The following is a 288358-nucleotide window of genomic DNA, read 5'->3' as shown; positions in this document are numbered from 1 at the left end:
TTCAGTGAATGGGCCCTAGAAAAGTTGGCAGAAAATCCGCTTTTTTATCGACAAATTTTGTTCAGCGATGAGGCTCATTTCTGGTTGAATGGCTACGTAAATAAGCAAAATTGCCGCATTTGGAGTGAAGAGCAACCAGAAGCCGTTCAAGAACTGCCCATGCATCCCGAAAAATGCACTGTTTGGTGTGGTTTGTACGCTGGTGGAATCATTGGACCGTATTTTTTCAAAGATGCTGTTGGACGCAACGTTACGGTGAATGGCGATCGCTATCGTTCGATGCTAACAAACTTTTTGTTGCCAAAAATGGAAGAACTGAACTTGGTTGACATGTGGTTTCAACAAGATGGCGCTACATGCCACACAGCTCGTGATTCTATGGCCATTTTGAGGGAAAACTTCGGAGAACAATTCATCTCAAGAAATGGACCGGTAAGTTGGCCACCAAGATCATGCGATTTGACGCCTTTAGACTATTTTTTGTGGGGCTACGTCAAGTCTAAAGTCTACAGAAATAAGCCAGCAACTATTCCAGCTTTGGAAGACAACATTTCCGAAGAAATTCGGGCTATTCCGGCCGAAATGCTCGAAAAAGTTGCCCAAAATTGGACTTTCCGAATGGACCACCTAAGACGCAGCCGCGGTCAACATTTAAATGAAATTATCTTCAAAAAGTAAATGTCATGGACCAATCTAACGTTTCAAATAAAGAACCGATGAGATTTTTCAAATTTTATGCGTTTTTTTTTAAAAAAAAGTTATCAAGCTCTTAACAAATCACCCTTTACTGTTAAAACATCTTAAAATATTTTTTTTTTAATAATACGCATTTTTTTATTTAACTTATTTTTTGTTTATTTTATTTTATTGTTTTTTTTTTTGCAATATTTTGAAAATAGTAGACGATGAAACCAATTAACAATCTTGATAACATACTAAAATTGTATCATCTGCTTTAAATAAATAATATACGTTAGTATCAAAAACTTATAAAAAATCATGTAATAACTAAAACTAAATACGTATCTATGAGAATTATAATACTAACACAAATTAATAATAAAAATTAACACAAAAACAAAAAACAACTTCTACATAGAAAACTGAAAAATTGCACACATTCGATACAAAAATAATAATGTTTATTTTAGGATAACTTAAACTGAAACATAAAACTATATTTAAATATAACATTCGATGTTAATTATGCATTTCGGTGGTTTCATTATGGACCGTTTGGACTTGAAGATAATACATGAAATAGTTTGTGACATCACCCAGTTCAGACATCTTTTGAAATTTTAAATAAAAGCCCAGTATTCTATTCACCTTCAGGGAAATTTTGTTATTTCTAAGAAATTTTCTCTCATAAGAAACCCACGAGAGATTGAATTTACCAGCACTCAAAAAAAAAAAATGTTCCCTATGGGCGCATGTATTTTTATGGGAGAAAAATGTAAACAATCGCCTCCCAGAATTTTTGTTAGCAATAATGGGTGTAGATACAGAGCTATCGACCGCAATAAAAGTTTTCCGAACCAATATTGGTATTTTATATGGGAACCGATTCATTCTGTCCAATTGCATCCCGAAATAGTAGCAAACTTTAGAAATCTATTAATTCAGTACTGGATGACCAAGTTGTAAAGTCCGGTATGCACCTACAGCGGATATTTGCGTGCCAATAACACAGTTCTACAATGTCTTTCTTATGGGAGCAAAATGTAAACAATCGATAAAAACATGTTGTGGACTTTTCGTTGGAGACATAGAGCAATGCATTTCTTATGGGTAGCGGACATTTCGGCTGGAGTTGCATACCGGCCTTAATGGAAGTATCAAGTAATCGATAATAATGTTAACAAGGTTTTTATCGGTATAAAAAAATAATGCGTTCCTTTGTTGCACTTAAAGAATTTTCGTTGGCAAATATAGAGCAATGCATTTCTTATGGGTAGCGGAAATTTCCTCTAGAAAATTTTATTTTCTATAGAAAAATTTTTATAATTTTTTTCTATAGAAATTATTTTAAAATTTTATTTCTTTTATTTTGTTAAAATTTTATTTTTATAGAAAATTTTATACATTTTTTCTATAGAAAATTTTGTCAAAATTTTATTCTCTATAGAAATTTATATAATTTATTTATTTATAAGAAACTATCATAAACATTTTTTCGGAAGGTTCAAGTTTGGTTCACTTTGGGTTTAGTGAACTACCCGAATTTATTCTGATAATTGGTTGATAGTTTTGCTGCAAGTAGAGGATGCTGATGAGGAATGTGGTAATTCCGAAACGTGCGTCCATCCAACCATCTTGCAGTCTATAGGGCTTTGCCCAAATAAATTTCATAAACATTCTTTTCCTCTATTGGTTAAGCTACTCTTGTAGTTTAGTCAACGCAATGGTTTTAAAGCCGAGATCAAAACAACAAATATGATTGAAATACAAACCAACAATAAAAAAATTTACAATTTTAATTTTATAGAAACTTTTTTGAAAATTGTATTTCTATAGAACATTTCCTCAACATTTTATTTTAATAGAAAATTTTGTAAACATTTTATTTTTATAGGAAATTTTGTTAAAATTTTATTTCCATAGAAAATTTTGTTAACATTTTATTTCTATAGAAAATTTTTTATAATTTTATTTCTATAGAAATTTTTTTATAATTTTATTTCTATAGAAAATTTTGTCAAAGTTTTATTTTCTATAGAAAATTTTTTTAAATTTTATTTTCTATAAAAAATTTTGTCAAAATTTTATTTTTATAGAAAATTTTGTCGAAATTTAATTTTTATAGAAAATTTTGTCAAAATTTTATTTTCTATAAAAAATATTTTAAAATTTTTATAGAAAATAAAATATTTCTATAGAAAATTTTATTTTTATAGAAAATTTTGTCAAAATTTTATTTGAAATTTTATTTTATTTTATTGAAAATTTTGTCAAAATTTTATTTTTATAGAAAATTTTGTAAATGTTTTTTCTGTAGAAAATTTCGTCAGAATTTTATTTTCTATAGAAAATTTCGTCAAAATTGTATTTTCTATAGAATATTTTTTCTGTAGAAAATTTCATCAAAACTTTATTTTTATAGAAAATTTCTCTTGAAAGTTTTGTTAAAATTTTATTTTTATAGGAAATTTTGTTAAAATTTTATTTTTATAGGAAATTTTGTTAAAATTTTATTTTTATAGGAAATTTCATTTTTATAGAAAAAATTGTTAAAATTTTATTTCTATAGAAAATTTTTTATAATTTTATTTCTATGGAAAATTTTGTCAAAGTTTTATTTTCTATAGAAAATATTTTAAAATTTTATTTTCTATAAATAATTTTGTCAAAATATTATTTTTATAAAAAATTTTGACGAAATCAAATTTTTATAGAACATTTTGTCAAAATTTTATTTTCTATAAAAATATTTTAAAATTTCTATAGTAAATAAAATATTTCTATAGAAAATTTTATTTTTATAGAAAATTTTGTCAAAATTTTATTTTTATTGAAAATTTCGTCAAAATTTTATTTTTATTGAAAATTTCGTCAACATTTTATTGTTATAGAAATTTTTGTAAATGTTTTTTCTGTAGAAAATTTCGTCAGAATTTTATTTTCTATAGAAAATTTCATCAAAATTTTATTTTCTATAGAATATTTTTTCTGTAGAAAATTTCATCAAAATTTTATTTTTATAGAAAATTTTTTCAATTTTTTCCTGTAGAAAATGTTTATGAAAAGTATTTTAAAATTTTATTTCTCTTGAAAGTTTTGTTAAAATTTTGTCAAAATTTTATTTTCTATAGAAAATTTTGTCAAAATCTTATTTCTATAGAAAATGTTATATTTTTTTCTGTAGAAAATTTCGTCAACATTTTATTTTTATAGAAAATTTTTTCAATTTTTTCTCTGTAGAAAATTTTTATAAAAAGTTTTGTCAAAATTTTATTTCTATTGAAAGTTTTGTTAAAATTTTGTTCCATAGAAAATTTTGTCAAAATTTTAGTTTCTATAGAAAATTTCGTGAAAATTTTATTTTCAATAGAAAATTTCGTCAATATTTTATTTTCTACAGGAAATTTTTTCAAAATTTTATTTCTATAGAAAATTTTTTATTTTTTCTGTAGAAAATTTCGTCAAAATTTTATTTTTATAGAAATTTTTGTCAATATTTTTCTGTAGAAAATTTTTATAAAAAGGTTTATCACAATTTTATTTCTATTGAAAGTTTTGTTAAAATCTTGTTCCATAGAAACTTTTGTCAAAATTTTATTTTCAATCGAAAATTTCGTCAAAATTTTATTTTCTATAGAAAATTTCGTCAAAATTTTATTTATATAGAAAATTTCGTCAAAATTTTATTTCTATAGAAAATTTGGTCAAAATTTTATTTTTGTAGAAAATTTTGTAATTTTTTCTGTAGAAAATTTTTAATACTATTTCTCGAGGAAATTTTGTCAAAATTTTCTTTCTAGAGGAAATTTGAGAAGTACCTCTTAGTTGGGAGGAATATTTTGCAAAATCAACCAAAACATCAAGATTTTTACCAATCTACCAAACAGTAAAAAATCTTCCACTGTTAGTAGAATTCTACCAACTGTGGGGCGGCACTGAGGAATATTTCCAAAGACATCATGTGTCTATCTCGCCTCCTTCTGGGTGTTGCAAATATGTACACTAACTTAAGTTGATCCTCCATGGTGAAAGGATTGTTATTGGTTGTTTACTAGAAATTGGCTGGTTGTTAGAAAATAAAATTTTATTTTTGTAGAAAATTTTGTAATTTTTTTCTGTATAAAATTTGGTCAAAATTTTATTTTTATAGAAAATTTTGTAATTTTTTCTGTAGAAAATTTTTATGAAAAATATTTTAAAATTATATTTCTATTGAAGTTGATCCACCATGGTGAAAGGATTGTTATTGGTTGTTTTACTAGAAATTGGTTGGTTGTTCTACCAGAAATTGTTAATTTAAATTTTTATTACTTCAGAATTCTTCCTGTCAACAGCAATCTGTACTTTGCACTTTTGGTGAAGGTTTATATCACAATTAGTCTCTCTAGTTTACTGAGGGACAAATATTTTATAACAACCTGAAAGTTGTAACGAAATTGTAGGAAATGTCCTTTTATATATAACCCTTTGAAAAATGTTTGAATTCAACAAGTTTTCACAATCTATGTATAATTTTAGAAAACGTAATGAATTCAAACATACTTCTTAAGGTTTCTTTTTTATTGGGATGTCTTAACGGTCCATTTTGATAGGGGTTAATCAAATCTAGCTTCTATTACACTTAGATATTTTTATATATTAAAAAAGAAAATTAAAACAGAAAAATTCAAAATACCACACATATTTATATCATATCATATTTTGTTTCCTCTGAATTTGTTTCTGCTTTGCGTCGTTTATTCGCTGGTAGTTGCTATTGTAATACTCTTAATTTTTTTAAGCACTTAGTGCTTTTCATTTCTTTAGATTGAATTTATATTACACTTGATTCGAAACTCATTTCATTTATTATTATTATTAGTAGTAGTAGTGGTTTGGCCTTTGTTGTTCAATTCTATTTCAGTCGATGATGTTCGATGCTGCTCGTTAGCGTCCATTTCATCATCAGCATTCATTTCTGATCTACTGTTGGCGGCAGCGATTTTTTGAAAATCACAGTCGATAATTCGTTTACGTTTTCGCAATGGTCTTGAGCATTCGGATTCTTTGGTTTGTATAAGGCGTTTGGTTTGTAGCCGTGTTATTTTCAATTTGGGTAAGCGTTCGTGATTGTCCTCGTTCGCTTCGTCATTTGCATTGTTGCAGTTCGTCGTTGTTAGCCTTCGATTATTTGAGTTTTCATCATTGTTTTCGTCGGTAACCATGTGTGTGGTGGCAGCAGCTTCGTCTGTATTAATGATACATGCGTGACTGGTTGTTGTGGGTGTAGAGGGAGCTTCATTCACTGGTGATGCAGAAGTTGTGGTACGAGATGTTTCCGTTTCCTCTTCTTTTGTGGTAAATTCTTCCACTTCCTCTACATCTTCAACGTGGTGAGTTGCTTCATTGCTCACTGCTGCCACATTCACCATACGCTCCTTGGTTTTTGTAAAATCGAGCGGTTCTTCTGAGTTTGTACCATTTGGCTGTGTTTCATTCTCTTTTTTAATATTTCGAGATTCTTCGAATTTTTTACGTTCTTCTGGATTCAAATGGGCCTTGTAAAAATCAACCACTGGCAGGGGCACTGGTATAGGAATGGGTAATGGTATAATTACTGGATATGGTACCATTACAGTTACCGGTGGTAGGGAGGCATTTAATCCCATTAGGTCGGGTGGTATCATAGCTGCATTAGGAGGCTGAGGAAAACTTGAGAAATTTCCAAAAAATCTTGGCAACGCTGGATGATTGTGCATAAAAGGCGGTCTTGGTACAAATCCAGCAGATGGTTGCCCAGGCGGAGGAGGAGGTGGCCCGGCAATATTAGGCGGAGTAGCAAAAAATGTGGGACGTCCTGTATTGGTGGTGTTTGGCAAATTGTGTGGTGTCGATGGATGCGAGGCGGGATTTTCTAACATTGGCGACAAGGGGGGCACATTCATATGCAAATCTTGTACACACGATGCTGCAAATTGTGTTAAGGAGGGAGTACCAGTTTGATTCATATTGGGGCGATTAGTTTCATTGTGCGGACCCCCAATCAATGTGGGCTTCGCTTTTCCCCCAACTTGACCCGTTGCCGAGCAGTTTGTTTTCACTTCGGACCGATTACTTGGGATTTCGGCAGTACAAGTTGCTTTGATGGGTCGCTTTTTACGATTATGTTTGGGCGATTGACGTGATGCTATTATACCCGGACTTTTCGACATTAATTTCGAAACGGGCGCCACTGAGATTATGGGTTTGTAGGGTGGCACATTCGCCGAGTGAAGAGAGTTATTCGATACCGGTGTTGCTGAAGCCAGTTTAGGTGGACTCATTGGAGTATTAGATCTAGCCGAAGATCTTTCACTAACATTGGTAGTAGCACAATTTGGTCCCGGTGAAGTGGATACCGTCGATTCTGGTGAGGCTGATCTACTACGGCAATTCTTTAGCCATAAATCTGGCGTTATCAAATTAGCCCCATTATTGGCCGCATCCAAACCCTGTTCTTTCAAATGGGGATTCATATCCAAATGAGCTTGGGTTTCTTTGCAAAATATTTGCATTTTATATTGATTGAGACATTTGTCCGAACAAAATTGTAGCTGTGAGGCTCCATCATGAAAATCCACATAGCTTACAGCATGCCGTATATGTTTGCACCAATCACAAGTTTTGGCTTTTTTAAATGATGCCCTACGACTTTGTGTGAAGCATGATTCAGAACAATAGCGTGGACCATCAGATGTTGTTAGAAATTCAGGAGCATTTTCCGGAACGGGTCGCCGACACCAGCAGCAATTTTGAAAATCTAAGGGCGGAAGGAGAAAGGAGAGAGGTTAGATTTATGATATGAGATACGATATATTATATTGAGCTTAGGTTAGATTAGGTTTCGAGGGTGACCTGATAAGACCTGATAAGTTGTTCCAAAAACTTTTCAAGTACATCCATGGATGCATGGATCCCATTCTTATCCACTTCCTATGAAGTTCGATAAAAAAGTAATAAATATAAATAAAATTTAAAATTTCACCCCAGTGGAGATTTGAACTTGTGTCATTTGTTTTTTTTTCACTTTCATGGAAGTTCTTTTAGCTTAATGTAAATTTAGGGAGCCATCGCCGTTTAATGATTAACCCTCCCGCTTTGTATACAATCCCATTTCGCTCGAACGCCATAAAGATTATTAGTGGTTAGGTTAGGTTAAAGTGCAAGTCCGTCCATTATGGTATGCTAGTTCTAAGATAAATATCTATCGGCCTCTCCAGAGCCTTAAGAAGGAATGAGGATAAGCTGATTGCATCACATCCACGCTTGCCACTCGCCAAAAATAATTTACCAAAATTTGAAGAAAATTGTACCAAAAATCTACCAAATTAAAAAAAAAATATTATTTTGAAATCACATTTTTGTGGTTAGAACGATTAAAATTATTTTATTCCAATAAAATGTTTTATTATTTAATTTAAAAGTTTATTTCAGCATTTGCAATATAATATATTCTGATTCCGCCTTTTAGCGTCAATTTTTTGGGTGTAAAAATTTTGTCAAAATTTTATTTCTATAGAAAATATCCTCGAATTTTATTTCTATAGAAAATTTTCTCAAATTTTTATTTCTATAGGAAATTTTCGTCAAAATTTTATTTCTATAGAATATTTTGTCAGACTTTTATTTTTTTTTTTTATTTTGTCAAAATTTTATTCCTATACAAAAAAAAATTCTACAGTTTTTTTATTTCTATAGGAAATATTCTCAAAATGTTATTTCTATAGAAAATGTAGTTAAATTTGTATTACTATAGAAAATTTTCTCAAAAATTTATTTCTATAGAGAATTTTGTCAAAATTTTATTTCTATAGAAAATATCCTCGAATTTTATTTCTATAGAAAATTTTCTCAAATTTTTTTTCTATAGGAAATTTTCGTCAAAATTTTATTTCTATAGAATATTTTGTCAAACTTTTATTTTTTTTATTTTATCAAAATTTTATTTCTATACAAAAAAACATTCTACAGTTTTTTTATTTCTATAGGAAATATTCTCAAAATGTTATTTCTATAGAAAATGTCGTTAAATTTTTATTACTATAGAAAATTTTCTCAAAAATTTATTTCTATAGATAATTTTGTCAAAATTTTATTTCTATTTTTTTTAATTTTATTTCTATAGAAAATTTTTGTCAAAATTTTATTTCAATAGAAAATTTTGTCAAAATTTTATTTCTATTTAAAATTTTCTCAAAATTTTATTTCTATAGAAAATGTTGTCAAAAATTTTTATAGAAAAATTATTTCTATAGGAAATTTTGTCATGCTTGATATACATCCCTGCCAGTATACTGCAAAAATTTGAAACCTTGAATAAGAACCACATCTATGTCCCCTTTCAGCGGGACAGCCTTACAATGGTGAAGATTTATCTGGAGGAACCATAGAATCATCAAAATTTTCAACCACCGTCACATCAGACGTTTCGATTGAGTTATCAAGAATTTCGAATTATAACAATTCAAACAATTTTCGAATCATAAAAGATTACGGTACACTATTGTTACATTTTCCCACATCTTTTTATACCCTCCACCATAGGATGGGCGGTATATTAACTTTGTCATTCCGTTTGTAACACATCGAAATATTGTTCTAAGACCTCATAAAGTATATATATGTTATTCTGGGTCGTGGTGAAATTCTGAGTCGATCTAAGCATGTCCGTCCGCCCGTCTGTTGAAATCACGCTAACTTCCGAACGATTGTTTCGTTCATATTGCTATCGACTTGAAACTTGGCATAAGTTGTTGTTATTGATGTAGGTTGGATGGTATTGCAAATGGGCCATATCGGACCACTTTTACGTATAGCCCCCATATAAACACGGGGGTCGGATTTGGCTTGCGGATCCTCTTGGAGGAGCAAAATTCATCCGATCCGGTTGAAATTTGGTACATGGTGTCTCTAACAACCATGCAAAAATTGGTCCATATCGGTCCATAATTATATATAGCTCCCATATAAACCGATCCCCAGATTTGACCTCCGGAGCCTCTTGGAGAAGCAAAATTCATCTGATCCGTTTGAAATTTGGTACGTGGTGTTAGTATATGGTCTCTAACAACCATGCAAAAATTGGTCCATATCGGTTCATAATTATATATAGCCCCATATAAACCGGTCCCCAGATTTGACCTCCGCAGCGTCTTGGAGGAGCAAAATTCATCCGATTCGGTCTATAGTTATATATAGCCGATCGCCAATCACATTGGTCCATATCGCAAAAAATAATCTACAAAAATTTTATTTCAATAGAAAATTTTGTCAAAATTTTATTTCTATAGAAAATTTTGCCAAAATTTTATATCTATAGAAAATTTTGTCAAAATTTTATTTCTATAGAAAATTTTGTCAAAATTTAATTTCTATCGAAAATTTTGTCAAAATTTAATTCCTATAGAAAATTTTGCCAAAAATTTTATATCTATAGAAAATTTTTTCAAAATTTTATTACTATAGAAAATTTTATCAAAATTTTATTTCTATAGAAAATTTTGTCAAAATTTTTTCAATGGAAAAAAATTCTATAGTTTTTTTTTATTTCTATGTGAAATATTCTCAAAATGTTATTTCTATAGAAAATTTTCTCAAAATTTTATTTCTGTAGAAAATTTTGTCAAAATTTTGTCAAAATTTAATTTCTATAGAAAATTTTGTCAATATTTAATTCCTATAGAAAATTTTGTCAAGATTTTATCTCTATAGAAAATTTTGTCAAAATTTTATTTCTATAGAAAATTTTATCAAAATTTTATTTCTATAGAAAATTTTGCCAAAATTTTATATCTATAGAAAATTTTGTCAAAATTTTATATCTATAGAAAATTTTGTCAAAATTTTATATCTATAGAAAATTTTGTCAAAATGTTATCTCTATAGAAAATTTTGTCAAAATTTTATCTCTATAGAAAATTTTGTCAAAATTTATTTCTATAGAAAATTTTATCAAAATTTTATTTCTATGGAAAAAAATTCTATAGTTTTTTTTTTATTTCTATGTGAAATATTCTCAAAATGTTATTTCTATAGAAAATTTTCTCAAAATTGTATTTCTATAGGAAATTTTCTAAAATTTTTTATTTCTATAGAAAATTTTCTCAAAATTGTATTTCTATAGGAAATTTTCTCAAAACTTTATTTCTATAGAAAATTTTGGGAGCCACCGTGGTGCAATGGTTAGCATGCCCGCCTTGCATACACAAGGTCGTGGGTTCGATTCCTGCTACGACCGAACACCAAAAAGTTTTTCAGCGGTGGATTATCCCACCTCAGTAATGCTGGTGACATTTCTGAGGGTTTCAAAGCTTCTCTAAGTGGTTTCACTGGAATGTGGAACGCCGTTCGGACTCGGCTATAAAAAGGAGGTCCCTTGTCATTGAGCTTAACATGGAATCGGGCAGCACTCAGTGATAAGAGAGAAGTTCACCACTGTGGTATCACAATGGACTGAATAGTCTAAGTGAGCCTGATACATCGGGCTGCCACATAACCTAACCTAACCTAACCTATAGAAAATTTTGTCAACATTTTATTTTATGGAAATTTTGTCAAAATTTCATTTCTATATTTCATTCATATAGATTCAAAAATTTTATATCTATAGGAAATTTTTATTTCTATAGAAAATTTTCTAAAAATTTTTTTTCTATGGGAAATTTTGTTTCTATAGTAAATTTTGTAAACATTTTATTTCTATAGAAATATTTCTATAGAAAATTTTGTTAAAATTTTATTACTATAGAAAGTTTTGTTAGATTTTTGTTACTATAGAAAATTTTGCCAAAATTTTATATCTATAGAAAATTTTGTCAAAATTTTATTTCTATAGAAAATTTTGTCAAAATTTTATTCCGATAGAAAATTTTATCAAAATTTTATTTCTATAGAAAATTTTGTCAAAATTTTATTTCTATAGACAATTTTATCCAAATTTTATTTCTATAGAAAATTTTTGACAAAATTTTATTTCAATAGAAAATTTTGTCAAAGTTTTATTTCAATAGAAAATTTTGTCAAAATTTTATTTCTATATAAAATTTTCTCAAAATTTATGTCTATAGAAATTTTTTTTTTTCAAAATTTCTATAGAAACATTATTTCTATAGGAAATTTTGTCATGCTTGATTTACATTTCTGCCAGTATACTGCAAAAGATTTGAAAACCGGAGCTCTTAATTCATAGATCTTGCTCTTATATACATATGGTTCTTGAATAAGAACCCCATCTATGTCCCCTTTCATCGGGACAGCCTTAAAATGGTGAAGATTTATCTGGAGGAACCATAGAATCATCAAAATTTTCAACCACCGTCACATCAGCCGTTTCGATTGAGTTATCAAGAATTTCGAATTATAAGAATTCAAACAATTTTCGAATCATAAAAGATTAAGGGTACACTATTGTTACATCTCATATACAGTTCCCATATCTTTTTAATTCGTTTGATACTAATAAAAACGTCTTTCCATAATATCTACAAAGATTTTAATTGCGATTAAGAAGAGTTCCATTATTAATTAAATTTATTCTCCTCACCCAACCAATGGTATGTATGTATGGAGTGTCTAATGAATGTTATTTGAGATTGTATGAAAATAAAAACCTGCATGCAGTTTTTCTCAAAGCACCATAGTTTACCACATGACCAAATATAATTTGAAAGAGGACTAAGAGGTATTTATCACACAGAGTGTAAGACAAATTGTGTTTTAAATCTTATGATATGCTTACAATATACTGATGTTAACCTGCCCTCCCCCCACCCATACAACAGGCTTCTGAAACTTCATCTCGTAGAGATGAATGAGGACTGAAGATAGTATAGCATAAATGCTCCAGCGGCTCATCTTTAGGTCATAACTCCTAGTTTCGTCAAAGAAACTAGAGTGAGCGTGTGTGTACGTTTTAGAGGATTGGATGACGGTGGTGGCATCACTTTTGGGCTACCAATGGAATTCTTTGCTAGAGTTGTCGATTATTTCACCACAAACGTATTATCGACTCCTATAGTATGAGGTGAAATGTTATACATTTACATACTTGTGCAGGATGCATGGCAAAACTATTCATTATAATTTTTCAAAGATTTTGGCATATTGTATACAATTACAATCTATAAGGATTTTTGCATAGAGGAATATACCGTAGGTGGTATAAGTAAGGCTCGCATTCTCCGCTGAGGCAAATATTGACCTGATATGAAAGATTATGCAACCTAAATTTTAGGATAGTCAATGCATTTCTTATGCACTGTAAAAAATTTTGTCGTGAGGTCAAAGATTTCATGTACGAATGCAAATTTTGCTTAGCATAGAAGACGCATTTCTCTAATATAAAGCTTTTTTCCTTGTCCAAAAGTCGATAAACTTTTCAATGAAGTCGTATTGTCCTTATTATAATTAAGTGATTTGACTCAAAAATGGTTATCATAACATGAAAGAAAAAATGTTTGGGCTAAGGCCAACTTGACTTTAATAATTCAGAAAAATTCTTTAAATTTAATGAAATTGCCTTTAAATTTGTTGTCTTTTTGCATCTTGACTACAAAGCAAAAAATCGTTCAAATGTAGGTCATGTTTTTCAACACTTCATTTTAAAGATGTTTTTTACTTAAAACATAGCATATTTTCTGCTATAAGTCGAGTCTTAATTTGGAAAATAAAGCTGTCGTTAAATCGTTTTTAAAGGACTTTGATGGCATATAAAGTAAAAAAGCTGAAAAAGCAAAAAATTAAAATTTGCTTCCTAGAAGCAAGTACACAAAACCCAAATTTAAAAGAGAATTGTGTCTTAAAAGTATCCTTACTGGTATTCTCCGCTTCTTTGGCTCGGAATAATACCAAAAAAACACAAAATCTTTGTAACCGGGCATGCTTTTTTCAGTGTGGGTACCGAATATTTCGTTAATTATAAAAGACGGTATGTGCCACTAGCAAACGTTAGGGATTGGTCTCATAAACTTGAAATGCGTCTATAGTGATTTCGTTTCGTTTTCGTGGCATAAAATAAAATCAGTCGATAACATCGTTCAAATGAAATTTTCGGTAGCGCAAGTACCAATGCATTCTGGGCTTTGAGTCCGCTATGCAGTTCTATTAAAAATTCTTAAATTTCTGCATGTTAGTCTTGTGAGTCTTGCAGTGTTTCTTAGGGGAGAAAATGTAAGCTGTCGATAACAAATCCTCCATAGTGAAAGTAGCTATGCATTGCTTATATAGAAACATTTTCGTTAAGGACGGTATGCAGTCAAACGAAAATTATTGTTATGTGCCGATAACGCAGTTTTATAGTATATTTCTTATGGGAGCAAAACGGAAACAATCGATAACAACCCTCACGGAGTTTTTCTTAGGATATATATGCCACGAAAAGAGTGTTTTCGTGGCATAAATAAAAACAATCGATAACATCTCCGTAGAGAAATTTTCGATGGCACAAATACCAATGCATTCCGTGCTTTGAGTCCGGTATACAGTTCTATTAAAAATATAAGTAAGTGTTTCTTACGGAGAAAATGTAAACTGTCGATAATGTCGTCGTCACGAAAATTTCGCTAGTAGAAGTACATAGCTAGGCATTTCTTATGGATTGCAAAATTTCGCTAACGCCAGTATGCAGTCATCGATAATCGTCCTCACAAAATTTCGCTATGCATTTCTTATAGATAGCCAAATTTTTGTTAAGGCCGGTATGCAGTCAAACTTTCCAATAACGAAGTTTTCTTGTGTTTTTCTTATGGAAGCAATCGATAACAAAACCCCATGAAATTTTCATATATAGTAATTCATTTCGTATAGGTAGCGAAAAAATCGAAGGCCGGTATCCACGGATTTCAGAGAAGCTGTTTGTTGTTTTAATGGCCTTTATAAAAAAGGTCCGCTAGAGCATAAAAAAATTGTGATATTTTTTCACATTTAGATCTCGGCACGTAAAAAATTTATGGCTATTTTTGCTACCGAAAATTCTGTGAGGTATCATTATCGGTAAAAAAAAACTATAGATGCATACCGTGACTACGGCAGTAGTTTCACACAAATCCAATATGTACCTCATAGTTGAGGTAATATTTGTCGTGGCGCTGGATAACACAGTTCCCAATATGTTTTAAAATACATAAAGCTTCCCAAAGTAAAAGAGATATAATTAGATCTGATCAAATGTCAATATTGACCTAGATCTAAAGTGTTAAATAATTAATTCTATATCTTCATATATCTGCTTAGATCTAAAGGAGTAAATTTTGAGATCTAACTATATCAAATTAGTTGTTACAATTTTTACCAATTTTTTCTCCCAATAACAAAAAATCGGATAACTGTGTTATCGACACATTTCTTCTAGAATTTCAAAATTCAAGCAATTAAACAGAAAAAATTTTGACTTTAGTCACGAAATTAATTAATCCGATTAATTTTTAATTGAAATTTCTTCAATCACAGAAATGTTAGTATTAATCACCAATGGCAATTACAAAATTTATTGATTCAATGGTTAGCATGCCCGCCTTGCATACACAAGGTCGTGGGTTCGATTCCTGCTTCGACCGAACACCAAAATGTTTTTCAGCGGTGGATTATCTCACCTCAGTAATGCTGGTGACATTTCTGAGGGTTTCAAAACTTCTCTAAGTGGTTTCACTACAATGTGGAACGCCGTTCGGACTCGGCTATAAAAAGGAGGTCCCTTGTCATTGAGCTTAACATGGAATCGGGCAGGACTCAGTGATAAGAGAGAAGTTCACCAATGTGGTATCACAATGGACTGAATAGTCTAAGTGAGCCTGATACATTGGGCTGCAACCTAACCTAACCTAACCCAATTGTTGAAATACAGTTTTGTGATTGATTTTAGTTTTGAATAAAAAATTCGTTTAAATCAATTAGAAATTTTGATTGGATTTTTCAAAAATGTTAAGTTTTTTTTGAAAATTGTATTAAAATTTTAGTTGGGGAAATGTTGGTGATATATTTTTCTGTGTGTTAGCAAACGATAACACCGCTACCGGACAAAATTTTTTTCGCTAACAAAATTATCCAATTTTTTTTTTATATTTCATACAACACTAAATTCTTACTCACCTAATTTTTCATCCAACGCATTTGTTGCACCAGATACTGCCAGTATACCAGTTGAATTGGGACTTTTTGAATCATCATCACGAGAACTACGTGTATCATGATCGGAAGCTGTACTCTCATTACCACGGTAATTGGTGCGGCTGTTGTTATTACAATTAGCATTATTGTTGGTGACGGTATTGCTAAGCGATGAACGCAAATGTTCATTTTGCTGTTGATGGATTTGCATGAGAGTATTGGCTCTACTGCTACGATTCCGCCTTCTCTCCAAATGTTGCTGCGTATTGAGGAGACCAGCTGTTTGTAAAAGTTTTGATGTTTTGGCAGAGATATCCAAACGATCGACACTATCAAAACCATACCAACCCAGAAGTTCATTCATTGTACTTTCAGCAAATTCCTGTAAAAGAAGACGGGAAATATTTTCTGTTTAAGAAGAACCAGTTGCAAAGATGGTTTTTTAAAAAAGTTATTCAGAAACATTGTATGGATTACAGTAAAAAAACATCTGCTTTTATGCGAGGGAATTTTTCATAGCAAACTTCGAGAGGGTATCGTTGTTTTATATACCATCACAACATCTTTGAACTTGACTGCTTGACTGAATGGTTGGTTGTGCGCCTCTCCATCACAGCAATTCCATATGTGAAGAGTCTTTAATCATGCGCTTCATTCATTTGCAGAACACATCATCACCATTATTGCCGAATGCCAACGAAAGGAAAGATGACACTGACAACCAAAATGTGGGATCATATGAAAAGTTTTATATGAAACGAATATGATACGGAACTGTATGCCCTTTATGTTCATTCTTTTAGCCTGGACTCGAATTCCAACGAGTGACTGAAACTGACTGGTGTGAATTCACACACATACAGCACAACATTCGTTCATACTACACCAGACATGCATACCATGGATATAATTATTTCGCTACCACACAACATTGTTGTGGGCTGTTAGTGTTTCCACATACCCCCGGAGTGAATATGCCATACCACGGTGGCATTAAAAATTATATCACCCTGTTTGTCACCGAGATGTACCAATGCCAAAACGTACTTCACTTCATACGAACAACCATTTGGATTTAAGTTTTATATGTCATCCTGCCCACTTTGTGTAGTGAGAATTGATATTTCGAGTTTTTTCCTTTTTTTTGGAAATATGAACTGCTATAATTTTGACCAGTGCATTTGTTTTTGATATGAATGCCATCGATGGCTCGTTCATATGTGCAAGCAAACATGAAATTGTTATTTTGTTAAAGATATCGAATGACATATAAAGGATCTTTTTACATTTTATCAATGTTGTTGGTCACAGCCATTGCGTAGTGTGTGAAGTACACTTGCGTAGGAAAATCTAGGAGCACTTATAAGAGGGTATAGTTAACGAGACATTTTATTATTTTAAAAGTACAAGAGCAGGTAACAGTGCATAATTAATTCCACAAATTTCAACAGGGAACTTGTGTCTCGTGTATTTTGTAAAAGAACATGTGGACAGTCGATAATATCGTTCTAAAGATAATTTCCACAGCCCAAGCATTTTAATGGGGGTAGCAGTAATTTCGCTAAATCCCGGTATGCAGCTCATGTCGAATGCCATTGTATCTTCATGTGCATACCGTACACGGTCGATAACATCGTCCTAACGAGAATTTCCACAGCAAACATACCTAAGCGTTTTTATGAGGGTAACAGTAATTTTGCTAAATCCCGATATGCAGCTTCTGTTGAATGCCATTGTATCTCCAAGTGTATACCGTGCAAAATCGATAACATCGTCCTAACGAGAATTTCCACATCAAAAATGTCTAAGCATTTTTAATGGGGGAACAGTAATTTCGCTAAATTCCGGTAGACAGCTCCTGTTGACTGCCGTTGTATCATCTCCAAGTGCATACTGCACTATAGAGTACTTGATGTATATGTGAGCCTATTTCCAATATTCCGTTTATTGCTTAAATTAGTCCTGTCCTAATTTCATGTACTGTATATATGGAGATATTCAAATACAAACATTGGTATTTAAATCGAGTGTGTCAGATATACAAAACAAAACATAAATAATGACGATGCTTTGCAGCGGTCCACATAAATATGACAATTAATTTTCCACAAAACTAGTTTTTTTTTATTTCTTAATAATAATTTTTTATTTCTTAATTAATAAAATTCCAAGATATTTTTTATATAACGGTGGATTTTATATAGACGGCGTTATCGGCACACAAAAGGAAATGCACTGTAGAGGTAAATAGCACATAAGTCTTGTGTATGATTCGTCAGATAGTTGCTAATCTTAAAATCAAACTAGAAATATTGATGCCGATAATGCTGTTTCATTTTTCCAAACCCTCACAGTATGTTCCGCAATGAGTCGTTAATGACTATTTATAGTTTTTTACGCTATACATCGTTTTTTGTTCTATAATAGTTATTCAAACTTTTTGCTTTAAATGAAATAAAATAGCGGCTTAAGCTACCCATAAAAATACTGGAAAAAAATAAAATACAAATGCAGGGTTTGTTTAGCACAGAAGACGCATAAAAAATGAAAATTCCTTTTTTACGCCAATAATACAGTTTTGCAATCGATTTTTATTGGAAACAACGTGCGGGTAGAAGAAGAAGAAATAAAATTTTGGCAAAATTTTCTATAAGAATAAACTTTTGACCAAATGTTCTATAGAAATAAAATTTTGACAAAATTTTCTATAAAAATAAAATTTTGACCAAAATTGCTATAAAAATAAAATTTTGAGAAAATTTTCTATGGAAATAAATTTTTGATAAAATTTTCTATAGAAATAAAATTTTGACCAAATTTAAGCTGAGATCAAAAAACAAATATGATTAAAGTACAAACCTACAATAAAAACAAAACAAACAAAAAAAATCTTTAGAAATAAAATTTTGAGAAAATTTTTTATAGAAATAAATTTTTGGGAAATTTTTCTATATAAATAAAGTTTCGAGAAAACTTTGTATAGAAATAAAATTTTGACAAAATTTTCTATAGAAATAAAATTTTGACGAAATTTTCTATAGAAATAAAATTTTGACAAAATATTCTATAGAAATATTATTTATTTTCTATAGAAATAAAATTTTAACAAAATTTTCTATAGAAATAAAATTTTAACAAAATTTTCTATAGAAATAAAATTTTGAAAAAATTGTGCTTAAAAAATAAAATTTTGAAAAAATTGTCTTTAAAAAATAAAATTTTGATAAAATTTTCTATGGAAATAAAATTTTGACAAAATTTTCTATAGAAATAAAATTTTGACAAAATTTTCTATAGAAATAAAATTTTGACAAAATTTTCTAAAGAAATAAAATTTTGACAAAATTTTCTAAAGAAATAAAATATTGATAAAATTGTCTATAGAAATAAAATACTAACTCGAGTTTAGCTTAGCATAGAAGACGCAAAACTCTGATACAATGTTGTTTCCTTGACAAAAATTCGTTAAACTTATCAAAATATATCTATCTTCAAAATGGGGATATTTACATAAAAGAAAATTCTTTTGGGCTAAGGACAATTTGTCCAAAAAATCGGAAACATATCTACAATATTATTGAACTTGTCCTTAGATTTTTTGTAACATGTCTACGAAGTATGGTATGCAGCTCTAGCGAAATTTCTGATACCCTTAAGAGATACCGATTTTATCAATTGTTTACATTTTCTCCCATAAATCCGGTATGGAACTTTTCCGAAAAATCCTATTGGCTGTCGATAACACAGTGATTCCATGTATTTATTATGAGAGGACAATTTAAACAATCGATAACTACGCCTCCTGGAATTTTCGTTAGCAAACATAGCAATGCATTACTTATGGGTGGCGGAAATCTAGTTAGATGTGCATACCGGCCAATAGGATACACATGACAAACAATTTTGGCTAGAACAGCAGATGCCTTGTAAGACTTTATTTTAAAGACACACTTTGATTGAAACATTGCATAATTTATACTTGAAGTTGAGTATGAATTTGGAACTTTCAGTTGTAGTTAGCATGATTTTAAGGGTCGAATAAATTTGAATTTTGTTTTACACAAATTTATAAGAAAACGTAAATGTTTAGCTATTTTTAACAAACATTCTTTGAGGAAATATTTTTCATTGTTCACATTTTGCTTTCATAAAATTTTGGCCACACATGGTAACAGCCATCTGCTTACACCTTTGGTACCAAATCTTTTTGTTAGCCTCTATCAATATGTTAAAATTCAAATTATTTAGTTCGATAAAAATAATTTGATCTCATGGGTAATACAAACAATTTCATTTGAAATTTAATGCTAAAATGTTGTTTTCGTTTAAAAAAAAGACCTTCACAAATCAATTAATTAGAGTAAAATATTTTAACTAAAACGATATGTTTGTTGAAAAATAAAACTTCGGCAACTAGCATTGATATACATTGTTCAAATGCAGCTGAAAAATCTCCTATGATATCAACTGAGGATAATATACAGAGATAGAGTTTCAGTTTAACACATTTGCAATAGGTCGTATCGGAGATATTTTGGCGAATAGTAATTTTAAATTTTCTAAAGGTTTCTAAATTGATTTTTTAAATTAAATTTCATTGCAAAATATTGGTACATTTCTACTTTTTCCAGCGAAAATTTCCTGGGCACAATATTATCGATTTACCCGAATTTGTTTTATATCGATCTACCCATAATTTTGTTTATCACGCTTTACATACAATTTTCTATTATCCTTAAAATTTATTTTTAAAAAAATTCTCAAAAATTTCTCGTCTAGGAAATATTGCTTTTAAAAAAATTGAGTGTTTCTAGAGCTATATGTTGCTTTTTACCATAATTAAAATTAGTAACACTCGATAATGTCCAAACACGGTGTTTTCATGGGAGAATGCTGCAATATTGCTTTATCGGCAGTAACAAAACTGTTAATTTTGTTGTGTGTAGCGATACATGCAAGTATACACCAAAAAACACTACACAGAGTATAAATACGAGATTAAGGCTAAATACATGTGGATTACCTTCCACATGCATGTACGAGTATGTATGTAACACTTAATACACTTAGCTCACTAGTTACAAAAACAAAATTAAATCACCCATAAGAGTAACTAACTATGGGAATATGAGAATATTTTGTTGTGAGATTTATGACTATTGTAATTTAATCTTTGTTAAGCTTAAATTTAAATAAATACTTGATTTACAATTTATGTAGCCACAAATATGATTGTAATAGCCTACAAGAGGAGGAGGAGGTGGCTAAAGCAATAGATGTCAATGTATGAAATGAGAAGAGTTATGATGCAAGGAATGATAGTTCGAATATATGAGAGATTATATTTGCCGCTATGAGAGATTAGTTTCACCCCACGCAGGATCAGAGATAAGGTAAAGAGAAATGAGCTAAATAATTAAAATACGATAGTTACGATTTGAGAGTTAGTGAAAGAGAGTTAATGGAAAATTTATAGGAATTTACTGTAAATATACTAAATCATAGCTGCCAATAATATTTCAAGAAAAATCGTATCTTTTTCCAGAAAAACAATCGTCGTAATAGCCACTTGAAACTTAAAAATTGGCAATGTAAATAATATTGAAATAAAATATATTTTTTGTTAAAAGCAATCATAGGTATTCATTATATATAAAAAACAGAAAATTAATATTCGCAACTATGAATTTAAATAAAAAAAAAAAAACAACGAATTCAGTTTTCTATAAAAAAAAACATTAAAATAAAAAAACATTTTTTGCTTAAAAACAAAAATATTTTGTAAAAAAAGAAATTAAATAAACAAAAATATGCATTCCAACAAATAACATAAAAATTAATATTTTTTTTATATAAAAAAATAGAATTTTCTAAACTATGACATTTTTATTTAAAACAACATATATCCTTAGTGTGTTTTTAGTATATACCTATGGCAAAATACGTTGCACATTTGCTGGAGTGTGGAAGAAGCATGATTCTTTGAACGAATTATGACAAAACTGGAAAAGCCAAAGTGGAGTCTCCACGTTTTATTTCCGATTTTTTTTCAAAAACTTTTTACTGGCTTTTTGTTTTGTGTAATAATCAAAAATTATTGGATTCGCGAAGGGAGTTAAAATCGGCATTTCCAATTTCCGATAAATCGGCAAAATTTGTGGCCCTGCACTAGTTTTTGTTTTGGTGCCATAACAGCTAAAGAGATGCAGATTTTCTTAATGTTTATAGCCGCCATGTCATAGACATTGTTATTGATGACATTTCATAAAAAAATTAGAGAGATAGATGAGAGATAAACTTGTAAGACAATTATTGGGACTGTTCACAAAATTTTTCAGTAAAAATTATACAGTAAACACATTGCTAGAGTAAAAATCAGATGCACTCTTTCTTTAATTTAGTTTCATTTAATATCAATGAATTTATTTTATTTAATGTTATATCAATTTATAATATAAATTGATTTAATATATTTTATTTTAGTGTAATTTAATGCATTTACATTTTATTCTGGAATGGCCCATGTACTTATCTATGTTTAAAATTACAAATGACACATAAAACATTTGTTGACGTCCAAGTGGCGTCCATATACCAAAAGTCACTTTGATTTTTCATCATTTTTTTTTTTTTGCCCAGTCAGAGCACATTCATCACTCACTCTCACATACACACACACACATCGATGCAAAATGTATGCAACTCTCACACGCACTCAGAAAAAAAATTTAAAAAATATTTTTTAACGAATTCTCATGTTACTCAAAGTGTATCAAATTCTTATTATAATGAATTGAATAAAATGAACTACGGCAACAACAACAACACTAACAAACAATAGTAATAGGGACAGCACCAAACAAATATACACAATTATATATACCGAGTGTTAAGGAATGCAAAAAAAAAACTGACAAGAACAAACACGCTACCATTAACAAGAAATGAACAGCCCAGTCATGATGAAGACGACGGCGACGCATACGAAAGGAGAAGTAAAAAAAAGAGTTCTTCATTGCAATGAAAAATAAAATGACAGGAGGGAACATTTTCAGAAATATTTTTGTTATACGAGCGAGTGTCTCTTATTGAATATCCAATTTATCCATCAAACTGTAAATGTGTGCAAGTAATTCTTTGTCCAAGATTTTTGTATTATTCATTACGAAAATTGCAGAAGTCTATGGTATAGGTAATAAAACGGAAATTTTCACGCCTGACAAGAATGGAGATTGAAAACTTGAGCGAGGTTGTCTATATTTTGTTTGGGAGCTACCCCACCGAAATAGCTACACTCAAAAACAAGTGAACCGTCTATTTCACTAAAGCCAATTTAACTTTATTTTATTTCATGGAATTATTATGTTTGGAGAAAGTTTCCTTTACTCTAATAATTTTTTTGCGTAACTTAGTTAAATGAAATAAAAAACGGGGGAAAAATTATACGCAAACGAAGCATAAATATTTACTGAATTCGTACTTCTCACAAAATAGTTCATATATTTACAGAGCGCCCATCATGAATTTCGTATGGCACACGCAGAGAAGAAACATGATTGCCACAATCATATTCGAAGAGCAAAATAATATGATAGCAGCTATTTTTGCGGCGACCATGTAACATTTTAACCTGCAACCATGTTGGCTCAGTGAACATGGTTCTAAGAAAAATACAATTGTCCTCATCTAAAATGTTATTATATTGATAAAAAGAATTTTGTTTCCATTAAAAGACAATGGTCACGATCTAAAATGTTATGTTATTCGTCAAAAATGTTTTTCTTCTAGTTAAAAGAACATGGTCACAACCTAAAATGTTTTGATTTTTATGAAAAAACTTTTTTCGTCGTCGAAAAAAGGACGCCACTTGAGAAAAGAAAACACAAAATCAATTTTATTTATTTGTTTTTATTTATTTATAAACTAATTCATTGTTTATTTGTATTTATAATGTTGTGCAAGCAAACTTCACATATTTTTACACACTCTAGTTTGGTTCAATTTCAACAATAAGAAATCATTCCATATTTACTTCGTGCCCATCAAATGTACAAACACAGACATCATATAACTGCAAATAAAAATAAATTATACCATATGTCAAAATGCAGAACAAAAACCAGGTACATTTGTTTCAATTACACTTTCCTTTTTTGTATTCACATAAAACCACGTGCCATTTCTGAATAAATAAATTAACACAAAACACAATAATTCCGTATTCTCCGTCCATTCCAAGAAACAATCAACACACGACTGACGCGCAAAATGAAGATCGTGTGTACCTGCTCAATGTTTTTATAAAATTCTTGTCGCTGCAAAAAAATTAAAAAATTAAATGGTCACGAAAACAATGTACATGGTCTTTATGGCCATGTAATGCTTGTAGACATATCTATACGTAAACTATAAAAATACTTTTTTCTTTGCAAAAAAGTAAAAACAATTGAATGGTCAGGTACATGATTTTCCTGACCATATAATGGTCTCAAATTCTATCATTTAAATAATAGAACATGTTTGCGGCATTTGAGAACCATTTAAATGCTTATTGCCAACATATATTTTTCTCCGCTCGAAAATTATTTTTACAAAGACAAAATACATGGTTTTCGCGATAATTAAATACTCTAAATAAGCATTAAATGGATGCGGCAACCATGTCCAAACATGTTTTTTCTGTGCGTGCACTAAAGATATTCTTGAAATTTTTAACTCCATTTTTTTTCTTCAAACTACAAAATTTTCTTTAACAAGTGAAAAAAATTAATTATGTCAAATCAATTTTCTGGAATTTGTCGAAAAATATTTACTTATTTTTGTGATATTGGCATGATGTCAGCGTATGCAATACTGTTTAGTTAAAATTTTCTAAAATTAACCAAAAATTTTCATCCTGATGTTTTTTTTTAGTGTAGTTAGTAGTGAGTGTTTTTTTTAGTGTAGTTAGGGCCTCCTTGCACTCCATGGACATATATGTTTGAAAAATATCTGTGAATTAAATATGTTGGGGTGATAATATTCCTTCTCTGCGTGTACGTGATTGTTAATTGCTCTCGAAATATATCCTCTTATATATGTATCTATCACAGGCCCCTAAAATATATGGCCTCGATTTATATGACCTATTGCTATAGTTGAAAAATATCTGTGAATGAATAACAACAAACATTCAATCCATCGTATGTACAAACAACAAATGATCCAACAACCTAAAAAACAAAAACAAAAATCCGAAAAATAAAACTTGGAACAGAATTTAAAGGAATGCATATGGTGGAAATATGATCTATACGACACGATTATTTAAAACCAAAAGGAAATTCATAGTATGTTGTTATTGGTTTGTTGTTGTTGTTGTTGTGCTTCTTTTTGATATTTTCAAAAACTTATTGGCAAACCAAGAGAAAAATGAAACGACACAAACAGCAACAACAAAAATACCGAAATGAACAACAACACAAACACACTCACTCACTCTCGTACTCACTTACACACAAAACACCGGCTAAATTTACCACTTGGGAGTCGGATTCACATTCACTATTGTGCAAATATTTATGTATGTGCATATGTCTTCCATAGCAAGCAGCACTAACCGACACCATTCTTCATTCCCCCCCTTTCTATGTAGTATAGTGTCAAAGGAATGATACTTTAGCATGGAACACCTGAAGGTAGTGTTTTTTGTTTTTTGGTCAATGTTCAACCACAGCTTCAGATATCTTATATAGATGATGGCATTTAGTTTCCAGAGAGGAATTTTTAATTAATTTCAATATCAAAATACAATTGTCTGTTATTAGAGATTTTGAAGGTTTCTTTGTAGCATTACGTGTCAAATTAATTTAAATTAAATTCAATTAATTTATCTATATTAAACTAAATTATGTATTATTTATATATTTTTTTGTTTTTAGATATGCTACTTTGCATCACCCTATTCTAAATTATAGCTTTTGTTAAGCATTAAATTCACCACCCAAATTTAATAATATTCAAGAACACATATTTAATATTTAAAAGAAAATATATGTATATTTTTTATAGATATGCTTAAGATGTACATGTAATAATTATCTATAGACAGACATCATGGGGACATGTCTTTATCATATAATTTGTTCATGTACATATATATTACTTATACATATGAGACATTCAATTTTAGTTTTTTTTTTTTAATTTTGAATATCTTAATATTACTTACTTTTTAGAATAAGGTTTGGTTGGGGTTCATTCATAAATTGTTGACAATTAATATTCATTGAAAAGAGGCTAATGATAAAAGGATATTTCTAAAGATAAAAACAGCGGTTGGGCTTCTTTGTATAAAAAACGTTTAATTCAAGTTAAGGAAAAAAACAATGAAGAATGACAATCAAGAATAAAAACTAAATTCTCAAATTTGAACAAATGATTTCAAACCTACTATTCATAGAATATTTATGTTGATTTTTCTTGGAACAAAGTAGTTTCGTAAAGTAGTTTTCCAACACTCCACCTCAACATATATATTCTCTATATTTATAAACTATATAAAATTGATCAAATTAACAAACTTTTGGTGCTTGATTTTGGACAAATTCTTTGTGAATATATCAGCCACCATTTCTTCTGTTGGACAATATTGGAGTCTTATTTTCCCAGATTTAACGAGGTCTCGAACATGGTGATATTTAATTTCTATATGCTTCGTCCTTTTGTGGTGAACAGGATTGTAAGCTAATTGTATTGCGCCCTGGTTGTCAACATTTATGATTACACTTTCATCCGTTCCAAAACCAAGTTCTTGTAATAATCTTTGCAAATAAATCGCTTCTTTAGATGCATTTGAAAAAGACACATATTCGGCTTCAGTGCTACTTAGGGCCGTTATATTTTGTTTCTTTGACTCCCAAGAAATTGCATTATCACCGAAGAAAAATATCGAACCAGAATACGACTTGCGATCAGTACTACATCCTGCCCAATCTGCGTCTGCAAAGCCAATCAATGAGCCATTACTTTTTCTGAAGTGCATTTTAAGATTTGCGGTTCCCTTCAAGTACCGAAGAATTTGTTTTGCAGCCGTCATATGTTCTACGTGTGGATCTGTGTTCCTCTGAGATAACTTTGTCACTGAGTGAAGTATGTCCGGTCGAGTCGTCAATGCTAAATACAGTAGTGAACCAATTAACGATTGGTATTCAGAAACATTTGCTTTCTTGCACTCATCATCACATTTGGTTTGATAGCCAGGTGTTAATGGTACTGATAGCGACTTACAGTTTTCCATTCCATATTCTTTTAGCATTTCTTTTATATAATTTGACTGACTCAATTCTATAGATCCAGTACCTCCTTCGCGATATATTTCCATACCCAGGAAATAGTTCAACGAACCTTTGTCAGTGACTTCGATCATAGTTCCCAATTCATATTTAATTCTTGTTATTTCAGATTCGTCTTTGCATCCTATGATGAGATCATCCACATATACAGCAATAAGGATTACATTTCCATTTCGTTCCATTTTGTACAAACACGGTTCGTTGTCACATGATTTGAAGCCAATTTTACGTAAATATTCATCAAGCTTTGCATTCCATTCTCGCCCAGCTTGTTTTAATCCGTATATTGATTTATGCAACTTTAACACTTTCTTTGGATTTTTCTTATCTTCAAACCCTTCTGGTTGACACATATATATTTCATCATGTAAATCTCCATTTAAGTAAGCAGATACTACATCCAACTGATGTAAAAACATTTCATGCTCTACTGCCAAGGCTAATAGCAATCTTATTGTTGTGTACCTTACAACTGGAGCAAAGGTTTCGTTGTAGTCGATCCCAAATCTTTGACTACACCCTTTCGCCACTAATCTTGCCTTGTACCGCTCGACTTGGCCGTCTTTATTTTTCTTCAGTGTATAGACCCATTTACACTTTACCGGCCGTTGTCCAGGTGGAAGCTCTTCCAATGACCACGTTCTCTTTTCACACAAAGACGACATTTCCTTTTTCATAGCTTCTTTCCATTTTGAGCTAAATTTACTTGATAATGCTTCTTTATATGTTTTTGGAACTTGCTGCTCCACCACATTATTAAGTAAATTTTTTATCTTTCGGGGACGGCCAGGTTTGCCTTCCCGAATAATTCTAGGCCTACCTGGACCAATTTTTGGTACATTCGCTTCCTCCGAATTTGGTATGGAATTTGATGGAAGTTCTACGACATTTTCTGCTTCATAAAAATTTTCGCCTTCTGATGTTGAATCATTTTCATTTGAGTTTTCCTCCTCTGGGTCATTTATTTTTTCAATTGAATTACCTTCAACATTTTGACATTGTGCAAATGGATTTTCTTCAGTGTTCTCAACTGGAATATCATTGAATGTTAAAAATTCGGTCTCATTTTCTTCTCCTTTATCCCCTGGAAAGGATTGTTCATTAAATATGACATCACGTCGCTCAATAATTTTCTTTGATTCACTGTCATATAATCTGTAAGCTTTTGATGTTAGGGAGTATCCCACCATTATCATGCTCCTGCCTTTGTTTTCAAATTTTTTCCTTTTTGTCTTATCAAGTTCAATAGCATATGAACCAAAAACTCGTAAATGTCCTATGCTGGGAGTTCGACCAGTCCATTCCTCATAAGGAGTGGTCCCATTCAGACTCTTCGATGGGCACCGATTTCTTAAATACACTGCTGTTGCAATTGCTTCTGCCCATAACTTCTGATTAAGTTGCGATTCAATTAATAAACATCGAGCCATCTCAACTAATGTTCGGTTCGCTCTCTCAGCTACACCGTTTTGTTGAGGTGTATAGGGGACAGTTAGTTGGCGTTGTATACCACAATCTTCTAAATAGCGGTTGAATTTTCCATTCACGTATTCTCCCCCGTTATCACTTCTTAAGACTTTGATTTTCCGCCCAGTTTGTAACTCCACCATGCTCTTAAATATCTTGAACTTTTCAAACACTTCATTTTTCCTTTTCATAAAGTATACGAACACTCTGCGGGATTTATCATCTATGAACGTAACAAAATATTTGGATCCACCCAAAGATTCTACATTCATAGGTCCGCATACGTCGGAGTGGATTAATTCCAAAAGTTCACTTGATCTTGATTCCGATTTCTTCGGAAATGGAAGGGCATGTATTTTTCCAATCATACATATCTTGCACTTATCATGGTCATTTGAATCCAAATTCATTTCATTTACCATTCCTTTGAAACACATTTCTTTTAAAGAATTATAGTTTAAATGTCCAAGCCTCTTGTGCCACAAATTATTTTGCATAACTCCAAATAACTTGTTATTCACAGGATTCCCCTCAAATTCAAATAAGTTATTGATCCTTTTGGAAGCCAGAATTATTTTTCCTTCATAAAATATTTGCGACCCGCTTTTATTGAACTTAGCAACACAACCATTTTCAACCATTTTATTCACAGACAGGAAATTGCCGTTCAACTCCGGACAGTATATGACATCCTTCAATCGAATTTCTGAACCGTTCACTTTCATAATCACAGATCCTATGCCTTCTGCTTTTATAGACTTCTTATCTGCAAGCGTTATTGTTTCATCATAGGACTCCAAATCTATCATCATATTCAGATTTGAGCACATATGGCTTGTAGCGCCACTATCGATGTACCACAATGACGAATTTACACATTCCTTCGGTTTAGCAGCCATTGCAATTAATGAAAACGACTTATTATCCTTTTTATATTCTTGTCCCTTTGTCTTGGTATTACACTTATTGGCATAGTGACCCTTTTTACCGCAAACGAAGCAAGCTCCTTTCTCTTTCTTGATATTACGGTCCCTTTGAAAATTCTTGTTTTTACTTACGACTCCAAAAGCATTTTGAATTGAATTTTCCTCATGGCTTTGATTGCGTCTTTCCCATTCTTCTAATAGTTTTTGCTTCAGGACACAAAGACTTGGCAGCGTGTCCCTCGTTTCAATTGCAATCACAAAATTTTCATACTCACCATCCAAACTTGAAAGCAAAATTATTACAAGCAATTCTTCTTGAATTTCGATACCCGCTTCAGCCAACTTCTCCTTTAGTTCGGAAAATATGTTTAGGTATTCGGTCATCGACTTGTAATCCTTCATTTTGAGATTTAAAAGCTTCTTGTAAATTGAAACTTTCTGCATAGGGCCATTTGGCTTGTGAACCTCCTTCAGCTTCTCCCAAGCTTCATTTGACGTAACACTGTTCTTGATATAATTGAGCTGCGACGACTTTACGCTCAACATCAACGATGCCAACGCCTTCTCATCGATTTCATCCCATTTTTGTTTCTCTTCGGCTGTCCAACTTGCATCCTTTTTTATCTCACCTTTGACGTGCTTCCAAAATCCAGTATGAATAAGGACACTTCGCATTTGAACATACCACGTCTCGTAATTCTTCTCATCCAATTTTTCAATTTGCAAAAGCGGTGATGCTGCCATTTTTACTTTTTTTTTTTTTTTTTGGTCACAATTTCTTGAAATTATGTATAGCCCGTTTTTTCTATACAATTTCTCTTTATCTTAGAGTAGCCCTTTACGTCCTGGGCCCATAACCTGATAAAAGGATATTTCTAAAGATAAAAACAGCGGTTGGGCTTCTTTGTATAAAAAACGTTTAATTCAAGTTAAGGAAAAAAACAATGAAGAATGACAATCAAGAATAAAAACTAAATTCTCAAATTTGAACAAATGATTTCAAACCTACTATTCATAGAATATTTATGTTGATTTTTCTTGGAACAAAGTAGTTTCGTAAAGTAGTTTTCCAACACTCCACCTCAACATATATATTCTCTATATTTATAAACTATATAAAATTGATCAAATTAACAAACTTTTGGTGCTTGATTTTGGACAAATTCTTTGTGAATATATCAGCCACCATTTCTTCTGTTGGACAATATTGGAGTCTTATTTTCCCAGATTTAACGAGGTCTCGAACATGGTGATATTTAATTTCTATATGCTTCGTCCTTTTGTGGTGAACAGGATTGTAAGCTAATTGTATTGCGCCCTGGTTGTCAACATTTATGATTACACTTTCATCCGTTCCAAAACCAAGTTCTTGTAATAATCTTTGCAAATAAATCGCTTCTTTAGATTACCTCAGGCAAATGACTTGTCTTGGCTCGTGACATTATTTAGATTTAGAAGATTTTTCAATTACTCAGAAATATTTTAGACTTATTATTTTATTTTGTTGTTGTTTTTTTATTATTATTATTTTTTTTTTTTTTTGACATAGAATACCTCATATATAAATTAATAGAATTTAATGTTTGTATGCTCGCCCGATATTTATGTGTGTATGGGGGCCAATTGTTGGCATCACTTAACGTTTTGTTTACAAACATCAAAAGGTGAATACACCGCCCACTTAAAACGATTTCTTATTTTTGTTGGTTTCTCATTCTTCTGTGAATTTGAAGGAGAGAACAAAAAAAAACAGAAAGTAATGCAATTCATATAAAGAAACGTTTATCTATAAATACATATACACATATGTAATATATTTTGGTTCTTTTTGTTGGAAATATTGTAATCCAATAAAGACTTTACATTAACCTTCCTTTATATGAAATTAAAAAAAATGGATAATGGTCTGGTAGAAAATTGTAAGTAAAATAACCTAATTCTCTCTCAGACTAAGAAAATAATGCGCTTACATATATTCTTTTCATTCCAGTGGTAGCAAACTTATAGTGGAGACCTGATAAAAAAAATATACCGTTACATCAAAACTATAGTATGCTATGTCAAAAATAATTGACATTCGGGAGAGCTCATTTATAGTTGTGCTCAGGGTTGCTAATCTTGTCGATTTATCGTCATTTGACGATGTTTAACTCAAAAAAATAGCAAATGCCGATTTTCCGATTTTTGCCCCAAAATTTACGATATTAGCTCCGTTCAAAAAATTTTAATAGAAGCAGTTCAAAGCCAGCAAAAGAGAGTATTTGCTAGAAATTTCATACATGTATAATCTATATCTCATTTTACATCTTCAGTATTAGTATCACGGTTGCCACTCATGCAAAAAAAAAAATCCACAAAAATTTGAAGGAAATTTTACCAAAAATCTACCAAATTAGAAAAAGAATATTTTGAAGTTGTTCATCAAATTTTTGTGTTTAGTATATAAAAAAAAATGTTTTATTCGAAAGAAATGTTTTATATTGAATTTATAGAAAATTTTATTTCTACAGAAAAATTTGTCAAAATTTTATTTCTATAGAAAATTTTGTCAAAACTTTTTTCTATAGAAAATTTTGTCAAAACTTTATTTCTACAGAAAATTTTGTCAAAATTTTATTTCTATAGAAAATTTCGTCAACATTTTATTTCTACAGAAAATTTTATCAAATTTTCATTTCTATAGAAAATTTTGTCAAAATTTTTTTCTATAACAAATTTTGTCAAAATTTTATTTCGGCAGAAAACTTTCTCAAAACTTTATATATGTAGAAAATTTTTGCACATTTTTATTTCTATAGAACATTCTTGCACGCATTTATTTCTATAGAATATTTTGGCATTTTTTCTATAGTAAATTCTTGCAAAATTTTATTTCTAAAAAAAATTTTGCAAAATTTTATTTCTGTAGTAATTTTCGTCAAAACTTTATTTCTATAGAAAATTTCGTCAAAATTTTATTTTCATAGAAGATTTTGTTAAAATGTTATTTCTATAGAAAATTGTACCTCTTAATTAGATAGTGAATCAATAAGAGTTTTATGCTAAAATTTTGGAAAATCGTTGCCCGATTATATACGTAAATATTAAAGATCTTTATTTTTATTATTTTTTTTTTATTTTTAAATAAAAACTTAAATCTAATCATAAAAATGTTTTTTTTTATTTTTACACAAAACTGAATTCATTGTGATTTTGTTGTTGAAATGCGAAGTTACCTATGTTAATTTTCAGTTCTTTATATAAAATATTTTTAAAATAGAAGTGACGATAATGACGATTTTTTCGGAAAAAGTGACGATTTTTCTTGAAATTTTATTTATTTATAAATTTTTTTAATTTTATTAATTTTATTTTTTTATTTTTACACAAAACTGAATTCATTGTGCTTTTGTTGTTGAAATGCAAAGTTACGTATGTTAAATTTCAGTTCTTTATATGAAATAATTTTAAAATAGAAGTGACGATAATGACGTTTTTTTTCGGAAAAAAGTGACGATTTTTCTTGAAATTTTATTGGCAGCCCTGGTTGTGCCCTTTTACTTTACTCGTAGTAAGAGTAGTTAGTGAGAGTAGTTATGAGAGTCTTCTGCCATAAATCCTCTCAGAGTACAAAATTTGCTTAAATGTACGGAAACAGAAAAATACTGAAAATGGTAAATATTATTAAAAAATATTATCTGTAAATGTGAACTATTGATTTTGTTTTTTTTAATCATAGACGATTATTGGTGAATAACCAAATCAAAAACAATCTACTAATTTTTCTCGGAAAAAATATTAATTAAAGCCTAGTAAAAAACTTAGTAAAAGAGAGAGAGTCTTTTTGGCATTACTCTCTGGAAATTCAGTAATGATTTCCAATAGACAAATCGCATGCTTTGAAAATTTGACTATCTAAACGATGTCATTTTGGTTAGATTCTAAGGGCTGATTTTATCCCAAAGAAGATAAGTTGAAAATAGTCCAAATATACTCATCTTGAGATAGCGAAATAATTGATTTAATAATACACAGCAATATTAGTATTGAGTTTGAACTTTTTCTGTGGTTGTTCAGTTTTTATAGTAATATTAGTTGTTTCTAATAATGTAAACTAAATATTTAAAATCTAGAAAAATAAGCTGACTATTATAAATAAAATATTAAATTTTTGACTGAAAATCCAATGCAATACACATGCCTGATAAGCCTGGAAACCCACCTAAGCGTAAAGTCGAGAAATAAAATGAAAAAAATATTGTTTTATTTATTAAAAAAACTGACTAAGAAGCTTCGTAAAATTAGTTTTTCTATAAAATTAAGGCATCAAACAATTTACAAATAATCAATTTAAATTAATAATCCTGAATAATTTGTCAGCAGCCAACATCAATTATGATATGAATATGATAATTAAAATTATTTAAAAATGCGTATACGTATTGTTAATTCACTTGAGTATGTTACTCATACGTATATCTTCAATATCCAAGCAAACAAGGCAAATATTTGACCAAAATGAGGGTCAAACATTTTTCCAGAACCATTATCCAAATATCTGAATACGGTTTTTGGAAAATATTCCTATCATGTTGATATATATCCAATATGAGCTCAAAATGTTTGTTGCCTTGGCTGTGGCGATGGATTTTTTTTTGATTTCTGTCAAATATTTGCCCAGTGTGACCATAGCATAAGTCATTACTTCTAGAGATGGGCTTAATTTTGATTTCTCAAAAAGTTCTTTTGAGGTGATGAATAAAATGCTTTGTTTTACGAAGTTTTCGCAATAAATTTATATTTTCTGAATTTCACTCTGCGTTAAGGACATTAAGGAGAAATGAAATAATGGAAATTTCTAAAAAAATACTTGAAAGGTCTACACACAAAAAAATATTTTTTGTCTTCAATAACGAAATTAATTGATCCAATTAATTTTTAATTAAAATGTCTTCAGTCACCGAAATGATAGTATCAATCCAATTAAAACTTTAATTGATACAACTAATTTTTGTGATTTGATTTTTGTTTCAATTAACAAAATTGTTGAATCAATTAAAATTTTAATTGCATTTTGTTTAAAACTCAATTAAAATTTTAATTGTACAAATATTCATGATAGGTTTTTATTTTTCAAAAAAATACAAAATAAAAAAAAAATAAAAATAAATAAATTGATTTTTACTTGATTTAATTAAATTTCATTTAGTATAATTTAAAACAATTTATTTTTATTTACATTAATTTTATTTGTAATTTAACTTAAATTAATTTATTATTTTTATTTTATTTAATTAGATATCACTTTTGTTTTTTTATTGAAATCAATTTATTATTTAAATTAACCTAATTTATTTCAATTAAATTGAATTTATTCTTTTATGACGAATTTAATTTAGTTTAATAATTTTCGATTTATATTGAGATGACCTTTTGCATAATACGATATTCATTCCTGTCCATTGAATATTAAAACATTCAGTGTCAAATTTAAGTATAATATAAAACTAAATTGTTATAATATAATAAAACATACCCCATATACAAATGCAATCAAGAAAGCATGCAAATTATTTCATTCTTCAAATAGTGCAAATTTTGTATTTCTAGATGACTTTTACAAAATAAGAAGTAGAAAAAGAACAACAAGAAAATATACGCATAGCTAATATATAAATGTGGGATTTTTGCTTAGTATTGAGAATTTAACCTTGCCGCCAAATAATATTTTGTAAAACAAAAATATATTTTTTTTTCTCAGATTTCTTTCAAATTTAGCAAATGACTTAATTCACATGGTTTTTGGTTTTCATTAAAATTTTACAACAATTAGTATACACTTAAAGAATGAATTTATGAGTGTTATTTTATGGACATGATAAATATTTATATCATTATAAAATTATAATTGATGGAAGAGAAACTGAGTCTGAAGGGATTTTCTTTCTAATTTTAATAGAAATATTCATCGGATATGGTTAATTTTGGTTTACATGGCATTCGATAAGAAAAGTTATTAGTCCCCCATCTTTTTATACCCTCCACCATAGGATGGGTGTATATTAACTTTGTCATTCCGTTTGTAACACATCGAAATATTGCTATAAGACCCCATAAAGTATATATATTCTGGGTCGTGGTGAAATTCTGAGTCGATCTGAGCATGTCCGTCCGTCCGTCTGTTGAAATCACGCTAACTTCCGAACGAAACAAGCTATCGACTTGAAACTTGACACAAGTAGTTGCTATTGATGTAGGTCGGATGGTATTGCAAATGGGCCATATCGGTTCACTTTTACGTATAGCCCCCATATAAACGGGCCCCCACATTTGGCTTGCGATTGCTCTCAGAGAAGCAAATTTTATCCGATCCGGCTGATATTTGGTACATGCACCCAGAAAAAAGTGCCTTCGAAACTAAAGGAAAAAATTTTCATCAATATAGTTTATCCATTTTATTTCCATTAAGGTAAATTTTTGTGAAAAATAATAAAATTTACTCGTTTCAGTAAAAAAATCCTAAACTGTAAGCAGTTAGGAATAGTTCATTAACTAGAATAAGGCATGGAATTTTACTCATACTATTTTCTTCGCTGGGTATAAGAATTTACTACTGAAAAAGAAATTTTATTCACCGATAACAAAGCATTCGTAAAAATAAACAAAAACCGAACTAAAACCAAGTTTCCTCAAAATTAGTAAAATTTCTTATAAAATGATAATTGCGACTTCCTTTATAATAGAAAGTTTTTCATACATACGAACAACACTTGGCATAGAAAAATATTTTAGTTCATTCGTACTAAGAAGTATGCAATCCTTTCAAAACTTAAGGAAACACACTTGTTAGAATATAGGAAATTTTCCTAAATTTCTATTGTCTACCTGTAATCGATACCTGTCATCGTAATCGATGTGTTTGAGCGTGGGTGTAATCGATATATTTGCGCGTCGGTTGTTTTTTTAGTTGGAATCGCGTTGTTTTGGTATACGGAGAGATTGTTAAAAAATAATATGGTAAAATAATATAATAAATAACAAATAAAATATATAAAATATTTGTTATTTTAAATTAGTGAGAAAAATGTTCGTTTTTTTAAATAAATCTATCAATGTTCGTGATAGTGTATAAAGAAAGAAAACACCAGCAGAATAACAACCCTTTCATTTGTCTTCATTTTGGAATCTTCAATTATCAGGTAATATTCAGTGACGCTAACCTTTTGCAACAAAAATGTTTTATGATTTTTTTATATTTGTAGGTATTGAAATTGTAAAAGGAGGACAAAATCGTTAGGCAGCAACTTATTAAAAGTGAAAAGTACAAGAAGAAGAAAAAGTGCGTTTTACAGTTGATAATATCACGCGGAAATTGGAAATAGTGGAATAATAAACTAATATTTCAAAGAGATTCGATGCTGTTGATTCTTAATAAATATATTCAATATATTAATAAAACATGTCTTTTATTGAAGATAAAATTGCTTATAGAAATAAATAAAATTGTATTTAAAAACGAAGGTAAGCAGTTCTAATTATGAAGTAAAAGTTTTACCACAAATGTGTAAGATTTGTCGAAATGAATGAAAAAATTTCAATAAAATCATTCCATATATGAATTCAAATTAGTTAAATTTTTTCATTCTGTAGTATAGTGGTATATAAATATTGGAAAATGTTAACTAATATATGGAATGCATTATTCCTAATTTCTACGAAAATCACATCGTTCAAACAAATAAAAATGTCTTTGGCGCTATACGAAGTTCAACTTTCTTCACAATGAGTTCATTTTAACTTAAAGAAGGGGTCACTTTTTTCTGGGTGTGGTGTTAGTATATGGTATCTAACAACCATGCAAAAATTGGTCCATATCGGTCTACTTTTACGTATAGCACCCATATAAACGGACCCCCAAATTTGGCTTGCGATTGCTCTAAGAGAAGCAAATTTCATCCGATCCGGTTGAAATTTGGTACACGGTGTTGGTATATGTTCTCTAATGACCATGCAAAAATTGGTCCACATCGACCCATAATTATATAAAGCCCCCATATAAGCCGATCCCCAGATTTTACCTCCGGAGCCTCTTAGAGGAGCAAAATTCATCCGATCCGGTTGAAATTTGGTACGTGGTGTTAGTATATGGTCTCTAACAACCATGCAAGAATTGGTCCACATCGGCCCATAATTATATATAGCCCCCATATAAACCGATCCCCAGATTTGACCTCCGGAGCCTCTTAAAGGAGCAAAAGTCATCCGATCCGATTGAAATTTGGTAAGTGGTGTTAGTATATGGTCTCTAAGAACCACACAAGAATTGGTCCATATCGGTCCATAATTATATATAGGCCCCATATAAACCGTTCCCCAGATTTGGTCTCCGGAGCCTCTTGGAGGAGTAAAATTCATCCGATCCGGTAAAAATTTGCAACGTGGTGTTAGTATAAGGCCGCTAATAACCATGCCAAAATTGGTCCATATCGGTCTATAGTTATATATAGCCGATCCCCAATCACACAAAAATTGGTCCATATCGGTTCATAATCATGGTTGCCACTCGAGGCAAAAATAATCTACCAAAATTTTATTTTTCTAGAAAACATTGTCAAAATGTTATTTCTAAAGAAAATTTTGTCAAAATGTTATTTCTATAGAAAATTTTGTCAAAATTTTATTTCTATAGAAAATTTTGACAAAATTTTATTTCTATAGAAAATTTTTTCCAAATTTTATTTCTATAGAAATTTTTTCCAAATTTTATTTCTATAGAAACTTTAAACTTTATTATATACGTATTTAATCAGCCTTTTTTTTTAGTTTAATATATACCACGTATGGACTATGTGGTATATATTACAGTGTTAGGAAGTTTTAAGATACTTTGCCATCGGCTTCAGTAGAAGTTTCTACGCAATCCATGGTGGAGGGTACATAAGCTTCGGCCTGGCCGAACTTACGGCCGTATATACTTGTTCTAGTTGCAATTTAATTGTGTGTTTCACAAATTGGTATAATTGTTGAAATTATTATTAATTTTGATCCATTAGTTCATACATTTGTTGATTTTGAAAAAAAAATGTGATTATTATCAAAAAAAAAAAAACGCATTAATTAAGGAAAACAATTAATTTTTAATTTCAATTGACATCGCTGATTGATACTATAATTTCCTTGATTGAAGCAATTTCAATTGAAAATTAATTTAATCAGTTAATTTTGGGATTTAATCCGAAAAATCCATTTTCAACATTTCCTTATGATTGTCTGAAAATCGAAAAACTAATGACAAGTTTTGAAATTATTTTCCTAACATTTTACATTTTGACACTAACTACTACATATTATTTATTTTATATTTTTTTAGCTTTACTGTAATGTGAGTAACAATTTTTTTTAAATATTATCTTATTACCGATGTTGCCGAGGTGTGTAAAATAAGTATACCCCTTTGATAATATCGAAAAGTGTAATTGAATCGTACAAAGGGAGCAAAATATGGAAATATTTCAAAATAAATGAAATTAAGCACTATAATCTCATACAAACATACACACACACAAACAAATACAAGGAGAACAGTAACAAGAGAATTCAGTCAGTTGAACACATTTATTAAATGGAATGAGTGGGTAGATGAAATATGGATCAAATTAAAAAAAAACGAAAAAACATTTATACCCCTTTGTAGTGATGATAATAATGACGATGGGCCATTATAATCATTATGGTTACCATTGGCGGGAAATTTAAATTCAAACGAAGAGTCAGTCATAGAATAAAAACGTTTTTTTTTAATATTTTTACTTTACAAGACTTTCAGTGAAATACAATGCCAAGAAGGAAGGGAAGTAGGCATGGAATATTGGGAATAGATTTTGTTTGGAGCTTAGAGGAATTGAATTGATTTAATTTTTAATTTAATTTTCTTCGACCTTTATAATTTAGAGAGAATATTAAAATTTTCTTATAATTAAATCATATTAAAGTCCCCATAATCATTTTGTTTTAAAAATTAATACACTGTGCAACTATAACACCAACAAAGACCACCAAACCAGTCAAACTGATTGCGACAAATGAGTAAAAATTAATTCTATGCCAAACATCATACTGTCATGGCTTTTAGTATTACTCCTATTGCTTGTTGTTGCTGAATTTTTATCAAATGAAATTTGATTCCTTTAAGGTAATCGAATACCATTAAATACGAAAAAAAAACAACACCAACAAAACTGGAAATAGCAACGATACAACACCAGCCATTCAGGCAGGCAGGCGGGCAAAACAGTCAGTCATTGAGCCAAGGGAGAATAAAACAAAAAACAGATATCAAGAATACACCCGACAACAACAAAAGAAAAACAATATCAACGAAGATAGATTCGGGCGAACGAGAGTATTTTATAATGAATGACATACTCCGAAATGAGAATAATATCGTATATCCGATCAGATATACTCGATAAGTATTAACAGAGGTAAATACATACACACGTGTGTGTGTGTGTGAATACACAAATGGATGATTGCATGGAAATAATACACTCAAGTAAGTTTTAAGAAGACATGGCTCCTTGCTATTAATTCACATTTGTTGTTGTTTGGTGTGGTATTTTCCAAAGAGATCTTCAATAATAGCTAAAACGTTGTTTATTGGTTTATAATCGATTGTAATTTTAAAAAGAACAAGTATATACAGCAGTAAGTTCGGCCGGGCCGAATCTTAAATACCCCCCACCATGAATCAAATATAATAGTTTACTTTGAAAACAAAATTCTTTATTTTGCCAAGCTTGAGATCTATTTGTTGTTATTATTTTTAATTCATCCGTCCTAATATTTCGCCATTTTCGTTGAATTGCTTCATCAGAGGTGTATGATATATAAATCAATCACTATACACAAAATTCTTATTAGAGCATCACTGCTCTCGTCAACTTTCGCTATTGCACTAGCGAAGAAACAAAATAAATCAAGTTACTTTGAAAACTCTTCGTCGTAGCGGGTTACTTGATAATATATAGCATTTTAGGGGGTTTGATGACAAATCTTCTCCCAAGCCAATCAGTTCAACCAATACGCTTCCCGAAGAAATAATTTAAAGATACTAAAGGGTGATACGGTCAAAATTTGGTCAAGGGAAAACGCGTGTAAATCGGTGAAATAGTTTATTTAAAAAATCAAATTAAATTTCTTTTTCAAGTTCAATTAGTATAAAATTCAGGAAAAATATTCAGTTAGGCTTTCGCTTTTCCAAATCCGAATTGCCGGGCCTCACGCTTGACACCTGCCATCAGATTTTGTACAGCCACCTTGTCCACCTTCTTCGCCGCAGAAAGCAAGTTTGCCTTGAACTTCTGCTCGTCCTTAGCAGTGTTTTTAGTCTTCTTTAGGTTCCGCTTGACAATAGCCCAGTATTTCTCAATTGGGCGGAGCTCTGGCGTGTTGGGAGGGTTCTTGTCCTTGGGAACCACCTGCACGTTGTTGGCGGCGTACCACTACATGGCCTTTTTACCGTAATGGCAAGATGCCAAATCCGGCCAAACCAGTACGGAACAACCGTGTTTCTTCAGGAAAGGCAGCAGACGTTTATTCAAACACTCTTTCACGTAAATTTCTTGGTTGACAGTCCCGGAAGCTATGAAAATGCTGCTTTTCAAGCCACAGGTACAGATGGCTTGCCAAACCAGATATTTCTTTGCGAACTTTGACAGTTTTATGTGCTTGAAAATATCTGCTACCTTTCCCCTTCCTTTTGCCGTATAAAACTCCTGTCCCGGAAGCTGCTTGTAGTCGGCTTTGACGTAGGTTTCGTCGTCCATTACCACGCAGTCAAACTTTGTCAGCATCGTCGTGTACAGTCTCCGGGATCGCGCTTTGGCCGTCGTATTTTGTTTATCATCGCGATTTGGGGTCACTACCGTCTTGTAAGTCGATAGTCCGGCTCGTTTTTTAGCTCGATGCACGGTTGTAGACGATACACCCAGCTTATTTGCGGCATCTCGGAGAGAGGTTAGGGTTTCGCTTGAAACTACCGGCAACTCTCTTTGTGGTCTCAGCGGCTTCCGGTTTTCGATTTCCCCCCGATCCAGACTTCGTGGCTGTCGACAAACGTTCCCCAAACACTTTAATTACATTTGTAACGGTTGATTTGGCAACTTTTAGCGATTTTGCCAGCTCTGCGTGCGAGTAGCTCGGATTTTCGCGATGGGCGAGCAAAATTTTGATACGCTGCTCTTCTTGCTTGGACGGCATTGTGACAACTGAAGAGTGAATTCCAAAATCAAAATAGGAGCAACATTCTACACACACACACCTTCAAAATGAGGGGTGTTCAGGTTTTTTAAATGCAAAATTGAAAGAAATACGTCAAGTTTATATTGACCAAATTTTGACCGTATCACCCTTTACCTATTCTGGATTTATGAGGTGTGTCGCAAATTTTGTTTGAGTTTTAAAGAAATCATAAACATATCGTGTATATGATGAAATAACGCTTTGATTTGAAATCTTAAATCTGTAGATTTTTTCCGCCATAATTTAAATGAATACGATGAGTAAAATCTGGAAATTTTACATTCAGTTTCAAGCAATTTTCATGATCAGTGCGCCTGCTATACCCTGAAAGAAGTGTTTTCTTTTCTGAGGAACGAACATTTTGACAAAGTTTTCGGTCTATATGGGGGCTATCCCAAAATATGGACCAATAGGCACCATTTGCGACACACCTATTTGTGATCTTAAAGTACCTCTAGATTTTCAATTTCAAGCAAATCGGATAGAAAATATAGTCTCTAGACGCCCAAGAAGTAAAATCAAGAGATCGGTCTATATGGGGGTTATACCAAAAAATGGACCGATACACCTCAATTTCGGTACACATATTTGGCGTCTCAAAATACCTCTAGATTTCCAATTTCAGGGAAATCGGGTAATAAATACAGTTTATAGAAGCTCAAGAACAAAAATCGGGAGATCGGTCTATATGGCGACTATACCAAAACATGGACTGATAAGGACCATTTGCGACACACCTCTTTATGGTCCTAAAATACCACTAGATTTTCAATTTCAGGCAAATCGGATAGTAAATACAGTTTCTAGAAGCCCAAGAAGCAAAATCGGGAGATCGGTCTATATGGGGCTATACCAAAACATGGACTGATACGGACCATTTCCGACACACCCCTTTATGGTCCTAAAATACCTCTAGATTTTCAATTTCAGGCAAATCGGATACAAAATACTGTTTCTAGAAGACCAAGAAGCAAAATCGGGAGATCGGTCTATATGGAGGCTATACCAAAACATGGACCGATGGGCACCATTTTCGGCACACATTTTTATGGTCCTCATGTACCTCTAGATTTTCAATTTCAGGCAAATTGGATAAAAACTACGGTTTTTATAAGCCCAAGACCCCAAATCGGGAAATCGGTTTATATGGGGACTATATCAAAGCTTGGACCGATATAGCCCATCTTCGAACTTGATAGCGCCATTATTGAAGGCTGTGGCGTGATTACAAAAGACAGACAAACAGACGGACATGCTTATATAGTTTTAGAATTTCTCACTGATCAAGTATATATATATATATATATATATATATATATATATATATATATATATATATATATATATATATATATATATATATATATATATATATATATATATATATATATATATATATATATATATATATATATATATATATATATATATATATATATATATATATATATATATATATATATATATATATATATATATATATATATATATATATATATATATACAGTCGAAGCTCGATTTTACGAACGATATATTGTCAGGCCCTTTCGTTATTTAGGAAAATTCGTTAAATCGAACGGGAATTTCAAATGTTAACTTTTATTGAAAATCGTAGTTTTTTACCATATGAGAAAAAAATGCATAAGTATTTGACAAAATTAAAGTACTACAGAGGCACTTAAAAAATAAACTGTTGAATTTGATATGTCTAGGATAGGTTGAAAATACGATGCAAGTTTCGCTGTCTTATAAGGGGTTATATACACCCATGTCAATATTCGCCTTGATGTGTGCCCGGTTTCAAGCTAGCCCAAGCATATCTAGAGTTCATAGTAACAGTTCATGGTAACATATATGTACTCTCAACGCTAGATTCCCGTTTCGATCGAGCACTAAACAAGTTTTTCAACGGTAGTTTATCCCTCTCAGTAATGATACTGACATTCCTGTGTATTTCATAGTTTCTCTTCTGCTAAGAGAACGAGGTTCCTTGTCATTGAGCTAAATATAGAATCGCGTAGCTCTCATTAATAAGAGAGAAGTTCACCACCTGTGGTATCACAATAGACTGAGTAGCTCCTTACTTAGGATCCAAATAGCGATCCAACGGAAACTTGGTGCATACTGCCTATCACAGGACTAGTAACAATCTCCAGTTTGTGAAAATTTTTTAAAATGTCATATAATTTATTGATTTCTATACTCTCCTGATTTTAAAATCTTATTAGATAAACAAATTCAAAAAGGTTTTCTTTTCTGATGCGATTAGAATTGGGCTAAAAAATGGATCCTAACAGTTTGTCCCAGAAAATGTATAGTCCTACTAAATTCAGGTCATCTTCTTCGAAATGTGTTTAAGCCGTATCTTGCAGTGTAAATTTACCTCGTCAATGGCAAACTGTGTTACAGTGGTCGTTCCCTTCTGGTTCTGGTCCTGTGCCGGATCTGGGTAGATCGATTTCCCATAGCGGAGCTGATTCGATCTAAACATCTTGGGAATGCTGTATTTTGTGGAAGTTTCCGAAGGGCTTAAACCATTCTCACAGTCGTCAAAATTTCTGATTTTTTGTTTATTTTCTTAAGATTAGAAGCATTTTCGTTAAATCGAACGTAATTTTGTTCAACCGTTCGTTATTTAGAATACTCAATGTTAAAAATTTGGTCGTTCGTTAAATCGGGTTTTCGCTAAATGGGGTATTCGTTAAACAGAGCTTCGACTGTATATATATATATATATATATATATATATATATATATATATATATATACTTTATATAGTCGGAAATCGATATTTCGATGTGTTACACATGGAATGACAAACTTATTATACCCCCATCACCATTCTATGGTGGTGGGAATTAAAAAACAACAACAATGAGTATAATTAAATTTAATTCTTATAAATTTAATTTAAATTAAATTAAAATAATATTTATTTTAATTTAATCTAATATAATTTAAAGCTAATCTAATAATATCAATTAAATTTAACTTAAGTAAATTTAATTTAATTGAACGTCTGACCACTTTATAATTACATCTACATTTATATATTTATATTTTATGGAAATGTCAGACATTAAAATCAAGTAAGAGGATAATTAAATTAAATTAAATTAAGAAAATTTAGTTAAAAAAACAACAAGAAAGGATAGTTAAATTAAATAAATAAAAATTTTATTTAATTTAAGACAATTTAGTTTTTGTAATCATATTTAATCAAATTATATTAATTTATCTATTCTAATTTATGCTAATCTAATGATAATAATGATAATGTACATTAAATTAATTTAAAAAGACGTCCTGTCACCTTATAATTGGATCCACATATCCTTAGTTTGATTTTCTTCATCTCTTATTAATTAATTTAAATTGGGAAAATTTAATTTAAAAACAAAAAGAGGAGAATTAAAATAAATTAAATTGATTTAAATTAAATTAACACAAATTTAGTTTAAATTAAGTAAATTTATTTTACTGTAATTTCGTTCAATCAAACTATTTTAATTTAAACAAATATAATTTAAGCTATTCTAATAATATTAATTTATTTTCCTTTATTCAATTTAATTGAGATTTCTTGCCATCTTATATTTATAATCACATTTATGTATTTCTATATTCTGGAAATGTCATATATTAGGTATTATTATATTTAAAACCAAGAAAGAGCATAATTAAATTAAATTGAAATAAAATTAAGAAAAAGTAGTTAAAAAACAAAAAAGGATAACTAAATTAAATAAATAAAAATTTAATGTAATTTAAATTAAGAAAATTTAGTTTTAGTAATCATGTTTAATCAAATCAACTTAAATTAATTTAATCGATTATAATTTATACTAATCTAATGATAATAACTTTAATGTACTTTAATTTAATTTAATAGGACGTCTGGTGACCTTATAATTAGATCCACATTTCCTTAGTTTGATTTTAAATTTAAAAAAATTAGTTTAAAAAAAGAAAATTCAGAAAATGTTTTTCTGTAATCTCGTTCAGAAAAAATGTTTTGTAATCTCGTTTAAGCAAATTATTTTAGTTATAATAAATATAATTTAAGCTAATCAAATTAGTTAACTTTAATGTACGTCTGACTACCTTATAATTAGATATTGGGAAATACTATACTTAAAAAAAAGCAAAGAGGACAATTAAATTAATTTAAATTCAATTTAAATTAACTTAAGAAAATTTAGAAAAAAAAAAACAAGAAAGTGGATAACTAGGTATTGTTATACTGTTTTACAGCCTTTACTCTAGTTCGTTCATGCCTTTAACATGGCATTGATATCAATATTATTGCATTTGTCAATTTTTCAGAAGAATATGATATGCAAGTTTATTCATTAGTTTTTATTAGAAACAAAAACCACACTTTACCATTAATGACATTGACCAGTCAAAGACAAAATTTGAGCACTTGTCAATTAAAACCATGTTGCTACTCTCATACTCTTTACATGGTCCATTGCAACGAATGTATGTGAGAATGATGGTAATGGCGTCATTATTATCATGAATAGTGTAACTAACCTTCTTCATCTTTTGAGAAATTTTATAACGTTGATAAAGTCCCATGTAAAGTTTATATTGAAAATAAGAAGACTACAGACATAGAGACTAACTAATACACGGGCAAAGGACGACAGATATTAAATATCAAGCATATATTGAAAATTTACTTCATTATTCCAAAAGTCACACATACATGCGCATGTAAGAGCACACACACAAACCCATACATATATGTATCTGTGCATCTAAAGGCCGTTACAAAGTTACTTCTATTTCATGCAAACATTGACGACCATAAACACATAATAGTAGATGTGGTTGTATGCAAGACTCTTTAGCAAAATATTAAATTGCACAAATTTTTCTCTTAAACCTACACTCATATATAGCAAATCGGAGCTATGAAATTAGTAGAGGTGGTGGCGTGTGTGTTTGTGGGGGACATATTTCGGTGCTAGAGAAAAACAAACACCAAACAACACAACATGAAACCAAAAGAGCTAACGTCATATAAGAAATGTAAAGAAGGACGATATTCAATCCTAAGCTATCGATATTCGATTACACATTCTATATCAGCAGTGGCAGCTAGTCAGCAGCGGCAAATACATTCAAACCTACTCACTCATATGCACACTCTCAAAGTTCTCCATGAGCGCAATCTATATATGAGTAGACATTCTTCTAAAACATGATGTCTGCAATATGAAGTTGTGTTGTTGTTGTTGTTTTTCTTTTTGAGAACATATAACAAACACACATTCGATCCTTTCAAGTTAGTATGTGTGTTTTAGGTTTCAAACAAAAACACTGTTAGTATTACGTATACGTACATCCGTACGCGCAATATAGGTATGACTATCACAGGGAAGAGTTTGAAAATAAGTCCCAGAAAATAAATAGCTCAGGAATTAATTCTTATAAATTTTGTCATAAAATTTCATTATTTTGATATGTTTAATATACAGTAATTAAAAAAAAAACAAAAAACAAGTAAGAATTAAGCTACAATTATTAAAAAAGCCAATATGTCATATGCTTGTGGGTCAAAGGCAGTCCCTAAATTCTTTTGCTTGGAAAATATCGGGCCATATAGGGATACACCAACCAACTAGCGAACAGAACTCTTGTCTAAGGAAATTTTATCAAAATTTCATTTCTATGGGAATTTTGTCAAAATTTTATTTCTATAGGGAATTTTGTCAAAATTTCATTTTTATAGGAAATTTTGTCAAAATTTAATTTCTATAGGAAAAATTTCCTATAGGCATTTCCTATATACGAGGGCAGTTCGGAAACTTCTTTGCCTAGCACAAAAAGCGCGCTATAAACAGAAAAAAGTTAAGTGTTTTGGAAACTTCCATCTCTGTTATGAACACCTGTTAAATTTTGTTTCGACCTGGCAACTCCTTCAAATAGAAACAGGTGTTCAAAAAAGACGCATTCGCAATTTTTTTACAATGGAAAAATTAGAAATGTGTGCTGTCATTAAATATTTACATAAAAAAGGTTTATCGGGACAAGAAATTCATAATGATATGGTGAATGTGTTAGGTGAAAGTGCTCCATCATATGCAACAGTAAAAAATGGGTTGCTGAATTTAAACGTGGTCGTACAAGCATTGAAGATGAACCACGTAGTGGACGTCCAAAAACAGCAACAACAATAGAAATTGTAGCAAAAGTGCATATGGTATTAAATGATCGATGAATAAAAGTGCGTGAAATTGCTAATATCATGGGCATCTCAAATGATCGAGTCCATTTAATTTTGCATGAAGAACTACAGATGAAAAAGCTTTCTGCAAGATGGGCACCGCATTTGTTAACAGTCGATCAAAAACGCATAAGAATGAACATTTCTCAAGCTTGTTTGGATCGTTTTAAGCGAAATAAACTGGATTTTAATGGATTCCATAACTGTTGATGAGACATGGATCCACCACTATACTCCAGAGACAAAAGAACAATCCAAACAAGCAGGAGGAACTGTCCCAAAGTAGGCAAAACAATTCAATCGGCTGGTAAGGTTATGGCAACGGTTTTTTGGGACTTCAAAGATATTTTATTGATTGACTATCTGTAAAAGGGTAAAACAATAAAATCAGAGTACTATGCAACCTTCTAGATCAATTAAATGTACAAATTCGAGAAAAACGTCCTGGCTTACAACACAAAAAACGAATTTTTCATCAAGACAATGCACCAGCGCACAAGAGTGTTTTAACAATGGCTAAAATCAACGATTTAAAGTACGAGTTGCTTGACCACCCACCTCATTCTCCTGATTTAGCCACCAGTGACTTTTACTTGTTCCCAAATCTAAAAAAATTCCTTGCTGGAAAGCGTTTTACCTCAAATGAAGATGCAATTACAGTTGTAAACCCCTATTTTGAAGACCTTGAGGAAAACTATTTTAATCCAAGGATAGAATTGCTAGAAAAGCGTTGGACTATGTGTATTGAAGTTTCAGGAGATTATATTGAAAAATAAAAATATTTTTGAAAAACTAACTATTGATAGGCTAAGAAGTTTCCGAACCGCCCTCGTATATTTCTATAGGAAATTTTGTCAACATTTCATTTCTACAAGGAATTTTGTCAAATTTCATTTCTATAGTAAATTTTGTCAAAATTTCATTTATGTAGAAAATTTTGTCAAAATTTCATTTCAATAGAATATTTTATCAAAATTTCATTTCTATAGGAAATTTTGTAAAAATTTTATTTCTATAGAAAAATTTGTCAAAATTTCATTTCTATAGGAAATTTTGTCAAAATTTCATTTCTATAGGAAATTTTGTCAAAATTTCATTTCTATAGGAAACTTTGTCAAAATTCCATTTCTAAAAAAATTTTTGTCAAAATTTCAGTTCTATAGAAAATTTTATCAAAAATTTCCCTTCTATAGAAAATTTTGTAAAAATTTCATTTCTATAGGGAATTTTGTCAAAATTTTTTTTCTATAAGAAATTTTGTCAAAAATTTCATTCCTTTAGGAAATGTTGTCAAAATTTAATTTCTATAGGAAATTTTGTAAAAATTTCATTTCTATAGGAAATTTTGTCAAAATTTCATTTCTATAGGATTTTTTTTTCAAAATTTCATTTCTATACGAAATTTTGTCAAAATTTCGTTTCTAAAAACATTTTTGTCAAAATTTCACTTCTATAGAAAATTTTATCAAAAATTTCCCTTCTATAGAAAATTTTGGAAAAATTTCATTTCTATAGGGAATTTTGTCAAAATTGTTTGTCTATAAGAAATTTTGTCAAAATTTCATTCCTTTAGGAAATGTTGTCAAAATTTTTTGTCTATAAGAAATTTTGTCAAAATTTCATTCCTTTAGGAAATGTTGTCAAAATTTAATTTCTATAGAAAGTTTTTCTTTATATTTCATTTGAATAGAAATTTGTTTTCATTTCTTTAGAAAATTTTGTTAAAATTTCATTTCTATAGGAAATTTTGTCAAAATTTCATTTCTTTTCAAAATGTTGTCAAAATTTTCATTTCTATAGGAAATTTTGTCAAATTCATTACCATAAGGAATTTTGTCAACATTTCATTTCTATAAGAAATTGTGTCAAAATTTCATTACTATGAAAATTTTATCAAAATTTCATTTCCATAGGAAAATTTCCTTTGTATTAGAAATTTTGTCAACATTTCTTTTCTATAGGAAATTTTGTCAAAACTTAATTTCTATAGGAATTTTTGTCAAAACTTCATTTCTATAGGCAATTTTGTCAAAATTTAATTTCATAGGAAATTTTGCCAACATATCATTTCTATAGGAAATTTTGTCAAAATTCCATAATGATTTATGCTAGAATATCTTATCAAAACACCTAAAATTCAACGACATCCCTAAAACAAACAAATTCCCACATTTGGAAAGATTTTTCACTTCACCATTCTTATGCGAGCACACATTGTTATATGCTGGGCCATAAGTATAGCGTTTTTGGCTGGAAAATCTATACGACACACTTTGTGGGAGGTTCATGGCAGCTAAAGCAGGCATCAGGTCATGCCCGCCGGCAGCCAACAGGCCAGTCGTCAGCCATATCACTAAATGGGGATCTTCTTTTGTGTACTACTTCACGGTGGGAGAAGCCCTGGGAACTGGATAGTGTTTGTTGCTTTTTAGAGGTTATGTATTAGTGGAGAAGATTAAGTTACACTTTATGTTCTCATATTAGGTTCAGGGTGAATTCTATAAAATGCATCATCCAATAACAATTACAGCATAGAGGATGGAAATTTCTTAATGTATATGTTTTTTGGACAGGATTTTAATAAAATATTATCATTTAATAATTATATTTAATTTCAAGACTAGTGGAAATCTTTATAAAGTCGAGTTGAACGTCTGACCTTATTAAATTTTATTCGAATTTTTGTGTAAATTGATAAAACATAGATAATATAAAGTACGGGGTATTCATTGAGCTAAGCATAGGTAGCGGGCAGTACTCACTGGTAAGAGAGAAGCTCACCACCTGTGGTAACACAATGAACTGAATAGTCAAACTGAGCTTAATACCAAAATATTGACCGTATACCAAATATTGACCGGATGGCATATATTTAGTCCCTCCAGGATGTTCCAGAAATCAAATTTGGGGATCGGTTTATACGGGAGCTGTACATAATTATGGTATTTAGAAAGCGAATACTGACATCACATACCAAATTTCAACCATATCGTATAAAATTTACTCCTCCAGGTGTCTCCAGAAGCTAATTTTGGGGATACAAAGGTTGCTTTTTATTGGACAGGATTGAGCAACACTAATGTTGCAATTTGCCAATTGACAGCTCTATCGTAAAGCTGGACATTTTTGAGGTTATACGTAATCAGAACGTTTTGACATACTAGCGCTATTTGTATTGTTTACAGCTTAACTTAAAATATTCGCCTCAAAAAATGGAATTAAATCGTGAACATTTTCATGCGATTATTTTGAACAACTTTCGACGTGGATTAACTCAACAACAGTGTATCGATGAACTTAATTAAAATTTTTGGAGATGAAGCTCGGCCAAGTACCAGTGGTTATGGTATGGTGAATTCAACTGAGGTGTAAACCAAGACGAATTTCGTGAATGAGGTCCGAAATTAGGTGTTTTCCAGAAACCAGTGATGCTGTGCGCCAACTGATATTGCAAGATCCTTCATGTAACATATCGTAAAATTGAGACAACCTTAGGAAAATAGTGAGACTAATATATATTCAATATTGCATGAACATATGACCGCCAAAAAATTTGTTAACATTTTCTATAGAAATACAATTTTGACAAAAATTCCTATAGAAATAAAATTTTGACAAAATTTCCTATGGAAATGAAATTTTGACAAAATTTTCTAAAGAAATACAATTTTGACAAAATTTTCTATAGAAATAAAATTTGGACAAAATTTTCTATAGAAATAAAATTTTGACAACATTTTCTGTAGAAATACAATTTTGACAAAATTTTCTATAGAAATAAAATTTTGACAAAATTTTCTATATAAATGAACTTTGACAAAATGTTCTATAGAAATAAAATGTTGACAAAATTTCCTTTAGAAATAAAATGTTGACAAAAATATTTATATAGAAAAAAACTTTCGACAAAATTTTCGATAGAAATAAAATTTTGACAAAAGTTTCTATACACACAAAAAAAAAGTTTTCTTGGATCCAAAGATTTTGCCTTCCTTTAAGGATTTTGGTATTGATTCCGAGCCAAAGATGCGGCTTCTTTAAAATAAAGACATTTTTAGGGACCTCCCTGGGCTCAAATGTAGGATCGATAAAATTGAAATTGGATACAGATCTCATTCATCGATTTTTATACCCTCCACCATAGGATGGGGGTATATTAACTTTGTCATTCCGTTTGTAACACATCGAAATATTGCTCTAAGACCCCATAAAGTATATATATTCTGGGTCGTGGTGAAATTCTGAGTCGATCTAAGCATGTCCGTCCGTCCGTCCGTCTGTCCGTCTGTCCGTCCGTCCGTCCGTCCGTCCGTCTGTCCGGCTGTCCGTCCGTCTGTGGAAATCACGCTAACTTCCGAACGAAACAAGCTATCGACTTGAAACTTGGCACAAGTAGTTGTTATTGATGTAGGTCGGATGGTATTGAAAATGGGCCATATCGGACCACGTTTACGTATAGCCCCCATATAAACCGATCCCCAAATTTGGCTTGGGGAGCCTCCCGGAGCAGCAAAATTCATCCGATCCGGTTGAAATTTGGTACGTGGTCTTAGTATACGGTCTCTAACAACCATGCAAAAATTGGTCCACATCGGTCCATAATTATATATAGCCCTCATATAAACCGATCCGCAGATTTGACCTCCGGAGCCTCTTGGAGGGGCAAAATTCATCCGATCCGATTGAAATTTGGTACCTGATGTTAGTATATAGTCTCTAACAACCATGCAAAAATTGGTCCATATCGGTCCATAATTATATATAGCCCCCATATAAACCGATCCCCAGATTTGACCTCCGGAGACTTTTGGAGGGGCAAAATCCATCCGATCCGGTTGAAATTTGGTACCTGATGTTTGTATACGGCCTCTAACAACCATGCAAAAATTGGTCCATATCGGTCCATAATTATATATAGCTCCCATATAAACCGATCCCCAGATTTGACCACCGGAGCCTCTTGGAGGAGCAAAATTCATCCGATTCGGTTGAAATTTAGTACGTGGTCTTAGTATACGGTTTTTAACAACCATGCAAAAATTGGTCCATATCGGTCCATAATTATATATAGCCCCCATATAAACCGATCCCCAGATTTGACCTCCGGAGCCTCTTGGAGGGGCAAAATTCATCCGATCCAGTTGAAATTTGGTACATGGTGTTAGTACATGGTCTCTAAGAACCATGCAAAAATTGGTCCATATCGGTCCATAATTATATATAGTTCCCATATAAACCGTCCCCAGATTTGACGTCCGGAACCTCTTGGAGGAGCAAAAGTCATCCGATACGGTTGAAATTTGGTACATTTTGTCAATATATGGCCTCTAACAGCCATGTAAAAATTGGTCCATATCGGTCTTTAGTTATATATAGCCGATGACTTATTACACAAAAATTGGTCCATATCGCCAAAAATAATCTACCAAAACTTTATTTCCATAGAAAATTTTGTCAAATTTTATTACTATAGAAAGTTTTGTTAAAATTTCATTTCTATAGAAAGTTTTGTCAAAAGTTTATTTCTATAGAAATGTTTGTCAAAATTTTATTTCTATAGAAAATTTTGTAAAAAATTTATTTCTGTAGAAAATTTTGTCAACATTTTATTTCTACACAAAATTTTGTCAAAATTTTATTTCTATACAAAATTTTATCAACATTTTATTTCTATAGAAATTTTTGTCAAAATTGTATTGCTATAGAAAATTTTGTCAACATTTTACTTCCATAGAAAATTTTGTCAACATTTTATTTCTATAGAAAATTTTGTCAAGTTTTTATTTCTATAGAAAATTTTGTCAAATTTTTATTTCTATAGAAAATTTTGTCAAAATTTTATTTCTATAGAAAATTTTGTCAAGGTTTCATTTCTATAGAAAATTTTGTTAAATTTTATTTCTATAGAAAATGTTGTCAAACTAGATTATATACGTATTTAATCGGCCTTTTTTTTAATATATACCCCGTATGGGCTAACTTACAATTTAGAAGAGAGTGTTAAAAAGTTTTACGATACCTTGCCATCGGCAAGTGTTATCGCAACCCAAGTAATTCGATTGTGGATGACAGCCTTTAGTAGAAGTTCCTACGCAATCCATGGTGGAGGGTACATAAGATTCGGCCTGGCCGAACTTACGGCCGTATATACTTGTTTATTCTCTGTTTGCGATATATTAATAAAGGTATTCATGTACAAACAACTTCCAGTTTCAAAATCCAAATTATGCCAAGTAATTCAAAATTAAAACTGTTTTCTTAATGCCAAAAAAACTTTAAACCAAAGATGCAAATCCTTAAAATAAGCCTATATTTGAAGCATTTTTATCTTAAATTTAAAAATTCAATTTGTCAGTTGAGTTAAAGACGATTTCTTTAAATTAAAAATGTTAACTTTCTTTTAATTAAAATGTCATTATTTTAAAGAAATTTGTCCTTAGCATTGCGTAAATTTCGAGTCCTAAAATTTAAGTTGCATAATCTTCCATATTAGGTCAATATTTTTTAGAAAGTAGTAGAAATAATATTTTGACAAAATTTTCTATAGGAACAAAATTGTGACAAAATTTTTGATAGAAATAAAATTTTGTAAACATTTTATATAGAACAAAAAATTTTGTCAAAATTTTATTTCTATAGAAATAAAATAGAATAGAAATAAAATTTTGACAAAATTTTCTATAGAAATAAAATTGTGACAAAATTTTTGATAGAAATAAAATTTTGTAAACATTTTACATAGAACAAAAAATGTTGTCAACATTTTATTTCTATAGAAATATAATAGAATAGAAATAAAATTTTGACAAAATTTTCTATAGAAATAAAATTTTGACAAAATTTTCTATAGAAATAAAATTTTGACAAAATTTTCTATATAAACAAATTTGACAAAATTTTCTATAGAAATAAAATTTTGACAAAATTTTTTATAGAAATAAAATTTTGACAAAATTTTCTATATAAACAAATTTGACAAAATTTTCTATAGAAATAAAATTTTGACAAAATTTTCTATAGAAATAAAACTTTGACAAAATTTTTTTATAGAAATAAAATTTCGACAAAATTTTCAATAGAAATAAAACATTTTCTATAGAAATAAAATTTTTTTAGTAAAATTTTCTCCAAATTTGGTAGATTAACATATTTATGCCGCGAGTGGCAACCGTGTTTAAAACACGTCTATGACATGGTGACAGGTGATGAATTGTGGATTTTTGCGTATAAGTAAGTCCAATAAGTAAACAGCAGTCCAGCAAAAGTTAATAGGCATTTCTGAGCGGTACACAACAATTTGTTTGCCAGTTGTCTTCCAAGAAATCAGGAAGACCAAACGCCGAAGAGTGATCACTCTTCACCACGACAATGCCAGCTCTCACACATCCGCTCAAACAACTGCTTTTTTGAGCACTCAAAATATCTAATTGGTGGGTCGTCCGCTGTATAGTCTTGACTTGGCACCGAATGACTTCTTTTTATTACAGTATTAGCCACCGTGGTGCAATGGTTAGCATGCCCGCCTTGCATACACAAGGTCGTGGGTTCGATTCCTGCTTCGACCGAACACCTAAAAGTTTTTCAGCGGTGGATTATACCACCTCAGTAATGCTGGTGACATTTCAAAACTTCTCTAAGTGGTTTCACTGCAATGTGGAACGTCGTTCGGACTCGGCTATAAAAAGGAGGTCCCTTGTCATTGAGCTTAACATGGAATCGGACAGCACTCAGTGATAGGAGAGAAGTTCACCACTGTGGTATGACAATGGACTGAATAGTCTAAGTGAGCCTGATACATCGGGCTGCCACCTAACCTATCGTACGAAAAAAATAAAAATCTTTTTCGACATCTGAAACGTTTGATGTGTTTTGGAGATACCTCAATCAGAGTGGCAAAAGTGCTTCAACAATTAGTTCAAACGAATGAAAATATTTATAGATCTTAGGATAGGTTAGGTATAGTGGCAGCTCGATATTTCAGGCTCACTTAGAGAAGCTTTGAAACACTCAGAAATGTGACCAGCATTACTGAGAGGGTATAATCCACCGCGGTCGATACTAACCATTGTACTACGGTGGTAGATCTTAATGAGGAATACCTTGAAAAACGTTAAAGCTATTTTCTATGTTTAATATTTGTATTTGTTCTCTAATCCCGAAATATAAAAGGCAACTCTCGTACCTAATCTAACCTATTCTTGTGCATATTTGTCTTCGAAAATTTAGTTGGCATAAACTTTCTGTTTAAGTCAATAGGTTTGGTTTTATAAGTATTGTTCTATAGAGTAGTACTCTTCGGCCACCGATTCGATTTTAGGCTTCCCTTAGTGGTGTTATAGTTGTTGGGCATATAAACATAATTCATCATTGTTCTAAGTATATTGCGTTAAATCTTCCAAAGCATTTGCATAATAACATTGCTTTTCATATTAAATTCCTTATTTGATTGATATTTATTTATACCTAATTTCTGAAATTTCAAACCATTAAGCATATTGCACAGAGACGTAATATTTATGTGTATATATGTTAGATTAAATACACATACACACACACTAACAAAAATATGGTCTTCCATACACACACACATACATACTTACACCCATTTTCATTTATATCGGTTATCGTCTTATTACTTTTGTTGTCTTCTATTTCGCAATAATCTAATGACGCCTTTGGCAACAAAAACGTGCAACACAAGTCTCTTGTTGATGGTGCGCCCAGGCAGGGCGTCATTCTATACGAGTACTAGGTATTACTACTACTACTGGCAATACTACTCCTCCCCCACCGCCGCTGTCATAACCTGCTATTGCTGCTGCTACGGCTGCTGCTGTTGGTCTGACCATATTACAATGTACTCTACAATTACTCAAATGAATGTTATTTGATAGGCGATTGTAAGTTTAGACTTGATTCCAAAGTTAATAGCATGGATGGATGTATGAGCTCTAAAGTGGAATAAGGCAATACGACGGGCATATTCTCATAGCTGCCCGGTGGCTGTTTCCAACACAAAACAAAAACAAAATAGAACACGAGTCTAAATTTACAATCGGATATATTTTCATGGATATATGAGAGTGATGTAAGGCATAAACACAAGTTGGGAGTCAGAGAATGAGAGAGAGAGCGACAGATAGAAGGAGAGAGGGTTAAACAACTTTAAATTTGAAATTCAGAGAATTAGGTTATCCATCCAATATTCATTCTCATGCCTTCTTAAGACTATGGAGAATCTGAAATGAAAGCCAAAAATCTAGTTTTTCAAATTTTGGAAAACTCGAATAATCGACATTTCCAAATCTTGAAAAAGTCATCTTTTTGCTTCTCTTTGCAATCCCAAATTGTTAGGTGGTCTCTTATAAAAGGCATAAACACAGGTTGGAAGCCAGAACGAAAGAGAATGGGTGATAGAGAGATGGGAGAGGGTTACAAACTTTGAATTTTAAATTTAAAAATTAAGAGTCAAGCCCTGATTCGAGTGTAAAGGGTATCGATCCAATAATCCTACTCACATGCCTTCTTTAAAGTCTGGAGAAACTGAAATGAAAGTCGAAATTGGTCTCTTACGCCTTTTATCATAAACACAGGTTGGGAGTCAGAAAGAAAGTAAGTGAGTGAGAGAGAGAGAGGGAGAGAGATATGGTTAAAATAATCATAGATAACTAATAAATAGATGACCCATCGCTCTCCGACCAGAAAATGTTGAAGAAGCCCAAATTAATTTTCCGACATTTCATTTTGTATTTTTCGTAAAGAGAAAATTTGCTCAAAATTAAATTTTGTAGTTTCGCGGTTTTAGTCGTAATTTTTTGTTCAACTATAAACTTTTGAATATTTAATTTGATTATAAATCATCTGGTGTATCAAAAATGTTCAAATTGTGGATATAATAGGAAAAATGTAAAAAACGAATCTCAGAGAGAATTTGTAATTCGTCCTATTTTCTTCGTTTATTCCTCATTTTAGGAACAGTCTGACTATGTTTGACACCGATGGGTCATCTATTACTTAGTTATCTATGAAAATGATATCTTTGAAATGTAAATTCAGAGAATTAAGAATCAAGCCTCATTTTATCACAAATGACTGAATAGTCTAAGTGAGCCTTAAAATAAATCGGGCTACCACTTTAACCTTTAAACCCTCACTCATGTGCAAGGGATATCAGTCCAATACTCTTATTCTTATGCCTTCTTAAGACTCTGGAGAATCTGAAATGAAAGCCGAAAACCTATTTTTATTTTTCAAAATTAAAGTCGCGTTTTTTTAATATGGAAAAGTAGGCTTTTTGATTCCATTCACAATCTTAAATTGTTGGTGGTCGTTTATAAAAGGCACAAACATAGGTTGAGAGCCAAGAAAGAGAGAGAGAGGGGACATTTTTTTGAAGTACAGAGAATTAAAATTCAAACTCTCATTTGTGTACAAAGGAAATCCCTTCAATACTCTTATTCTTATGTTTTCTTAAGACTCTAAAGGATCTGAAATGTAAGCCAAAAATCGGCTTTTTCAAATTTTGATAAAATTGAAAAGTCGACATTTTCAACGTCAAAACATTTAGGTGGTCATTTATAAAAATTCAAAATTTGAACAATTAATTTCATTCGCATCTTGAATTTTCGGATGCAAATCAACATGAACCAAGGGCAGAAGAATGGAAATTCAAAACCCCCCACATAGAAAAAAATACCTCAATTTTTTTAATTAAAATTTTAATTGAATTTTAAAAATATACAATCAAACATTTAATTGCTTCAAAAAATGTTTTAATTGACAACAAAAATTAATTGTATCAATTAATTTTTTACTTGGAACAATTAATTTTATAATTGATACTATCATTTTTGTAATTAGAAAATTAATAAAAAATATTTTTTCTGTGTATGAAATTAAAAGAGGTAGAACTGGCAAATTCTACAAGAAATGCAGCTGCAACAAGGGCACTACCTCGAGGGTATGATATCAAATTTACTTTGGTTACTCGTAGTAGATTTCTGCGCATTAGAGGCATACAAATAGTGGCAACATCGTCCGCATGATGTTGTTATAATAGTGTCAGACAAATTTCTGGACACGATCTCTGATATAATGAATGGGGTTTTAGAAAATTCTATCAGACTGGGCTAGGAGCTGTGCTTTAGGTGTTAATCATAAAAAACGTAGTCGGTGCTTCTCACTAGAAGAAGAAATACCACAATGTATAAAGATCCACCATTTCAAGGGGCGATATTGTGTCTCTCAAAATCGGTAAGGTACTTGGGAGGTGCCTTAGACTCCAAACTAAGGTTAGGTTGTTTGTCTATAGAAGACATACACGACACCTTTGGTGAGCGTTGAAGAATGAAGACCCCTCCCCTGTTTCACTGCACACAAAAAAATAACTGCAAATAACTATTAACAACTTTATTTGTATGTAAAATCTGCTGATGCTCAACAAATTTGTCTATTGAATATGAGACATTTGTTGTTGAAATGTGTTTGTAGATGCTTGACAGAGGAAATAATAGAAATATTCTGAATTTTCAACAAATTGTTTTGTTGCGAAAATAGTTGACTGCTATCGATATGAAAACAAAAACAAAAATACAAGACTGGTTACGCGCACATCGCTGAGAACATGTACGAAAGCTAAAAGAAGTATGCGAAGAATACCGTTAGAACAAAATGAGTATGAGCACATGCACGTGTATGATAGCAAGCAAAGAGCTCATTCATCAGAGATTACAGAAAAGCATTTATAAATGTCTGTGAAAAATTTATGTTTTTCAATTTGGTAGTTTCTTAAATGTGTTTGTTGTATGAGATAATTAATAAAACCATATTAATATCGGGATTAGAATTATTACAATTCTAATTAACTGGAATTTATATCACTGGGCAAAAAGTTGGCAAAATGCATGCTAGACCCTGGACTACACAAATTTAATATCGTCATACATTTACAAAACTGAGTATAGGATTTTCGACACAAAAATGTTACATGTTCCCCTTCCAAAAATAGCATTTTGATCATATTCCTTCTCTGTATGTACTGAACAAAATATCTCCAAAATTGTTCCCGCAATTTTGGTGCAATAATTCTGTCAATTTCAATTTAATTTTTTGTCAATACACCAAAAAATTTGTTACAGTCATTGATAGACTCCAACAAACCACATACAAATTTTTTCGTTCAAATTCAAAAATATTTGTTAAGGATTAAACGTAACATTCAACAACAAATATTTTGTACTGTTGGATGCTCAACAAATTACTTACAAATTATGTTATTGAGAACACAAATTATTTGTTGCCTTCTGATGGTAATGATTGCTAACAACTTATTTGTAATAATGATTATTAAAAGTACAAATTAGTTTGTTGCAGGAAAATTAACAAATTTTGTTATTGGTTTTCCAACAAAAGTTATTGGTTCTCAAACTTATTTTTATCTGTGTGGCTTTTTACAGTAGTTATAGATAAGTAGCTAGTACCTAGGGATACCACGTCTAATGGACCAGACCACGTGATCTGCATAAACAGCTGAGGTGATACACAAGAGACCGAACGTATCTGTTGGGCAAAATATAAGCATAGATTATATGGCGATTCGGCATGTATATAAAGGCAAGTTGAAATCAATTATCCCAGACTATAAGGATATTCAGAAGCGATATAAGACTGAGCCCGGACTCGCTGGGAAACGCAGATTGCAGGCACACAGAACGCGTTGCTTCAGTTAGGCAACATATAAGGAAAGATTATATGGCGACTCGGCATGTATATGAAGACAAATTGTAATTTTGGAGATCTGAACATCTATACGAATGGATCAAAAATGGTTGAAGGCACTGGCAGTGGTATTTACTGCGAAAAGTTGGGAATTAGAGAGTCATATAAGTTGGACAGCGGATGCAGCAGTTTTAGGCGGAGGTATTGTCATTGCAAAAGTTGCGGAACATCTTGTGATGAGGCCAAAATTCAGCTTCTTACCGTGTTAACATCAAATACAATGGAAAGGGCGTTGAACTTTCTCTGCGATCTATGAGCTAACCAAATTTATATGGGACAACAAGAGTAGTAAGAACTCTGGATTCCAAAATGCCGATGCACAGAGAGGATTGGAGACCATTAATAGGCATCATAACAGGACATAACACATTTGAGAACGCATGGCATAACTTAATGACTGATGGTGTCTGAAACCGCAGACTTCTGAAGACTTCTACCATATGCTGTGTCAGTGTCCGTTGTTATCATTTCAAAAAGAAATTTTCTGAGTTCCCTTTTCTTTCACTGATGTACTCTGCTGTAGTCTAAAGAATCCGGATGAAAGGCCTAGAAAGCTCATTGGGAAATGCAAATACGATGGGATAACCCTGGCGAAGAACTTTGAAGAATCACAATGAAACAATAGGGTGTCATCGTCTATAACATAACCTAACCAAACCTAACACCCTTTAAGAGGAACATAAATGTTACATTACGGTTCAGGGAATTGTTTTGGAAGAATCTTAGCAACACCATCTCGTACACTCTCATCGAACTTAAGATAGTTAACGACTCTCACTTCATCTAACTTTTGCATTGTTTTGGAATATCTAGGGAATACCATCTCGAGAACTCTCATCTTGCTTCAGAGAGTTAACGATTCTCACCAGGTCTAATTTTTCCATTTACTCTTAATTATATTACTCTTCGATTAATGGATTCGGCAAAAGCCATACCATAAATCTCTTAGCCAATGCTATTAGCATTTGTTATCTATGAATGATATCATAAAAACAACCAACATAAACTCCATATACCTCTTCATAATATTGAAATTTGAACCTAGATGGGAAAGATGGAGAGTAGAGTGTATCAAAGAAGATAACATGAGAGAATCCTTTACTGTATTATCATTGATAAATTTCCTCATCCTTATTAAGGTAGTATTCTATAGTTTTATCTCTGGCGTCATCTTATCATCATCATCAACAGCAGCACCATCATTGTCCTCATCCTTTCTTATTAAGATGCTCGTTTTTTGTATGTTGGTCTTCTTTACTTACTTTTGCAATGGAGGCGGCATAAAATTACTTAAATAATATCCTCTTACAAGACAAAAGTAGTAAAAGACAGATAGCATAAGCAGGCAGCTTGTAGCATAGTCCCACTATTTAATCATTATACCCGAGTAGCAGAGTTACATGGACAAAAGAAAATGAGAGAGTCCGATGTTAAAGAAGTTACTCTTACCCGATTAAGGTAATAATAATCAACATGATACGTTACTGGTGTTGATGCTTTACATTGGAACTCTTTTTTTATTTTGGTCCAGTCAAGTCAAGAAAAATTCCATAAAATTTTTTTCATTTTCAATTTTCGAAATTCATCAAAAGACTTTAAGTTTACAATGATATAAGCGGCTAGTGAGTAGTTAGTACTGAAGGTCGTACACATCCCAAAATGGGGAGATATACAAGACGTTATTGATTATTAATAAATATAGAAATTATGATTTTTTTTTGTACGAAAAAAAAAATATTCATGGAAGTGTCACAAATCTCTCAATGAGATGGCAACAATTGCTCATAGGAACATACCAGAGAACTTCAAACGAATTAGAAAAGCCATCATCGATTAATTTCCCACATACAAAAAGCATCGTATATAAAATCCTTCGTATATGATATTTTCGCACGGAAAAGGTTTTATGATGATGCTTTCATATAGGAAAATCCCCAAGGATAAACTTTTCATAATTAAAAGACATTAACGACGATCTCATCGTATAGAAAATTGGTCTGGGATGAGACAATCATACAGAAAAGTCAAAGAAAAGTATAGGACAGGGATGGAAAATGTAGTACTATAGTACTTTTTCCAATATTTTTTCTCCCTGGTCAGTACCGTAGATTATATGGCGATTCGGCATGTATATGAAGGCAAGTTGAAATCAATTATCCCAGACTATAAGGATATTCAGAAGCGATATAAGACTGAATCGCCCGGACTCGCTGGGAAACGCAGTTTGCAGGCACACAGAATTCGTTGCTTCAGTTAGGCAACATATAAGGACAGATTATATGGCGACTCGGCATGTATATGAAGACAAATTGTAATTTTGGAGATCTGAACATCTAAAGCCAAAGAAAAGTATAGGACAGGGATGGAAAATGCAGTACTATAGTACTTTTTTCAATATTTTTTCTCCCTGGTCAGTACCGTAGTACTCCCGTGAATGATTTAGTACCTTTTGTGTAGACATTTTTGAACCGATCTCAGATTTATGGTACAATAGTTTTGACAAAATATTTTAATATTTTTAGAAATTCTTTAACAAACCTAAGGTTGAATTACACACCATACGTCAATCCGTTCGTTGATGGAAGGGTTGATTTTTTTCTGTTTGCGGCAGACTATTCGAGCTTTTGATTTCAAAGACAAATTTCAACTCTTCAGTCATCGGACGCATTATACGCATTGAACGCTTGGTATGTAATTCTACCTTTATTTGCTAATAGTCTTTTACAAATTTGGCAAAACAGACAAGTTCATGCGAGAAGAAAATCTCGATTTTGTAAAAGCCATAGTCAAAAACACGATTTTATTGAATGCCGAAAAAAGCATGCGATTCCATATTACACCTCCACACGAACAATTTCTAAATAAGAAGTTATCGATCTCATACTAAAATAATGTGAACCATTAAAATCACGGTCGAAACTTGAGACAAAAATAATCTACCAAAATTTGCAGAAAATCTTACCAAAAAATATTATTTTGCAAAAAATTTTTTCTTCAGAAAGTTTTGTCAAAATTTTATTTCTAAAGAAAATGTTGTCAAAATTTTATTTCTATAGAAAATTTTGTCAAAATTGTATCTCTATAGAAAATTTTGTCAAAATTTTATCTCTATAGAAAATTTTGTCCAAATTTTGTCTCTATAGAAAATTTTGTCAAAATTTTATCTCTATAGAAAATTTTGTCAAAATTTTATTTTGGAAGAAAATTTTGTCAAAATTTTATTTTTCCAGAAAATTATATCAAAATTTTATCTCTATAGAACATTTTGTCAAAATTTTATCTCTATAGAAAATTTTGTCAAAATTTTATCTCTATAAAAAATTTTGTCAAAATTTTATCTCTATAGAAAATTTTGTCAAAATTTTATCTCTATAGAAAATGTTGTCAAAATTTTATATCTATAGAAAATTTTGTCAAAATTGTATTTCGGTAGAAAATTTTGTCAAAATTTTATTTCGGTAGAAAATGTTGTCAAAATTTTATCTCTATAGAAAATTTTGTCAACATTTTATCTCTATAGAAAATTTTGTCAAAATTTTATTTTTGTAGAAAATTTTGTCAAAATTTTATTTTTATAGAAAATTTTGTCAAAATTTTATTTCTATAGAAAATTTTGTCAAAATTTTCTATAGAGATAAAATTTTGACAAAATTTTCTATAGCGATAAAATTTGGACAAAATTTTCTATAGAGATAAAATTTTGACAAAATTTTCTATAGAGATAAAATTTTGACAAAATTTTCTATAGAGATAAAATTTTGACAAAATTTTCTATAGAGATAAAATTTTGACAAAATTTTCTATAGAGATAAAATTTTGACAAAATTTTCTATAGAGATAAAATTTTGACATAATTTTCTATAAAGGTAAAATTTTGACAACATTTTCTGGCAAAATAAAATTTTGAAAATAATCTACCAAAATTTGCAGAAAATCTTACCAAAAAATATTATTTTGCAAAAAATTTTTTCTTCAGAAAGTTTTGTCAAAATTTTTTTTATAAAGAAAATGTTGTCAAAATTTTATTTCTATAGAAAATTTTGTCAAAATTGTATCTCTATAGAAAATTTTGTCAACATTTTATCTCTATAGAAAATTTTGTCCAAATTTTATCTCTATAGAAAATTTTGTCAAAATTTTATCTCTATAGAAAATTTTGTCAAAATTTTATTTCTATAGAAAATTTTCTCTATAGAAAATTTTGTCAAAATTTTATCTCTATAGAAAATTTTGTCCAAATTTTATCTCTATAGAAAATTTTGTCCAAATTTTATCTCTATAGAAAATTTTGTCAAAATTTTATTTTGGCAGAAAATTTTGTCAAAATTTTATTTTGCCAGAAAATTATATCAAAATTTTACCTCTATAGAAAATTTTGTCAAAATTTTATCTCTATAGAAAATTTTGTCAAAATTTTATCTCTATAAAAAATTTTGTCAAAATTTTATCTCTATAGAAAATTTTGTCAAAATTTTATCTCTATAGAAAATGTCAAAATTTTATCTCTATAGAAAATTTTGTCAAAATTGTATTTCGGTAGAAAATTTTGTCAAAATTTTATTTCGGTAGAAATTGTTGTCAAAATTTTATCTCTATAGAAAATTTTGTCAACATTTTATCTCTATAGAAAATTTTGTCAAAATTTTATTTTTGTAGAAAATTTTGTCAAAATTTTATTTTTATAGAAAATATTGTCAAAATTTTATTTCTATAGAAAATTTTGTCAAAATTTTCTATAGAGATAAAATTTTGACAAAATTTTCTATAGCGATAAAATTTGGACAAAATTTTCTATAGAGATAAAATTTTGACAAAATTTTCTATAGAGATAAAATTTTGACAAAATTTTCTATAGAGATAAAATTTTGACAAAATTTTCTATAGAGATAAAATTTGACAAAATTTTCTATAGAGGTAAAATTTTGACAACATTTTCTGGCAAAATAAAATTTTGAAAAAATTCTCTACCGAAATAAAATTTTGACAAAATTTTCTATAGAGATAAGAATTTGACAAAATTTTCCATAGTCATAAAATTTGGACAAAATTTTCTATAGATATAAAATTTTGACAAAATTTTCTATTGAGATAAAATTTTGACAAAATTTTGTATAGAAATAAAAATTTGACAACATTTTCTTTAGAAATAAAATTTTATTTTATCTCTATAGAAAATTTTATCAAAATTTTATCTCTATAGAAAATTTTGTCAAAATTTTATCTCTATAGAAAATTTTGTCCAAATTTTATCTCTATAGAAAATTTTGTCAAAATTTTATTTCTATAGAAAATTTTGTCAAAATTTTATTTCGGTAGAAAATTTTGTCAAAATTTTATCTCTATAGAAAATTTTGTCAAAATTTTATCTCTATAGAAAATTTTGTCAAAATTTTATCTCTATAGAAAATTTTGTCCAAATTTTATCTCTATAGAAAATTTTGTCAAAATTTTATCTCTATAGAAAATTTTGTCAAAATTTTATCTCTATAGAAAATTTTGTCAAAATTTTATTTCTATAGAAAATTTTCTCTATAGAAAATTTTGTCAAAATTTTATCTCTATAGAAAATTTTGTCCAAATTTTATCTCTATAGAAAATTTTGTCAAAATTTTATATCTATAGAAAATCTTGTCAAAATTTTATTTCTATAGAATATTTTGTCAAACTTTTATTTCTGTTGAAAATTTTGTCAAACTTTTATTTTTTATTTTTTTTATAGAAAAAATATATAGAAAATTAATTGGATCAATTGAATCAGAAAAAAATTGTATAGAAAATTCATCAATAGAAAATTTGTATTCTCTCTCGCTATATATTCTTGTATGATTTCAAAAATTTTAAAATCTCAAAATGCGCCTCACTTACCTTGATTTCATCACTGGGTAATTCTTTTTTGATTCTTACTGCAGTTGGTGTGGCATTGGCCTGAGTTGCAGTTGCAGAGGTATTCATAGTAGTCGTGGGCGAATTATTAGCACTGGTATTTAACGAAGACATTTTCGTAGACATTTTTGTAATTTTAATTAAGGAATTTTAATAAATTCCTGCCTTCCTATATGGGTATGTGTTTGTATCAATATATAAAACTGCACACACACTCATAAACAACCTCCACAATGCAATGATGTTGTGTTACTTTGTAACACTGTGTTTTGTTTTATGAGATTGAAGGGTGTTGCCGCACCACCCAATAGTCGTTTTGTATATCGCTGTCTCACCTAAAATAAATCTCACTTTTATTTTACTTTACAGTTTGTTGTTGTTCTTCTTGTCGTACAAAAAAACTGAAATGAAATAAACCAAAAATATTAATATGAGAAAAAGCTTAAAGGGAAATGTATGAATTAACATAGCATAGAAATTCTTATGCAGTCGTCAGAATGTATGCTAGAGATGTTACACAAAGGGGGCAATATGGTGATGTTGATTTTATTTATAAACAAAGAATACAAGAGATCAATCACAAGAGTCACAAGTTCTTAACAAAACGAATCCCTCTATTTGACCATATTCACAAACACACACGCACACACACATACCCAAGTTATAAGAATGGTACTATCGTTCATTCTATTTAGAGATTGTTGTGAGGGTAGATGAGGAGATGTTGTAAAAAAGAAGTCACGAGATTAGTCAAATGCATCGAATCATCAAAGAATCTATATGTCTGCCAGTAAATGCGACAAAGTAGCGACTATTAGATTTTGTAACTGTGTAAATAATTTAAGAGATGTGACGTTGAACACATAAAAACACTGCAATTTTTAAGAGAGCGAGAGGCGAAGAAGAAGATATTGATTGCAACACTGATGGATTGAGAAAGAGAAAATTAGAAAGAGAGAGAAAACGAGAACTAATGTTTTCTTCTAATTAGTTAATTAAATTTCACTTTTCATTAAATTTGATTTCTTGCATTCTTCCTCATTTAGAATATGTCTACATATAGAATACACTCAGGAAAATAATAAAGTTAAGCTATCACTCACACAATTCGATAAATTTTCACAACAATGGATTTAGTAACAAAAGTATATTTGACTATTTTCTACTGAAATAAAATTTTGACAAAATTTCCCATAGAAATAAAATTTTGACAAAGTTTTCTATAGAAATAAAATTTTGACAATTTTTTTTTTATAGAAATAAAATTTTGACAAATTTTTTTATAGAAATAAAATTTTGACAAATTTTTCTATAGAAATAAAATTTTGACAAAATTTTCTATAGAAATAAAATGTTGACAAAATTTTCTATAGAAATAACAATTTGACAAAATTTTCTATAGAAATAAAATTTTGACAAAATTTTTTATAGAAATAAAATTTTGACAAAATTTTCTATAGAAGTGAAATTTTGACAAAATTTTCTATAGAAGTGAAATTTTGACAAAATTTTCTATAGAAATGAAATTTTGACAAAATTTTCTACTGAAATAAAATTTTGACAAAATTTTCCATAGAAATAAAATTTTGACAAAATTTTCCATAGAAATAAAATTTTGACAACACTTTCTCTAGAAATAAAATTTTTACAAAATTTTCTTTAGAAATAAAATTTTGACAAAATTTTCTATAAAAATAAAATTGTGACCAACTTTTCAATAGAAATAAAATGTTGATAATATTTTCCATAGAAATAAAATTTTGACAAATTTTTCTATAGAAATAGAAATAAAATTCTAGCGAAATGTTTCATATAAATAAAATTTTGATTTTTTTAAGTTTGATAGAATATTATTGGCACGAGTGGGAACGGTGTTTGTGTCTCCGTTAGATAAAATCGGAATTTATCATGACGGATATAGATTTTGGTGGCCATTGTGCGGTAGAAATGAGAGAGGAACCTACTTTTTTATACCACTCTTGGTTGATACGTGACGAGTCGTGTTGGAATGTCTAAATTATTCTCTGCCCAGGACTGTCTTTAGTAGATTTTACCGATAATGTTTGGCATTTATTTTCATTTACAGCGGCGCTTGAGTTCTGGTAGCCAATCGAGGGTGTGTATTTTCAGCTAACCTCTTTGGCAGGTAATCCTGATCATTTTGTTTGTTCCTAAACTGCTCAATTTGGATTGGCTTCTCATAGAAGACAATTGTACTAAATTTGGTACATCCGACTTCCAAAAAGTACAATTATAAAAAAATTTGGTACATTTTTGAATTTATTTGGTACATTTTTGAATTTACGAGGGACGGTGGGAACTTCTCCCATGCCAAGCCATGTTATAGCCAAATCTGAGTGAGGTGCCAGCCAGTGTGAGGTACCCTGATTGTTAAGTTCTCCAAAAACATTAGCAGGAAATATAACTGAGGGTAATTCTACGACTGGTTTTTTGGTTTCTATAAATTTTCTTTGGGCACAAAACCTTTACAAATGGCACCTTCTTTATTTATTTTTTCGTTTACAATATTTTATTTTTTCATTTACAATATCCCAAGCCCTTATTTTCGAAATTTGGTACAATTTGGGCTCAAAAAGTACATTTTTATTCCCGTTGGTACAATTTAAAAAATTGAATTGATCGCGATACCGTATCTTTTCGTCCACTTTTTGATTGCGATGCAACACTGCTAGTATGGCGGTTAGGAGCAATGGTCCGATAAAGAAAAGTTTATTCACATTTAAATGCTGGATGGCTCTAAACGACCGTCTAATAAAATTTATTAATTAAAGGCCTTCTTTAGTTTATTTTATACGTTCTATGCAATGTTACTTGTTTCTATCAATATTTGTTTTGAAAAATTCTATTTGGGTTACTGTAATTCACATGTGATCTTGATAATTTTTTTCCCCAAAATTTTGTTTATAAATTCCACTGTGTAGCGGTGAGAAATGTCTCATGCTGAGTGTGTGCAACAACAACAAATAAAACAATCTCATCTCATGAGCAAAATAGTATCATTTTTGTTTTGTTATGGCAGACAGGGTCGTTCTTCATTCGATTGCTTGCTTGCGTGAGTTTGAGTAAACGTGTGTGTGTGTGTGTGGGTATGGATATTCCTTTAGAGTTAACTTTAGCCAGATACGCGAGTTGTAATTTAATACTTTTTCAAAAAGAATTATCTTAGCATATCAAATAACCGTTGGGATAAAATTGGAACCTTAGCCCTTGGAATTAATTTTCTTCGTCTTTGTTATATGATATGAATGAATTTTTTGTTGTTATATTTGTCATTGTTGTTTTGTTTTCATTATTTATTTATTGTGCATTTTTTTAGAATTCTCTTTTTATTTCTTGGAATGAGATAAAATTAAGTAATATTATTTTTCGAAAAGTTTTGAAATTTCGTTTATGAATGTAGTTTCATCTTTCCTGTTTTTAATATTTATTACACACCTTTGATGTATTTTGTTTTTCTTTTTTCACTCTAGAATTATGCTCTTTCTTTTAGCAGCGAAAAAGTATATTTCATTTGTATTTAAAAATAGAATTCTTTTCATTTTCTTTCACTTTTAGCTGAGAAATTTTTGGTCACAAAAATATACACACAAATATTTTGTTTCTCTTTTCGTAAGAAATTTTGATTAAAATTTCAATATTAATTATATTTTTAAAATGCAATTTATTAATAAAATATTAAATAAATTTTGCTTAGTTTTCACATTTCTATTGTTGTCATTTGTGTAAAGAAATTATTAAAGATACGACACTACGATTATTTTATTTATTTTTAAATGTTTATTTTTAAACTCTTTTTGCTTTTGAAATTTATCCTCAAAACGGCGGCAAGATTGATGTTACACAAAAGTATTTCGAAAATTCACCTTCTTATTAAGCACTAACAACGATAACAGCGATTTTATTCCAAACAAAAATTTGTTGGTCGTTTTCACAATGCGTCTTTACGCAACAAAGTCTCGCAAACGAATGACAACGGATGGTTTCTCTACGAAAATACTCAAACGGGAGACGGACATGTCGATGTGTTGTTTTGTTTTTGTTGTTCGCTCTTTGGTCATATGTTCGTTGATTGCTCATTCGTTCGACTGTTGTTGTCTCGTGTTGTAGCAATGTTGGTGTCGTTTTTACACTCGTGTCTCCCATTTCCATTTGTTTGTGTGGATAATGTTTTGGTCTACAGTAGGCAAAGAGTGGGGTATTAAAGGTAAGCTACCAACGTGTATCATTGATTCGTTCATTTAATATCTTCCTTTGTCCTTCTTCTCTCTGAGATAATTTTCTTCTATAAATTAGAAATTAATATGATAAAAAATCTATCATTTTGGGTTCAAATTTCTTTAGCGTTTGTAGCAGCACAAAGTGCAACGCTACACTCACGCAATGAGTTTTCGTGTGCCCTTGTGTGTTAATATAGAGTCCTATAGCATTTAAAAATTCAAACTGCATTTTCAAATGACTGTTAAAGTTTATTTTTATTAAACGATTATTTTATTATTATTCCCATGTTCATAGAAGTTAAGCAAATTTTATACTTACACTCAGAGAAAATGTTTATTTTCGGTAAAATGAATTATTAAATAAAAGTAACCGTGAAAAATAGCATATTTAGCACAATAATGCAAACTTGATACTGGCCTTTACGGTACGGCCAGACTGGGAACATGTTTGATAGAAATTAAAAAAGAAGATAAACCATCAAACATTTGTACCTCATTTCTGATAATATATATAATATCACGATACGAATATTGTCTAAAAACCCAAAACGAAAATACCCATACAGAAAAGTTTGACATTCATTTTGTCAAATATTTGTAACCATACCCTTAGTTTGAGAATAACTTGGATTTTTTTACCAATGCTTTTGAACACTGAAAAAAAGCATACTCGGTTCCAAAGATTTTGTCTTTACTTTAAAAAATTTGGTATTGATTCCGAGCCAAAGAAGCGGAGAATACAAGTAAGGATACTTTTAAGACACAATTCTCTTTTAAATTTAGGTTTTGTGTACTTGCTTCTAGGAAGCACATTTTAATTTTTCGCTTTCTCAGCTTTTTTTCTTCATATGCTATCAAAGTCCTTTAAAAATGAGTTAACGGCAACTTTATTTTCCAAATTAGGACTCGACTTCCAGTAGAAATTATGCTATGTTTCAAGTAAAAAACTTCTTTAAAATAAAGTTTTGAAAAACATGTCCTATATTTGAACGATTTTTTGCTTTGTAGTCAAGATGCAAAAAGACAACAAATTTAAAGACAATTTCATTAAATTTAAAGAATTTTTCTGAATTATTAAAGTCAAGTTGACCTTAGCCTATAAATTTTTTCTTTCATGTTAAGATACCCATTTTTAAGTCAAATCACCTAATTATAAGGACAATACGACTTCATGGAAAAGTTTATCGACTTTTGGACAAGGAAAATAACTTTATTTTAGAGAAATGCGTCTTCTATGCTAAGCAAAATTTGTATTCGTATTTTAAAGACATGAAATCTTTGACCTCACGACAATATTTTTTTCAGTGAATGCTTTCTAGTAATCCCTATATTAACTTGTTTGTTTCAACAAAATTAAAACCTATTTTTAAACAAGTTTAAGAATTAGCAAAAAAAAAAAGCTGCAACTGGTGAGAAACCATTTCAAATTGAGCAATTAGTAAAAAACAAAATGATCGGGTATACTTGCAATGTAGGTCATTTAAAAATTTACACTTTCGATTGGAAGTCGAATATGTTAGAACTCAAACGCCGTTGATGCTAATGGTCGCTCCCCACTTATATTCATTGACCGTGGGGTCACTCTAAATATCGAATATTATCGGGTAAATGGCCTATAGTATTGACCTGGACAGACAAATATTTCGACCGCATAACAATAGGAATCAGCACCATCGTACTCAGCACGCGTCAACCAAGAATGACATCTCATGACGGCCGTAAGTTTGGCCAGTCCGAATCTTATGTATCCTCCATCATGGATTGCGTAGAAACTTCTACTAAAGACTGTCATCCACCATCGAATTACTTGGGTTGTGGTATTACTTGGCGATGACCTTGTCATATTAAAACTTCCTAACACCGTCTTCGAAATTATAAGTTAGTCCATCCATAGACAAAAAACAAGCCGATTAAATACGTATATAATTCAGTTCTTGATCGGTAGCTATAGGGGAGTTCATAAATAATTACGATCCGATATGAACTGTTGCCTGGTAATTAAAGAGCCAGAAGTGAAATATGGGGGTCGCTGTATACAATTATGAACTGATATGGACCAATTTTTGTGTGATTTGGAATCGGTTTATCTGGGGCTATATATAACTATGGACCGATTATGCTCCCCCAAAGGGGAGCAATGCCAAATCTTAACAAAATTTTCTATAGTAATAAAATGTTGAGAAAATTTTCTATAGAAATAAATATTTGAAAAATTTTTCTATAGAAATAAAATTTCGAGAAAATTTTCTATAAAATAAAACTTTGACAAAATTTTCTATGGAAATAAAATTTTGAGAAAATCTTCAATAGAAATAAAATTTTGAGAAAATTTTCTATAAAATAAAATTTTGACAAAATTTTCTATAGACATAAAATTTTGAGAAAATTTTCTATTGAAATAAAATTTTGCGAAAATTTACTATAGAAATAAAATTTTGACAAAATTTTTTTATAGAAATCAAATTTTGAGAAAATTTTCTATAGAAATAAAATTTTGACAAAATTTTCTATAGAAATAAAATTTTGACAAAATTTTCTGTAGAAATAAAATGTTGACAAAATTTTCTATTGAAATAAAACGTTGACAAAATTTTCTATAGAAATCAAATTTTGCAAAATAAAATTTCTTTGTTTGGTAGTTTTTTGGTACAATTTTTTTCAAATTTTGGTAGATTATTTATGGGTATGATACAAGTACACATTCGAACGAATATTTCTTTCGAATATAAGAATTTAAGGTGGGTATTAAGTTCGTGTTTAGCCGCTAAAATCGTCACCTTTTCACGAAATAAAATTTTGACAACATTTTCTATAGAAATAAAAGTTTGACAAAATTTTCTAAATAAATCAAATTTTGACAAAATTTACTATAGAAATAAAAGTTTGACAAAATTTTCTACAGAAATAAATATTTGAGAAGATTTTCTATAAAAATAAATATTTGAGAAGTTTTCTATAGAAACAAATTTTGAGAAAATATTCTATAGAAATAAAATTTTAACAAAATTTTCTATAGAAATAAAATTTTGACAAAATTTTATATAGAAATAAAATTTCGAGACAATTTTCTATAAAATAAAACTTTGACAAAAAATATATAAAAAATGTATATAAAATAAAACTTTGACCAAAGAAATGTTGATAAAATTTTCTATAGAAATAAATATTTGATAAAATTTTCTATAGAAATAAATATTTGAGAAAATTTTCTATAGAAATAAAATGTTGACAAAATTTTCTATAGAAATAAAATTTCGATAAATTTTTCTATAAAATAAAATTTTGACAAAATTTTCTATAGACATAAAATTTTGAGAAAATTTTCTATGGAAATAAAATTTTGCGAAAATTTTCTATTGAAATAAAATTTTGCGAAAATTTACTATAGAAATAAAATTTTGACAAAATTTTTTATAGAAATCAAATTTTGAGAAAATTTTCTATAGAAATAAAATTTTGACAAAATTTTCTATAGAAATAAAATTTTGCAAAATAAAATTTCTTTGTTTGGTAGTTTTTTTGGTAATTTTTTTTCCAAATTTTGGTAGATTATTTATGGGTATAATACAAGTACACATTCGAACGAATATTTCTTTCGAATATAAGAATTTAAGGTGTGTATTAAGTTCGAGTTTAGCCTCTAAAATAGTCACTTTTTCGCGAAATAAAATTTTGACAACATTTTCTATAGAAATAAAAGTTTGACAAAATTTTCTAAATAAATCAAATTTTGACAAAATTTTCTATAGAAATAAATATTTGAGATTTTCTATAAAAATAAATATTTGAGAAGTTTTCTATAGAAATAAATTTTGGAAAGATATTCTATAGAAATAAAATTTTAACAAAATTTTCTATAGAAATAAAATTTTGAGAAAATTGTCTATAGAAATAATATTTTGACAAAATTTTCTATATAAATAAAATTTTGACAAAATTTTCTATAGAAATAAAATTTTGAGAAAATCTTCAATAGAAATAAAATTTTGGGAAAATTTTCTATAGAAATAAAATTTTGACAAAATTTTCTATAGAAATAAAATGTTGACAAAATTTTCTATTGAAATAAAATTTTGCGAAAATTTTCTATTGAAATAAAATTTTGCGAAAATTTACTATAGAAATAAAATTTTGACAAAATTTTTTATAGAAATAACATTTTTAGAAAATTTTCTATAGAAATAAAATTTTCTATAGAAATAAATTTTGAAAAATATTCTATAGAAATAAAATTTTGACAAAATATCTACAGAAATAAAATTTTGACAAAATATTCTAAATAAATAAAGTTTTTGACAAAGTTTTCGATATAAATAAAATTTTGACAACATATTCTACAAAAATAAAATTTTGACGAAATTTTCCATAGAAATAAAATTTTGACAAAATTTTCTATAGAAATAAAATTTTGCAAAATGACATTTTTTGTTTGTTATGCGCTTTACAGACTATCAGTTATTCCGGACGACAGTACTCGTGTCGAACATATCCCATATATTGTGCACATTATCAGTTAAGTCCGAAGGCATAATCGATACTGCTGCATGGGATCGATAACACTGCTGTTTATGGGATCGATAACACATTTACCGATTATTTAGTCATCGCCGACATGTCGTACCGATCCGACACACTGTAAGATTCTTTACAACCACCGACATTCCGTCCGGAATAACTGATAGTCTGTAAAGCGCATTAGTTTTTTGATCAAATTTTCTCCAAATTTTATTGGTTCGAGTGGCAACCGTGGGTATGATACAAGTTCACATTCGAACCGAATATTTGTTTCGAATATGAGAATTTGGACGTTATTATTTTGCTTGTTATCGAATAATATTTACCCGTTACATAAAGGGTAACGGTTACTTTTTTGTCATCATATGCTTTAATGAAACAGCTGATTGCACAGATGTTTCTCAAAAAAGGTAAACAAACCCCCCTTAATAGGATAAAAATAATTCTCTAGTTACAAAATAAAGAAAAAAAACGATGTCGAAATTAACACAAAAAACACTAAGTTTAAAACAGGTATTTTATGCATTAAAAATTTTCCGTTTTGTGAGAACTTATATTGGAGTTTGTTGTTTATCTACCATCTCAATTCCAGTTTATGTTACGACAAGAAGTCCTAAAATTGTACCGTGAAATATTTCGCACCATAAAACTTGTTCCGGATGCCAATAGCCAGAATGAATTAAAAATGTGGGCCAGAAATGATTTTCGAGCCAATAGAGAACAAAGCGATGAAATGGCCATAAAAATGCTGATTCAATATGGTAGACGAAGTCTAACCGAATTACAAACAAGTTTGAGTCTAAGTGGAGTAGCTCCAGATGAACAAAAACAAAAGAAATAAATCATGCCATGATATAAATAAAATATTTTTATCCAATTATAAATAGTTCCTTTAACTTTATTTGCAACAACATTTTATTTAAGTTGCGTCAAATATTAAAACGATTTTGCAATTTCATAAACTCATCTACTAAAGCGTAAATGGTGTATTATACATAATTGTTATTATTATTATTCTTATTATTGCTATTCCATAGAAGATTCGTGATTTTTGTTCATAAATAAGAAGAAAGTGTAGACCAAAGAATAACTAACTTAAAATAAATATCTTATCAGACTTAGCCACAGCACTTTAGTTACCGCTAAGACAAATAATAGAGAGCCTATGGCTGTTGCTATCAAGGATATGAAATCCCTTTTAGCCTTTTCAGCTATGCGATTGACTAAAAAATTATTCACAATTGTATTGGCTATATGATTTCCATCGAAGCCAAAGCACGGTATAGCATTTATGATAGCTAGACCTAAACTGAAAACAATGTTGTATTTCAGGAACAATTGGTAGGCATCGCACCATTTGGGACTGAAGTATGTGTGCTTTGGTACAAATGGTGAAATACGAACGCTACGTGTTACATCCAATGGATGACCCATATATATAACATTTGCTAATGTTTTCCCCTGTTGTTGTTCATTGGGTGGCGCTTCGCGTTTGAATATCATAATCGTTGTGGTATTTTTCAATAGAGGTCTCAAACAAAATCCTCGATCACAAACCCCAGCAGGAGTACAATAACCATAGGAGTCGTCCATTGTTCTTCGAACATCTAGGCATACATGTTGAGGTATTTCCACTGGAGCATCATTGCTAAAATCATCGATGTATTCGAAACAACAAAGTTTTGTATTTTTATCATCACAACATTGCAGAGTACCATCTGAGCTATGATGGGATATCTCTATGCTTTCATCGTTTAAGCGTATAAAATCCGAGGATACACAAAATCCTGGTTTTGAGCGTAGAGCTTTCAATAAACAATTGTACCAAGTGTCTTCGTTGAATACATCGCAATCATTAATTTGTGTTATGACATTGCCTTCCATTAGTCCTCGTTCCGCAATCTTTGCCCGTAGCGGAGATTGTGATGTGACTTGGGTTACTATCACATTTTTGTTGAGTGTATACAGAGGTGCAGCCATAAAACCCAAAGTGGAAAGAAGCAGATAACATAGGCCAGCAAAGACAAAGTTATGCCATATACCAGCACAAAGTATGCGTAACTTTTTAAGCCACTTAAGGGCATTCAAATGGTCCGTTGAAATTTCGGTATATGCTACTGGTAAGCAGAAATAAATCTGAAAAAATACTACCCGATAAATAGCAATCCTAAAGATAAATGAAATAAAATAAACTTACATGAAAACCAAATCCTGTTACAGGTACATCTTCAATAACCGCTGCCAAAGCATGACCCAATTCATGAACTCCGGTGGATATCAACAATGTGGCCACATAATAACCAATTTCTTCTAAAGGTAAATTCACACCGGGCAATAGTATTTCAACATTTAACGATTGTCCACGACCTTCTGAACCAGTCGAACCCCCACCTAAGCTTGCTGCACCATCGTGCTGTTGTGACCCACTAAATATAGTAATGAACAATAAAATAATTCCAATGGGAACCAGTGACAGGGCAATCAAAACACCAATGGTAAACGATTTTGTGCACCAACTTCGACAACATGAACCTCCACTATTTCCCAGACGTAATATCCATCGGTTGAAAGCCACCGTATGCCATTTAATGCACAAGAAATTAATTGAGAGCCCACTATTCGTTAGAAAACTCTGATAGGGGTAGTGCATGCAGCTCTAAAATGTAATTTGATTGTTAAACAGGAAATGATAAATTACAAATTATTATCACACAATACCTTGAAAAAACGATCGAAGAAAAACAAAACACCATATATGGCAATCAACACCCCAAAGAATAAAATCGGATCCATGATTTCATATCTTCATCAGTTATCAAGCTATAAACTTAAATGATTTTCTTTATAAATTGAACATGTTTCTTGGTAAAAACTATTAGTTGTGCGTGTAGTGGGTTGTTTTTGCACGAACAAACGTATATATTTATTTGTCGTTTGTGGAAAAATTCTCCTTATCACAAAACATATGTTTTTGTTTATGTTTAAAACGACTACCGACTACCATTGCACTTCTGTGTTGCCAACTCTCATTTCGCAGACGAATTAATAATAGGCATGTTTTTGTTTTGAAAAAATACCAAATTAACAGCCAATTTCTCATATCCGAAACGAACGCTTTCGTTCGACTGAAATGCCGAAAACAACTGATTTTCCTTTATAAATTCAGCTGTTTTGGGCATTCTAGTCGAACGAAAGCTTTCGTTTCGGATATGAGAAATTGGCTGTAAAAGTAATTAACAGCCTGTTTCTGTATGTCGATCGAGCTCTATCGATCGACTGAAATGCCTAGAAACAGCTGATTTTTGGTTGTGAATTCAGCTGTTTGTTTCCATCTCAGTCGATCGACAGAGCTCGATCGACATACAGAAACAGGCTGTAAATGTCATTAATAACCATACTAGCAAATATTTGTTATTATTCATTCATTTCTTTCTGACGTTGTATTTAACCCATTACCGTCTTCTGTGAGGACACCTGTTTAAAGTCAAACAACTATGAGCTACCCGTTATTTTGGTAATTTTATGACAGATGTATTTCTGCCAGCATTTCAAAGTTCCATTTCATCCTCATCGCTACCACAGACTCGAAAGTGACACTGCAACAATTGCCAACTGTGATAGTATTTTGCCATCACTATTCGCATGAAAGTATTTTGCCATCACAATTGTTACAAACGTTTTTTAAATAAAAAAACGTTTGTAAGTTTATGTTTTGCTCTTGTGATATTGAATTTTTGAAAAAAAAAAAAATTGAATTAAAAGAGCCGCAGAAAAACTACGAAAAAAATCGGTATTTTCTGATATTGCTTTTTTGCAAATAGATTAGTACCCCTGCCAGCATTTCATATTTCCATTTCATCCTTATCGCTACCACAGACTCGTAAGTGACAACTGTGATGGCGGGAAGCGTATGAAAAAGTATGCAATGTACATGAAAGTATTTTGCCATCACTATTGTTACAAGAGCCAATATATTTTGTAAAACACCAAGCGCAACTAGCTTCTTATAATTTATTTAAATAAAATCGATAATAAAGTGCTGAAACATAGTTATTTCGCTTAAAATTGTAAAAAGTATATTGGTGAACATTTTTTGATTTTCCAAATGGATTAAAGTGATTGTTTTTCAGATATTTCACAGACTCACTGCCTCCATCGAGAATAAACAAACGGCTGATAGACGCTGCCACATGTAACTTGCCGCTTGTAAATCAACATCATTCTATTATTAATGAAAAATTATGATAAATGTGTTGTGATCATGGTATAAATGTTATTTTATAAGAATTTATAAATTTTTAATCAAATGAATAAACATCTAAACAATATTGTTTAGAAAAAATTGCGGTATTTTTTGTTTATTTATTTTTTGAAAATTGAAGAGAGTATAATTTCGTTTTTTGAGAAAAATTCTACAGGAGAAAAATTTCTCAACAAAATTTAAAAAAATATATAATTTTGTTGTGTTTTCTCTTTAATGACTTTTTATATAAAACTCCCTTCGTCGCAGTGTACTCGAAATCAGCTTTAATATTAGTATCATTTATGCGAAAGGGTTCAAATTTTGAAGGACAGGACCTTTACGAGCCCTTATTTTCGTACACCCCCAATAAACACAAACGTTTGAAAAATACTAAAATTCAATAATTTTTCAAACATTTTTTCAAAGGATTAGGGTAATATTCAAGTTGAGAAATTGTTGAGAAAATCGCGTTCTCAACAAAAAACAGACATTATCCTCAACAGTAAAATTCAACACAATAGCAATAATTTCTCAATTGTAATCCTCAAATTGAAATGCATCGCTACTCAATAATTTCTCAAACAGTTTTCAATGTGAGAAAAATAAAAAACTAGCATTGTTGCGAATACTTTCAAACCACAATTTGTATGAAAGTCAATCCTAGTTCTAACTGAAAGTCAATACTAAATTTCTAGGGATTTTGTAAATTTTATTATTTTTTTGTAAACAAATATAATAATCTTAAAAATAACATTAATAATATATGAAAATAATAATATTATACCAATCAAAATGTAATTATCTTATTAAACGTATTAATAAATAAAACTATGAATACAACTTTAAATATCTTAAACATTTTTACATGTATAATTCCATTTCCTCCATAATGTCGGTGTCATTAATATACTGGCAATTTGAAATAATTACTATCGAGGAACTTGCTGGCTTGTGTGTTAGAATAGATTCCAGCAAGAGTAAATCACAAAATATCAAACTGATGACGGGATGTGAATTGATGTAATGCACATTTTCATCCAGAAGTTCTTGATATAGGAATTGTTGCACTTTGTTTTAATTGGTTGCACTTTGTAAGTTTTCTGAAAACTTTTCTTTGTTGTTTCCTTCATCGGTTTTTCATCGGCCAACATCTTCCAAGAATATACCATTCAATGATTTTAGTTTTCTGCAAAACAATCGAGTTTTGTGATTTCCATTATGTTTTCATTTCACTTTTTATTTTGACTTACCAATTTGTATTTCTTCCAACTGACCACGTACTTCGTGATTTCCTCAAGAATGTTGGTGTTACAAAATTGTTGTTATTAAAATACTGGCAATTTTCAGGAACTTGATGACCAGATAATTGGAATAAATTTCCAGCAATTTCAATTCACAAAATAACAAATTAAACCGATGATGCACATTTTCACCCAGAAGTTCTTGATATAGGAATTGTTGCACTTTGTTTTAGTTGGTTGCACTTTGTAAGTTTTCTGAAAACTTTTCTTTGTTGTTTCCTTCATCGGCCAACATCTTCCAAGAATATACCATTCAATGATTTTAGTTTTCTGCAAAACAATCGAGTTTTGTGATTTCCATTATGTTTTCATTTCACTTTTTATTTTGACTTACCAATTTGTATTTCTTCCAACTGACCAGGTACTTCGTGATTTCCTCAAGAACGTTGGTATTACAAAATTGTTGTTATTAAAATACTGGCAATTTTCAGGAACTTGATGGCCAGATAATTGGAATAAATTTCCAGCAATTTCAATTCACAAAATAACAAATTAAACCGATGATGCGATATAAATTAAACTATCGATGTGATGCGAATTATCATCCAGTAGTTGTTGATATGGAAAAGCATAAATACCAAGTTTTTTTGGTTGCACTTTGATTTATGGAAACTTTCTCTTCTCGATAAGCCACTACCATTTTTCATCGGCCAGCCTCCTAATGTGTCCAAGAATCAGCATCCAAATATTTTAGTTGTCTGCAAAGAGATTTGAGTTTAGTGACTTCCTTCAAGTTTTCATTTCGTGTTTTAGTTTTACTTACCAATTATTATAAGCAATTTCAATTGATTATTAAAAAATTTCCACATTTTTGTATTTCTTCCACGAACTTTGTTGTCCAAAGTAGTATTGAAAACCATGTGGTTTTTTCGTTGCATTTCAGGGTAGTGTTTTGTCAAAGTTTTCTCCAATTATCTTCAACACATTTTCAAAGTTTTCGTCAACATTTTGCCAAATTGGTTGTAATTCGCAAACAATTTGAAGATGAATTGAAGATGAGCTTTTTCAAGTCAAGTTGAATTTATGTTGAAAATGATATTTACCCTCAAACTGAAGAGCTGTTGCATTTGAAAAACGCTCATCCTGTGTTTATTGGGCCGTTATAATATTCAAACAGCTGTTTTGATAACACTACCTGTTGTTTTTATTTTACCAAGAGTTGTTCTAATGGATTGGCAACCCTTTTAATAACAGCTGTGTGTGTAGCATTTATAAACGTTGATGCGGAATGGTTTATTAAATAAATAAAATTAATATTTGAAATTAAGCTTATAAATTAACAGAAGACTCAAAGCTATGGCATTTAGCTGCTATAGTGCAGATAAGACAAGTTTTAATAAATGTAAGTACTCTTGGTGTGGTACATTTCAGTTTCTCGTTTCACATCATTGTCAACACATTTCTTTTTGACCAAGCCGTGATTGTTTCATTCATCTCTTGCATACAGAAAATTGAACACCTTACATTCGAGTAGTTACTTATCCAGTCAGAACGAAGGAGCAAAATGGATGAACTACAAAAATTGGAACATCTATCTCTAGTGTCCAAGTTGTGCACTGAATTGGATAATCATTTGGGTATCAATGACAAAGACTTGGCAGAATTCATTATAGACCTGCAGTCAAAAAATCCAACATTTGAGACATTTCGAAAAGCTTTGATTGATAATGGAGCTGAATTTCCCGACTCTCTGATAACCAATCTTGAGAGGATTATAAAATTAATGAAGCCTACGTCGGCAGGCGGAAATTCAGACAAAGCATCATCAGGAAGTAAGGCGACAAATTCCTCCTCTAAAACAGAACAACTTGCTTTAATGTTTCCTGGCTTGGCTATGGCTAATGATAAATTCAGTAAAGCTGATGCTCCTGACTCCAGTTCTGAAAGTGAAGAAGAAGTGGATGAGAAGAAGGAGGAGAAAAAAGATATAAAGAAGAAAATCAAAGATGACGAATTGAAAGCTGTCGATGATGCTATGTTGGAGTTGGAAGCTCTGGCACCTGACTTTCCTCAGAAAAGTAGTAAACTGGAAACAAAAGATATTAAAAAGAAATCGGAAAGGAGATCGCGGACTCGATCCAGATCCCGAGAAAGACATCGCGACAGAGATCGCAAAAGAGACCGGAGCCGAGAAAAACATAGAGACTCGGAAAGTGGAAGAAGTAAAGATAAAGATCGTCATCGAGACAGAGATAGAAGGTCGAGATCAAGATCTAGAAACCGAAGTGATCGCAGGAGATCTCGGTCCAGGTCCAGGGAAAGTGGAAGAAGACGTAGACGATCAAGGTCTCGGTCTAGAGACGGTGGAAGAAGACAACGGCATTCAAGATCCAAGTCCCGTGATCGTAGCGAACGTAAACGACGTTCAAGATCTAGATCCAAGGAACGATCTAGGCAAAACAAACGATCTCGATCTCGTGAAAATAAACGTGAGAAAATGCCACCTCCAGCCCCTATGGCAGATGATCCAGAACCTGGTAAAATATATAGCGGCAAAGTAGCCAATATTGTACCATTTGGATGTTTTGTACAGCTCTTTGGTTTGAAAAAGCGTTGGGAAGGTTTGGTTCACATATCGCAATTACGGTCGGAGGGCCGTGTAACCGATGTCACAGAAGTTGTAAATAGGAATTCCACAGTTAAGGTGAAAGTTATGTCGGTGACCGGCCAAAAGGTTTCATTGTCAATGAAAGAAGTTGACCAAGAAACAGGACAAGATTTAAATCCCCTATCACATGCTCCGCCACCCGAAAATGAACTACGAGATCGTAATCCAGATAGACCTTTTGGGGGTGGTACATCACTTCTTAATCTACAGGGCGGAGCAGACAATGACGAAAGCGACTCGCGCAAAAGAGTTACACGTATCTCAAGTCCTGAACGTTGGGAAATAAAACAAATGATTAGCTCTGGTGTTTTGGACCGTAGTGAGTTGCCAGATTTCGATGAGGAGACAGGCCTAGTGCATAAGGACGAAGACGATGAAGAAGATATTGAAATAGAAATAGTTGAAGAAGAACCTCCTTTCTTGTCTGGTCATGGTCGTGCCCTGCATGATTTATCACCCGTGAGAATTGTAAAAAATCCAGATGGTTCTTTGGCCCAAGCAGCTATGATGCAGTCAGCCCTCTCCAAAGAACGTAGAGAACAGAAAATGTTGCAGAGAGAACAAGACATGGATGCTGTTCCCACGGGTCTAAGTAAAAATTGGATAGATCCCCTGCCAGAGGAAGATAGCCGAACACTGGCAGCCAATGTTAGAGGTATGGGTTCAGCTCCTATGGAAGTACCCGAATGGAAGAAACACGTGATAGGTGGTAAAAAATCCTCTTTTGGCAAGAAGACCGATATGTCCCTTGTGGAGCAAAGAAAATCATTGCCCATTTATAAACTGCGTGATGATTTGATTAAGGCTGTAACGGATAATCAAATTTTAATTGTAATCGGTGAAACGGGATCTGGAAAAACTACACAAATCACCCAATACTTGGCCGAGTGTGGTTTTACAAATCGTGGCAAAATAGGATGCACACAACCCCGGCGTGTAGCTGCAATGTCCGTGGCTAAACGTGTGGCCGAAGAATTCGGTTGTCGTTTGGGTCAAGAAGTTGGTTATACAATTCGTTTTGAGGATTGTACTAGCCCAGAGACTGTAATCAAATACATGACAGATGGTATGTTGTTGCGCGAATGTCTTATAGAAGCTGAATTGAAATCGTATTCGGTCATTATGTTGGATGAAGCTCACGAGCGCACAATCCATACCGATGTGTTATTTGGCCTACTCAAAACGGCAGTGCAAAAGCGTGCTGAACTAAAACTTATTGTAACCTCTGCCACACTGGATGCCGTCAAGTTTTCGCAATATTTCTTTGAAGCTCCCATTTTCACTATACCTGGTCGTACATTCCCCGTGGAGGTGTTATATACCAAGGAGCCAGAGACTGATTATTTGGATGCTTCTCTGATTACTGTAATGCAAATTCATTTAAGAGAGCCTCCGGGTGACATATTGCTATTTTTGACTGGTCAAGAGGAAATCGATACTGCCTGTGAGATTTTATATGAAAGAATGAAAAGTTTGGGTCCTGATGTACCGGAGTTAATTATTCTTCCGGTATATTCGGCATTGCCCTCGGAAATGCAAACGAGAATTTTTGATCCTGCTCCACCGGGAAGTCGTAAAGTTGTAATCGCCACCAACATAGCTGAAACTTCGTTGACAATTGATGGTATATTTTATGTCGTTGATCCAGGATTTGTCAAACAAAAAGTGTATAACTCGAAAACAGGAATGGATTCATTGGTTGTAACACCCATATCACAGGCAAGTAGATTCAATTTTCTTATAGGGATTGTAATGGGAATCAAAACGAATTTCTCAGATTATTTCAAATATTGAAACCAAACAATTTCGTAGCACATGTCGGAGCACTTTTAGGTATAGATCCCATATAAAATTTTCTATAGAAATAAAATGTTGGCAAAAGTTTCTATAGAAATAAAATTTTGGCAAAAGTTTCTATAGAAATAAAATTTTGACAAAATTTTCTATAGAAATACAATTTTGACAAAATTTTCTATAGAAATAAAATTTTGACAAAATTTTCTATAGAAATAAATTTTTGACAAAATTTTCTATAGAAATAAAATTTTGATAAAATTTTCTATAGAAATAAAATTTTGACAAAACTTTCTATAGAAATAAAATTTTGACAAAACTTTCTATAGAAATAAAATTTTGAAAAAAAATTTTCTATAGAAATAAAATTTTGACAAAATTTTCTATAGAAATGCAATTTTGACAAAATTTTTTATAGAGATAAAATTTTGACAAAATTTTCGATAGAACTAAAATTTTGAAAAAATTTTCTATAGAAATAAAATGTTGACATAATTTTCTATAACATAGAAATAAAATGTTGACAAAATTTTCTATAACATAGAAATAAAATTTTGACAAAATTTTCTATAGAAATAAAATTTTGACATTTTCTATTCAATTTTGACAAAAAAATGTTTGTTGTTGTTTTTAGGATTTTTGTTGTTTTACAATTTTAGTGAAATAATTAAATTACCTTTCATTTTAGGCTGCTGCTAAACAACGTGCTGGTCGCGCCGGCCGTACAGGCCCCGGCAAATGCTATCGTTTGTACACTGAGAGAGCCTATAGAGATGAAATGTTACCAACACCAGTTCCCGAAATTCAACGAACTAATTTAGCTACCACTGTATTACAGCTAAAGACAATGGGTATTAATGATTTATTGCATTTCGATTTCATGGATGCTCCACCCGTTGAATCTCTGGTCATGGCATTGGAACAATTGCATTCACTATCAGCATTGGATGATGAGGGTCTTTTGACACGTCTCGGTAGGAGAATGGCCGAATTTCCTTTAGAACCAAATCTTTCCAAAATGCTCATTATGTCGGTAGCCCTTCAGTGTTCCGACGAAATCTTGACAATTGTATCAATGTTGAGTGTTCAGAATGTATTTTATAGGCCAAAAGATAAACAGGCATTGGCCGATCAGAAAAAGGCTAAATTTAATCAAATCGAAGGTGACCATTTGACATTGCTGGCAGTGTATAATAGTTGGAAAAATAATAAATTTTCCAATGCTTGGTGTTATGAAAATTTCGTGCAAATACGTACATTAAAGCGATCACAAGATGTACGAAAACAATTGCTGGGAATTATGGATCGTCATAAATTGGATGTGGTCTCGGCCGGTAAGAATTCAGTGAGAATTCAAAAAGCTATATGTTCGGGTTTCTTTCGTAATGCTGCGAAAAAAGATCCTCAAGAAGGTTATCGAACTCTGGTCGATTCTCAGGTGGTCTATATTCATCCATCAAGTGCTCTATTCAATCGTCAGCCAGAATGGGTTATATACCATGAATTGGTACAAACAACAAAGGAATATATGAGAGAAGTGACAACAATTGATCCAAAATGGCTAGTCGAATTTGCTCCATCATTTTTCCGATTCTCTGATCCCACGAAATTGAGTAAATTCAAGAAGAATCAAAGACTCGAACCTTTGTATAATAAATACGAAGAGCCAAATGCCTGGCGTATATCGAGAGTGCGTAGACGAAGAAATTAAAGGAGTGTATCTACTTTATATGGTTACATTAAGATAATTTTAATGAGAGTTTTTTTAAATAAAATTTAGATTATTGTAACTCTTTTATGGGTGAGTTATCACAAATTGGATTCCCAATTATTTTAAAATTGGGGATTTTGTCGAAAAAGAGAACATTTTATTGATTTTGAGAGTATAAAAATTATTTAGCATAAATGTAATCCGATCAATTTTGAATATTGTTTTAAGGCTTATATTGTCATCACGTACGAAAATTTAAACGGATCGTATGAAATTTTCTCTCACTTAAGAAGTCAAATCTGGGGGGCAATATTAAATTAAAGACCCATATTTTTGCATGGTTTTAAGGCATATATTGCTTTCACGTGTCAAATTTTCCCAGGATTGCATAAAGTTTTCTCTTCCAGGAGTCTCAAGAAGATCGGATAATACCTAAATGTTTTCGAGTTGAAAATCAAATTATTTTTGAAAGACATCAAACATATTTCTGTGAAATATTGTCGAAAATAAGATGAACAAGTATACACGGTCGATCAGATAAAATTTGCTCCTCCAAGAGGTTCTTGAGGTCAAATCTGGGGATTGGTTTATGTGGGAGCTATATATAACTATGGATCAGTTTTGACATGGTTGGTAGAGACCATATACTAACACCACGTACAAAATTTCAATCGGATCGGATAAAATTTGCTCCTTCAAGAGGATCCTCAAGCAGAATCTGGGGATCAGTTTATATGGGGGCTATATATAATTATTGACCATTTTTTGCATGAATGTTAGGGACCACATACTAACACTACGTACCAAATTTTAAGCGGAACGGATGAAATTTGCTCCTCCAATAGAGTCCGGAGGTCAAATTTGGGGATCGGTTTATATGGGGGCTATATAGAATTATGTAATCGATCGGATGAAATTTGCTCCTCCAAGAGGATCTTGAGGTCAAATCTGGGGATTGGTTTATGTGGGAGCTATATATAACTATGGACCATTTTTTGCATAAATGTTAGGGACCATATACTAACATTCCAAGTTTCAACAGGATCGGATGAAATTTGTTCCTTGAAGAGGGTCCGCAAGCAAAACCTGGGGTCTGTTTATATGGTGGCTATATATAATAATGGACCAATTTTTGCATAAATGTTAGGGACCATATACTAACAACATGTTCCAAGTTTCAATAGGATCGGATGAAATTTGCTTCCCTAAGAGGGGGCTATATATAATTATGGGCCGATACGGACAAATTTTTATACCCTTCACCACTACTGTGATATAGGGTATAATAAGTTTGTGCATTTGTATGTAACGCCAAGAAATATTGGTCATAGACCCATCTTTTAGTATACCGATCGGCTTAGAATTAAATTCTGAGTCGATTTAGCGATGTCCGTCTGTCTGTCTGCCCGTCTGTCTGTATATGTAATTTTGTGCACAAAGTACAGCTCGCAATTTAAGTCCGATCGTCCTCAAATTTGGCATAGGGCCGTTTCTTGGGACAGAGACAATCGCTATTGGTTTTGGAAAAAATCGGTTCAGATTTAGATATAGCTGCCATATATATTTATCCCTGATTTGGTCATAGTTAGCGTGTTTATCAACCGATTTTCTTGAAATACGGTTCATCCAAATATTTTATGAATCTCTAAAATCTTGCAAAATATCAGCCAAATCGGTTCAGATTTAGATATAGCTCCCATATATATCTTTCGTCCGATTTAGACTCATATGACCACAGAGGCCAAAGTTTACTACCGATCTTCGTGAAATTTTGCACAGAGGGTAGAATTGTCATTCTACCAATATTGATTGAAATCGGTTCAAATTTAGATATAGCTCCCATATATATCTTTCGTCCGATTTGAACTTATATGGCCACAAAAGCCAGAGTTTTGCCGTGAATTGCTTCAAATTTTGCACAAGGGGTACGTTTAATAGTATCGTTATGTGTGTCAAATTTTGTTAAAATCGGTTCAGATTTATATATAGCTCTCATATATATCTTTCGCCCGATTTGGACTTATATGGTCCCAAAAGCCAGAGTTTTGCCCTGACTTACTTCAAATTTTGCACAAGCGATACTTTTAACGATACTATTGTATGTGCTAAATATGGTCAAATTCGTCCGATTTGAACTTATATGACCTCAAAATCCAGGGTTTTGCCGTGATTTGCTTCAAATTTCGCACAAGGAGTACGTTTAGTAGTATTGGTAATTGTGCCAAATTTGGGTAAAATCGGTTCAGATTTAGATATGGCTCCCATATATATCTTCCCTCCGATTTGCATTCATATGACCAGGGGGGCCAAAGTTATACTCCCATTTACGTGAAATTTCGCTTAGATAGCAGAATTATTATTCTAACTATTACATGTCAAATTTAGTCAAAATCGGTTCAGATTATATATAGCTCCCATATATACGTACACCAGAGTTGGGGAAATATGGTAGAATGTTACACATTTTAGACCCATTTTCAATGGAAGTTTCCTCCAATTAACTGGATAGCGTTAGCCGATTTAAATTTTAATTCTATAAATTTTGTAGAAGTAAAAAAATTGTCTCCTTTATATAGCTTCCAGCAAATGTGAAGTAGTTGAGATGGTAACACAAATGTTGGCCTACATAGGGGTGAAGGCTATAATATAGTCGGCCCCGCCCGACTTTAGACTTTACTTACTTGTTGCATAAATGTTAGGGACCATATATTTGATGAAATGAAATTTGCTCCTACAATAGGCTCCGGTGGTCAAATCTGGTGTTCGGAATATATGGGGGCTATATATTGTTGATTTTCATTTTCAAGTATAATTATCTTTGAAAAAGTAATCGCGTATATAATGTGATTTTCAACTAGAAAATCGAACATAGTACCGGCCGTTAAATCAACATATTTTAATAGAGTAACGGTGAAATTCAAATATAATAGCGGCCTTAAAAGATGTTCAATATGGCCCATTTGCAATACCATCCGACCCGATACCTTGTTTCGTTGGAAAACTATCGTGATTTCAACGGACGGACGTACTTCGATGGACTCAGAATTTCACCCCGATTATATATCTTCGATATCTAGCATAAATTCATAATATCTCTCAATTCTTAAAGTGGCGGGTGTTATAAAAATGATATAAAATGGTTAAATACTTACGTGGATGGATGTAATTTTATTTATTTATTTTATATGCATTCACCCACAACAAAATTAAAATATTTTAGTTATTTTCATAAAAGAAAATTGTGTTTACCAATTTTGGAGCGTTCTTATGTTGAGTACTAAGAACCAATTGGACCACCCACGTAAATAGAACATTGCAAACGAATAAAATTATTCGTATAATCGTACCAAACGTTCGGTTTCGTCGATATTCATCTGGTTATTCGATTATTCGTATAATCGAATAACCATTTATCGATTGCAAATGTAATCACTGCTTTATTTTACATTCAAGCAAACGACGAAACGACGACGGTCTTTATTATACATAGGAAAGTTGGAAGTTCTTAATAGCATTATAATTTAAATCAAAAAAAGTGTATCTATTCACCTTGTTTTAATATTTTCAATGGAAATAAAAAAAAATAATTATAAAATGCAAAGAAATGTGATAAAAAGTGTTTAAGAACAAAAGAAAAAAAAAACGAAAAATCGAAAGAAAATGAGAAAAAGCAGCAAATTTAGCCATCGCGGGCACCTGAAACAGCGGCGTGAATTTGTACATTAGAACTATTGGAGGATATACTAAGTGGAAATTCCCCAATAAGGAAGGATAAGGAGGGCGTAAAATAAATAAATTTTTGCGCCAGGAAGAGAGTAAGTGGAAATTGGAATTTGAAGAAATTTACATATATGAAAAACAAATATCACAAATTCATTAAATCTATATTTTGCTCATTTACAAGTTAGTACATTAAAAAATGCATAAAATACCAACGTCAGGGATGAGAGACCGCATCATGAAAAAGTACGGAATTTGTGTCGTTTTTTTTTTTTTGGTAGTGTTTACGGAAGTATAAAAGTAGACCCTTTTTGGGCATAAAGTTGGGAGGGTTTATATGCTAGACATTTCCCAGAAATTTTGAGCGAATTATTACATTTGCCAAGTATATGAATTCAACTTTGTTTCAAAGAAGTATGGTTATGTCGGTACTATGTTCGGTATTTTTTCGAAACTAGATGATGGTTTGGTTAAAGTGGTAGCCCGATTTATTTACGGTACGGTCGAATTTGGCAAATATTTGACAGAAATAGATAAAGCTATTATCGCCACTTTCCATTGTGATACCACATTAACCATTACATATTTGGCCACTTCCAGTTTTAACCACTGAACCTACTCGATTTTTGTTCTTGTTTTTTTTTTATTCTATGCGTTGGTACTTCAACTAATGTCCAGATCAAGTGATTGAGTGATCTGGTGGTGAGTCGGGTAGGTTTAGCTGGACAAACGAAAAGGTGACGAGTGTCATGTGGCCCTTACCGATGGGACACACGTCAGCTGCGCTGCTATCAATCGATGATAGCTAGGAATTTTGGCGGCTGCACTTGCCTGATCTTAGCTGGGTCAAAACTACCCTGATCTGCCGCGGGAGGTCACTTTCCTCCGGTGCTCTGACTTCGAGAATAGGATTAACCTTGTAGCATCTCACCGCTTCAGCTACAGTGTCCTCATGAATCCTGTTTCGAACTGTCTGATATGCTGTCTGATATAGAGGCTCATTATTGTAACGCTAGTGATGAAGATCAACCCTTCCTGGGTGGTGGTTGTCTATCCACAAGATGGCAATTTGGATGGCTACTGCGATAGCAACACAGGAGACACTGATTCGACAAAATATTTATAAATGTATCTGCGCACCGGGATGACCTTGGTCTCCGCATAAAGGTGATCCAGGGGTGTATTACGGAGACATCCCGTCGCAGTTCTGAGGGCAACGTTCTGACAGGTCTAGATGTTATTACAATGCGTATCGCTCGTTTGATGTGTCCACAGTGGCGCTGCATAGTTTACCACTGACCGGCCCCCAAGTGCTGCCGGCAAGTGTCTTGAGGACCTTGTTTCTACCGCGGCGCTTGTTACAAATTGCAGTGACAAGGGCAGACGACTTAAAAAGGCTGTCGAATGTGACCCCGAGTATCTTACTAAGCGCCAATAGTTTTTGCAAACTCGCTATCACACAGCGGCCCGCTATATTACATCAGGAGTGATATCTGACGTCTTGAAAACACTAACATAGTATCTTGTGTGCGGTTTATGTTTAGATGGGATCATATTTGTTTAGTGTCATTGGGAGCCAACGTGGTGCAATGGTTAGCATGCCCGCCTTGCATACACAAGGTCGTGGGTTCGATTCCTGTTTCGACCGAACACCAAAAAGTTTTTCAGCGGTGGATTATCCCACCTCAGTAATGCTGGTGACATTTCTGAGGGTTTCAAAGCTTCTCTAAGTGGTTTCACTGCAATGTGGAACGCCGTTCGGACTCGGCTATAAAAAGGAGGTCCCTTGTCATTGAGCTTAACATAGAATCGGGCAGCACTCAGTGATAAGAGAGAAGTTCACCAATGTGGTATCACAGGACTGAATAGTCTAAGTGAACCTGATACATCGGGCTGCCACCTAACCCAACCTAACCTAACATTGCAACCCTTACAATTCTCCTATCGGACATTTGCCATCATAACAGCCTCCTCGCGCAGTAAGAGCTTACAGGTAGCAATAGGCATACCAATAGGTTCTAGTTCCCCTGGAATAGGTAAGGCAATTCCTAGCCTCATCCGCATCGCTGTTCCCTGGTCTATTCCTGTGGCCAGGCACCCATATTCGGTGAATATTGTAGTGCTCAGCCATGTCATTGAAAGATTTGCGGCAGTTGATGGCGGTTTTCGAGTTAAGTAGCACAGAGTCCAAAGATTTTATTGCAGGTTGACTGTCTGAGTCTATATTAATGGCAACATTTTTTGGAACATTACTTCTCAGCCAATTTGCTACCTCCGAATTACTCAGAAACCCACATGTCCATCAAACAAACTCGTTTTACAGCTTGGAAACTGAACACGGTATATACCCTCCCAAAATTTTTTGAATTTGGGGGCGCATCGTCGAAAACAGTCGTATACGATATCCAAAACTCCTCGGAAAAGCGCCGCCACTATTTAGAAGTTGTGCCACGCCAAGTTACTAGAAAAAACGTATCGCATGAGTGCAATTATTAGGTGCCCTTTTGGACACATTTAGAAGGACACCAATAAGAGCCCCATCAAACAATCAGAGAAAGTGCAATTTAAGATAGTTGTAAAAGAATCATTGTGGTCAAGTAAAACACGATTGTTTAGATGTTTATTAATTTTATTAAAACATTTATAAATTCTCATAAATATAATATTTAAACGACTATCACATCACATTTAATATATTTTATGCATTAATAAAAGATTGATGTTGAGTTACAAGTTGCAAGTTACATGTTGTAGCGTCTATCAGCCAGTGCTTTTATTCCCAATGGAGGCAGAGTGTCTGGAAAAATATTTGAAAAACTATCACTTTATTCCATTTGGAAAGTCAAAAATTGTTCACCAATATACATTTCACAAATTTAAGCGAAATAACTATGTTTTCAGCACTTCATTATCGTTTTTATTTAAATAATTTATAAGAAGCTAGTTGTGCTTGGTGTTTCACAAAATATAAAATGGCTCTGTAACAATAGTGATGGCAAAATACTATCACAGTTGGCGATTGTTGCAGAGTCACTTACGAGTCTGTGGTAGCGATGAGGATGAAATGGAACTTTGAAATGCTGGCAGGGTACTTACCTTCAAATTTAATTGTTGTAATTGTAATAATGGGCTTTGTTTATTATCCAATTAGTTTCTATTTAATGCGTTTGGGATCTCAGAATATACAGATAGAGAATATGCAGATAGAGAAACTCCATTAGGACGGTTTGGGAGAAAAGTGATTTTGGTGGCGAATCGAAAAGGAAACGTGTACCATGAGGGCTTTAGTAATGTACAGGGTGGTACAATGTGTTCCGTTCGTACCAAACCTTTTAATTAAAAGTCTTATTGCCCATTCACATTAGGCCCGAAATCTACTAAAAGTGGATTTGAAATATCTTTTTATATTCGCCTTATAAATCTATGATGCTTTTAAACTATATTTTGCAAATTGCATTTTAAAATTTCAATTTTTTTAAAATTAATTCTACAAACTTATTCACCTTTCTAGATAATAAAAAAATAGACACAACTTAAAGCCAAAACCTTGTATTTGTAAATTCAATTTCAATTTTTATTAATACAATAAACCAAATGCCAAATACAATAGGCAAATAATAGTGTACTGCCTTGTTCTTACATTTTCGGGAAACTCGGTTATAAGTTACAAAGGGAATAGAAAATTTTACAAATTGAATATAAATATGCAAGAAATGAAAGTCAATCAATGTGGATTCAAATTGTTTTCTCAAATGTTTTTGTATATTTTGTAAAAATTATTCTCAGGTCATTTTCAAAAATAGTACCAACCGAGAAAGTGTTTTTACTTGCAGTGCAGTGCTACTCACATATTGTTACTGTGGTAATTTTCTCACATTTTCCATCACTGGCAAAAAGTAATAATTGTTTGAGATGTAATCTTATAAAGTAATCGATTGAAAAAAAGTGTGAGTAGTCGACTAAATCATATCTTGGTGCAGAGAGTTCATAAAATTATAAACAGCCATAAAATTAAAAAGTTGTGTCTGTGTTTAAGTTATTTCAGAATATGTGTGCATATCAACAATCCCGTAATAGTCAAGGAATTTCTGCTTCTGTTTTTGGCCAGGAAGCAAAGACCCATGAACAATTCATTAGTACAAGTACCCGCATATATTTAGGAATAACCAATGCAGAATCCTCTACATTGTGGGTATGTTTGTTATCCATTATGTTGTACACAGTGGGTTAGTGAGGGTTCGGAATTTTGTATAATAGTTAAGAAGAGGAGAAATTAAGACGAGACTTTATGTAGTCCATTTGCAATACGTGTTACACAAGGCAGGGACTTCTCTCAGAGCGATGATTGAAGGGCAAACTTTTGATCCTAATAATAAGACACCCAGGGAGGTGTTAATAGATCTTCTGGTATAGTTTTTAACTAGTAAAATACGAATTGGGAATCAATTTAGGTTAGGTTATGTATAGTGGCAGCCCGATATTTTAGGCTCACTTAGACTATTCTGTCCATTGTGTTGCCACAGTGGTGAACTTCTCTCTTATCACTGAGTGCTGGCCGATTCTATGTTAAGCTCAATGACAAGGGACCTCCTTTTTATAGCCGAGTCCGAACAGCGTTCCACATTGTAGTGAAACCACTTAGAGAAGCTTTGAAACACTCAGATATGTGACCAGCATTACTCAGGTGGGATAGTCCACCCCAGAAAAAAACTTTTTGGTGTTTTGGTCGAAACTGGGTTTGAACCCACGACCCTATGTATGCAAGGCGGGCATGCTACCGTTTTCAAACTAGTGGGTGCTTTCCGACTCTAGGTTTAGCTTAATGATAAAGCGACCTCTTATAGCTGATCGCGAATGGCTTGCCACGCTAGAAACCTATTGGAGAAGCTTAGAGGCAGTCAAATCCTTCCCAACTATCGTAAGAGATCTACATCTTATATTAAAAAAAAAAATTATTTTTTTCGATTTCTTTTCAGAACTTTACACAACTTGGCGGTGGCGGCAATATTTTAATAAGGATACTTTAAACTATAAAATAAAGTTTCCAATATTATATATCACTTTATTTTTGTATGTCTCACGAATATTTCGTATAAATAAAAGTAAAAAAAAACATACGTCCATAAACCATGGTCTCAACGCGACAAATGTCAACCAGTAGTGGTGCCATGGAGGAAAGCAATTATCTGCGTCCAGTAGTCACCAGACAATCGTGTACCACAGCCAATACTGCTGCAGTGCCATCAATTTCATCGACGGCTGTTGCAGCATCATCAGTGGGTATAACAACAACAAATACAACAACATCCTCACCATCAACCAGTGGTCGACAAACGCAGGCGTTTAAGTCCTATACCAATACAAGCACTGGTTCTAATGTGACACAAGGTACAAAACGAAACACTCACATGTGTTAACTTTGTGGATCAATAAAAAAACAAAATGGTTTTTTACATGTTCAATTTTGCTAAATGAGTTATATTTATATTTACAGGTAGACACCATGGAATGCACAATGCTAGTGGTGATGGTGGAGGAGATATCAATTTATTGGATTTACCCGAAGAAGTTTTATATTCAATATTGTCATATGTTGGTTTCAAAAAGATAGGCCAGTTGCGAGTGGTGAGTAAAGGCCATGATTGATAAATTAATTTTTCAAAAAAAAAAAAAATACAAAATAATGACCGCATACTAACAACATGGGAACACTCCCTTTACATATTTGTATTGATATTCTTGAGATAATATTTCCCAAGAATTTATTTTGTTTTAATAAAACTAAAACAAACCTTATTAGCATAATCAAAAAAAAAAACAATTTCTTTCATATGTATAATATTTAGATCTTTGTTCTGTCTTTTTTGGTTCTAAAGTTATTTCATTTTGTGGTGTAGATGCACTCATTTAGTCGTATGGAAAATTATAAAACTAAATTTGATATTTGTCATGTAATTTGATACTCATACAGGCAAATGACAAAAAGTAGCTAAGTGTACATATTTTTCAAGTATATTTGGTCATCTCATTTACAATTGGGCATCTTTATATTTTTGTATGGTAGTTGAGAGATAGGTATGGCATTGCAAGTATGAGATTATTTTTAATTTCTCTTGTTTCTTTTTACAAAATAATCTACCGGCAAAAATAATCTACAAAAATTAAAAGAAAATTTAACAAAAATCTACCTAAAGTAAAAATCTCATCTTTAGGTTTTTGATAATTTTTGTTTGAACCTTCCAGGCTACTGTAAATTTCCATTGAGAAATGAAGGGATTGGTTTCTCGATCTTACGTACTATTCCTCATCAGAAAAAAGTTATCATTTGTTTTTCAGAACTTAAAGAAGAGTAAACCGGGCGATTTTAATAACAGTAAAAGTCGATTGTATGCTCCACTTGGTAGATCTACATTTGCGATGCCATCTCTAATCCTTCAAATTTGATGGTTACTACATATAAAGTATTATATTCTCATATACATATACTTAAATCTGAACCGATTTGAACACAATTTTGTAGACTTCTACAAAAACTCTAGACATAGAAATTAAATCAACTAATGCCCTGGGGCGGAGCACAATTTGAGTCATTTTTCCCTGTGGCGATTTTTACAAGGAAAATCTGCCCCCAAAGTCCTCAATATATAAAAAAAACATATAATGTAATGCTGGTGACACTTCTGAGGGTTTCAAAGCTTCTCTAAGTGGTTTCACTACAATGTGGAACGCCGTTCGGACTCGGCTATAAAAAGGAGGTTCCCTTGTCATTGAGCTTAATATGGAATCGGGCAGCACTCGGTGATAAGAGAGAAGTTCACCAATGTGGTATCACAATGCACTGAATAGTCTAAGTGAGCCTGATACATCGGGCTACCACCTAACCTATTGGGGGGCTTTGTATAAATCTGAGCCCATTTTGAACAAATTTGTCACAAGTTGCTAATATTGTACTCTCTGTGCAAAATAAATCTTAATCGGGCGAGAGATATATGTGAGAGCTATATGTAAATTTGAACCGATATTGACCAAATTTAGCGCACATAGCTAGGATGGCAATTCTACTCTCTGTGCAAATTTCTAAGTAACTCGGAGTGAAATTTTGACCTTCGGGGGTCATATGAGTCTAAATCGGGCGAAAGATATATATGACATCTAAATCTAAACCGATTTCAACCCAATTTGGTTAATTCTACACATCAAACGTAAGTCGGACTAAAACGTTGGTCTCTGTGGTCATATGAGTGTAAATCGGGCGAAAGGTGTGGTACACAGAAAAAAATGTCAGCAAAATATTTCCAATTAAAATTTTAATTGAATTTTCAAAAACATTTAAAAAAAATTTAATTGATTCAACATTGAAACAAAAATATATCACAAGAATTAATAACAACAAATAATTTTTTAATTGGATCAATTTAATTTGGATATAGCAGAGCGTTTGAAAGTCTAGGTCGCAATTTAAGTCCAATCGCCTTCAAATTTGGCACATGTTCCTAATTTGGGTCAGAATAGAACCCTATTGATTTTGGAAGAAATCGGTTCAGATTTAGATATAGCTTCCATGTATATCTTTCGCCCGATATGCACTAATATGGACCCAGCAGCCAGAGTTTTATACCGATTTGCTTGAAATTTTGTACAAACACAACACTTAGTCGTATAGTCAAGTGTGCAAAATTTGATTGAAATCGGTTCAGATTTAGATATAGCTCCCATATATATCTTTCGCCCGATATGGACTAATATGGTCCTAAAAGCCAGAGTTTTGGCCCAATTAGGTTGAAATTTTGCACAGGGAGTAGATTTAGCAGTGTAGCTATGCGTGCCCAATTTGGTTGAAATCGATTCAGATTTAGATATAGCTCCCATATACATCTTTCGCCCGATATGCACTTATATGGACCCAGAAGCCAGAGTTTTATACCGATTAGCTTGAAATTTTGCACAAGGAGTACAATTGGTAGTATATTCATGTGTGCCAAATTTGATTGAAATCGGTTCAGATTTAGATATAGCTTCCATATATATATTTCACCCGATATGGACTTATATGGCCCCAGAAGCCAGAGTTTTGGCCCAATTTGGTTTAAATTTTGCACTAGGAGTACAATTAGTAATATAGTCATGTGTGCCAGATTGGATTGAAATCGGTTCAGATTTAGATATAGCTCCCATATATATGCTTTTCTGGTTTCGACAACAATGGTCAAAATACCAACATTTTCCTTGTTAAATCGCCACTGCTTAGTCGAAAAGTTGTAAAAATGGTTCTAATTTTCCTAAACTTCTAATACATATATATCGAGCGATAAATCATAAATAAACTTTTGCGAAGTTTCTTTAAAATTGCTTCAGATTTAAATGTTTCCCATATTTTTTTACTAAAATTGTGTTCCACCCTAGTGCATTAGCCAGCTTTAATTTTGAGTCTATAGATTTTGTAAAAGTCTATCAAATTCTGTCCAAATCGAGTGATATTTAAATGTATGTATTTGGGACAAACCTTTATATATAGCCCCCAACACATTTGACGGATGTGATATGGTATCGAAAATTTAAATCAACAAAGTGGCGCAGGGTATAATATAGTCGGCCCCGCCCGACTTTATACGTTCCTTACTTGTTTTTAATTGACATAGGTGGTTGATACTATCATTTCTGTGATTGAAGACATTTCAATTAGAAATTAATTGGATCAATTAATTTGGTGATTGAATCCAAAAAATTATTTTTTTGTGTGTAGGCTATATCAAAATAAAAGCCGATTTCAGCCCAATTTGGTACATTTTATTCCTCTATAAAATTGAAAGCACATCAGGGTAAAACCCTGGCTTCTGAGACCATAGTGCATATCGGATGTAAGATATAAATGGGAGCTATATCTAAATCTGAATTGATTTCTTCAAAAACCAATGGAATTCTATTCTTGCCCAAAGCACCTACATGTGCCAAATTTGAAGTCGATTGTACTAAAACTGCGACCAAGACTATGATTTCAAAACTGTGTTTACAGTCAGGCGGACGGACATGGATATATATAGATCGACTTAGGGGCCGGCTCTGAGGATTATTGCCAAAGACACCATGTGTCTCGTATTCTACTGGTTTTGCAAACATATTCACTAACTTATAATACCCTCTTCTAGAGTGTGACAAAAGAAAAACTTAAAAACAAAATAAAATTGTTCTTAAATTTTGACTTTTATCTCTACATAAAGACGTTTTTTTAGTAATGCTACCAAATATTTTATCGCACATTCCACGTCCCTTTTAGAAATAGATCGGTACACTTTTCATTTTTTTTTTGTGGGAAATTTCCACCGTTTTATTTTTTATGTAAATTTTTTATGTTCCATTATTTAATCGATGTAGCATTCGCCCATTGTCCTTTTTCTATTTATTGTATACTAGAAATATTTTTATGGCCTATTCTTTGATATCATATTAATATTTTTTTTTTTTCTTTATTTACCAGGTATCTCACAAAATGAATGATGTTTGCATGCATATGTTAAACTCAACATTTTCAAAGTTAATTACGAAAACATACAATCGTTTTCAAGGTATTAAAGCAAATATGCCACGAAGGGAATCGGCTCGACGAAATCATCCACTTGCATGCGAGTGTGATATTATTGAGACATGTTATATGCGTTTATCGCTATTACAAATGACATTTGGTAAACATATCGAACGTGGTCATTGCTGTTTCTTTCCGGGAGCAGTAAGTTTTATTTTTGTTTTGCGTATTTTTGGATTTTGTATACATTTTTGTTTTTCCATATTACAGATATTGGACGAAGTATATACAATTTTAAATTATATTAAGAATACACCATGTTTAGAACGTCCATATCGAGTTACCGATGAACTCTTTGATCTATCAACAATGGCCATGGAATATTTTAGAGATCGTATAGAGCCTACCTTACCCGGTATAGCGTATTTCAATAAGGAATTTTTTAAATTACCCACAACAACGAAACGACGTAAGTATAGATTTGTTTTGAATGTAGTTGAATTTCATTCAAAATAGGATTTTGAACGATGTTAGTTATTCAACAATTAGATCGAGACCACCAAATTGTCATGGTTTATAGATTTGAAGTCCGTGACAGAGATGTCTTATGAAATATTTACGTGATTACCTGTGTTATCCGTATGCAGCACTCATGATAAGAGAGATGTTGTTGTTGTTGCGACAATTTTTAATGTAGTTTCATCCATTTTGTTCTATGCTTTGGTACTTCAGCTAGTGTCCAGATCAAGGAACTCCGCGACAAAGATGGGATGTGTCCAGAGTGATCTGGTGGTGAGTCGGGTAGGTTTAGCTGAGCAAGCGAAAAGGTGACCTGTGGTTACAGATGGGACACACGTCAACTACGCTGCTATCAATCACTGATAGGTAGAAATTGAGGTTGCTGCACTTGCCTGATCTTAGTTGGGCCAAAACTACCCTGGTCTGCCGTGGGAGGTCTCTCTCCTCCGGTGCTATCAGCGGTGGCATATGGTCATTTGTCTACCTGCCTGTCATGTACACAGTAACCACCAAATCAATATCAAACCCGGTGATGCACCAGAGAGTCCTGAACGGGATTCATTAGGATTCTGTTGCAGAAAATATCCAACAAGTAAAAAAACAGAAATTCAGTAGAATCATTTTCAATTTCCTAGTACATCACTTCAGTATATTGCCGCCGACAATTGATTTACTGACGGATGCTAACTCCAAAAGCTATGAAAAGCTGTTTATATTTTCCAATCAAATTCGTTGTTGCACTTTTTATTAGAATTGAAATTACCATAAGTACTTTAGCACCACTAGGCTGAAAGTGGGTTATGCCCCGGCATCACCCCTACTAGAAAGTGCGATTATAAAATCGAGAAATCGATCAATGATCGTCAGTATAAAAGAAAGACGTTTCGGACCACGGTTAGTAGAATTCTACCAAAAAATTTACCATAGATTTTTAAAGTTTGGTAGATCGGTAAAATTTTTTAAGGTTTGGTAGATTTTGCGAAGCATTTCATTCCAACTAAGATGTACTTCAATTCTGTATATAGAAATAAAATTTTAACAAAATAGAATTTTGACAAAGTTGCCTATAGAAATAAAATTTGAGAAAATTTTCTATAGAAATAAAAACAAAAAAAATTTGACAAAATTTTCTATAAAAATAAAATATTGACACAATTTTCTATAGACGTAAAATTTTGAAAAAAATTTCTTCAGAAATAAAATTTTCTATAAAAATAAAATTTTGACAAAATTTTCTATAGATCTATAGAAAATTCTGTCAAAATTTTATTGACAAAAAAAATTTTGTCAAAATTTTATTTCGAAATAATATTTTGATAAAATTTTCTATAGAAATAAAATTTTATTTTGTATAGAATTAAAATTTTATTTTGTATAGAAATAAAATTTTGACAAAATATTCTATATGAATAAAATTTTGACAAAATTTTCTATATAAATAAAATTTTGACAACATTTTCTATATAAATAAAATTTTGACAAAATTTTCTATAGAAATACAATTTTGACAAAATTTTCTAAGAAATAAAATTTTGAAAAATTTTCTATAGAAATAAAATTTTGACAAAACTTTCTATAGAAATAAAATTTTGACAAAACTTTCTATAGAAATAAAATTTTGACAAAATTTTCTATAGCAATAAAATGTTGACAAAATTTTCTATAGCAATAAAATTTTGACAAAATTTTCTATAGCAATAAAATTTTGACAAAATTTTCTATAGCAATAAAATTTTGACAAAATTTTCTATAGAAATAAAATTTTGACAAAATCTTCTATTCAAATGAAATTTTGGCAAAATCTTCTATTCAAATGAAATTTTGGACAAAATTTTCTATATAAATAAAATTTTGACAAAATTTTCTATAGAAATAAAATTTTGACAAAATTTTCTATAGAAATAAAATTTTGACAAAACTCTATAGAAATAAAATTTTGACAAAATTTTCTATAGAAAAAAAATTTTGACAAAATTTTCTATAGCATAAAATTTTGATAAAATTTTCTATAGAAATAAAATTTTGACAAAATCTTATATTGAAATAAAATTTTGACAAAATTGTCTATAGAAATAAAATTTTGACAAAATTGTCTATAGAAATAAAATTTTGACAAAAATTTTCGATAGAAATGAAATTTTCTATAGAAATAAAATTTGGATAAAATTGTCTACAGAAATAAAATTTTGACAAAATTTTCTATAGAAATAAAATTTTCTACAGAAATAAAATTTTTAAAAGAATTCCAATAGAAAAAAAAATCTATAGAAATAAAATTTGGATAAAATTGTCTATAGAAATAAAATTTTGAGAAAATTTTATTTCTTGTTGATTCAATTAATGCTATATGCTATTCTGATCAAGTTCAATCTCCTTACATTTCGGATCATTCCTTAATCTTTGCATCATTTGAATTTAGAGTTGAACGTGTTGATGAGTTTGTTGAGTTTCGTGATTATAATAATGTAGATTGGGATGCGGTGGAATTATTTCTTCAAGGTTATAATCGTAGATTTTTTTTAGATGCTTTGGATGTAGATGCTAAATGTGGCTTGATTTGTTCTCTCTTTGAGGAATTATATTCATTTGTTCCGATAGTCCGAAGGAGAGTCAGGCACAGGAAAGATAACTGGATGAAGTCCAATGACATTGTTTATGCCAGATCTCTGAGAGATTTAGCATTTGCAGCTTTTTGTGATGAACGTAACCCTGAGAATTGGAGGACATATTGTAGACTACGCAATAGGGCGAAGAGCATAATACGCAGGAGGAGACGTAACCATTTCTCAGCAATTTTTAATGGGTTGGACTCGGCTGGAATATGGAGGGTACTTAAGGCAACTGGTTGCACTGTCGGTACTAATACTGCTCATGGATTCGAACTTGATATGCTGAATGATTCTTTTGTTGGAGATGTTGACAATTACGATGATATTGTTTTCAGTAATCTTCAGGATACGGATAGGTCTTTCTCATTCAGATGTATTACCATTCATGAATTGCATGATGCTTTGTTTAAGGTGAAGTCTAGGTCGTTAGGAGTGGATGGTATTCCTATACATTTTATCAAATTAGTTTTTCCGTATGTGTCAGACCTTGTACTTGACCTTTTTAACATGATACTTACGACTTCTGTTTTTCCATCAGCTTGGAAGTTAGCCAGGGTTGTTCCAGTTCCAAAGATTAAGGTGCCGTTGTGTCCAGGCGACTTTAGACCCATATCTATTCTTCCAGCCTTATCGAAGGTCTTGGAACATTTAATTAAGGCACAAATTCTTGAAATTGTGCACTTTTCTGATAACCAGTATGCCTTTCGTCATGGGCATAATACTACGTCGATGTTGTTAAGGATGACTGATGAGATTAGATGCAATCTTAATGAACGTAGATTGTGTTCTGTTGTTGCATTGGATATAGCGAAGGCTTTTAATAGTGTTAATTATAGTAAACTTTTGTTGAAGCTTAGCAGTCAATTTGGATTTTCGGTAACAGCCTGTAAGCTTATTTTTTCCTATGTGGCAGGACGCACACAATATGTTAATGTGGGTGATAAATCGTCGTCGCTACGAGCCCTTTACGCAGGTGTCCCTCAAGGTTCCGTATTGGGTCCCCTCTTGTTTATTTTATATATGGATGACTTCCATCACTGTTTATCAAATAGACAATGTGAAGTTTTCTGTTTTGCTGATGATGTTTTTCTTTTATTTTCTGCAAGCCGAGATTATCCACAGTTGTTGGTTGATAACATTAATGCATCGTTGGAACGGGTGGTAGATTGGACCATGAACAATTCCTTATGTATAAATTCTTCTAAATCAAAGGCAATGTTGTTTGGATACCCTGGGCGAAATGATTTACCTTTGAATATATCTATTTCTAATAATTATATTGAAATTGTTGAGAGGATTAAATGTCTTGGTATTGTGATTGACTCCAAACTTTCCTTTAGTGCACATATTGACATGATTTGTGGTAGGGTGTGGAGTACTTTAAGACGTATTTATTCAGCTAATATTTATATGCCTCTATTTGTCAGGCGATCTGTTGCACACTCGCTTTTGATGTCCCACATTTTATATGGCCTGGAGGTTTTCTCTGGAACTCATGGGAGCTTTCTATTGACTATAAAAAGGCTGGTTAATACAGTTGTTCGCTTTGTATATATGGTGCGTCGGAGGGAACATATTTCTGGGTACGTTAGGAAGTTTTTGAATTGCTCTTTTAGTGACTTTGTGAATACTCGTTTACTTCGACTATTCCATTGTACTATGAAAAGTGGAATTCCTGCAGCACTTTGCCGTAGCTTTACTTTCTGTAGATCTACACGTAATCCCCAAATATTTATTCCGAGAATTCGGAATTCAATCTATGATAAATCTTTTATTGTAAGAATTGCGAGATGCTGGAACTTTTTACCGCTTTCTCTACGGGTTTTTTCCCATACGAATAATGTTTTCCGTCTTAAATTAGTTGAACATTTTAATACGTCTTCATCATAATATATTATGATATCTACGCACGAACTATCTGGACCATTTATTCTAATTCTTGTGGATTCATGTCTAGAAATTTTAGATACTGTTACTTGTTTGATTTTGGTTGGGGAACCAATACTAAAGTTATCACTGATTTATTTATATATAAATTTAAAGACATATATTTTTTGTTATATATATATATATATACATTTTTTTCTGTCATACAAAGAATTATTTTATATTACTTAGGTATGATGTTGCTTTGTAATACGTTATTGGCCAATAGGCTTTTGTATTATAATTTATGAATAAATGAAATGAAATGAAATAAAATTTTGACAAAATTTTCCATAGAAATAAAATTTTGAGAAAATTTTATATAGAAATAAAATTTTGACAAAATTTTCTATAGAAATAAAATTTTGACAAAATTTTCTATAGAAATAAAATTTTGAGAAAATTTTATATAGAAATAAAATTTTGACAAAATTTTCTATAGAAATAAAGTGTTGACAAAATTTTCTATAGAAATAAAATGTTGACAAATTTTTCTATAGAAATAAACTTTTGAAAAAAATTTGTATATAAATTAACATTTGCCAAAATTTTCTATAGAAATAAAATTTTGACAAAATTTTCTATAGAAATAAAATTTTGACAAAATTTTCTATAGAAATAAAATTTTGACAAAATTTTCTATAGAAATAAAATTTTGACAAAATTTTCTATAGAAATAAAATTTGAACAAAATTTTCTATAGAAATAAAATTTTGACAAAATTTTCTATAGAAATAAAATTTGAACAAAATTTTCTATAGAAATAAAATTTTGACAAAATTTTCTATAGAAATAAAATTTGAACAAAATTTTCTATAGAAATAAAATTTTGAAAACATTTTGTATAGAAATAAAAATTTTACAAATTTTTGTATAGAAATAAAATTTTGAAAAAATTTTATATGAAAACAAAATTTTGACAAAGTTTTCTATAGAAATAAAATATTGACAAAATTTTCTATAGAAATAAGATTTTGACAAAAAATTCTATAGAAATAAAATTTTGACAAAACTTTCTATAGAAATAAAATTTTGACAAAATTTTCTATAGAAATAAAATTTTGACAAAATTTTCTATAGAAATAAAATATTGCCAAAATTTTCTATAGAAATAAAATTTTGACAATACTTTCGATAGAAATAAAATTTTGACAAAAATTTTCTATAGAAATAAAATTTTGACAAAAATTTTCTATAGAAATAAAATTTTGACAAAAATTTTCTATAGAAATAAAATTTTGACAACATTTTTTATAGAAATAAAATTTTGACAAAATTTTCTATAGAAATAAAATTTTGACAAAATTTTCTATGGAAATAAAATTTAGGCAAAAATAGTAGATTTGTTGTAAAATTTTCTTCAAATATTGGTAGATTGTTTTTGGCGCGAGGGTCAACCGTGTTTCTGACCAAAAAGGTTTGACGGGTTATCACATGACTTCATTGAATAGATCAGAATCGGTGATAATATCCGATGAAATTCTGCAACCAGGAAATGTAAGAATTCGTGGTAGGCTTTATGGTTGCAGCAACAAAATCCTATATGTTTTACAAACACTCTCCCAATCGGCCGGAAAAACTCTTTGAATATCTTTATCTCGGAATTATTTATTTAGAATTTCTCTACAATTTAAATACCCCAAATTTTGTTTGATAATATTTTAATCCCTAGTATCCATTTTAATGCCTTGTGACATTAATTTATTTTTTGTTTTGTTTCTTCTAGCTTTGGTTATTGCTTCGGATTTGTCCGATAATTCCACCAGCTTACCCTCCCCACCACAAAGTAATATGGTCTTACGAAAAGGCATACGAAAAATCAAACAAGGCATGAAAATCTATAACAATCAATTGTCAGTTTTGCGCACAGAATTACGTACATGCAAACGTAAGTCTGCCGAACAGGGAAAGCAAATAGCCGAACAGCAAAAGTTAATGGCCGAACAAAGGAAACAAACTTTAGAATATGCCACACGTTTGGATGAGAACGATAAGAAAAATGAAGAAATGGCGCGTAAATTTTCCACTTTACTGCAGGTAATAAACATGAGTTTTTTTCACATTTTTCCAGAACTTATTGTTATCTGTGTTTTAGGAATTAAACAAGTGTAAAACAGAATTGCAATATTGGCGCTCCAAGAGTCCAGCTATACCCACATGTGTTTCATGTGGCCAAAAAGTAACACCCGTCTTACCACCCGAAGATTATCAGGCTTTAATTAATCAAGGTGTTAAACCTGAGGATATAATTCTTAATCTTAACGATGATACCGATGCAGAAAGTGATGTTAGCTTGAATGACAGCGGCTGTAATAATAATCTCTCATTGAGCAATGAATTTGTGTTTCCCGATGAAACAACAACGGCAAAACTTTTGGCTGCCAATACGGCTTCGAAGAATCTTAAACGTCAATACCATCAAATGGCCAATCATAATAATACCACAAAAGTTAACCAGGAAACGGAGTTAACAGAATTTATTGATTGCAATGAGGCTTCGACGAGTTCTAGTGCTTTTATTGCGGCCCCTGGTTATTCCACACGTTTATTCTATGGATCGAATGCTTCCCCCGTAACAATACCACCCTCCTCCACATCAAATAATGGGTCATTACAACATCCCCTGGCACAGCACAAAAGTGTTATAGTATCGCCACAATCTCAGCGTTTAGTGGGTATGGACAATGCCAAAGCCCTTGATAATGGAGCTGGCATCAATGTAGTAACTGCTAATGCAAGTGGTGACATTAATGCTTTTGTCAGTGGTGGCGGCGGCGGCGGCGGTATTAGTAACGGCAGCCCAGTTGCTGATAATAGGTCTGTTTCGGATGATACAAGCAGCCTGGTGGCCATAACATCTCATGAAACCAAGAAAGCACGTAGAGTACAAAAACCTGCTAGATGTTTAAATGGCACTAGTGGTAAACGTAAATAATAACAATATTTGTTAACATATTGCAACAACAACAACAAATCAATTCAATTTTCAAAATCAATAAATTTTTAAGAATGCTCTAATTTTAGACCACATTATAATATTAATAATAATATACACACACTTATATATATATATTTAGAGGTATGCAATTAAAGAAAACAAGAAACGGAAGAACATTTGATAATTTCTATAAAAAAAAAAAAAAAACAAAAACAAAACTGACTTACAAGAACAACCAACAAGCCCCTTACTCTCAGACAGAAAGACAGACACACAAATATATTAAGAAAGAGCTAAATGTAATATTATGAAGGGTCCTTCTTGTAATCGATATATAGATATGTAACTGGCCATGTTCAATAGCGTTCTTCAGTTTTTATTTTGATATAATTTCTTTTTTAATGAGATTTGTTCATGGCAACCACCACAACAACAACAATAAGTTGGGCATTTTAAATGTTTTTTTCTTTGTAATTTTTGTGGACAACACACTCTGAAGGGGACATTTTGTTTCCATTTATGTAGAATTTTGTTTACTTTGAAAATAAACAATTTTAGGACTTACCAACACACACACATATATATAAACAATCCATAACCCAAAAAATAACACACTGCTCATCTTTTATCAAATAAACTAAAGATGTAACAAAAAGATACACGAAAATGCTAAAAAAAACAAACGAATATTTTTAATTTTCACAAAAATACGAACATGTTGTATTTCTATTTTTTCTATAATAGGAATTACATGCAAAAAAGGAAATAAAAAATATAAACCCTAAATTTTGAGAGATAGTTTTTGTTTAAAACCAAAATTTATGGATTGTTAAAGTAAGTATAGAATGGAGGTTGGGAGTCCGGGTAAAAATACGCCAAATAACTTCTTAGTTCATCAAAGGGGATGTCGAAGTCCGACATTCGAAAATTCAAATTCATTTCCATAGGAAATCTTCTAAAATTTAATTTCTATTGGAAATTTATTTTTTATTTAATTGCCATAGGATATTTTTGAAAAAAATATTTCTTTATTTCTAGTTTTGAAAAATTTCATTTCTATGGGAAATTTTTGGAAAATTTCATTTCTATAAGAAATTTTTGCAGACTTTCTTTTTATATTAGAAATTTTTGCAAATTCTCATTTTCATAGGAAAATTTCGCAAATTCTCATTTTCATAGGACATTTTCGCAAAATTTCATTACCATACAAAATTTTGTCACAAAATGTTATTTGTATAGGAAATTTTCTGAAAATTTCATTTCTATAAAAAAATTTTTTTGAAAGATTTCATTTCTATAAAAACTTTTTGAAAAATTTCATTCTAAAGGAAATTTTTAAAAAAATTCATTACAGGAAATTTTCTGAAATTTTTATTATAGGAAATTTTCTGAAAATTTTATTTCTATAAAAAATGTTGAAAAATTTCATATCTACAGGAAATTTTCGCAAAATTTCATTACCATAGGAAAATTTCGCAAAATTTGATTTCCGTAGGACATTTTTTTTAAAAATTTCGTTTCTATAAGAATTTTTTGAAAAATTACATTTCTAAGGAATTTTTTCTATAGGAAATTTTTGAAAAATTTCATTCCTATAGGAAATTTTTGAAAAATTTCATTCTTATAGGAAATTTTTGAAAGATTTCATTTCTATAGGAAATTATTGAAAAATTTCATTTCTATATCAATTTTTTTTGAAATTTTAATTTCTATAGGATTTTTTTTAAACATTCATTTCTATAAGAAATTAAAAAAAAATATATTTCTATAGGAAATTTTTTAAAAATTTAATTTCTATAAGAAAAGATTTCATTTCTATAAAAAATTTTTTGAAAAATTTCATTCAAACGGAAATTAAAAAAAAAATCATTACAGGAAATTTTCTGAAATTTTTATTATAGGAAATTTTCTGAAAATTTCATTTCTATAAAAAAATGTTGAAAAAATTTATTTCTATGGAAATTGTTTTAAAAAAATTCATGTCTACAGGAAATTTCCGGAAAATTTCATTACCATAGGAAAATTTCGCAGAATTTGATTTCCGTAAGAAATTTTTTTAAAAATTTCATTTCTATAAGAATTTTTTGAAAAATTACATTTCTAAGGAAGTTTTTCTATAGGAAATATTTGAAAAATTTCATTCCTATCGGAAATTTTTGAAAAATTTCATTCCTATAGGAAATTTTTGAAAATTTTCATTTCTATAGGAAATTTTTGAAATTTTAATTTCTATAGAATTTTTTTTAAACATTCATTTCTATAAGAAATTTTTTAAAAGTATTATTTCTATAGGAAATTTTTGAAAAATTTCATTTCTATAGGAAGTTATTGAAAAATTTCATTTCTATAGCAATTTTTTTGAAAATTTAATTTCTATAGGATTTTTTTTAAACATTCATTTCTATAAGAAATTTTTAAAAAAAAAATTATTTCTATAGGAAATTTTTTTAAAATTTAATTTCTATGGGAAAATTTTGAAAAATTTCATTTCTATAGAACATTTTTGAAAAATTTCATTTCTATAGGAAGTTCTTGAAAAATTTCATTTCTATTGGAAATTTTCTGAAAATTTCATTTCTATGGGAAATTTGCATTTCTTAAGGAAATTTTTAAAAATTTCTTTGCTCTAGGAAATTTTTTAAAAATTTCATTTCTATAGGAAAAATGTTGAAAAATTTTATTTCTATTCTATATTTTTTTAAAAAATTTCATTTCTACAGGAAATTCCCGGAAAATTTCATTACCATAGGAAATTTTCGCAAAATTGGATTTCCGTAGGATTTTTTTTTTTAAATTTCATTTCTATAAGAATTTTTTGAAAAATTACATTTCTAAGGAATTTTTTCTATAGGAAATTTTTGAAAAATTTCATTCCTATAGGAAATTTCAGAAAAATTTCATTCCTATAGGAAATTTTTGAAAAATTTCATTACTATAGCAATTTTTTTGAAATTTTAATTTCTATAGGATTTTTTTTAACTTTCATTTCTATAAGAAATTTTTTAAAAAATGTATTTCTATAGGAAATTTTTTAAAAATGTAATTTCTATGGGAAAATTTTGAAAATTTTAATTTCTATAGGAAATTTTCTAAAAATTTCATTTCTATAGGAAATTTTTGAAAAATTTAATTTCTATAGGAAATTTTTGAAAAATTTCATTTCTATAGGATGTTTTTGAAAAATTTCATTTCTATTGGAAATTTTCTGAAAATTTCATTTCTATGGGAAATTTGCATTTCTTAAGGAAATTTTTAAAAATTTCTTTGCTCTGTTGTTGTTTTTTTGATTTCAGCTTAAAACCATGCATTGACTAAACTACAAGTGTAGCTTAACCAACAGAGGAAAATAATGTTTGTCAAATTTATTTGGGCAAAGCCCTATAGACTGCAAGATGGTTGGATGGACGCACGTTTCGGAATTACCACATTCCTCATCAGCATCGTCTAATTGCAGCAAAACTATCAACCAATTATCAGAATAAATTCAGGCAGTTCATTAAACCCAACAATGAACCACACTTGAACCTTACGAAAAAAGGTTTTGCATGATAGCCGGCTTATGCCGAAATAAATTCGTACAAACATATCTCTTTTCTTTGCTCTAGGAAATTTTTTAAAAATTTAATTTCTATAGGAAATTTTTTAAAATCTTCATTTCTATAGGAATTTTTATAAAATTTTAATTTCTATAAGATTTTTTTTTAACTTTCATTTCTATAAGAATTTTTTTTAAAAATTTTATTTCTATAGGAAATTTTTTAAAAATTTAATTTCTATGGGAAAATTTTGAAAAAAATTCATTTCTATAGGAAATTTGCTAAAAATTTCATTTCTATAGGAAATTTTCTGAAAATTTCATTTCTATACGAAATTTTTAAAAATTTCATTTCTATAGGATTTTTTTTTAATTTATGAAAATTTCTTTGCTATAGGAAGTTTTCTGAAAATTTCTTTGCTAAAAGAAATTTCCTGAAAATTTCATTTCTATAAGAAATTTTTTAAAAAATTCATATCTATAGATTTTTTCATTTGTGAGTATTTTTTTGTTATAGGAAATTTGTTGAAAAATTAATTTTTATAGGAATTTTTTTTTTAATTTTCTGAAAATTTCTTTGCTATAAGAAATTTCCTGAAAATTTCCTTTCTTAGGAAAATTTTTAAAAGTTTTTCGCAAAATTTCATTTCTGTAGGAAATTGTTCATTCTTTTCATTTTCAATTTTTGAAAAATCTTATTTCTATGGGGAATGTTTTGAAATTTCCTACAGATCTGCAAAAAGCAAGAGATTATCTCCAACGAAATAAATCTAGCCTATCACGAACGTGTATATTCAGCATTTATCTTGGTTGTCAAATACTCAACAAAACCATATATAAATCACATAAATCACACCTGTTGAACACAACCATCAATTGTGACCAAGTTTAATGAAGATTTCTATTACTTGTCTTCCACATAATTTCTAAGAAATGGTACCTGCATACAAAATCCCAACATACTAAATCTTTCTATTTCGAACTTTTGGTTAAGTAGGCAAGTATAAGCACACGCCCGTACGATTTCATATCCTCTGTGCTACACATGTGTTGTATTGTTAGATCAATTCATTTTAACCTGTCAAAAATGTGTCGGATTACACAAACGCGTCAACACTCTTCGACAGTAATTTATTTGAAAATTGTGGAACAAAAAACAAAAAGATTCTTTAGGAATTTAAAATAAATAATACTGTAGCAAATTTTCCGAGAGTTCCCTATAGAAATGAGATTTTCAGAAAATTTTCTATAGAAATGAAATTTTCCTAAAATTTCCTACAGAAATGCAATTTTCCTAAAATTTCCTATAAAAATGAAATTTTCCTAAAATTTCCTATAGAAATTAAATTTTCCGAAAATTTCATCTGTATAGAAATTTTCCAAAAAACTTCCTATAGAAATAAAATTTTCCTAAAAATTTCGTTAGAAATGAAATTTTCCTTAAAAATTAAATTTTACGAAAATTTCCTATAAAAATTGAATTTTCTCGCAGAAATGAAATTTTCCGAAAATTTTTTATATAAAATTTTCAAAAATTTACTATAGAAATGACATTTTTCAAAAATTTCGTGAAGAAATAAATTTTTCTGTAATTTTCCAAAAATTTTCATAGAAACTAAATTTTCCGAAAACTCCTATAGAAATTAAAATTCCGAAAATTCCTATAGAAATGAAATTTTCCTATAGAATTAAAAGTTTTCGAAAATTTTCTGATAGAAATGAAAATTTCCAAAAATTTCCTATAGGAATGAAATTTTCTTTAGAAATGAAATTTTCCTAAAATTTCCTATAGGAACTAAATTTTAGAAAAATTTCTTATAAAAAATAAATATTCTGTAAGTTTCCTATTCCTTTTGAAATAAAATTTTCTGAAAATTACATTTTGAAACAAAATTTTCCTATTGAAATTAAATTTTCCGAAAATTTCATCTGTATAGAAACTTTTCAAAAAACTTCTTATAGAAATGAAATTTTCCTAAAAATTTCTTTAGAAATGAAATTTTACGAAAATTTCCTATAAAAATTGAATTTTCTCACAGAAATGAAATTTTCCGAAATTTTTTCTATAAAAATCAAGTTTTTGAAAATTTTCAAAAATTAACTATAGAAATGCAATTTTTCAAAAATTTCGTGTAGAAATTAAATTTTCTATAGAAATGTAAATTTCCAAAAATTTTCATAAAAACTAAATTTTCCGAAAACTTCTATAGAAATTAAAATTCCGAAAATTCCTTTAGTAATGAAATTTTCATATAGAATTTAAAGTTTTCGAAATTTTTCTGATAGAAATTAAATTTTCCAAAAATTTCCTATAGGAATAAAATTTTCTTTAGAAATGAAATTTTCCTAAAAATTCTATAGGAACTAAGTTTTAGAAAACTTTCCTATAAAAAATAAATATTCTGCAAGTTTCTTTTTGAAATAAAATTTTCTGAAAATTTCCTTTTGTAATAAAATTTTCTGAAAATTTCCTTTTGAATAAAATTTTCCGAAAATTCCCTATTGAAATTAAATTTTCTAAAAATTGAAATTTTCTGAATATAAAAATAATTTTCTGAAAATTGCCTATAAAAATTAAATTTTATGTAAATTTCCTACAGAAATAAAATTTTATGCAATTTACTATAAAAAATTAATTTTCCGAAAATTTCCTATAGAAATAAAATTTTCTGAAATTTTCATATTGAAATTAAATTTTTTGAAAATTTCTTATTAAAATGAAATTTTTTCAAAATTTCCTATAGAAATGCAATTTTTCAAAAATTTCCTATAGATATGAAATTTTTAAAAATTTTATGTAGAAATGAAGTTTTCTAAAATTTTCAAATAGCAATTTTCTGAAAATTTCTTATGACATAAAAATCAAATTTCAATCAAATCCGCATATAGAATTTTTTTCTAAATAACCACTGTTTCTTTGCACATTAAGGAAAGGGAAAGGTGATGTGTAGATACAGATGCTACATAAGTAAAAAGTAAAAACTATCTCTTCCTCGTAAATTTGTGTGCCGTTGTAGATTTGGGTTTTCGTAAAAAAAAAAACGCAAAAATACGAACAATAAAATGAAATTAAGATATTTTGGCCCAACTTCAAAAAACAAAACGATTGTGTATTGTGCATTAATTGACCACGAGATACTCGTCGCAGACACGCCAAGTAGTACTAAACAGTCTCACTAAAAGCACGGCAGTTGTGACAGGGAACCTGCGAAAATTAAATTACATAGCTACGGATTGAAATAAAATGCAAAATTTTAGTGAAAAAGTGGTGTTTGCCGAATCTAATGAGCAATATGGCAGGTAAAAGACAAAATGACAAAATTTAGAATTTAATATAAATGGCTGAGAGACAATATTTGAAAAAAAAAATTAATAACGATATTTTTCCTTCCGAATTGCGGCCACAACATCTACAGACATTTGAAAGCTGCCATCGATATAGAACCCGGTGATATATTGATCGAAGAATCACCCTTGCTGGTTACAACTCATTGGGAATGTGAACAGATGAAATGTGCAAAGTGTTGCGAGGATTCATTTGTTATGTGCAAGTAAGTAATTCACAAATACTCTCACATTTGTAATACAGATGTATTGAGAAAAAGAAGAAAAAAAAAACAGTGTACGTGATCTAAAATCGAAGGCCATTACGTTAAAAATCGGAAATAATTATTTGAGATCAACATCAGAATAGATATTGTATATCTAGAGGAATCGATATTTACCCATGACCTAGACCATCTAGAAAAATCGACAGTTTTATTGGCCAGATAGATTGCATGTAATCAACATAAATCATGGCGAAAAAACCAAAATTCTCAGAGAGAGAAAGTTTGAGAGAGGGAGAAGTGAAGAAAACTGTAAGGCACCCAAACCTCCCAAAATGTAATCAAAATGTAATGTAAACCCAATGAAGCCTTACTATCTAAGCCTTGCTTATAGCATTATTAGAATTCTCAGAGAGTAAGAGTGGGAGAGAGCGAGGTGTGAAGAAAACACATACATAGGTTTATAAATCCCCTAAAATGTAAACAAATGTGATGTAAACTTCATTGTGTCTTATTCTCCAAGCCTTGCTTATTACTCTGTGTAGGAATTTGAACACAATAATAGCGATTGTCTGCATGTGAGCTTATATCTATTTCTTATGGGATATTACAGATATTGGAGAACAAAAGCTAGCGGCCGGCAACAAAATAACAACATAGAATATTTTACGATTGCTAGACACACGGAAAATGATGTTGTCGATATTAGATTTATTATTTTCATTTTTTAATAAGTCCCTCTACCCCATGTTGTAAAAGAATTTCTCTCACAATCCCTAATATCTCCAAAATGCAATATGGATATACACAGAAAAAAATTCCGTAGTTAAACTAAAGCTAAATTAAACTTATTTTTATTGCAAAAAAAAATATTTGTTTGTAGTTAAATTTTATTATTTTTTTGTGAAATTTTTCACAGCCCAATGAAAATTTCGTTTCTTTAAGTATGTCCCAAACATTTTAAGAACTAAACGTGAGTATAAAGTTCAATGACCGTACACATAAGTTCAATATGAACTAAAGCAAATGAAAATTTTCGTACGATTTCCAAAAATAGTAAGAATGAACTATACTGTATGGTTAAAATGGTCATGATTTGGCGCCAATGATTTTCTTCTTTAATTTTGGTTAGTTTCTAATTTCGAGAACTGCAGTTAAAAAGTACAACAGGGCATTACATTTTACTGGTTTTAACAACGCTTTGTGGAAATCTCAAAATGTGGAGTAAAATTTAGTTCAATTTTCGTACGAGTTAGTTTATTCTTCTTGTAATACAGTTTACATTTTTTCGGTGTAAAATTGCGAATCTGCATGGGGATAATAACAAAATGTGAAGTGATATAAATTATATATAGGCTAAATGTTTTAATCGGTCTAATATAACTCAAGATGTCAAACAAATATGATAAAAATTGCTGCCTGAAATAACCTTAGACATATATGGCAAGAAATAAATTTCGAAGAACGGTTTATATGGGAGTTAAACAGTGAAATGGAATTTTGACAAAATTTCCTACAGAAATCAAATTTTGACAAAATTTCCTATAGAAATGAAATTTTGACAAAATTTAATATAGAAATGAAATTTTGACAAAATTTCTTATAGAAATGAAATTTTGACAAAATTTCTTATAAAACTGAAATTTTGAAAAAATTTCTTATAGAAATGAAATTTTGACAAAATTTCTTATAGAAATGAAATTTTGACAAAATTTCTTATAGAAATGAAATTTTGACAAAATTTCCTATAGAAATGTAATTTGGACAAAATTTCCTATAGAAAAGAATTTTGGCAAAATTTCCTATAGAAAAGAATTTTGACAAAATTTCTTATAGAAATGAAATTTTGACAAAATTTCCTATAGAAATTAAAATTTGACAAAATTTTCCTATAACAAAGAAATTTTTAACAAAATTTCTTATGAAGAAAAAATTTATTTATAAAATTTTCTTTATGAATGAAATTTTGACAATTTTTCCTATAGAAATGAATTTTTGACATAATGAATGAAATTTCTTATAGAAATGAAATTTTGACACAATTTTGTATAGAAATGAAATGACAGCCAGATTTTTAGGAATAACTTTAAGCAGTACATTGTCCAAAATTTTCTTTATATCATTGTTTCTGACAAATCTCAACCAATTTTGTTTTAATTACAGAAAATGTCAATTTTTCCCTTTGTGTATTGACTGCACCGATCATGATGCTTTTGAATGTGAATTTTTCACCAATGCCACCAAGGCTATTTCCAAGAATCTACTAATTAACACATATGCCCTGAACTCGATTTTAAGACTTATGATGATTATGGAAAATCCAGCCACGTCTGAGAAATGTTCGAATCTAATGCCGCACAATTTTAAATTAAATGAATATCGTAATACGGAAATGTGGCGAGATCATGACATCAGTATTGTACAACCCATTATGGATTCGGGCGTAATGGATTGTTTTCGTAACATTCAAAAGGCTAAGGGAAATATGCAAGATTCTGATTTTTTGCATAAACTGTGTATTCTAATCGATGCTAATGCTTTTGAGGTGGCAAGCAAAGTTACTGGGGATTCACTGAAAGGTCTATATGTACATGCAGCAAAAATGCCACATCATTGTGTTCCAAATACCGCAACGGCCATTGATGATGATTATAATATGAGAATCTATGCTGCGGTACCCATAAAAGCTGGAGAAGTTGTATACAATTCCTTTACCAATCCCTTAATGGTGAGTCCTTAGGTTTGTTTGATTTGAACTGATCACTGATTTGTTTTTTGCTTTGGTTTTCAGGGTACCATTCAACGTCAACATCATTTACGCATGACCCGCCACATGGAATGCCAATGTTTCCGTTGTTTAGATCCCACCGAATTGAATACCCATATGAGTTCCGTTAAATGTAAACAGTGTCCTGAAGGTTTTGCCATATGTTCCCATGGCAAATGGATGTGTATGGATTGTCAGGCCGTTATGGATTCTACTTTTGTCCAGAAACTTTTAATACAAGCCTCTGAGGATATAGGCCAGGCCAATGGTGATGTTATGGCCTACGAACAATTACTGAATAAATATGCTGGTGATTTTCATCCAAATCATTTTTTGATGATTGATTTGAAACAAAATATTGCCACAATTTTAAGGGCGGTCCTTATCAATTCTATGCGTGATCCAAATAAGGATGTCCTTAGAAGACGCTTAGATTTGTGTGAGGAAATATTGCCAGTGGTGAAAGCCCTTATCCCTGGATATTCTAAGCTATATGCCATCGCTTTGTATGAATATCTGTTGTCATTTTTGGAATTGGCTGAATTGGATTTTCGCAGCAAGGAGATACCAAAGGATTTATATTGTGTAAATTTATTTTTTTTTTTTGATTCAATCGCGAAATCAAATGATCCAATTAATTTTTAATAGAAATGTCTTCAATCATTGAAATGACAATATGAATCTACACACAAAAATTTTTTTTCTGAATCAATTACGAAATTAATTGATCCAATTAATTTTTTAATTGAAATGTCTTCAATCACAGAAATGATAGTATCAATTAAAAAATTAATTGACAGTCAATTAAAAAATTAATTGATCCAATTAAAAATTAATTGATACTAGTAATTTGTGTGATTGATTTTTTTTTCAATTAAAAAATTTTCGTTGATTCAATTAAATTTTTAATTGAATATTTTTTTAAACTCAATTAAGATTTTAATTGGAAAAAATTTCGTGAAATTTTTTTCTGTGTACGAATTCAATTAAAAAATTAATTGATCCAATTAAAATATTAATTGATACTATTAATTTTTGTGATTGATTTTTGTTTTAATTAAAAACTTTGTTGAATCAATTAAATTTTTAATTTAATATTTTCGAAAATTCAATTAAAATTTTAATTGGAAATATTTGGATGAAAAATTTTTCTGTATATAATTTTTCAATGGAATAGATTTTTTTTTTTCAAATTAAATTAATATTTTTATTGGAAATATCATTTTTTTAGCAATAGAATAATAATTTTCATTACTTTCTTATATTTCAGGAAAAACTACAAGTAGCCAAGGAGATTTGTTTGGAATCTAAGGAGCTATTATCATTTGAACCAACCAACTCACCAGAAGGACATTTAGTTCGACGTATTGCCATACAACAAGAACAAATAGAAGAAAGTCTAAGTAAATTCGAAAGTAAATAAATAACATAATAGTATATAACCATAAATTAAGTAGTACAAAATAACTCATGTTAGACTGGGAAAATAAAAAACTTGGTTAGATAAGATAATAAAATTAAATAAAATTTTCAATAAATATTTAAGAAAATCTTTTTATTATTTAATATTGTTGAGTTTAGAACAAAAAACAAAATAAATTTTTTAATCGATCGACTGTATCGATTTATATGGTGCTATATCTCTTTTGGATCTATACAAGCCTACAGCGTTACCGTTGAGAATTAAAAAAAAAGTAGCACAAAAAGTGTCAGTAGCAAAAAGAGTGGCACAATAATTAAAAAAAAAAACACAAAAAGCGATACATTTTTATACCCTCCACCATAGGATGGGGGGTATATTAACTTTGTCATTCCGTTTGTAACACATCGAAATATTGCTCTAAGACCCCATAAAGCATATATATTCTGGGTCGTGGTGAAATTCTGATCGATCTGAGCATGTCCGTTCGTCCGTCCGTCTGTTGAAATCACGCTAACTTCCGAACGAAACAAGCTATCGACTTGAAACTTGGCACAAGTAGTTGTTATTGATGTAGGTCGGATGGTATTGCAAATGGGCCATATCGGTCCACTTTTACGTATAGCCCCCATATAAACCGATCCCCCGATTTGGCTTGCAGAGCCTCTAAGAGAAATAATTTTCATCCGATCCGGCTGAAATTTGGTACATGGTGTTAGTATATGGTCTCTAACAACCATGCAAAAATTGGTCCACATCGGTCCATAATTATATATAGCCCCCATATAAACCCATCCACCGATTTGGCTTGCAGAGCCTCTAAGAGAAACAATTTTCATCCGATCCGGCTGAAATTTGGTGCATGGTGTTAGTATATGGTCTCTAACAACCATGCAAAAATTGGTCCACATCGGTCCATAATTATATATAGCCCCCATATAAACCGATCCCCCGATTTGGCTTGCGGAGCCTCTAAGAAAAGCAAATTTCATCCGATCGGGCTGAAATTTGGTACATGGTGTTTGTATATGGTCTCTAACAACCATGCAAAAATTGGTCCACATCGGTCCATAATTATATATAGCCCCCATATAAACCCATCCCCCGATTTGGCTTGCAGAGCCTCTAAGAGAAACAATTGTCATCCGATCCGGCTGAAATTTGGTACATAGTGTTAGTATATGGGCTCTAACAACTGTGCAAAAATTGGTCCATATCGGTCCATAATTATATATAGCCCCCATATAAACCGATCCCACGATTTGGCTTGCGGAGCCTCTAAGAGAAGCAATCCGGCTGAAATTTGGTACATGGTGTTAGAATATGGTCTCTAACAACCATGCAAAAATTGGTTCACATCGGTCCATAATTATATATAGCCCCCATATAAACCGATCCCCCGATTTGGCTTGCGGAGCCTCTAAGAGAAGCAATCCGGCTGAAATTTGGTACATGGTGTTAGTATATGGTCTCTAACAACCATGCAAAAATTGGTTCACATCGGTCCATAATTATATATAGCCCCCATATAAACCGATCCCCCGGGCTTGCGGAGCCTCTAAGAAATTTCATCCGATCCGGCTGAAATTTGGTACATGGTGTTAGTATATGGTCTCTAACAACCACGCAAAACTTGGTCGATATCGGTCCATAATTATATATAGCCCCCATATAAACCGACCACCAGATTTGACCTCCGGAGCCTCTTGGAAGATCAAAATTTATCTGATTCAGTTGAAATTTGGTACGTGATGTTAATATATGGTCTCAAACACCCATGCAAAAATTGGTCGATATCGGTCCATAATTATATATAGGCCCCATATAAACCGATCCCCAGATTTGACCTCCGGAGCACCTTGGAACAGCAAAATTCATCCCATTCGGTTGAAATTTGGTACGGGATGTTAGTATAGGGTATACAACAACCATGCAGGAATTGGTTCCTATCAGTCCATAATAATATATAGCTCCCATATAAACCGATCCCCAGATTTGACCTCCGGTGCCTTTTGGAGAAGCAAAATTCATCCGATCTGGTTGAAATTTGGTACGTGGTGGTAGTATATGATATTTAACAACCATGTGAGTTGAAATTTGTGGATGACAGTCTTTCGTAGAAGTTTCTACGCAATCCATGGTGGAGGGTACATAAGATTCGGCATGGCCGAACTTACGGCCGTATATACTTGTTTTTTTTTTCTATAAATACGAAATTATGAAGTCACGTTTTTATGTACAAATTAAATCAAAATTAACCTCACGCTCATTCTATCTCCATTTCATTGAAATTAACAGTTCAGGGGAGAACCCAGTTTATTTGCTACCGGAAAACTATTTTTGCATATATTCAGGCGGCACAATTGTTCGCTGGCACCTATCGTGTCATTAATTGTACAAAAAACGGGATTATTTAAAAACAAGTAAGAAAAGTCTAAATTCGGACGGGGCCGACTATATTATACACTGCACCACTTTGTAAATCCACATTTTTTGATACTATATCAAATCCGTTAAATGTGTTGGCTGCTATATATAAAGGTTTTTGTCCCAAATACATACATTTAAATCTGACTCCATCTGAACAAAATTTATAATCTATAGACTTAAAATTTAAGTCGGCTAATGCCCTGGGATGGTACACTATGTTAGTAAACAAAAATATGGGAAACATTTTAATCTGAACCAATTTTGAGGCAACTTCGCAAAAGTATATTTATGATTTATCGGTCGATAGATATGTATTAGAAATAAAGGAAAATTTGAGTCACTTTTACAAGTTTTCGACTTAGCAGTGGCGATTTTATAAGGAAAATGTAGGTATTTTGGTCATTTTTGCCAAAATCGGAAAAAACATATATATGGAAGCTATATAAGAATCTGAACCGATTTCAACCAAATTTGACATGCATACACTCAAAAAAAAGTGAACTCTCTATTTCACTAAAGCCAATTTAACTTTCGTTTAGTTCATGGAATTATTATGTTTGGAGAAAGTTTCCTCTGCTCTAATAATTTTTTGTGTACTAAATTCGTGTCTTCCACAAAATAGTTCAATATTTCTTTAAATTTGTAAATTTTACTACAAATGCGTTCATCATGAACTTCGTATGTCACTAAAGACATTCTTGCAATTTTGAACTCCAATTTTTTCCTTCAAACTACAAAATTTTCTTTAACAAGTGAAAAAAATTAATTATGTCTAATAAATTTTCTTGAATTTGTCGAAAAATATTTACTTATTTTTATGACATCGGCGTGATGCCAGCGTTTGTTATACTGTTTAGTTAAAATTTTCTAAAAATATTCAAAATTTTCTAAAATTAACCGAAATTTTTCTTCCTGGTGGGTTCACTGTTTTTTCAGTGTACTTAGTATTTTAATTCTACTCCTTGTGCAAAATTTCACGTAAATCGGACTACAACTTTGAACTCTGTGGTCATATGGCGGAAAATCGGGCGAAAGATATATATGGGAACTATATCTAAATCTGAACCGATTTCATTTAATTTAGCACACTACTAATTCTACCCCTAGTGCAAAATTTCAACCAAATTGGGCTAAAACTTTGGCTTCTGGGGCCATATAAGTTTATATCGGGCGAAATATATATAAGGGAGCTATACCTTAATCTGAACCGATTTCAATCAAATTTGGCACACTTCACTATAGTAATGAGCTATACCTTAATCTGAACCGATTTCAATCAAATTTGGCACACTTGACTATAGTAATGATTGTTCTCCTTGTGCAGAATTTCAAGCAAATTAGTGTAAAACTCTGGCACCTGGGGCCATATAAGTCCATATCGGGCGATATATATATATATATATCGCCCGAAATATATATATATATATATATATATATATATATATATATATATATATATATATATATATATATATATATATATATATATATATATATATATATATATATATATATATATATATATATATATATATATATATATATATATATATATATATATATATATATATATATATATATATATATATATATATATATATATATATATATATATATATATATATATATATATATATATATATATATATATATATATATATATATGGGAGCTATATCTAAATCTGAACCGATTTCAATCAAATTTGGCACACTTGACTATAGTAATGATTGTTCTCCTTGTGCAGAATTTCAAGCAAATTAGTGTAAAACTCTGGCATCTGGGGCCATATAAGTCCATATCAGACGAAAGATATATATGAGAGCTATATCTAAATCTGAACCGATTTCAACCAAATTTTGTACACTTGACTATACAACTACGCGTGATATTTGTGCAAAATTTCAAGCAAATCAGGGTAAAACTTGGGCTTCTGGGTCCATATAAGTGCATATCGGGCGAAAGATATATATGGGAGCTATATCTAAATCTGAACCGATTTCTTCCAAAATCAATAGGGTTCTATTCTGTCCCAAAAGAGAAACTTGTGCCAAATTTGAAGTCGATTGGACTAAAACTGCGACCTAGACTTTGATCACAAAAATGTGTTCACAGACAGACGGACGGACGGACGGACATGGCTAGATCGTCTCAGGAACCCACCCTGAGCATTATTGCCAAAGACACCATGTGTCTATCTCGTCTCCTTCTGGGTGTTGCTAACATATGCACTAACTTATAATACCCTGTTCCACATTGTGGCACAGGGTATAAAGAGCATTTGCCAAAAAGGTTGCACATTAAGTTTCACAACAGAACAAGAGACACAAACGGGTAAACCCAGAGAAAAAAAGTAGCTCATGAGTAACATTGATTTCGTACTAGTTACGACGTCGGTTTATATGGCGCATATTTCTGTTTATGAAACGTTCGACTATTTCGCAGTGTATGTCGCTACTTATATCATTTCTTTAAAGAGAGCAAAAACACTGTTCATAGCAACTTTCCAAAATAAAGACGATCAAACTCTTCCTTGGGGGATTCCCCCGTTTCACTTAACTTCGTAAAGCGCTTATGACCAGTGTTGCCAGTATTTTTCTGGCTCTTGTAATCAAATTCGGATACTTTCGTCCCAAAAATTCCAATTTTAATTAAAATTCCTCACAGAAATATCCAAAATATATTTTTGGCAATTTTTTTATGAAAAATAAAAATAAAGAATAGGCTCTGTAGAAAATTATTAATAATTTAAAATTTTTAATTAAAAAAACATAATTTTTGTCATACCGAAAGCTGGTATAAGATAAAGATTTCGAAACACAACTCCAGGACCCTCCGGTGAGGATCTTCCAAATACGAGTTAGGTCACCATGTATTAATGAACGAAAATTTCCTTTGAAATTCTGAAGTAATAAAACTGGATGGTAGATCAATATGAATGTGAACCATCTTCATCATACTTGTGGGATATATTATCCAAATCAGTGATGAACACTGATGTGGGGTGATGAACATTTAGGCCCAAGTCCTCACGAAATGACTTCACAATTGTAGAAAAATGTCTTAGCAAACCTGAGTAAAATTATAAATTAGCCCTTGAGCTCCCATAATAAAATCCTACATAAAAACAAGTATATACGGCCGTAAGTTCGGCCAGGCCGAAGCTTATGTACCCTCAACCATGGATTCGTAGAAACATCTTATAAACACTGCCATCCACAATCGAATTACTTAAGTTGCGGTAACGCTGTCGATGGCAAGGTATCTTAAAACCTCGTAACACCGTCTTCTAAATTGTATGTAAATCCGTACGTGGTATATATTAAATCAAAAAAGATCTATAAAATACGTATATAATTCAGTTTGACAAAATTTTCTATAGACATAAAAATTTTGACAAAATTGTATATAGAAATAAAATTTTGGTAGATTATTTTTGGCTCGAGTGGCAACCATGATTATGAACCGATATGGACCAATTTTTGTGTGATTGGAGATCGGCTATATATAACTATAGACCGATAAGGACCAATTTTGGTATGGTTGTCAGCGGCCATATACTAACACCACGTTCCACATTTGAACCGGATCGGATGAATTTTGCTCCTCCAAGACGCTCCGGAGGTCAAATCTGGAGAACGGTTTCTATGGGGGCTATACATAATTATGGACCGATGTGGACCAATTTTTGCATGGTTGTTAGAGACCATATACCAACACCATGTACCAAATTTCAGCAAGATCGGATGAAATTTGCTTCTCTTTGAGGCTCCGCAAGCCAAATCTGGGGATCGGTTTATATGGGGGCTATATATAATTATGGACCGATATGGACCAATTTTGGCATGGTTGTTAGAGACCATATACCAACACCATGTACAAAATTTCAGCCGGATCGGATGAAATTTGCTTCTCTTTGAGGCTCCGCAAGCCAAATCTGGGGATCGGTTTATATGGGGGCTATATATAATTATGGACCGATGTGGACCTATTTTTTGCATGGTTGTTAGAGACCATATACCAACACCATGTACCAAATTTCAGCCGGATCGGATGAAAGATGCTTCTGTTAGAGGCTCCACAAGCCAAATCTAGGGATCTGTTTATATGGGGGCTATATATAATTATGGACCGATGTGGATCAATTTTTGCATGGTTGTTAGAGACCATATACCAACACCATGTACCAAATTTCAGCCGGATCGGATGAAATATGCTTCTGTTAGAGGCTCCACAAGCCAAATCTGAGGGTCCCTTTATATGGGGGCTATACGTAAAAGTGGACCGATATGGCCCATTTGCAATACCATCCGACCTACATCAATAACAACAACTTGTGCCAAGTTTCAAGTCGATAGCTTGTTTCGTTCGGAAGTTAGCGTGATTTCAACAGACGGACGGACGGACGGACATGCTTAGATCGACTCAGAATTTCACCACGACCCAGAATATATATATACTTTATGGGGTCTTAGAGTAATATTTCGATGTGTTACAAACGGAATGACAAAGTTAATATACCCCCATCCTATGGTGGAGGATATAAAAATATTAACGTGATATTAGAGATTACGCAACCTAAATTTAAAATTTTTTTAATGAGATTTTAACTAAAATGAAATTTATAATATTTGCTTCAAAAAATTTTTTGCATTAAATTTAGGACATAAATTTTGAAAATTGCGTCCCTCCGTTAAAGTCGTATATCTTTGAACTAAGGCAAATTTTCCTTGAATTAAACTAACGCATTTTTTATTTAAATTAACAAAACAATATTTAATCTTTAGATTTAAGATAAAAACACTTCAAATATAGACTAAGACTTATTTTGAAGATTTGGCATGTTTGGTTTAACGTTTTTTTTTAGGAATTAAGAAAACATTTTTTTCTTTGAAGTATCTGTTATAATTTCACTGAAAAAACAGTGAACCCACCAGGAAGAAAACTTTTGATTAATTTTAGAAAATTTTGAATATTTTTAGAAATTTTTAACTAAACAGTATTACAAGCGCTGGCATCGCGCCAATATCACAAAAAAAAGTAAATATTTTTCGACAAATTCAAGAAAATTTATTAGACATATATAATTTTTTCACTTTTTAAAGAAAATTTTGTAGTTTGAAGGAAAAAATTGGAGTTCAAAATTGCAAGAATGTCTTTAGTGACATACGAAGTTCATCATGGACGCTTTTGTAGTAAAATTTACAAATTCGAAGAAATAATGAACTATTTTATGGCAAATACGAATTTAGTAAATCTCTATCCTTAACTTGTGTATAATTTTTTCCTGTATTTTAGTTCATTTAACTAACGTACGCAAAAAATTATTAGAGTAAATGAAATTTTCACCAAATATAATAAGTTCATGAACTAAAATATAGTTAAATTGGCTTTAGTGAAATAGTGAGTTCACTTTTTTTTGAGTGTTGGATTTGAAACTGGAATTTGGAATTCATAATTTTACCTACTATTTTGTTTTTCTAAACCTACTTCCCTATTAATCTTTCGGAAATAGGTTTAAAGAATATTTCAAGTATACAATGATCACAATTTAAAATTATTCAATTCTCCTTCAATTGCCACAAAAGTTACAATAGTTAATCCCCAATAAAACGAATAAGTTCATGCAATACCGTCTCTTTTTAAGTAAATATTTTGTTTTCAACATAAGCATTTCATAATTTTGCCTTCTCTTTTCGATTTCTAAACCTACATCCCTATTCAATTTTTCCGAAATATGTTTTGAGAATAACACACTATGGTCGCGGATACAATCATCAGCTCATTCTTTTCATTCACTATTTTTATCCGGGAAAATACACATTCAGTAGCATACGAAACTCAAAGATAAACGGACAAGACAGACAAACAGTCATATTTTTAATTTCAAGAAAACACCATCAGGAGCAACGTGGAAATGGGTGAAAATTTCAATAAGAAATGCAGAATAGAAAAAAAAAATTGAAGAATTGGGAAGGTAACATTTTTTATTAATAATGCAAATGATTATATATTTTTGAAGGAAAACAAATAAAAATTGTTCCATTATTCTTTAATAGCTATGTCAAGGCTAATCAGAAAATAAGTACCGGCGAATGTATTCTCCTGGAACAGCCCACTTTAATATTAGCCTCGGATAATGAGAAACGTTGTAATAATTGTTTCCATTTGGCTCAATCATATTGCAGGTAAGATGGAGATATTAAAAAAAAAATTATTTAAAAAAGAAAAAAAATAATTGACCCTTTCTCTTTGTAGCAAATGTAAAATCACGAATTTATGTCGTAATTGTCGCAGCCACAATCAATATGACTGCGATAAATTGGCTTCTATGACCAATTTGGATTATGATTTACTTAAGAAATTCGGTGAATGTTATGGCATTATTAAATGTCTATTGCTGCAAGAGAATCCCGAAACGTGTTCCTATTTTGATCGAATGATGACAGCCGAATGTTATTTGGACAAACGTCGTGGCACCGATATCTGGAAACATTATAATGCCAATGTTGTTAAACCTTTAATGAAATCGCGTATCTCAGAATATTTGACACATGGATCCAAATTGAATGAGGATTTTATTCAACGTTTATGTGCTTTAATTGATGTCAATGGTTTCGAGATACGTGCTCCCGATGAAGGTGCCATGAAAGGTGTCTATATTCAAGCTACTATTCTGGGTCATGATTGTACACCAAATACTGAAATTGATATTGATGATAAATACTGTATGAAAATCTATGCCAATCGGGAGATAAATGCTGGGGAAAATGTTACTAATTGTTATACAAATGTTTTATTGGTGAGTATTGAAGAAGTTTTGAATTGGGTCATAACCAAGGTTGGCACTCGTGCCAAAAATAATCTACCAACATTTTAGGAAAAGTTTACGAAATCTACCGAATTAATTTTTTTTTGAAGTTTTTATCAAAAATTTATTTCTATAGAAAACCTTTTCAAAATTTTATTTCTATAGAAAATTTGGTCAACATTTTATTTATTGATAGAAAATTTTCTCAAAATTTTATTTGCATAGACAATTTTCTCAAAATTGTATTTGTATAGAACATTTTCTCAAAATTGTTTTGTATAGAAAATTTTCTCAAAATTGTATTTTTATAGAAAATTTTCTCAAAATTTTATCACCAAAATATTTCCAATTAAAAAGTTAATTGAGTTTGAAAATTTTTCCAATTAATAAATTAATTGATACAATTAACTTTTTAATCAAGATAGAAACATTAAGTTAATTATTGAAAATTTTAAAATTTTTAATTAAAAAATTAATTGATACAATTAACTTTTTAATCAAATTCGGAAGACTAAGTCAAACAACGAACATTTTTTTAATTAAAATTGTATTTCAAACAAACAATTGTAAATCCAAATAAAAACTCTAAGCCAATTCAGAAAGTAATTGAAAATAGTTACCTTTTTTAATAAAAAAAATTAATTGAGTTTTGCAATCAACATCAATTAAATTTTTAATTAAATCAATTAAAAAATTAATTGAAATTTGCTAATGAAGTCAATTAATTTTTTAATCAAGAATTTTTACTATGCCCAATTAAAACTGTGATTGATACTGTAATTTACGTGGTTGAAGACATTTCAATTAAAAATTAGTTGGATCAATTATTTTCGTGATGGAATCAGAAATTTTTTTTTTGTGTGTATAGAAAATTTTGTCAAAATTTTATTTCTAAAAAAATTTTTCTCAAATTTTATTTCTATAGAAAATTTTGTCAAAATTTTATTTCTATAGAAAATTTTGTCAAAATTTTATTTCTATAGAAAATTTTGTCAAAATTTTATTTCTATAGAAAATTTTGTCAAAATTTTATTTCTATAGACAATTTTGTCAAAATGTTATTTCTATAGAAAATTTTGTCAAAATTTTATTTCTAAGAAAATTTTGTCAACATTTTATTTCCGTAGAAAATTTTGTCACCATTTTATTTATTGATAGAAAATTTTCTCAAAATTGTATTTTTATAGAAAATGTTCTCAAAATTGTATTTTTATTGAAAATGTTCTCCAAATTTTATTCCTATAGAAAATTTTGTCAAAATTTTATTTCGATAGAAAATTTTGTCAAAATTTTATTTCTATAGAAAATTTTGTAAAAATGTTATTTATATAGAAAATTTTGTCAAAATTTTATTTCTATAGAAAATTTTGTCAAAATTTTATTTCTATAGAAACTTTTGTCAAAATTTTATTTCTATAGAAACTTTTGTCAAAATTTTATTTCTAGAAAATTTTGTCAAAATTTTGTTTCTATAAAAAATTTTGTCAAAATTTTATTTCTATAGAAAATTTTGTCAAAATTTTATTTCTATAGAAAATTTTATTTCTATCGAAAATTTTGTCAAAATTTTATTTAATTCGTTTTGTTTGTTATTGTTGGTTTTCTCTTCAATCATTATTGTTGTTTAATTATACAATTATTTTTCGAGCTTTATGGACAGATATAGATTAAGGAACATGGTTAATAGAGCCATTGAAAAGAAAACGCCAGATACCAATCTATACACGCCTGGACTGTACATGTTTCGGTTCGGGCGAATGAACCTTTCCACAGCCTTTAGTATAGATCTGGCTGGGAGAGATAACTCAATTTTGGGCCCTTTATGCTAACTCCTTATGGAGAAAACATTTGGGAAATTTCCTCTTACAAATTGAATCATCTTTTCTCCCACTGTACATCATCTTTTCATATAACTTACGAGTCCCTTAATCTTATTTTTATTTCGTTTTGTTACATAGTAATGCAACAACACGAAATTTATTTTTAGAAAGCTAATTTGTTAGAATTCACCTAAGTGGTGAACAGTCGAACAATGCTTATTGTTTCTACAGTCAACTACAACATATGACAATTAACAGAAACTGGTTTCCAGGATACAACAACAAGCCTATAGACTGCAAGATGGTTGGATGTACAGCTGTTTCGGAATGTCCACATCAGCATCCTCTACTTGCAGCAAAACTATCAACCAATTATCAGCATAAATTTGGGTGATTCACTCAACCCAAAGTGAACTACACTTGAACCTTCCGAAAAAAGGTTTAATAGTCGGCTACTGCCTAAACAAATTTGCAAGCATATCTCTTTTCCTTTGCCAAACTCAAATCATCGATTTGAATGTAGTTGGCTGGGTCTGTTTTTTAGTGTGCTTCCTCTATCTTCATTCGTTTTGTTTGTTATTATTAGTCATTATTAATGTTTTTGATTTCAGCTTAAACCATGCATTGACTAATCTAAAAGTGTAGCTTAACCAACAGAGGAAAAGTATGCTGCAAGTAGAGGATGCTGATAAGGAATGTGGTAATTCCCAAACAGCTGTACATCCAACCATCTTGAAGTCTATAGGGCTTTGCCCAAATAAATTTGACAAGCATACTTTTCCTCTATATAATCCACCGCTGAAAAGCTTGTTGGTGTTCGGTCGAAGCAGGAATCGAACCCACGACCTTGGTTATGCAAGGCGGACATGCTAACCATTGCACCACGGTGGCTCCAGTTAGTAGAATTCTACCAAAAATGGTAGATTTTGTACTATGGTAGAATTCTTGACATTTTGGTAGATATTACAAAACATTCCTCTCCAAGTAAGAGGTACCCCAATTTTCTATAGAAATAAAATTTTGACAAAATTTTCTATAGAAATAAAATTTTGACAAAATTTTCTATAAAAATAAAATTTTGACAAAATTTTCTATAAAAATAAAATTTTGACAAAATTTTCTATAGAAATAACATTTTGACAAAATTTTCTATAGAAATAAAATTTTGACAAAATTTTCTATAGAAATAAAATTTTGACAAAATTTTCTATAGAAATAAAATTTTGACAAAATTTTCTATAGAAATAAAATTTTGACAAAATTTTCTATAGAAATAAAATTTTAACAAAATTTTCTCTAAAAATACAATTTTGACAAAATTTTCTATAGAAATACAATTTTGACAAAATTTTCTATAGAAATAAAATTTTGACAAAATTTTCTATAGCAATAAAATGTTGACAAAATTTTCTATATAAAAAACTTTTTGACAAAATTTTCTATAGAAATAAAATTTTGACAAAATTTTCTATAGAAATAAAATTTTGACAAAATTTTCTATAGAAATAAAATTTTGACAAAATTTTCTATAGAAATAAAATGTTGACAAAAGTTTCTATAGAAATAAAATATTGACAAAATTTTCTATAGAAATAAAATGTTGACAAAATATTCTATAGAAATAAAATTTTAACAAAATTTTCTCTAAAAATAAAATTTTGACAAAATTTTCTATAGAAATAAAATTTTGACAAAGTTTTTTTATAGAAATAAAATTTAAAAAATTTTATATATAAATAAAATGTTTACAAAATTTTCTATATAAATAAAATTTTGACAAAATTTTCTTTAGAAATAAAATTTTGACAAAATTTTCTATAGAAATAAAATGTTGACAAAATTTTCTATGGAAATAAAATTTTGACAAAATTTTCTATAGAAATAAAATGTTGACAAAATTTTCTATAGAAATAAAATTTTGACAAAATTTTCTATAGAAATAAAATTTTAACAAAATTTTCTCTAAAAATACAATTTTGACAAAATGTTCTATAGAAATAAAATTGTGACAAAATTTTCTATAGAAATAACATTTTGACAAAATTTTCTATAGAAATAAAATTTTGACAAAATTTTCTATAGAAATAAAATTTTGACAAAATTTTCTATAGAAATAAAATTTTGACAAAATTTTCTATAGAAATAAAATTTTGACAACATTTTCTATAGAAATAAAATTTTGACAAAATTTTCTATAGAAATAAAATTTTGACAAAATTTTCTATAGAAATAAAATTTTGACAAAATTTTCTATAGAAATAAAATTTTGACAAAATTTTCTATAGAAATAAAATTTTGACAAAATTTTCTATAGAAATAAAATTTTGACAAAATTTTCTATAAAAATAAAATTTTGACAAAATTTTCTATAAAAATAAAATTTTGACAAAATTTTCTATAGAAATAACATTTTGACAAAATTTTCTATAGAAATAAAATTTTGACAAAATTTTCTATAGAAATAACATTTTGACAAAATTTTCTATAGAAATAAAATTTTGACAAAATTTTCTATAAAAATAAAATTTTGACAAAATTTTCTATAGAAATAAAATTTTTACAAAATTTTCTATAGAAATAAAATTTTGACAAAATTTTCTATAGAAATAAAATTTTGACAAAATTTTCTATAGAAATAAAATTTTGACAAAATTTTCTATAGAAATAAAATTTTGACAAAATTTTCTATAGAAATAAAATTTTGACAAAATTTTCTATAGAAATAAAATTTTGACAAAAAATTCTATAGAAATAGAATTTTGACAAAAGTTTCTATAGGAATAACATTTTGACAAAATTTTCTTATTTTTAGTTTGATGTGTACATAAAAACATTTCGTGTCAACTACACTGTATATTTTATTTGTAACCTTTTCTAAACCATATTTTTAAATTCCTTTCTTTTATAGGGTACCGATGAACGCCGTAAAATATTAAAAATGACCAAATACTTTGACTGTAAATGCAAACGATGCGAAGATCCCACCGAATTTGGATCTTATCTATCTTCGGTTTTATGTACGGCCTGTGAAAAGGGTAACGTGCTGCATCAAGAAGATAAATGGCAATGTGAAAGTTGCCAACACATTGAAGATAGTAAAAAAATCGATCAACAGTTAAGTGATTTTCAAGAGGAAATTCTACAATCACCCAATGATATCTATCAATTGGAAATGCAATTGCAAAAGCTTGCGAAAGTTTTAAGCGCAAATCATTATTTGATAGTTGATATAAAACAAAATATTGCATCAATTTTACGTATGATTATTAATAATCCCTCACATTGTCCGGGTCGCAATGTGTACGAAAGAAAAATTGATTTATGCGAAGATATCATGAAGGTTCTTAATCTCATATTGCCTGGATCCATATCTCGGCTAAAGGCCATAACACTTTATGAATTGGTTAGTACACAGGCCGAATATCATCGTATGCGGTATAAGGAGAATGAATTGACCAAGGTCCATTTGAAGGTGAGTTATGGAGTGCATTGCTATATCCTCCTTATTTGATATGCTTATTTGAATTTTATAATTTCTAGCAATTATTGATCGAAACTGAAGATATGCTAAGAGAGGCTATTCGAATGCTATTATATGAACCCAAGGATACTCCCGAAGGAAATCTTTTACAGACAATGCTACAGGAACTCAAATATCTACAAACGGATATAAAAATGCTGGATTAATTGAATTGCTTTTTACACTTAAAAATATTTCTATTGTTATTAACAATGAATGTAGTCTATTTGACTATTCAACATATTTCATAATATTAATGATTGTTTCATAAAATTTATGAATAAAATAATACGTTTTATCAATATTTTATTTCTATAGAAAATTTTGTTAAAATTTTATTTCTATAGAAAATTTTACCAAAATTTTGTTTCTATAGAAAATTTTACCAAATTTCGCAAAGATTTTATTTCTATAGAAAATTTTGTCAAAATTTTATTTCTATAGAAAATTTTGTCAAGATTTTATTTCTATATAAAATTTTGTCAACATTTTATTTCTATAGAAAATTTTGTCAACATTTTATTTCTATAGAAAATTTTGTCAAAATTTTATTTCTATAGAAAATTTTGTCAAAATTTTATTTCTATAGAAAATGTTGTCAAAATTTTATTTCTATAGAAAATTTTGTCAAAATTTTATTTCTATAGAAAATTTTGTCAAAATTTTATTTCTATAGAAAATTTTGTCAACATTTTATTTCTATAGAAAATTTTGTCAAATTTTATTTCTATAAAAAATTTTGTCAAAATTTTATTTCTTTAAAAAATTTTGCCAAAATTTTATTTTTAAAGAACAATTTTGACAACATTTTATTTCTTTAAAAAATTTTGTCAAATTTTATTTCTTTCGAAAATTTTCTCAAAAATGTATATCTTAAAAAAAAAAATTCCAAAATTTTATTTCTATGGAAAATTTTGCCAAAACTTTATTTCTATGGAAAATTGTGCCAAAATTTTATTTGTATTTATAAAAAACGTAAGTATCTCTTAGTTGGATAGGAAAATTTTGCAAAACCTACCAAAAAATCACGAATTCTACCAATCTTCCAAACAGTAAAAAATCTACAATTTTTGGTAGAATGCTACCAACTGTGGCAACCGTGTCTTAGACCCCATAAAGTATATATTTGGGGTCGAGGTGATATTCTGTCTCCATCTAGCGGAGTTCGTCCGTTTGTGCACGGATGAAAAAAAGTGTAAAAAATACTTGTTTGGAACCCAATTTTTTTTTTAAGTGTTTACGACAAATATGTTAACATTTTTTAAATATAATACGTTTGGATGCAAACATATATTAATTTGGAGAAAGCGTATAAATTTGCAGAGAATACATTTCCAACGTTGTATGTTAGCCCAGCGAAAACGGGGTAAGCAGTTCATGTAAAAAACTTATAAAAATCATGTGCGTTAGCATTTAATTTGCCCAATCCGTGACTCAACGTAATTTTTTAGTAGATACAGCCGAAAAACTTACAGCAAGAAATCTGCGGAAAAAGAGAAAGCAGAAGTGAAATAGTAAACTGTTTTTTATATTTGTATAGCCTTCACCATAGGACGGGGGTATGTTATACTAACTTTGCCATTCCGTTTGTAGCACATCAAAATATTGGTCTCAGATCACATAAAGTATATATTCTGGGTCGTGATTAAATTCTGAGTCAATCTAGGTATGTCCGTCCGTCTTTAGAATCACCTCCTGAGCCTGGTTGCCACTCGTGCCAAAAAATAATCTACCAAAATTTAAAGAAAATTTTACATTAAATTAAATTAAAATTTTAATGTTTTTTTACCGATTTTAGCTTGCGCCAAAAAGGGAAAGTTAACACTTCTACAAAAAAAGGAGAACTTACTCACCAGGGGATTATGATACTATGACCAAATACGAAAATTAAAATATTGAAGTTAAAAAAAATGTGTCAAAGTTTTATTTCTATAGAAAATTTTGCCAAAATTTTATTTCTGTAGAAATATTTGTCAACATTTTATTTCCATAGAAAATTTTGTCGCAATATTATTTTACAAAATACAAAATGTTGTTAAATTTTTAATTCCTTAGAAAATTTAGCCAAAAATTAATTTCTATAGAGAGTTTTGCCAAAATTTTATTTCTATAGAAAATTTTGCAGAAATTTATTTCTATTGAAAATTTTGCCAAAAGTTTATTTCTATAGAAAATGTTATTAAAATTTTATCTCTATAGAAAATTTTGCCAAAATTTTATTAAAATTTTATTTCTATAGAAAATTTTGCCAAAGATTTATTTCTATAGAAAATGTTGCCAAATATTATTTCTATAGAAAATGTTAGCAAATATTATTTCTATAGAAAAATTTGCCAAAATTTTATTTCGTTTTGTTTTGTTATTGTTGGTTTTTTCTTTAATCATTGTTGTTGTTTTTTTGATTTCAGCTTAAAACCATGCATTGACTAAACTACAAGTGTAGCTTAACCAACAGAGGAAAATAATGTTTGTCAAATTTATTTGGGCAAAGCCCTATAGACTGCAAGATGGTTGGATGGACGCACGTTTCGGAATTACCACATTCCTCATCAGCATCCTCTACTTGCAGCAAAACTATCAACCAATTTATCAGAATAAATTCAGGCGGTTCATTAAACCCAACAATGAACCACACTTGAACCTTCCGAAAAAAGGTTTTACATGATAGCCGGCTTATGCCGAAATAAATTCGTACAAACATATCTCTTTTCCATTCCATCCAACCATCTTGCAGTCTATAGGGCTTTGCCCAAATAATTTGACAAACATTCTTTTCCTCTGTTGGTTAAGCTACACTTGTAGTTTAGTCAATGCATGGTTTTAAGCTGACATCAAAAAAACAACAACAATGACAAAATTTTATTTCTATAGAAAATTTTGCCAAAATTTTATTTGTATAGAAAATTTGGCCAAAACTTTATTTCTATAGAAAATTTTGCCAAAATTTTATTTCTGTACAAAATTTTGCCAAAATTTTATTTCTATGGAATATTTTGTAAAAACTGCAAGGATTTCTACAACCCTTATTTCTAGATGTCATAATTTCACGTAGTCCAAAATATTTAATTTAGAGAAAATTTTGTCAAAATTTTATTTCTAAAGAAAATTTTGCCAAAATTTTATTTCTAAAGAAAATTTTGTCAACATTTTATTTCTACAGAAAATTTTGTCGCAATTGTATTTCTATAGAAAATTTTGACAAAATTTTATTTGTATAGAAAATTTGGCCAAAACTTTATTTCTATAGAAAATTTTGCCAAAATTTTATTTCTGTACAAAATTTTGCCAAAATTTTATTTCTATGGAATATTTTGTAAAAATTTTATTTCTATAAATAGTGAAGTATCTCTTAGTTGGAGAGGAATAGTTTGCAAAATCTACCAAAACTGCAAGGATTTCTACAACCCTTATTTCTAGATGTCATAATTTCACGTAGTCCAAAATATTTAATTTAGAGAAAATTTTGTCAAAATTTTATTTCTAAAGAAAATTTTGTCAAAATTTTATTTCTAAAGAAAATTTTGTCAACATTTTATTTCTACAGAAAATTTTGTCGCAATTTTATTTCTATAGAAAATTTTGTCAAAATTTTATTTCTATAGAAAATTTTATTTCTATACAAAATTTTGTCAAAATTTTATTTCTGCATAAAATTTTACCAAAATTTTATTTCAATAGAAAATCTTGCCAGATTTTATTTCGATATAAAATTTTGCCAAAAATTAATTTCTATAGAAAGTTTGGCCAAAATTTTATTTCCAAATTTGCCAAAATTTTATTTCTATAGAAAATTTTGCTAAAATTTTATTTCTGTAGAAAATTTTGGCAAAATTGTATTTCTATAGAAAATTTTGCCAACATTTTTTCTATACAAAGTTTTGTCAAAATGTTAATTCCTTAGAAAACATTTTATTTCTACAGAATAATTTGCCAAAAGTTTATTTCTATAGAATATTTTATTAAAATTTTATCTCTATAGAAAATATTCCCAAAATTTTATTTCCATAGACAATTTTAGTAAAATTTTATTTCTATAGAAAATTTTGCCAAAATTTTATTTCTATAGAAAATTTTTCAAAAATTTTATTTCTATAGAAAATTTTGCAAATATTTTATTTCTAGAGAAAATTTTGCCAAAATTTTATTTCTATAGAAAAATTTGCCAAAAGTTTATTTCTATAGAAAATTTTATTAAAATTTTATCTCTATAGAAAATATTCCAAAAATTTTATTTCCATAGACAATTTTATTAAAATTTTATTTCCATAGACAATTTTATTAAAATTTTATTTCTATAGAAAATTTTACCAAAATTTTATTTCTAAAGAAATTTTTGCCAAAATTTTATTTCTATAGAAAATTTTGCCAAAATTTTATTTCTATAGAAAATGTTGCCAAAGTTTTATTTCCATAAAAAGTTGAAATATCTCTTATTTGGAGAGGAATATTTTGCAAAATCTACCAAAACATCAAGGATTTCTACAACCCTTATTTCTAGATGTCATAATTTCACGTAGTTCAAAGTCCTCTATATACCGATGATTTTTGGCCCATAAAAATATCTTGAAATATATTTTTGCTACAAAGTTTCTAGATACCCATCTTTATACACCATTTTCGTTGATAGATGAGAACTGAGTGAAATATATGACAAAAACTGCTCTATTCTCTGAACAGATTAAAGGAAACAAAAATAGGCAATCACGAACAAAAAGAACAATTGGCCAAAAATAAGACAAAAGTAGATTTGTACAAAATAACAACGAGTTTAGTTGATAGGCAATATCCTCTATTTGTTCTTTAGAGTGTAGACAGATTAAATGGCTTCTTTTACAATTATCTTTCAAATGAAAATTCACAATATGCTTAGGCCATAGCCGAGTGTAGGGTGAAAAAGATCAAGGCACCATTGAGATACATTTGAATTTTTAAATTTGCAGTGGTCAAACGCATTTTGTAGTGATTAGATGGTGATGTTTTAGAACAACTGAACAATTGAAAAGAACTCCCACATAGTACATTACACAAATCACCGGCTAGGAATTTTCTAAGAATTTTCTATCGTCCAACAATGTCTGATGAATTTTGTAACAAGTGTAAAATCTATGAAAATGAAACCCTAGGACGGTAAGATGACAAAGAGGACGAAGGTCTTAGCCTTCTGGAAATTTTCTAATTCATTGTATATCTGTACAAATTGGTTTCTTTAGATATGTCAAAGCTACAGAGGTCATACATGCTGGTGAGACCATACTCCTGGAGAAACCTATTCTCATTTTAGCGAGTCCTGGTGATAAACGATGCTGCAATTGTTTTCGCTTTGCCCAACAGTATTGTAGGTAAGTATGCAATGGGTTTTTTCCATATGCTCCGAAAATAAATTCTTCTCTATGCTCTCTCTCTTCCCCAGCAAATGTTCCATATCACCATTGTGTCTAGATTGTCAAAGTCATAGCGAATATGATTGTAGCACTTTGGCAAAGCTAACCACACTTCCGGATGTTAAATTGGATCTATTGAAAAAATTCCTTGATACCTATGGCATGCTCAAGTGCTTGCTGTTACATGAAAATGTCGAGACCAGAGATCATTTTGAGAGAATGCTTGGCATGGAATCACATCTGGAGAAGCGGAGAAATACTTCCATATGGCAACAACATAATAAGGAAATTATCCAGCCTCTAATGAAATCGAATGTACTCAAAGGTCTGGAGATAGGTGAGCGTGCCAGTGAGGATTTCTTGCAGAAAATCTGTAGTATTTGGGATGTTAATTCTCATGAGATACGGGCCCCCGATACAGCATCGATGCGTGGTCTCTATGTGAATGTTTCAATATTGGCCCATAATTGTTGTCCGAACGCTAATCAGGCCATTGATGATCAATATCGCATGAAAGTCTATGCAAATCGTGATATTGCCAAAGAAGAAATGGTCACAAATTCTTATACGAATTTATTGTTGGTAAGTTTTCGGAAAAAGTCTTTAATTAAATTGGTTGAAAATTATGTCCAGTATGAGGTCTTAAATGTTTGTAGATCTGCCATAAGATATAAAACTGATATAATTGAATAGGTTAGGTTTAAAAGAGGAAACTTTTAACAGTTGTCCGAAAATTTTCCCATTTTTCTAGAAAAACCCTTTCAAGCTCATTTTTTCTGGAAACTATTCGTTCTTTTTTTTAAGAAAATTAATATCTAGGTTAGATTCTGTTTTCAGACGATATCAGCATATCTGTCTGTTGTTATCACGCTACAGCCTTCAATAATGGCACTATCGTCCTGAAATTTCGCAGTCTTTTGTCTGCAAGAAGATGGGATATATCGGTCCAGGTTTTGATAAGGCTGCCATATAAATCGATTCCCCGATTTGGGGTCTTGAGAACCCATAGACCAAAATTTTTATGCGATTTGCCTGAAATTGTTAATTTGTGCCGAATATGATGTGTATCCTTCCATGTTTTGGTATGGTTAGGTTAGGTGGCAACCCGATGTATCAGGCTCACTTAGACTATTCAGTCCATTGTGATACCACATTGGTGAACTTTTCTCTTATCACTGAGTGCTGCCCGATTCCATGTTAAGCTCAATGACAAGGGACCTCCTTTTTATAGCCGAGTCCGAACGGCGTTCCACATTGCAGTGAAACCACTAAGAGAAGCTTTGAAACCCTCAGAAATGTCACCAGCATTACTGAGGTGGGATAATCCACCGCTGAAAAACGTTTTGGTGTTCGGTCGAAGCAGGAATCGAACCCACGACCTTGTGTATGCAAGGCGGGCATGCTTACGCCTTACACAAAATGCAGAACTCTCGCATAAGAGATATGTTAATATTTTCCAAGTTCGCTAGTAATCCAAAGCTGTATGCCCCTAAAATTCGCTTACGCCTTACACAAAACGCAGGACACTCGTATAAGAGATGTTTAATTGATTCCTTTGTCTTCCGCATAATGACAGCTCATGCAATAGTTTTTGGAAACTTGCCTATCAGGCAGCGACTCGTTATAGTAGAGTGATATCCGCCATCTTGAAAACACTAGAGCATATCTAGTGTGCGGTGTAAGTTTAGATGGGGCCATATGTGCTTTGTGTCGTTGCAATCCTTGCAATTCTCCCAGAGGCATACCAACAAATTCTAGTTCCCTTGGAATATGCTCATCCGCTTCACAGTTCCCTGGTAGGTTCCTGTTGCCAGGCACACATATTGGGTTAATATGGTACTGCTTAGCCATCTCGTTGAGAGATTTGATGTAGTCTATGGCCTTTTTCGAGTTAAGTAACACAGAGTCCAAGGATTTTATTGCAGGTTGACTGTCTGAGTACATATTTATCTAATCCCCTACGAGGATTAGGTAATCGTTTCGTTCCAGGTCATTGGAATATACTCCGAACCCCACTTTCCCATTCAATTTGGAGTCATCGGTGTAGAAATCTATATAACTTTTATTCCCCGGGGTCTGTGTGCACCACGCCTCACTGTTGGGAATTAGAGTTTCAAACTTGTTGTCGAAAAGCGTTTTCGCCATAGTCTAATCCACTACGTTTGCCACATCTGGCATTATTTTGAAGACCGAACTGTGTCCGTGCCTTTTTTCCGACCACATCGTTAGCTCGCGCAACCGTACAGCTGATCTTAAAGCTGACTGTTTGGCCAACAAGTCTAAGGGCAATAGATGCAGCATGACATTAAGCGAATTTGTTCCTGTCTAACTGAATGCGCCTGAGATACACAAGCACGCCATACGCTGAACTTAATCTAAACTTGTCGGCTGCTGAAGTGCCGGCCACCAGACCACAACACCATATAGCATTATAGACCTATATAGGTTGTAGGCCTAACCACTGCCGAGTATAGCCAATGTACAATTTTCGGTTTTAGTCCCCAATTATTTGCCTGTTGCCTTTAGGCACCTTCTCGGCCTTTCTTCAACATTAAGCTTAAAGTTCAGCCTACTGTCCAGAATAAACCCAAGGTATTTTGCACTCTCAACAAAGGGAATTTCAATACCGCCTAAAGCTGAGTACTATGTTCAGTTTTCAAGCTGAAAACCCGCTTATTTTCACGGTTACTTTTTTTAATTTAATTAAATTATAAATACATTCATTCATTATTTCGCAAGACTTTTTATAAATATAATCGTCTTGATATAGATTTTTGTACTTTTAATTTAGTGTTTTGGTGAAAAATACGAACATAGTACTCACCTTAAAGAGTTGAGCTCAACCGTGGGAATTTAGCGTTCTTTGCAGTACATGACTATTTCTGTCTTTGCAGGATTTACCCCTTGACCATTCTCTTTCGCCTATTTCACAGTCATCCGGAGGGTTCTCTATATAATATCTCTAATTGTGGATCGGAATTTTCCCCTGGCTGCTAGAGCCAGCCATCTGCGTATGCCAACACTTTTATCCTTTCTTTGACTGGTGAAACCAAAAGAGTCTATAGTAACATTCAAAGAAGAGGTGATAGAACTGCCCCTTGGGGAGTGTTTAAATGTTTCGGTCTCTTCGTTAGATGTTCGTCTGATAGCCTAAATATCCCTTGATCAACATTCACAGTTGTCAGTCGATTTAAAGTTTGGTATCAAGCTAGAATCGATCCTGGGTTCATTTTAAAACGAGACAGCCCCAACAAACACTGGGTGTCATGACCTAGTCGGAGTTAGCGAAGACTCATAGTTTACTTCAATTCGAAGGTTTTTATCTCTATACAAACAATTTTGTTTGATTCCTAAGAATCGCTACACTATCAACTTTAATCCTTTGCGTCTCGGTAATGAAGAATACATTTCAAAGTGACTCAGAGAGAGAGAGAGAATATGCTACAATATAGAAGAGAGAAGAAGCAAAATTGTCTAAGTGTGTCTGTAGGACTCATCCAACTCACCTGATTTTGTTTGTTATGTCACTTACCCATTTTATTTCTCTTTCCCCAGGGCACAGATGAACGCCGTGAAATTCTTCGCGAAGGAAAATATTTCCATTGTACCTGTGAACGTTGTGAAGATCCAACAGAGTTCGGTTCACATATGAGCAGTTTTGTATGTGCTCCTTGTGCCGCAAACAATAAAGAAGGCTTCATTGTCAAGGACTCAACATCGAAATCGTGGAAATGTCTGAAATGCAATCATACATTGAGAAACGAACAAGTGCTGAATATTTTGGAAAAGGCCAGAGAGGAAATATTCCATTCGCAAGAGGATCTAAGACGTCTGGAATATCTATTAGTTAAACTGCATACAATTCTCCACAAAAATCATTATATCATTGTTGATCTCAAGCAAAATATAGCGAATATTCTACGATCGATAATAATGAGTAGCTTACAGAAACCAGGACGTCGTCTGTATGAGAGAAAGATACGTTTGTGTCAGGAATTAGTGATGCTATTGCATGTAATACAACCAGGTATATCGAGGTTGAAAGGCATAGCCTTATATGAAATTGCTACAGCTTCGGCAGAGTTACATCGTTTACGATTTGGTGAAAAGGAACTAAATGCCGAGGAGCTCAAGGAGCATTTGGGTCAATGTGAAACCATGTTTAAAGAGTCCATACGTTTGTTGTTACACGAACCAGCCGAGACACCTGAGGGTAAACTAGTGAAGGGTATAATGAATGAATTGAAGGATTTGCGCAATGATATACAACTCTTGGATCAACCTGCCCAGGAGGAGGAAGAGGAACATAACGTTGTTGAAGAAGATTAGATTAACAGTTTGTACAATTTATGTAAATAAAGATCGGTTGGTATTGATTTGAAAGCAATGATTCGTTTCTCTCAAATAAAGTCGATTTTAAGTCGGAACTTTACATACATAAATCTATGTTTTATCGAAAATTCCAAATAGCGGGGAACACCACAAGTCTGTACATACTTGCCATTACTGTGGATATCAATGAGGAGAATGTGTAACATAAGAATACTACAATGGATCTAGAAAATCTGGGAGTAAGTGGGATATTGGGGATATAGTAAGGTGGACGAATACCACGAAGCAATCCTACTGGTATCGATCAATCGATCACATCAACCTCCACCGTAGCTAAATTGGGGAGGTTCGTATCCAAAAAGCACAAGTGATACCTGTATTTCTAGCTTTGGTTAGGTTAAAGTGGCAAACTGATTTATTGTCAAGCTCACTTAGACTATTCAAGTCCATTGTGATACCACATGAACTAAAAGTTCCTATTACATACGGGCGTTTCTAGTTTTAACCGCTGAACCTACTCGATTATTTTCTTTTGTTGAACCAACCAGATTATTCCAAAAAAATCTAGCTTAAATTTGGGTGAAACAGGAATTCAGAGTGCCCTTCGCACATCACCATAGCCAGTAGCTGGCTTGTACTACTCCCTAATCCATCCTTTTCGCATTGTACGAAATTCGCTTCCGAGTATCATTCCGTCCCGACGTAACCTAAGTATACCTCACGAAAGCCGGATCCACATTTCTAGATAATCCCGTGCGACCTCTATGAATCTCACGTTCCTTAAATCGCCTGCTCGTAGAGACACAGGTTGAAAGTGTCCGGTGACCGAGATACGTTTCTGCAGGCTTAAATCTGTGATCACCATGAGCCAAGGGTTCTCGACTGTTATTGTGCTATGTAGTTTGCGGAATTGATGTTGATGACTGGCATTATCGACAGCGATAGTGACAACAGTAGTTAAGACACTCGGGATAGTGGAAATGTCGGATTCACCTTTGGAGCCCTTGTCGCTTTTGATAGCTCTATAAATCAGAGGTAAATTGTTAACTCGTAGACCACAAATGCAACGTATGGCTTTTCCATAACTCTCGGGACGAAAAACTTCGCGTATTTCTTTGGTCATGTCGACAAAAGTTTATGAAGTCCTGTTATTTCTTTCACTGACGCCGAACCTCACATTGCTCTACAATTTACCTATACGTGAACCTATATTAGAATCTCTGACCACATGTTAGGCTTGCGTTCGTCGACGCTCTATTACTAATCTTCGATTTAGATTCCCATTTCTCTGATAGTCCGCGAGTTCCGCTGGGAAATTACATGTGGCCTGGTTAATTCGACCGACTATTTCTTCGATAGTCCGCAAGTTCTACTGGGAAGTTACACTTGACCTGATTAATTCGACCAGCATGTATGAAGTGAGCGGTTATAATTAGCCAACAATTGGTAAGCTCATGAATATTGACAGTTTCTTATATCATTAGTAGGGATGAAAAATTACGTAGGTTTATATGGGATGCGTCTAGAGTGAGCTGGCGGTGATTCAATTAGGTTTAGCTGGGCAAGCGAAAAGGTGTCAGCTACGCTTCTGTCAATTATTGATAGGTAGGAATTGTGGCGGGTGCACTTGCGGATCGTAGTTGGGCTAAAATCACACTGGTGGCCTGGATACTTGGTCACTTTCTTCGAGTGCAATGGGCGGTGGTCGAGCTGAGAGAACAGAATTAACCTTGTAGCTTCACACCGCTTCACCTACTGTATCCTCATGAATCCTTTCAGACCTGCCTGTTATGCTACCTGTTCTAGAAAGTAAAGACCTTATGGCGGTGGATATCCTCAAATTTCCAGTAGGGAGAAAGCTGGATCAGCAAAGTAGTTGTTTAATCAATAGCAGATGTCATCAAGAATGGGCCCGGACACTATGATACAATCTCAACGCCGTCCGGAGTGTGTGGACTAGAGGATACACTTTGGGGAAATTCCTGTTTCACAATACGATTTTTTAATTTTCTATCCCTAAATTCCACGTACGACTGGCAGCCGCACAGATAATGAAGAACCCAACGTTTGGTTTCTGCCGGTAGGGACGTGTTATCGATGATCTCGAACAGTCTGACATGTCTAACCATATCGAATGCCTTAGATAGGTCAAACGCCACGAGGACACGACCTGTGACACGGTTTGCACTGGTTGAGTCCCCTATTTATGCAAGCTGTAATGTCAGGCATGATTGTTGGCGTGCTTTGTACTTTACGAAATCCATATTGATGGTTGGCAGTTAGAAAATCCTCCACAAGGCTGGGGAGGAGTAGTGCCTCAATTGAAATCGTGAATTTTTCATCCCTTCTAGTGATTCTCCAGGGATCCCCATCGTGCTCCACAGCTTCCTGTGATCAGGGTTGGCCTGTCACAAACTGTGAATTTTGCGACATACATTTGCGACATACATTTTCGACGGTATAATACGTATGTCGCAAAAGTCGTAAACCTACTGTAGAAAACCAAATTTTGAATAGAAGAAATCCTGAACATTTTTTAATTTAGTTTGACAGCATTCGCTGTGAGTTTCTGCAGAAATTTGTGAAAGTTTTCCCATGGTCAAGCCTATTTTCTTAGGTGGGGTTATATTGGACAGGAGACTGAACTTAAAGCTAAGAAAGGACGAGAAAATCCACGGTTACCCTGTACTCGTGCAAAAGGCAATAGGGGAAATGTGGGGACTAAAACCGAAAATTGTGAACATTCCTAAGAATTGAAACTTCTTCGCACATACCATCGTCTTGGATGTCATCGAATTCGCTGCCTAGCTGACGCGACTAAAGTATTTTCAGTTTGCGACTTTTGTTACTTTTTCTACATTTACGACGCGTATGTGACGTTTACAACTTTGCGGCAGTCTCAAACCTAAAAAAGTTTGATACAGATAATCTCTGCCTGTGATCGAGCCCAGTTAATATTGTTTTAGATGTTCTATTTAGCTCCATACTTCTGGTCAAGTCCGACTTCATCTAGCTGTCATTTCTAATTTGATAGACACCTCACCTTGAGGAACTCACTTGTTTACTCACGAAATCTAAACTTTCTATCGCTACACGTACTACTGACACCCGCAAAGATAACGAAGATGATGTCCTCGAACAGTCCTACTTTACGGAATCCATATCGATTGTTAGTAGCTAGAAAATTCTCCGCAGGACTGGGGAGGAGTAGTATCTCAATTGAAATCTTCTACTCTCTTTTACTGACCTTCGAATTTAGCTCTCTACTTCTGGTTAAGTCCAACTTCATCTAGCTGTCATTTCGAATTTGATCCCATCTTGGGGAACTCCTTGTTTTAGTCATGGGGGTTTAAATTTCTATCGCTAAATTCCACGAACGACTGGCGCCCGCTCAGATAATGAAGAACCCAAAGTTTGGTTCCTGCTAGTAAGGACGTGTTTTTGATGTCCTTGAACAGTCCTACTTTACTGAAACCATATTGATCGTTGGTAGCTAGAAAATTCTCCACAAGACTGGAGAGGTGTAACATCTCAATTGAAACCATGAATTTGTCATCTGCTCTTCGGACTTAGATCCCTACTTCTGGTTAAGCCCGATATCATCTAGCTGTTATTTGTAGTTTGATAGATATACAATGGGTTAGCTAGCTGGTAGAAAAAATGGAATGAATTAAAGAAGTTTCTCTTGGATGCAATGGAAAACTTGGATAAATCTGTTGAAAAGAATAAAACTAAATTATATCAAATGTTGTTTATTATTTCATCAAATACAATCAACAATTTTTGGGCAACGTCAAAACGATGTAAACAATCACTCTCCCAAGGGCAATCAACACAACGATTTAAGAGTTTACTAAGATGAGGATAGTTTTTGGGTATTGGGTATAGAAAGCCTTTAGTTGGATCCTTATAGAGATCCTCACGAAGAAATTGGCAAGCAGAATATATATTTAAATCACTGATATTATGGGCTGCAATATCATCTGGCGAATAAGCAAAACATCCAGGACATTCTATATACTCATGTTTATGGATCACTGCCGGATGTTTGGCTTTCAAGCTATCCACCACAAATATGGTATCCAAATCAATGAAGGTTAAACGATCCTTTTTGGTATCATATACCATGTTGTCAGCAGTTAAATCGGTTATATACAAACGATAAGATTGGAATCCTTGGGAAAATTTCAAACATGCCTTAATTAATTGTTTGGAAATTTTCAATTTTATTCGGAAACTGTCTCCATAGAATTTGTATAGATCTTGACCGGCATATTCTTGATATATGGTGAAACCACAAGTAGCATATGTCTTGGGTACAGGAAAATCCATTGTATATAACAAAGGCATTAATATAGGTTGTATATTTACCAGCATATATAACCACAGGGTAACTTGGGGTAATCTCATATGATGACGATGCAGGATTTTAATGAATTCATCCACAGTATCAGTTGGATGAAATTGCATACCATCTAAACGATCTTGTTGCAGGAATATACTTTTCAATTCATCGCTAGTTAATGGCCATTTCAAATGTTCTTTAGTATTGGCGAAATATTTTTCTATAACCTTATCATCAGTACCTGGAATTTTTTGCAAGCGGTTATTTCTTTTACATGAACGTTGTGGTAAAAGAGAAAGAAATTGCCACCATATGGGATTATTGTTATCCATAGAGATTTGTTGGAGAAATTTCTGACAGCTTACAATTTGACTCTCAAAACATTTGTTACAATAGCTTAAATCTTGTATAAAGTTATCGAAAGATTGTGATTTGTATTTATATGTTGTAATATCCAATGTATTTAAGGCCACTATCAGCAATAATATCAGTCGTCCGTGGGATAATCGGCGCTGGTGTTGATTTCTTAAGGGATGTGATGACGACGACAAAGCTGCAATTAAATTTATATATTTTTCGCTTAATTTACTATTCCATAACTTTCTGTATTAGATAACTTAGATTAGGTTACTATGAAATTATATATACACTCAAAAAAATATTGTCATGATGCCAAAGATTTCATGTCTTTAAAATACAAATGCGAATTTTGCTTAGCATATAAGACTCATTTCTCTGATATAAATTTTTTTCCTTGTTCAAAAGCCGATAAACTTTTCAATGAAGTCGTTTTTTCATTATAGTTGAGTGATTCGATTTGTGAATTAGATGGAACATACGCCTCCCTCTCAAGATAATCGGTTCAAATCCTAAGTTAATTTGTAATGTAAGATTCTAGATTTTCAGGAAAATTATTTGTTTAATTTTTTAAATAAACGTATGTCTAAGCGTTCAAGAAAATCGAATGAAACCATCACCTTTCATAATTTTAATCAGTCGATAAGAATACCGACACATTGATAAATATAAACAATATTTTGCATAGCTCTTTTTGCATCTGAAATACCTTCAGATTTTAAATGTTAAGCAAATCAGATAAAAATTGCAGCTTCCATGTCCTCGAAAAGTCAAATCGGGAGATCGGTTTATATGGGAGCTATATCATATCATGGATCGATATATACAAAATTTAGCCTAGCTCTTATCGAACCTAAAATGCCTCTAGGTTTCTAATATCAAGCAAATTGGATGAAAATTGCGGCTTCGATGGCCTCAAGAAGTCAAATCGTGAGATCGGTTTATATGCACGCAGAGAAGGAATATGATCACTGCAAACATGTTTCAAGAGCAAAATGTTATTTTTGTATGGTGGCCATGTAACATGGTTTTCGCAACCATGTTATTATATATTCTTTATGTTTTGGTAGATTTTGCAAAGAGGAATGATAAACTTTTGACAAAATTTTCTATAGAAATAAAATTTTGACAAAATTTTTCTATAGAAATAAAATTTTGACAAAATTTTGTATAGAAATAAAATTTTGACAAAATTTTCTATAGACATAAAATTTTGACAAAATTTTCTATAGACATAAAATTTTGACAAAATTTTCTATAAAAATAAAATTTTGACAAGATTTTCTATAGAAAAAAAAAATTACAACATTTTCTATAGAAATAAAATTTTGACAAAATTTTCTATAGAAATAAAATTTTGACACAATTTTCTATAGAAATAAAATTTTGACAAAATTTCTATAGAAATAAAATTTTTGCAAATAAAATTTTGACAAAATTTTCTATAGAAATAAAATTTTGACAAAATTTTATATAGAAATAAAATTTTGACAAAATTTTATATAGAAATAAAATTTTGACAACATTTTCTATAGAAATAAAATTTTGAAAAAATTTTCTATAGCAAATAAATGTTAAAAAAATTTCTATAGAAATTATTGGGGCCCACTTTGAGGAAAACACCTCAGCTTTCACACAAAGAAAAAAATATGTTGATGTCTTTATCCATTCAAAAGTTACAGAATTATTTCAAAAACACAAAAGCCATTTGGAACCACTGTGCAACGTACCAGATCGGTATGTGCTTCCCCAAGAGGCTTCGCAAGTTAAATATGGGCATCGGTTTATAGGGAGGCGATCACGGCTGCCACAGTGGCTAGAATTCTACCAAAACTGGTAGATTTCTTACTGTTTGGTAAAATTAAAAAAATTTAAAAAAAAAATTATAGAAATTAAATTGAATAAAATTTTGACAAAATTTTCTATAGAAATAAAATTTTGACGAAATTTTCTATAGAAATAAAATTTTGACAAACTTTTTTATAGAAATAAAATTTTAACAAAATTTTCTATAGAAATAAAATTTTGACAAAATTTTCTATAGAAATAAAATTTTGACAAAATTTTCTATAGAAATAAAATTTTGACAAAATTTTCTATAGAAATAAAATGTTGACAACATTTTCTATAGAAATAAAATGTTGACAAAATGTTCTATAGAAATAAAATTTTGAGAAAATTTTCTATAGAAATAAAATTTTGACAAAATTTTCGATAGAAATAAAATTTTGGTAAAATTTTCTATATAAATAAAATTTTGATAAAATTTTCTATAGAAATAAAATTTTGATAAAATTTTATATAGAAATAAAATTTTGAAAAAATTTTCTATAGAAATAAAATTTTGACAAAATTTTCTATAGAAATTAAATTTTTACAAAATTTTCTATAGAAATTAAATTTTTACAAAATTTTCTATAGAAATAAAATTTTGACAATTTTTTTTATAGAAATAAAATTTTGACAAAATTTTCTATAGAAATAAAATTTTGACGAAATTTTCTATAGAAATAAAATTTTGACAAAATTTTCTATAGAAATAAAATTTTGACAAAATTTTCTAAAGAAATAAAAATTTAACAAAAATTTTCTATAGAAATAAAATTTTGACAAAATTTTCTATAGAAATAAAATTTTGAGAAAATTTTCTATAGAAATAAAATTTTGACAAAATTTTCTATAGAAATAAAATTTTGACAAAATTTTTTATTTATAGAAATAAATTTTACCTCAATTTTTGGTAGATTATTTTTGGTTCGAGTGGCAACCGTGGAGGCGATACCTAAACATGTTCCGATATGATCCATTTGCAATACAATTCGATCTACATCAATAACAACTCCTTGTGCAAAGTTTCAAGTCGATAGCTTGTTTCGTTCGGAAGTTAGCGTGATTTTAACAGATGGAGGGACGGCTCAGAATTTTAGCTTTATGGGGTCTGAGACCAATATTTCGATGTGTTATAAACGGAATGACAAGGTTAATATACCCCCATCTTATGGCGCAGGGTTTAAAAATTAAGTTTTAAAATATATTAAATTAAAAACTTAATTGATTCAACAAATTTTTTAATTGAAAAAAAAAATCAATCACAATAAATAGTATCAATTAATTTTTTAATTGACTTTCAATTATTTTTTAATTGACTTTCAATTAAATTTTTAATTGAAACTATAATTTCTGTGGTTGAAGACATTTCAATTAAAAATTAATTGGTTCAACTAATTTCGTGATTGAAGACGAAAAATATTATTTTTCGTGTGCAAGTAAACATTTTTGAGTATGTACAGATCCTAAGAAGATATAAGAAGATAGGACTGTGTCCATCTAAAAAAATATCGGAGAAGTTATTTTCTTTCAAAATTTTCACAAAAAAGTTGTTTTATCGTCCCGTTCCATGACTCAGAATAACGTCTAAAACGGGTACATTTTGCAAATATTGACAATACTGTTCGCTCCCTCCCCTTTTTCACTATAAATATATTAAGAAAATATTATTTTGCCTTAAGTAAAATTGACAATGAGCCTCAATTCTACAGATCACTTGTGTTCACTTCTTAAAATGACTTCAATGGTTTCACATCACCGTTCTTTACATAAAGTTGAACAGTTTTTTTGTTCTAAAAATAACTAATAGTTCTTGGTTTCCAACCTACAAAAATTGCCATAAATATATGCCCTGCGTTCCTGAAGATTCCTTCGTAGATTATTCATTCTGCACAAGACAGTCTAAATATCTGGAAGGTAATTGTAGAACATGTTGCCATAAGGGAAGCGCGTACAGACAACAAAAAAACTATGACCACAATTCAATGGCACGAAGAAGAAGATACCATGGAATAAATTCCTGTTGATAATATACCTGACCAAGACAAAAATAAAACAGGTTCAAGGTTTCTTCTTTCAAAGACAGACACTTGGCTGAAGAGAAGATGAAGAAGAAATAGAGGCTGCAAAAAGATCACAGATGTGGCCAATACTAAATGCTTAAGAAATTAATAGGACTTTTAAGATTTCGCTCTAAACTGTTATTCATGGAGACAAGAATACGAAGATGAATGAATGCAATAAACACATGTTCTTAGGTTTAGGTAGAAATAAAAACAGCTAAAGGAAACTGTTAAATCTAGTGTAACTCGTTTAATTTGCTTTGGAAATATTTTCAAATTATATTTATAATTTTATAAATTTTATATTTTATAAATTTTGCCAAAAATTTTATTTCAACAAAAATTTTGCCAAAATTTTATTTCTACAAAAAATTTTATTTCTTTAGAAAATTTTATCAAAATTTTATTTCTGTAGAAAATTTTGTCAAAATTTTATTTCTATAAAAAATTTTGTCAAAGTTTTATTTCTATAGAAAATATTATTTCTGTAGAAAATTTTGTCAAAATTTTATTTCTATAGAAAATTTTGTCAAACTTTTATTTCTATAGAACATTTTGTCAATACTTTATTTCTATGGAACATTTTGTCAATTTTTTTATATAGAAAATTTTGTCAAAATTTTATTTCTATAGAAAATTTTTTTCAAAACTTTATTTCTATAGAATTTTCTTTTTTCAAAGCTTTATTTCTACAGAAAAGTTTTTCAAAAATGTTATAAATTGTTTTTCAAATTTTTTTATAGATTTTTTTTTTCAAAATTTTATTTCTGTAGAAAATTTTATCAAACTTTTATTTTTTTGATTTCACCTTAAAACCATGCATTGACTAAACTACAAGTGTAGTTTAACCAACAGAGGAAAATAATGTTTGTCAAATTTATTTGGGCAAAGCCCTATAGACTGATGGTTGGATGTACAGCTGTTTCGGAATTACCACATTCCTCATCAGCATCCTCTACTTGCAGCAAAACTATTTGGTTTTAAGCTGAGATCAAAAACAACAAACATTTTATTTCTATAGAAAATTTTGTCAAAATTTTATTTCTATAGAAAATTTTGTCGAAATTTTATTTCAACAAAAATGTTTCCAAAATTTTATTTCTACAAAAATTTTATTGCTATAGAAAATGTTATCAAAATTTTATATATTTAAAAAATTTTGTCAAAATTTTATTTCAATAGAATTTTTTTTTCAAAATTTTATTTCTATAGAAATTGTTTTCCAAAAATTTTGTCAACATTTTATTTCTACCAAAAATTTTGTTAAAATTTTATTTCTATAGAAAATTTTTTCAAAATTTTATTTCTGTAGAAAATTTTGTCAAAATTTTACTTCTATAGAAAATTTTGTCAACATTTTATTTCTATAAAAATTTTTGTTAAAATTTGTTAAAATTTTATTTCTATAGAAAATTTTTGTTAAAATTTTATTTCTATAGAAAATTTTGTCAAAATTGTATTTCTATTGAAAATTTTGTCAAAATTTTATTTCTATAGAAAATGTTGTCAAAATTTTATTTCTATAGAAAATTGTCAAAATTTTATTTCTGTAGAAAATGTTGTCAACATTTTAATTCTATAGAATATTTTGTCAACATTTTATTTCTATAAAAATTTTTGTTAAAATTTTATTTAAAAATTTTATTTCTATAGAAAATGTTGTCAAAATTGTATTTCTATAGAAAATTTTGTCACAATTTTATTTCTATAGAAAATCTTGTCAAAATTTTATTTCTATAGAAAATTTTGTCAAAATTCTATTTCTATAGACAATTTTGTCAAAATTTTATTTCTATAGAAAATTTTGTCAAAATTTAATTTCTATAGAAAATTTTGTAAAAATTTTATTTCTATAGAAAATTTTGTCAAAATTTTATTTCTATAGAAAATTTCATTTCTATAGAAAATTTTATCAAAATTTTATTTTTGTAGAAAATTTTGTCAAAATTTTATTTCTATAAAAATTTTTTTCAAAATTTTATTTCTATAGAAATTTTTTTAAAAATTGTATTTCTACAGAAATTTTTTTTCAAAACTTTATTTCTATAGAAATTTTTTGCAAAACTTTATTTCTACGGAGAAGTTTTTCAAAAACGTTATAGATTTTTTTTTCAAATGTTTTTAAAAATTTTTTTTTCAAAATTTTATTTCTGTAGAAAATTTTTGTTAAAATTTTATTTCTATAGAAAATTTTGTCAAAATTTTATTTCTATTGAAAATTTTGTCAAAATTTTATTTCTATAGAAAATGTTGTCAAAATTTTATTTCTATAGAAAATTTTGTCAAAATTTTATTTCTAAAGAAAAATTTTTAAAATTTTAATTTCTATAGAAATATATTTTTTTTTAATTTTAGTTCTATAGAAATTTTTGTCAAAATTTTATTTCTATAGAAAATTTTGTCAAATTTTTATTTCTTTAGAAAATTTTGTCAAAATGTTGTTTCTATAAAAAATTTTCTCAAAATTTTATTTCTACAGAAAATTTTGTCAATTTTTTTTTTTATGCAGGCTCTATAAAATATGGAATTTACATTTTTTTAATCCAAATTATAACAAAGCAAAAATGTTTTCTTAATAAAAAAAACAAAAACTTATAAAAACTTTAAACAAAAGTTAAAAAATCCTCAAAATAAGTTTTAACCTATATTTAAGAATTTTTATCTTTTATTTCTTTAAATCAAAAAGAGTTTTCTTTAAAATTGCTTTGCTTTAACGGAGGGACGCAAATTCCAAAGATTCCTGACTTAAATATAACGAAAAAAAAACTTTAAAGCAAAGATAATGAACTTTCTTTTAATTATAATTTCATTAGAGTAAAGAAATTTGCCCTTATTATTGTGTAAATTGTGTGGCCTAAAACTTAGTTTGCACATATCAATTCACTATTTTTTGAGTGTATTCCAAGTAGTCGTTGACCATTCTTTTGCATTCTAATATGCTTCGCCGTGTCTGCTATTGATTTTCATTAGAAAATGTGAATTTCTTATTTTTTTATTTATGTTAAATAATATTTATTATTTTATGATAAATAAACTGTATTGTTTATTAATAAACTCAATATATTTACAAAAAAAAATAAATAAACTATTACTTTAAACGTTACAAACATGACCTCCACATTCTAGTTGACAAAATCATTAAAAAAAAAATTATTTGATAGATTTTTATATGACAAAAATGGAGATACTGTGTGTGAAAACAAAAACGCTTTTTTGATGCTAACTTAGAAAAAAAGTGATTAACAACAGCTGCACTTGTTACCAATTTATACGAAAGCGAATTATGCTCTTGTTGTATAAGACTTTTAAAATAGATCTCTTACAGTGGTGATCATGAAGTGAATATATGAGATAGCTACAGTGCAAAACACATAACATTGAGAGCTACCAATGAAAAGAGAAAAAGAGAGCTACACCATTAAAGACATTCACTAAGAATATCTAAAGAAAAGTTTGAGATACATTGAAGGTGGTCGATCAGTTTAGTTGTTTGGAGAGTGTCGTCGGGAATACAACTTGCTTATCGCATAGTCAATTGTTATTTGGCCAAAACACTTTAAGCCAGATCATATATATTATACAAAACAAAACAAAAAAAAAATAAAATAATACCCTCGAGAAGAGAACAAACAACGCATTTCGGATCAGCTGGTTAAGCTTCAAAGACAACGCTACCGACACCGCCACATTTCGTATACAAATAAATTATATTGGTCAAGTTCAATAAACATCTTAACAATAATCAAAATACTTTCCTAATAAAAACAAAATATGTCGTGTGTTTTAATAACAAAATAAATTACATTGAAACGCGTCATCTTTGTAATCGATACTGGAACTATAAAAAAAATATTTAAAAAATTATGTGTATAATAAAAACATGAAGATATATACACTCGATGGTGTCACCTCATTTCTCAAAGAAAATAATTAAATACTATTTTTTTTGCCCATACACATGAGTTATTTATAATTGACCGTCAAACAAAAAACAAAAAAAGCAAAACAAAATAAAATTAAAATATATTGTATATTTGTGTATAGACACGAAAATACTTAGATGCAAAATAAACAAAATATTCTAATGATTTGAATGCATTGTAAGGAGAACTTCCATAAGCCAATATAACAACAAACTACCCATTTTTTGTATATATACAAGAAAATAATTACAGTTTACAAACTCAAAATCAATGGTGAGACAATATTATTATTATTTTGTATTCTTATATATAGTATTCAAAAATTTTACCATATTGTGTTAATAGTGTGGAATATTTTTACGAAAATATAATATGAAAGAACCCCCATAAAAGAAATGTGGGTTTATTTTTTATTTAGAATTTTGACTAAAATATTTTAATAATTGCAAAATATTGAAATGACAATAATTTATTACAATTAATAAATTTTTCGTGTTGTTTAAGAAAATTTCATATTTTGAAAGAACAATTAGTATTAAAAAAAGTTCATGACAGGATTATTTAATTAAAATATACTAAGTAATATTCATGCATTTTAGAAATGTTTTAACTATTTTATGCTAATTTCGATTTTAATAAAACGTTTTATTTCATTGTTATAAAACTTTTTCTTTTCGCATCATTAAAACAAATCAAAATTAATTAAAATTTTACAACATTTAAATAAAATCAATTAGTTTTCATGAACTATAATAATGTTAAATAAAGTATAGAAAGTTTCTTTGACTTTTTCTGAGGGCGGATTTTTATGAAAATATTTTGTGTTAAATAGAAAAGAAAAATGTTGACATAATTTAAAAGCAAATTTTGTTATTGTTTTTTAAGCCCTTTTTTAACGACAGTTTAGGGCAAATGTTATTTTGCAACTCAAAATAGGATTTAAAACCGAGGATCACACGGAGAAACAGGGTTTCCTAAGTTGTATACGTCATATGTTTGCAACAACACAAAATAATTTTCACCAAAATATTTCCAATTAAAATTTTAATTTTTGAATTTTCAAATATATTCAATTGAAAATTTCATTGATTAAACAATTTTTTATTAAAACAAAAATCAATCACAAAAATTAGTAATATCAATTAATTTTTAATTGGATCAATTAATTTTTTTAATTTACTTTGGTGATTGATACTATCATGTCTATGATTTAAGACATTTCAATTAAAAATTAATTGCATCATTTAAATTCGTGATTGAATCCAAAAATATTTGTGAACCAGGAGACATATATTGCTCAGGGCCGACCCCTGAGCACGGTTGCCATAGTTGGTAGAATCATACCACAAAATGGTAGATTTTGTACTGTTTGGTAAATTGGTAGAATTCTTGATGTTTTGGTAGATTTTACAAAACATTCCTCTTTGGCTAACAGGTACTTCAATTTTCTATAGAAATAAAATTTTCATTCGTTTTGTTTGTTATTGTTGGCTTCTCTTCAATCGTTATTGTTGTTTTTTTTTTTTATCTCAGCTTAAAGCCATGCATTGACTAAACTACAAGTGTAGCTTAACCAACAGAGGAAAAGTATGCTTGTCAAATTTATTTGGGCAAAGCCCTATAGACTGCAAGATGGTTGGATGTACAGCTGTTTCGGAATTACCACATTCCTCATCAGCATCCTCTACTTGCAGCAAAACTATCAACCAATTATCAGAATAAATTCGGGTAATTCACTCAACCCAACGTGAACTACACTTGAACCTCCCGATAGTCGGCTACTGCCTAAACAAATTTGCCAGCATATCTCTTTTCCTTTGCCAAACTCAAATCATCGATTTGTATGTATTTGGCTGGGTTTGTTTTTGAGCGTGCTTCCTCTATCTTCATTCGTTTTGTTTGTTATTGTTGGCTTCTCTTCAATCGTTACAACAAACAAAATTTTCTTTAGAAATAAAATTTTGACAAAATTTTCTATAGAAATACAATTTTAACTAAATTTTCTGTAGAAATAAAATTTTGACAAAATTTTCTATAGAAATACAATTTTGACTAAATTTTCTGTAGAAATAAAATTTTGACAAAATTTTCTATAGAAATAAAATTTTAACAAAATTTTCTATAGAAATAAAATTTTAACAAAATTTTCTATAGAAATAAAATTTTGACGAAATTTTCTATAGAAATAAACTTTTGACAAAATTTTCTATAGAAATAAAATTTTGACAAAATTTTCTATAGAAATAAAATTTTGACAAAGTTTTCTATAGAAATAAAATTTTGACAAAATTTTCTATAGAAATAAAATTTTGTATAGAAATAAAATTTTGACAAAAAAATTTTATAGAAATAAAATTTTGACAAAATTATGTATAGAAATAAAATTTCTATAGAAATAAAATTTTGTATAGAAATAAAATTTTGAGAAAATTTTTTATAGAAATAAAAGTTTGACAAAACTTTCTATAGAAATACAAGTTTGACAAAATTTTCTGTAGAAATAAAATTTTGACAAAATTTCTATATAAATACAATTTTGACAAAATTATCTATAGAAATAAAATTTTGACAAAATTGTGTATAGAAATAAAGTTTTGAGAATATTTTGGATAGAAATAAAATTTAGATAAAATTTTCTTTAGAAATAAAATTTTGACAAAATTTCTATAGAAATAAAATTTTGACAAAATGTTCTTTAGAAATAAAATTTTGTAAGAAATAACATTTTGACAAAATTTTCAATAAAAATAAAATTTTGAGAAAATTTTCTATGGAAATAAAATTTTGTTGTTTTTTTTTTTGATTTCAGCTTAAAACCATACATTGACTAAACTACAAGTGTAGCTTAACCAACAGAGAAAAAGAAAGCTGAAATCAAAAAAAAAAAACAACAATGATTAAAGAACAAAAACCAACAATAACAAAACAAAACGAATGAAAGAAATAAAATTTTGACAAAACTGTCTATAGAAATAACCGTTTGACAAAATTTTCTATAGAAATAAAAGTTTGACAAAATTTCTATAGAAATAATATTTTGACAAAATTTTCTATAGAAATATAATTTTGACAAAATTTCCCATCAAAATAAAATTTTGACAAAATTTTCTATAGAAATAAAAGTTTGACAAAACTTTCTATAGAAATAAAATTTTCTATAGAAATAAAAGTTTGACAAAATTTTCTGTAGAGTTAAAATTTTGACAGTATTTCTATAGAAATAAAATTTAGACAAAATTTTCTATGCAAAAAAAAATTTAGAAAATTTTCTATAGAAATAAATTTTTGACAAAATTTGCTATAGAAATAAAATTTTGATAAAATCTTCTATAGAAACAAAATTTTGATAAAATTTCCTATAGAAATAAAAGTTTGACAAAACTTTCTATAGAAATAAAAGTTTGACAAAATTTCTATAGAAATAAAATTTTGACAAAATTTTCTATAGAAATACAAGTTTGACAAAAAATTTTATAGAAATAAAATTTTGACAAAAGTGTGTATAGAAATAAAATTTTGAAAAAATTTTCTATAGAAATAAAATTTAGATAAAATTTTCTTTAGAAATAAAATTTTGACAAAATGTCTATAGAAATAAAATTTTGACAAAATGTTCTTTAGAAATAAAATTTTGACAAAAAAATTTATAGGAATAAATTTTTGACAAAATTGTGTACAGAAATAAAATTTTGAGAAAATTGTGTATAGAAATAAAATTTTGTTTTGTTCTTGTTGGTTTTGTTCTTTAAGCATTGTTGTTGTTTTTATTGCAGCTTAAAACCATACATTGACTAAACTACAAGTGTAGCTTAACCAACAGAGGAAAATAATGTTTGTCAAATTTATTTGGGCAAAGCCCTATAGACTGCAAGATAGTTGGATGGACGCACGTTTCGGAATTACCACATTCCTCATCAGCATCATGTGGTAATTCCGAAACGTGCGTCCATCCAACTATCTTGCAGTCTATAGGGCTTTGCCCAAATAAATTTGACCATTATTTTCCTCTGTTGGTTAAGCTACACTTGTAGTTTAGTCAATGTATAGTTTTAAGCTGCAATAAAAACAACAACAACGAAATAAAATTTTGAGAACAATTTCTATAGAAATAAAATTTAGATAAAATTTTCTTTAAAAATAAAATTTTGACAAAATTATCTATAGAAATAAAATTTTGACAAAATGTTCTTTAGAAATAAAATTTTGTATAGAAATAACATTTTGACAAAATTTTCTGTAAAAATAAAATTTTGAGAAAATTTTCTATGGAAATAAATTTTGAGAAAATTTTCTATGGAAATAAAATTTGAGAAAATTTTCTATAGAAATAAAATTTGAGAAAATTTTCTATAGAAATAAAATTTTGAGAAAATTTTCTATAGAAATAAAATTTTGACAAAATTTTCTATAGAAATAAAATGTTGACAAAATTTTCTATAGAAATAAAATTTTGAGAAAATTTTTTATCGAAATAAAAATTTGAAAAAATTTAATTCAAGGGATATTTATAAATCCAATGATTATCTCTCATAGGAGGGATTATTCATTCATTCGAAGAAAAAATAATTTTTTATACTAAACACAAAAATTTGAAAACTTCAAAATAACTTTTTGTTTTAATTTGATAGGTCGTGGTGAAATTTTCTTAAACTTTTGGTAGATTATTTTTGGCAAGAGTTGCAACCGTGCCCCTGAGTTGATCTAGCCATGTCCGTCCGTTTGTCTGTAAACACATTTTTGTGAAAAGTCCAGGTCGTCGTTTTAGTCCAAAAGACTTGGACACAAGTCTGTGTTTTGGGTCAGAATAGATCCCTATTGATTTTGGAAGAAATCGGTTTAGATTTAGATATCACACAGAGAAGGAATATGATCACCTCAAATATGTTTTAAGGCCAAAATGTTATTTTTGGGTGGTGACCATGTAACATGGTTTTCGCAACAATGTTATTTTCTCGGAAATCATGTATCTGATTTCGGCAAGCAGATTATATTTGACGAGAAAATAACATTTTAATGACAAACATGTTACTTGGTCACCATACAAAAATAACATTTTGCTCTTGAAACATGTTTGAGGTGATCATATTCCTTCTCTGCGTGATAGCTCAAATATCTATCTTCTGCCCGATATGTACATATATGGCCCCAGAGGCCTTTGTTTTACCCTGATTTTAATTTTTCCACAAAGAGTACAATTTATAGCGTCGTAAAGTGTACTAAATTTTGTGCAGACCTACATATAGCTCCTATATATATCTTTGGCCCGATTTACACTCAAATGAACGATTACTCCGATTTATTTACTCCGATACATTTAATTTAAATTTTGTAGTAGTTTTAAAAAAGTATGTCCAAATCGATTTAGAGTTAAATATATCTACACACAAAAAAAATCTGATTCAATCACAAAATTAATTGATCCAATTAAATGATAGTATCAATTAAAAAATAATTGAAAGTCTATTAAAAATTTAATTGATCTAATTAAAAAATTAATTAATACTATTAATTTTTGTGATTGATTTTTGTTTCAATTAAAAAATTTGTTGAATCAATTAAATTTTTAATTTAATATTTTTTAAAATTCAATTGAGAAATTGAAAAAAATTTCGTGAATTTTTTTTTCTGTGTATATGGGAACACAAACATTTATAACATTATTGTTTTTTCTTATTGTTAATATAAAAATTTCATTTTCCCTCATATGTTTTAAAACTAAAACTTTCAATGTGTTACATTGCTATATTTTCAAAGATGTTCACCTTTATGGTCAACTTACCCCCCAACCTTGCAATGTGTATTGGATGTATGAATGAAAAAAAAATCATTGCAAAACAATGCATGGGTGTTGTATGTTTCCTTAAGCAGTTTCCCAAACTAATTTTATCTCACCCTGCACTATGATGATGTCTTTGAGTGTTCTTCTACACAGAAGAAAAGAAAACATCACCAAACATTTTTCAATTAAAAATTGAATTGAATTTTCAAAAAATATATTTCAGTTGAATTTTAAAAAATATACTTTATTGATTTAAGTAATTTTTACATTAAAAGAATCATTAAAAGGTCAAGGGATATAGAGGGATATAGTGTGCAAAATCTCTTTGAAGTTCGATTGGACAGTAATTTCAACTTTAAACACAATATTGAAAGAACCCCGAAATGAAAATATTTCAGAGGTATGCCTGCAAGTTCATACTGTGTGAAATTGATAAAAACATTCCAAAAGTCAAATATTTTTTTTAATTAAGAAAAATTTATTTCATAATTGCATAAATTCAAAATCTTTATTTAATATTACTTATACGATCTAAAGCCCCCTATTAATTAATGTCACTTATACGACCCAAAAGCCACTATTAACATTACTCATACGATCTAAAGCCCACTACTAAGCGTTTTCATAGTGGAAAATAAACCTTTTCGAAAACATTTTTCGGCAGGTTCAAGTGTAACTTTACTTTGGGTTTAGTGAATTACCCGTTTTTTTACAATCAAATACACAATTTTATTAAAATAGAAATAAGCACAATACAATTCATATTTTTTTTTCTAAAATGAATAGATTTTAATGAATAGATAAATTTACTCATTTTAGAAGATTATGAACATAATATTTTCTAGAATGAGTAAATTTTAATTAAAATGTACCTGCTTTAAACTTTTTATAGAGATAAAGACATTTAAAAAAATTTTAACACCAAGTTTATTCTTCCAAATATGACATTTTCTTAAACAACAGAAAAATTTAATGTATTGTTTTTAATAAATGGATAAAAAGTATCAACTTATTTATATTATATTGCATTTAGTAAAATGTTTTATTATTTATTTATTTTTGTTATTATTTAAAATTTTCTAAAATAATACTTCATTGTCTCTCGTGGTTCTTTTTTTGGGGATTGTTAGAAAATATTTGACGAAAATGTGTGGAAGTAATCCAAATTTCAGAATTTTGTCAAAAGTCGTCTTTTCTTCATTTTACGTGCAAATAAGAAAGTAACTGAAAATGATTCAAAATAGTTTTGTTTATTTGATTCATTTATCAAGGGTACAAATTCAAATGGAAAAATATAGCTAATTTTAATTTATAAATAATATTGTCAATCAATATGGAGTTTACTTTCACTTTTATCTGTGGTGAAAGTAAATATCATAATTGATTTTTTGTAGGAAAGATCTACATATGCAAATGTGTCAAAATTAGTAACATATGATTAGGTGATTTCGTAAAGAAAAATAGTGTTGATATGTTGAAGTTGATGAAAGTTAATATAATCTTTTTTAAATTTAATGATGCTTTGAAAAAAAAAATAAATAAATAAATAAAAAAAGATTTGCCTTAAGTCTACGATGCACTGAAAAATGTTATTGACTTAAAACTCAAGAATATTTATCCTACTAAATACACAGAAATGTATCCTACTAAATACACAGAACAAATTTTGATGTTCAACTGATGCTATCATGAACTTATGTTTATTGCAAAAATATTTTGTTTTAGTTTGTTTTTAATTTTTTTCTTTTTTTAGAAATTTCCCCAGCTCCATCAAATTTTCTTTATACCACGCATGGCTCAAAAATTGTATGAACTGAACGTGGGTATAATTGAACTATAGCCTGGTAATGATTTGGCCTCAATGATTTTTTTCTTAACTTTTTGCTTTTTTTCATACCTTTCCCATAAAACAGTTTACTTTTTTCAGTGTAGGACTCATGCGTTGTGTACACGGCGTTTTTTAAAAATGGGAAAATTAGTTTTTGAGATTATTGTAAGTAAATTTTTTATGTCGAGAATTTCGACTTTTTAATGAATTGACACCATAAAAAGATCAATAGTCGATTCCAAATTTTCTAAAAAAAAACAGTCGATTAGCTAATTTAAAGATTACAAATAGACGATTTTGATTTTTCGATTTTTTTGGACCAAAATCTCGATTTTTTAACCATTGCGTACACAGAAAAAATGTTCACGAAAAATTTTCCAATTGAAGTTTCAAAAATATTCAATTAAAACTTTAATTTTTTAATGGAAACAAAAATCAATAGTATTATTAATTATACCCTGCGCCACACTGTGGAACAGGGTATTATAAGTTAGTGCATATGTTTGTAACACCCAGAAGTAGACGAGATATACACATGGTGTCTTTGGCAATAATACTCAGGGTAGGTCCCTGAGTCGATATAACCATGTCCGTCTGTCCGTCTGTCTGTGAACACATTTTTGTGATCAAAGTCTAGGTCGCAATTTAAGTCCAATCGCCTTCAAATTTGGCACATGTTCCTAATTTGGGTCAGAAAAGAAGCCTATTGATTTTGGAAGAAATCGGTTCAGATTTAGATATAGCTCCCACATATAAAGGGTGATTCTTTTGAGGTTAGGATTTTCATGCATTAGTATTTGACAGATCACGTGGGATTTCAGACATGGTGTCAAAGAGAAAGATGCTCAGTATGCTTTGACATTTCATCATGAATAGACTTACGATCTGCCACAACGTCGAATTTTCAGTGAATGGGCCCTAGAAAAGTTGGCAGAAAATCCGCTTTTTTATCGACAAATTTTGTTCAGCGATGAGGCTCATTTCTGGTTGAATGGCTACGTAAATAAGCAAAATTGCCGCATTTGGAGTGAAGAGCAACCAGAAGCCGTTCAAGAACTGCCCATGCATTCCGAAAAATGCACTGTTTGGTGTGGTTTGTACGCTGGTGGAATCATTGGACCGTATTTTTTCAAAGATGCTGTTGGACGCAACGTTACGGTGAATGGCGATCGCTATCGTTCGATGCTAACAAACTTTTTGTTGCCAAAAATGGAAGAACTGAACTTGGTTGACATGTGGTTTCAACAAGATGGCGCTACATGCCACACAGCTCGCGATTCTATGGCCATTTTGAGGGAAAACTTCGGAGAACAATTCATCTCAAGAAATGGACCGGTAAGTTGGCCACCAAGATCATGCGATTTGACGCCTTTAGACTATTTTTTGTGGGGCTACGTCAAGTCTAAAGTCTACAGAAATAAGCCAGCAACTATTCCAGCTTTGGAAGACAACATTTCCGAAGAAATTCGGGCTATTCCGGCCGAAATGCTCGAAAAAGTTGCCCAAAATTGGACTTTCCGAATGGACCACCTAAGACGCAGCTGCGGTCAACATTTAAATGAAATTATCTTCAAAAAGTAAATGTCATGGACCAATCTAACGTTTCAAATAAAGAACCGATGAGATTTTGCAAATTTTATGCGTTTTTTTTTAAAAAAAAGTTATCAAGCTCTTAACAAATCACCCTTTATCTTTCGCCCGATATGCACTAATATGGACCCAGCAGCCAGAGTTTTATACAGATTTGCTTGAAATTTTGTACAAACATAACACTTAGTCGTATAGTCAAGTGTGCAAAATTTGAAATCGGTTCAGATTTAGATATATCTCCCATATATATCTTTCGCACGATATGGACTAATATGGTGCTAAAAGCCAGAGTATTGGCCCAATTTGGTTGAAATTTTGCACAGGGTGTAGATTTAGCATTGTAGCTATGCGTGCCAAATTTGGTTGAAATCGATTCAGATTTAGATATAGCGTCCATATATATCTTTCGCCCGATATGTAATAATATGGTCCTAGAAGCCAGATTTTTGGCACAATTTGTTTGAAATTTTGCTCTAGGAGTACAATTAGTAGTGCAGTTAAGTGTGCAAAATTTGATCGAAATCAGTTCAGATTTAGATATAGCTCCCATATATATCTTTCGCCCGATATGGACTAATATGATTCTAATAGCCAGAGTTTTGTCCCAATTTGGTTGAAATTTTGCACTGGGAGTAGATTTAGCATTGTAGCTATGCGTGCCAAATTTGATTGAAATCGGTTCAGATTTATATATAGCTCCCATATATAGCTTTCGCCCGATTTACACTCATATGACAGAGATATGACAGAGGCCAATTTGTTACTCCGATTTATTTGAAATTTTGCACAGGGAGTAGAATTAGCATTGTAGCTATGCGTGCCCAATTTGGTTGAAATCGATTCAGATTTAGATATAGCTCCCATATATATGTTTTTCTGATTTCGACAAAAATGGTCAAAATACCAACATTTTTCTTGTAAAATCGCCACTGCTTAGTCGAAAAGTTGTAAAAATGATTCTAAAACTTCTAATACATTTATATCGAGCGATAAATCATAAATAAACTTTTGCGAAGTTTCCTTAAAATTGCTTCAGATTTAAATGTTTCCCATATTTTTTTAATAACACTGTGTTACACCCTGGTGCATTAGCCGACTTAAATTTTGAGTCTATAGATTTTGTAGAAGTCTATCAAATTCTGTCCAGATCGAGTGATATTTAAATGTATGTATTTGGGACAAACCTTTATATATAGCCACCAACATAATATATATATATATATATATATATATAAAGGTATAATATAGTCGGCCCCGCCCGACTTTAGGCTTTCCTTACTTGTTTTTTAATTAATTTCGTGATTGATTTGTATTTGTATATGTCAATGCAAAAGGTGGTCATATCGAGCAAAAAGTAAATGTATTCTGAAATTTACACAATTTCCACTCATTTTTTGTCATTTCAGTGAATAAAATATATTTTCATACGAAAAATATGATCGTTATAATTTAACATTCTCCTTATCTCCACTCAAATAAAGGGCGCCAGAATTAACCAAATTAACTTTATTTCAAGTAAATTATTATGGATAAATTTGTCCATATTGAACTTCGACGTACGACAAAGACAATTTTGCAATTTCCAACACGAATTTTTTGTTTTCAAAATACGAAATTTTCTATAACAAATGAAAAAATAGCTATGTCAAATAAATTCACTTTTTTTAGTGTAAAGTGTATTTTCGAAATTTCTCTGCAATGAAGAAAACCAATGCACGGCCAAAATACCGACAGATTAAATTTATGCGGCTCATTGTTTGACCGACTCAGAGCAATGCAAGACAAAAGGTGGTCATATGGAGCAAAAAAATTAATCGATTTTGAATTTGGAATAACTTTCACCCATTTTAGTTATTTACAGCGTTGCCAATTTGACTTTTTCACGTTATATCTGTTTTTAAGTCTTTTAGCGGGAAAATTCAATTCATGGCCTTTTTAGTTCAGTTTTTATTTTTCGGCATGTTTCTATGGACAAAACAGCGTTTTTATCTAACCCTTGCTGCCAGCATAAGGATTTTTACATAATTCTCAATCCAAACAGTATCCCGCCTTGACTTTTGGTACAATACATATTTAGGGTTTTTTTGGCTATTTTTAGGAAAATCTAGCGGTTTCTGGTGAAACAATTCTAGTTCAATAAAGAAATATTTTCACACCAAAAATAAGGGAATGATAACGACTCGGGCGATATAATTTATACTTGTCATTACGAAATTAATTGCTCCAATTAATATTTAATTGAAATGATAGTATGAATCACCAAAGTTAATTAAAAAACCAAGTAAGGAAAGTCTAAAGTCGGGCGGGGCCGACTATATTATACCATGCACCACTTAGTAGATCTAAATTTTCGATACCATATCACATTCGTTAAACGTGTTGGGGGCTATATATAAAGGTTTGTCCCAAATACATACATTTAAATATCACTCGATCTGGACAGAATTTGATAGACTTCTACAAAATCTATAGACTCAAAATTTATGTCGGCTAATGCACTAGGGTGGAACACAATGTTAGTAAACAAATATGGGAAACATTTAAATCTGAAGCAATTTTAAGGAAACTTCGCAAAAGTTTATTTATGATTTATCGCTCGATATATATGTATTAGAAGTTTAGGAAAATTAGAGTCATTTTTAAAACTTTTCGACTAAGCAGTGGCGATTTAACAAGGAAAATGTTGGTATCTTGACCATTTTTGTCGAAATCAGAAAAACATATATGGGAGCTATATCTAAATCTGAACCGATGTCAAACAAATTTGGCACGCATAGCTACAATGCTAATTCTACTCCCTGTGCAAAATTTCAACTAAATCGGAGTTAAAAATTGGCCTCTGTGGTCATATGAGTGTAAATCGGGCGAAAGCTATATATGGGAGATATATCCAAATCTGAACTGATTTCAATCAAATTTGGCACGCATAGTTACAATGTTAATTCTACTCCCTATGCAAAATTTCAACTAAATCGGAGCAAAAACTTGGCCTCTGTGGGCAATTGAGTGTAAATCGAGCGAAAGCTATATATGGGAGCTATATCTAAATCTGAACCGATTTGGCTGATATTTTGCAAGTTTTTCGAGACTCATAAAATATTCGGATGTACGAAATTTGAGGAAGATCGGTTGACATACACGCCAATTATGACCAGATCGGTGAAAAATATATATGGCAGCTATATCTAAATATGAACCGATTTTTTCCAAAATCAATAGGGATCGTCTCTGAGCCGAAACAGGACCCTATACCAAATTTTAGGACAATCGGACTAAAACTGCGAGCTGTACTTTGCACACAAAAATAGATCAGAATTTAATTCTAAGCCGATCCGTATACTAAAAGGTTGGTCTATGATTACTCCTTCTTGGCGTTACATACAAATGCACAAACTTATTATACCCTGTACCACAGTAGTGGTGAAGGGTATAATTAATTGTTCCAATTAAAAAATTTATTGATACTATTAATTTTTGTGACCGATTTTTGTTTCAATTACATTTTTAATTGAATATATATTTTTATACCCTTCACCACTACTGTGGTACAGGGTATAATAAGTTTGTGCATTTGTATGTAACGCCAAGAAGGAAAAGTCTGAGACCCATCGTTTAGTATACCGATCGTCTTAGAATTAAATTCTGAGTCGATTTAGCGATGTCCGTCTGTCTGTCTGTCTGTCTGTCCGTCTGTCTGTCTGTCCGTCTGTCTGTCTGTCTGTCTGTTGATGTATTTTTGTGTGCAAAGTACAGCTCGCAGTTTTAGTCCGATTTTCCTAAAATTTGGTATAGGGTCCCGTTTCGGCTCAAAGACGATCCCTATTGATTTTGGAAAAAATCGGTTCAGATTTAGATATAGCTGCCATATATATTTTTCACCGATCTGGTCATAATTGGCGTGTATATTAACCGATCTTCTTCAAATTCCGTACATCCGAATATTTTATGAGTCTCGAAAAACTTGCAAAATATCAGCCAAATCGGTTCAGATTTAGATATAGCTCCCATATATAGCTTTCGCCCGATTTACACTCAAATGACCACAGAGGCCAATTTTTTGCTCCGATTTAGTTGAAATTTTGCACAGGGAGTACAATTAGCATTGTAACTATGCGTGCCAAATTTGGTTGAAATCGGTTCAGATTTAGATATAGCTCCCATATATAGCTTTCGCCCGATTTACACTCATATGACCACAGAGGCCAATTTTTTGCTCCGATTTAGTTGAAATTTTGCACAGGGAGTAGAATTAGCATTGTAGCTATGCGTGCCAAATTTGGTTGAAATCGGTTCAGATTTAGATATATCTCCCATATATAGCTTTCGCCCGATTTACACTCATATGACCGTAGAGGCCAATTTTTAACTCCGATTTAGTTGAAATTTTGCACAGGGAGTAGAATTAGCATTGTTGCTATGCGTGCTAAATTTGGTTGAAATCGGTTCAGATTTAGATATAGCTCCCATATATAGCTTTCGCCCGATTTACACTCATATGACCACAGAGGCCAATTTTTTGCTCCGATTTAGTTGAAATTTTGCACAGGGAGTAGAATTAGCATTGTAGCTATGCGTGCCAAATTTGGTTGAAATCGGTTCAGATTTAGATATAGCTCCCATATATATATTTTTCTGATTTCGACAAAAATGGTCAAAATAACAACATTTTCCTTGTAAAATCGCCACTGCTTAGTCGAAAAGTTGTAAAAATGACTCTAATTTTCCTAAACTTCTAATGCATATATATCGAGCGATAAATCATAAATAAACTTTTGCGAAGTTTTCTTAAAACTGCTCCAGATTTAAATGTTTCCCATATTTTTTTACTAACATTGTGTTCCACCCTAGTGCATTAGCCGACTTAAATTTTGAGTCTATAGATTTTGTAGAAGTCTATCAAATTCTGTCCAGATCGAGTGATATTTAAATGTATGTATTTGGGACAAACCTTTATATATAGCCCCAACACATTTGACGGATGTGATATGGTATCGAAAATTTAGATCTACAAAGTGGTGCAGGGTATAATATAGTCGGCCCCGCCCGACTTTAGACTTTCCTTACTGGTTTAATTATTAAAATTTTATTTGGAAAAATGATGGTGATATTTTTTTCTGTTAGTGTTCCGTTAACTAACGAACTTTTAAACCGTATTGTGGACATAGCTGTCACCTTTTGTATATATTCCATATGCCAATTAGGAACTTAACTGCCAAAAATTTTTCAGTTAAAGTTACCCGAAGGGAAGATATTTGCAATTTACTTCCTGATAACAGGCAGTTAAAGACTAACGGAGTTACATGAAAATGGCCGTAAGTATAATTCATATGGGTATTTAAATTTAAATATTTAACAGAATAAATTAAATCTGGTCACCTTTGAAGCGATTCTATGTTAATTCAAATCATTCTCATACGTTCGATTGAAATCTCATTGAACTTCAAAATCAAAATAATAAAAACAAAACAAATAATACAATCATTCATACGTACATTCATATTGTCTGTTGTATTTATAAATAATGATGTATGTATGTATACATGCCCATACGAGTGTGTACATCAAGATCAATGTCCCTCCCTCTCTCTCTCTCTCACTGTACAGCTGTATAATGAATGCAAATTTCTCATGAAATGTTTACCTTTTTGGCTTAGACTGAGATTTAAGTCGCTTTTATTATTTATTACTGGTATTACTGAGAATCTCCAATTGCCGAGAGTCTTTACAGTAGGTAACGGATATAAGCACATCTTATGCGAGAAGAAACACATATAAGAAAGTTTAGCGAAACACCATACACCGAGGTCCATCGCACAAATTTTTGAAAACGTTGAAACATAATTCAGGTTCTGTGAACTGAAGGGTGATACGGTCAAAATTTGGTCAATATAAACTTGACGTATTTCTTTCAATTTTGCATTTAAAAAACCTGAACACCCCTCATTTTGAAGGTGTGTGTGTGTAGAATGTTGCTCCTATTTTGATTTTGGAATTCACTCTTCAGTTGTCAAAATGCCGTCCAAGCAAGAAGAGCAGCGTATCAAAATTTTGCTCGCGCATCGCGAAAATCCGAGCTACTCGCACGCAAAGCTGGCAAAATCGCTAAAAGTTGCCAAATCAACCGTTACAAATGTAATTAAAGTGTTTGGAACCGGAAGCCGCTGAGACGACAAAGAGAGTTGCCGGTAGTTTCAAGCGAAACCCTAACCTCTCTCTCCGAGATGCCGCAAATAAGCTGGGTGTATCGTCTACAACCGTGCATCGAGCCAAAAAACGAGCCGGACTATCGACTTACAAGAGGGTAGTGACTCCAAATCGCGATGATAAACAAAATACGATGGCCAAAGCGCGATCCCGGAGGCTGTACACGACGATGCTGACGAAGTTTGACTGCGTGGTAATGGACGACGAAACCTACGTCAAAGCCGACTACAAGCAGCTTCCGGGACAGGAGTTTTATACGGCAAAAGGAAGGGGAAAGGTAGCAGATATTTTCAAGCACATAAAACTGTCAAAGTTCGCAAAGAAATATCTGGTTTGGCAAGCCATCTGTACCTGTGGCTTGAAAAGCAGCATTTTCATAGCTTCCGGGACTGTCAACCAAGAAATTTACGTGAAAGAGTGTTTGAATAAACGTCTGCTGCCTTTCCTGAAGAAACACGGTTGTTCCGCACTGTTTTGGCCGGATTTGACATCTTGCCATTACGGTAAAAAGGCCATGGAGTGGTACGCCGCCAACAACGTGCAGGTGGTTCCCAAGGACAAGAACCCTCCCAACACGCCAGAGCTCCGCCCAATTGAGAAATACTGGGCTATTGTCAAGCGGAACCTAAAGAAGACCAAAAAACTGCGTTTTCCCTTGACCAAATTTTGACCGTATCACCCTTTAAGGAAACATTTTTAAAGTAAAAAAAGTTCGATTGAGTGAAATCGCCTTTAAATTAATTGAGATATTTAAACTTTAGATTTAACACTTCAAACATAGGCTAAGACTTCTTTTGAAGATTGTGAATCTTTGCTTTAAAGATTGTTTTTTGTTTTTTATACCCTCCACCATAGGATAGGGGGTATATTAACTTTGTCATTCCGTTTGTAACACATCCAAATATTGTTCTAAGACCCCACAAAGTATATATATTCCGGGTCGTGGTAAAATTCTGAGTCGATCTAAGCATGTCCGTCCGCCCGTACGTCCGCCTGTTGAAATCATGCTAACTTCCGAACGAAACAAGCTATCGACGACGGATGGTACTGCAAATGGGCCATTTCGGACCACTTTTACGTATAGCCTCTATAAAAACCGACCCCCAGATTTGGCTTTCGCATCCTCTTAGAGGGGCAAATTTCATCCGATGCGGTTGAAATTCAGTACATGGTGTTAGTTTACGGGAGCCACCGTGCTGCAATGGTTAGCATGCCCGCCTTGCATACACAAGGTCGTGGGTTCGATACCTGCTTCGACCGAACACAAAAACTTTTTCAGCGGTGGATTATCCCACCTCAGTAATGCTGGTGACATTCCTGAGGGTTTCAAAACTTCTCTAAGTGGTTTCACTGCAATGTGGAACGCCGTTCGGACTCGGCCATAAAAAGGAGGTCCCTTGTCATTGAGCTTAACATGGAATTGGGCAGCACTCAGTGATAAGAGAGAAGTTCGCCAATGTGGTATCACAATGGACTGAATAGTCTAAGTGAGCCTGATACATCGGGCTGCCACCTAACCTAATCTAAATCTTAAAAAAAAACTAATAAAAGAACAATTTGGCAATCACGCCAAACGACTAACGACTTACCTACACAGAAAAAAGTAAACTGTTTTATAGGAAGAATGAACTACCTCAAGCTGTCTTTAAAACTAGGAAAAATGTAATGCCCTGCTGTACTTTTTAACTGCAAATCACGAAATTACACCCTCTCATAGAAGAAAATATTAACTAACTCATGACCATTTTAACCATACAAAGTTCATTTTTACTATTTTTGGGTATCGTACGAAAATTTTCTTCTGATTTAGTTCATATTGTGTACGGACATTGAACTTTATATCCACGTTTATGTTTAAAAAATGTAAATTTCATTGGAGTGTGGAAAATTTCGCAAAAAATTATAAAATTTAACTACAAACAAATATTTGTTTTGCAACAAAACTAAGTTAAAATTTGCGATAATTTACACTCAAAAAAAAAGTGAACTCTCTTTTTCACTAAAGCCAATTTAACTTTTTTTAGTTCATGGAATTATTATGTTTGGAGAAAGTTTCCTTTACTCTAATAATTTTTTGTGTACGTTAGTTAAATTAACTAAAACCGAAAAAAAAGAAAAAATATACTCAAATGAAGCATAAAGATTAACTAAATTCGTGTCTTCCACAAAATAGTTCAGAATTTCTTTAAATTTGTAAATTTTACCAAAAATGCGTCCATCATGACCTTCGTATGTCACTAAAGACATTCTTGCAATTTTGAACTCCAAGTTTTTCCTTCAAACTACAAAATTTTCTTTAACAAGTGAAAAAAACTTAGTTATGTCTAATAAATTTTCTTGAATTTGTCGAAAAATATTTACTTATTTTTATTACATCGGCATGATGCCATCGTTTGTAATACTGTTTAGTTAAAATTTTCTACAAATATTAAAATTTTTCTAAAATTAACCGAAAGTTTTCTTCCTGGTGGGTTCACTGTTTTTTCAGTGTAACTACGGACTTTTTTCTTTGTATTCAAAATAACGCTCTTATAAAAATGAATTGGTTATGCGACCACGGTTTACATATGTGGTTGAATTCTACCAAAAGCCGTAGATTTTTTGTATGGTTGTTAGATTCGTAGAATCGTTGATGTTTTGGTAGATTTTGCAAAATATTCCTCTCCCACTAAGAGGTACTTCACATGTTCTCTATAGAAATAAAAATTTGACAAAATTTTCTATAGAAATAAAATTTTTTCACAATTTTCTATAGAAATAAAATTTTGACAAAATTTTCTATAGAAATAACATTTGACAAAAATTTTATAGAAATAAAAATTTGACAAAATTTTCTATAGAAATAAAATTTTGACAAAATTTTCTATAGAAATAAAATTTTGACAAAATTTTCTATAGAAATAAAATTTTGACAAAATTTTCTATAGAAATAAAATTTTGACAAAATTTCCTATAGAAATAGAATTTTTAAAAAATTTTCTATAGAAATAAAATTTTGACAAAATTTTCTATAGAAATAAAATTTTGACAATATTTTCTAAAGAAATAAAATTTTGACAAACTTTTCTATAGAAATAAAATTTTCACAAAATTTTCTATAGAAATAAAATTTTGACAAACTTTTCTATAGAAATAAAATTTTGACAAAATTTTCTATAGAAATAAAATGTTGACAAATTTTCTATAGAAATAAAGTGTTGACAAAATTTTCTATAGAAATAAAATTTTGACAATATTTTCTAAAGAAATAAAATTTTGTCAAAATTTTCTATAGAAATAAAATTTTGACAAAATTTTCTATAGAAATAAAATTTTGACAAAATTTTCTATAGAAATACAATTTTGACAAACTTTTCTATAGAAATAAAATTTTGACAAAATTTTCTATAGAAATAAAATTTTGACAAAAATAAAATTTTGAGAAAATTTTCTATAAATATATAAAACATATAAAATTTTGACAAAATTTTCTATAGAAATAAAATTTTGCGAAATTTTTCTATAGAAATAAAATGTTGACAAAATTTTCTACAATAATAAAATGTACTGTAGAAATAAAATTTTGACAAAATTTTCTATAGAAATAAAATTTTGACAAAATTTCCTATAGAAATATAATTTTTAAAAAATTTTCTATAGAAATAAAATTTTGACAAAATTTTCTATAGAAATAAAATTTTGACAAAATTTTCTATAGAAATAAAGTTTTGACAATATTTTCTATAGAAATACAATTTTGACAAACTTTTCTATAGAAATAAAATTTTGACAAAATTTTCTATAGAAATAAAATTTTGACAAAAATAAAATTTTGAGAAAATTTTCTATAAATATATAAAATATATAAAATTTTGACAAAATTTTCTATAGAAATAAAATTTTGCGAAAATTTTCTATAGAAATAAAATGTTGACAAAATTTTCTATAGAAAGAACATTTTGACAAAAATAAAATTTTTAGAAAATTTTCTATAAATATATAAAATATATAAAATTTTGACAAAATTTTCTATAGAAATAAAATTTTGCGAAAATTTTCTATAGAAATAAAAGGTTGACACAATTTTCTACAATAATAAAATTTACTGTAGAAATAAAATTTTGACAAAATTTTCCATAAAAATAAAATTTTGATAAAATTTTCTATAGAAATAGAATTGTGACAAAATTTTCTATAGAAATGAAATTTTGACAAACTTTTCTATAGAAATAAAATTTTGACAAAATTTTACGACGCCAACTATTTATTGTTATTTTTCAACGACAATATGACAAAATTTTCTATTAATTTTTGCCACATGAAAATGTAGGTTATTTTAGAAAATTTTAACTATACTGTATTAAAACGACGATATCCTAAAAATATTTTTTTTTTTTTGACAAATTGGGGAAAAATGTTAGACATTATAAATGTTTTCAGTTGTTAAGGAAAATATCGTAAAATTCCATCATTTTAAGAAATTTTGGTGTTAAAAATTGTAAAAATGTCTTTACCGCCATAAGAATTTGTAGTAAAATTTAGAAATCCTAATACATTCCGAGCTATTTAGTGCAAAATATGAATTTAGTTAATATCTTTACTATCTGTACTTTACTACTTTATTTTTAATTCATAATTTTCACCCTTTTTAGTTCATTTAAGTAACGTAACTTGACTAAACCCTAATAATTTCCATGAACTAAAATAGAGTTAAATTGGCTTTAGAGCCATGGAGGATTCACTTTTATTTTTTGTTTTTAGTAAAACCTTTGTGGCCACGACAATATTTTTTTCTGTGCACATATATTTAATAAATAGGTCTGAAGCTATATGATTTGAATACAAAATTACCGGTCGGTAATGTGCTCACGTGTTTCTCCATTGAAAAGATCAACACCAACAAAAACAAACTTATATATGTACAAGTATAAAGTCAGTACATATTAAGTGCAAATATAGAAAAAAATATTACGTCTAAACAAATTCAATAAAATCAATAAACTTTGTGTTGATCATGAAACTGTGACATTGAAATGTGAATTTAGATATACATACATGTACGATACACCTACTGAAAGTTAATTGCCTTTAATTCTTAATTGTTAGAACTCATATGTGTTTCCTATTTTTACAAAGAATATTAGAAGAAATTTATTAATTTAGTATAGCATTGCAAATTAACAGATTAATTTTAAATATAGACACTTTCAGTCATTACAATTGTTTAAAAAACAAGGAGTGATCATAAAATAATAAATAAACTTCTAAAATAAAATAATAAATCATTTCTTTCGAAGAAACATTTTTTTTTCATAATAATCACAACAATTTGATCAAATGTTGGAAAATAAAATTTTTTTCTTTGGTAAAATTTTCTTCAAATTTTTGCTCAAGTGGCAACCATGATTGTAATTGGAATCGTAAATTCGACTTTTTCACAATTTGCTTATAAATAAAGTGGACTTTTAATGTCAAATCGAATCAAATATCGCATTCGCATGTTTTTTTCGTTAAAATTTGATTTTGGTCTCTATCAAAAGTCGATTAGTCGATTGTTAGACAGCAAGCCCAGTTTTAAGAACCATATTGAAGAAATCGATCTTTGTACTCATTCAAAATTGCAAAAGTGATATTTCAGGGAAACCAGAAGCAATTGGTATGCGAGTACGACGAGTATACTGTGTGAAATCGAGAAAAAATATATATTCCAAAAATTACTGGACTGACTACTAAATGAACCTGAAAAAATCGTGTTGCCCTTTAACCTAAAAATTATAGTTTTTTTTTAATAAGGAAAAAAATAATTTTAAAAAATGAATATAGGTTTCATAATGGCACATATTATAGCTCCATAATATTACTTATACGATCTCATTTAATATTACTTATACGATCTAAAGAACGCTATTAATTAATGTCACTCATACGACTACTAAGTTTTCACAGTGGAAAATAAAAACATTATTTCATAAAATAGTTGAAAAAATACTTGAAGTACCCAAGTATTTTTCTTTCCAATAAGTTAATTAATTTGACATACGAAAATATATGCCTTTTTAAACAAAACTAAAATATAATAATAAAATTCATACATTTTACAATCAATTCATCAAATTGCCATGAATGCCAATGGTTAATACAAATTTTAAAACAATTGTTTGCTATCGTTTGTTAACATTGTGCTATTTTTATTCAGCATTATAAGGATTTTATTATAAAATGGAAGGGTAATGACCGATATAAGATATTCAATTATTGTTATCAATACATGAAGTTAAAGTATTAACAATAGGCATGTTTTCTCTTTACTGCTAAAAGTGAAGGAAAATGCTGACTAATATTGGAAAATTTTTACAAACGACGATAGCACACCGATGATATCACAAAAATAAGTAAATATTTTTTGGCATATTAAACTCAAAATTTTTTTCACTCATTAAAGAAAAATTCGTAATTTAAAGGCAAAAATTGAAGTTCAATATATCTTTAGCACCATACGTAAATTTTAAAAAGTTTATGAAATTCGGAACTATTTTATGGACGTACGAATTTAGAAAATCTTTATGCCTCATTTTTAATAATATTTTACCATTTTTTAATTCATTTAACTAATCTACACAAGCAATTATGAAAGTCAAGGAAACTTTCTAGAGGGTTCCGTGTTTTTGAGTGTAGAAGTGTTACTGGAGGCATTGATTGATTAAATATTTTTAGCTTATACCAACAAAGGAAAATTGCTACTTCTATAAAAATATAGAACTCACTTATAATAGACTTAGAGATATGTTGACTTAATATTGACTTTATAGAAAATTTAGGTAAAATTTTATTTTTTATAGGAAAAATTGCCAAAATGTTATTTCTATAGAAAATTTTGTCAAAATTTTATTTCCATAGAAAATTTCGTCAAGATTTTATTTCCATAGAAAATTTTGTCAAAATTTTATTTCTATAGAAAATTTTGTCAAAATTTTATTTCTATAGAAAAAAATGTTTGGCAAAATTTTATTTCTATAGAAAATTTTGTAAAAATTTTATTTCTATAGAAATTTTTTTCAAAATTTTATTTCTATAGAAAATTTTGTCAAAATTTCATTTCTATTGAAAATTTTGTCAACATTGTATTTCTACAGAAAATTTTGTCAAAATTTTATTTCCATAAAAAATTTTGTCAAAATTTTATTTCTATAAAAAATTTTGTCAAAATTTTATTTCTATAGAAAATTTTGTCAAAATTTTATTTCTATAGAAAATTTTGTCAAAATTTTATTTCTATAGAAAATTTTGTCAATTTTATTTCTATAGAACGTTTTGTCAAAATTTTATTTCTATAGAAAATTTTGTCAAAATTTTATTTCTATAGAAAAGTTTGTCAAAATTTTATTTCTATAGAAAATTTTGTCAAAATTTTATTTCTATTGAAAATTTTGACAAAATTTTATTTCTATAGAAAATTTTATCAAAATTTTATTTCTATAGAAAATTTTGTCAAAATTTTATTTCTATAGAAAATTTTGTCAAAGTTTTATTTCTACAGAAAATTTTGTCAAAATTTTATTTCCATAGAAAATTTCGTCAAGATTTTATTTCCATAGAAAAATTTGTCAAAATTTTATTTCTATAGAAAATTGTATTTCTATAGAAAAAAATGTTTGTCGAAATTTTATTTCTATAGAAAATTTTGTAAAAATTTTATTTCTATAGAAATTTTTTTCAAAATTTTATTTCTATAGAAAATTTTGTCAAAATTTTATTTCTATTGAAAATTTTGTCAACATTGTATTTCTACAGAAAATTTTGTCAAAATTTTATTTCCATAAAAAATTTTGTCAAAATTTTATTTCCATAAAAAATTTTGTCAAAATTTTATTTCTATAAAAAATTTTCTCAAAATTTTATTTCTATAGAAAATTGTGTCAAAATTTTATTTCTATAGAAAATTTTGTCAAAATTTTATTTCTATAGAAAATTTTGTCAAAATTTTATTTCTATAGAAAATTTTGTCAAAATTTTATTTCTATAGAAAATTTTGTCAAAATTTTATTTCTATAGAAAATTTTGTCAAAATTTTATTTTTATAAAAAACTTTGTCAAAATTTTATTTCTATAGAAAATTTTGTCAAAATTTTGTTTCTATAGAAAAGTTTGTCAACATATTATTATTGTAGAAAATTTTGTCAAAATTGTATTTCTATAGAAATAAAATTTTGTCAATATTTTATTCATAGAGAAAATTTTGTCAAAATTTTATTTCTATTGATAATTTTATCAAAATTTTATTTCTATAGAAAATTTTGTCATAATTTTATTTCTATAGAAAATTTTGTCAAAGTTTTATTTCTACAGAAAATTTTGTCAAAATTTTATTTCCATAGAAAATTTCGTCAAGATTTTATTTCCATAGAAAAATTTGTCAACATTTTATTTCTATAGAAAATTGTATTTCTATAGAAAAAAATGTTTGTCAAAATTTTATTTCTATAGAAAATTTTGTAAAAATTTTATTTCTATAGAAATTTTTTTCAAAATTTTATTTCCATAAAAAATTTTGTCAAAATTTTATTTCTATAAAAAATTTTGTCAAAATTTTATTTCTATAGAAAATTTTGTCAAAATTTTATTTCTATAGAAAATTTTGTCAAAATTTTATTTCTATAGAAAATTTTGTCAAAATTTTATTTCTATAGAAAATTTTGTCACAATTTTATTTCTATAGAAAATTTTGTCAAAATTTTATTTCTATAGAAAATTTTGTCAAAATTTTATTTCTATAAAAAACTTTGTCAAAATTTTATTTCTATAGAAAATTTTGTCAAAATTTTGTTTCTATAGAAAAGTTTGTCAACATATTATTATTGTAGAAAATTTTGTCAAAATTGTATTTCTATAGAAAATATTGTCAAAAATTTATTTCTATAGGAAATTTTATCAAAATTTTATTTCTATAGAAAACTTTGTCAAAATTTAATTTCTATAGAAAATTTTGTCAAAAGTTTATTTCTATTGAAAAATTTGTCAAAATTTTATTTCTATAGAAAATTTTGTCAAAATTTTATTTCTATAGAAATAAAATTTTGTCAATATTTTATTCATAGAGAAAATTTTGTCAAAATTTTATTTCTATTGATAATTTTATCAAAATTTTATATCTATAGAAAATTTTGTCAAAATTTTATTCCTAAAGAAAATTTTATAAACATTTTATTTATACAGAAAATTGTATTAAAATTGTATTTCTACAGGAAATTTTGTCAAAATTGTATTTCTACAGGAAATTTTGTCAAAATTGTATTTCTATAGAAAATTTTGTCAAAATTTTATTTCTTATATTTCATGTTAGCCTGATAATGAAACAGGCAATTGACGTCCAAATGCATTATATCTAATTATACAATTATTATTTTTCGAGCTTATGGACAGATATAGATTAAGGAACATGGTTAATAGAGCCATTGAAAAGAAAACGCCAGATACCAATCTATACACGCCTGGACTGTACATGTTTCGGTTCGGGCGAATGAACCTTTCCACAGCCTTTAGTATAGATCTGGCTGGGAGAGATAACTCAATTTTGGGCCCTTTATGCTAACTCCTTATGGAGAAAACATTTGGGAAATTTCCTCTTACAAATTGAATCATCTTTTCTCCCACTGTACATCATCTTTTCATATAACTTACAAGTCCCTTAATCTTATTTTTATTTCGTTTTGTTACATAGTAATGCAACAACACGAAATTTTATTTTTAGAAAGCTAATTTGTTAGAATTCACCTAAGTGGTGAACAGTCGAACAATGCTTATTGTTTCTACAGTCAACTACAACATATGACAATTAACAGAAACTGGTTTCCAGGATACAACAAAAATTCTAACGCGTACATTAGTCGTGTTTTTCCTAGTTTTACGACGGGCTCATCGTTGCTTATTATATTTCATGTTAGCCTGATAATGAAACAGGCAATTGACGTCCAAATGCATTATATCTAATTATACAATTATTATTTTTCGAGCTTATGGACAGATATAGATTAAGGAACATGGTTAATAGAGCCATTGAAAAGAAAACGCCAGATACCAATCTATACACGCCTGGACTGTACATGTTTCGGTTCGGGCGAATGAACCTTTCCACAGCCTTTAGTATAGATCTGGCTGGGAGAGATAACTCAATTTTGGGCCCTTTATGCTAACTCCTTATGGAGAAAACATTTGGGAAATTTCCTCTTACAAATTGAATCATCTTTTGTCAAAATTTTATTTCTATAGAAAATTTTGTCAAAATTTTATTTCTATAGAAAATTTTGTCAAAATTTTATTTCTATAGAAAATTTTGTCAAAATTTTATTTCTATAGAAAATGTTGTCAAAAATTTATTTCTATAGAAAATGTTGTCAAAATTTTATTTCTATAGAAAATTTTGTCAAAATTTTATTTCTATAGAAAATTTGGTCAAAAATGTATTTCTATAGAAAATTTTGTCAAAATTTTATTTCTATAGAAAATTTTGTCAAAATTTTATTTCTATAGAAAAATTTGTCAAAATTTTATTTCTTTTGTTTTGTTATTGTTGGTTTTGTTCTTTAAGCATTGTTGTTGTTTTTTTATTTCAGCTTAAAACCATACATTGACTAAACTACTCTGTTGGTTAAGCTACTCTTGTAGTTTAGTCAATGTATGGTTTTAAGCTGAAATAAAAAAACAACAACAAATTTTATTTCTATAGAAAATTTTGTCAAAATTTTATTTCTATAGAAAATTTTGTCAAAATTTTATTTCTATAAAAAACTTTGTCAAAATTTTATTTCTATAGAAAATTTTGTCAAAGTTTTATTTCTATAGAAAAGTTTGTCAACATTTTATTATTGTAGAAAATTTTGTCAAAATTTTATTTCTATAGAAGATTTTGTCAAAATTTTATTTCTATAGAAAATTTTGTCAAAATTTTATTTCTATAGAAAATTTTGTCAAAATTTTATTTCTATAAAAAACTTTGTCAAAATTTTATTTCTATAGAAAATTTTGTCAAAGTTTTATTTCTATAGAAAAGTTTGTCAACATTTTATTATTGTAGAAAATTTTGTCAAAATTTTATTTCTATAGAAAATTTTGTCAAAATTTTATTTCTATAGAAAATTTTGTCAAAATTTTATTTCTATAGAAAATTTTGTCAAAATTTTATTTCTATAGAAAATTTTGTCAAAATTTTATTTCTATAGAAAATTTTGTCAAAATTTTATTTCTATAGAAAATTTTGTCAACATTTTTTTTCTATAGAAAATTTTGTCAAAATTGTATTTCTATAGAAAATGCTGTTAAAATGTTATTCCTGGAGAAAATAGAAAATGTTGTCAAAATTTTATTTAAAAGTATTGCAGGACTGTAATGATTTCCTTACCAAAAATTTCGACGAATCGAAATGTCATATTAGCCAAAATCGACTAATCGACTTTTGATAGTGACGTTACTCGACTTTTATCGAAAAAATTTAGGCTTTTTTATGCTGAAAACTTGGAAAAAAGTCGATAGTAGCAACATTGAAAGTAGATAATCGCACATTATTTCTAATTAAAAACATTTCTAATTAAAAAGTTAATTGCAGTTTAAATTTTTTCCAATTAATAAATTAATTGATACAATACAAGATAGAAACATTAAATTAATTATCTCAATGAGTGAACATTTTAAAATTAACGTTTTAATCGAATTCGGAAGACTAAGTTTGTTAAAAAAAGTGATGAACATTTAATTTTTAATTAAAAATTTATTTCAAACAATCAAACTAAATATATTAAGCCAATTCAGAAAATAATTGAAAATAGTTATATTTTTTAATTAAAAAATTGAGTTTTGCAATCAAAACTTCAATTAAATTTTTAATTGAATCAATTAAAAAATTAATTGTAATTTGCTAATGAAATCAAGTATTTTTTTATGCCCAATTAACACCTTGATTGATACTACAATCTTGATTGAAGACATTTCAATTAAAAAATTAATTTCGTGATTGAATCAAAAAAAAATTGTGTGCAGAAGTTAACTTAGTCGAAAATCGACTTTCTCAAATTTTGAAAAGGTCAACTTTTTGATTCCCTTTACAATCCCTAAGTGAGGCCATATCAAAACTTTATTTATTCCAGTTTAAGCGCAATTCGACCGTGAAAATGTATCTTCTCGTAGGCCACGGTCAAATTGAGCTTTAATTTTATGTGGAATTTTTCAAACGAGTTGAAAATGAGTCTATGTTGCAAAATAAATTGCCTCTCCTTTTCCTAGACTAAGTACTTATCCGACCATTCTCGTAGAAGCTACTTTGATATTTTTTTTTTGTTTATTTCTATTTTGAATATTTCAAAAAGCAATTCATTCATCATCGATCTAAATTCAAAAAGTCAATCTGTCTGGTTTTATGTTTTCATAGCATAATGACCTAATTCTGATATGGATTTATTTCTTTGAAATTCAAAAAAAATTGGAGATCTTTTTGTCATATTTTTGCACAGTATCCAATGGCTCGAAGTCTTCGAGCATAATTGTATAAAGAAAGATTGTCGTAAATGAATACCGTTAATCATATGGATAAATTAGCGTAGCTATTTGGCCATTACCATAGCTTTTAGCCAAAGTTAAAATGAAATCACATAAAACCAGTTTTTGGAATTCTTTATGGCCTTTCTTTGAGACGAGCCTTTTTTCATTTCATTATGCTTAAGGGCTTCTTTGGTTTAAATATTCATGAGACTTCATTAGCTGAAACATGGTTGGGTAAAAACACGTGCTTTTGCGAGATTTGGTATTTTTAGATATTTTTTCTTATACACAAACAAACTAAAAGCTTTCTTTTTTCTCTTTGTAGATGGCCACACCAGCGGAAACCTTGACAGTTTGTACAAAACCCAAGTTTTTAATAGAAAATTTTAAAAAACAGACAGATTTCTTAACTTCGCTTTCTTTGCGCTATGAACAACTGTTGGCAAGTGAAAAATACTATGATTGTATCTTCCTGGTGGGGGAACATGAAGTACGATGCCATAAATTAATTTTGGCCACCTCTAGTCCTGTATTTGAGGCCATGTTCTATGGACCAATAAGTGAAAAACAAAATGTCATAGAAATTCTGGACATGAGCTATGACATCTTTAAACTCATGATTGTCTACATCTATAAGGGATCATTGGATTTTTGTACGCTGTCATTGGAAGAAACTATAGAACTTTACTATGGCGCAGAGAAATATCTACTCAATGATTTGAAATTGGAATGTTTGGAAGCTATACAATTGAAACTGAGATTCTCGAATATTTTGGCTGCATTAGAGTTAAGCATATGTCTGGATCTTAGTAGTCTACTGACAATTTGTTTCAATTTCTTCACCCGTTGCTGTTTGAAGGAAGCTCAATTTGTGGCCCATTTGAAATCACATTACTATCATGTCTCCAAGGATTGTATTAAAACCATTATATCTATGTGTAAAGAACAAATACCAGCCCAGAATTTACTTTGGTTCATATACGAATGGTGTCAACAGGAATGTGAAGAAATGGGCCTGAAGCAAACCGAATGTTCCACCATTATTGAAGATCTCAATCTAAAGGAATGCAATGATCTTATGGAGGATGGCAATGGAAATGGAAATCTTAAGCCTCAGCATTCCCAATCCATTGAAAGATGTTATTATAAGGCTTGTAGACCCTTTACAGTTGACTATGATAATTGTGAATGGTCTACGCATATAAAATCGAATCGTTTCATTTCACTTCAAGGATTGACTCTACATAGCCGTTTGACACCCCATTTAACCCGCCTATGTATACCCACCGATTACTATGAAAATATGACCATTGAAATAACAGCCCCCAATCATGATGAATCTTTACAATGGAGCCACAGTGTAAACAAACAATTAACCAAATACAATTGTGATGTCAATGTAAAATGGTCCAAGGGTATAGTACTATCACCCGACATAGAATATCATATTAAAATATTATGGCAACCTTCACAGTGTCAAGGTGCCGAATATCCTTGTAGTTTATTTTCTACAAATGTAGAGGGTATACAGTTTCGCGATTTGGATACTCATAGTGGTAGTTTAATTAAGGGTATACATTTAATAAATTTAGTTTAAGTAAATTATAATGAAATCATTGATTCATCTATAAAATTTTAAGTTAATTATAATGAAATAATAAATTTAAAAAAAACTACAAATATATACAAAAATATATATTAATATTTGTTTCTATTTTGTTGAAGTTGACAAAATTTTCTATAAAAATAAAATTTTGACAAAATTTTCCATAGAAATAAAATTTTGACAAAGTTTTCTATATAAATAAAATTCTGACAAAATTTTCTATAGAAATAAAATGTTGGCAAAATTTTCATTAGAAATAAAATTTTCTATAGAAATAAAATTTTGACAAAATTTTCTATAGAAATAAAATTTTGACAAAATTTCTTTAGAAATAAAAATTTGACAAAATTTCCTATAGATATAAAATTTAGACAAAATTTTCTATAGAAATAAAATTTTGACAAAAAATTCTATTAAAACAAAATTTTGAAAAAAAAATCTATAGAAATAAAATTTTGACAAAATTTTCTATAGAAACAAAATTTTGTATACAATTTAAACATAATTTCCATAGAAACAAAATTTTGACATAATTTTCTATAGAAATACAATTTTGACAAAATTTTCTATAAAAAAAATATGGACAAAATTTTGTATAAAATTTAAACAAAATTTCTATACAAATTAAATTCTGAGATAATTTTCTATAGAAATAAAATTTTGACATCATTTTCTATAGAAATAAAATTTTGACAAAATTTTCTATAGAAATAAAATTTTGACAAATTTTTCTATAGAAATGACATTTTGACAAAATTATCTATAGAAATGACATTTTAACAAAATTATTCATAGAAATAAAATTTTGACAATATTTTGTATAAAATTTAAACAAAATTTCCATACAAATAAAATTTTGACATAATTTTCTATAAAAATAAAATTTTCTACAGAAATAGAAGTTTGACAAAAAATTCTATAGAAATAAAATTTTGACACAATTTTCTATAGAAACAAAATTTGGACAAAATTTTCTAAAGATATAAAATTTTGACAAAATTTTCTATAGAAATAAAATTTTGACAAAATTTTCTATAGAAATAAAATTTGGACAAAATTTTATATAAAAATAAAACAAAATTTCCATAAAAATAAACATATTGACAAAATTTTCTGTAGAAATAAAATATTGACAAATTTTTCTATATAAATAAAATTTTGACAAAATTTTCTATATAAATAAAATTTTGACAAAATTTTCTATAGAAATAAAATTTTGACAAAATTTTCTATAGAAATAAAATTTTGACAATAATTAAATGTTGACAAAAATTTCTATAGAAATAAAATTTAGACAAAATTTTGTATAAAATTTAAACAAAATTTCCATACAAATAAAAATTTGACAAAATTTTCTATAGAAATAAAATTTTGACAAAATTTTCTATAGAAATAAAATTTTGACAAAATTTTCTATAGAAATAAAATTTTGACAAAATTTTCTATAGAAATAAAATTTTGACAAAATTTTCTATAGAAATAAAATTTTGACAAAATTTTCTATAGAAATAAAATTTTGACAAAATTTTCTATAGAAATAAAATGTTGACATAATTTTCTATAAAAATAAAATTTTCTACAGAAATAGAATTTTGACAAAAAACAAGCACAATTCTGTCATGAAACGATACAGAAACTCCGCAGATACACACCACATACCAAGGAATCATTGTAACGTATCATACGAAGGAGTTTCGATGAAAGCGGTGAATTTTTATCGGCTGGGAATGTCAACCCAATTCTCCTTCGAACTGTTGTCATGGGTCGCCGAATTTTGCACAGGGCTCATATTGCGTATAGCCTCCATATGAACATATGTATATCAGATTTGAATTCCAAAAAATTCCGATGAACTAATGATGTTTGTCGGTTCTAATTTTTATTCGAGTGCATATAAGTGATAATTGTTACACCGTCTAGTTTAATTTAATTTATATTTAATAATCAAACCGAGCCCATATCGACTATGTGTTGATAGAAACATAATCGATTACCGAATTAACTGAAATTCGTCATACACAGAAGGTTAGGTTAGGTGGCAGCCCGATGTATCAGGATCACTTCGACCATTCAGTCCATTGTGATAGCACAGAGGTGAACTTCTCTCTTATCACTGAGTGCTGCCCTATTCCATGCTAAGCTCAATGACAAGGGACCCCTTTTTATAGCCGAGTCCGAACGTCGTTCCACATTGCAGTGAATCCACTTAGAGAAGCTTTCAAACACTCAGAAATGTCACCAGCATTACTGAGGTGGGATAATACACCGCTGAAAACCTTTATGGTGGTCGAAGCAGGAATCAAAACCCACGACTTTGTATATACAAGGCGGGCATGCTAACCATTGCAAAACCGTGACTCCAATTGAAACAATCAATTTTTTTCAAACAAAAAAACACAAACACAGTTAAGTGCAAATAATTACGTTTTTAATTTAAAAAATAACTGTGCTTTGCAATCAAAATCAAATATTTAATTGAATCAATTGAATTTCGTGATTAAATTTTTTCTGTGTATGGAATATTTTTTTCTGTGTATGGAATATTTTTGACCCGTTTTACATTGTAAACCTTTTTTCCAATTCCTGCAATTATTATTAGCCCTCAAATTCATAATTGACGGTATATGAACTTCAGAGTTATTTTTACTTGCTTTTAACTCAAAGTTTTATGTTAACAATCGTTTTGGAAGAAGTTCATTAAACTTTCTTCACATAAACCTGTGATGAGTGCGATAGGTATTATTATTTGTTTGGACAAAAATGTTTTAGGCTTTTTGTTTTTGCTTCGATGAAACCAGTTCCTAATGCTTGCTTACTGGAAATTAGGTGTCTATGTTGATGGCTATTATTTAGTTATTTTTGTTAGAACACATCGATAAAAACGAATATGATTGATGATCGAAACAAGAAGAAATTCTTGTATTTCATTGAAATCTTCGATACCTTTAAAAGTTGATTAACGATCAAAGATACTTTGGCATATCTTCAATTCATCTGTAATATACGATTTTAAAATTATGTCTAAGCAAATCAAAATTGCTGATGGGGTAAAATCAGTAGTCCAGGGAGTATTAAAATTCCATTTAGCCCATTTGTTGGAATGTTGCAAACTACATCCCAACCGAATTAAGAATCTTACTTTGGAGTTTGAGACGTTCTCCTAACTAAACAGAGCTACGTGTGAATTTTTTGAAAATTTTCTTTTTTTAAATTGCACAATTTTTTGAAAAATATTTCCAATTTTTAAGGTTAATTAATGTAAGCTTGCTTTTTTATCAAATTCGCAACGTAATCGAAATTAGCTTTAATATGCTTATATGGGGCTGGATTTTTATGTGAATTCTAAATTATCCCTTTATTACGTTTTGTTGGTAAGGAATGTTCATTATATTTGGCTAGATTTTGTGCATAAGCGATAATGAAAACTCCGAAATAGGCCCATTAAATTGAATCCAGAATTTCAATACTTTATCAAGAGTGCATTAACGCAAGGACTCAATTTTCTAATAATTCTAATAAATGTCAGCGAATGCAATTGAAATATTGCATATACAAATCTTTCTTTTATCTTTATAAAGAATATCAGAATATCCATACTCACCCATTTCATTTGTATATTTCAAAATTTGCGCAAACAAAAAACAAACTAGCCGAAGCAAAACAACATATGTTTATTGTGTTCGTACGGAGTTGCCAATTAATTAAACCTTGGTTAGTCTAGGACGTATCTACACGTAACACAAACAGTTTGTAAACCAACTAAATGAATGCGTAAACATAAGCGGACTATTACGGTACCCAATAAACACAAGAAATAACTCGTTTCCAAAAATTGTTCACAGAATTAACTTCAATTTGAGAAATTTTTGAGAAAATTGTGTTCTAAAAAACAGACACTATCATCAACAGTACATTGACAATAATTTCTCAAAATAAACATAAGCGGACTATTACGGTACCCAATAAACACAAGAAATAACTCGTTTCCAAAAATTGTTCACAGAATTAACTTCAATTTGAGAAATTTTTGAGAAAATTGTGTTCTAAAAAACAGACACTATCATCAACAGTACATTGACAATAATTTCTCAAAATAAAATTACTTGCTACATTTCAACTATAACTTAAACATTAGAGAATACGTTGAAGGCAACTATTTATAACGCCAGTTGATTTATGTCGAAGATAGTCTTCACTCTCAAATATGACTTTGCATAGCCATAGATAATTTCGAGAAACAATATCGCGTTTGCGATGAAGGGTAATGTACAAGGAAATCGTAAAGGGTGATTTTTTATAAGCTATACGAAATTAAAAAAAAACATAAAATTCAGAAAAATGCATGAAATCTTTATTTGATTCGATAGTATGGTCCATATAATTTATTGTTTGAAGATTATTTCATGCAAATGTTGACCGCAACGGTACCTCGAGTGATCCATCCGCTTATGCTATGTTCCCACTGGCTTGTTTTCCTTACTCGTTTTTCCAAAACATTTCACCGTTCACACCAAGTTGAGATGTTTAGTTTGGCAGTTGCCATGATAACTAAGCCTTTGTTTATTCGTTTTTTATATGAAATTTATTTCAATAATTTGACATATTCCAACTATGGTGGTTTACATTCTAAAATTGACGTGTTTATGAGAAAAACTTGTGTTTTGAACTGGATTTTTTGTATGGGGAAACGACTATTTTGAAATGTTTATAAAGGGAAAACATTTCAAACACCAAAAAATGTTTGGTGAGAACGCCTTAACAGTCCATTTTTGACATACTCTTTCCATCATTTGGGTCGGTATCTCACGAATAATGCTTCAATGCGTTGATTGGAGCGGCATTTATGTATAGACATGAGCTTTAACCCTCTAATGCCTAAAGGCGGTCTTCATTTAATAAGGAAGATTTTAGTAAAACACATATTAAGACAACAAAAACGGGCAAAATAAAAACAAAACTTACTTGAAACTATTCAAGAGGCTTTGCAGCATATGCTGAATTTTACGATATAAATTTTTCTTGCTTTTGTGTCGTTAACATTGAAAAATTAATCAGATGGCAAAAAAATTGGGGCTTTAGAGGGTTAACATAGTCCCACCAAAAATAGTCTAACGGCACAAAATCGCACTACCTAGGCGGCCAATTGACCGGTTCCGAATGTTAAATAAAATGTTCACCGAACTCTCCTCTCAATAACTCCATTGTTGCGTGTGCTGTATAGCATGTGGAACCATCTTTTTCAAACCACATGTCAGGCAAGTCAAACTCTTGTATTTTGGGTAAAAAATTTGGACATTATCTCACGGTAGCTCTCATCATTCACAGTTTCGTTACGATATGCATTATCTTTGAAGAAGTACAGTCCAATTATACGACCAGCCCATAAATCTCACTAACTGTAGCTTTTTCTAGATGAACTGGTAGCTTTTGGAATGCTTCTGGATGATCTGCAACCCAAAACCGAAAGTTCAGCTAAGTTACGCACCCAAAAGTGAGCCAAAAATGAGTTTCGTTGCTAAACACAAGGAGCGCGCGATGAACTTTCTTAACAAAGCCCACCTTTTGATAATAACATTCAAAACCTTGCAAGCGTTGTTCGTTTGTAAGACGATTCAATAGGTAGTATGAGTAGTATTACAAAATAACACTTTTTTGATACGAGTCTTGTAAAATTTTTCTTTAATATTTTAATTGATTTAATTTTATCAATTTGATTAAGGTTTAGCACTTTTTAAATTCCATTAATCACTTTTCTTCCTAAATAGAATTTGGAAACCCTAAACATGTGCATTGGCAACACTACATTAGTTAACGTTGTTATAGTTGGCAAGACATTCTCTTCACTTACCGTAATTTTTTCTTATTTACTAAACGTCGAAGAGTTCAAACTAATTCATCGAATAATACTAAAGTTTTTCTCTTTTTCTTTATCGAGTCCTAACAAAAAGAAAATTTAAAACCATCTTTAAATCAAACAAACAAGTCAATATGAATATTTCTTTACCAAATTTTAATGTTAAGAACATGGTTAAGGAAGCTGGCCATACTCTATCGAGAGTAGTGCAGGTATGTATGGCCATTAATATGTGCTATGAATTGCTCTTTTTATGAATGTATGTGCATAAATAGATGGAAGGAGGAGGAAAGGAGAAATAACAAGGTTATAGAAATATTCCTTTTCTTAAGTGTCCATCTATTAACACTTGATAGTTGGGTGAACAAAAAATATATTTTCATCTAACACTACAGAAAAAGTGAATGGCATTAGGAAAATTGTATAATCACTAATGTCTACACATTTGTATGAATGTATGTGTGTATCCTTGATTTGTTTTTTGTTTTACAAAACCAGCTCACGGAGGAAAAGTTGGGTACAACTGAACGCACAGAATATGATACGGAATTTAGTGACTTGGCCGAGAGGGCCGATGTCACCAAACAATGGACTGAGAAAATGGTCAAGAATGTTGAATCTGTTCTTGTACCCAATCCCCAAAATCGTGTTGAAGATTTCATTTTCGAAAAGATCGATAAGTCCAAACCTCAACGTCTTTCAAATCTAGAACATTTAGCCTTGGACATGATAGAAGCCGGAGCAGACTTTGGTCAAGATAAACCCTATGGACAGACTTTAGTTAAAGTTGGTCAAGCTGAACAGAGATTGGGCAAATGTGAAAGAGATTTTATAGCTTCAACCAGCATATGCTTTACAACGCCTTTACGTAAATTTTTAGATGGTGAAATGAAGACCATTACAAAGGAGCGTAGTACATTGGAAAGTAAACGGTAAGTACGGACATCTATTTGGTTATCATTTGTATGTAATCAATATTTATTGTCTACATTTTTATAAGCCTTGATCTGGATGCCTGTAAGAGTCGTGTTAAAAAGGCTCGCAGTATGCTGGGTCAGCAGACGGTGAGTATAAGTTTGTTTTGCAAAAACCAAATTAAACCTAAAAAAATGATAATGTTGATTGACATTGAAGAAAATAAATCAGAAGAAGAATTCTTTCAAATCAACTTCTTTATGTACTGGTTACGTTGTGTCACAGATGTTATGAAAATGAAGGCCAATTCTTACTCATATGATATAACATGGTCAAAATATCTTTTTCTTTTTGTCGATGTACACGAGTAGGATTGTGGTGCACAACCATAAGCGTAGGAAGGCCTCTGGGGAGGGGGCTTAGACCCCCCAGAAAAATTTTAGCCCCCCCCCAGAATTTGAAAACCTATTTACGATTTTACATTTTTATAAAAATTAAACAAGTATATACTCCTACAACGCACAAAGTTCCACTAAAGACTTTCATGCACAATCGAATTACTTGGGTTGTGGTAGAAGTCTGATATTTATGAAATAAAGCTGTGGTTGAACTTATGATTTAGTTGAATAAAAAACAGTAATTCATATTAAAACTATTCTTTCATAAATTAATATCTTAATAATGCTGCCAAAAAGCGTCCCCAAAAAAGAAGTGAAAATGTTCTTTTTGGGTCTGGAAGTGGTACAAAATTGGCGGAGAAGCGATGAATGTAATATGAACTTGTCATAGAACGAATGTCCACCGTTTCAACAGCCGTTGCAATGAATATGCATCACTTCTTAAGGTGTAATCCGAATTCAGTGTTTTGAATGTGAATTAAAAATTTTGTGATATTTTCCCAAATAAACAATTTTTATACTTTTTTATGATTTTTAATGCATTCTAACGCTTGTTTTCCCTCGAATATTTTCAAATATTATCGATTTTTCTATAATGGATTTAGCATTTTTGTGGCAAAATTTGAATAATTTGTACCATTTTATTTATTATTACTCTTTTTTAAACTATTTGAAAAAAGAAAACAAAAAATTACGCATTAAAATATAAAAAAATGAAGTAAAAAAACTTCCTGGGTAGTTAAAATAGTTAACTTCTTTGTGACATTTTTGGAAGTGCTTTTAAAGTTGTGCCTTTAGAACAACTCCCAATTTTTTGCTGGGAAAAGTGTGGAACTACTCTACGGGAAATGGATCAACCACAGAACTGGTACAGGACTAGTCCCTGGTGTGTATGGACCAGTCCTAGTTCTGATCAAAACGTATGGAAGGGACCGTCCACTTTAACATGGTTTTGTCATTGACGGAGTAAACTTACATTTTAGGACACGTCTTGGACTCGTCCCAAAGGACACATCCTGGGACAATTTAGCAGGAGCAACCCATAAACAGGTCCTCAGGAACCAGTCTCGGACAAACTCTTAGAAAACTCTTTCAATTTGGTCTCCTAATCGAACCCGAAATGAAAAAAAAAAAAACTTTTGAAGTATGTCGAACAAAAGGTTATTCTGATAATTTTATTTCACTAAATGTGAAAATTGCAACTAACTGGAGCACAGGTACCAGTTCTGTGATAGATCCGTCAGTGGCAATATGCACCAATTTCCCGTAGGGTACTTTTAGTTGCTTTATTATAAATTGATTGTCGAGTTATTTTGATGTCTATTTTTTTATTCAATTTTATGAAATAAAACATTAGTTGAACCTATAAGTTCAGTCTATAAAGTTTTAGCTAGGGGGGCTATAGCCCTCCCTAGGAAAATTGTCTAGCTACGCTAATGTGCACAACACAAATGATTCATAGTGAATAATAAAAATATAGTTCCTTTTCATAGACTATATAGGATTCCGTTTCCATTTTGTCCAAACTGTGCACCACATGTCAAAAGACATATTTTCATAATTTCTCGAAAATTATACTTTCGACTTCTCGTCTTTTCAATATATCACGACATTACGTGATAAAACGAAAAGTATATACTGCCTATAGGCATTTTGTTACTAATATTTTAAGTTCACTAATCAATAGGTAAATTTAATGAGTCACAAAAAAGTCTTAAAAAATCTACTGAAAAATGGAAAGCAGTCATGTTTGGTGAAACAGCAAACATTGTCTGGTATTTGTTAAAATCGATTACAATAAAACATATTTTGTTTGTCTTGTGTTTTCCAAAACTCTAAATATGTTATTTAGGAATTTTACAGGAATTTTTTCACGATTACTTTTCTTTAATAATCCATTTTAAGGAATACAAACTTTGTGAAGATTTGCCTTGGGCTATTTCCAATCAAGTTATAATAAAATTTGCAATAAATATGTATAATTTTATACCATTTTTTACTGATTTAGTTTTCACTTTAGCGACTCACCTTAACATGCTAAACTTTTTAAATTTGTTGTTCGCCAAACCCTGAAATACAAAGCAGACACCGACTGCTGTTTTTAGCAGACTTCTTTTTTGTATGAATGTAGTGTCCCAGCCGATGTCAATACACTCAGAACAATGTGTTGAAACAGAAAAAATATATACATACTTCGGTTCCTTTGGATAAAGGCAAGGAAAATTTACGAAAATTAATGAGATGGATGTTATCCTATTCGGCATAATTCAATTCAAAAAATCTTTTTACTTACCCAATAACTTCAGTGAGACCAAATATTTAAAGAAAATGTTGGTTCAATTAAATAACGGCCATAAACCAGTCATTTTTGTGCTCTGGATGCTCAAATCCGATAGTTCCAAGGTAGCTGATTGCTCCCCCAGACTATTACTCCTTCTCCTTCTATGAATATTTCCATGATTTTTCTTTTCTTAAATCATGGAAATATTAATTATATCCATCAGGATCGTCAAGATTAAACTTTTTTCGTCGGTAAAGATCACCATTCTCCAGTCAGTTTGTATAGGTCCTTGGCCTACCGTTCATGTCATGTGATCTCTGGCAAACTCGAGGCGTTGGTTTTTACGTACTAGATTTAAAGGGGGCTATTTGACCAATTTCAAAAGTTTCAAGTGTCCGACATTCAAAATTACTTGTCGCACTGTGAATTTGCTGCTGATGTTGCTTTTGATTGTCTTCCTTTATAATTTTTCCATAGTCGCTGTCAAGGCCTTTCGTTTGCCAATTTTTCACAAAAACTTTTCCTACTGACTTCATTAACTTAAAAACGGTTTTAAAATTATTTGTAATGTCTTCAATCGCGAAAATGATAATATCAATCGCAGTTTTAATTGGGTGCAAAAAAATAGACTTGATTAAAAAACATTTAATTGAAGTTGATTGCAAAAATCAATTAATTTTTAATTTGATTCAATCAAAAATGTAATTGATCGCGATTGGAAAACCTTATCGGTTTTTTAATTGATTCAATTAATTATTTAATTATACTTCAATCCAATTTCCATTTAACTTTTTAATTAAAAGAGTTAACTAATTAACTGAATTTTGCAATCGACATCGAATAATTTTTTAAATTAAATTGTTAATTGGAATAATTAATTATTTAATAAAATGCGAAAATGTTCACTTATTTTCTTAACTAACTTTATGTTCTTAGTTCGATGAAAAAATTATTATATCAATTAATTTTTTAATTAAAGTCGTAACTATTTTCAATCACTTTCTTAAATGTCTTTGTGTTTTTATTTTTATTAAAAATTGGTTATATCAATTAATATTTTTATTAAAAACTACAAAAAATCAATAATTTTTGTACCCACCACCATAGAATGGTGATTGAGGTATAATAAGTTTGTCATTCCGCTTGTAACAGATCGAAATATCGATTTCCGACTATATAAAGTATATATATATATTCTTGATCAGGGAGAAATTCGAAGACGATATAACCATGTCCATCTGTCTGTCTGTTGTAATCACGCTACATCCTTCAATATTGGCGCTATCGTCCTGCAATTTGGCATGGATTCGTTTTTTGTTTGCAGGCAGGTCAAGTTCGAAGATGAGCTATATAGGACCAAGTTTTGATATAGTAGCCATATATTCAGCCATTTGGCTGAAATTGGAAATCTAGAGGTATTTTAGGATCATCAAAAGGTGTGCTGAAAATGGTTTATATCGGTCCATGTGTTGGTATAGCCCCCATAAAGACCGATTTCCCGATTTTGCTTTTTGGATGTCTAGAAACTTTATTTCCTATCCGATTTGCCTGAAATTGAGAGTCTAGAGGTATTTTAGGACCACAAATTGGTGTGTCGAAAATGGGGTGTATCGGTCCAAAGTTTGGTATAACCCCCATATGGACCGATCTCCTGATTTTACTTCTTGGGCGTCTAAAAACTGTATTTACAATCCGACTTACCTGAAATTGGAAATCTGGAGGTATTTTGGGACCATAATGAGGTGTGTCGAAAATGGGGTGTATCGGTCCATGTTTTGGTATAGCCCCCATATAAACCGATCTACCGATTTTTCTTCTTGGGCGTATTGTATTTTCTATCCAATTTGCCTCAAATTGGAAACCTAAAGGTATTTTAGGACCACAAATATATCAGCCGAATATGGTGTGTATGGAGCCATGTTTTAGTATAGCCCCCATATAGACCGAGCTCCCAAATTTACTTCTTGGGCTTCTAGTAGACATTGAAGAGCAGGTCCTTAGCCTTATATTTAAAAAAAAATACATATTCTTACATGTAAAAGCTTTTTAAGTATTTATGTTATCACATGACTTATATCGAAGTAAATCTAAAGTATTTGGTTGCCACCTAACCTACAAAGAAAAAACAAGTATATTCGGCCACGCCGCATCTTATGTACTCTCCACCATGGATTACGTAGAAACTTCTACGAAAGACTGTCATCCACAATCGAATTACTTGGGTTGAGGTATCTTAAAACTTCTTAACATCGTTTTCTAAAAAAGGTATGTATAGGTAAGTCTACAAATAATTACGAATCGATATGGACTTTTGCACGGTACGTAGAGAGCCAGAATATGGGGGTCGCTAATATGGGTGCTATATACAATTATGAATGGTTGTTAACGGCCATATACTAGCACAATGTACCAAATTTCAACTGACTCGGATGAAATTTGATTCTCCAAGAGGTTCCAAAACCAAATCTCGCGATCGGTTTATATGGGGCTATATATGGTTATGGACTGATATGAACCAATTCCTGCATGGTTGTTGGATACCATATACAAACATCACGTACCAAATTTCAACCGAATCGGATGAATTTTGCTCTTCCAAGGGGCTCCAGAGGTCAAATCTGGGGATCGGTTTATATGGGGGCTATATATCATTATGGACCGATTTCGAACAATTTTTGCATGGGTGTTTGAGGCCATATATTAATATTAACACTACGTACCAAATTTCAACTGAATCAGATGAATTTTGGTCTTCCAAGAGGCTCCGGAGGTCAAATCTGGTGGTCGTTTTATATGGGGACTATATATAATTATGGACCGAAGTGGACCAATTTTTGCATGGTTGTTAGAGATCATATGCTAACACCATGTACCAAATTTCAGCCGGATCGGATGAAATTTGCTTCTCTTAGGGGCTCCGCAAGCCAAATTTATGGGTCCGTTTATATGGGGGCTATACGTAAAAGTGGACCGATATGGCCCATTTGCAATACCATCCGAACTACATCAATAACTACTACTTGTGCCAAGTTTCAAGTCGATAGCTTGTTTCGTTCGGAAATTAGTGTGATTTCAGCAGACGGACGGACGGACATGCTCAGATCGACTCAGAATTTCACCACGACCCAGAATATATATACACTTTATGGGAAATTAGTTGATCCAATTATTTTTCAATTGTATTTTCTTCAATCACAGAAATGATACTATAAATCACCAACGTCAATTATAAAATTAATTGGTTTAATTAAAAAAAAAATAATTTTAGTGATAGATTTCTTTTGATTAAAAATCTTTTGAATCAAATCAATTTTTAATCGCATTTTTTAATTTGTAAACTTTTAATTGGAAAAATTTTGGTGATATATTTGTATTTTTTTTTTGATATTGATAAAATTTAAACATTTTTGGAATAAAGAATTTATGTTTTGTTTTTATAATTAATCGTTATTTATTTTGTTTGTATATCAACAGAAAGATGGAGTTTCACCTGAAGCAGTATTGGAACAGGTATGCAAATCGTATTTTGTTTAAAAAAAACATCAATACTAAAAATATTTCGATTTTATTAACAGGCCGAACGTGATTTAAGGGTTGCTCAATCGGAATTTGATCGTCAATCGGAAATTACCAAATCTCTTCTGGAGGGAATTAGTACATCACAAGCATCACATTTAAGGCATTTACATGCCTTCGTTGAAACCCAAGTACGTTATTATAAACAATGTACTGATGTGATGAATCAATTGCAAAAGGAATTGGCCAAGTAAGTAATAATTAATAATATACAAACTATTGCCTGAAATTGAATTGTTAAACCACCTACATAACAAAAGTAACATAGCACATTGTTTGTTTTTAAAGAATAACCGTTGAAGTAGTTTCATCTCGTAGATGCTAAAGAAATTATATGCACGCAAGTATTTTTTTGCACCTGGTTTACTGTTTTAAATTTGTTTTTTCAAAAAATCTCTAAAAAAAATAGAAACATTGAGTTCTAATAACAATAGTTATAAAAAACGAAAACTTGATTTGCAGAAATCGTCCTGGACAACCAGTTCTACGTATAAATAGTGAAGATCTTGACACAGGGCCTCCCAATGCAAATCAAATCAACTCTTCCCCTATAATACAGTCATCTTCCATAGATCAAAATCCAAAACATAATCAAATCAATAGTATAAGCAATGCTAAAGAAGATGTGGTGGCCGCCAAGTCCTTAGCCTCATATTGTCAATACGATAGTATAGATTTAGAATCTTTGGATACAGTAGAGGATAATACAAGTCGAACGAATGATGGGGATTCCAGAAATCCTTCGAAAATATTGGATAAATTTGATTTACAATATGATACGACAGCCATTACATCCATTTAAAAGCCATATGCAGTATTTAGATTTTTTTATATACAGTAAAACAACGAGAACAATCGATAATAATTTCTAATAAAAAAAAAACTTAGCATGATTTATCTTAATTCTAAAAAAAAAATTATAGGCATATTGTAAATTTATACACAATTTTTATAAAGAAAATGCTTCTTATATATTCTTCAGCAAAGACAAAATAAAAAAAATATCATCGATTCTTGTATCTAATGTGTTGCAATTGCAGATCAAGATTTGTTTGAAACAGTACGAACTTTTTATATATATTTCCAATAAAAATTTTAATTGAGTTTTAAAAAAATATTCAATTTAAAATTTAATTGATTCTACAAATTTTTTAATTGCAACAAAAATCAATCACAAAAATTAATAGTATCAATTAATTTTTTAATTGATACTATCATTTCTGTGATTGAAGACATTTCAATTAAAAAATTAATTGTATCAATTAATTTCGTGATTGAATCAATTTTTTTTTTGAAATCGAACCAGTTTCGAACATATGCAAATTTTTCTACTATCCACTAAAAATTAAATTAAAGGCGTTCGAACCAAATAATGAAAAATATTCAATTAAAAATTTAATTGATTCAACAAATTTTGTAATTGAAACAAAAATCAATCACAAAAATTAATAGTATCAATTAATTTTTTAATTGACCTTCAATTCATTTTTTAATTGATACTATCATTTCTGTGATTGAAGACGTTTCAATTAAAAAATTAATTGGATCAATTAATTTCGTGATTGAATCAAAATCTTTTTTTGAAATCGAACCAGTTTCGAACATATGCAAATTTTTCTACTATCCACTAAAAATTAAATTAAAGGCGTTCGAACCAAATAATGAAAAATATTCAATTAAAAATTTAATTGATTCAACAATTTTTTTAATTGAAACAAAAATCAATCACAAAAATTAATAGTATCAATTAATTTTTTAATTGATACTATCATTTCTGTGACATTTTAATTAAAAAATTAATTGTATCAATTAATTTCGTGATTTAATCAGAATTTTTTTTTTGTGTGTATACATAGAAAATGAAATCGAACCAGTTTCGAACATATGCAAATTTTTCTACTATCCACTACAAATTAAATTACAGAGGTCCGAACCAAATAATGAAGTCGACCCAATTTTATCGACACGCAGTGGTTCCAAATCGCCTTTTCTAGAAAAAATTCTGTAACTGGAGAAAGATATCAACATAATTTTCTTAGAAGGGCCGTTTTTGGACGGATTCTTACTTTTTTCTTGACTGCATTCCTTAAAAAAAGTCAGCTAAGTAGAAAAACCTGTGTTTCTATGATTTCAAAAAAAAAAAGAATATTTACCAATTTTATCGAAAAAAATATTTCTAGAGTTTTCCCAGTATTTTTTTCAAAAGTTATAAAGGTTTCAATTCATATATTTAAAACTGTATATAAAACAAAAACAAAATTGTCCCTTGTACCAAAAACTAACACATAAAAAAACGATTTTGAACCACTGTGCGGTGCCTTGACGGCAGAGACTATACAAATATGTTGGCTCCAGTCAATTAAAATCAATCAATCTGTCAATTAATTTTTTTTTTTTTTGTTTATCTCTGTGGCGCATGATTTTTTTTATAAATTGTTTCAGTAACGTATTAATGATTTAGTTTAGATAAAACAAAATAAAGTTTTCTGGTCCAGATGAAACGATTTAATTGTCGGTGGATTCGACAGACCAAAAATTGTGGCCGACCTCTAAAGTCAGCGGACTCATTCTCTGAGTCCGAACCGCTATGATATTAGTTGTACCACAACTCTTACATTATTGCAAATTATTACAGGAACATAGTCTTGCATTAATTTGGGTGAATAAAGCAGATATTGTTAACAGAAAATAAAATATTTATTAGCAATTTTTCATATTTAAATAAATGTAAAATGTGTGTGTTTTTTTAACTACACCCTCAAAAAAATCGCTTCTCTAACATATGTTCCAAACATATTTTGCAGGAAGCACATATATTATTGGATACTGCCGAAACATTAATATGTTTGTTTTATGTGAACATATTACATGTTTGGAAGCGTTTGAATCCAAAAATATTATATGCTTGGAAGAATTTTCCCCAAAGAAGATTGTGCTCATTCCCTCACATAACTTTCACTTCCACGAAATTTTTAGTTCTTGGTACCTTTTTCTGTAATACAAATAATGTTGAAGAAATTATTCAATTTTATAAATTTTTTAAATTTTACCTTTCGCCTGGACGGAGAATCGAACCGAGGGCCATACAGTTTGTAAGCCAACACACTATCCACTGGGCTACGTAGCAGTTATAGTCACCAGTAGACAATTATCGTTATAAGTTACATTTATATAGCATAGTTTGCAGCGCCCACGAGCCCATGCAAACATAACATTATTTAAAAGAAACATACATTTATTGGCCACGTGGAGCAGTGGTTAGCATGTCTGCCATGCATGCAAAGGGTCGTGGGTTCAATTCCTGCTCCGACCGAACCAATTTTTTTTGTAATTTAGACATTTATACTATATTAAATTTTTATATGAAACTTCGAAATGTGGGTTATTAAATATTTACAGTCAGAAACAGTCCTTGATATACACGAAATGGCTTTTGAATAAAATATTATTTTTTTTTATTGCAAAAATAACAATTTTATAACAAAAAACTTTTTTTGGTATAAAAGTTTGAAATTTTGGAAGAAAATCAAAAACTCTAACAAAAGAAGAGTACACAGAAAAAAATATCACCAGAATATTTCCAATTAAAAAGTTAATTGAAGTTGAATGTTTTTTCAATTAATAAATTAATTGATACAATTAACTTTTTAATCAGGATAGAAACATTAGGTTAATTAAGTCAATGATTGAAAATTTTAAAATTTTTAATTAAAAAATTAATTGATAGAATTAACTTTTTAATCAAATTCAGAAGACTAAGTCAGTTAAAAAAAGTGATGAACATTTCTTAATCAAAATAAAATCTCTAAGCCAATTCAGAAAGTAGTTGAAAATAGTTACCTTTTTAAATAAACAATTAATTGGGGTTTGCATTCAAAATCAATTAAATTTTTAATTGAATCAATTAAAAAATTAATTGAAAATTGCTAATGACATCAATTAATTTTTTAATCAAGGATTTTTTCTATGCCCAATTAAAACTGTGATTGATACTATCATTTTCGTGATTGAAGACATTTCAATTAAAAAATTAATTGGATCAATTAATTTCGTGATTGAATCAGAAAAATATTTTTTTGTGTGTATAAACATACATAAATAATTTTATAATGTACACATAAATTTATTTAGGCGTGAACCGTTTTTTTTTACTAGCATTTTACACCATTTTAAATGCCTTTAAAACTTATCGTGTTTTGTACTTAATTTCATTTTTACCTTTAAGGCCGTTAAAAATGTGTGTCCATAGTGCCAAAATGATAAACAAAACATTTGTCAACGCATACATAAAATTCTCCTCTCAAGGCGAAAACACATGCTGTTTTTTTTCAAATCTCTATGCTCTTGGTTCCGAATGTCTATTCTCTTTACTCCAAATACTCATTCTAATATTCAAATTAAATAATATTTAGACTTAAGCATATCAAATTTTTGGTCTTATAATAAAGCAGTTTCCCGAAACAAGATACAACCGGTTCACAGAAATTGTAAACATATATATGTTTACTCGAAATTTGTAAATTTATATATGTTTACATTCACACATATTATTTTTATGAAACATTCATGTCCCAAACATAATATATTTTAACATATTAACATATGTGTCCCAAACATTTAGTGTTAGTTTAGGAACATTACATGTTGGCACTTAAATATATTGTGTTTAAAAATTGTGCCCGAAAAACATTTTGTTTATATCGGAACATATGAAAAACATATTTTCCTAACAGTGTACCCAATAGATACAAGAATTTATGGCATACAAAATAGACCACAAAATAATAAAAAAAAACTTAACTTTATTATAACAAATTTCTATAGAAGTTATTTATATATAAATTTGAAATTATTACAATTACTGGCTTATTATTGCATATATCTATGTAGCTAGAATGTTCTCTTTGTTAGATTCCTAGATGACTAGATAGTTTTTTTTAATTACACTCCTTAATCGCATTAACAAATATTAACAGTTTTCTATAAAAATCAGAAATCAGAGAATGAAGTCTTCAAATGATGCCAACGATCCTCTTTTGGCAGTCGAAGTCAGTGCCGATTATGTCACTGAAATTAATTTAAAGGAGGAAACATTTTTGTACAACTTTTTTGGGGTAATCATATCATAAAATACCAGACAATGTTCGCTATTAGAGGCAATAGTGACTCTTTCCCTTTTTCAGCAGTAAAACTCAATAAAAATCTTTCAAGAACTGTCCCCGAGCATTTTTGTTTTTTAGTTGTTAGAAAGTACATTAATGATCCCCTCTTTATCCATTAACTAGATGAACTACGCCTCTGGCATTTTGGAGTTGGAAGATTGTCCTACCTTGAGGCTCTTAGAAATAAACCCGTGTCCAAATGTAACTGTCCCATTCAGACCTAAAACCCAGCTACGTCCATGCAATCTTCTGAATAGAACTCTACTCCCGTAAGACTTAAAACAAAAGTTTTCCAAACCTGTCCCCGAGTATTGTTCTTAGTTGTTAGAAAACACATTAAAGAGTTCAATTAAATTTTGCCCAGCAATGTTTTTTAATTGTAAGAAAGTACATTAATGACCCCCCTTATCCATTAACTAGATTAACTACGACTCTGGCATTTTGGACTTGGAAGATTCTCCTATGTTTTCTGCTTTTTTGCCCTTCAACTCTTCTTAGAAATGCCCAAAAATGTGTCGAAAAATAACTGACCGCTTCATAGCTACACCCATGAAATCTTATAAATAGGACTCTACTCCTGTAAGACTCAAAAGAAATCTATCAAAAATTGTCCCCTAGCATTGATTTTTAGTTGTTAGAAAATACATTTATGCCACCCCTTTATCTCATTATCTAGATGACTTGAGGCCAATAGCCTTAATTAAAATTTTTCAAAAATTCTATACCATTAAGTAGATGGGCTACGCCTGTGGCATTTTGCAGAGTTGATTCTCTTTCCTTGGGACTAATATGTTATATCCACTTTTGCTGTTTAACTCTTAGAAAGCGATCCACAAAATGGGTCCAAATATAACTAACCCCCTCAGACTTAATACCCAGCTACGCCCATGAAATTTACGTAATTGAATTCTATACCCATAAGACTATTGGAGATTGGATTCTCCTAGCTTGGACTAGAATTGGACGAAAATCGACCCACAAAATTGGTCCAATTAAAACTGAGCCCCACCCAGACATAAAACCCAGATACGCCCATGAAATCTTCAAAATAGGATTCCACACCCTTAAGACTCCATAACAAATTTTCAAAAACTGTGCCCTATGTTTTTTTACTTATTACTCAATGGACTCAATAGTCTAAGTGAGCCTGATACATCGGGCTGCCACCTAACCTAACCCTACTCTTCTTACAAATGCCCGAAAATCAACCCACAAAATTAGACCAATTATAACTGATCCCACTCAGACTTAAAACCCAGCTACACCCATGTTATCTTAAGAATAGGATATTAAGGGATTGAGATCAATAGACTCAATTGAAAATTTTCTTTAGCTCAAAATTATGTTAAGAACACGGTTGCCACTTGAGACAAATATAATCTACCAAAATTTGGTGAAAATTTTACCAAAAACTACCAAACAAAAAAATATTAATTTGCAAACATTTATTTCCGCAGAAAGGTTTGTCAAAATTTTATTTCTATAGAAAATCTATAGAAAATGTTGTCAAATTTGTTTATAGAAAATTTTCTCAAAATGTTATGTTATTTTTGTCAACACTTTATTTGTCAAAATTTTATTCCTATAGAAAATTTTTCAAAATTGTATTTCTATTGAAAATTTTGTCAAAATTTTATTTCTATAGAAAATTTTGTCAAAATTTTATTTCTATAGAACATTTTTGTTAAAATTTTATTTCTATAGAAAATTTTGTCAAAATTTTATTACTATAGAAAATTTTGTCAAAATTTTATTTCTATAGAAAATTTTGTCAAAATTGTATTTCTATTGAAAATTTTGTCAAAATTGTATTTCTATTGAAAATTATGTCAAAATTTTATTTCTATAGAAAATTTTGTCAAAATTGTATTTCTATTGAAAAAAAATTCTATTGAAATTTTTTTTTTAATTTCTATTGAAAAATTTTATTTCTATAGAATTTTTTTTTTTTAATTTTATTTCTATGGAAAATGTTTGTTAAAATTTTATTTCTATAGAAAATTTTGTCAAATTTGTATTTCTATTGAAAATTTTGTCAAAATTGTATTTCTATTGAAAATTTTGTCAAAATTCCATTTCTATAGAAAATTTTGTCAAAATTGTATTTCTATTGAAAATTTTGTCAAAATTTTATTTCTATAGAAAATTTTGTCAAAATTTTATTTCAATAGAAAATTGTTGTCAAAATTTTATTTCTATAGAAAATTTTGTCAACATTTTATTTCTATAGAAAATGTTTGTTAAAATTTTATTTCTAAAGAAAATTTTGTCAAAATTTTATTCCTATTGAAAATTTTGTCAACATTTTATTTCTATAGAAAAGTTCGTCAAAATTTTATTTCTATAGAAAATTTCGTCAAAATTTTATTTCTATAGAAATATTTATCAAAATTTTATTTCTATAGAAAATTTTTGTCAAAATTTTATTGCTATTGAAAATTTTGTCAAAATTTTATTTCTAAAGAAAAATTTGTCAAAATTTTATTCCTATTGAAAATTTTGTCAAAATTTAATTTCTATAGAAAATTTCGTCAAAATTTTATTTTTATAGAACGTTTTATCAAAATTTTATTTCTATAGAAAATTGTTGTCTAAATTTTATTTCTATGTAAAATTTTATCAAAATTTTATTTCTATAGAAAATTTTGTCAAAATTTTATTTCTATAGAAAATGTTTGTGAAAATTTTATTTCTAAAGAAAATTTGTCAAAATTTTATTCCTATTGAAAATTTTGTTAACATTTTATTTCTATAGAAAATGTCGTCAAAATTTTATTTCTATAGAAAATTTCCTCAAAATTTTATTTCTATATAAATATTTATCAAAATTTTATTTCTACAGAAAATTTTTGTCAAAATTTTATTTCTATAGAAAATTTTGTCAAAATTTTACTTCTATAGAAAATTTTATCAAAATTTTATATTTATAGAAAATTTTATCAAAATTTTATATTTATAGAAAATTTTGCCAAGATTGTATTTCTATAGAAAATTTTGTCAAAATTTTATTTCTATAGAAAATTTTGTCAAAATTTTATTTCCATAGAAAATTTTGTCAAAATTTTATTTCTATAGGAAGTTTTGTCAAAATTTTATATCTATAGAAATTTTTGTAAAAAATTTATTTCTATAGAAAATTTTGTCAAAATTTTATTTCTATAAAAAATTTTGTCAAAATTTTATTTCTATAGAAAATTTTGTCAAAATTTTACTTCAATAGAAAATTTTATCAAAATTTTATATTTATAGAAAATTTTGTCAAAATTTTATATTTATAGAAAATTTTGCCAAGATTGTATTTCTATAGAAAATTTTGTCAAAATTTTATTTCTATAGAAAATTTTGTCAAAATTTTATTTCCATAGAAAATTTTGTCAACATTTTATTTCTATAGGAAGTTTTGTCAAAATTTTATATCTATAGAAATTTTTGTAAAAAATTTATTTCTATAGAAATTTTTGTAAAAAATTTATTTCTATAGAAAATTTTGTCAAAATTTTATTTCTATAAAAAATTTTGTCAAAATTTCATTTCTATAGAAAATTTTGTCAAAATTGTATTTCTATAGAAAACTTTGTCAAAATTTTATTTCTATAGAAAATGTTGTCAAAATTTTATTTCTATAGATTTTAATATTTTATTTATTTAGAAAATTTGTGAAGTAACTCTTAGTTGGAGAGGAGTGTGCAAAGAAATTCAATCTAGAAATTTTACCAATTCCGAAACAAGAACTGAAAGTATCATAAAATGTACAATATATACCTTGGCATCCCTAAGCAAGATCCAATTGGTTCTATAAATTGGTTTGATTCTATAAATTATTAAAAAAAAAAATCTCTATCATTTGAAATTTTTAACGGACAATTGTCCGGCACCTGATAAACAGCCAGAAGCAATAATTAACAAAAAACAGGATCGACTTCATTCTCTGATAACTATCTACTATATGCTTGGTTGTTCTATTTGTTTTTTTTTTTTTAATATCTTCTTATGTATAACTGAACATGGTTTATTGCAATGCAAAAAACAAAAATCTCCTACCTTGTATTTTGTAATAATGCATAAAAAAATCATTACTTTTTTCATACACAATCCACAAAACGAAAATCTCGTATCTTGTTCCATAAACAATTTCAAACAAACAAAACAAAACCAATAACAAAAAAAGTTTGGGAGGCCCTACATATACACCCGTTGAACTTGACGAAGGACTCTTAGGTGAACAACCAAGCCTTGGAAATCCATTTGCTTCGAATAATGCTCGTGGTGGTCCAGTTAGTGTGCATGGTGATGAAATGAAACGTGCTCGAGTATTGTGTGATTATGATGCCAAAGATCACACAGAATTGACCTTAACATCTAACGAGGTGAGTTTTTTTTTGTTTTTGGTTAGTAGCAAACATTTATATATAAATAACAATTTATTTTATTCGTAGGTTATATTAGTTTGTGAGTGTAATCCAGTTAATACAGACTATATGTATGGCAAGCAAGGACTATTGAAAGGTCTTGTACCTAGAGCATTTATCGAAATGTTGGATGATGATGAGGAAGAGCATCAAGATGATCAAGGTGGTAGTGGTGAAAGTGATTACTAAGCAAGTATTACGTTTTCATCTATGGTGAATGACGTTTTTAAAATATATCAACACAAACAATTAACAATAATTATATAAGAAAAAAAATATCTAGAAAGAGACTTCACAAGGGCCGTTAGCAATGACCACACATACTAAATATATATTCTAGAAAAATTCCATATAACTGGGAAGGTTTCGGAAGAGTGATTGATATGTAATTTAAATTGTAACTAAATCAGCTGTTTACCGTAACAACTTAAAATTGACTTTACCAAAATTAAAGTATGATTCAACGATTTTCTCTTAACTTTATTATTTGCTTTTAAAGAATTTTCGTACCTCAGAAAAAGCAACTCGTTTATCAGTGAAGTAACTTCCTCCTAATGGTGGGTACCAGGGATGGAAAATACAATTTTTAAGAAAGTACAAATAAGGTACTTTTTTGAGCGAAAAAGTACTTTTCACTAAATTTCATTGGAAGATTATTGTCAAGAGCTCCCTTAAATTGAATTTTAAAGAAAATAAAATTGTGTATGTCAACTTCTAAATTTTAAATATTTTCTTGTTTTAGTATTATATTCGCTTACAAAGACTACCATAGTATTGTAATCACGGTTGCCACAGCTGTACTTTATGGTACTACATACATTTTCCTTAGATAAAAAAAAATAAATTTTTGACACAATTTTCTATATAAATAAAATTTTGACAAAATTTTTTATAGAAATAAAATTTTGACAAAATTTTCTATAGAAATAAAATTTTGACAAAATTTTCTATAGAAATAAAATTTTGACAAAATTTTCTATAGAAATAAAATTTTGACAAAATTTTCTATAGAAATAAAATTTTGACAAAATTTTCTATAGAAATAAAATTTTGACAAAATTTTCTATAGAAATAAAATTTTGACAAAATTTTCTATAGAAATAAAATTTTGACAATATTTTCTATAGAAATAAAATTTTGAAAAAAAATTCTATAGAAATGCAATTTTGGCAACATTTTCTCTAGAAATACAATTTGACAAAAATTTTCTATGGAAATACAATTTGGACAAAATTTTCAATAGAAATTAAATTTGGACAAAATTTTCTACAGAAATAAAATTTAGAAATAAAATTTTGAAAAAATTTTCTATAGAAATGCAATTTTGGCAACATTTTCTGTAGAAATACAATTTGACAAAAATTTTCTATGGAAATACAATTTGGACAAAATTTTGAATAGAAATAAGATTTTTGGAAAAATTTTCTATAGAAATAAAATTTTGACAAAATTTTCTATAGAAATAAAATTTTGACAAAATTTTCTATTGAAATAAAATTTTGACAAAATTTTCTATCGAAATAAAATTTTGAAAAAAATTTCTATAGAAATAAAATTTTGACAAAATTTTCTATAGAAATAAAATTTTAACAAAATTTTCTGTAGAAATAAAATTTTGACCAAATTGTCTGTAAAAATAAAATTTTGACAAAATTTCCTATAGAAATAAAATTTTGAAAAAATTTCCTATAGAAATAAAGTTTTGACAAAATTTTCTTTATTTTTGAGAAATAAAATTTATTTTACAATATCGAGATTTTCTTCCCGCATGAACTTGTCTGTTTTGCCAAATTTGTAAAAGACTATTAGCAAATAAGACTTTTTCAAAATATTAAAATATTTTGTCAAGACTATTGTTCCATATATCTGATATCGGCTCAAAAATGTATACACAAAAGGTACTAAATTATTCACGGGGGTACTACGGTACTGACCAGGGTGAAAAAGTATTGAAAAAATTACTATAGTACTGCATTTTCCATCCCTGGTGGGTACTATGTTCAGTTTTCGAGATGAAAATCACTTTATTTTCACGATTAAAATTATAAATGAAAACAAATTATAAATGAAAACAGTCTTACTGAAATGTAGAGGAACAATAAACTCAGCAAGTTCACCAATGTGGTATCACAATGGACTGAATAGTCTAAGTGAGCCTGATACATCGGGCTGCCACCTAACCTAACCTAACATAAACTGAGCATCAATTGAGTTAATTTAATTTTTATAAAATAAACGGAAAAAGGCTTCAAGGGCGATCTTTATATAAATAAACATCTGGTTTAATAAACTAATCAGCTGTTTCTGACATTTCAAATGGCAGATAACGTTATATTCCACCTAAATAAAATATGCCGATATTTTCATAAATTTCCAATGCTGAAGATGATTGTTTTCAAAAATTTTATAAGATAAAAAGGAAAATGCTTAATTCAGCATTAATGTAAATAACCAGCTGGTTTGATAACCTAACCAACTGTTTCTGACATTTCAATCCACTGATAACATTATTAGAAAAAATATTTTATTATTTAAAAAAGTTATTCAGATATACATAGAACAAAGTAAAATTACTTTAGATTTATTTTGAAAATAATTTTTTTCTTTTTAATTTTTTCTTTATCATTTTTACTTATTTTTAAAAAATTCTTTAAAAAGTTTTGCCAAGCTTAATGAATTTTTCTTTATTCCCAGTTTGTCGGAAAATTTTTATGAACTAATATAAATTGAAATGACCGTACAATGCTAACTCAAGTAGAAGAAATGTTTCGTATAATTCTCAAAAATAGTAAGAAAGAACTATAACGTGACTTATATGGCAAGGATTTGGTTCCAATGATTTTTTTTATTTTTATGAAAAGGAAGAATTTCGTAAATGATGAATAACGAAATTTTTCGTTGATGATATTTTCCCAATCACTACGTCGAAAAAAAACACCAAAATATTTCCAACTTAAAAGTTAATTGAAGCTGAAAACGTTCTCATTAAAAAATAAATAATTGATACAATTAACTTTTTAATCAAACTCGGAAGACTAAGTCAGTTAAAAAAAATTATTGAATTTTTTTTTATTATTTTTAATAAAAAAATTAATACAATCAAAACACATAGTCAATTAAAAAAGTGATTGAAAATTATCTTTAATTAAACCATAATTGATACAATCATTTTTTAATCAAACCAAGAACCCATAGTTAGTTAGGAAATTGAGTAAAAATGTTCGCGGTTTTTATTAAACAATTAATTGTTCCAATTAACGCTTTAAAAATTGAATAGATGCAATATAACCAACATACTTGCAATTACAACTTTAATTGAATTTTACAAAATTCTCAATTAAAAAATTAATTGATTCAACAACATTTTTTAATACAAAAATGAATAGTATAAATTTATTTTTTAATTGACTTTGATGAGTGATACTGTCATTTCTGTGATTGAAGACATTTCATTAAAAAAATTAATTGGATCAATTAATTTCGTGATTGAATCCAAAACAATTTTTTCTGTGTGTCAATTGTAAACCTCTATTAATTGTTTGACTGATTTAATTAAAAAGTTTAACTAAATAATTAATTAAATCTATTAAAAACCCGATTGAATTTTCAAATCGATATCAATTAAATTTTTGATTGAATCAATTACAAAATTAATGGGTTTTTGCAATCAACATCTATTAAATGTTTAATTGAATCAATTGAAAAATTAATTGAAATTTTCAAATCAAATCAATTAAAAACATTTCATGAAAATTTTTCCAATTAAAGTATTTATTGATTTTTAAACATATTCAATTAAAAATTTAATTGATTCAACAAATTTTTTAATTGAAACAAAAATCAATCTCAAAAATTAAAAAATCATTAGTATCAATTAATTTTTTAATTGCTACTAATAATTTTTTAATGGATACTATCATTTCTGTGATGGAAGACATTTCAATTAAAAAAATTAATTGGATCAATTAATTTCGTGATTGAATCCAAAACAAATTTTTTCTGTGTGTCAATTGTAAACCTCTATTAATTGTTTGACTGATTTAATTAAAAAGTTTAACTAAATAATTAATTAAATCTATTAAAAAACCCGATTGAATTTTCAAATCGATATCAATTAAATTTTTGATTGAATCAATTACAAAATTAATTGGTTTTTGCAGTCAACATCTATTAAATGTTTAATTGAATCAATTGAAAAATTAATTGAAATTTTCAAATCAAATCAATTAAAAACATTTCATGAAAAATTTTCCAATTAAAATATTTATTGAGTTTTAAAACATATTCAATTAAACATTTAATTGATTCAACAAATTTTTTAATTGAAACAAAAATCAATCACAAAAATTAAAAAAATCATTAGTATCAATTAATTTTTTAATTGCTACTAATAATTTTTTAATGGATACTATCATTTCTGTGATGGAAGACATTTCAATTAAAAAAATTAATTGGATCAATTAATTTCGTGATTGAATTAGAAAAAAATTTTTTGTATGTATCAAAGCTCTTTAGAAATCCTTCCCATATTCCCCCTATATAGGCATATGTTTAGCAAAACCATGATGTTTAGATAATAAATAATAATGTAATAATGGATTGATTACCTTACACGAGTACAATAATTTATGATGTAGAAGAAAATTTATTTTTTTTTGTTTGTTTGTAATTATAATTTATTTAGTCAAATAATTAAGATAGATGAATGAACGAATAAAAAACCAGCCATTTTATAGACAGCATAAGAGAATACATATTTATTTAGCAATGACTAGTAACCACAAGATATTATGTATGACACCAAACAACAAATATAGTAAAAGAAAAATGCTAGCTAAAAGAAATGTATGATTTAGGGCTTTTTTCCTAGTGCAATTAAGAAAAGTCAATTAAATTTAAGTCTCTACAATAAAAAAAAAATTAAAAATCAAACTTCACACAGATCACAGTTTCTTAAAGGTTATATTAAAAACAAACAAACAAAAACAAAATCACAAAGCTTAATGTTAAACTATTTTGCCTAATATTATTATACACAACAAACTACTAAGAAAATTAATTGTAATATCCCCTTACCCTACCCTACCCTCTCTAAAATATTAACTAAAATTTTTTGGATTAATTCAATGTTATTCCAAAAATTATACAACGAAATTAGGTTTTCATAATATTTATAAAATTTATTTATTGTTTTTGTGTTATTTATATAAATAAACTATACTTATATGGTATAAAACATATATATATGAAAAATAAATGAATCTTCCCGTTAAAGATAATATGCATATGCTTGGATTTTTTTATATTTATTTTAACATCAGATAAACATAGAATCGGTGTAACGTGATTTTCTAGTCGGATGTAGTAAACACAGTCGCCTCCAGGGTCTGCGTAAGACCTCACAAAATTTTTTCGTAATGAGAACGCAAGTGTTTATACGTTTCGAGTAAAAAAATAATTAATTAATTTTATTGATAGAAACAATTTTATAATTTACTTGTGATATACGACAATGTCTTTCCTAAGATTTGATGGGGGCAGGCATTCGGGATCTCGTAACAGGTTGGCTGATAAGTCCCCGATCTAACAAAGAAAAACATATTTTTTTTTGTCAAAATTCGTTTTTATTATTCAACATAGTTCCCTTCAAGAGCTATACAACGATTATAAAGACCTTCCATTTTTTTTGATACCATTTTGGTAGTACTCCCTCGGTTTTGCCACAAAATAGAACTCAGTTTCGACGATCATTGCAGCCAAATTTTTTTCCCTGCGAGTATCCTTTTGAGGTCTGAGAACAAGAAAAAGTCACTGGGGGCCAGATCTGGAGAATACGGTGGGTGGGGAAGCAATTCGAAGCCCAATTCATGAATTTTTGCCATCGTTCTCAATGACTTGTGGCACGGTGCGTTGTCTTGGTGGAACAACACTTTTTTCTTCTTCATATGGGGCCGTTTTGCCGCGATTTCGCACTTCAAACGCTCCAATAACGCCATATAATAGTCACTGTTGATGGTTTTTCCCTTCTCAAGATAATCGATAAAAATTATTCCATGCGCATCCCAAAAAACAGAGGCCATTACTTTGCCAGCGGACTTTTGAGTCTTTCCACGCTTCGGAGACGGTTCACCGGTCGCTGTCCACTCAGCCGATTGTCGATTGGACTCAGGAGTGTAGTGATGGAGCCATGTTTCATCCATTGTCACATATCGACGGAAAAACTCGGGTGTATTACTAGTTAACAGCTGCAAACACCACTCAGAATTATCAACACGTTGTTGTTTTTGGTCAAATGTGAGCTCGCGCGGCACCCATTTTGCACAGACCTTCCGCATATCCAAATATTGATGAATGATATGACCAACACGTTCCTTTGATATCTTTAAAGCCTCTGCTATCATTTTACGGTCATTCAAAATCATTTTGTGGATTTTTTTGATGTTTTCGTCGGTAACCACCTCTTTTGGGCGTCCACTGCGTTCACCGTCCTCCGTGCTCATTTCACCAGGCTTGAATTTTGCATACCAATCAATTATTGTGGATTTCCCTGGGGCAAAGTCCAGAAACTTATTATCAAGCCAAGTTTTTGCTTCCACCGTATTTTTTCCCTTCAGAAAACAGTATTTTATCAAAACACGAAATTCCTTTTTTCCATTTTTTTTCACAATAACAAAAGTTGCTTCACAAATGACGCCTATCTCACAAACTAATTGACATACAGACGTCAAATTTTGACACGAATCATTTGAATGTCGGTATAATATATAAAAATAATATGCATTTAATACTAGCGACGCCATCTATGTGTCAGACCGGGGACTTATCAGCCAACCTGTTAGATTTGTAGATAATCGGGAACTAGTATCTTCGCTGAAGGGAAAAATGGATTCAGTTCATAGTTAATCGGTAGGTTGTAAGTACTTCGCTTCTGTGGTTGCTTGATGTTCGGTATTTGATGAGAGATTCGGCTCGTTGATGTGTGCATCGGTACCTTGATGATCGGTAGTTGTTGAGAATTCGGTTCGTTGATGATCAGTGTTGGATGAGAAAGTTAGTTCGTTATAATTCAGTAATTTATGAGGAACTCGGTTCGTTGATAATTGGTAGTCGATGAGAAGTTCGGTACATCTATAATCGGTATTGGAGGATAACGTCGGTTCCTTTATGATCGATAGTTAGTTTAGGTAGGTATAGTAGCTGGCCGATATTTCAGGCTCACTTAGAATATTCAGTCCATTGTGATACCACAGTGATGAACTTCTCTCTTACTTCTTACTTCTCTGAGTGCTGCCCGATTCTATGTTTAGCTCAATGACAAGGCACATACTTTTTTTAGCCGTGTCCGGACGGAGTTCCACATTGCAGTGAAACCACTTAGACAAGCTTTGAAACACTCAGAAATGTCACCAGCGTTACTGAGAGGGGATAAACCACTACTGAATTTTTTTTTGTGTTTGGTCGAAGCAAGAATCGAACCCACGACCTAATGTATGCAAAGGCGGACATGCTAACCATTGCACCACGGTGGCTCCCTTGATCGGTAGTTGATGAGAAATACGATACGTTTATGATCGACAGTGAAGTAGAAGGTGGGTTCATCGATGATCGGTTGGACTCGTTGAAAAGTAGATAAATGTTGGACTCGTTGAAAAGTAGATAAATGGTCGTTGCTGAGTAGTTCGTTGGCGATTGGGAAGTTGTATATTTGTCGATTTGTAATTGATAGGGTGATCGTTAATCGAGAACTGCTGATGAGATTTTCGGATTTCAGATGGTTGTTAGTATTGATACAGTTAATTGTTGTAGAAGCGGTGTGGTGTCAGCTACTACTGTTCCAGCAGCTATCAATCAAAGTACTACTTTCTATGAGCGGAACAGTAGGCACGGTTGCCACAGTTGTTAGAATTCTACCAAAAATGGTAGATTTTTTACTGTTTGGTAGATTGATATTTTGTTCGATGTTGCAAATTATTCCACTCCAACTAAGAGGTACTTTACAAATTTTCTATAGAAATAAAATTTTGACAAAATTTTCTATAGAAATAACATTTTTGAAAAAAAATTCTATAGAAATAACATTTTTGAAAAATTTTTTGTAGAAATAAAATTTTGACAAAATTTTCTATTTTGACAAAAATTTCTATAGAAATAAAATTTTGGCAAAATTTTCTATAGAAATAAAATTTTGACAAAAATTTCTATAGAAATAAAATTTTGGAAAAATTTTCTATACAAATAAAATCTTGGCAAAATTTTCTATAGAAATAAAATTTTTGGAAAAAATTTCTATAGAAAAAAAACATTTTGACAACATTTTCTATAGAAATAAATAAATGAAATAAAATTTTCCAATCTTTTTATCGAAATTTTGACAAAATTTTCTATAATATAAAATTTGGACAAACTTTTCTATTGAAAAATTTGACAAAATTTTTTATAGAAATAAAATGTTGACAAAATTTCTTATAGAAATAAAATTATCTATAGAAATTACATTTTGAGAAAATTTTCTATAAAAATAAAATTTTTATGTTACCCTGATATGTCCTGCTGCTTCATGTCCAAATCATACAACTACATATTATAAAATTTATAAATATTGTAATAATCTACCAAAATTTGGAGTAAATTATACCAAAACAAGTAAGTAAAGTAGAAAGTCGGGCGGGCCGACTATATCATACCCTAAACCACCATTACAGAATTAGTAATCATAAGCATTTATGGGGTAACATATAGGTCTGGGAGATACACCGCAGTTGCATATTTAAGAAAATTAAGGGGTACATGTCTATGGGTGCTTTGTGTCAATCTGACTATAGCTCATAGTCAATGTTGCCACGGAAAATGTTCGGTTTACCCTACAAGCACAAAAAAAGTTCCCTACTTTCCCATACATTCCCAAACAATTTTCCCTACTATATTTTTCGTTAAATTATTTTTTAAATAATTTAACGAATTGTTAAATTAAATTAAATTGTTTTTTAATGTAACATCAAATTTGTACGTATTTCAATGTTTTTGTATATATTTTCTTTTCTTTTTGTACACTCAGAATAATTTTCCCGATGAAGTCTTTCAATGAAAAGACGAAATATTGAATAAAAAAATAAATTTAAAAAAAAAAAAAAAAAAAAAAAAAAAATAAATTAAAAAAATACAGACCTCGAGCTCGTTTCAATCAACAATTCATTAATTGGAAAAATCAAATACAGGTCGAATACAATAAAAACAAGTTTATAACAAAGACGGGGAGCACGCCGTAAAAAGTGAGAAAATGGTTTACCAACACCTTAAACATAAATACGAAGGGATCGGAAAATATATCAACAAATACAGAAATGAATCAAACAAACAGCAAAACACCAAAGCTACAATAGTGTTTCTAATTAAATGTAGAAAATCTGGCATTATTCCAAAGTTCATAAAAAATGCAACCAAACACATATACACCATATTCCAAAATCAACAACAACTTACAGAACAAATGCAAAAAACCTTAAATACATACGTACACAACTTCCATACCAAAATTTTAAATCTTCTTATAAAACAAAAACACGAAATGAGAAAACAACAAACTGACGATCAAAAGGAAGCACAACTTCGTTTACTCCAAATGATGGACGATGAAGACGCCACAAAGTTTTTCAAATGTGAGAGGAAACTCACAAAAAACGCTAGAATGGACATTAAAACGAGACACAAAAAGAAATTCAAAACCCTAGAAGAACAACAAAAGAGAGAACTGGACATCAAGAACAACGAAACGTGGTTTGTTAATTTGAGTAACACACAAATACCAAATGATATTACTTGGCTTCTCTCTCACGGTAAAAAATTTGCATTACCACACACACGAGAAACTTTCCCTATGCTTAAATATATAGCGGATGGAGAAGAGTGCATCAAAACCATTAGCGACAAAGAAGATCAAGAACTCGCGAGAAACAAATTCACGACTATGATAGAGAATCACACAAACAAACAACAATTAACGGAAAGGGAGAAATATTATCTACGCACAGTGGAACACACACAACGTTTTCTAAACCACAACAAGAATCTAATAATATTAGAAGCGGATAAAGGGAATGTTACAGTGGGAATGGAAAAATCGGATTATGACATGAAAATGGAGAAAATTGTGAATGATATCATGACGTATAGAAAATTAAAATCGGATCCGACTAACAGACTTCAAAGAGTGAATAATGAACTTGTGGACGAATTATTCAAATACAATATTATCGACGAATCGGAAAAACGGAGAATGAAGACCGAGATAGCTATAGCACCTAGAATATATGGTCTCCCAAAAATACACAAGCAAGATTACCCACTTCGTCCCATATGTTCATCTATTAATTCCCCATCCAGCAACCTGTGTAAACACTTGACAACTATTTTAAATAGACTAACGGACAATTCAAAATACAACGTAAAAAACTCCATGCAATTCAAATCAAAGATACAAGACATCACGATAGATGAAGACGAAACGATGGTATCTTTTGACGTTGTATCTTTATTTCCGAGCATACCCGTGGACTTGGCATTAAAAATTATAGAAGAAAAGTGGCACATTTTGGAAGAAATAACAAAGATTCCGAAGAATCTCTTTTTCAGGATACTAAAATTCTGTATAATTGATAATAGATATTTCAGATATAAGACAAGTTTTTATCAACAAAGAAAAGGTTTACCCATGGGATCTTCAGCATCTCCGATAGTAGCCGACATTGTTATGGAAGAGCTTTTGGATAGATGTATGGCAAACTGTGATATTAGGCCTAAGATTCTTACTAAGTATGTGGACGACCTTTTTGGGATTGTAAAAAAAAGTGCAATAAACGACCTCTTGACGATATTCAATAGCTTTAACCCTAGTATAAAATTTACATTGGAACTTGAAAAAGGTAAAAAAATTCCCTATCTGGACGTACTAATCATTAGAGAAGATACAAATATAAAAACCAATTGGTATCAAAAGCCAACGTCTTCCGGCAGATTGGTTAACTTTTACTCAAACCACCCCAGGAGAATTATACAAAATACGGCCCAAAATTTTGTGAACAGGGTATTGACGATTAGCAGCCCTGAATTTCATAAGTCAAACATTGAAAAAATAAGGAAAATACTCCAAAAAAACAGCTTCCCTTTATCCACAATTGAGAAAATAATTAAGAAAAGCAAATTACAACCCCCCAAAGAAAAACAAACACTTTTTTATAAATCGGTCGTATACATACCAAAATTACATGAAAGAGTCTGTAATGCCAATTTAATCGACAAGAATAATTTCGCAATAGCTCCAAAAACTATTAACACACTACAAAAATTATTTACGAATCTAAAATCAAAAATTGACAACATGGAAAAGTCCAACCTAATATACGAAATAAAGTGCAATGGGAATGAAAAAGATGGATGTGACAAGGTTTACATAGGAACTACGAAGAACAAACTAAAAACTCGTTTATCTGGCCATAAATCAGATCTAAAACATCGGTTACAGAGACCAATGCAAAAAACGGCACTATCAACACACTGTGCAGCAGAACATCACCACCCCGATATAGAGAGAACGCGTGTGCTACAGTGTGAGAGTAACTACAATAAGAGACTAACACTGGAGATGTTACACATTCTCAACACACCAACAGAAAAGAGAATGAACTATAAGACAGACATTGACAATTTGGCGCAAAGCTACAGGAATCTGATCAGAAAAACAAAAGGGCGGAAGAACAATAGTTAGTATGACAACAGACGCTGTGTCGTTAGGTTCTACTCAATAGTGGGTGTAATATTTTTGTTGTTTTCGTAAGTGTTTTTTAATGTAACATCAAATTTGTACGTATTTCAATGTTTTTGTATATATTTTCTTTTCTTTTTGTACACTCAGAATAATTTTCCCGATGAAGTCTTTCAATGAAAAGACGAAATATTGAATAAAAAAATAAATTAAAAAAATACAGACCTCGAGCTCGTTTCAATCAACAATTCATTAATTGGAAAAAAAAAAAAAAAATACAAAACAAAAATGGTTCTAAGTACTTTATTATCTTAAAACATGAATATGCAACGTATACAACTTAGAATATAAATTTGTATTACCACCACGGTTGCCACAGTTGGTAGAATTCTACCCAAATTAGTAATTTTTTTTGTTAAATCTCTATAAAAATAAAATTTTGGAAAAAGTTTCTATAAACAAATTTTTGTCAGAAATTTTTCTATAGAACTAAAGTTTTGACAATAAATTCTGTAGAAATAAAATTTTGAGAAAAAATTCCACAGAAATAAAATTTTGCGAAAATTTTTTATAGAAATACAATTTTGACAAAATGTTCCATAGAAATAAAATATTGACAAAATTCTCTACAGGAATAAAGTTTACCACACATTGTTAAAGATCAAGCCTTGCCGGCTTCTAATTTCCTCCTCTAGAAACACCAAAATGTAAAAATTATTACAAAATATGTTGAGTGAAAATGTCCTACATTGTGGCCCTACGTCCCTACAAGACGCTAAATATTAGAAAAACCCTACATATAGAAAATTTCCCCTACTTCTAGCAACACTGGCTGTGTTGATATTGCGCCTACGGAGTTAGTATGCCATTAATATTGAGCCCATTATTAAAAAAAGAGAAAATCGTTAAATTAGTGTGGGTAATAAATACAAATTTGTAAAAATCGAGCAATATTCTTATGTAAGAGCTACAAGTATGTATAAGTACGATCGGCTAGTACATCAAAATTTGAAATTTGAGACATTGGTTAATAAATAAGAGTACTATGGCCAAATTTGGGAAAATCGAGCGATGCATATATATGGAAGCTATATCCAAATCTGAACCAATTTGCATAATATTTTGCGGGTTTGATTAATACCACAAAAGGTTACCTTGTGCAAGAGTTGAGTAAGATCAGTTAAGAAATGAGGCCTGTATGGTCAAACATAAGGTTATTAGGGGCGAATTTTTCAAAATCGGGTGATACATATATGGAGCTATATCTACATCTGAACCGATTTCGATGAAATTTTGCACATATAGTTAGTACTATAGAGGACTGGATCTAGCCAACTTTTAGTAAGATCGGTTAATAAATAAGGGTTCTATGGCCAAATTTGGGAAAATCGGGCTATACATATATATGGGAGCTATATCTAAATCTGTACCGATTTCGATGATTTTTTGCACATATAGTTAGTGCTATAGAAGACTACATTTAGCCAAATTTGGGTAAGATCGGTTGATAAATTATGACCAAATTTAGAAAAATCGGGCGGTACATATATATGGGAGCTATAGCTAAATCTGAACCGATTTCGATGATTTTTTGCACATATAGTTAGTGCTATAGAAGATTATATTTAGCCAACTTTGAGTAAGATCGGTTGATAAATAAAGGTTTTGTGGCCAAATTTGGGAAAATCGGGCGATACATATATATGAGAGCTATGTCTAAATCTGAACCGATTTGGATGAAATTTTGCAGACTTGAAGGGCGATGGAAAACATTACCTTTTGCCAAATTTGATGACGATCCGTTTGAAAAAATGCGCAACGTGACCCAATTTGTCGAAATCGGGCGATACATATATATGGGAGCTATATCTAAATTTGAACCGATTTCTTCCAAATTCAATAGCGTTCGTCCTTGTGCCCAAAAAACTCCCTGTACCAAATTTCATCAAAATCGGTTAATAATTGCGACCGGAATCCTGTGAACAACAAATACATGGACAGACGGACACCAAGCGCTAGATCGACTCAGGAGGTGATTCTGAGTCGAGTCGTTGCTGAGTAGTTCGTTGGCGATTGGGAAGTTGTATATTTGTCGATTTGTAATTGATAGGGTGATCGTTAATCGAGAACTGCTGATGAGATTTTCGGATTTCAGATGGTTGTTAGTATTGATACAGTTAATTGTTGTAGAAGCGGTGTGGTGTCAGCTACTACTGTTCCAGCAGCTATCAATCAAAGTACTACTTTCTATGAGCGGAACAGTAGGCACGGTTGCCACAGTTGTTAGAATTCTACCAAAAATGGTAGATTTTTTACTGTTTGGTAGATTGATATTTTGTTCGATGTTGCAAATTATTCCTCTCCAACTAAGAGGTACTTTACAAATTTTCTATAGAAATAAAATTTTGACAAAATTTTCTATAGAAATAACATTTTTGAAAAAAAATTCTATAGAAATAACATTTTTGAAAAATTTTTTGTAGAAATAAAATTTTGACAAAATTTTCTATTTTGACAAAAATTTCTATAGAAATAAAATTTTGGCAAAATTTTCTATAGAAATAAAATTTTGACAAAAATTTCTATAGAAATAAAATTTTGGAAAAATTTTCTATACAAATAAAATCTTGGCAAAATTTTCTATAGAAATAAAATTTTTGGAAAAAATTTCTATAGAAAAAAAACATTTTGACAACATTTTCTATAGAAATAAATAAATGAAATAAAATTTTCCAATCTTTTTATCGAAATTTGGACAAACTTTTCTATTGAAAAATTTGACAAAATTTTTTATAGAAATAAAATGTTGACAAAATTTCTTATAGAAATAAAATTATCTATAGAAATTACATTTTGAGAAAATTTTCTATAAAAATAAAATTTTTATGTTACCCTGATATGTCCTGCTGCTTCATGTCCAAATCATACAACTACATATTATAAAATTTATAAATATTGTAATAATCTACCAAAATTTGGAGTAAATTATACCAAAACAAGTAAGTAAAGTAGAAAGTCGGGCGGGCCGACTATATCATACCCTAAACCACCATTACAGAATTAGTAATCATAAGCATTTATGGGGTAACATATAGGTCTGGGAGATACACCGCAGTTGCATATTTAAGAAAATTAAGGGGTACATGTCTATGGGTGCTTTGTGTCAATCTGACTATAGCTCATAGTCAATGTTGCCACGGAAAATGTTCGGTTTACCCTACAAGCACAAAAAAAGTTCCCTACTTTCCCATACATTCCCAAACAATTTTCCCTACTATATTTTTCGTTAAATTAAAAAAAAAATACAAAACAAAAATGGTTCTAAGTACTTTATTATCTTAAAACATGAATATGCAACGTATACAACTTAGAATATAAATTTGTATTACCACCACGGTTGCCACAGTTGGTAGAATTCTACCCAAATTAGTAATTTTTTTTGTTAAATCTCTATAAAAATAAAATTTTGGAAAAAGTTTCTATAAACAAATTTTTGTCAGAAATTTTTCTATAGAACTAAAGTTTTGACAATAAATTCTGTAGAAATAAAATTTTGAGAAAAAATTCCACAGAAATAAAATTTTGCGAAAATTTTTTATAGAAATACAATTTTGACAAAATGTTCCATAGAAATAAAATATTGACAAAATTCTCTACAGGAATAAAGTTTACCACACATTGTTAAAGATCAAGCCTTGCCGGCTTCTAATTTCCTCCTCTAGAAACACCAAAATGTAAAAATTATTACAAAATATGTTGAGTGAAAATGTCCTACATTGTGGCCCTACGTCCCTACAAGACGCTAAATATTAGAAAAACCCTACATATAGAAAATTTCCCCTACTTCTAGCAACACTGGCTGTGTTGATATTGCGCCTACGGAGTTAGTATGCCATTAATATTGAGCCCATTATTAAAAAAAGAGAAAATCGTTAAATTAGTGTGGGTAATAAATACAAATTTGTAAAAATCGAGCAATATTCTTATGTAAGAGCTACAAGTATGTATAAGTACGATCGGCTAGTACATCAAAATTTGAAATTTGAGACATTGGTTAATAAATAAGAGTACTATGGCCAAATTTGGGAAAATCGAGCGATGCATATATATGGAAGCTATATCCAAATCTGAACCAATTTGCATAATATTTTGCGGGTTTGATTAATACCACAAAAGGTTACCTTGTGCAAGATTTGAGTAAGATCAGTTAAGAAATGAGGCCTGTATGGTCAAACATAAGGTTATTAGGGGCGAATTTTTCAAAATCGGGTGATACATATATGGAGCTATATCTACATCTGAACCGATTTCGATGAAATTTTGCACATATAGTTAGTACTATAGAGGACTGGATCTAGCCAACTTTTAGTAAGATCGGTTAATAAATAAGGGTTCTATGGCCAAATTTGGGAAAATCGGGCTATACATATATATGGGAGCTATATCTAAATCTGTACCGATTTCGATGATTTTTTGCACATATAGTTAGTGCTATAGAAGACTACATTTAGCCAAATTTGGGTAAGATCGGTTGATAAATTATGACCAAATTTAGAAAAATCGGGCGGTACATATATATGGGAGCTATAGCTAAATCTGAACCGATTTCGATGATTTTTTGCACATATAGTTAGTGCTATAGAAGATTATATTTAGCCAACTTTGAGTAAGATCGGTTGATAAATAAAGGTTTTGTGGCCAAATTTGGGAAAATCGGGCGATACATATATATGAGAGCTATGTCTAAATCTGAACCGATTTGGATGAAATTTTGCAGACTTGAAGGGCGATGGAAAACATTACCTTTTGCCAAATTTGATGACGATCCGTTTGAAAAAATGCGCAACGTGACCCAATTTGTCGAAATCGGGCGATACATATATATGGGAGCTATATCTAAATTTGAACCGATTTCTTCCAAATTCAATAGCGTTCGTCCTTGTGCCCAAAAAACTCCCTGTACCAAATTTCATCAAAATCGGTTAATAATTGCGACCGGAATCCTGTGAACAACAAATACATGGACAGACGGACACCAAGCGCTAGATCGACTCAGGAGGTGATTCTGAGTCGATCGGTATATATTATATGGGGTCTAAAATCAATATTTCTGGTAGGCACATTTTTTGGCCGATCAAACTTATTATACCCTGACCACTATTAGGTTTACATAAATTTTGTAAAAAAAAAAAGTTTTGCAAAATAAGTTTTTTTTCGTTTGGTAGTTTTTTGGTAAAATTTTCTCCAAATTTTGGTAGATTTTTTGGGCTCGAGTGGCGACTATGGCAGTAGGTCTCAATGGTGGAACAGTAGGCCCGAAAATCTCAGTGGTGGAACAGTAGATCTAAAGGTCTCTATGGTGGAACAGTAGGCCCGAAGGTTTCTGAGGGGGAACAGTAGGCACGAAGGTCTCTGTCGTGGAACAGTAGGTCTGAATATCTAAGTGGTGGAGCAGTAGGCCCGGAAGGCATGAACGTCTCCGTGGTGGAACTATAGGCTCGAATGTCTCTGTGGTGGAACGGTAGGTGCGAAGGTCTCTGTGGTGGAACAGTGGGCACGAAGGTATCTTTGGGGGAACAGTAGCCCCCCAAGGTCTCTGTAGGGGAACAGTATGCACGAAGGTCTCTGTCGTGGAACAGTAGGTCTGAATGTCTATGTGGTGGAGCAGTAGGTCTGAATGTCTATGTGGTGGAGCAGTAGGTCTGAATGTCTATGTGGTGGAGCAGTAGGTCTGAATGTCTATGTGGTGGTACAATAGGCTCGAATGTCTCCGTGGTAGAACGGTAGAAGCGAAGGTATTTTTGGGGGAACAGTAGCCTTTAAGGTCTCTATGGGGGAGCAGTGTGCACGAAGGTCTCTGTCGTGGAACAGTAGGTCTGAATATCTATGTAGTGAAGCAGTAGGCCCGGTAGGCACGAATGTCTCTGTGGTGGAACGGTAGGCTCGAATGTCTCTGTGGTGGAACGGTAGGTGCTAAGGTATCTTTGGGGGAACAGTAGCTCCGAAGGCCTCTGTGGGGGAACAGTAGCCCTTAAGGTCTCTGTGAGGGAGCAGTATGCACGAAGGTCTCTGTTGTGGAACAGTAGGTTTGAATATCTATGTGGTGGAGCAGCAGGCCCGGTAGGCATGAAGGTCTCCGTGACAGTAGGCTCGAATGTCTCTGTGGTGGAACGGTAGGTGCGAAGGTCTCTGTGGTGGAACAGTAGGTCTGAATGTATATGTGGTGGTACAATAGGCTCGAATGTCTCTGTGGTGGAATGGTAGAAGCGAAGGTCTCTGTGGTGGAACGTTAGGCACGAAGGTATCTTTGGGCGAACAGTAGTCCCGAAGGTCTCTGTGGGAGAACAGTGTGCACGAAGGTCTCTGACGTGGAACATTAGGTCTGAATGTCTATGTGGTGGAGCAGTAGGCCCGGTAGGCATGAAGGTCTCCGTGGTGGAACAGTAGGCTCGAATGTCTCTGTGGTGGAACGGTAGGTGCGAAGGTCTCTGTGGTGGAAAAGTAGGCACGAAGGTATCTTTGGGGGAACAGTAGCCCCCCGAAAGTCTCTGTGGAGGAACAGTATGCACGAAGGTTTCTGTCGTGGAACAGTAGGTTTGAATGTCTATGTGGTGGAGCAGTAGGTCTGAATGTCTATGTGGTGGAGCAGTAGTTCTGAATATCTATGTGGTGGTACAATAGGCTCGAATGTCTCTGTGGTGGTACAATAGGCTCGAATGTCTCTGTGGTGGAACGGTAGGTGCGAACGTATCTTTGGGGGAAAAGTAGCCCTTAAGGTCTCTGTGGGGGAACAGTATGCACGAAGGTCTCTGTTGTGGAACAGTAGGTCTGAATATCTATGTGGTGGAGCAGTAGGCCTGGTAGGCATGAAGGTCTCCGTGGTGGAACAGTAGTCTCGAATGTCTCTTTGGTGGAACGGTAGGTGCGAAGGTCTCTGTGGTGGAAAAGTAGGCACGAAGGTATCTTTGTGGGAACAGTAGCCCCGAAAGTCTCTGTAGGGGAACAGTATGCACGAAGGTCTCTGTCGTGGAACAGTAGGTCTGAATGTCTATGTGGTGGTGGTCTCTGTGAATCTTTTTATTTCGGGTCTGGGAATAAGTTCCTCATACGATGCCACGAGCAGAACGATGTGCGATGAGCCGCCCGTAGAACGATTATTACCTATCTGTATACTGTAAGGCGTTGATTTTGTCCAGTGTCTCAGTCAGTCGCCCATCCGAGACTGTCTTTCGTTGGCAAATCCATGCGATGAACTGATTGAGAATTAGCTTCTCACGCTTGAATTGAATTGATAAGAAGAGAAACTAAAATAACGGTCTGCCTCTACACCCAAAGAAAAAATACTTTCATCGTCAACGAAATTTTAATATTTTCTTTTAGAGCCAATAAAGCCTAATTTATGATAATCAATACAACGATTCAATTAATAGTCTTTAATGAAAAATGTTTAGCGTCAAGGGAAAACTTTGCTTCTCGCAAATTTCATTCCTCATAAAAGAATACACTTCTTTCAGTGTATAGTTAAGCAAACATTAGCTTATTATGCCCATATTCATAATAATTTACTGGCCGTTTACCGAAGGAATTTGTATGGTAATAGTAGGTTTAAAGTGTACGTTAACTTTTATGAATATGAGGGTTAGTCTTCGCGTTTTCTCGTACATTGATAAAATATGTCATTGTTTTTACCTTTCATGAATAAATCAAAATCTATTTGTTTGCCATCTTTGAATTATTTTTATCACATTTTATAGAGCAAAATCTATGAATTATAAATTTTAATATTTTTGGCAATTGTTATCTTGGTAAAAATATAAACAAAATAAAGAAATGTTATGATTTCGTCAATTCGCAATATCTTATTTTTTTATCATGATTTATGAGGATACTTGGGGTTCCGTATCATGGAAAACAATAACGATGTGCTACTTAAATAATTTTTAAATTTTATGACCCATTCATGGGGCACGCGATTACTTTACCCTTTTGTATTCATGATTTCACTTATACTTATCTATTTATCAAATGATTTCAAATTTAAGTTTTTGTTTTGGTATTGAGATTTTTGATTTTTTGTTTTTTTTTTTATTTCTGTTAAGATGTATAAGCATTCAGAGAAATTTGCACAGTGCAAAAAATCTGCTAAAATATAAAAATGTTTGCTGAAAAACGGAACAACAGTCACTGCTTGCTGAAATAGCAAACATTGTCTGCTAGGAGTTGCCATTAAGATTAAGGCAACGTAAGAATTTCATAAATACACTGAAATTTTTTGTTATTGTAATTAATTTTTTATTTAATAAGGAAATTGTTCATGCTATTCATGAAAATGTTCATTATCATAATGAAAATTTTTCGTTTGACCTTAAATATTTTAAAATATTGGCAATTTTTTAGAATGGAGTTTTCTTTCAAAAAACACATTTTTTTGCCCAAATTCGTTTTTATTATTCAACATAGTTCCCTTCAAGAGCGATATAACGACCTTCCAATTTTTTGATACCATTTTGGTAGTACTCCTTCGGTTTTGCCTCAAAATAGGCCTCAGTTTCGGCGTTCACCTCTTCATTGCAGCCAAATTTTTTCTCTGCGAGCATCCTTTTGAGGTCTGAGAACAAGAAAAAGTCGCTGGGGGCCAGATCTGGAGAATACGTTGGGTGGGGAAGCAATTCGAAGCCCAATTCATGAGTTTTTGCCATCGTTCTCAATGACTTGTGGCACGGTACGTTGTCTTGGTGGAACAACACTTTTTCCTTCTTCATATGGGGCCGTTTGGCCGCGATCAAACGCTCCAATAACGCCATAGTCACTGTTGATGGGTTTTCCCTTCTCAAGATAATCGATAAAAATTATTCCATGCCCATCTCAATAAACAGAGGCCATTACTTTGCCAGCGGCAATAGGGAAAAAGTGGGGACTAAAACCAAATATTGTACATTGGCTATACACGGCAGTGGTTAGACCTATAATGCTATATGGTGTTGTAGTCTGGTGGCCGGCACTTTACCAGCCGACAAGTTTAGACAAAGTTCAGCGTATGGCGTGCTTGTGTATCTCAGGTGCATTCAGGAAGACAGGAACAAACTCCCTTAATGTCATACTGCATCTATTGCCTTTAGACATTTTGGCCAAACAGTCAGCTGCAACAACGGCTGTGCGGTTGCGTGAGCTATCGCTGTGGTCGGAAAAAAGTTACGGTCACAGTTCGGTCCTCAAAATAATGCCAGATGTGCCTAACGTAGTGGATTACACTTTGGCGAGTCCTCTTTTCGACAAAAAGTTTGAGGCTCTAATTCCCAGCAGTGAGGCGTGGTGTACACGGACCCCGGAGAATAAAAGATATATAGATTTCAACACTGATGGCTCCAAATTGGATGGCCAAGTGGGTTTCGGAGTATATTCTAAAGATCTGGAACTTCGAATAGCGAAAAGACTACCTGATCACTGTAGTGTTTTTCAGGCTAAAATATTAGCAATAAGAGAAGTGGTGAATTGGCTGAGAAGTAATGCTCCAAGCAATATTGGCATTAATATATACTCAGACAGTCAACCTGCAATAAAATCGTTGGACTCTGTGTTCCTCAACTCGAAAACGGCCATCGACTGCCGCAAATCTCTCAATGAGATGGTATGCCTCTGGCTACCTGCAAGCTCTTACTGCGTGAGAAGGCTGTCATGATGGCAAATGTTCGATGGGAGAATTGTAAGGGTTGTAACGACACCAAGCAAATATGGCCCCATTTATGCTAGTGTTCTCGAGACGCCAGATATCACTCCTGATGTCTGCTATAACGGGTCGCTGCCTGATAGGCGATTTTGCAAAAACTATTGGTGCGAAGTATAATGACTATTGTATGAGCTGTCATGATGCGGATGAAAAGGAATCAATAAAACACCTCTTGTGTGCGTGTCCTGCATTTTGTGTAAGGCGTAAGCAAATTTTAGGGGCATATAGCTTCAGATTACTGGCGGACCTGGAAAACGTTAACTTAAGCAGTCTGCTAATGTTTTTGGAACAATCTGGTTGGTTCAACAGAAGAAAATAATCGAGAAGGTTCAACGGTTAAAACTAGAAGTGCCCATATGTAATAGGTACTTTTAGTTAGTGTGGTATCACAATGGACTGAATAGTCTAAGTGAGCCTGAATCTTAATCGGGCTGCCACTTTAACCTAACCTAACTTTGCCAGCGGACTTTTGAGTCTTTCCACGCTTCGGAGACGGTTCACCGGTCGCTGCCCACTCAGCCGACTGTCGATTGGACTCAGGAGTGTAGTGATGGAGCCATGTTTCATCCATTGTCACATATCGACGGAAAAACTCGGGTGTATTACGAGTTAACAGCTGCAAACACCGCTTAGAATCATCAACACGTTGTTGTTTTTGGCCAAATATGATCTCGCGCGGCACCCATTTTGCACAGAGCTTCCGCATATCCAAATATTGATGAATGATATGACCAACACGTTCCTTTGATATCTTTAAGGCCTCTGCTATCTCGATCAACTTCATTTTACGGTCATTCAAAATCATTTTGTGGATTTTTTTATGTTTTCCTCGGTAACCACCCCTTTCGGGCGTCCACTGCGTTCACCGTCCTCCGTGCTCATTTCACCACGCTTGAATTTTGCATACCAATCAATTATTGTTGATTTCCCTGGGGCAGATTCCGGAAACTCATTATCAAGCCAAGTTTTTGCTTCCACCGTATTTTTCCCTTCAGAAAACAATATTTTATCAAAACACGAAATTCCTTTTTTCCATTTTTTTCACAATAACAAAAGTTGCTTCACAAAAGACGCTCTATCTCACAAACGAATTGACTTACAGACGTCAAATTGTGACACGAATCATTTGAAGGTTGGTACAATATAAAAATAATATGCATTTAAAACTAGCGACGCCATCTATGTGTCAGACCAGGATGTAAAAACAATTTCATAAAGACAAACTCAAAAAAAAAAAAAAAACAAAAAAAACATTGTTTTCTTGCTAATTGCATTTTCCCTCAAATCTTTCTCACATCCACGAGGGTTTTTAGTTCTTAACACCTTTTCCTGTAATACCAACAATGTAGAAGAAATTATACGATTTTATAAATTTTTAAAATTTTTTTTACCTTTCGCCTGGACGGAGAATCGAACCGCGGACCATGCACTTTGTTAGCCAACACACTAACCACTGAGCTATGTACCTGTTACGGTCATCAATAGATAAATATCCATATAAGTTATATTTATATAGCATAGCTTGCGGCGACCACGAACCGAATAAACAAAGTTTATTTAACAGAAACAAACATTTAGTTTGGCACCGTGGAGCAGTGGTTGCTACGTCCGACTTGCATGCCAAGGGTCGTGGGTTCGATCCCTGCTTCGACCAAAGTTTTTTTTGTTTGTTTTTTTTTTTTTTACATATATTCCAGATATGTTCGGAAGATTCCGAAAAAATGTTCAACATTACTTTGTAGTATATTAAATTTTGAACTGTAAAATGTGTCTTATTAAAGACCTAAAGTCAATAAAGAACAGTGTTTGATATAAACGAAATGGACTGTGTTGTTGTTGAAAAAATAAAATTTTTGTAACAAACGAATTTTTTTTGGTGATAAAAGTTAAAAAATTTCGAAGCAATTCAAAAAGCTCAAACGTTTTCGGTACACGTTTTCCAAACGTTTTTTTTTTTCTTTGCGTGTATGTAATTCAGTTCTTGACTGGTATATATAGGGAAGTCTACAAATAATTACCAACCCATATGAACTTTTGCGCGGTAACTACACTCAGAGAAGGAATATGATCACCTCAAACATGTTTTAAGAGCAAAATGTTATTTTTGGGTGGTGACCATGTAACATGGTTTTCGCAACCATGTTATTTTCTCGGAAATCATGTATCTGATTTCGGCAAGCAGGTTATATTTGACGAGAAAATAACATTTTAGTGACAAACATGTTACATGGTCATCATACAAAAATAACATTTTGCTCTTGAATCATGTTTGAGGTGATCATATTCCTTCTCTGCGTGTAGAGAGCCAGAATTGAAATATGGGTATCGTTTATATATGGGGTTTATATGCAATTATGAACACGGTTGCCACAGTTGATAGAATTCTACAAAAATGGCAGATTTTTTACTGTTTGATAGATTGGTAGAATTCTTTGTGTTTTGGTACATTTTGCAAATTATTCCTCTCCAACTAAGAGGTACTTCATAAATTTTCTATAGAAATAAAATTTTGACAAAATTTTCTAGAGGGAAAAAATTTTGACAAAATTTTCTATAGAAAAAAAATGACAAACTTTTCTATGGAGGTAAAATTTTGACAAAATGTTCTATCGAAATAAAATTTTGACAAAATTTTCTGTAGAAATAAAATTTTGGCAAAATTTTCTGTAGTTAAAATTTTTGGCAAAATTTTCTGTAGAACTATAGACCGATATGGACCGATTTTGGCATGGTTGTTAGCTGCCATATAATAGTGCAATGTACCAAATTTCAACCGAATCGGATGAATTTTGAAGAGGTTTCGCAGGTCAAATGTGGAGATCGGTTTATATGAGGGATATATATAATTATTGACCGATATGGACCAATTTTTCCATGGATTTTAGAGACCATATACTAACACCACGTACGAAATCCTAACACCACGTACGAAATTTCAATCTGATCTGCTGAACTTTTCTCCTCCATGAGGATCCGGAGGTCAAATCTGGTGATCGGTTTATATGTCGGTTATGGACCGATATGGGCCAATTTTTGCATGATTGCTAGAGATTGTATACTAAAACCACGTAACAAATTTCAACCGGATCGGATGACATGGGGGTTATGTATAATTATGGTTCGATATGGTCCAATTTTTGCATGGTTGTAAAAGACCACATACAAACATCACGTAACAAACTTCAAACGGATCGGATGAAATTCGCTTCTCCAAGAGAATCCGCAAGCCAAACTTGGGGGTCGGTTTATATGGGGGGCTATACGAAAAAGTGATCCGATATGGCCCAGTGGCGCATACCAACCGACCTACGTCAATAACAACTACTTATGCCAAGTTTCAAGTCGATAGCTTGCTTCGTTCGGAAGTTAGCGTGATTTCAACAGACGGACGGACGAACGGACATGCTTAGATCTACTCAGAATTTCACCATGACCCAGAATATATATACTTTATGGGGTGTTAGAACAATATTTAGATGTGTTACAAACGGAATGACAAAATTAATATACCCCATATCCTATGGTGGAGGGTATAAAAATAAAATTCGAGTGAGAAATTTCGTGGCGTTTTGGGTAGTACGAGTATTGAAAATTTATCAACATAATGCATATTTGTACTTCACAAAGTATAACAAACAAATGATTATTTAGACTGCTACTCCAACCAATCTACCTAAACTAACCTAGTGGGGTCCATGAACGTACAAATATTTTCTAAAACATTATAACATTATCGAATAGAATTTATGACTGTTTCTATTATTGTATCATTGTGATATTATAATGGTCAGTTTATTTTAATAGAATTTAATGTTCTTATCTATCGAAATGCAAAAGGGACCCATTTTTAGTCTCTTGAGTATATAAATACCTGGCCTAATAGGGAATTTTCATCAGTTCAACATAGCATAACACCATGAAAGCATTTATTGGTCTTTTCGCAATTCTATTTTGCGCTCAAGCCATTTCTGGTCTTACCATCATCTCCAAATCGGAATGGGGAGGTGCTGCTGCCACCAGTAAAACCTCTTTGGGCAATGGTTTGGCCTATGCTGTAATCCATCATACCGCTGGTGCCTATTGTTCCACCAAAGCCGCTTGCATGCAACAAATGAGAAATATCCAAAGCTATCATCAAAAGGATTTGGGATGGGCTGATATCGGTTACAACTTCTTGATCGGTGGTGATGGCAATGTTTACGAAGGTCGTGGCTGGAATGTTTTGGGTGCTCATGCCACTAACTGGAATTCCAAGTCCATTGGCATCTCTTTCATGGGTAACTACAACAATGATAAACCCACGGCTGCCATGATCCAAGCTGCCAAGGAACTGTTGGCTGCCGCTGTTTCTCGTGGTCAAATCACATCTGGCTATACCTTGTACGGTCATCGTCAAGTAGGATCCACCGAATGTCCCGGCACCAACTTGTGGAACGAAATTAGAACCTGGTCCAACTGGAAGGCTTAATTTATAGGCTTTCATATATTTTGAAAATAAAAAGAAAATACGTTTGAGAAGTTATATTTTAAAAGTGTGTGTTGAAATTAATCGCTTTGGTACAAGGCAAGAAATTAATTTCTCTTCTCGGAAAAGAAATTTTAGACTAACGATTTTAAAGTTCCCCCTTGGCTGCCCCAAGGGGAAGCCAAGGGGGAAAAATCGACCACCATGGTGGTCTACGGAGTTAGGTAATATGAGGAAATCGTGCAGGAAGCTCTTTAACAAAGCAAAGTCCACCAGAGCTCCTGTGGATTGGGACGCTTACAAGAAGAATCTGAGAGGATACAAGCGAGAACTGAGAAAGGCTCAGCATAACTCTTGGAATGATTACTGCAGCAGCATTGAGAATACGTTCGAGGCTTCCAGACTACGGAAGGTTCTAGCATCCACGAGCTCCGCTCCAGGTTTCATTAAAACATCGGAGGGCAATTGGACAACGTCCAGTGAGGAGACGCTGGAGGTACTATTGGACACACATTTTCCCGGAAATCAGACGGTTGAACCTTGCACTGGCGGTGCCATAGTGGCTCAGCGGTCGTTTCCTATCGAGGAAATTGTATCAGAATCTAGAATAAAATGGGCGTTAAATAGCTTTGGATTATTCAAGTCCCCCGGACCTGATGGAATTACTCCGGCGGAGTTACAAGCGGTGGCTGACAGAATTATCCCCTGGTTGTCGGCGTTATATATAGGATGTATCAACTTAGCATATATTCCACGAAAGTGGAGGGAATCAAAAGTCGTTTTCATACCTAAAGCGGGAAAAGCCTCTCACTCGAATGCGAAGGATTTCCGACCAATCAGCTTATCATCATTCCTACTTAAGACTCTGGAGAGGATGATAGATATTTATCATAGAACTAGCGTCGATTCAAGTTTGCTCTCGAAACGACAACATGCATACTCGAAATGCAGGTCTACTGAGACCGCATTACATGAACTAGTCAGCTTTATTGAAAGCTCACTATCTGTCAAAGAATACACAATCGTGGCATTTCTAGACATCGAAGGGGCGTTCAATAACGTCCATCCGAGCTCGATATTAAATGGACTGACAACTCTAAATGTTGATCCAGCTATACTTAGGCTGTTAGACGAACTTCTAAGGAAGAGACGCATTTCAGCCACACTAGGACAAGCAAACATACAAATGGTCTTGGGGTAAATCCTGCAAAGACAGAATTAGTCATGTACTGCAAAGATCGCAAAACTCCCACAGTTAGGCCTATTTCCTTAGGGGGTATTGAAATTCCCTTTGGTGATTGTGCAAAATACCTTGGCGTTATTTTGGACAGGAAGCTGAACTTTAAGCTTAATATTGAAGAAAGGGCGAGAAAGGCAACTGTAGCTTTCTACTCGTGCAAAAAGGCAATAGGAAAAAAGTGGGGACTAAAACCAAAAATTGTGCGTTGGCTATACACGGCAGTGGTTAGACCTATAATGCTATATGGTGTTGTAGTCTGGTGGTCGGCACTTCAGAAACCGACTTGTTTAGATAAAGTTCAGCGTATGGCGTGTTTGTGTATTTCAGGCGCATTCAGCAAGACAGGAACAAATTCCCTTAATGTCATGCTGCATCTATTGCCTTTAGACATTTTGGCCAAACAGTCAGCTGCAACAACGGCTGTGTGGTTGCGCGAACTATCGCTGTGGTCGGAAAAAGGTTACGGTCACAGTTCTGTCCTCAAAATAATGCCAGATGTGCCTAACGTAGTGGATTACACTTTGGCGAGTCCACTTTTCGACAAAAAGTTTGAGACTCTAATCCCCAACAGTGAGGCGTGGTGCACACAGACCCCGGGGAATAAAGAATATATAGATTTCTACACTGATGGCTCCAAATTGGATGGACAAGTGGGGTTCGGAGTATATTCTAATGGTCTGGAACTTCGAATAGCGAAAAGATTACCTAATCACTGTAGTGTTTTTCAGGCTGAAATATTAGCAATAAGAGAGGTGGCGAATTGGCTGAGAAGTAATGTTCCAAAAAATGTGGGCATTAATATATACTCAGACAGTCAACCTGCAATAAAATCCTTGGACTCTGTGTTCCTCAACTCGAAAACGGCCATCGATTGCCGCAAATCTCTCAATGAGATGGCTGAGCAGTGCAATATTCCCCTAATATGGGTGCCTGGCCATAGGAACATACCGGGGAACTGCGAAGCGGATGAGTTGGCAAGGCTGGGGACTACCTTACATATTCCAGGGGAACTGGAATTTGTTGGTATGCCCCTAGCTACCTGCAAGCTCATGCTGCGTGAGAAGGCTGTTATGATGGCAAATGTTCGATGGGAGAATTGCAAGGGTTGTAACGACACCAAGCAAATATGGCCCCATTTCAACTTAAACCGCACACTAGATATGCTAATGTTCTCGAGACGTCAGATATCACTCCTGATATCTGCTATAACGGGTCGCTGCCTGATAGGCGATTTTGCAAAAACTATTGGCGCGTAGTATAATGACTATTGTATGAGCTGTCATGATGCGGAGGAAAAAGAATCAATTAAACACCTCTTGTGTGAGGGTCCTGCATTTTGTGTAAAGCGCAAGCAACTTTTAGGAGCATATAGCTTCAGATTACTGGCGGATTTGGAAAACGTTAACTTAAGCAGTCTGCTAATGTTTTTGGAACAATCTGGTTGGTTCAGCAAAGAAAAATAATCAAGAAGGTTCAGCGGTTATAACTAGAAGTGCCCATATGTAATAGGTACTTTTAGTTAATGTGGTATCACAATGGACTGAATAGTCTAAGTGAGCCTGAATCTTAATCGGGCTGCCACTTTAACCTAACCTAACCTAAAGTAGAAAGTCGGGCGGGGCCGACTATATCATACCCTAAACCACCCTTACTGAATTAGTAATCATAAGCATTTGTGGGGTAACATTGATATAGGTCTGGGATATAAACCGCAGTTGCATATTTAAGAAAATTAAGAAGTACATGTCTATGGGTGCTTTGTGTCAATCTGACTATAGCTCATAGTCAATGTTGCCAGGGAAAATGTTCGGTTTACCCTACAAGCACAAAAAAGTTCCCTACTTTCCCATACATTCCCAAACAATTTTCCCTACTATATTTTTCGTTAAATTAAAAAAAAAAAATTACAAAACAAAAATGGTTCTAAGTACTTATTATCTTAAAACATGAATATGCAACGTATATAACTTAGAATATAAATTTGTATTACCACCACGGTTGCCACAGTTGGTAGAATTCTACCCAAATTAGTAATATTTTTTGTTAAATCTCTATAAAAATAAAATTTTGGAAAAAGTTTCTATAAACAAATTTTTGTGAGAAATTTTTCTATAGAAATAAAATTTTGACAATAAATTCTATAGAAATAAAATTTTGAGAAAAAATTCCACAGAAATAAAATTTTGAGAAAATTTTTTATGGAAATAATATTTTGAAAAAAATTTCTATAGAATTTCTATACAATTTTGACAAAATGTTCTATAGAAATAAAATGTTGACAAGATTTTCTACAGGAATAAAGTTTGCCATACATTGTTAAAGATCAAGCCTTGCCGGCTTCTAATTTCCTCCTCTAGAGCCACCAAAATGTAAAAATTATTACAAATTGTGTTTAGTGAAAATGTCCTACATTGTGGTCCTATGTCCCTACAAGACGCTAAATATTAGAAAAACCCTACATATAGAGAATTTCCCCTACTTCTAGCAACACTGGCTGTGTTGATATTGCACCTACGGAGTTAGTATGCCACTAATATTGAGCCCCTTATTAAAAAAGAGAAAATCGTTAAATTAGTGTGGGTAATAAATACAAATTTGTAAATATCGAGCAATATTCTTATGTAAGAGCTACAAGTACGTATAAGTACGATCGGCTAGTACATCAAAATTTGAAATTTGAGTAACATTGGTTAATAAATAAGAGTCTATGGCCAAATTTGGGAAAATCGAGCGATACATATATATGGAAGCTATATCTAAATCTGAACCAATTTGCATAATATTTTGCGGGTTTGATTAATACCACAAAAGGTTACCTTGTGCAAGATTTGAGTAAGATCAGTTAAGAAATGAGGCCTGTATGGTCAAATATAAGGTTATTAGGAGCGAATTTTTTCACAATCGGGTGATACATATATGGGAGCTATATCTACATGTGAACCGATTTCGATGAAATTTTGCACATATAGTTAGTACTATAGAGGACTGGATCTAGCCAACTTTTAGTAAGATCGGTTAATAAATAAGGGTTCTATGGCCAAATTTGGGAAAATCGGGCTATACATATATATGGGAGCTATATCTAAATCTGAACCGATTTCGATGATTTTTTGCACATATAGTTAGTGCTATAGAAGATTATATTTAGCCAACTTTGTGTAAGATCGGTTGATAAATAAAGGTTTTGTGGCCAAGTTTGGGAAAGTCGGGCGATACATATATATGAGAGCTATAGCTAAATCTGAACCGTTTTGGATGAAATTTTGCAGACTTAAAGGGCGATGGAAAAGATTACCTTTTGCCAAATTTGGTGACGATCCGTTTGAAAAAACGCGCAACGTGACCCCATTTGTCGAAATCGGACGATACATATATATGGGAGCTATATCTAAATTTGATCCGATTTCTTCCAAATTCAATAGCGTTCGTCCTTGTGCCCAAAAAACTCCCTGTACCAAATTTCATCAAAATCGGTTAATAATTGCGACCGGAATCCTGTGAACAACAAATACATGGACAGACGGACGGACGGACGGACACCAAGCGCTAGATCGACTCTGGAGGTGATTCTGAGTCGTTCGGTATATATTTTATGGGGTCTAAAATCAATATTTCTGGTAGGCACATTTTTTGGCCGATCAAATTTATTATACACCCAAAGAAATTTGTTAGTAGGGACAGCAGAAAAGTCTGCTAAAACAGCAGAAAGTCTGCTGAAAAAGGGACAGCAGTCACTGTTTGCTGAAATAGCAATCATTTCCTGCTATTTTTTAAGCTCGATTACACTAAAACATGTTTTATTTGGGCTAAAACAAATAAAAATGTCAACTTAAGAGCTATCCTAACATAATTAAAACAATATTTTATGAACATCTCTGGTATTTGACCAAAAATCTGAATATTTATCGAATTGAGACATAACAGCAAACAAAATGTTTGCTGATCGTACTTAGGAGCTTGTAAGTATATTACAGTGCAAAAATATACCAAAAACTACTTTTGGTTCTTAAATATGCTTTGGGGAAAAATTTATAACCTAAAAATTTTATAAATTGTTGTTCATTAGGCCCTGAAGTACAAAAATATAACAGCAGACGTCGACTGCTGTTTTTAGCAGACTTTTTTCTATGAGTGTACCCTGACCACTATGTGGTTTAGGGTATAACAAACTTATTATACCCTGACCACTATGTGGTTTAGGGTATAAAGATTTCGTTAATTTGCTTTCAGAATTATTAAAGCCAAGTTGACTTTAATAAAACAAAGTGTTCTTTCATGTTTGAATACCCAATTCTAAGTCGAGTCACTTAACTACATGGACAAAACGACTTCATTGATAAGTTTATCGTCTTTTGGACAAGGAAAAAATTTTATATCAGAGAAAAGAGCCATTTTAAGGACATGAAGAAAGCTAACAAAATTTGTTATATGTGATTTAACTTTATCTTATTTCACATTGCTATTGATTTTAATTAAATCTGCCAAATGGGACGATTTTTCCTATTTTTTATAGGATAGGGGTATATAACTTTGTCATTCCGTTTGTAACATCGAAATATTGCTCTAAGACCCCATAAAGTATATATATTCTGGGTCGTGGTGAAATTCTGAGTCGATTTGAGCATGTCCGTCCGTCTGTTGAAATCACGCTAACTTCCGAACGAAACAAGCACAAGTAGTTTTTATTGATGTAGGTCGGATGGTATTGAAAATGGGCCATATCGGCCCACTTTATAAAACCGACCTCCAAATTTGGCTTGCGGAGCCTCTAAGAGAAGCAAATTTCATCCGATCCGACTGAAATTTGCTACACGGTGTCAGCATATGATCTCTAACAACCATGCAAAAATTGGTCCACATCGGTCAATAATTATATATAGCCCTCATATAAACCGATCCCCCGATTTGGCTTGCTGAGCCTCTAAGAGAAGCAAATTTCATCCGATCCCACTAAAATTTGGTACATGGTGTTAGTATATGTTCTCTAATGACCATGCAAAAATGGGTCCACATCGGTTCATAATTATATATAGCCTAAAGTTTTTCTTAAATTGTGTCTCTCTTGAAATTCATATAGCTCAAAAAAACATTTTAACACTTTTTAACTCTAATTTTTTCCTTCAAAATATTTCATAAGTAACAGAAAAAAATTATTATTTTTAATAAATGTTCATCAATTTTACAAAAATTGTTAAATTGTATAATGTTGCAATTAATAAAATATTTTAGTAAACAATTTTCTAAAACTTACGTTTTCTTTCGCGGTGGATGTTTGCAAGGCTGTAAGAAGTCATCATGCATCCAAGAGGTTCCAGAAGTCAAATCTGGGATCGGTTTATATGGGAACTATACCTAAAAGTTATCCAATATGGCCCATTTGCAATCACGCTTGCCACAGTTGGTGGTAGATTTGTAATGTTTGGCAGATTCTTGTTGTTTTCGTAGATTTTGCAAAATATTCCTCTCCAACTAAGAAGTGCTTCGCAAATTTTCTATAGAAATAAAATTTTTTCAAAATTTTATATAGAAATAAAATTTTTTATATAGAAATAAAATTTTGGGAAAAATTTCTATAGAAATAAATTTTGAGAAAATTTTTCATAGAAATGAAATTTGAGAAAATTTTCTAAAGAAATAAAATTTTGTGAAAAATTTCTAGTGAAATAAAATTTTGAAAAAAATTTCTAGAGAAATAAAATTTTGAGTAAAATTTCTAGAGAAATAAAATTTTGAGAAAATTTTCCAAAGAAATAAAATTTTTAAAAAAATTTCTAGAGAAATAAAATTTTCCATAGAAAAACAATTTTGAGAAAATTTTCCATAGAAATAAAATTTTGAGAAAATTTTCTATAGAAATACTAGTTTGCGAAAAATTTCTGTGGAAATAAAATTTTGAAGAAATTTTCTATAGAAATAAAATTTTGCAAAATAAGACTTTTCTGTTTGGTAATTTGTTGATTTTTTTTCAAATTTTGGTAGATTTTTATTAACTCGACTACTGTGTTTTCATTTCAATTCAGATGGACAGACATACAGAAATCTTGAAATTTAGTCGGAATTTCACAAAGATTGGGAATATATACTCTATGGCGTCCCACATGAATATTTCGATATTAGTACACCCAGAGAGGGAATGTGATCACCTCAAAAAGTAAAATGTTATTTTTGGACGGGGAACAAGTAAGATGTTAGTCGCAACCATGTTATTCTCTAAAAAATTATGTATCTGATTTCGGCAATCATGTAATATATCATGTAGTATATACGAAGAAAACAATATTTTTCCATGTTCACCTTTCGAAAATAATATATTTCTCTTAAACATGTTTTAGATGATCATGTTCCTCCTATGCGTTTAGAACTCCGCATCCCATGGTGGAGTTTCAAAAGTACGATTTTTCGACATTTTCAAAATTTTGTAAAGTCGATTTTTTGACTTTTCATTTATTTAAGACTTTTGCAAATGTCGGAAATTTGAAAAAGGAAGTTTTCCAAAAATTTTTTTAAATGTAAAACAAAAAGCCATCTTTCGATTTTTACCATTATGGATAAGCCGAAAACAACAGTTTGTGATCACCACATATTCCTTCTCTGCGTGCTTTTACTTTGAATTCAACATTTTCATTTCCTTTGAATATGTTTGTAAATATTTTAGATTTGTATTACTTTTAGGTTAAGCAAGTCTGTAAGGGTCAATGCCCATAGACATAAATAAATAAATAAATACATTTTCCTCAAAGTTCGATTAGTCGATTTGGTCACTACATAAATTCGGTTAGTCATTTTTCACCAACAGCAAAAGACGAAAGGATCTTCAAAAAGACGGCGATTAGTCGATTTTAAATATTATAAAAAGTCGACTAATCGATTGCTCCTTCGATAAAACGTCGATTAGTCGATTTTCGAATTTCGTATCGCTAATATTTGTTACACCAGTCTAACAATTCAATTATTAAGGCAATAGACATTACTTTGTGTGAGCGTAATAAAGAATTCAAAAATATTATTTTTTTAACTCAATGTTCTTTTTATTTATTTTAAGTTGTGGTAAAGCTTAAAACTTAAGCCTTCCAGTTGGACCAGGTCCTGATTTCGTTCCACAAGTTGGTGCCGGGACATTCGGTGGAGCCTACTTGACGATGACCGTACAAGGTATAGCCAGATGTGATTTGACCACGAGAAACAGCGGCAGCCAACAATTCCTTGGCAGCTTGGATCATGGCAGCGGTGGGTTTATCGTTGTTGTAGTTACCCATGAAAGAGATGCCAATGGACTTGGAATTCCAGTTAGTGGCATGAGCACCCAAAACATTCCAGCCACGACCTTCGTAAACATTGCCATCACCACCGATCAAGAAGTTGTAACCGATATCAGCCCATCCCAAATCCTTTTGATGATAGCTTTGGATATTTCTCATTTGTTGCATGCAAGCAGCTTTGGTGGAACAATAGGCACCAGCGGTATGATGGATTACAGCATAGGCCAAACCATTGCCCAAAGAGGTTTTACTGGTGGCAGCAGCACCTCCCCATTCCGATTTGGAGATGATGGTAAGGCCAGAAATGGCTTGAGCGCAAAAGAGAATTGCAAATAATCCAATAAATGCTTTCATGGTGTTGTGTTAAACTGATGAAAATTCCATGTTGGGCCTGGTATTTATATACGCATAGACTAAAACTGAGTTCCTTTGCATTTCGATAGATAAGAACGTCCATTACTATCAAAGCCAACTGACCACAGCGATATCGTAGTGATGGCAGAATAAAATCAGTCATAAATTCTATTCAACAATGGCATAAATTTTTAGAAATCGACATCGCAGGGAACACGAACTTTCTTGGCGATAAGAAATGATTCTCATGTGGATAACTAAGTCAATTAATGAGATGTTTTACAGAAATAAGAGTTATATACAGCAAAGAAATGTTGACAAAAATTTAGAAATGAAATTTTATCAAAATTTCCTATAGACAAAAAATTTTCACAAAATTTCCTACCGCCAGGAATTTTCACAAAACTTCATATAGCACAGAAATTTTGACAAAATTACCAATAGACAAGACATTTTGACAAAATTTCCTATCGCATAGAAATTTTGACAAAATCTGCTATAGCAAAGAAATTTTGACAAAATTACATGTAAAAAAGAAATTGTGACAAAATTTCCTTCAGTAAAGTAATTTTGAAAAAAAAAAATCATATAGCAAAGAAATTTTGACAAAATTTCCTTTAGCAAAGAAATTTAGACAAAATTTCCTATAGCAAAGGAATTTTAACAAAATTTCCTATAGCAAAGGAATTTTGACAAAATTTCCTATAGCAAAGGAATTTTGACAAAATAAGCAAAATTTAGGAATTTTAGCAAAATAATCTTGACAAATTCCCTATACCAAAGAAATTTATAAAATTTTCCTATAGACAGGAATTTTGACAAAATTGCCTATAGCAAAGAAATTTTGACAAAATTTCCTATAGCTAAGAAATTTAGACCAAATTTCCTATAGCAAAGAAATTTCGACAAAATTTCCTATATTAAAGAAATTTTGACAAAATTTCCTATAGCAAAGGAATTTTGACAAAATTTCCTATAGCAAAGGAATTTTAACAAAATTTCCTATAGCAAAGGAATTTTGACAAAATTTTCTATAGCAAAGGAATTTTGACAAAATTTCCTATAGCAAAGGAATTTTGACAAAATATCCTATAGCAAAGGAATTTTGACAAAACAAGCAAAATTTAGGAATTTTAGCAAAATAATTCTGAGAAATTTTCCTATAACAAAATAATCTTGACAAATACCCTATACCAAAGAAATTTAAAAAAAAAAATTCCTATAGAAAAGAAGTTTTGACAAAATTTTCTCTAGCTAAGAAATTTTGACAAAATTTCCTATAGAAAAGAAATTTTGACAAACTTTCCTATAGCAAAGAAATTTTGACGAAATTTCCTATAGCAAAGAAATTTTGACAAAATTTCCTATAGCAAAGAAATTTCGACAAAATTTCCTATATTAAAGAAATTTTGAAAAAATTTTCTACAGCAAAGAAATTTTGACAAACTTTCCTATAGCAAAGAAATGTTGACAAAATTTCCTATATTAAAGAAATTTTGAAAAAATTTTCGACAGCAAAGAAATTTTGACAAACTTTCCTATAGCAAAGAAATGTTGACAAAATTTCCTATAGCAAAGAAATTTTGACAAATTTCCTATAGCAAAAAAATTTTGACAACATTTCCTATAGCAAAGAATTTTTGACAAAATTTCCTATAGCAAAGAAATTTTGACAAAATTTCCTATAGACAGCAATTTTGACAAAATTTCCTATAGCAAAGAAATTTTGACAAATTTTCCATAGACAGGAATTTTGATAAAATTGCCTAAGCAAAGAAACATTGACAAAATTTCCTATACCAAAGAAATTTTGACAAAATTTCCTATAGCAAAGAAATTTTAACAAAATTTCCTATACCAAAGAAATTTTGACAAAATTTCCTATACCAAAGAAATTTTGACAAAATTTTTTATAGCAAAACAAATTTTCAATAGACAAGAAATTTTGACAAACTTTCCTATCGCAACGAAATTTTGACAAAATTTTCTATAGCAAAGGAATTTAAAAACAAATTTTCTATAGACAAGAAATTTCCTAGAGTAATGAAATTTTGACAAAATTATAACAGATAATTTCCTGGGCCTTTTTCAATAAAAAAACACATTATGTTTATATCAATATCAATGTAATTTTTTATTGGGTAGTATCATCAATGTTCTTTCATGTGATGAAAAGACGAAAAAGGAAAATCAAAGAAACAATACGCATAACAATAATAGTAAAAAATTCGAGTTAAAGTCTATAGACGACACGCTATGATGATATAAGCATCTATGGCGACGCTAATACGTTATGGGAGTATACTATTAATTCTGCTTACAGCAAGTACTGGTGTGGAAAGAATGGATTTTAGAGACTTTATCTAAAACAGAACAAAATATTTGTTACATGCGATCAGAAGAGAAAATAACGAATATACAAATGTAAAGCTAATGGTCACCTGGAGAATAAATTAAATTATTGGAAACATTTACTAAATTATTATATATATATTAAATTATTTATTTATGTAAACTCCACTGAAACAATATCAATAATTTATATGGAAGGCAATTTAAAAATGCGGGATTTTTTCCAATGGTTGAGAATTCATTTCGAAAAAAATGTATCAGACTGGTCAATCGAAGTTATTGATCGCAAGCCAACATACGGATACCGCGACGAAAAAACAAATCCTTTAAAATTTTAATATTCCCGTCGAAGAAAAACGTTTTTAATCGAAATATTGGAAGGAATAAATTGTATACAATACAATCTAAAGTCGTAAAGGGAATTTCATTACAAGAAGAGGGCTTCAAGCCGAAATAAGAAACAAATAAATTCTTAGTTTACTTTAATTCTTTTCCATTCGAATTTCTACTCAGGTGACCATTTTTACTTGTATATATTTATATTATATGTGTACCTACCTGCAAATCGCATTATTTAAAATCCCCATCCATCGCCATCTCCATAACCGAAATTCCCAAGGAAAGCATGACGAAGAAGATGATTTGCAAATTCGTTATCAATATCATCATCTCCGTCCGAATAGTACATGTAGTAGTCATCATCGCCGAAATTATCGATATCGTGTCCCAAATAGTCCAGACCATCATAATCATCATCGTCATCATCATCATCGTAATAGTCATCATAATCAATGAGATCCATATCACCGTATAAAAGATCATCCAGAGTTTGGACATCAAAATCAAGTTTGAATTCTATTAGATCTTTTGCTGCTTCAAATTCAGGTGTTTTAACGGAAAAGTCTTCAATGCCCGAACGATACCCGGAGATTTTCAAAACTTTAGTTTCTTGTCGTTGGATTTGTTGCGACTTTATTAGCTGTAAAACTTCCTTGGCGAACGACTCGTTTAGTTGCTTACAACTTCCAATATTAATAGTATGGAGTTTGTGACAAGACCTGATAACAGCCAATAGGCCCTTACTGGTGAATCCATTACAATTCATCACACATAAGATCTCAAGGTCTGGAAGTAGGGCTATTTTTTCCATGCACTCATCATCAAATCGATAGTTATTAGGGCAGACGAGTTTTTTCAACTTCTTCAACTCCGACACATATGTAGCTTTCTCCAAATTCATACAATTGTAATTATCAACACTAAGTGTTTCCAATTGATTGCTTTGATGCTTTGCCAATTCCGCAAAGAAGTCTGCTTGTATCGATTCACTAGACGAATACACTGAAAGATGTTTTAATTTTGGCAACTGAGCGATGTTAGGATATTGATGGACTTGAATGCCTATCTTAAGAGTTTCCAAATTTTTTAAGTGTTTAAAGGCGTCTTTAATCTCTGCTGTTTTCAAGAGAGAACAATGATTGATTTCCAAAGAACGTAGTTGGGTGAGGCATTTACAGATTTTTGTAAAATGACGTGATGATATACGACCACAACTATTTAGAGAGAGACTTTCGACTGTGACAAGATCTTTGAGGTAGTTCCCTAGGAGGTGAATTAATAAAAAGGAAAGAATTAAAAAAAGAACGTAGTAGAAAAACACAAACAAACAAGAACTTATTGCCTAAAGAATATATTAAAGTTAGATTAATGAATTTCTACGACTCATATTTAATTCTTGCGAAATGTTTTTTTTTTTTTTAATAAACCCCATGGACTTACCTGTTAGTTCACAATTTCCATCTAAAGAAAGTTCCTTTAAATTTGATAAATTCTTTAAAATTGGAATGCAAGAATCCACCAAATCTGTATCGTGTAATGTCAAAACTTTGACATTCTTCATTTTCTTAAACAATTTACGCAGCATAACTGGTTTCAATAATGAACTTTGGATATTAATGACCTCTACATTTGTACAGAATAAACCCATAGATTCAATAACTCGGTGGCTATGTTTGTGTATCATCTCGCCTTCCAATGTTTGTATATGTGGCCCAGCCATTTGAAGGAATTGACGTATTTGCCATAACGTTAGATTATCCAAATCGTTTAGTAGCAATATTTTATATTCGCTCTTGGAATGCATGGCGAAAATGTCTTTAAGGCGACAACAAGTTTGAGCGAAATTGATTTGATCAACCATGGGCAAAAACTTGAGTATCATTTCCAAACAATCATCGTTTAGTTGTAATATTAAAGCTTCCTGTTCTGAGCATGATGCAGAATTGGCATTATTATTAGCGGTGCTTGTTGTTGCTGTGGAATCTGAATTTTCTTTAGCGCCAGGTTGATGCCAACTATCACACGCTCGAATCTGTATGCGTTTCTTATTTATGTAGTGGTTGTTATTTTGTAAAACTCTGCAGGGGTAAAAAGAAAATCAAGAGATCGATCCATTAAAATTCGATCACAAAAGGTTTAAAAACGTTGTGTGTATTTTTATTCTAAATTTTTTTTCTGTCCCTTCAATATGGCCAAATTCTCATCCATTGCCAGAACTCAGTCCATAAAACGGTGACTGTGTATCTCCACATCACACCTCTAGATCATCTTTATTGAGAGACCAAGGATATATACATTCTCACCCAAACTAATTCAGCACTACAATTTTACAATAATTTAGCGCAAATCATGCCCCATTGATATGAATAAAATTTAAATTTGATTTTTTGAGATAAGTTTACGATTTACAACCATGGTTGCCACAGTTGGTAGAAGTATACCAAATATGATAGATTTTTACTGTTTGGTAGATTTTGCCAAATATGGTTGAAATCGGTTCAGATTTGGATATATCCCCCATTATAGCTTTCGCCCGATTTACACTAATATGACCACAGAGGCCAATTTTTACCTCCTATTTAGTTGAAATTTTGCACAGGGAGTACTTCATAATTTTTCTATAGAAATAAAATTTTGACAAATAAAATTTTGACAAAATTTTCTATAGAAATAAAATTTTGTTATTGTTGTTTTTGATCTCAGCTTATAGCCATGCATTGACTAAACTACAAGTTTAGCTTAACCAACAGAGGAAAAGTATGCTTGTCAAATTTATTTGGGCAAAGCCCTATAGACTGCAAGATGGTTGGATGTACAGCTGTTTCGGAATTACCACATTCCTCATCAGCATCCTCTACTTGCAGCAAAACTATCAACCAATTATCAGAATAAATTCGGGTAATTCACTCAACCTAAAGTGAAATACACTTGAACCTTCCGAAACGGGTTTAATAGTCGGCTACTGCCTAAACAAATTTGCAAGCATATCTCTTTTCCTTTGCCAAACTCAAATCATCGATTTGTATTTAGTTGGCTGGGTTTGTTTTTGAGCGTGCTTCCTCTATCTTCATTCGTTTTGTTTGTTATTATTGGCTTCTCTTCAATCGTTATTGTTGTTTTTGATCTCAGCTTAAAGCCATGCATTGACTAAACTACAAGTGTAGCTTAACAAAATTTTCTATAGAAATAAAATTTTGACAAAATTTTCTAAAGAAATAAAATATTCACAAAATTTTCTATAGAACACTGAAAAAAACAGTGAACCCACCAGGAAGAAAACTTTCGGTTAATTTTAGAAAATTTTGAATATTTGTAGAAAATTTTAACTAAACAGTATTACAAACGTTGGCATCACGCCGATGTAATAAAAAGCATCACGCCGATGTAATAAAAATAAGTAAATATTTTTCGACAAATTCAGACAATTTATTAGACATAACTAAGTTTTTTCACTTGTTAAAGAAAATTTTGTAGTTAAAAGGAAAAACTTGGAGTTCAAATTGCAAGAATGTCTTTAATGACAGACGAAGTTCATGATGGACGCATTTTTGGTAAAATTTACAAATTGATATGTAAAACTACTAACGCCCCTCGAATTTATGGACTTCCGAAGATACATAAGGAAGGAATCCCTGTAAGACCGATATGTTCTTCAATAAATTCCCCCTCTTATGAACTATCAAAATATATTGTAAATATTTTGAAAATTTTGACGAAAGATTCCAAATATAATGTAAAGGACGCAATTGAATTTAAGAATAAAACCAGTAATATTAAGATTGAGGACAACGAAACAATGATCTCGTTTGACGTAGTATCTCTTTTTCCAAGCATTCCCGTAAATTTGGCGATTAAGAATATATAAGAAAAATGGGACGAAATAAAGGACTATACGAAGATAACGATGGATATTTTTATAGAAATGTTAACTTTTTGTATAAAGGGCTCAAGATATTTTGTATATGATGACAAGGTGTATGAACAACGTAAAGGAATGCCAATGGGATCACCAGCTTCACCTATTATCGCCGATATTGTAATGGAAGTACTCTTGTACTCAGTATTGGAAAAATTGACTATTAAACCAAAAATAATGACAAAATATGTAGATGATCTGTTCTGTATTTTGAATAAAAATGACGTTCAGGCCACTTTATCAGCTTTAAACGCCTTTGATAGACAAATTCAATTTACAATGGAAACAGAAGAGTACAACAAGTTACCATACTTAGATACTATAATTCTAAGGCACTAAAGGGTGATTTGTTAAGAGCTTGATAACTTTTTTTAAAAAAAAAACGCATAAAATTTGCAAAATCTCATCGGTTCTTTATTTGAAACGTTAGATTGGTCCATGACATTTACTTTTTGAAGATAATTTCATTTAAATGTTGACCGCGGCTGCGTCTTAGGTGGTCCATTCGGAAAGTCCAATTTTGGGCAACTTTTTCGAGCATTTTGGCCGGAATAGCCCGAATTTCTTCGGAAATGTTGTCTTCCAAAGCTGGAATAGTTGCTGGCTTATTTCTGTAGACTTTAGACTTGACGTAGCCCCACAAAAAATAGTCTAAAGGCGTGTAATCGCATGATCTTGGTGGCCAACTTACCGGTCCATTTCTTGAGATGAATTGTTCTCCGAAGTTTTCCCTCAAAATGGCCATAGAATCGCGAGCTGTGTGGCATGTAGCGCCATCTTGTTGAAACCACATGTCAACCAAGTTCAGTTCTTCCATTTTTGGCAACAAAAAGTTTGTTAGCATCGAACGATAGCGATCGCCATTCACCGTAACGTTGCGTCCAACAGCATCTTTGAAAAAATACGGTCCAATGATTCCACCAGCGTACAAACCACACCAAACAGTGCATTTTTCGGGATGCATGGGCAGTTCTTGAACGGCTTCTGGTTGCTCTTCACTCCAAATGCGGCAATTTTGCTTATTTACGTAGCCATTCAACCAGAAATGAGCCTCATCGCTGAACAAAATTTGTCGATAAAAAAGCGGATTTTCTGCCAACTTTTCTAGGGCCCATTCACTGAAAATTCGACGTTGTGGCTCGTTAGTAAGTCTATTCATGATGAAATGTCAAAGCATACTGAGCATCTTTCTCTTTGACACCATGTCTGAAATCCCACGTGATCTGTCAAATACTAATGCATGAAAATCCTAACCTCAAAAGAATCACCCTTTATATAAGATCAGATCCAATGGAAATGACTCTGATACTTGCCAAAAAGTATATATTGGTACAACGAAAACCAAATTAAAAACTAGACCCTCAGGGCATAAATCTGATCAGAAAGCCACTGATAAGCCCTTGGAGCAAAAGACAGCACTTGCAGCACATTGCACTTTAACAGGACACAAACCAAACTTTAAGGACGTAGATATTTTGACGCAAGACACCAATTATAAAAGGAGATTTACTCTGGAGATGCTACATATTATAAATGTACCTGCAGAAAGACGAATGAATTTTAAGACTGATACGGACCATTGTGCACATATTTATAGAAATATTGTACAAAAATATAGAAAGACAGATTAGCTTTTAGTTGTAAATATACTCCCTTGTAAAGAAGTTCACTGTTCTTTAAATTTAAATGTAATTATCTGTGTTTTTCATGTAATGATATATTTTTTGTTAATGTGTTAAATGTTTTTTCTTTTTGTTTAAAGTAATTTCCCTGAAGACGAGCATCGGAGATGTCTCGAAATATTGGAAAATTTTAAATATAAAAATACAACTCAAAAAACAACATCTGTTTTTATTCACATGACCTCAAGCCGAACTAAGCAAATATAATTAAAATTTACAAATTTAAAGAAATTCTGAACTATTTTGTAGAATACACGAAATTAGTTAATCTTTATGCTTCATTTGAGTATATTTTTTCCTCGGTTTTAGTTAATTTAACTAACGTACGCAAAAAAATATTAGAGTAAAGGAAACTTTCTCCAAACTTAATAATTCCATGAACTAAAATAAAGTTAAATTGGCTTTAGTGAAATAGAGAGTTCACTTTTTTTTTTGAGTGAAATAAAATGTTGACAAAATTTTCGATAGAAAAAAAATGTTGACAAAATTTTCTTAGAAATAAAATTTTGACAAAATTTTCTAAAAAAATAAAATTTTTACAAAATTTTCCAAAAAATAAAATTTTGACAAAATTTTCTATGGAAATAAAATTTTCTATAAAAATAAAATTTTGACAAAATTTTCTATAGAAATAAAATTTTGACAAAATTTTCTATAGAAATAAAATTTTAACAAAAGTTTCTATAGAAATAAAATTTTGACAAAATTTTCGATATAAATAAAATTTTGACAAAATTTTCTATAGTAATAAAATTTTGACTAAATTTTCTATAAAAATAAAATTTTGACAATATTTTCTATAGAAATAAAATTTAGACAAAATTTTCTATAGAAATAAAATTTCGACAAAATTTTCTATAAAAATAAAATTTTGACAAAATTTTCTATAGAAATAAAATTTCTAAGAATTATTTTTCATAGTTTCGGCTATAGGTCGATTAAAAAACATAGATATGATGTTTTTCTTTTATTTTTATTTCCAATATTTCGGTTGACTTCGTAAAAACCGTTTTCAAGGCTGAAGTGAAACAAAAAACAGAAAACTTTTTTAAATTTAATTACAAAAATCACTAACAAACAAAACCAAACAATAAATTATTAAACTATTATAATTTACATTTGCTCTGGTGTGCACAGCTTCACACTCTGTTTTACACTGAATTTAACTTTCTATTGTGCTTTTGTATTATATGTCTATATATTCCAGCGCAGTTCTCAATGTCTTTCTTGTAATTCATTCTCTCGTCAGGTGGAGTGTTGATAATGTGTAGCATCTCAAGACTAAATCTGCGTCTGTAATTGTTTTCGTGGTCTAGAATTTCTACATCTTCTAAGTTTGGCTTGTGACCAGTCTGCGCACAGTGGGCCACAAATGCTGTTTTCTGCTCCATGGGCTTGTCAGTGGCTTTAATGTCAGATTTGTGAGAAGATAGTCTGGTTTTGAGTTTTGTCATTGTAGTAGTAATATATGTCTTTTGACATAAATTAGATTTGTCACCTTTACATTTAATCCTATATATTACATTGCTTTTATCGTCATTTTTTATTTTGGTTTTAGTTTTGCTAAATAGTCCCTTTACTGTTTTGGTAGTCTTTAAGGCATTTATCTTTGTCGTATATATCAGACTTATTTATGTCAAAAGACATATAATGGTACTACAATGACAAAACTCAAAACCAGACTATCTTCTCACAAATCTGACATTAAAGCCACTGGCACACCCATGGAGCAGAAAACAGCGCTTGCGGCCCACTGTGCGCAGACTGGTCACAAGCTAAACTTAGAAGATGTAGAAATTCTAGACCCCGAAAACAATTACAAACGCAGATTTACTCTTGAGATGCTACACATTATCAACACTCCACCTGACGAGAGAATGAATTACAAGAAAGACATTGGGAACTGCGCTTGAATATATAGACATACAATACAAAAGCACAATAGAAAGTTCAATTCAGTGTAAAACAGAGTGTGAAGCTGTGCACACCAGAACAAATGTAAATTATAATAGTTTAAGAATTTATTGTTTGGTTTTGTTTGTTAGTGGTTTTTGTAATTAAATTAAAAAAAATCTGTTTTTTGTTTCACTTCAGCCTTGAAAACGGTTTTGACGAACTCAACCGAAATATTGGAAATACAAATAAAAGAAAAACATCATATCTATGTTTTTTAATCGACCTATAGCCGAAACTATGAAAAATATTTCTTAAAAATAAATAAAAAGGTCAACGATAATCCACCAGAAAAAAAAGAAATAAAATTTCTACAAGTTTCTATAAAAATAAAATTTTGACAAAATTTTCTATAGAAATAAAATTTCCACAAAATTTTCTATTGAAATAACATTTTCCAAATTGAAATTAAGTAAAAATTTTGTCGGAAGAGCGTAGTTTTCGAGATACCGACCCTTAAAAATTGGGTATAGTTGGCCGGCCTTCCGCCGGGGTTTCAGACTTTCTCCTATGGACAGAGTCCAATAATTGGACCAATCGGACCACTTGTACTAAAGTAGATTTAAGCCGCAAAAATTTAGTGTGAGACACAAAAACAATAAAAGCAAGATAAACCCTACAAAAAACAATAACTCTATTCTATCCTTCCTTCTTTGAAAGAATTCTTTATCTAATCGTTCATATTTCATATACTAAATTTCACCCAAATAGTTATTCAGTGTATTTGTGAGACTTCGAAAGAAAATTGGTCAGTACTTACTTAGTAGCAGCAGCCGCATCTGAAAAGTTGACAAAACCAATCCTGGGACTATTTGGAACATTTTTACGCTTTTGATCTTTAAGCAAACGCACGCTTTTTACTTCTCCAAATTTCCGAAAATAATTAAAAACTTGGTCCTTGTTTAACTACAATGAAAACAAAAAAAAAAAAACTTTAGCCAAAAATGTTCTGAAATTGTTTGCTGGGGTCCAAAAAACAAATGGGGGAACTCACACTTTTCGGTATGTTGTATATGAAGAGGTTGAATACCAATATATTGTCTTCGGTGAAAGCTTTGCCATTGATAATCTTATAATTTTCATCTTCTCGTAGACGATTTAGATCATTCCCAAGGATAGCAAGATCGGAAAATAGTTGCCACATTTTAATTCAATATTTTATATGTTAACGTTTCGCAGTCGAACCAACGAATGCGAAATATCTAGTTTCATATGTCACTTACCATCATCGCCGAACACCATCTTAAGAAATTGTTTTTTTTTTTATGACAGCTGCTGCGATATAATTAATTTATTTAACAGTGTGTGAGTGTGTGTGTCCAAAATGTATTGCGTATTATTGTTGCAACGGGATCAGGCCCAAGGATCACAAAGAATTGAATTATGCGTCTTTTATTGTTTTGTTGGTTTTTTCGTGAAGTAATTCAGGTAGCAAGCTATGACGAGGGGTTGCCATTTTACAGAAAATTTGAACTGTCACATAGGGATACCAACATTCAAAAATAAGGACAAATTAAATACACTTATAAGGTAGATGCATAATGCGTCGTTCAGACTATAAGTTTATCCGTTCGATAATAGGTCTGTTTTCTTATTGCACTGATAACCAGTGCAAAAAGAAAACGCAAAACGTCTAACCAGTTCAATTTTCGATTTTGATTGGCAACACTTGGTCGTCAAATGTCAAAATCAAAGTTATTGTTTACAAATAAAAATAGGGGGTATACATTTAATAATCAATTTATAGAAATAAGTGTACCAAAAACGAAAGAGTGATTATTAATTTTAAAGGATTTGCTGCTTGCCTTTCAAAAACAAATGACTGCTGGCAACAGCTACGTGCGTGGAAACAGATTCAGTGCGTCATGTTTATCAACCAAACGCGTGAAAATATGGGAATTTGCTCAAGTGGTGGATTTACAAGTGGCTAATACCACAAGCATGTGTGGTATAGAAATGGATATGCCAATTGCATCAAAATCACAAAAGCCTAGTTAACGTAGAATTACAGACTTCGGCCAGCCATCACAAGAGGGAGAGAATATACAGGAAATATAATTCAACTTAATACCACAAATTATTTAATTAAACACCATGTCATCGCAAAATGTAAAATAATTTACCCACGCCGAAGTTGCCAAAAATATTACAAAAGAAAAGAATTGGTTCATAATCCACAACAACGTGTATGACGTGACCCCTTTTCTCAATGAGCATCCTGGTGGTGAAGAAGTCTTGATCGAACAAGCTGGTAAAGATGCTACAGAAAATTTCGAAGAAGTTGGTCACAGTTCATATGCCCGTGAAATGATGCAACAATACAAAATCGGTTAACTAGTTGCTGAAGAGCGTACAAATGTTCAAGAAAAATCCGAACCCACATGGAATACTGAGCAAAAGAACGAGGAATCGTAATGAAGTCATGGCTGATGCCTTTTGTCTTGGGTTTAATAGCCACCTTGGTTTATAAGTTTTTCTTTGGAACGAAATACCAATAATTGTAGGCAGAGAAAAACATCACCACCACCAGCCACAAACAAATATCGCAAGTTTATTTGTATATTTAGTTGAGAAAGGGATTTCTTGCTGTTTTAGACCATAAAACAAGTCATACAAAAAACAAAAACAAAACATATACAGTGACTCACAAAAATATTCTTTTTTATATCTTGAAATCGCAAACCGCTTAACATTTATATGAAAAAGTTTTATTAAAATGTTTCCATGGATATACATAACAGCAAAACGTAAACAAAAATCGTGAAATTAATTTTATTGTATTATTTTTAATCATTAGATCAAAAAACTACAAAAAAAGCTCACAAAAGTATTCGTCGTATCAGTAATCACATTGTATGAGACATTATTTTGGTCCACTTAGTATTTGGAATAGTACCCTTTGTTAGCGCAAATGGCTTCCAGTCGTCTTGGCATCGACACGTTTCTTGAGAGATTTTGCCCCATTCTTCTTGTAACACTTTTTTAAGGGCTGTCCAAGATGAAATTTGGTTTTGTCCGATCCACGGTTCCAAATGAGATCCTAGTTTTCAATGGGGTTGCTACCTGGGCTTTGTGGTTGCGTTTTGAGATATTTAGTGTTGTGAAGGAGCCATATTTTCACATCCCAGGCCGTGTGTTAGAGGTGTTTGCTTGTTGGAACAAGGAGTCTTTATCACGAAATCCCATTTTAGAGGCGCTGGAGTGAAGATTTTCTTTCAAAATTTTTAAATATGTTAAAAAACATTTAGGCGTTCATGGTTCCATCAATAAAAACTAAGTTTCATTACACTTGTTTTTACATTTTTTATTTTCAAGGTTTCCCTAAGCTTTCGCCGTGAAAATAAAAAATGTCGAAAAGTGTAAGACAAAAGTTTTTATTATTTTAAAATTTATTAAGAAAATGTAACCATTAAAAAAATTAGGTTTATTTTAGTTATCGGAATTATTATTTCTTCAGCAAATTAACTTAACTTTATTCATTTTTGGATTATGTTTGTATAATTAACCCTCTAATGCCCCAATTTTTTGGCCATCTGAATAAATATTTAATGTTAACGACACAAAAGCAAGAAAACTAAACAAGAAAATTTTATAGGTAAAATTCAGTATATGCTGCAAAGCCTCTTGAACAGTTCCAACTGTTTTCTTTTTATTTTACCCATTTTTATTGTGTTAAGGTGTGTTTTACTAAAAGCTTCCTTATTTATTGAAGCCCGCCTAAAGGCGGGATTGGGCATTAGAGGGTTAACTAAAGAATAGAAAAATTATACACAAATGAAGCGTAAATATCTAAACAATTCATGAAAATTTTAAATTTTACCGCAAAATCCAAACCAAAATCATACTGTCTTGGTGAATATTTTCTAAATAATGATGAAGAAGGCAATTTTATTATTATATACTATTCCAAATGCTATTTTTATACCCTCCACCATAAAATGGCGGTTTTTTAAGTTTGTCATTCCGTTTGTAACAGATCGAAAAATTGCTCTAAGACCCCATAAAGAATAGGGTGGTTAAATTTTCAAGGGCCGATGTTGATTTTGAATAAAACACAAACTATTTAGGACATTATTGAAATTTTATTTTTTTATGATATATTCGTATTACTCAATTATGTATGGAACAAACTATAGGCCAAATAGACGCCACGACCTCGGTGGCACACCTCCATCCGATGGTCCAAATTTTCGATGACGCTGGGGCATAATTGAGGTTCTATGCCGTTAATGTGCCGAATTATCTCGTCCTTTAGCTATTGAATTGTTGCTGGCTTATCGACGTACACCTTTTCTTTCAAATAACCACAAAGAAAAAAGTCCAACGGTGTCAAATCACATGATCTTGGCGGTCAATTGACATTGCCATTACGTGAGATAACACGGACATTAAATTTGTTGCGCAAAAGAGCCATTGTTTCGTTAGCTGTATGGCAAATTCGGGCCATACAAAGTTCGTTATCATCTTACGATAGCGAACACCATTCACAGTAACTGCCTGACCGGCCTCATTTTGGAAAAAATACGACCCGATGATGGTCGGTCAGTCTGTTGAAATCACGCCAACTTCCGTTCGAAACAAGCTATCGACTTGAAACTTGGCACAAGAAGTTGTTATTGATATAGGTCGTATCTTATTGGAAAAGGGCCATATCGCATTACTTTACGTATAGCCCCCATATAAACCGATCCCCAGATTTGACCTTCGGAGACTCTTGGAGGGGCAAAATTCATCCGATCCGGTTGAAATTTGGTACGTGGTGTTAGTATGTGGTTTCTAACAACCATACAAAAATTGGTCCATATTGGGCGGGGCCGACTATATCATACCCTAAACCACCCCATGCGAATTAGTAAACATAAGCAAGGGTATCATTGGTATAGGTTTGGGAGATGAACCGAATTTCCTTATTTATGAAAATTAAGCAGTATACACTCAAAAAAAGGCATGTCCTGTTACAAAGATTTTGTCTTTACTTTAAAAATTTACTTTTTCCCTTTCCTTTTTTTTCCTTTTTTTTTAAATCCGAGCCAAAGAAGCGGAGAATACTAGTAAGGATATTTTTAAGACACATTTTTTTTTTAAATTTCGGTTTTGTGTACTTCTTTCTAGGAAGCGAATTTTAAGTTTTCATTTTTTCAGCTTTTGTTCTCCATGTGCTATTAAAATCCTTTAAAACTAGTTAACAACTTTATTTTCCAAATTCAGACTCGACTTCCAGTATACTCATAGAAAAAGTCTGCTAAAAACAGCAGTAGATGTCTGCTGTTATATTTTTGTACTTCACGGCCTAATGAACAACAATTTATAAAATGTTTATACCCTGCGCCACACTGTTGAACAGGGTATTATAAGTTAGTGCATATGTTTGCAACACCCAGAAGGAGACGAGATAGACACATGGTGTCTTTGGCAAAAATGCTTAGGGTGGGCTCCTGAGTCGATATAGCCATGTCCGTCTGTCCGTGAACACATTTTTGTAATCAAAGTCTAGGTCGCAATTTAAGCCCAATCGACTTCGAATTTGGCACAAGTTTGTGTTTTGGGTCAGAATAGAACCCTATTCATTTTGGAAGAAATCGGTTCAGATTTAGATATAGCTCCCATATATATCTTTCGTCCACTTATACGGCCCTAGAAGCCAGATTTTAACCCAAATTTGGTAGAAATTTTGCACTAGGAGTACAATTGGTAGTATAGTCAAATGTGCCAAATTTTATTGAAATCGGTTCAGATTTAGATATAGCACCCATATATATCTTTCGTCCGATTTAGACTCATATGACAACAGAGGCCAAAGTTTACTACCGATTTTCGTGAAGTTTTGCACAGAGAGTAGAATTAACATTCTAGCAATGCTTGGTAAATTTGATTGAAATCGATTCAGATTTAGGTGTCGTTATGTGTGTTAAATTTGAAGGATTGAGATTTTATCAAAATGTGGATCTAAATACAAAGTTGTGTATATTATAGTCTGCCCCGCCAGACTTCAGATTTTCTTATTATTATTATTATTATTATTTTTTTTTGACTAAAATTATGTTTCGTCCCATAAAGTTAGATTCAAATATTAAGTACATAGATTTTGTTGAAGTGTATACAATTTTGTCTAAATCGGTGCAGATTCAAATTCATGCATATGGGAATATCAACCTTTATATAGCTCGCAACAAACTTGAGATGGTATCAATGAATTTGGTCCACAATGAAGGGTATAATACATTATTTTTTTATTAAACATAGGAACGACATTGGCCTGAATTCGAAACATAGAGTACAAGTACACACACTTTTTCATTAGAAATAAGTTGTTTTAGCACACTATACGAGTGCTGGAGATCATGATCGCACTGAATAATCCATGTAGACGGTATTTCCCGTGATTGTTATGGTAATATTACATGGGACAAACTGTTTTTGAAGATTTCCAAAAGCATAGTGCCCTCTATACTCTATAAATCGGAGCCATAACATGTCCAAAAAACGACCCCCAGACCATAATATTACCCCCACCATTATTGAAGGAACTGTTTTTATTTCTTGGATTAAGACTTTTCTTTGGACCTTCGTACTAAACTTCCACCACCCGAGCCATGCAATTTAAACTTTGATTTGTAGGAAAATAAAACACATTTCACTGATTCTCATGCCATTTAAGGTGTTTTTGTAAAAATTTAAGGCGCGGTTAAATTTTTTCGAACTCCATAATTATTGTGAGTCTCACGAAATACAGAGAAGGCCTTTGACGAAATGTCCAAATGAAATCGTCACTTCCGTGAGAGTTCCTTTATTGGAAGTTGTTAGAGACGCTACATTTAAAGTTGGGCCACTAGATATTTCTACATAATTCGATACATATTCCTGTTTTTGTTGCAGTGAAACAAAATTTAAACAAATACTTCCGTTTTGTTTATTTACATTTGCTTTTGTTTCTTCTTCTTTTCAGTATGTGACATTCACTTGAGATGTGTTCCTCCCCAGTATTTTAGTTAGTTGCCAATTCATATTTTGACAACTACAAAATTCGCATATAATGGTGACTCTGGTGCGACTTGCACTGATAGTTGCACTGGATAGAACACCAGTGCAACGATTGCCATACAAAAGTTCTATCCAGTGCAAAAAGAAAACAGCCCTAATATTCATGTCTAATGTGCCGTCCAGACTATAAGTAAAATATCGATAAATGTGTTATCGATCTCAATAACAAGCTGCAGGATCGAGTCTTCAAACGTAACTTATATTGTGGACAATATCTAGGATATCTAGTACTAAGCACCTTATGCTTATCTAGTACTAAGCACCTTATGCTTAGTACTAAGTTCGTTTCTGCGAAAAACGAATATCTTCATCTATCTCCGTAAATAGGATCTCAAACCCTGGGATGTTAACTTATTTATGCGAAATAATATACCCGCCTATTTTTTCGTGCTAAAAATCCAAGTTTGTCTAAATATGTGTTTGAAAATGCTGAAAACAAAGATTTCGCATTTATTCCGCGCTAACGTTTTTTATATGGAGTATAACAGTTTTTCGTGCGAAAACGTGATCTTAGTTCTAGACTTTATGGACGGCGCATAAGTAGTCGAAACACATTCCAGATATTGTCCACACTATAAGTTGTGTTCGAATTCGTCAGTTTTATTTACATCCTATTATCAGTTTAAAATGGATTTTTTGTGAATTCCTTGTTTTATGAGACCAACAGAAAGAAACTCAACGCAAAAGTGTTTACAAGTAATCTTTAAGATATTTAAAGTTTTGTTGTTTGTTGTTATGTTCTTATTTATTGATATGTTTAATAAGATTATTATTTTTAAATTGTGTGTAGTGTATTATCCCTGCCAGTATTTCAAAGCTCCATTTCATCCTCATCGCTTATCACAGACTCGTAAATATCACTACAACAATCGCCAACTGTGATGGGGAAGCATATCAAAAAGTACAAAATGTTGATTTAAGTAACTGTATAAGGCCTTTGTAAGGCTTATGGCGTTTTCTTTTCTTATGAAAAATGCGCACTTTTTTTGCATTTTGGCCGGAAAATGTACTTTTTAGGTTCTTTTCTAAAAAAACAGGCAAAAGTGCGAAAAGGCTTCGAATTCTGTTGTGAAAATAGTGCCACGCATAGAGGCAAATTACGGGCATTTTCAGCACTGCCAACAAACGAGAGTGCTGCGATTGCCCTGTTTCCTTCTTTGAATTCTTTTCTGCCCGCTGAAATGATAGCATTTTTTTAGGTTGCTGGTAACATTTTAAAAATACGCATTCTGTACAGACAAAATGACGGCAAAGCACTTTTTTCAGAAAAGAAAACACCATTAGTTGCATATGAAAATAAATAAATTAAATTAAGATGTACATGAAAGTATTTTGCCATCACTATTCTTAGAAGAGCTATTTTATATTTTGTGAAACGCCAAGCGCAACTAGCTTAAGGCCGGTATGCACCTCTAGCGAAATTTTCGGTAGCAAAAATTTATTTAAGTCTACAACAACAAAAACAGGGCTGTGAACACAACCCAATAAACACAAACGTTTGAAAAATGCTACATTTCAACAATTTTTCAAACATTTTTTCAAAGGATTAGGGTAATATTCAAGTTGAGAAATTGTTGAGAAAATCGCGTTCTCAACAAAAAACAGACATTACCCTCAACAGTGAAATTCAACACATTAGCAATAATATCTCAAGTGTTATCCTCAAATTGAAATATATCGCTACTCAATAATTTGTCAAACAATTTTCGATGCGAGTCAAATTCAAAATTAACATCGTTGCAAATACTTTTCAACCTGAATTTGTATGAATGATATCCCCACTTCAAATTGAAAGTCAAAGCCAAAAGTCTATGCATTTTGTATAATTTATTCATTTTCATCAAAATAAAATATATAATAATACCCCTGCCAACATTTTTTGAATTTGGGGACTCTTTTGAGAATCCCCACTACGTCGAAAACAATCATATACGACATCAAAAACTCGTCGGAAAAGCGCCGTCACTATTGAGAAGTTGTACCACGCCAAGTTACTACAAAAATGTTTCGCATGAGTGCAATTATTAGGTGCCTTTATAGATCGATTTAGAACGACGCCAATAAGGGACCCTCCAAACAATCAGAAAAAGTGCATTTTAAGATAGTTGTAAAAGAATCATTGTGGTCGAGTAAAACACGTTTGTTTAGATATTTATTAATTTGATTAAACAATTACTAATTATTAAAAATATAACATTTATACCACTATCACATTACATTTAACATAATTTTTGGCATTAATGATGATGTTGAGTTACAAGTAGCGAGTTACATGTTGCTGCGTCTATCAACCAGTGTTTTTATTCCATGGAGGCAGCGTGTCTGTAAAATATCTGAAAAACAATCACTTTATTCCATTTGGAAAATCACCAAATTGTTCACCAATATACCTTTCACAATTTTAAGCGTATAATCTATGTTTTCAGAACTTTATTTTCGTTTTTATTTAATTAAAATATAACAAACTGGTTGCGCTTGGCGTTTCACAAAAAAATGGCTTTTTTAACAGTAGGGATGGCAAATTACTTGCATGTACTTTTTGATGTACCTTTTCATGATGGTTGAAGTGACATTTACGAGTCTGTGGTAACGATGAGGTTGAAATGGAACTTTGAAATGCTGGCAGGGACACTACACTACATAATACACTACAATACCAATTGATATATACCCTGCCAAAATTTTTTGAATTTGGGGGCGCTTCTGAGAATCCCCAGTACGTCGAAAACAATCATATACGATATCAAAAACTCGTCGGAAAAGCGCCGTCACTATTGAGAAGTTGTACCACGCCAAGTTACTACAAAAAGGTTTCGCATGAGTGCAATTATTAGGTGCCTTTATAGATCAATTTAGAACGACGCCAATAAGAGACCCTCCAAACAATCAGAAAAAGCACATTTTAAGATAGTGGTAAAAGAATCATTGTGGTCGAGTAAAACACGTTTGTTTAGATATTTATTAATTTGATTAATCCCTGCCAACATTTTTTGAATTTGGGGACTCTTTTGAGAATCCCCACTACGTCGAAAACAATCATATACGACATCAAAAACTCGTCGGAAAAGCGCCGTCACTATTGAGAAGTTGTACCACGCCAAGTTACTACAAAAATGTTTCGCATGAGTGCAATTATTAGGTGCCTTTATAGATCAATTTAGAACGACGCCAATAAGGGACCCTCCAAACAATCAGAAAAAGTGCATTTTAAGATAGTTGTAGAAGAATCATTGTGGTCGAGTAAAACACGTTTGTTTAGATATTTATTAATTTGATTAAACATTTACAAATTCTTAAAAATATAACATTTATACCACTATCACATTACATTTAACATAATTTTTGGCATTAATGATGATGTTGAGTTACAAGTAGCGAGTTACATGTTGCTGCGTCTATCAACCAGTGTTTTTTTTTCCATGGAGGCAGCGTGTCTGTAAAATATCTGAAAAACAATCACTTTATTCCATTTGGAAAATCACCAAATTGTTCACCAATATACCTTTCACAATTTTAAGCGTATAATCTATGTTTTCAGAACTTTATTTTCGTTTTTATTTAATTAAAATATAACAAGCTGGTTGCGCTTGGCGTTTCACAAAAAAATGGCTTTTTTAACAGTAGGGATGGCAAATTACTTGCATGTACTTTTTGATGTACCTTTTCATGATGGTTGAAGTGACATTTACGAGTCTGTGGTAACGATGAGGTTGAAATGGAACTTTGAAATGCTGGCAGGGATCATTTACAAATTCTTAAAAATATAACATTTATACCACATCACATCACATTTAACATATTTTTTGCATTAATGATGATGTAGAGTTACAAGTAGCGAGTTACATGTTGCAGCGTCTATCAGCCAGTGTTTTTATTCGATGGAGGCAGCGTGTCTGTAAAATATTTGAAAAACAATCACTTTATTCCATTTGGAAAATCAAAAATTGTTCACCAATATACCTTTCACAATTTTAAGCGTAAAATCTATGTTTTCAGAACTTTATTTTCGTTTTTATTTAAATAAAATATAACAAGCTGGTTGCGCTTGGCGTTTCACAAAAAATAAAATGGCTTTTGTAAAAGTAGTGATGGCAAAATACATGTATGAAGTACATTTTGTACTTTATGACATGCTGCCCCCCATCACAGTAGGATGGTTGTAGTGACATTTACGAGTCTGTGGTAGCGATGAAGATGAAATGGAACTTTGAAATGCTGGCAGGGTAATAATCTTATTAAACATATCAACAAATAAGAACAAAAAAAAAAAAAAAAAAAAAAAACAACAAAACTTTAAATATCTTAAACATTATTAGAAAACTCTTTTGCATTGATAATTCGATTTCCTTCCTATTGGTTCCTTCCTTTTATTAACATGCGGGCAATTTGAAATTAGGAACGTACTGGACCGCTTGTTAGAATTGATTTCCAGCAGAAGGAATTCACAAAATATCCATTTTACGCCCATTTTCATGTAGCTCCGTTATGCTTTAACTGCCAGTTAACAGAAAGAAAAATGGAAATATCTTTTCTCCGGTTAACTTTAACTGAAAAATTTTCAGCAGTTAAGTTTCTAACTGGCGTTTGGAATATATACGCAAAATGACAGATATGTAGATATCACGGTTTAAAAGTTCGTTAGCTAACGTAGCACTAACAGAGCTTCATGAAAATGGGGGTTAAACTGATAATAGCATATGAATTAAACTGACGATGTGATGCACATTTTCATCCAGAAGTTGTTGATTTCAACAATTTGTTGTTTTTAACAATTTTAATTGGTTGCACTTGTAACGTTTCTGGAAACTTTTTCTTGTCGATAAGCCACTCATTTTTCATTGGTCAGCTTCTTATTGTTTGCAAGAATGTGGCATCCAAAGATTTTAGTTTTCTGCAAAGAGATTTAAATTTAGTGACTTCTTTAAAGTGTTGATTTAATTTTTCATATTGACGTACCAATTATTATAAACTATTTGAGCAGTTCCAGTTAATTGTCCACCATTTTTTCATTGGTCAGCTTTTTAATGTTTTCAAGAACGTAGAATCCATAATTTTAGTTTTCTGCAAAGAGATATACATTTAGTGACTTCCTTAAGTTTTATTTAATTTTTTATTTACCTATTTTTATAAACTATTTGGTTATTTGTCTAAAATTTTCCATTTTTTTTTATTTCTTGCAATTGACCACGAACTTCGTTGCACAAATAAGTATTGAAAACCACATGGTTTTTTCGTTGCATTTTAGGGTAGTGTTTTGTCAAAGTTTTCTCATATTATCTTCAACACCTTTTCAAAGATTTCGTCAACATTTTGGCAAATTGGAAGTAATTCGCAAACAATTTGAAGATGTATTGAAGATGAGCTATTTCAAGTCAAGTTGAATTTATGTTGAAAATTATATTTACCCTCAAACTGAAATGTTGTTGCATTTGAAAAACGCTCATCCTGTGTTTACCCTGCCAGCATTTCAAAGTTCCATTTCAACCTCATCGTTACCACAGACTCGTAAATGTCACTTCAACCATCATGAAAAGGTACATCAAAAAGTACATGCAAGTAATTTGCCATCCCTACTGTTAAAAAAGCCATTTTTTTGTGAAACGCCAAGCGCAACCAGCTTGTTATATTTTAATTAAATAAAAACGAAAATAAAGTTCTGAAAACATAGATTATACGCTTAATGCGCTTTACAGACTATCAGTTATTCCGGACGTAATGTCGGTGTTTGTAAAGAATCTTATAGTGTGTCGGATCGATACGACATGTCGGCGATGACTAAATAATCGGTAAATGTGTTATCGATCCCATAAACATGCAGCAGTATCGATTATGCCTTCGGACTTAACTTATATTGTGCACAATATATGGGATATGTTCGACACGAGCACTGTCGTCCGGAATAACTGATAGTCTGTAAAGCTCATAAAATTGTGAAAGGTATATTGGTGAACAATTTGGTGATTTTCCAAATGGAATAAAGTGATTGTTTTTCAGATATTTTACAGACACGCTGCCTCCATGGAATAAAAACACTGGTTGATAGACGCAGCAACATGTAACTCGCTACTTGTAACTCAACATCATCATTAATGCCAAAAATTATGTTAAATGTAATGTGATAGTGGTATAAATGTTATATTTTTAAGAATTTGTAAATGTTTAATCAAATTAATAAATATCTAAACAAACGTGTTTTACTCGACCACAATGATTCTTTTACAACTATCTTAAAATGCACTTTTTCTGATTGTTTGGAGGGTCCCTTATTGGCGTCGTTCTAAATTGATCTATAAAGGCACCTAATAATTGCACTCATGCGAAACATTTTTGTAGTAACTTGGCGTGGTACAACTTCTCAATAGTGACGGCGCTTTTCCGACGAGTTTTTGATGTCGCATATGATTGTTTTCGACGTAGTGGGGATTCTCAAAAGAGTCCCCAAATTCAAAAAATGTTGGCAGGGTTATTGGGAAATTTTAAACCGGCTAATAGCTTTTAAAAATTGTTAATATATTGTTACGTTTTTTATTTAGGCGTTTTTAATTACCCGACAATTAAAACACAGTTCTTTTAAATAACGACAATCTACAATTTATTTACTATGACTTCACATTTTACAATTCGTTCACACTGAAGTTATTCGTTTGACGCTTTAATTAAGACTGACTCGTTAGCAGCATGCGAGCGCTTTTATATATGACGGTGTGGCAATACGAGAACATTCTGGTAGCACTACAATATTCTGGCAACGCCAGAACATTCTTAGACAATGCTAGAAGGATCTACGACCATTAAGTTGTTCATCTGGTGGCTGCCAAACACATACACACTCACATAGATATATGCTCGCATTACTACAACAACAATGACAATAGACAATGAGATGAAATGAGAATGCAGAATAACAAAGCAAAGGGGTTGCTATTCTATGAGAGAGTAAGAACTAACATTTCGGTAAGCAAACAAAAGAACATAAAAGAAATTCAGGAAAATACTAGAAAATGAATAGATGATTCCAACAAGTGATAGCGAAATGTTATCGTTACAATTTGAAATTTTAAATTAACGGAAACTAATTTAAATAAACTTATATCTATAATTATCAAATTCGTAACAATATGTTCCAAATATTCCTCAAATAAATTGTTTATTATTTACAGACCTTTTAAAACTTTTACGCACACAATGATTGTAATAAATGTTTGCTGCCAAAATATGCTTTTGACAACCCTGTTATTTTCATTAGAGGTGCGTACCAGCTTACGAAATTGAACGCTACCGAAAATTTCGTTAGCATAAATAGCAATGCATTTCTTATGGGAATGAAATTTTTCGCTAGAGGTGCATACCGGCCTTTATTATAATTTATTTAAATAAAAACGAAAATAAAGTGCTGAAAACATAGTTATTACGCACCTTTAAGGGGAGTACTATGTTCGGGGTTTTCACCAAAATACTAAATCAACCCTTGTGTATGTGATAACACTGGAAGCGATACCAGCGTGATGAGGTCCCGTGGGACCTACAATAAAAAAAGGATGGTAGAGAGGTTATCCCTACGATATTTTTCGATCATTTACTGTAGGTGGACTCTTCTATAATGCACAAATTGCATATATAAACATTTGGTTGTAAATATAGAGTTTTATTTAATTTTTAATAGGATACAGATAATTTTAAAATTTTTGATTAGTATACTAGTGGCCCTGATGTTTGACGCAGGCGTGGTACCTATAAGTATCCTTATATGTACCAAGCAACAATATATTGTTTTTGTAGTTGAATGTTCTTAACAACCTGGATTTTTGAAGGAAAAACAATACGATTTTTTTAGTGGCGTTCGTTTTGCTCGCAGTATTATGTGCACAGTGGTTGTTTCAACCTTGGTCCAAATTGAGGCACATCTTGCCAAATTCCAGGAGCCGATAGGTCTGAAAAATGTATAGATATATAAAAACTTATTTCGACCACGATTTCCATGAAGTTCAAATAACTTTTTTTGCACTTTTACTCTCACTATATTGGATATATCAACGGAAAGGCCGGTACTATGTTCATTCTTGCGAAAAATTTTTATGGAAACCATTATTTCGCACATAGAAAGCGGCGTTTTTTTAGGTAGCTTGGAGCGTTATTTTACAGGGAGCGAAATTGGATTAAGTTGGTGGTTGCTGCTTGTTTTTACAAAATAACATTTTATTTTTCCTTGGGCAATTGATCTGCTATTCCTTTGATCCTTTGTATAGTTTCGGAACAAAAATATGGTCCGTATTTGATTTATAAACCCGCACAAATAGTTTTTAATAAATAAATTATTTCTTAATTCACATTGCAAATGGCGCCGTGCTATAAACGTCAGTTTTTCAACACGAAAAAACAAAGTATCACAAATGGAAAAAATTTCGCAAATTTTTCGCATTTTTTGGTTTTGTATGGAGTTTCAACGCGAAAAACGAACAGAGTACCGGCCTGAAGACATAAAATTATGTACTACCAAGCAACGAAACCAATGGAAACTTCAAAAATGACAAATTCTTCCAAATAACGGTATTTTCTGAAAGGATGTTAGTGTTATTAATTGTTCCAAATACGAAAATCGCAATATCTTTACACTGCTTTTTAAACTGTGCTAAAACCATCCCAATAAACACAGGACGAGCGTTTTTCAAATGCAACAACTTTTCAGTTTGAAGGCCGGTATGCACCTTTAGCGAAAAATTTCATTCCCATAAGAAATGCATTGCTATTTATGCTAACGAAATTTTCGGTAGCGTTCAATTTCGTAAGCTGGTACGCACCTCTAATGAAAATAACAGGGTTGTCAAAAGCATATTTTGGCAGCAAACATATAATTTATTACAATCATTGTGTGCGTAAAAGTTTTAAAAGGTCTGTAAATAATAAACAATTTATTTGAGGAATATTTGGAACATATATTAACAATTTTTAAAAGCGATTAGCTGGTTTAAAATTTGTGTACACAGCCCTGTTTTTTTGTTGTAGACTTAAATAAATTTTTGCTACCGAAAATTTCGCTAGAGGTGCATACCGGCCTTGAGGGTAAATATAATTTTCAACATAAATTCAACTTGACTCGAAATAGCTCATCTTCAATACATCTTCAAATTGTTTGCGAATTACTTCCAATTTGCCAAAATGTTGACGAAATCTTTGAAAAGGTGTTGAAAATAATATGAGAAAACTTTGACAAAACACTACCCTAAAATGCAACGAAAAAACCATGTGGTTTTCAATACTTATTTGTGCAAGGAAGTTACTAAATGTATATCTCTTTGCAGAAAACTAAAATTATGGATTCTACGTTCTTGAAAACATTAAAAAGCTGACAGACGAAAAAAATGGTGGACAATTAACTGGAACTGCTTCCAATAGTTTATAATAATTGGTACGTCAATAAGAAAAATTAAATCAACACTTTAGAGAAGTCACTAAATTTAAATCTCTTTGCAGAAAACTAAAATCTTTGGATGCTACATTCTTGCAAACATTAAGAAGCTGACCAATGAAAAATGAGTGGCTTATCGACAAGAAAAAGTTTCCAGAAACATTACAAGTACAACCAATTAAAATTGTTAAAAACAACAAATTGTTGAAATCAACAACTTCTGGATGAAAATGTGCATCACATCGTCAGTTTAATTCATATGCTATTATCAGTTTAAAATGGATATTTTGTGAATTTCTTCTGCTGGGAATCAATTCTAACACGCGGTCCAGTACGTTCCTAATTTCAAATTGCCCGTATGTTAATAAATTTTAATGCTGTTTTATGACACCAAAAGGAAGGAAATCGAATTATCAATGCAAACGTGTTTACTAATAATGTTTAAGATATTTAAAGTTTTTTTTTTTTCTTATTTGTTGATATGTTTAATAAGATTATTATATATCAATTGGTATTGTAGTGTATTATGTAGTGCAGTGTATTTTTATATATTTTATTTTGAAGAAAATGAATAAATTATACAAAATTCATAGAATTTTGGCTTTGACTTTCAATTTGAAGTGGGGATATCATTCATACAAATTTAGGTTGAAAAGTATTTGCAACGATGTTAAATTTGAATTTGACTCGCATCGAAAATTGTTTGACAAATTATTGAGTAGCGATGCATTTCAATTTGAGGATAACACTTGAGATATTATTGCTAATGTGTTGAATTTCACTGTTGAGGGTAATGTCTGTTTTTTGTTGAGAACGCGATTTTCTCAACAATTTCTCAACTTGAATATTACCCTAATCCTTTGAAAAAATGTTTGAAAAATTGTTGAAATTTAGCATTTTTCAAACGTTTGTGTTTATTGGGATTGGACCTCATCACGCAGAATCGCACTAAACTTTTTCAAATACCCATAAAAACCGATTTAATGATTCAATCACATAAAAATTTAAAGTTTTCAACTTAAAACACTTCAGTACAAGAAGTCATAAACCATCAAGCTGAAATTCATATAAAAGATAAAGTTATGTATGAATAAAAATCAAAAAGGTCCAGCGGGACCTCATCACGCACAGAAGGGTTAAAAGTACAAATATATTTATGAAGACGATTATATTTTGATCAAGTCTTTTCAAATAATGGATGGAAAAGATCCAAGGAATTGGTTGCATATAACTTTATATTTCTAAATTAATTAATAAAAAAAGTAACCGTGAAAATAAGCTGGTTTTCAGCTTGAAAACTGAACATAGTACTCAGCTTAAAATTGTGAAAGGTATATGGTGAACAATTTTCGACTTTCCAAATGGAAAAAAGTGATTGATTTTTCAGATATTTTTTCCAGATACGCTGCCTCCATTGAAAATAAAAACACCGGCTGATAGACGCTGCAACATGTAACTTGCCACTTGTAACTCATAATCATGTTTTACTTGACCACAATGCTTCTTTTACAATCACCTTAAAATGTACTTTTTGCTGATGGTTTGAAGAGGCTCTTATTGGCGGCGTTCTAAATTGATCTAAAAAGGCACCTAATAATTGCACTGATGAGAAACTTTTTTGTAGTAACTTGGCGTGGTGCAACTTCTCAATAGTGACGGCGCTTTTACGACGAGGTTTTGATGTCGTATACGATTGTTTTCGACGTGGTGGAGATTCTCAGTAGTGTCGCCAAATTAAAAAAAAAATGTTGGCAGGGATGTAGTTTAGTGTATTATTAGATTTATTTTGACGAAAATGAATAAATTATAGAAAATTCATAGAATTTTGGCTTTGACTTTCAATTTGAAGTTGGGATAATACAAATTTTGGTTGAAAAGTATTTACAAAGATGTTAATTTTTAATTTGACTCTCATCGTTTGAGAAATTATTGAGTAGCGATGCATTTCAATTTGAGGATAACACTTGCGAAATTATTGCTATTGTGTTGAATTTTACTGTTTAGGATAATGTCTGGTTTTTATTGAGAACGCGATGTTATCAACAATTTCTCAACTTGAATATTACACTAATCCTTTGAAAAAACGAAGTAGGGATCGATTTTTAAAATCCCGAATCCCGCGATTTTTTTGGGATCCCGAAATATTCGGCATTCTTTAAATATTTTAAGTAATAACAATCTACAGCACCAAAAAATTGATAAGTTTAATTCAATGTTATTAACAAAAAACATAAATGTAAATTAAAAAGCAATTTCAAATTCCTATCATACTCAGCGTTACCGTTGGGAATATTCAAAAAGTGGCAAATGTCAATAAAAAGTGGCACATTCTTTTTATTAACTTATACCAAAAAAAACTTAAAAAATTAATGCCGGTATGAGGTAAAATAAAAATATATTTAGCGTATTCATACAAATTAGAAATTATTTTTAAGCGTTTATAAAATCGTCGGGCTTTTTAATTATATCTTCAAATTCATTCACGATATCAAAATAATGTATATGATCATTGGTTTTTCAGTAATGGGGATCTAAGAATTTTGTATTATTAAATTTTTTATCATTTATGTAAATTCATGATAAAATTTTAGAATTTAAGTTTTAACTGTAATATTATCCGTTATTGGATGTTTTCTAAAATAATTTGGCTTCATGGTCTATTTATTTTTATAGTCGATATCTGCTAAATCACTAATTCCAATTTAACTCTTTTTTAAAAAAATTGTGTACAATATTTTTGTTAAATATATTATATCAGAATTTTAGTCTGTCGAACTGGAACAATCAGTTCCCAAGAGTGATTGCAAACTTTTTTTTAGCTGCGCTCTCATGGGATCCATCATCAATTATTCTTTGCAGTCGTACTACAAACCTTAAACATTTTCTTAATTATCATAGAAACGATATTTAAATCCACAATAAATTTGACATATTCAGAATACGCTTTACTAACCTAAATTTAATCATATTGTTACGAATTTGATATTTCTAGACAAGGCATATTAAAGAGGTAAAGTCATGCAATCAGGTGACTAATATCGACATTCATCTTGTCAAAGGCTTTGTTTACGTTTAGTAGGTTTGTTTACATTCTTTGTGTACATAAATATTACAATACAACAACACTACACATCAAAGACAATAAACTTGAGGAAGATAGGAAATTGGCTTGCGTCATACCAAATGTTGCATTTACCATGTTAGTTCCATACATGTTTGTAATTTTTTATTTGTTTTTCGTTTTTATTTTTTAAATGAAAAACTTAATTTTCTTAATGAAACACTGTTAAATTTGAGGCAACAACAAAAAAATTACATTTTCCCCTTTATGGAAATTTATTTCGTGTACTTAATTTCCTTTTATTTGCATTTTAATGCTAAGTCAATACTTGTCGTATACGCGTTTGGTTCGAGTATGAAACTAACACGGTAAATGGTTTGATCTCCTCAGTAGCCAATTTCCTATCTTCCTAGAGTTTATTGTCTTTGCTACACATACACAAAATGTCAACTTAAGTGACCTGCCATTTTAGTTTGACTTTCTAAATATCATGGGGTGTACACACGTTTGCTCGTGACTTTACCTTTAATTAATATGCCTTGATTTCTAGATTTAAGTTTATTCAAATTAATTTGTGACCGTAGTCATCTGTGCCTGTGCGACATCTGCCACAGGGTAGAATTTTCCAATTGATTGTAGCCAAGACAATGAGCCGATAAATATGTGCGATGTCGCCCGTGCGACATCTACCAGGTAGTAGAATAGTCTAGCATGTTATAGGCCAGACTACCGAGAATATCGATATCTTATACAGTACTATAAAAGAGCTGACACAGAGAGCTGTGAAGTCGGTCGTAAGCTAAAGTTTATACAGTACACATCGTAGAGCAAATAAGTGAAACCAATCAGTTACACAAATAAATTGTAGATTGTCGTTATTTGAAAAGAACTGTGTTTTAATTATCGGGTAATTACCCTGCCAGCATTTCAATGTTCCATTTCATCCTCATCGCTACCACAGACTCGTAAGTGACACTGCAACAATCGCCAACTGTGATAGTATTTTGCCATCACTATTCGCATGAAAGTATTTTGCCATCACTATTGTTACAAGAGCCATTTTACATTTTGTGAAACACCAAGCGCAACTGGCTTATTATAATTTATTACAATGAAAACGAAAATAAAGTGCTGAAAACATGGTTATTACGCTTAAAATTGTGAAAAGTAAATTGGTGAACAATTTTTGACTTTCCAATTGGAATAAAGTGATAGTTTTTCAAATATTTTTCCAGACACGCTGCCTCCATTGGGAATAAAAGTACTGGCTGATAGACGCTACAACATTTAACTTACAACTTGTAACTCAACATCAATCTCTTATTAATGCATAAAAATGCGTTAAATGTGATGTGATAGTCGTATAAATGTAATATTTATGAGAATTTATAAATGTTTCATAAAATTAATAAACATCTAAACAATCGGGTTTTACTTGACCACAATGATTCTTTTACAACTTGGCGTCCTTCAAATGTATCCAGAAGGGCTCCTAATAATTGCACTCATGCGATACTTTTTTGTAGTAACTTGGCGTGGTACAACTTCTCAATAGTGACGGCGCTTTTCCGAGGAGTTTTGGATATCGTATACGACTGTTTTCGACGTAGTGGGGATTCTCATAAGCGCCCCCAAATTCAAAAAATGTTGGCAGGGTAAATACGCCTCAATATAAAAACGTAACAATATTATAAGAATTAATGGACGATAGCTTTTTATCATAGGTGCCCAATATTATTTTTTTTTTGAATAAGACGTCTCTTCACGGTGTAAACTTCCGACAAATTTAAAAAAAGTGGCACAAAATCGTGAAAAGTATCACATATAGTGGCACCGACCAAAAATAGTGTCAAATTTGCCACTAAAGTGGCACAACGGTAACGCTGAAAAAAAAAAAAACAATTTCATATCGCTATCTTACCAGCAAAACATTTTAAGGATTATGATTAGATTAGATATATTTTAGAACACTTGCGATTATCCTTTTTTCCTTCGTTTTAAGTGGCACGAATTCCATTTTACATGAACTCATTGTTCTTCGATTTTTGATGAAATTTTGCTTTTATAATATACCTCATGTATAATAAATTCTTATAAATTGTTACTCAAGGTGTACCATAAATGCTTATTAACTCAATTTGTCGGGCATTATTAACTCAATTTGTCGGGTATTATTAACTCAATTTGTCGGGTGTAAAATCTAAAGGCCGTTTGCAATGAATGAAGACTCCAATGTATTAATAAATAATTATCAAAACCCACAAATTTCGTTTGCAATGAATGAAGACTCCAATGTATTAATAAATAATTATAAAAACCCACAAATTTCTGGATCCCGGGATTCGGTTTTAATCCCGTCCCGAAAATCCCGGGATTTATAACGAGTGACAGCCCTATTGGGAAGACAATCAATTCTACTGCTTGTTAATGTGATATGCGTCCTCCAGATTATAAGTTTTTCCGGACGGAATGTGTGTTTGTAAAGAATCGTAAAGTGTGTCTGCAAGGCATAATCGATACTGCTGCATGTTTATGGGATCGATAACACATTTTCCGATTCGAAAATTGTTCTCCAATATACCTTTCTTTAAATATTGTTACGAATTTGATAATTATAGATATAAGTTTATTTAAATTAGTTTCCGTTAATTTAACATTTAAAATTGTAACGATAAAATTTCGCTATCACTTGTTGGAATCATCTATTCATTTTCTAGTATTTTCCTGAATTTCTTTTATGTTCTTTTGTTTGCTTACCGAAATGTTAGTTCTTACTCTCTCATAGAATAACAACCCCTTTGCTTTGTTATTTTGCTTTCTCATTTCATCTCATTGTCTATTGTCATTGTTGTTGTAGTAATGCGAGCATATATCTATGTGAGTGTGTATGTGTTTGGCAGCCACCAGACGAATTACTTAATGGTCGTAGATCCTTCTAGCATTGTCTAAGAATGTTCTGGCGTTGCCAGAATATTGTAGTGCTACCAGAATGTTCTCGTATTGCCACACCGTCATATATAAAAGCGCTCGCATGCTGCTAACGAGTCAGTCTTAATTAAAGCGTCAAACGAATAACTTCAGTGTGAACGAATTGTAAAGTGTGAAGTCATAGTAAATAAATTGTAGATTGTCGTTATTTAAAAGAACTGTGTTTTAATTGTCGGGTAATTAAAAACGCCTAAATATAAAAACGTAACAATTGGTGTCAGAAGTGGGATAACGGAAAAAAAATCTACAATGAAGTTTAATGAGCTTCGTGTGGAAGACTTAAAAAAGGAATTGAGCAAACTGGAGCTGCCGACAACAGGCAATAAGGCCCAGCTTCAAAAGCGTCTACTGGAAGAGTTTGAACGGCGTAATATGGACATTGCGACGCATGAGTTTGATTATAAGGAAGACATTGATGAATCAATACTCGTCAATACAAGCAGTGTAGAAACTCCATCTGTGGCTTCGAGTGTTGTGGATTACACATCAATGCTCAATGTTTTGAGCAAAATGATGGAAGCAAATTCTAGAAAAATGGAAGAAAAATTCGACGAAAATTCTAGAAAAATGGAAGAAAATTCTAGATTGCAGAAAGAAAATGCCCTACAAATGGAAGCAAGTTCAAGAAAATTGGAAGAAAAATTCGATGAAAATTCTAGAATTCTCAATGAAAAACTACAACAAATTTCTGAAGGCATGGAAAAACGTGTGGACCATATAGAAAATCAAATTGTGGAATTGGATAAGAAAGTTCTTTCTGTGGATGAGAAAATTATGGTTCATGATGAGAAGTTTCTGCACATCGAGAAAAAAATGTCAGAGCTGGAAATTAAAGGTGGTCCAGTGCGCGTCATTGAGGGCTCAAAAATCAAAACTCCTGTTTTCGATGGCTCAACGTCATTTGATGTCTTCAAATTCCAATTCGAAATGGTTGCTTCTAGAAATTTGTGGAATGACGATGATAAAGCAATTGAACTTCTATTGGCATTAAAGGGCAATGCTGCTGATGTGATACAAAGCATTCCCGCTGCTTCTAGAAATAACTATAATGAAGTAATAGCGGCACTTCAACGCAAGTATGGTGGAGAGCACAAGCAAGACATCTTTAGAATGGAATTAAGAGGTAGAGTCCAGAAATCAAACGAGACTCTACAAGACTTTGCAACAGAAGTTGAGCGGTTGGTGCTACTGACATACCCAGGAGAGAGTCACCCACTTGTGGACCGCATCAAAATTGAGACCTTTGTGAATGGCATTCGAGACCCAGACATAAAATGTGCAACATATGCGTCACAAAAGGCTACATTCGCAGAAACAGTAACATTTGCACTTGCGCAAGAAACTGCGAGATTGCTGGCACGGCCTCAAATTCACAAAGTACGCAGAGTAGAGACCGAGTGTGAAGAATCGAAATCTATCATTGACTCGATGAAAGAGGCAATGAAGCAGGTAATGCAAGAATTGAAACAGGATGCAACTAAATCCCGAATCAAATGCTATAACTGTGATAAGACGGGACATCTAGCTCGAGAATGCAAAGCACGACGCAAACGGTCAAGATCCACATCACCATCTCCATTAAACAATAACCATAAGAAGGTGACCCCACAGTCAAGTGAGTCACCTTTAAACTAAATCGAGCTAGTTCAGCGGGGCAAGAGCTGGCTCCCACAGACGATGGCCCCACCATCTCCATAGCAATAGTTCAACAGAAAAATAACAATTTAATTATTGCGGGTGTTATTAATGGCGACAAGCGTACTTTGACGTTGGATACTGGTGCATCAAAGTCTATCATTAGATCTGATTTAGTAAAAGGAAAAGTTACACCACTGATTGGAGTCAAGCTACGCACGGCTACAGGGGAACCCGCAACCGTATATGGAAAGGTCGCCGTAAAATTAACTATTGCTAACAAATCCGTTACTTATGATTTCATTGTGGCCGATATAATAGACGAAGTTATAATTGGAGCGGATTTCATGATTGCTTTTGGTATCAATCTGGATATGAAGCGTCGTGTAATGACATGGTGCGATGCCGAAATAACGGTAAACGTGGGCTATAGTGAGAATACACCCGTCAGACGTTTGACAACGAGCCAGTCAGAGTCTATACCAGCGAATGCCGAAGCAATTATATGGGTTCCTATGAATGGAGATTGTGAAGTCGGCCAATTGTGGGTTGTTGAACCAGCAGAAAACAAAAGCAACAACATCTTGATAGCAAATGCCCTGGTAACAACGAACGAAGAGAGACTAATACCAGTTCGTGTCTTGAACTTGTCTGACAATCACGAGCAAATTGTAAAATTTTCTGACATTGGCAAATGTACACCAGCCGAGGCAATAGTCAATTTGGAAGGCAACTCATCAAAGACACATGGAGCAGTGAGAAAACATCTAGAAGCGTATGTCGAGGCTTGGACACGTCATCTATCGCCGTCAGAGAGAAATAAAGCCAAGCAATTGTTGTGGAAAAACGCCTGTGCTTTTGCTTCTGAAAAGGGAAATCAAGGAAGAACATCTGTAGTGAAACATGAAATTAAAACCGCAGAAGAAAAGCCCATAAAACAGGCACCACGAAGTGTTCCCCTGGCAAAAAGAGACGAAGTTCAAAAGCTCATAAAGGAAATGGCGGAGAGTGGAGTGATCGAGCCATCATCAAGTCCTTGGTGTTCCCCAGTTGTGCTGGTCAAAAAGAAAGATGGAAGTACCCGATTCTGCGTGGACTACAGAAAACTGAATGATGTCACCAAAAAGGACAGTTATCCGCTTCCACGCATTGATGACACGTTGGACACACTAGCCGGAACAACATGGTTTTCTACGCTTGATTTGCAGAGTGGATATTGGCAAGTAGAGATCGCCGAGAAAGACAAGGAAAAGACGGCTTTTGGCGTTAATGGCGGTCTCTGGGAATTCAATGTAATGCCGTTCGGGCTCTGCAACGCTCCGGCTACCTTCGAAAGATTGATGGAGCGGGTACTGAAGGGGTTGCACTGGAAGTCGTGCTTGATATACTTGGACGACATCATAGTGATGGGCAAAACATTTGACGAGCACCTTAAGAACTTGAAAGACGTTATCCAGCAATTGTCAGCCGCTGGTCTACGCCTTAACGCAAAGAAATGCTCCCTTTTCCAGCGGGAAGTTAAATACCTGGGTCATCATGTGACTGCAGAGGGCATATCCACCGATGAAGACAAAATCCAAGCTGTCAGAGATTGGCCACGACCCCGAAATCTCCACGAATTAAGAAGTTTCCTTGGGTTATGTACATATTACCGACGATTCGTCCCAAACTTCGCCAGCATCGCCGCTAGTCTCCATAAATTGACGCAAAAAGGTCAGAAGTTCCAGTGGAGCGACGAACAGGAGGATTCATTCCAACATTTAAAAGAACTTTTATGTTCAGCTCCTGTTCTAGCGTATCCTATTCCGGGCGAAAAATTTGTTTTGGATACAGATGCTAGCGCGCATGGTATTGGAGGTGTGCTATCCCAACAGATAGACGGCAAGGAGAAGGTCATCGGATATTTCAGCCGAACGCTGTCCAAGCCCGAAAAGAACTACTGTGTAACGCGACGAGAGCTGCTAGCCGTCATAGAGAGTGTAAAACATTATCATAAATATTTGTATGGACAACACTTCTTGCTCAGGACTGATCACTCAGCTCTACGATGGTTGCTCCAATTCAAGAATCCGGAAGCTCAACTGGCACGTTGGATCGAGAGGCTCCAAAGCTATGATTTCAGTATCGAGCATAGAAAAGGTGGAAAACACGGTAACGCTGACGCCTTGTCACGTCGACCTTGCAGTATAGAATGCAAGCACTGCTCGAAAGCTGAACACAAGGAGGAGATTGTTGATATTCGGCTGTTACACGTCGAATCTGGAGTGGACTGGCCAACAGAACAGCGTAAAGATCCCATTTTGATCAAAATTATTTCGGCAAAGGAAGAGAACAAGAAGCCCAGTAAGAAAGACATCGCAGCAGAAAGTCCACTTATGAAATCATACTGGGCTCAATGGGATAGTTTAGTTCTAGTCAATGGATCCCTGCAACGTAAATGGGAAAGCGAAGATGGCAAGAGCAGCCGAAATTTGATCATCGTTCCAGATTCCAAAATAAGAGATGTTTTGGCGGAGTTCCATAATGGTCCCAGTGGAGGTCATCTGGGAATAACCAAAACCGCCGAGAAAGTGAAGCAACGATTCTACTGGGTTGGATGCCAGAAATCAATTGCTGAATGGGTAGCCAATTGCGAGAAGTGCATGAAGGCGAAAGGTCCAACAAGGAAAAGTCGAGGTCCTATGCAAGAATATAGACCAGGAGCCCCGTTTGAAAGAATAGCAATGGACGTGGCAGGCCCTTTCCCAGTAAGTGATTCTGGAAACCGTTATGTCCTTGTGGTCATGGATTACTTCAGCAAATGGCCGGAGGTGTATGCAATTCCAAACCAAGAAGCAAAAACGATTGTGGATGTTGTCAACAAAAACTGGATATGTCGCTACGGTGTGCCGTCCGAGATTCACTCAGACCAGGGAAGAAATTTTGAATCGGCCATATTCAAAGAGATGTGTGAATCCCTTGGTATCAAGAAAACGAGGACTACACCATTACATCCACAATCCGATGGCATGGTAGAAAGGTTTAATCGCACTCTGGAGGAACATCTTCGAAAAGTAGTGGACAACGGCCAGAGGGACTGGGACGAGCATATACCAAAGTTTTTGCTGTCGTATAGATCTGCCATTCATGATTCCACCTCTCGAACACCGGCCAATGTTCTATTCGGAACTGAGTTGAAGTTGCCTGGTGATCTGATATTCGGTGCTAAACCTAATGAGCTCGCCATGGAAGAAAACAGAAACGACATCCCAAACACTTTCGGTGAAGTTCACGAATCAGTGCGCAACAAAATAAAAATGGTCAGCAACAGAATGAAGGCGAGATACGATCGTGCTGTAAATACTGAAGGCTTCCAAGAAGAAGAATTGGTTCTGCTATTTAACCCGCAACGAAAGAAAGGATTGTGTCCTAAACTGCAAACACAGTGGGAAGGCCCATACAAAGTCATCAAGAAGATCAATGATGTTGTATACCGGATTCAGAAGGACGACAGCCCTAGATCAAAGATGAAAGTTGTACATCTGGAACGATTGGCTCCTTACGGAACAGGTTCTGTGCCTGTTCGGGACGAACAGGCTTAAGCGGGAGGCAGTGTTACGAATTTGATAATTATAGATATAAGTTTATTTAAATTAGTTTCCGTTAATTTAAAATTTAAAATTGTAACGATAAAATTTCGCTATCACTTGTTGGAATCATCTATTCATTTTCTAGTATTTTCCTGAATTTCTTTTATGTTCTTTTGTTTGCTTACCGAAATGTTAGTTCTTACTCTCTCATAGAATAACAACCCCTTTGCTTTGTTATTTTGCTTTCTCATTTCATCTCATTGTCTATTGTCATTGTTGTTGTAGTAATGCGAGCATATATCTATGTGAGTGTGTATGTGTTTGGCAGCCACCAGACGAATTACTTAATGGTCGTAGATCCTTCTAGCATTGTCTAAGAATGTTCTGGCGTTGCCAGAATATTGTAGTGCTACCAGAATGTTCTCGTATTGCCACACCGTCATATATAAAAGCGCTCGCATGCTGCTAACGAGTCAGTCTTAATTAAAGCGTCAAACGAATAACTTCAGTGTGAACGAATTGTAAAGTGTGAAGTCATAGTAAATAAATTGTAGATTGTCGTTATTTAAAAGAACTGTGTTTTAATTGTCGGGTAATTAAAAACGCCTAAATATAAAAACGTAACAATATATTATAAATGTTTAACTGAGCGGGAATGTGCCACCAGGAATCCAACAAGAGTTGAGGGCAAAGATTGGGAGTCGGTATCGAAAGAGAAGCCGAAATGATGACCGCAATAGAAACGCAGCCAGTGTGAAAAACACTCAGCAAGACAAATATCGGTTTTTGTTCCCTGCAATGATGATCCAATAAAACGAAAGAAAAACACAAGTTGTTTTAGGATTTCGTTGAGGTGTAGGAATTTATTTCTTTCTTACGCCTTTCCAGTACAGGAGTTGCTTACAAAAGAGGCAGACTTCAAGTCATTTTAGCGGAAGTCATAATCACAAAAAAGTCTTTAAATTTCGACGAGATTGTAATAAATGTCAACCATAACAAAAACAAAAAAGTATCTGGGAATTCTCAATATAAAATCAGGATGAAAAGTTCATGGAAATAATAGGGAATTACATACAGATTGAGTTGAACATTCCGCCCGCTTGCAGTATATGAGCAATGAGGGCCTTGAATAATATAGTAATTATTACTACCATAATATTGAGTAGAGTAAGTGGTATATTATAACTATATTAGCGTTAAATTTCAAATTCAATGTATCTTATACCTTAATGGGCTATGTAATGAATGTATGGCAACAAAATAGTTTTTAAATATTCATGGTTCATTAATTGCAATTAATTTTAGTAAAAAGTTCGTATTTGAAAATAAGTTCAGATGTGAAGAAATTGATTTACATTTAACTTTGTTCCTATTGTGCTTGGAGTGGTCATTCGTGTCAGTATCAAGTAAAAGCAAATAATTCACGTAAATAATGTGCCGTATATAGTCCAGCCGTATATGGTATTCTGGGCCGAAGGTAACCCAGAGCGATTAAGTAGACCTTCGCTTATAACTCGTGAGTATAAGTCTATGCCTAAAATTATATCGATAGCCCCGCCCTGCCAGCATTTCAAAGTCCCATTTCATCCTCATCGCTACCACAAACTCGTAAATGTCACCACAACCATCGCGAACTGTGATGGGGGAAGCATATCAAAAAGTACAAAATGTACATGAAAGTATTTTGCCATCACTACTGTTAGAAGAGCCATTTTATTTTTTGTGAAACGCCAAGCGCAACCAGCTTGATTTAAAAAAAAAAAAACGAAAATAAAGTTCTGAAAACATAGATATTACGCTTAAAATTGTGAAATTTTCGACTTTCCAAATAGAATAAAGTGATCGTTTTTCAAATATTTTTCCAGGCACGCTGTCTCCATCGAAAATAAACAAACTGGCTGATAGACGCTGCAATATGTAACTTGCAAAAATTGCAAAAAATTATGTTAAATGTGATGAGATAAACCGAAAAATGTTATATTTATAAGAAATTATAAATGTTTAATCAAATCAATAAACATCTACACAATCGTGTTTTACTTGACCACAATGATTCTTCTGCAATTACCTTAAAATGCACTTTTTCTGATAGTTTGCAGGGGTTCCTATTGGCGCCCTTCGAAATTGATCTAAATAGGCACCTAATAATTGCACTCATTAGAAACTTTTTCGTAGTAACTTGGCGTGGTACAACTTCTCAATAGTGACGGCGCTTTTCCGACGAGTTTTTGATGTCGTATATGATTGTTTTCGACGTAGTGGGGATTCTCAGAAGCGCCCCCAAATTCAAAAAATGTTGGCAGGGCGGATTCGAAGAAACCAGGATCCGCAAGCACCATGTTATCAAAATGGGAGCATAAACTTTTGGGCAGAGATTTGACTGGTGTGTGTATCGAAATGCGATTGTTCACTCTCAGAGTAACTTCTAGCTTTACGTTTCGATTATGAACTGATGATATGGTTATTGGACATATGGTCTCATTTTGCAAGGTTAGTCGCAGTTGGCTCACTACTTTGGAGGAAATGGAGCTGTATCTTGATCCTGAATCCATTAGACAACGTGCTTTGTAAACCTCTGTGGCATTTTCAATTTCCACGACCACTGTAGGTAGTAGTGTGGTAATTATATTTCATGTTAGCCTGATACCGAAACAGGCAATTGACGTCCAAATGCATTATATCTAATTATACAATTATTTTTCGAGCTTTATGGACAGATGTAGATTAAGGAACATGGTTAATAGAGCCATTGAAAAGAAAACGCCAGATACAAATCTATACACGCCTGGACTGTACATGTTTCGGTTCGGGCGAATGAACCTTTTCACAGCCTTTTAGTATATATCTGGCTGGGAGAGATAACTCAATTTTGGGCCCTTTATGCTAACTCCTTATGGAGAAAACATTTGAGAAATTTCCTCTTACAAATTGAATCATCTTTTCTCCCACTGTACATCATCTTTTCATATAAAGGTGGGTACTATGTTCGGTTTTCGAGTTGAAAACCACATTATTTTCGCGATTACTTTTCCTTATATAATCAAAATTATAAATGAAAATAAGCATATTCCTGTAAAGTCTCGCCGAAATCTTTAGGAAAAAGAAACTGCGCGTCAAGTGAGTTAATTTTTCTGATTCATATTGAACTGTTTTAATAAAGTAACCGCGAAAATTTCAACGCGAAAACAGAACATAGTACCTACCTTAACTTACAAGTCCCTTAATCTTATTTTATTTCGTTTTGTTACATAGTAATGCAACAACACGAAATTTATTTTTTAGAAAGCTAATTTGTTAGAATTCACCTAAGTGGTGAACAGTCAATGCTTATTGTTTCTACAGTCAACTACAACATGTGACAACTTACAGAAACTGGTTTCCAGGATACAACAACAATTCTATCGCGTACATTAGTCGTGTTTTTCCCAGTTTTACGACGGGTTCATCGTTGCTTATTATATTTCATGTTAGCCTGATACCGAAACAGGCAATTGACGTCTTTATATCTAATTATACAATTATTATTATCTTTATATGCATTATATCTAATTATACAATTATTTTTTGAGCTTTATGGACAGATGTAAATTAAGGAACATGGTTAATAGAGCCATTGAAAAAAAAAAGATTTGTATCTGCCCTGCCAACATTTTTTGAATTTGGGGGCGCTTCTGAGAATCCCCACTGCGTCGAAAACAGTCGTATATGATATCCAAAACTCCTCGGAAAAGCGCCGTCACTATTGAGAAGTTGTACCACGCCAAGTTACTACAAAAAAGTATCGCATGAGTGCAATTATTAGGTGCCCTTCTGGATATATTTAGAAGGACGCCAATAAGAGCGCCTTCAAACAATCAGAGAAAGTGCATTTTAAGATAGTTGTAAAAGAATCATTGTGGGCAAGTAAAACGCGATTGTTTAGATGTTTAATTTTATTAAACATTTATAATTATTATATGAATGAATACTAATAAAAAAATTCATAAATATAACATTTATAGGACTATCACATCACATTTAACATATTTTTATGCATTAATAAAAGATTGATGTTGAGTTACATGTTATAGTGTCTATCAGCCAGTGCTTTTATTCCCAATGGAGGCAGCGTGCCTGGGAAAATATTTAAAAAACTATCACTTTATTCCATTTGGAAAGTCAAAAATTGTTCACCAATATACCTTTTACAATTTTAAGCGAAATAACTATGTTTTCAGCACTTCATTATCGTTTTTATTTAAATAAATTATAAGAAGCTAGTTATGCTTGGTGTGTGTTTCACAAAATATAAAATGGCTCTTGTAACAATAGTGATGGCAACATACTTTCATGCGAATAGTGATGGCAAAATACTATCACAGTGTGCGATTGTTGCAGTGTCACTTACGAGTCTGTGGTTGCGATGAGGATGAAATGGAACTTTGAAATGCTGGCAGGGTGGCGATATGGAAAAAAAGAAGGAATCAGTTGAAGCATTCCATCGAATGCCCAATGTTTTGGCTGTACTTCTATCATCAAACTCCAAAAAATCTTCACAAAGAAGATCGCTTGGGGGAAGATCGGAAATTATTTCTTTGGAGTTTGATGTCCACTTTCTCATGCTAAAGCCTGAGGATTTGAGAGTCTCCACCAATTGTGACCTGTCAGTAATCGCATCAGATATGGAATAAGCCTCAGACAAGGCATCGTCAACATACATATAATTCCTAAGTATTTTGGAAGCAAAGGGATGTGTGTCTTTTACTGTTGCATAATTGTGCGAATTGCCAAGAAAGGCGCACAATTTACCCCAAATGTAACGGTGGTCAACTCATAGTCCTGTATAGGTCCTGTATTCCTGACGAAAAAGCACTCGCTGATAAGACCTGTGATTGGGATTTACCAGGACTTGCCTATACATTTTCGTTATGTCATAAGTGAAAAACCTCCATTTCAATATCAGAACCACCAAATCCTGCTGTAGGACAGGACCCGTGTATAAAATACCGTTAAGGCTGCGGCCGTTCGAAGTAGGTGACGATGCATTAAAAACGACTCTTACTTTCGTAGTGGTACTATCAGGTTTTATTACTGCATGGTGAGGCAAGTAATAGGAAACCATATCATTTGGGGTAGGCGGGGAAACTTTGGACATGTGACCGAGTGATATGTACTCCTTAGTATTATCTTCTATATATTGTTACGAATTTTATAATTATAGATATAAGTTTATTTAAATTAGTTTCCGTTAATTTAAAATTTAAAATTGTAACGATAAAATTTCGCTATCACTTGTTGGAATCATCTATTCATTTTCTAGTATTTTCCTGAATTTCTTTTATGTTCTTTTGTTTGCTTACCGAAATGTTAGTTCTTACTCTCTCATAGAATAACAACCCCTTTGCTTTGTTATTTTGCTTTCTCATTTCATCTCATTGTCTATTGTCATTGTTGTTGTAGTAATGTGAGCATATATCTATGTGAGTGTGTATGTGTTTGGCAGCCACAAAGACGAATTACTTAATGGTCGTAGATCCTTCTAGCATTGCCTAAGAATGTTCTGGCGTTGCCAGAATATTGTAGTGCTACCAGAATGTTCTCGTATTGCCACACCGTCATATATAAAAGCGCTCGCATGCTGCTTGCGAGGCAGTCTTAATTAAAGCGTCAAACGAATAACTTCAGTGTGAACGAATTGTAAAGTGTGAAGTCATAGTAAATAAATTGTAGATTGTCGTTATTTAGAAGAACTGTGTTTTAATTGTCGGGTAATTAAAAACGCCTAAATATAAAAACGTAACAATTGGTGTCGGAAGTGAAATAACGAAAAAAAAAATCTACAATGAAGTTTAATGAGCTTCGTGTGGAAGACTTAAAAAAGGAATTGAGCAAACTGGAGCTGCCGACAACAGGCAATAAGGCCCAGCTTCAAAAGCGTCTACTGGAAGAGTTTGAACGGCGTAATATGGACATTGCGACGCATGAGTTTGATTATAAGGAGGACATTGACGAATCAATACTCGTCAATACCAGCAGTGTAGAAAATCCATCTGTGGCTTCAAGTGTTGTGGATTACACCTCAATGCTCAATGTTTTAAGCAAAATGATGGAAGAAAACTCTAGAAAAATCATGGATGAGAATTCTAGAAAAATGGAAGAAAATTCTAGAAAATTTCTGAAAGAAAATGCCCTACAAATGGAAGCAAATTCTAGAAAAATGGAAGAAAATTCTAGAAAATTGGAAGAAAAATTCGACGAAAATTCTAGAATGGTCAACGAAAAATTACAACAAATTTCTGAAGGCATGGAGAAACGTGTGGACCATATAGAAAATCAAATTGTGGAATTGGATAAGAAATTTGTGGTTCACGATGAAAAATTTCTACACCTTGAGAAAAAAATGTCAGAGCTGGAAATTAAAGGTGGTCCAGTGCGCGTCATCGAGGGCTCAAAAATCAAAACTCCTGTTTTCGATGGCTCAACGTCATTTGATGTCTTCAAATTCCAATTCGAAATGGTTGCTTGTAGAAATTTGTGGAATGACGATGATAAAGCAATTGAACTTCTATTGGCATTAAAGGGCAATGCTGCTGATGTGATACAAAGCATTCCCGCTGCTTCTAGAAATAACTATAATGAAGTAATAGCGGCACTTCAACGCAAGTATGGTGGAGAGCACAAGCAGGACATCTTCAGAATGGAATTGAGAGGAAGAATCCAGAAATCGAATGAAACCCTACAAGATTTCGCAACAGAAGTTGAGCGGCTAGTGCTTTTGACATACCCAGGTGAGAGTCATCCTCTTGTGGACCGCATCAAGATTGAAACCTTCGTCAATGGAATTCGAGACCCAGATATAAAATGTGCAACATATGCGTCACAAAAGGCTACATTCGCTGAAACAGTAACATTCGCACTTGCACAAGAGACTGCGAGATTGCTAGCGCGGCCTCAAATTCACAAGGTACGTAAAGTAGAGACAGAGTGTGATGAATCAAAGTCCGTTATTGAGTCGATAAAAGAGGCCATGAAGCAGGCAATGCAAGAAATGAAGCAAGAGGCAAATAAATCCCGGATCAAATGCTATAACTGTGATAAG

General features: G+C 31.1%; 15 protein-coding genes, 4 long non-coding RNA genes and 1 pseudogene across 25 annotated transcripts; 11 read left to right on the top strand and 9 right to left on the bottom strand.

Moving 5' to 3' along the window:
• Positions 1–4747: 4747 nt before the first annotated feature.
• Positions 4748–70676, bottom strand: Sobp (Sine oculis-binding protein). Of its 2 annotated transcripts, none has more exons than XM_075310022.1 (4): positions 70592–70676; positions 66690–67108; positions 15784–16183; positions 4748–7459 (listed from the first exon to the last, which is right to left on the bottom strand). In XM_075310022.1, exons 2-4 carry the CDS (start codon positions 66831–66833, stop codon positions 5523–5525), a joined length of 2481 nt encoding a protein of 826 aa, XP_075166137.1. In that variant the 5' UTR covers positions 66834–67108; positions 70592–70676; the 3' UTR covers positions 4748–5522. The 2 variants fall into 2 exon arrangements, with proteins under 2 accessions (XP_075166137.1, XP_075166136.1); XM_075310021.1 differs by lacking the exon at positions 70592–70676 and adding an exon at positions 70164–70377.
• Positions 70677–75815: 5139 nt separating this feature from the next.
• Positions 75816–76344, top strand: LOC142238387 (LYR motif-containing protein 2). The gene is made up of 2 exons (XM_075310020.1): positions 75816–75973; positions 76053–76344. Exons 1-2 carry the CDS (start codon positions 75935–75937, stop codon positions 76299–76301), a joined length of 288 nt encoding a protein of 95 aa, XP_075166135.1. The 5' UTR covers positions 75816–75934; the 3' UTR covers positions 76302–76344.
• Positions 76327–78413, bottom strand: S2P (membrane-bound transcription factor site-2 protease). Its single transcript, XM_075310019.1, has 3 exons — positions 78179–78413; positions 77658–78116; positions 76327–77596 (listed from the first exon to the last, which is right to left on the bottom strand). Exons 1-3 carry the CDS (start codon positions 78251–78253, stop codon positions 76556–76558), a joined length of 1575 nt encoding a protein of 524 aa, XP_075166134.1. The 5' UTR covers positions 78254–78413; the 3' UTR covers positions 76327–76555.
• A 1978-nt stretch (positions 78414–80391) lies between these two features.
• LOC142238385 (uncharacterized) lies at positions 80392–82102 on the bottom strand. Its single transcript, XR_012722715.1, has 4 exons — positions 81768–82102; positions 81339–81702; positions 80954–81274; positions 80392–80889 (listed from the first exon to the last, which is right to left on the bottom strand). It is a non-coding gene; the product is annotated as an uncharacterized LOC142238385 (long non-coding RNA).
• Positions 82103–82195: 93 nt separating this feature from the next.
• Positions 82196–87222, top strand: pea (ATP-dependent RNA helicase pea). Its single transcript, XM_075310017.1, has 3 exons — positions 82196–82346; positions 82452–85331; positions 86095–87222. Exons 2-3 carry the CDS (start codon positions 82509–82511, stop codon positions 87115–87117), a joined length of 3846 nt encoding a protein of 1281 aa, XP_075166132.1. The 5' UTR covers positions 82196–82346; positions 82452–82508; the 3' UTR covers positions 87118–87222.
• Positions 87223–90570: 3348 nt separating this feature from the next.
• Positions 90571–109135, top strand: dmpd (F-box protein dampened). Its single transcript, XM_075310018.1, has 7 exons — positions 90571–90932; positions 95814–96225; positions 96332–96462; positions 100313–100561; positions 100628–100826; positions 107138–107448; positions 107507–109135. Exons 2-7 carry the CDS (start codon positions 95967–95969, stop codon positions 108344–108346), a joined length of 1989 nt encoding a protein of 662 aa, XP_075166133.1. The 5' UTR covers positions 90571–90932; positions 95814–95966; the 3' UTR covers positions 108347–109135.
• A 5875-nt stretch (positions 109136–115010) lies between these two features.
• SmydA-7 (SET and MYND domain containing, arthropod-specific, member 7) lies at positions 115011–119749 on the top strand. Its single transcript, XM_075310815.1, has 5 exons — positions 115011–115184; positions 115301–115435; positions 117596–118160; positions 118224–118784; positions 119470–119749. The coding sequence occupies exons 1-5, from the start codon at positions 115129–115131 to the stop codon at positions 119620–119622; spliced, it is 1470 nt and encodes a 489-aa protein (XP_075166930.1). The 5' UTR covers positions 115011–115128; the 3' UTR covers positions 119623–119749.
• Positions 119750–127861: 8112 nt separating this feature from the next.
• LOC142239052 (uncharacterized) lies at positions 127862–134500 on the top strand. Its single transcript, XM_075310816.1, has 5 exons — positions 127862–128024; positions 128107–128235; positions 128306–128849; positions 133587–134150; positions 134219–134500. Exons 3-5 carry the CDS (start codon positions 128379–128381, stop codon positions 134363–134365), a joined length of 1182 nt encoding a protein of 393 aa, XP_075166931.1. The 5' UTR covers positions 127862–128024; positions 128107–128235; positions 128306–128378; the 3' UTR covers positions 134366–134500.
• A 4537-nt stretch (positions 134501–139037) lies between these two features.
• Positions 139038–143966, top strand: SmydA-6 (SET and MYND domain containing, arthropod-specific, member 6). Its single transcript, XM_075311913.1, has 4 exons — positions 139038–139325; positions 139409–139537; positions 139609–140161; positions 143135–143966. The coding sequence occupies exons 1-4, from the start codon at positions 139270–139272 to the stop codon at positions 143906–143908; spliced, it is 1512 nt and encodes a 503-aa protein (XP_075168028.1). The 5' UTR covers positions 139038–139269; the 3' UTR covers positions 143909–143966.
• A 3681-nt stretch (positions 143967–147647) lies between these two features.
• LOC142238867 (divergent protein kinase domain 2A) lies at positions 147648–189679 on the bottom strand. Its single transcript, XM_075310595.1, has 2 exons — positions 189542–189679; positions 147648–148809 (listed from the first exon to the last, which is right to left on the bottom strand). Exons 1-2 carry the CDS (start codon positions 189543–189545, stop codon positions 147653–147655), a joined length of 1161 nt encoding a protein of 386 aa, XP_075166710.1. The 5' UTR covers positions 189546–189679; the 3' UTR covers positions 147648–147652.
• Positions 156007–186030, top strand: LOC142238866 (uncharacterized). 3 transcript variants are annotated; one of them, XM_075310594.1, is made up of 3 exons: positions 156007–156699; positions 163959–164049; positions 184660–186030. In XM_075310594.1, the coding sequence occupies exon 3, from the start codon at positions 184660–184662 to the stop codon at positions 185929–185931; it is 1272 nt and encodes a 423-aa protein (XP_075166709.1). In that variant the 5' UTR covers positions 156007–156699; positions 163959–164049; the 3' UTR covers positions 185932–186030. The 3 variants fall into 3 exon arrangements, with proteins under 3 accessions (XP_075166709.1, XP_075166707.1, XP_075166708.1); XM_075310592.1 differs by lacking the exon at positions 163959–164049; XM_075310593.1 differs by lacking the exons at positions 156007–156699; positions 163959–164049 and adding an exon at positions 184298–184596.
• Positions 189680–191784: 2105 nt separating the features above from the next.
• EndoB (SH3 domain containing GRB2 like, endophilin-B) lies at positions 191785–209382 on the top strand. 2 transcript variants are annotated; one of them, XM_075311567.1, is made up of 7 exons: positions 191785–192006; positions 192293–192726; positions 192795–192858; positions 198863–198898; positions 198964–199154; positions 208295–208493; positions 208563–209382. In XM_075311567.1, exons 1-7 carry the CDS (start codon positions 191929–191931, stop codon positions 208722–208724), a joined length of 1164 nt encoding a protein of 387 aa, XP_075167682.1. In that variant the 5' UTR covers positions 191785–191928; the 3' UTR covers positions 208725–209382. The 2 variants fall into 2 exon arrangements, with proteins under 2 accessions (XP_075167682.1, XP_075167683.1); XM_075311568.1 differs by lacking the exons at positions 208295–208493; positions 208563–209382 and adding an exon at positions 199427–199864.
• An 8287-nt stretch (positions 209383–217669) lies between these two features.
• Positions 217670–243352, top strand: LOC142240871 (uncharacterized). 2 transcript variants are annotated; one of them, XM_075312621.1, is made up of 2 exons: positions 217670–220361; positions 242768–243352. In XM_075312621.1, the coding sequence occupies exon 1, from the start codon at positions 217813–217815 to the stop codon at positions 220294–220296; it is 2484 nt and encodes an 827-aa protein (XP_075168736.1). In that variant the 5' UTR covers positions 217670–217812; the 3' UTR covers positions 220297–220361; positions 242768–243352. The 2 variants fall into 2 exon arrangements, with proteins under 2 accessions (XP_075168736.1, XP_075168735.1); XM_075312620.1 differs by lacking the exon at positions 242768–243352 and adding an exon at positions 220444–220563.
• LOC142239422 (peptidoglycan-recognition protein SC2-like) lies at positions 233915–234552 on the top strand. Its single transcript, XM_075311209.1, has one exon. The coding sequence runs from the start codon at positions 233937–233939 to the stop codon at positions 234486–234488; it is 552 nt and encodes a 183-aa protein (XP_075167324.1). The 5' UTR covers positions 233915–233936; the 3' UTR covers positions 234489–234552.
• On the bottom strand, positions 242729–243338 carry LOC142240872 (peptidoglycan-recognition protein SC2-like). Its single transcript, XM_075312622.1, has one exon. The coding sequence runs from the start codon at positions 243336–243338 to the stop codon at positions 242787–242789; it is 552 nt and encodes a 183-aa protein (XP_075168737.1). The 3' UTR covers positions 242729–242786.
• A 2090-nt stretch (positions 243353–245442) lies between the features above and the next one.
• On the bottom strand, positions 245443–255032 carry LOC142237460 (uncharacterized). 2 transcript variants are annotated; one of them, XM_075308788.1, is made up of 6 exons: positions 254804–255032; positions 254575–254663; positions 254341–254486; positions 247470–248107; positions 246249–247292; positions 245443–245701 (listed from the first exon to the last, which is right to left on the bottom strand). In XM_075308788.1, the coding sequence occupies exons 1-5, from the start codon at positions 254820–254822 to the stop codon at positions 246265–246267; spliced, it is 1920 nt and encodes a 639-aa protein (XP_075164903.1). In that variant the 5' UTR covers positions 254823–255032; the 3' UTR covers positions 245443–245701; positions 246249–246264. The 2 variants fall into 2 exon arrangements, with proteins under 2 accessions (XP_075164903.1, XP_075164902.1); XM_075308787.1 differs by lacking the exon at positions 254804–255032 and having other exon boundaries at positions 254575–254776.
• Positions 255033–255238: 206 nt separating this feature from the next.
• LOC142237461 (cytochrome b5-like) lies at positions 255239–256350 on the top strand (annotated as a pseudogene).
• Positions 256351–262740: 6390 nt separating this feature from the next.
• On the bottom strand, positions 262741–263514 carry LOC142241709 (uncharacterized). Its single transcript, XR_012723772.1, has 2 exons — positions 263012–263514; positions 262741–262954 (listed from the first exon to the last, which is right to left on the bottom strand). It is a non-coding gene; the product is annotated as an uncharacterized LOC142241709 (long non-coding RNA).
• Positions 263515–263851: 337 nt separating this feature from the next.
• LOC142238339 (uncharacterized) lies at positions 263852–264882 on the bottom strand. The gene is made up of 3 exons (XR_012722702.1): positions 264582–264882; positions 264124–264514; positions 263852–264066 (listed from the first exon to the last, which is right to left on the bottom strand). It is a non-coding gene; the product is annotated as an uncharacterized LOC142238339 (long non-coding RNA).
• Positions 264883–264886: 4 nt separating this feature from the next.
• Positions 264887–266065, bottom strand: LOC142238340 (uncharacterized). The gene is made up of 3 exons (XR_012722704.1): positions 265740–266065; positions 265578–265682; positions 264887–265512 (listed from the first exon to the last, which is right to left on the bottom strand). It is a non-coding gene; the product is annotated as an uncharacterized LOC142238340 (long non-coding RNA).
• Positions 266066–288358: the final 22293 nt, after the last annotated feature.

This window comes from Haematobia irritans, chromosome 5 (genome assembly GCF_050003625.1).
Source record: "Haematobia irritans isolate KBUSLIRL chromosome 5, ASM5000362v1, whole genome shotgun sequence".
Classification (NCBI taxonomy): domain Eukaryota; kingdom Metazoa; phylum Arthropoda; class Insecta; order Diptera; family Muscidae; genus Haematobia; species Haematobia irritans.
Note: the sequence above shows the minus strand (reverse complement) of the source record. Positions and strands in the feature narration are given on the sequence as shown.

Excerpts from the sequence above, each read along its gene's own strand:
- Sobp (XM_075310022.1), bottom strand. The coding sequence starts at position 66,833 with ATGTCTACGAAAATGTCTTCGTTAAATACCAGTGCTAATAATTCGCCC. Across the intron at positions 16,184-66,689 it reads TACCCAGTGATGAAATCAAG|GAATTTGCTGAAAGTACAAT; the intron begins GTAAGTGAGGCG and ends CTTCTTTTACAG. Across the intron at positions 7,460-15,783 it reads TGCGTTGGATGAAAAATTAG|ATTTTCAAAATTGCTGCTGG; the intron begins GTGAGTAAGAAT and ends TTCCGCCCTTAG.
- LOC142238387 (XM_075310020.1), top strand. The coding sequence starts at position 75,935 with ATGTCGAAATTAACACAAAAAACACTAAGTTTAAAACAG. Across the intron at positions 75,974-76,052 it reads AAACACTAAGTTTAAAACAG|TTTATGTTACGACAAGAAGT; the intron begins GTATTTTATGCA and ends TCTCAATTCCAG.
- S2P (XM_075310019.1), bottom strand. The coding sequence starts at position 78,253 with ATGGATCCGATTTTATTCTTTGGGGTGTTGATTGCCATATATGGTGTT. Across the intron at positions 78,117-78,178 it reads TCTTCGATCGTTTTTTCAAG|AGCTGCATGCACTACCCCTA; the intron begins GTATTGTGTGAT and ends ATTACATTTTAG. Across the intron at positions 77,597-77,657 it reads TAACAGGATTTGGTTTTCAT|ATTTATTTCTGCTTACCAGT; the intron begins GTAAGTTTATTT and ends GTATTTTTTCAG.
- pea (XM_075310017.1), top strand. The coding sequence starts at position 82,509 with ATGGATGAACTACAAAAATTGGAACATCTATCTCTAGTGTCCAAGTTG. Across the intron at positions 85,332-86,094 it reads TTGTAACACCCATATCACAG|GCTGCTGCTAAACAACGTGC; the intron begins GCAAGTAGATTC and ends CTTTCATTTTAG.
- dmpd (XM_075310018.1), top strand. The coding sequence starts at position 95,967 with ATGGTCTCAACGCGACAAATGTCAACCAGTAGTGGTGCCATGGAGGAA. Across the intron at positions 96,463-100,312 it reads AGATAGGCCAGTTGCGAGTG|GTATCTCACAAAATGAATGA; the intron begins GTGAGTAAAGGC and ends TTTATTTACCAG. Across the intron at positions 107,449-107,506 it reads AATTTTCCACTTTACTGCAG|GAATTAAACAAGTGTAAAAC; the intron begins GTAATAAACATG and ends TCTGTGTTTTAG.
- SmydA-7 (XM_075310815.1), top strand. The coding sequence starts at position 115,129 with ATGCAAAATTTTAGTGAAAAAGTGGTGTTTGCCGAATCTAATGAGCAA. Across the intron at positions 115,185-115,300 it reads TCTAATGAGCAATATGGCAG|ACATTTGAAAGCTGCCATCG; the intron begins GTAAAAGACAAA and ends CAACATCTACAG. Across the intron at positions 118,161-118,223 it reads CCTTTACCAATCCCTTAATG|GGTACCATTCAACGTCAACA; the intron begins GTGAGTCCTTAG and ends TTTGGTTTTCAG.
- LOC142239052 (XM_075310816.1), top strand. The coding sequence starts at position 128,379 with ATGACCAATTTGGATTATGATTTACTTAAGAAATTCGGTGAATGTTAT. Across the intron at positions 128,850-133,586 it reads GTTATACAAATGTTTTATTG|GGTACCGATGAACGCCGTAA; the intron begins GTGAGTATTGAA and ends TTTCTTTTATAG. Across the intron at positions 134,151-134,218 it reads TGACCAAGGTCCATTTGAAG|CAATTATTGATCGAAACTGA; the intron begins GTGAGTTATGGA and ends TATAATTTCTAG.
- SmydA-6 (XM_075311913.1), top strand. The coding sequence starts at position 139,270 with ATGTCTGATGAATTTTGTAACAAGTGTAAAATCTATGAAAATGAAACC. Across the intron at positions 139,326-139,408 it reads GAAAATGAAACCCTAGGACG|ATATGTCAAAGCTACAGAGG; the intron begins GTAAGATGACAA and ends TGGTTTCTTTAG. Across the intron at positions 139,538-139,608 it reads TTTGCCCAACAGTATTGTAG|CAAATGTTCCATATCACCAT; the intron begins GTAAGTATGCAA and ends TCTCTTCCCCAG.
- EndoB (XM_075311567.1), top strand. The coding sequence starts at position 191,929 with ATGAATATTTCTTTACCAAATTTTAATGTTAAGAACATGGTTAAGGAA. Across the intron at positions 199,155-208,294 it reads TTGCAAAAGGAATTGGCCAA|TTTGGGAGGCCCTACATATA; the intron begins GTAAGTAATAAT and ends TAACAAAAAAAG. Across the intron at positions 208,494-208,562 it reads TGACCTTAACATCTAACGAG|GTTATATTAGTTTGTGAGTG; the intron begins GTGAGTTTTTTT and ends TTTTATTCGTAG.
- LOC142240871 (XM_075312621.1), top strand. The coding sequence starts at position 217,813 with ATGGTTTACCAACACCTTAAACATAAATACGAAGGGATCGGAAAATAT.
- LOC142239422 (XM_075311209.1), top strand. The coding sequence starts at position 233,937 with ATGAAAGCATTTATTGGTCTTTTCGCAATTCTATTTTGCGCTCAAGCC.
- LOC142240872 (XM_075312622.1), bottom strand. The coding sequence starts at position 243,338 with ATGAAAGCATTTATTGGATTATTTGCAATTCTCTTTTGCGCTCAAGCC.
- LOC142237460 (XM_075308787.1), bottom strand. The coding sequence starts at position 254,724 with ATGTGGCAACTATTTTCCGATCTTGCTATCCTTGGGAATGATCTAAAT. Across the intron at positions 248,108-254,340 it reads GATGCGGCTGCTGCTACTAA|AGTTTTACAAAATAACAACC; the intron begins GTAAGTACTGAC and ends TTACCCCTGCAG. Across the intron at positions 247,293-247,469 it reads TGGAAATTGTGAACTAACAG|GGAACTACCTCAAAGATCTT; the intron begins GTAAGTCCATGG and ends TTCACCTCCTAG.